The sequence below is a fragment of the Hemitrygon akajei genome, chromosome 6 (assembly GCF_048418815.1).
Source record: "Hemitrygon akajei chromosome 6, sHemAka1.3, whole genome shotgun sequence".
Taxonomy (NCBI): domain Eukaryota; kingdom Metazoa; phylum Chordata; class Chondrichthyes; order Myliobatiformes; family Dasyatidae; genus Hemitrygon; species Hemitrygon akajei.
Genome location: NC_133129.1, coordinates 180,799,475 through 181,087,832, shown reverse-complemented (window position 1 = coordinate 181,087,832; position 288,358 = coordinate 180,799,475). Strand labels below are relative to the sequence as shown.

Here is a 288,358-nt window from a genome sequence, read left to right as displayed (position 1 = left end):
CCACAACACTACCATGACTCCAATTGTACTTAAATTTTAGTCACTATTAAGATGGCCAAATCAGAACCATTTCTGTGTACACTAAGATCAGATAGGAAAAATAAGTACATGAATAGGAGAAGTTTAGAGGGCGATGGACCAAATATGGGCAGATGAGATTAGCTCAATGGGCAACACAACAGGCCGAAGGGCTTGTTTCCATCCTGTGTGACATAAAGGACGCATCTCACAGAACCCTGTGATAATCTGAATCTGACTCTTATACATGTGATAAATACACTCAGTGGCCACTTTATTAGATACAGGACTTTATTAGTACCCAGTGTGGCCTTCTGCTGCTGTAGCCCATCCACTTCAAGGTTTGATATGTTGTGCATTCAGAGATGCTCTTCTGCACACCACTGTTGTAACACATGGTTATTTGATTTACTGCTCCCTTTCCTTTCACCTTGAACCAGACTGATCACTCTCCTCTGACTTCTCTCATTAATAAGGTCTTTCCTCCCACAGAACTGCCACACGCTGGATTTTTGGGGATATTTTTCACAACATTCTCTGTAAACTCCAGATTCTATTTTGCATGAAAATCCCAGGAGATCAGCAGTTTCTAAGAAACTCAAACCAATCCATCTGACATCATCAATCAATCCAGGATCAAAATCATTTAAATCACATTTCTTCCCACTTTGCTGTTTGGTGTGAACAACAACTGAACCTCTTAACCATCTCTGCATGTTTTTATGCATTGAGTTGTTGCCACATGATTGGCTGATTGCATATTTTCATTAATGAGCAGGTGCACATGTGTACCTAATAAAGTGGCCACTGAGTGTATATGAATTTGAACCTGACTCTGTGACTCTAAGCCAGATGAGTGTTTTCCAGGGTTGGAGTTTGGGGTAGAGTAGGAAGGGTTCAAAGGCTTGAGAGCCCAGTGGCTAAGGAAGAGATGTTAAACTTGAACAAGAATCCTAGAAGCATGGGGACTCCCTGTCTGTGCAAAATTTGACAACAAAAAGTTATGGCAATAGGCCAGGGGTTCCTAACTGTTTTTATGCATGGACCCATAGCATTAACCGAGGGGTCCATGGACCCCAGTTGGGAAACCCTGCAATAGGCAAAAATCTGGCGATTGCAACAACAAATGAACTGAAGATCAACAAAAGATGGAAACTGTTGTTCTGCTCCTATTTAATGTTGCTTGAACAGTTCACTACATTCCAACCCAGAGGCACACTGCAGAGGTGTCACTGCTCAGCGTAGACAGGAACTGTTGGGTTAGGCTGTCTAATTGTCATTATCTTTGCAACCCAACAATTAATTTCCTGCTTGTATTTCATCAAACTACTTATAAACATGTAAATATCTATAATGTTTCCTAGTGGCCACAATATGCATCTGCAATTGTTCATTGTGTCATGCAGTGGTTACAGTTCTTTGCGTTATTATGAAAAGCTCTGGAAACTTCTCTAGTGCTGCATTAAGGGCTATCTGATTAGGTAACTCTTACCTACAAATTTAAAAGCAATGGTTCTTATCTATGGAGTATAAGTAGTATCAACCACACTGGTCCAGCTTCATTAGTCTTTCTGTTCTCAGCTTCTAAACATTTGCAGCAATACATTTCCCACTCTCACTGTTCTATCAGCACTTACAACGATCATGAAGCAACAAGTTTTGTGCCTCTTTCCTGACTTCCGAAAAAACCTTGGATCAAAAACATCAGAATCCAACAGAACCAAGCAAAGGCACAGCCTGAGAGGGCAGGGAGGTTCTTGAAAAAAATCACAAAACCACAGTTCAGCCAAAGGGTTTATATATCATAAAAGCTCTAAGAATAAAAAGAGAAGTAACAACAACTAAAAGCATTGCACAAAACATGCCACAACTTGACTGGTCAACCGCACTTCAGACAACGTGACAACAAGCATGCAAACAGCAAAATAACTTTCACTCTTTTGACACATATTGCTCATTCACAATTTGTGGCTTCCCCTACCAAAGTGGTCCATTCGGATAAACATGGTTTATCTAGCGCTCCCAGTGTCTCACTAGAACTCTTTTGGTTACGATTTACAAGTGCTTCCTCAGAGCTCTGAAGAGAAAACAAAAACATATTGAAAAGATTATCTAAAACAGCCTGCAATGATCTGGAACTGTCTGTCATGCACTGCTGAACTGGGGTATCAAGAGTCCATTACAGTTTCACAGTGTTAATTTGTGCCAAATAATTACATTGCTAATCAAACACAGCATCAACCAAAATCAAAAATTATAGGGTAGCATTGGAGATTTTTCAGCTTACAGGCTGTTTGGTAAATTGAAAAACTTTCTTTTTGATAAATCTTAGTGTATGACTAATTTTGACAGATTAGTCACAATTTGGATTGACTGTGTTACTAAATAGACCCTTCCCAATACTAAGAATACAATAACTATGCTGACAATAACACAGAGAAACACACATAAAATACTGAAGGAACCCAGCAGGTTGGGCAGCATTTATGGAGGGGAATAAACAAGTCACCATTTCAAGACTGAGACCCTTCATCACAACTGCAAAAGAGGGCAGAAGGTACTTCAAAACCTTCTTCATGTGCAAAACAAGATATCTGTGCAAAACATTCATAGTCCACTCTCCTCTCTTATCAGATTCCATCTTCTTCAGCCCTTTACCTTTTTTTACCTATCACCTCCCAGATTCTTACTTCGTCCCCTTCCTCCCCCAACCACCTTCCTCCCTCACCTGGTCTCCTTTATCAACCTGCCAGTGTGTGTACTTTCCCCTCTCCCACCTTCTTATTCTAGCTTCTTCCCCTTTCCTCTCCAGTCCTGAAGAAAGGTCTTGGCCCAAAACATTGACTACTTGTTTCCCTCCATAGATGCTGCAGACTTGTTGAGTTCCTCTGGCATTTTGAGTTCCTCTGGCATTTTGTGTGTGTTACTCTGAATTTCTAGTGAACCTCTTCTATTTAACACATAAAGAGAAACAGCTTTTAAAAAGTCAGCATCGCCTGGCCAAAACCTGAAAGTAAATCACACCACAGCCCCAAGATATATCTTATTCATTAAATCAATGGGTTAACCTTTTTTAATGGATTTTTGAAGTTCATACAGAGGGAGACATGGGAGAGTGCACAGTTGTAAAACTTTGAGCCACTGTTACCTGTATGTCACTGGGTTCACTGATACCTACCATGCAGTTCATCTGTGGATGTTCAAATAGAAAGAGAGGAGAATACAAGGTCTGGTAAAGGTACAGAAGGCATAGAATTGATAAGAAAGTTCAGTCACTTAGCATTCAAAATGAGGTAGTGAAATAGATTAGATACTGGCTTTGTGGGAGACTCCAGAGAACGGTAGGAGATGGTTACCTCTCTGACAGGAGGCTTGTGACTAGTGGTGTACCACAGAGATCAGTGCTGAGTCCATTATTCCTTGTCAACTATATCAATGATCTGGGTAATAACGTGGTTAACTGGATCAGCAAATTTGCAGATGACACCAAGACTGGGAGACTAGTGCACAGCGAGGAAGACCATCAGACGTTGCACAGGAATCTGTACCAGCTGGAAAAATGGGCTGAAAAATGGCAGAAAGAATTTAACGCAGACAAGTGTGAGGTGCTATACTTTGGAAAGAGCAACCATGGTAGGTCTTACACAGTAAGCAATAGGGCACCTAGGAGTGTGGTAGAACAAAAGGATCTGAGATTTCAGGTCCATAGTTCATTGAAAGTGGTGTCTCAGGTAGATAGGTTCGTAAAGAAAACTTTTGGCACACTGGCCTTCATAGATCAAATTATTGCATATAGGAGTTGACATGTTATGCTGAAGTTATATAAGGCGTTGGCAAGGCCTAATTTGGAGTACTGTGTGCATTTTTTGTCACCTACCTACAAGAAAGATGCAGAGAAAATTTACAAGGATGTTGCCAGAACTGAAGGACTTGAGTTACAAGGATAGATTGAATAGGTTAGAACTTTATTTCCTAGAACGTAAAAGATTAAGGCGAGATTTAATGGAGTATACAAAATTATGAGGCGTATAGATAAGGTAAATGCAAGCAGGCTTTTTCCACTGAGCAAACACGAGGAAATCTGCAGATGCTGGAAATTCAAACAACACACACAAAATGCTGGTGGAACACAGCAGGCCAGGAGAAGCACTGCCGACGTTTCGGGCCGAGACCCTTCGTCCACTGAGGTTGGGTGAGACACGTGTCAAGGGAGGACGGTGAAATATTTAAGGGGAACATGAGAAGAAACTTCGTCACTCAAAAAGTGGTGAGAGTGTGGAATGAGCTGCCACCGCAAGTGGTGAATACGTTTTTGATTTCAACGTTCAAGAGAAGTTTGGAATAGGTACATGGTTGGTAGGGGTATGGAAGGCTATGGTCCGGGTGCAGGTTGATGGGAGTAGGCAGTTTAAATGGTTTGATGTGGACTGGATGGGCCTAAGGGCCTGTTTTTGTGCTGTAGCTTTCTATGACTAATTGATGTAGAAGAAACCACTTGCACTTTGACAGAGTGAAGTACAGGATAGATGATTGATAAAGACAAAATTAGTTTAACATGAGAAATTTTTTTTTACAGATACTGCTAGTTAGGATCTGTAAGACACTGCAAAATTCAGACTCAGATTTATTTACCACATATACATTGAAACCTACAATGAAGTGCATTGTTTGTGTCAACAACAAACACAACCTCAGGAAACACCCACAACGCTGGAGGAACTCAGCAGGACAAGCAGCATCTATGGAAAAGAGTAGCTGTTTTGGGCTGAGACACGCCATCAGGATGAGCTGGGGGCAGCTTGCAAGTATCGCCGCACATTCTGGCACCAACAGAGTATGCCCACAACAATCAGCAAAACACTTGGGAGCAGCAGGAAGCACAGTGAATTGTTCTAATGGAAGATCTCCCCAAAATGACGACTATTTATTCCCCTCCGTAGATGGTGCCTGACCTGCTGAGTTCCTCCAACATTTTGTCCATGTTGCTCAAGATTTCTAGCATCTGTGGAATTCCATGCTTAACACTGTCAATTGCCTTCAGAAAGGAAATGATTAGCTGAAAGAAAGAATCTGCAGGGCTACAGGGAAAGGATGAGTTGGACTGCACTTCCATAGAACTGTTACTGATTCAATGGTCCAATTTATCTTCTTATCTTCTTCCACACTGTAACCAGCAATTCTCCACATTAGGAACACGTAATCATCTTGCCCTTTCAGCCAGCCATACCATTCATCAAGATCACTGATGTTCCACCTCAACAGTATTTCTAAAATCTATCATTGATTCCTTTAATATCTACCTCTAACATCAACGGTTGAGGATAGGTTGAGGAAACTATGGCTTTTTTCTTTGGAGCAAAGAAGAATCAGAGGTGACTAGAGTGTGTATATGATGATTGAAGCATAAGTCGAGTGGACAATATTTAACAGTCTCATATAACATGTTTTTTCTATCTGCTGTAAGTTATGGGGCGAACACTATAGCATAGTGGTTAGCACAATGCTTTATCAGCGACCTTGGTTAAATTCCTGCTGCTACCTGTAAGGCGTTTTCACATTCTCCCTGTGACCACTTAGGTTTCCTCCGGGTGCTCAGATTTCCTCCCACAATCCAAAGATGTACCAGTTGGGAGGTTAATTGGTCATTGTAAATTTTCCCTGGACTAGGTGAGGATTAAAATCGGGGGGTTACTGGGCGGCATGACTTGATGGGCCATAAGGTCCTATTCCTCGCTATATGTCAACAAAAATAAAATACCACAGTAATATTAAATCATTTTCCCTCTCTACTGACCTGCTGGGCAATGCTCCTTTACATTTCAGATCTCAACAACAATTCGGACCTGTAATTCTGCTTCTGCATTACTTTGTAAATGCTGAGCTCCTCCAGCATTTTTGTGTGTGCTGCTCAAGATTTCTAACATCCAAGAATTGCTTGTGTTTACATAATTTTTTGCTTGTTTTCTCAATCTTGAATGCTGCCTTCATTAATACATCAACCAAATTGCTTCATCAACAGTTTATCACCAGAGCAATGCTGGCCTCTGTCCAATCAGAGACAGTCCCTTTCGGATATCCATGCCTTCATTCCCTTTCGACGACTAATCACTAACTTGTTTTCTCTTTCCCAATTCTCAGAGGGTCCTCGACCTGAAACAACAACTACTTCTGCTTCCGTGGGAATGCTTAACATTGCTCTTCAGAGTCACATTCACGTTTTTAAATTTTTTTAATTTTAGAACATAGAATAGTTCAGCACAGAATGTGTCCTGCGACTCATGACGTTGTACCGACCTTTTAACCCATTCTAAGATCAATCTAATCCTTCCCTCCTACATAGCCCTCCATTTTCTAGCATCCATGTGCCCATCTAAGAGTTTCTTAAATGTCCCTAATATCTAAGTGTTATTAAATGTCCCTAATATCTAAGAGTTTCTTAAATGTCCTCTACCACCACTCCTGGAAGGGCGTTAAAAAAAACACTTCTGCCACTCCCCCTATACATTCCACCAACCACCTTAATGTTATGCCCCCTTGTATTTTCCATTTCTGTCCTGGGAAAAAGCTTCTGGTTATCCATTCTATTTGTGCCTCGTATCACCTTGAACAGGTCTATTAAGTCACTTCTTATTCACCATCTCTCCAAAATGAAAAATCCTAGTCACTCAGCCTACCCTCATAAGACATGCTCTCTAATCCAGGCAGCATCCTGGTAAACCTCCTCTTCACCCTCTCTAAAGCTTCCACACCCATCCTGTAATGAGATGACCAGAACTTAAGTACAGTACACCAAGTGTGGTCTAACCCAGGTTTTATAGAGCTGCAACATTACCTCACTGCTCTTGAACTCAATCCCCTGAGTAATGAAAGCCTACACACCATGGGCACTCTTAACCACCCTCTGACTTGCACTGCAACAATATTTAGAGATATAGCACAGTAACAGGCCTTATGAGCCTAAGCTGCCCAATTGCAGCCCCATGTGACTGATTAACATAATAATCTGTAAGGTTTTAGAATGTGGAAGGAAACTGGAGCACCCAGTGGAAATGCTCACAGTCATAGCGAGCATGGTCAAACACCTTACAGACTGCAGCAGAATGGAACCCAGATGCTGGTGCTGAAATAGCATTACACTAACCCACTATGCTACCATACCACTGGCACTTTCGGGATTTATTTCAAATAACTACCAGACTTTTGTGTACTGATGAATCTGGAGCCCAAGAAACATTTTTACTGACAATACTTCTGTTATTTGACATTGCACTGCAGAGATGATTGCAATGACTACAAAAAAAAAATCAAAGGCAAAATGTTTCAATGCAAGTGCAATACTTAGGCCAACTAGACAGAAGAGCAATCATAAAAAAAACTGTGGTAGAATGTCAACTGTCCATTTCCCTTCCGAGAAGCTGCCTGACTCACTGAGTTCCTCCATCATCTCATTCATTGCTTCAGATTCCAGTAATCTGCAGTGCTTTGCATCTCTGGTGATAATTTCAGTTTGATCGCTCCATCATCACAGCAGTTCTTTCTGCTTTCTGCATTCTAAGCTCCAAAATACCTCTACCATAACCACTGCTATTTCCAATCAACACCATCAGACCTCCCTCTTTGATTCTTATAATCACCTATACTAATATCTCTTTCTGGGGCTTAGTATCAAATTTGTCTTAAGACCATAAGACATAGGATCAGAATTATGCCATTTGGCCCATCACATCTGCTCTGCAATTCCATCATGGCTGATCTATTATCATTCTCAACCCCATTCTCCTGGCTCCCAAAAACATCTGATGCTCTGACTAATCAATAACCTATCAACCTCCAATTTAAGTATACCCAATGACTTGGCTTCCACAGTCACCTGTGAATTCCACAGATGCACCATCCTCAGGCTACGGAAATTCTTCCTCATCTCTGTTCTAATGGGACATTCTTTTATTCTGAGGCTGTGCCCTCTGGTCCAAGACTCCCCTGCTACAGGAAACGTCCTCTCCAAATCCACTCTATCCAGGTCTTTCAATATTCAATAGGTTTCAATTAAATCCCCACTCATTCTTCTAAACTCCAGAAAATACTTGCCCAGAGCCATCAAACACCCCTCATACGTTTCTGGGATCACTCTCGTGAATGACTTCTGGACCCTCTCCATTGCCAACACATCTTTTCTTAAATAAGGGACCCAAAAGTGCTCACAGCACTCCAAATGCAGTCTTAACAATGCCTTATTATAAGCCTCAGCATTACATCATAAATACAAGAGTCTGCAAATGCTGGAGGAACTCAGCAGGTCAGACAGAATCTATGGAGAAGAGTAAAGAGTCAACATTTCAGGCCGAGACTCTTCATCCTCTTGAAATGAATGCTAACATTGCTTTCGCCTTCCTAGATCATTTCTGTAATGTTTTTGAGACATTTTATCAGTTGAAACTGTTGTATGCGTGTATTGATGCTGAGAGGAACCTAACAGGAAGTGTAGGAGGAAAACACACAATTCTAAGCACCTTTTCTATTATACACCATAGAACAGCACAGCACAAGAACAGGTCCTTCGGCCCACAATGTTACGCCAAACCAATTAAATTAGTAATCAAATGGCCAACTAAATTAATCTCTGCTGCCTACACAATGCCCATATCCTTCCATTTTCCTCACATTCATGTGCCTAACTAAACATCTCTTGAAAGTGCCTAATATATCAGCCTCTACCACCACCCTAGGCAAAACATTTCAGGCACCCACCACTCTCTAGGTAAAAAAAAACTAAGCCGCTGACACGTCTTTTGAAATTACCCCTTCTCACCCAAAATGGTATTGGTCATTTCAAACCTGGGAAAAAGACACTGTCTGTCTGCTCTATCTATGCCTCTCATAATCTTAATAAACCATCTTCAGGTCTCCCCTCAGCCCCTGCTGCTCCCAAGAAAATAATCCAAGTTTATCCAACCTCTCAGCTGCTAATTTGTGTCTTTTTCCACCAGAGTAATGAACAACTTAGTCTGGTTAAATTGGAGCCCCGTCCCACACTAATTAACTGGGCTTATGTAAGAATAGGCTCACAATATTGCCCAGGTAAGTTTGCAGGGGCAGCAATCTGTAAGATTACTGCTTGAATGGAAAAACATGTAACAGGATTTCGTTCTAGTATTTCTCAGTTCAATTGGAACAGACTCAAAAGATTTGCACATCCAACATGGTACCATCACAACAGCATGATAATTATCATTTACAACTTTAATTGCTTAATAAGCACAGCTATTAGTGAATGATATATGATTTCCTTGAACAAATGTTTAGCAGTATAAATCTAATAAGACTTCTGTTCAAAAGTCACAATGGATCCCTGTATTTATTAACTTGCAACTTTATTGTTGCTTCTGTAACAATTTGAACACTCTTGCACAGGTTAGAATGCTGGCACAACTTCACTTAACCTCGTCATTGAAATGTTCCCAAACCAAAGGACTCTTGATTACACACTCTCAATATTTATTGCTTATTTGTTTTTAGTATATTTCTTTCTTTTTTTATTTGTGCAGTTTGTAGTGAAACCCCTTTTTACTGGGGGTCTTTAGAGATGTGACTCATTAGCCCTTCGCTAACAGCCATGGGAATCAGCGGTGAGAAAACCACCTTTCTCAGGCTCCATATATCTAGGGTAGATATGACTTGGGTCCTGTGAGATTGTGATGTCTCACCCACCCGAACCTAGATTTGTGTGAATACTGTGTAACTTACTGCTCCCATGCAATCGCCCAGCGGTAAGAAGTAACAGACAGTACACTGCATACAATTATAAAGAAAGTATTTATGACTGTTAGCTTAACCAAACAGTTATTAAAGGAAAGAAAGAAAAAAAACAAAATGGCCCATCATAATTAAACAGTCAAATGTGCACAGGATGGAGCTCAAATCTTCTAAAAGCCATTGAGTCCGATGTTCTCAGGGCGCCAACTCCTATTCACCGAACCCTGGTAGAAATCCCCTCTTGGGCTCCATCGAATCACACATTCCCGCCAGATCAAATCCTACGACTGGTTCTCTCCAGCTTCTTCTCTCTCCCTGCAATTCCTGCTGAATAAAGACCTCAACCCACCTCAGTGTCCCTCACAAAACCTCTCTCCCAGTGTTCTCTCAAACCTTCTCCAAGTTCCACCATCCTGTTTGGATGACACAACATTCCTAAGCATCCCTTATCTTTAATAATAACCCAGCACTACCAGCAGAATACACTGTTTCTACAGAAAACCACTACATGAAATACTCTACGACATTAACAGTAAAATCTTTACCAGGGCTTTACAGTGGTCTTCTATATTAAGGCTGAACGCTGAGGTTGGACAGTCTTTCATTGATACTGTTATGTTTATTATTCTATAGATTTATTGAGTATGCCCACAAGAAAATGAATCTCAGGGTTGTATATGGTAACATATATGCACTTTGATAATAACTTTGCTTTGAGAGCAACCTCGTCAAGCGCTCATCATCCCATACCATGTGCCTCCGGAAGATTCTCCATATTTTCTGGCCAAGAAAGATCTTCAACCACACCCTACTCCTTCAGTATGATCAACTGAACATGGCCAGAATCATAATGAGAAAATGTTGAAGATGGATTGGGCACATCTATGAGAAGAGAGGCCAACTCTAATATCAAGACACTACATTGGACCCCTGAAGGGCTGAAAAACGTGGGAAACCAAAGATAACCTAATGCCATACTGTACAGGCAGAAATGATGATACTGAAAGATACCTGAGTCACAGTAGAGAAGATTGCCAAGGACAGACAGAGATGGAGGACCTTCATCGCTGCCCTAATCGCCAGCAGCATAATAGGCAGTAAATAAGTTCTATTTGCAACTATAAGGCATTTTTAAATTGTTGCTTGGATCTCAGTTTCATATTGTGAGCTGACCACTTTTTGCCAAATTCTGCCTGAAATGAACTCAAAGGTAAAACACACCACAATATTTCTCATGCTTCCCATCACACTTCAAAGTTAAAGTGCTTTAACTTAATAATTTGTTGACTGAAGTGCCAGCGTTTCACATCACACTGAAAATGCTTGCACTTCAGTCAACAAATTAAGTTAAGCACATCAGCTTTGAAGCTCACTCCTTCTGTGACCCAACACTCATGGACCACACTCCGAAAAAAAAACATACCGCAGGGAAATCTTTCTCCTATAACTCAGGAATAACCATCTGCCCTCAAAGCTAGACCTTATCCACAGAAGTACCACAGAAAACCCCTACATCCCAAACACACTACTGAGGGTTAGCCCAGTCCCAAATATGCGGCCAAACTTGAATGCACGAGCTTCTGCAGATGCTGGAAATTTAGAGTAACACTTAACTTCCAGTCATTTCTCCTCCTCCCCTTCTTTCTTTTCCATTTCCCATTCCGGTTCCTCTCTTACCCATTCTCTTCTCATCTGCCCATCACCTCCCTCTGATGCCCCTCCTCGTTCTCTTTCTCCCATGATCCACTCTCCTCTCCTATCAGATTAATCCTTCTACAGCCCTTTACCTTTTCCCCCAGCACCTCCTAGCTTCTCACTACACTTCCTCTTCCCCTAAGCACGAAGCACCTTCCCTTCACCGACTTCACCTATCACCTGCCAGCTTGTACTCCTTTCTCTCTCCCACCTTCTTATTCTGGCTTCTGTCCCCTTTCTTCCCCATGTTAATGAAGGGTCTCAGCCAGAAATGTTAATTGTTTATTTCTCTCTATTGATGCCATCTGAACTGAATGTTTCCAGTATTTTGTTATCGAATGTTAATACAAGTCCCCTATATCGAAAGATGGATCAAGTTCAAAGTAAATTTATTATCGAAGTACATGTCACCATATGGAACCCCGAGATTAGTTTTCTTGCAGGCATTCACAGCAAATACAAAACAGCACAATAGTTTCAATGAAAGATCACACATAACAAGACAAACAACTAATGCGCAGAAGACAACTCTGCAATTTCAAAAATAAAAATAAATAAATATTGAGAACCTGAGGTGAAATGTGCGCAGTTGCACAAATCACTCATTCATACAAACATACATCTGCTCACTTCTACACATCACTATACAGATGTTCTAATACAAGTACTTCCACATATGCACGCACCACCCCCCAATACAAACACAACGTAACATTAACAAAGCAACAGCTAGGACAGAATGAAACAACAGGGATCTGAAATCAACTTTCAAATACCGGAGTGGGTTGACAGGACCTTGACAAGTAAGTCCATTCAACACCTGTAGTGCGCATCTGGAGTATTGTAAACAGTTCTGGTCGCTCATTATTTGAAGCGTGTCGAAGCTTTGGAGAGGAAGCAGTAGTGGTTTACCAGGAGGTTGCCAGCATTAGAGGATATGTGCTACAACGAGAGCTCAAGATAAACTTCGGTGCTTTCTCTGGATTGGCAGAAGCTGAAGGGAAATCTCATAGATGTAAGCTGAAGGGAAATTTCATATGAGAGGCATAGACAGAGTAGACAGACAATATCTTTGTCCAGGGGTTGAAATATCTAATACCAGATGGCATGCATTTAAGGAGAGAAGGGAGTAATTTCAAAGGAGATGGGAGGGGGCAAGTGCTTTTTTTTACACACAGAGAGTGCTGGGTGCCTGCAATGCGCTGCCTGGGGAGGCAGTAGAGGCAGAAACATTAGGGACTTTTAAGAGACGTTTAGATAGGCACATGAACGTGAGGAAAATGGAAAGATAGGAACATTGTGTAGGCAGGAGAGACTAGTTCAGTTACCAATTGAATTACTTGATTACCAATTGAATTGGTTTGACACAACACTGTGGGCCTGAGGGTATGTTCCTATGTCTTATGCTCAGGCTCACACTGAAGCGCATGCAGGATCATCATGCTTTCCAACTTTTGGAGATGTAGCTATGTAAACATAACCTCCTTCGATTTTTGCTTGTTGATGCTGTTTAACTACTTATTTTCCCCCTTTCAGAAGTATCTGTTAACAACCTCTTCCACGTTGGTGACTGAAGAGCCGCCTTCTGACACACCACAGAGTTCAGCAGCAACCGATCAGCAAACCCGTCCAAAGCAAAAGCGTTGCTGTGCAACTGCATTGGGTAAACAAGGGCACTGGTCATAGCTACTGCACTTAGAGCTGATAACAAAAGAAAAACAGCAGTAGGATTATCTTTGCACCGTGCACAACGTGCAGTCTGACATGTTAGTCAATTACAGAGCACACAGGAACACAGAACGTCACAGCACATTACAGGCACTTCAGCCCACAATGCTGTGCTAACCCTTTAATCAACTCTAAGATCAATCTAACCCTTCCTTCCCATATAGCCCTCCATTTTTCTTTCATCCATGTGCTTCTTAAATATCCCTAATGTATCTGCCTCATCTACCAACCCTAGCAGGGTGTTCCACTCATCCTCTACTCTCTGAGTAAAACCAACTACTTATGACATCCCTCCCCCATCACCTTAGCATTATGCCTCTTCATATTAGCCACTTCCACTCTGGCAAGAAGTCCCTCTTATCATCTGGTACATCTCTATCAGGTCACCTCTCATTCTCCTTCGCTCCTAAGAGAAAAGCCCTAGCTTGCTCAACCTTTCCTCATAAGACACACTCTCTAATCCAGGCATCATCCTGGTAAAACTCCTCTGCACCTCCCTAAAGCTTCCACGTCCTTCCAATACTGAGGCAACCAAAACTGAACACACTATTCCAAGTGTGATCTAACCAGGGCTTTAAAGAGCTCCAATATTACCTCACTGCTCTGGAACCCAATCCCTCAACTAATAAAGGCCAACAGACCATAAGCATTCTGAACTACCCTATTAACTTCGCAGCCATTTTGAGGGATCTATGGATGTGGACCCCAAGATCTCTCTGTACCTCCACTCTGCTAAAAATCCTGCCATTAACTCTGTATTCTGCTTTCAGTTTTGATCTTCCAAATTGAACCACTTCATTCTTTTCCTGAACTTGATCTCCTAGTTACCAGCCTGGCTCTGCATCTATCAATGTCCCATTGTAACTTACAGCCATCATCTATACAATTCTACCAACCACCACATCATCTGTAAATTCACTAATTTCCTCCCTTCCAGTTCCCCATCCAAGTCATTTATATAAATCACAAAGAGCCAGAGTTCCAGAACAGATCCCTGTGGAACACCACCGGTCACCCAAGTTATCCACAACTCACACACACGCAGTACTGTGCAAAGGTCTTAGGCACATATATACAGGTAGTACTGGAGCACTTTGAGACAGGTGTCAGAGCAGTGCCAGGGTGGGGGGTGGCATGGGTGCAGACATACCCAGTCCTGAGACACCAGGCAAGGTCATTTGATTCCAAACAATTGGCTTATTGATTACAGAATGTCACTCTGGAGCTTCACACTCCCTCCCCTCTCCCTTCCCCTTTTCCCAACCATGACTCCCCATTCCCTACCCCCTTCCCACTCTCAGTCCACAATAGAGACCCATATCAGAATCAGCTTTATCATCACTCAAATATAACATGAAATTTTTTTGTGGCAGTACAGTGCAATACATTAAATTACTACAGTACTGTACACAATTAAACAATAACACACCCTCAATCTGTGAAAGCTCTGGGTTAATCAGTCACATTAATTTAATAGTAAAGAAATGACTGATAAATGGACAGAATCAGATGTCTGAGAAGGGAAGCCACACATTTATTCTACTTTGAACTGGTTAGCAATTAAAATGGAATAGATGTTAGATGTCTTAATTATTTATTTATAATATAAATAAATGAGGAATTCAGTGCAGAACAGACCCTTCCAGCCCTGAAAGACACACTGCACAGCAAACCAACTATGTAACCCTAGCCTAATCTCAGGACTATTTACAATGAACAATGAACTGACTAACCAGTACGTCTTCGGACTATGGGAGGAAACCTGAGCACCCAGAGGAAACTCACATGGTTCACGAGGAGAATGTACAAACTATTTACAAATGGCAACAGAATTGAATTCAGAGTTCAAAACTTCAGAACACACTGAGCTGTAATATTGTCGCATTAATCACTATGCTACTGTGGTACCCCACTGAACTAAGGTGGATAACTCAGCACACCGATGAAATATACTGTACCCCAGGATTTTATAGGAAGCAAAAGAGCACTGACAGAGATTTTTAAGCGTTTACTAGCCACAGGTGGCTGGAGGGCAGCAAATACTGCACTTTTATTTAAGGAGGAAAGTGGAAGAAGCTAAATAAATACTTGTGCAAACCTCTGAGTCTATTATCATTAGTAGGGAGAGCACTGGATAATATTCTGAAGGACAGGATTAACACTTGGGAAGGCAGAGTATTGGAGACACCACACTCAAGGTTCAGGAACATTTATTACCTCTCAACCATCAGGCTCCTGAACCAGAGGGAATAACTTCACTCACCCCAACACTGAACTGACTCCACGACCTATGCACTCACTTTTAAGGACTTTACAACTCATGTTCTTGATATTTAATGCTTATTTATTTATTATTACTTTTTTGCATTTGCACAGTCTGTTGTCTTTTGCACATTGGTTGTTGTGGGTGTTTTCACTGACTCTACTGTGTTTCTTTGTATTTACTGTGAATGCCTGCAGGGTAATAGATGGTGACATACATCTACTTTGAACTTTGATTACACTTGAGAGAGTGCAAAAGGACATTACAGACAGACAGACATACTCTATTGATCCCGAGGGAAATTGGGTTTCGTTACAGTGTCAGCTTCAAGAAGAAACTGGATAGACTTCAGATTCAGATTTATTTGTCACATGTAAATCAAAACATGCAGTGAAATAGACCATGGGATGTGCTGGGGGTAGCCCACAAGGGGCACCAACATACCATACCCACAATGCTCAACAGAACACAACAAAACAGAAAATAGCACAGGTCTTGTTGTTTTCTTTGGCGGAATCAAACTGAGATGTACAAAATTAATTATGGGCACAGTAAGGGTTGGGAGTCCCATCCATATGCCAGAGGTCTCTTAAACCAGAGGGCACTGGCTTACAATAAGGGCGCAAGAGGTTAAAGAAAACTTGATAAAGTATTTTCACAAAGAGGATGGCTGGAATCTGGAATATACTGCCCAAAGGGAGGGGGGAGGCAGAGTCCCTATCAAAATGAAAGAATACACAGGAAGAGAATTAGGCCTTTTGGTCCATCAAGTTTGCTACACCCTTCAATCATGGCTGATTTACTAATGTATACCCTTACTAATCAAAACAAATCAATCTCCATTTTAAATATACCCAGTGACTTGGCCTTCACAGCCATCCGTGGCAATGAATTCCAGACTCCCCACCTCTAGTTAAAGAAATTCCTCCCCAGCTGATCTAAAGGGACATGCTTTTATCCTGAGGTTGTGCACTCTGGTCCTGGTGCACTCTCCCCCACTATAAGGTAACATCCTCTCCACGACCACTCCATCTCAACCTTTCAATATTCAGTACGTTTCATTGAGATACTGTGCTCATTCCTCTGAACGCCAGTGGGTGCAGGCTCAGAGCATTCAAATACTCCTCATACATTAACCCTTTCATTCCTAGGATCATTCTCGTGAATCTCCTCTCCAAACCCAGCACTTTCTTAGATAAAGGGCCCAAAACTGCTCACAATTCTCAAAGAATGGTCTGGCATTAGAAAGCCTGAGCATTATATCCTTTAATATTCAGATAAGTATTTTCATGGTTAGGTGCAGAATGCAATGGACCAAGAGCTGCAAAAATAGAATTACCAAAGGTGGGTACTTAATAGTTGTTACATGCATTATGGATCAAAAGGCCGGCTTGTTCACTGTATGATTTATCAGCCCAGTTCCGGGAAGCAGATATAATCACATTCACTCACTGTATTTGCATATCTAATCAAGCTTGTCATTCAACCATACATGAAACAGCATTACTCTGGGGCCAAGAAGCAAAACACAGTACCAACAAGTCATACACAGCAGAAGACACACACAACACATATAATTATGATAGCAGTAAACACAGTCACACAAATAAACAATAATATAGCCCAAATCCCTGAATATCACACCTTATAGATTGATGGCACATGGGCCGTTGTCAGCAAGAACAAGTCCAATTATTACACGCTAGTGCGGCTGCAGACAAACACAATCCAGGTTGTCTTCCACTGAGTGAACACTTGAGAGCAGCACCAACGGAAGGGGAGATCCCCCGACCCAGCATGGAGGCCACGCCACACTGCTTCAGGTGTCTCCCCTCCTGGGCAGCTGCAACAGGTGACCCACGGCATGAGGGCCTGGTCCATGCTACAACCATATAGAATATTTTAGAGTTCCTGTGTGAAGCAGGACAGCTTCACCATACTGTCGTAGCTCCGCAGCCTCACCTGTCTAACCTTACACCCATTGTCCACTCATTATTATAAAAAGGAAATAAATTTCAGCTTATGATGAACTCAAAACTATTTCATTCAAAGAAAAGTATGATGTGGTACCTTCCATTACCACCACCGAACATCTTTTGGAACAAGGCATCTCAGGCCATGCAAAGGCAATGCATATCATACATGAAGACATTCCCATCAGGATCTGTGCAACCTATCCACTTGCATGAGAAACAACAATGATCCGAAGTAAATTGGGAGACCGCTTTGTCGAGCACCATTGCTCCATCCACAAAATGCCAGATTTCCCCAGTGGCCAACCATTTTAATTCCAATCCTATTCCCATTCCAACATGTTGCCTTTTCTGTCAATATAAGACCACTCTTAGAGTGGAGGTGCAGCATCTTATATTCCATCTGCGTAGCCTCCAATCTGATGGCATGAACATCAATTTCTCCTTCCAGTAATACTTTTCCCTCCCCTTCTTCTATTCCCCACTCTGGCCTCTTACCTCTTTTCCTCATCAGTCTATCACCTCCCCATGGTGCCTCTCCTTCTTTCCTTTCTCTAATAATCCACTCTTCTCTCCTATCAGATTCCTTCTTCTCCAGCCCTTTATCTTTCCCACCAATCTATCACCTTCTAGCTTGTCCTCCTTCCCCTCCCCCAACTTCTTATTCTAGCATCTTTCCCCCTTCCTTTCCAGTAATGATGAAGGATCTTGGCCAAAAATGTCCACTTCTTTTCCTTTGCATAGATGCTGTCTGACCTGCTGAGTGCCTCCAGCGTTTTGTGTATGTTGATCACATCCCAAGTTTCTGAATCAGGCTGGGTGAAACTTTCTCATGCTCAGCCACCTCTTCAAAGGCAAGATAAGTGGCATCACAAGTACAAAGGGTCATAAACAGAGCTTTTGGCACATTGGCCTTCATAAATCAGAGTTCTGGAGTTGGGATGCTATTGAAGTTGTGCAAGATGTCGGTGAGGCCAAACTTGGGAGTACTGTGTCACCTACCTGCAGGAAAGATATCAATAAGACTGAAGAAGTGCAGAGAAAATTCTTGAGTGTATTTCCAGGACTTGAGGACCTGCGTTACAGGGAAAGGTTGAATAGGTTAGGACTTTATTTCCTGGAGCATAGGGAAATGAAGGGAAATTTGATCAAGGTATACAAAATAATGAGGGGTAGAGAAAGGATAAATGCAAACAGGCAAGACTACAACTGTAAATCATAGATTAAGGGTGAAAAGTGAAATATTTAAAGGGAAACCTGTGGTGGAACTTCTTCACTCAGAGGGTGGTAAGAGCGTGGAATGAGCTCATGATTAGCAGATTAACAGATTAGCTCATGAATACTATATCCCTAATTCCACTTTTGCACAATGTATTTCTTTTGTAATTGATAGTATATTTTTGTGTCTTGGACTGTACTGCTGCTATAAAACAACAAATTTCATGACATGTGTCAATGATATGCCATGATCACTCTTCCTGATACAGCAATGGAATAAGCCTTGTCCTTCCAGCCCTTCAAGCCACTCCGTCCAGCAATCCCAATTTAACACTAACCGAATCACAGGACAATCTACAATGACCAATTAATCTACCCAGGATGTCTTTGGACTGTGGGAGGAAACCAGAGGACCTAGGGAAAATTCACGCATTCCACAGGAAGGACGTAACATTGAAGACTCTGAACTGTAATAATGTCACGTCTACCATGGCGCCCAAATGTACCTTATGTACAGACACTCCTGTGCCTAGCATCACTTTATGGACATGTATAAAAGCTATCTTATATATTATATTTGTTGTGTTTTCTTTATTATTGTGTTATATCATATTTTTTGCGCTACATCAGATCTAGAGCAATAATTATTTCGTTCTCCTTTACACTTGTGTATTGGAATTGACATTAAACAATCTTGAATCAACTCATCTGTCATCTAATTCCACAGGATCCATAACAGAAGATCGGCCATATAGTGCAAGGTTATCTTCGTTAGCATAACAAACAGCAATCATTTTTACCCTTTGGTACAAAAGGGCACCATGGACATTCCTAGTGATATAAAACACTGACATTCAATCCCTTGCAACTCTCAGCTTTGCTCAACACCACCAAAAGGCTCTCAAGAAACTGCATCTATACAATCACCCCAAACCAAAGGGACTTTAGAGAATAGGAAGTAAAGATTAGCTTTATTTATCACATGTACTTTGAAACATCAAAACATTCAATGAAATGTGTTTTTTGCATCAACGACCAACGCAGTCTAAGAATGTGCTGGGGGCAGCCTGCATGTTTCACTTGCTTCTGGCACCAGCATAGCATGCCCACAACTCACTAACCCTAACCCAAACACCTTTGGAATGTGGCAGCATATCGGAGCATTCAGAAAACCCACACAGTCACAGGAGAGAACATATAAACTCTTTACAGAACATGTCAGAAATCAAACCACAATCAGTGACTGCTGGTGCTGTAAATCGACTGCGCCAATTATTACACTGCCGTGCTATCCTATTCCAACTCAATAATCTGTGACACAGTTAATGTTACACATAATAGCATCATGGCAGTGACTGTTTATTGTTCTCCATAGATGCTGACTGACTTACTGAGTTCCCCAGCATCTTAGATTCCAAATTCTGTTTTTCATCTCTATCTTTTGAAACTTGTCCTTCTATTCCAAACCTCCTTTTAACATCTTGAAGATTAAAGATTAGCTTTATTTGTCACCAGTACATCAAAACATATAATGTCACCCTTTGTGTCAAATCAAATCAGTAAGGATGATGCTGGGACAGCCCTGAAACGTCGTCACACTTCCAGTGCCAGTGTAACATAACTACAAGTTACCAACCCTAACTCATACGCCTTGCAACCCACGGTTTCACTCAACTCCATCAAAAAGCTCTCAAGAAACTGCATCTATACAATCACCTCAAACCAAAGGAACTTTAGTGAAAAGGAAGTAGAGATTAGTTTTATTTATCACATATACATCAAACATACAGTGAAAGGTGTCGTTTGCATCGACAACCAACAGTCCGAGGATGTGATGGGGGCAGCCCTAAGCGTTGCCATGATTCCTGCGCCAATATTGCACGCATGCAATCTAATCCACAGATCTTTAGAATGTGGAAGGAAACCCACACAAGTATGGGGAGAATGTACAAACTCCTTACAGAGAGCAACGGGCATCAAACCCAACCTTACAGCTGGTGCACTAAAACAATTCACAACCATGCCACCTACTTAAATTTGTACACCTTTCCTGACCTCAATATTTTAGGCAGACATATTACAACCCAATTCAGTAATTCTATCACAGTTACAGTAGAGGAAACATGAGAAACAAGCTCACACCAAAACTGCAACAATTATTAAGTAATCGGCTTCCACTGATGACTTAGATCATGTGTATCAAGCTGGAATGGGATCACTGCCCTGTCTGAGCTGAAAAGAGTTAAGATTTCAGCATGTCATACAGTAGTCCTGTGAAACATGTGACATTGATTGCCGAGCAGCCAGTAAGCTGAAATACCATGATGGTGTAATAGGCCAGGCATTCTGACTAAGGTTGTTTGTAGCCCGGTGTCCTGTGGCGAGAGCTTCAAACACCAGTGACTGGAAAATGCTCCTTTGTGTTCTCCTTTTCACTGAGCAGCAGTGAATTGCGTGGCGATTTCGACAAAGCAACATTCTGCCCAGTTTGAAATAGAGCCACACGCCGTGGCCAAAACTTTCTTTATTTTCTACTACCTAGAAGATAGGAACAGGTAGAGGAAGCTTCAGCTGACACAGAAGTAAGCCAACTTCCTATATTTCTGCAACAGCATATACATGTGGTAAGATACACAAACTATGGTTTAAGGAAACTTTTAGTGTTTACACCTGACAGGGCACACAAAACAGTGACTGCTTCCTGCCAATACTCTAGAGTTTTCCAACCTCCACAAGGTCTCCCAATGTTTAAAACAATTTATCAACAGAACCTCTCTTGTACTATCCACTGCTCACACACCACTGTAACAAAGAATGCTCACCTACTTACAATTTCATGTATGGCTCCTTTTACAACTAGATAAAGGGGTGGGGGAGAAATACGCTGGGGAGAGATCCTTGTCGCTCCCTTCCCCACCCTGGAGTCCACGACTGGAATGAAAGGGGCCAAATACGCTCTGGAAATGGTTGTCCGAACAGACCTGTAACAGTGCCACTTTTCAGTACGAGCAGCTGTCAGGTCAACATGATCACCCCACCCCCTTCAGCAACACCCTCCCCTCCCCCAGCAGGCCAGCTGGCTAAAAACTCACAGAAATAACACACGGACTTCCTTCCTCCTGATATCTGTACATCATGGATCGAAAAAGAAATCAAAACTTCAGGCACAACAGAAAGCAGGAGCCCTCTGCTCTTTTTCAGTCGCTCTCCATTCCTGCTTGATCCAGACCGTCAAAGAAAGCTTTCCTGGAATGAGTTCCTGTCTGTGTGTGACCCAGTTCTCAACGGCAAAGGAAGCCCAAGAGCTGAGATGCAGAAGAAAAACAATAAAATTCAGCCCTTCAAAACACTCAGCAACATTCACCTCTATGCAGCAGCACGGGAAAGCCTTCTCCCCACTTGCTGATATCCAGGCATTGGAAAAATCCACAAATTACCAACGACTGGCACAAAACCAGATTGTAAATCTACCTGTTGGCTGATCTAATTCTGACTTGTGTTTCTTTCTGGAATGTTCTAAGTGGGTTTTAAATTTAAAATAAGACCCATTTTCAGTAAACGAAGCTGAACAGTTGGGGTGCTGGAGTTTGTCTCCTGTCTCCATAATCTCCAAACTCCCACTGAGCCCCCCTCCCCTCTGAAGCTGCAGACATTATCGTTTGCACTCGAGAACCCTGCCCTGACAAGCAGCCAGTTTTACCACGCGACTAGAAACCTCATCCATTGGACTAGAGGCTTGTGGGAATCACAGTGTTTTGTAGCTAACATGAGATCATTTTTAAAGTAAGCTTCCAGAAATACACAAATATGGCTTCTAATCCTGTTTAAAACATCACATATTTAGCATGCTTCAGAGTTCAGATAACATGCTCAGTAGTAACATAATTAACAAACAGGGTGCAAGATACTGGTGGAGGTCATCGCTTTTCTGTGTATCTTTCTACCACTGTAGAAAGCTCTGCTGCTGCACATGAGCCAATGTTTTCCGCAGCAAGATCATCGTGTCCCACCAGGATGGCACCTTATTAGGGCAGGAAGCTGGGGGGGGGGGGGGGAGAGGAGGAAGGTCGAAATGGGATCTGAGAAATGTAGTGGCCCTTAAGAGTCCTTGGAGAAGACTGACTTTTGTCCTCTGTGGCTAACGTTTACAAAAGGTTTAGGGGAAAATGTTTTGCTTTTTATTAGACTGTGCTTTCTAAAAAGTGTGTGAATTAATTACACAGCGGACAGAGCGACTGGTGTTTTGGATCTCGGGGGCGTACAGCTTGGAAGGATAAAAATAAAGTGTGAGGGGAGTTGAAGCCCAAAGCAGGTAAGTCTGGTGCTGGAGGAACTTTAGGTATTGCTGAGAGAAGTAGAGATCAGGAGGCAGGGAATGGTAGAAATGAAACTTGACAGTAGGGACACTTTAGGAAGTTTTAAGAGGGCAATGACAATTCAAAGGCTGAGGGCAGAGGAAATTGGACAGCTCAAGGCTACAGAGCAGGACAGCTTAGAAAGCAGTGGGATTAGAGGGTGAAGGAGAAAGGGACAGAAGCTGGGTGGCACAAGTTGGAGTGGGGGGGGGGGGAGGGCAGCCTGCTCACGGGAGCAGGACAATTCAGCAAAGGTAAGGATAACGGAGGGGCAGGGGCAGCGATGTGAGTTCGTTGTCGGATTTGCAGGAGATTATATCAGTAATGGTATGAGGTTGGGTTGCAGTCAGTTCAGGTGGGTCAGAAAGTCATGGGTAGCTTGGGGGTGGCAGGGGGATGGGAGAATTGAGGGGGCAGATCAGAGACAAGGAAAGAGGGAAGCGGAGAGAGGGGTTAGAGATCTCAAAGCAACGAGTGGATAGAAATCGGGGGGGGGGGGGCAAGGAAGGACGGAGGAGTTAGAGATCAAAAAGGAGAAAAGGAGAGGCTAAGGAGGAGGAAACGAGGTCAGAGGACCGGAGTGGTCAGATCGTTGTGAAACCTCACGTTGCCGAATAATCGAGCCAGGTTTACCCGTCAAGGACAAGCAGGTGGACGGAAGGGGGCGGGCGAGTGTACAGTAGTGGCAGGTAGACCCGGGATAGGTATCAGACGAACAGGTCCCCCCCCCCCCCCCCACCCCCGCTAGCCCCGACCTTACCTTGGCGGGAGGCAGGAGCGCCGAGCGGTGCCGCGGGCCCGATCCCGGCGCCGATCTGGATCCGGCCGCCGCCGCACCGTGGAGCCGCAGCCGGAGCCGGAGCCGAGCCCGCGCCATGCTCCCTCAGCCCGCTGCCGCCATCGCACGGCCACGGCCGGGTTCCGGCTGACGGAAGGGAGAGCTGGAGCAGCAGCGGCGCCACCCAGCCTGGACCGGCCTCCGGGCCTCAGCCGCACCGCCCGCTCGGCCGCCCCATAGCCGAGGGCGGCGGCAGTGGCTGCGTGGAGATCGGCGGGCGCTCAGGGGTTGGCGGCGCAGCTCCAGCACCACAACAACATCAACATGTCCGGCCGCAGCCCGAGCCCGTCTGAGAATGCGCACTGCGCCTGCGCTCCAGGCCAGGGGGCGGGGCCCGCATGGGTAGTGGGCGGGACCACAGGGAGGTTGAAGGCGTGGCCTACAGGTGAGAAGGGTGTGGTCATCTTGAGAAAGAGGCGTGGTCAACTGGAAATCATGAGGGAATCAGAGCCGGATCTGGAGGTATAACGGGGCGACAGGCAGAGCGGGGTCAGCGCAGGGTTGGTCGGGAGGGTCTGTGGGCACGGCCGGCGGATCGAGGACGTGAACAATGGGAAATCGGGGCCACGGCCAGCGGGGAATTGGCTGACAGGGTAGGGGCGTGGCCAGAGTGATACAGGGCCGTGGGCGGAGCTAAATTGGGGGCGTGGTACGAGCAGTATCCGGGGCGTGGTCAGCGTGAGATTGGGGATCTGGCCAGCGGGAGACAGGCTGGCTGTGTCCGGGCGTGTCCAGCGGGAGGTCACGGTGAGGTTATCAGGAGGCATGCTGGCAATGTCCAGCTGGAGATCGCGGCGGGGCCAGCGGGAGGCAGGCTGGCTGTATCCTGCGTGTCTAGCGGGAGATCGCGGTGGGGCCAGCGGAATATTGGCAGACAGGATTTGTGGGCATGGACATAAGGGAGGTTGAGGGCACAGCCAGTCGGGTAACTGGGTAACTCATACAAAATGCTGGAGGAACTCAGCATCAGGACATACTGAAGGGTCTCAGCCCGAAACGTCGACTGTTTACTCTACCATAGACGTTGCCAGGCCTGCGGAGTTCCTCCAGCACTTTGTGTGTGTTACTCGGATTTCCAGATTTCTCTGGTTTGTGATTGGATGACTGGGTGGGCGGTGCACGCAGAAGGGGCGTGGCCATCAAGGGGCTGGGACTATGTTGGGGGCGTGGCCGGAGGAGGGGACTGCAGCATGGAAAGGAAAGCAGCAAATCGGTGGGCGCGGCCGCGGGGAGAGCCAATGACCAGACGGGAATATATTCAGTGGGCGGGGACTGCTATCTCATTCGACGATAGTCGCCTGGAGGCGGGGTTATGAGGGATCGATGTCGATTAGCAGGCGGAGCGGGCGGAACTGGAGACGGTAGACAGTTACAGAGATGCATTGTGAATGGGGAGAGTGTCTCTTCTTCAGCTCTCTATCTCCTTCACCAAACAACGTCCCAGCTCTATACTTCACCTCTCCCAGTTTCACCTATCGCCTTGTGTTTCTCCCTCCCCCACCTTCTAACTCTGACTCCTCAGCTTTTATTTCAACAGTCCTGCTGAAGGCTCTCGGCCTGAATCGTCGACTGCACTCTTTTCCATAGATGCCGAGTTCCTCCAGCATGTTGTGTGTGTTGCTCCTGAGAGGTCATTGCAAAGGAGGCGAGACTTCCGATAAAGGGCGGGGCAATAGGGAATAATTGGAGGTGCGACCAAGTAGGAGCTGTACAGAAAAGAAGCGTGTGAAAGAGTGGGGTTGGGGTAAGTGGGAGAGTGCAAAGAGAAGAGGACAATTTAGGACGCAAGAAGACGAGAATTTAGAGAAAAATGACTGCAGTTGTTGGAATCTGGAGCCACAAATAATCCGCCGGAGGAACTCAGCCGATCGAGCAGCATTTGCGGAGGGGGAAAAAGACGAAACCCTACACCAGGAGGGGAAAATGTTCACTGGGAATGTTGAAAAGATGGATAGAATTGAGGAAGACTGTGACCCTTTTTTCCCCAAATTGTTTTTGTTTACGCAACTATATTGCCTCTCCTCTCTGTTCCCATCCGTGTGTTTGCTTAAACCCCACTTTATGACAGTACTCAAGTTGAAATGTTAGTGCTGTGTATTTTTCCACCACTAGCCCTGACATGCTCTGTATTCTGTGTTCAAAAGGTTTAAAGTTCAGGCACATGCCCTGTCCTGAACTCTCCATCCCTCACTGTTACTCTACTCAAGTTGCTACCCAATTTCAATAAATTAAAATCATAGGCAAAGGCTGAGTGGGTTTGAAACTTAAAGATCAAATTCTTCAGCTGTCAATCATAAAATCTGAAATTACCCTGCTATCAGGAAGAAGGTACAGGTACCTCGGTACCCATGCCACCAGGTTCAGGAGCCATTATTACCCCTCAGCCATCAGGTCCTTGAATCCAAGGGGATAACTTCACTCATCTTCAATCGTCCCATTACTGAAATGTTCCCACAACCTCTGGACTCACTTCAAATGACTCTTCATCTCATGTTCTCAATATTTATTGCCTTTATTTCTTTCAATTTGATTTTGCACAGTTTGTTGTCTTTTGCACATTGGTCTGTCCTGCAGGATGCAGTCTTTCATTGATTCTATTGTTTCATGTAAATGCCCACAAGAAAATGAATATCAGGGTTATATATGGTGTCATCTATGTAATTTGACAATAAATTTGCTTTTAACTGCTAATACTAATTTACCTGAGGGAAAATCCTTCAAGTATTTTTGTGGATTATAAGAGACAGAAACAAAGGTGTCTATCTTGGTAAATAAGCTAATAAGTCAATATTATGAAGAAAGAAATCCTGACACCACTTTTGGCATTCTTCACTCAACAGAAAACAATGATATTTTCTTTATCACCTTTCAAACTGGGAATCAACCATTTGCAAGAAGACAGGAAGAGCCTTTTTCTTGTACCAAGGTAATTCTGATACCTTCTCTAGTAATTCAGCAGTGTCAGCAGCTTCTTCATTATTGGCTCCTGAGTTAAAGGTTATAGGATTAAAACAAAGATTAAGTTTCAGTCAAAGTAAATTTATTGCCGAAGTACATATATGTTACCATATACGACCCTGAGATTCATTTTACACAGACATTTATAGGAAAATAAATACACAAGAATTTATGAAAAACTATCAAATCAAAGACTGACAAGCAACCAATGTGCAAAAAAAGATAAATTGTGCAAATTAAAAATAAATAATCCTGAGAACATGAGTTGTCAAGTCCTTGAAAGTGAGTCTATAGGTTGTGGAGTCAGTTCAGAGTTGAGGTCCATGCTAGTTCAGGAGCCTATTGGTTCAAAGTTAAAAGTAAATTTATTATCAAAGTACATATTTGCCATCATACACAACCCCGAGATTCATTTTCTTGCTGCCATTCAAAATGTGAATGGGAGCAGGTGGTGGATGGCCGTATGAGCAGCTGGTGTATATCACAAGTCCTGGTTCTGTGACCACTGACACCAGGCAGACAATCTCTGAAGAGTATTGATAATGGCTGGAGTCACCCGTCTTGTAAGGACAGTGCCCAGGAGAAGGTAATGGCAAACCACTTCTGAAGAAAAATTTGCCAGGAACAATCACGGTCATGAGACCATTATCGCCCATGTCATATGACACAGCACATAGCAAATGAACAACTCATGGTAAAACAATAAATAGAATAGAATCAATGAAAAACTACACACAAAGACTAACAATCAACCAATGTGGAAAAGAAGACAAATTGTGCAAATTTAAAAATAAGTAATAAATGGATAGGTTGTGGTGAACTACATATACCTGTCTGGACATGCCCCTCTGCTGACTGATCCTGTGGCTCCTCTCACAGACCCCTGTATAAAGGCGATTGGAGGCACGGCTCCTCCCTCAGTCTCCAGGATGTTGTGTGGTGGTCAGTAGCGGGGTATATGACGAAGCCCCACAAAACTGAGGATTTCTGACAGTGATTGGTGGGAGGGGTCCGTCATACTCCATTGTCACACTTTTCAGGTGGCTCTGGAAGTCGAGCCCCAATAGCACAGGGGCACACAGTTGAGGCATGACCAGTAGCGCAAAGTCCCAATATTCTGTGCCTTGCACCACCAATGTCGCTACACAACCCACCCGGATGTCTGTGGAATGCGATCCAGAAGCCATGGTGACCCTCTGGCTTACCTGCCGTGTCACGAGTCCGCAGCGTTGCACTGTGTCCGGGTCAATAAAACTCTCAGTGCTGCCCGTGTCAAACAGGCAGCTAGACCTTTGCCCCTCCACCAGGATGTCCATCATTGACTGTGCGAGCTGGTGTGGGGCGCTTTGGTCGAGGGTTACGCAGGCCAGAGTTGAATTGCCGTCTTGGTGCCCGGTAAGCACCCGTGGGTCGGAGGCGGGGCAAGGTGGCGCCAACAAAGATGGCCGCCCCCATGCCTCGCACGAGGCGGGCAGGCAAGATGGCGACCCCCATGCCTCGCACACGGCGCTGCTCGATCCCACTCGTGGTTTAGACTTACAGGCCTTGGCGAAGTGGCCCTTCTTTCCGCAGCTGGAGCAGGTAGCTTCTCGGGCCGGGCAGCATTTTCAGGGGTGCTTTTCGAGTCTGCAGAAGTAACACTGCGCGGACTTGCGACTGGCAGGAGCCGTGGTCGATTGTGGGGACTTCACAGGCTCGTGACTGGCAGCAGCCGAGGTCGATTCACTAGCGGGTTGCGGGGTCTGCAGCGTCCATGGGACCGGCGGGAGATCGCGCGGCTGGACAGCGTCAGTGTTGTGCAGAACAGCCTCCAGCGTGTCGGCCATCTTGATCGCCGAGCGTAAGGTAAGATCGGCGTTTTCCAGCAGCCGCTGGCGCACGTACACTGACCTGATCCCCGTAACGAAGGCGTCTCGTACCAGGAGCTCCACATGCTGTTCCGCCGTCAGTCCCCTGCAGTCGCAGGCCCACACGAGTGTCTGTAGGGCCCGGACAAACTCAGCGCTCGACTCTCCGGCCCGCTGCCACCGTGTCGCTAAGCGATGTCTTACGTAGATGGTGTTCACCGGCCGCAGGTACTGTCTTTTGAGGGCGTCCGGTGCCCCTTGGTAGGTCGGCAGGTCCCTGATAAGGGAGTATACCCGCGGACTGACTCTGGAGAGGAGAACTCTGTGCATGATAGCAGGCTCAGTCACGTGAATCTCTTCCAGGTACGATTGGAAGCATGCAAGCCAGAGTTCAAAGGCAATGGCTGCTTCGGAAGATTGAGGATCAATGTCCAATTTATCTGGTCGTAAAATGCTCTTCATGTTTTAAAATTGCAGCTAATAAAATTGATGCACCATCAATAACTCTCGGAGACAGGAGGCGAACGATAGGCTTTTATTAGCTGCAAGAGACCACGATTAGCAGCAAGAGACCACCACACAACATCCTGGAGACTGAGGGAGGAGCAGTGCCTCCAATCGCCTTTATACAGGGGTCTGTGGGAGGAGCCACAGGAGCAGTCAGCAGAGGGGCGTGTCCAGACAGGTATATGTAGTTCACCACATAGATAAATAATATTGAGAATATTTGTGGTAGGGTAATAACTGTTGCTGACATGTTCCGTGAAGTTTCGAGCAAAGCGTGTGGCCTCAAGGCCAAAAAGCTTGGAGACGGGGCGCGAGCCCACGAGTGACTCCATTTCTCTCTGATCTCGGTGATAAAAGCACTGTGGAAGGTTGAGATCATCAAGGCGAGTACAGAGGGTGAGCACTGTCTACCAGCATCTCACTCGCTACCGCTGGAGGAGGGTGTCGGCGTGTAACGATTTCTCTCTCCCCTGCATTTGAATGGTCACTCTCTGTCCCTTGGTGCTGTCGGAGGATGGTGCCGGAGTTCTGGGCAAGGTTGAATCGACATGGGTTGTGGATAGGACTCTGTACTTCACATCATGGTATTTTTCTGGCCGCTCCTTTTTCTGTTGCTATTTTGGGCAACTTTGAATAGGGGCAGCCTGCCGATAATGAACACTGAGCTGAATATGCCAGGATCCTTTCAGTTTAGTGTTTTATACTCTGTGTTTTTCATCCATTTAATTTTGTTTCTATTTGCGCGATGCATTTTAATTTTGTGCATGGGGGAGGGTTGATGTTTTTTCTTTGAATAGGTTCCATGGCTGTCTGTGGGGAAGAAAAATCTCAAGGTTGAATACTGCATACATACTTCGACAATAAATGTACTTCAAATCTTTGAACTTGGTTGTGTGGGACCAATGTCTCCTGTACCTCCTGCCTGATAGCAGCAGAGAGAAGAGAGCATGTCCTGGATTAAGTCTGAGTTCTTGGCTCTGTGATACAAAAGTCTGCGCCTGCGTTATGTCAGGGGTTGTTGAGACTACATCTGCAGGGCTGTGTGCAGCACTGGTCTCCTTGGGTCAGCATGCATGTAAATGGAACAAAAGCATTCGGGCACTAATGCTAAGAACATGGGGGTTGTTTTACTTATGTACTCAGGGATACAGTGAGGAACGGGCCCTTCTGGCCCAGTGAGCCACCTATTTAACACTAGCCATATTACAGCACCAGGGACATGCCTGTCCCAGCATACAAAGTCAGCCCTGGGGGACTGGATGAGGTCTACAGTGAGATCCAACAGCCAGGGAGATGGTACTGCAACACTCTGTGGAGAGCAAAGGACATGACAAGGCACAGAAGATGTCATGGCCATCCACTGCAACTGCGGAAGACCCCAGTTTGTAACGATTATTTGTACCACGGGGTTCAGACTTCTGATGTCAAGAGAGTGGAACTGCCCCAGTGCAACAGATTTCCACTCTAAAAACTCTCCTGCTTAGCTTTCCCGTCGCCGTTGGACATAATGGGAAACCACCACCAATCACAGTGCACTTAACAATGACCTGTTAAACAGTACATCTTTTTACTGTGGGAAGAAACTGGAGCACCCGGAGGAAACCCATGCGGTCACGAGGAGAATGTGCAAACTCCTCACACATGGTGCTGGAATTGAACTCCTAATTCTGGAATGCCCTAAGCTGTAATAGTGTCACAGTAACCCCTACACTACCATGACACCGTGGTTTGATGAGGAACGGTTGTTCAATCCAGAGTTGTTTCATGCAGATGCTAGAAATGGTGCGTAACACACACAAAATGCAGAAGAAACATTTCAATCTTTCAAAAGATTTGACAGCTGGAAAAATGGGAGGAGCACACTCAAAATTCAGGAGCAACCCAACAGGTCAGGCAGCATCAATGGAGAGGAATAAACAGTCCATGTTTTGGTCCAAGATCCTTCATCAGGACTGGAAAGGGAGAGGGCAAAAACCAGAATAAGAAGGTGGGTAGAGGGGAAAGAAATCATGCTGATAGGTGACAGGTTGCACTCAGTCAAAGAGTCAAAGGGCAGCGGAGATCACAGTTGGGGAGCAGGAGAGAGGGTCTCTCTCACTGAACTCCCGTTGAAGAGAGGAGTTAAACTACCTCAGGGTAGGCATACCTCGAAGAGACTTTGCAGTGGAGCAGCAAAGCACAAACACAGGAGATTCTGTACATGCCAGTCTGGTGGAGCTTAGACAACGAGAGAAAAGTTAGTTGTAACACATCAGATAATGAAGGGTCATGAAAGGGTGAGAGCAAAGTGGATGTCCCCTCTTTTTGGGGAATATTGAACTAGGAGTTACAGTTAAAGTAACATGTCACCCATTAAAGATAAAGCTTGTTTTTCTCTATAAATTTTGTATCTTGTCAGGACTTGGTTTATGAAAAAGCTTCGATCTTTGCCACACTTTTGTAAAAAAATTCCTCTATCTGTCCAACCTCTTGCTGTTCCTCTGCTGTGAATTTGTCTCTGATTATTTTGTTTAGTACACTAACGTATACAGTATCCATGGAAGTTAATGTGATACCAAAGGCCAATGCCAATTGGCTCTGGTGACAATCGAGTGTAACCTGAAACCATCGGCTGTGAAGCCTTGTTTTACATCTCAGTTTACTCCCTTTCACTATTCAACACAATGCACCAGCTTCCACTTTAACACAACATGTCAAAACCGGGTGATTCTGTAGCAACACACACACAATGCCAGAGCAACTCAACAGGCCAGGCAGCATCTATGGAGAGGAGTAAACAATTGACGCTTCGGGCCGAGACCCTCCATCAGGACTGGAAAGGGAGGGGAAAGATGACAGAATGAGAAGATGTGGGGGGAAGGAGTACAAGCTACAAGGTGATAGGAGGGTGGGGAAAGAGGAATGAAGTAAGGAGCTGGGAGGTAATTGGTGAAAAAGGCAAAGGACCATAGGAGAAAGGGAAGGAGAAGGAGCACCACAGGGAGGTAATAGGCAGGTGCTGAGAAGGCATAAGAGGCCAGAGAGGGGAATTAAAGAGGGAAGGGAGAGGGAAAAGAACTGTGTAAAAAAATACTGTGCAAATCTGGCTGTTTTAGAGCCTCTGTATAGCGGTTTACATGATTGTCGACAGGACAGCAACACCTGACAAGGCCATGGTTCCCTCCTCTTAATTTGCAAAGCAGCTGTGCTAATCCACTGGGATTCGTGCTGGTGTGGCCTACATAGAACACAGCACAGGCCCTTCGGCCCCACTCGTCCATGCCAATCACAGCTGCTTTGCCCCAGACTCCAAGAAACAAAAGAGGCAGAGCGCAGCACATAACAGAAACCAGCCTCCATCGACCCAATGTTGAAAGGCCTACACAGACTGAAAGTGGGAAAGTCTAGGACCATACTGAGGACCCAGAGCGTGAGTGACAGAGAAGTTCAAGATGAGTTCCAGCTTGTGCACATTTGTATGTTTTATTAGGATGGGCCCCCTTTCTTTTTGTTATTCTTTATTAACCTTTCAGTTAAGATTCAGAAATATAATTCCTTTGTGTGCAGTGTACTGTCTGTTATTTCGTGGCATTAATTTGTAACAGGGTAGCGAATGACACAGCATCCACACAAACCAAGGTTTGGGGTGGGATCCAGTCAGCCTCAGTCTCTAAAGTTTGGTGGGGTCGGAGGTCGTCTTCCCTAGACTTATGCAGCCAACGAAACCGGGGTGTTCATTTAGATGATATGACAAACGTTTGCAAATTCCAAAGTACATTTATCATCAAAGTATATGTATCCAGTCCAGGAGCCTGTTAGCTGCAGGCCACAAGCTCAGTTCCACCCAGAAATGAGTAAAACTCACCAAGCAGTGAGCTGAACACCAGCCCAACCCTTGGTCCCAACATTCTGATCTTGTCAATCTAGCCTGGTGCTTAAATTGACCAAGCTTCACTCTCGGGCCTGGGCCCCACCACCTCGACTGCCTCGCTTCAGATCTGCCGCTTCAAATCAGCTCCAAGCCCTCGCCATTGTCTCTCTCCGTGCCCTCAGGCATGGGCGCCACCCCCTCGATTCACCCCATACACACCACATGTGACCCTGATCAGGGGCTAAGCAAGTGCTACACCTTGCCCATGGGTGACCTGCAGGCTAGCAAAGGAAGAGAGCACCTTGCATCTCCTTTGGTAGCGACCTCTCTCCACATCCTAAAGAGAATTCAGAATCTTTGCGGCAGCAGTACAATGCAATACAATATAATAGAGAAAAAGAATGAATTACAGTAAGTATATATTTATATATTAAATAGTTAAATAAGTAGTGAAAAAATGGAAATAAGAAACTAGTGAGGTAGTGTTTATGGGTTCAACATCCATTTAGAAATCAGATAGTAGAGGGGAAGAAGCTGTTCTTGAAATGTTGAGTGTGTGCCTTCAGGCTCTTGTACCTCCTTCCTGATGGTAGCAATGAGAACAAGGCATGACCTGGGTGAGGGGGTCCTTAATAATGGATGCCACCTTTTTGAAGCGTTGCTCCTTGAAGATGCCCTGCATACTACGGAGGCTACTACTCATGATGGAGCTGATTAAGTTTACAACTCACTGAATTTTCATAAAGTTAAATAAAGTTGGAAGAGCATGTGAGATGAAACTTCGAAACCACAAAATTGTAAAAGCTGAAGAGAATAATGGGGATCAAAACCCAAAAGGTAAAGTGAGTTTGAAATGCGAGTGTAATTCATCTGTCGGAAATGCTGAACCAATTGAAGGGAACGGGTTGTGGGAGAATTTAACATTGAACACGGAACGTAGAACATTGGGAATAGAGAACATCATAGTACAGGCCCTTCAGCCCATCATATTGTGTTGATCTATATAAACTTACACCACCAATCTAACCCCTCCCTCCTACACAGCACATAACCCTCCAGTTTTCTTTCATCCATGTTTCTATCGAAGTATCTATGAGATGTTCCTATTGTATCAGCCACTGCCACCACCCCCAGCAGTGCTTTCCAGACACTGCCCACTCTTTATGTAAAAAAAAAACTGCCTCCAACATCTCTCTGAACTTTCCTACACTCACCTTCAAAGAATGTCCTCTGGTATTGCCATTGCCGTCTCAGGCGGTCCACTCTCTCTATGCCTCCCGTCATCTTATGCACCTTTAACTCATCACTGCTTGGCCTCCAGACACCTGCTCCATAGAACCCACAGGTAACGAAATGTGTTCCAAGGTGTTTCCAGTTGCTGGCATCCACTGCAGCGATGAAATGAACATAGAAAAGTTCAAAGAACAAATTTCAAAGTAAATGTTATTATCAGAGTGCATATATGTCACCATATACAACCCTGAGATTCATTTTCTAGAGCAGTAGTCCCCAACCCCCAACCACGATATGATTTGGCAGTATGAAGCGATATGAGTCAGCTGCCGTGCTCATATCGCTTCATACCGCCAAATCATATAGTTTCCTCATGTCCCGGTAGCACATGCTTTGTGGCCTAGTACCGGTTCGTGGCCCGCTGGTTGGGGACCACTGTTCTAGAGAATAGTAACCATAACAGGATCTTTGTACGGCTGCCAGACTAGGGCTTATAAACCAGAGTGTGGAAGATAACAAAACATGCAAATGTGAAAAGAAGAAACAATAATATAAATAAGTAAGCAATAAATATCGAGAACATAAGATGAAGGGACCTTGAAAGTGAGTCCATAGGTTGTGGAAACAATTCGATGATGAGACAAGTGAAGTTGCATGAAGTTATCCCATTCTGTTCAAGAGCTTGATGAGTGAGGATAATAACTGTTCCTGAACCTGGCAGTGTGAGTCCTGAGGCTCCTTCACCTATAACATAGATTGTACCTAGAACATGGATGTATAGAGCACAGAATATTGCACACAGTACAGGCCCTTCAGCCCACAACATTGTGCCAACCATTTAACCTTCCATCCTATATAACCCTCCATTTTTTCAATCATCTATGTGCCCATCTAAGAGTTTCTAAAATGTCCCAACTGTATCTGCCCCTCCCACCACCCCTGGCAAGGCATTCCACACACCCCACCACTCTCTGTGTAAAGAAATTACCTCTGACATTCCCCCTATACTTTTCTTCAATCACCCTTAAAATTACACTCCCTCATTTTCGCCCTGGGAAAAAGTCTCTGGCTGTCCACTCAATTCTTGCCTCTTCTCATCCTGAAGTTGTTAATAATGTGGCTGGAATTAACCAGCGCTCTCTGAGGTAATGGAGATGGTTTTCCATTATTGCTTGGTTATTTCTGAATAAAATGAGAGCATTTGGTGTTTGAAAACTAACAGGAGCTTGAAATTGAGAGGATTCAGTGCTTGCTTGAGCCTAATCCCTTGATTTTAGATTAGAGAGGGATCAATTCTGGCTGAAACTTAACCTCTGTTCACTCCCATGGGAGAGACAAGCCCTGGCTGAACTGAGCCAAGACACATTCAAAAAACCATCCCGTAGGCTAGCTACTTGGTACTGAGCCCAGGTAGTATCACCTAAAATCTGTTTCAGTGTCGATGAGTATCACTCTAATCCAAGTGGTTATTAACTTTTACAGGCACATTGAAATACATTGCTTGAACCTTACTGGTGCCAGATTGAATCCTGATCCTCTCTTCCACGCCTCCATGTTTAAGGATAAGGCTTACAGATGTTATTGAAGCTCACAGGATTAAAGGCACAATGTTAGTATAGCTACAAAATGGCCAAGATGCAGAAAGCAGATCATGGTTCAACAATGATTTCACAGGCTAATTAAAAAAAACTCCATTTAAACAGCACCCTTCATGGCCTCAGGTTATTAAGGCAAAGGTTAGCACAATGCTTTACAGTACAGCCGACCCAGGTTCAATTGCTGCTGCTGCCTGTATGGAATTGGGAGTTTATACATTCTCCCAGTGGAATGCGTGGGGTTCCTCTGGGTGCTCTGGTTTCCCCCCACAGACCAAAGATGTACCTTAAACACAAAATGCACTTCAGATGCTGTGGTCAAAGCAACACATACGACAAGCTGGAGGAACTCAGCAGGTCGGACAGCATCTGTGGAGACGAGCAGTCAACATTCAGTCCTGACGAAGGGTCTCAGTCCGAAATGTTGACTGCTCGTTTCCACGAATGCTGTCCGACCTGCTGAAAGATGTACCTGTTGGTCATTGTAAATTGTCCCGTGATTAGGCTACGATTAAATCGGGGGGGGGGGGTTGCTGGGCAGCGCAGTACAAAGGGCCAGAAGGGCCTATCCTCACTGTATCTCAATCAATAAAAAAGTAAATAAACTCAGCGGGTCAGGCAGCATCCAAGGAGGAAAATGGAAGTTGATATTTCAGGTTGAGACCCTTCATCTGGACTATTTTAAAAAACAAACTCCCATAGCCTCAAGTTGTTAAAGGCAAAGGAGTACTTTGAGATAAAGGTCAAAGTAGATTTATTTTCAAAGCAACACACACAAAATGCCAGAGGAACTCAGCAAGTCAGGCAGCATCTATGGAGAGAATAAACAGTCTATGTTTTGAGGCAAGACCATTCATTTGGACAGGAAAGGAAGGGGGAAGATGCCGGAATATGAAGGTAGGGGCAGGGGAAGGAGGATAGCTAGAAGGTTGGGGTGAAGCCAGCTGGGTGGGAAACATAAAGGGCTGGAGAGGAAGGAATCTGACAGGAGAGAAGAGAGGACCATCAGAGAAAGGGAAGGAGGAGCGGATCCAAGGGGAGGTGAGAAGGAGTGGAAGGTCAGAGTGGGGAATAGAAGAAGGGGGGATGTGAGGGAATATTTTATTACTGGAAGGAAAGATCTATTTTCATGCCACCAAGTTGGAGACTACTCAGACAAAATATAATATGTTGCTCCTCCACCCTGTGTGTTGCCTCTCTTGGCACAAGGGGAAGCCATGGACCAACGTGCTGGAACAGGAATGGGAATTGGAGTTAAAATGTTTGGCCACTGGGAAGTTTTGCTTTTTGCAGATGGAGCGGAGGTGCTTAACGAAGCGGTCCCCCACCTTACGACAGGTCTCACCAATGTAAAGGATGCAGCATCGAGAGCACTGGACACAATTGATGATCCCAGGAGATTCGCAGGTGAAATGTTGGCTCACCTGGAAGGACTGTTTGGAGGTGAGGGAGGAGGTGAATGGGCAGAACAAGGTACATATATGTCACACTATTTTCTTACAGACATTTACAGGAAAATAAAAAAAATGCAATAGAATCAATGAAAAACTGACAATGAATGTGCAAAAAAAACAAACTGTGCAAATACAAACAAAACATGTAAGTAAATAATACTGAAAACATGCGTCATAGAGGACATGAAAGTGAGTCTGTAAGTCATAGAATCCGTTCAGATTTGCGTTGAATGAAATTATCCATGGTGGTTCCAGAGCCTGATGGTAACTGTTCCTGAACCTACGGATCCTGTACCTCCTACCCAAAGGCAGCAGTGAGAATTGCCTAGAAAGCTGGGGAGAAGATTGGTCTTACTTGAGATTACTTCTCTGGAATCTTCATCTTTCATCGTTATCGTTGGAGAGTTAATTTAAGAAGACAGTTAAAATTAGCCCAGAGATAAGAATTGTACCTTCATGTTTCAAAGTACAAAGTTCAAAGTATAGTTATTATGAAAGTACATATACAACCCTGAGGTCTGTTTTCCTGCAGACATACTCAGTAAGTCCAAAAACCATAACAGAATCAATGAAAGACTGTACTCAATAGGGCAAGCGAACAACTAATGTGCAAAATACATCAAAACATGCAAATAAAAAGAAATAATAATAAATAAGCAATAAATATTGAGAACATTAGATAAAGAGTCCTTGAAAGTGAGTCCATAGGTTATAGGAACAGTTCAGTGAAGGGAAGAGTGAAGTTGAGTCAAGTATCCCTTTGGATCAAGAGTGTGAGGAGACCAAAAGTTTCTTCAGATACATAAAGTGTAAAAGAGAGACAAGAGTAGATATTACACTGCTGGAAGATGGTGCTGGAGAGGTAGTAATGGGGGACAATAAAATAGCTGACAAGCTGAATGAATATTTTGCATCAGTCTCACTATGGAAGACACTAGCAGTATGGTGGAAGTTCCAGGTGTCGGGGGCTTGAAGTGTGTGAAGTTACTATTACTAAGGAGAAGCTCTTGGGAAACTGAAAGGTCTGAAGGTAGATATGTCACCTGGACCAGATAGTACATACCCCAGGGTTCTGAAAGAGGTGGCTGAAAAGATCGTGGGAGCATCAGTAATGACCTTTTAAGAATCACTAGATTCTGGAATAGTTCCAGAAGACTGGAAAATTGGAAATGTCACTCCACTCTTCAAGAAGGGAGAGGGGTAGAAGAAAGGAAACTATAGTCTAGTTAGTCTGACCTCAGTGGTCAGGAAGACGTTGGAGTCGATTATTAAGGATGAGGTCTCAGGGTACTTGAAGGTATATGATAAAAGAGGCCAGAGTTAGCATATTTTCCTCAAGGGAAAATCTTGTTTGACAAATTTGTTGGAGATCTTTGAAGAAATAACAAACAGGATAGACAAAGGAGAATCAGTTAATGCTGTGTACTTGTGAAGGCGTTTGACAAGTTGCCACACTTGCGGCTGTGAGCCCATGGTATTACAAGCTACTTAACAAACTACAAGCCCATGGTTCCCGCCTTGTATATTCTATCATAGCAGAAATTCAGGGCTGATTTTAGCATGGATAAAGCAGTGGCTGATTGGCAGGAGGCAAAGTGTGGGAATAAAGGGAGCCTTTTCTGGTTGGCTGCAATGGTGTTCCACAGGGGTCTGCGTTGGGAGCAATTCTTTTTAAGTTATATGTCAATGATTTGGATGATGGAATAGATGGTTTTGTTGTTAATTTTGCAGACAATATGAAGATAGGTGGAGGGGCAGGTAGTTTTGAGGAAGTAGAGAGTCTACAGAAGGACTTAGATGGATTAGGGAAATGGGCAAAGAAATGACAGATGGAATACAGTGTCGTGAAGTGTGTAGTCATACGCTTTGGTAGGAGAAATGAAAAGGGTTGACCATTTTCTAAATGGAGAGAAAATACAAAAAAACAGAGGTGCAAAGGGACTTGAGAGTCCTTGTGCAGGATTCCCTGAAGGTTAATTTGCTGGTTGAGTCTGTGGGGAGGAAGGCAAATGCATTTCAAGAGGACTGGGATATAAAAGCAAGGATGTAATGTTGAAACTTCATAAAGCACTGGTGAGGCCTCACCTGGAGTATTGTGAACAAATTTGTGCCCCTCATCTTCGAAAGGATGTGCTGAAACTGAAGAGGGTTCAAATGAAGTTCACAAAAATGATTCCGGGATTGAACAGCTTGTCATATGAAGAACGTTTGATGCCTCTTGGCCTGTGTTCACCAGAATTCAGAAGAATTATGGGTGAAGCCATTGAAACCTATTGAATGGTGAAAGGCCTTGATAGAGTGGATGTGGAGAAGATGTTTCCTATGGTGGGAACCTTAGAATAGAGGGGTGTCCTTTTAGAATGGAGATGATGAGGAATTTCCTTAGCCATAGAGAGATGAATTTATGGAATTCTTTGCCACAGGCAGCTGTGGAGGACAAGTCTATGTACATTTAAGGCAGAGGTTGATAGATTCTTGATTGGTCAGGGCATGAAGGGATACAGGGACAAGGCAGGAGATTGGGCCTGAGAGGGAAAATGGATCAGCCATGATGAAATGGCAGAGCAGACTCGATGGGCCAAATGGCCTAATTCTCTCCTATATTTTATGTAGTCTGATGGTTGAGGGGTCATAACTGTTCATATACCTGGTGGTGTAAGTCCTGAGGCTCCTGTACCTTATTCCTGATGGCAGTGGTCTCCCAGTAATGTGCTCTATGAGGTTGGGTCATTGGAACCCACAGAAAATGGTAAACACTGCCCAGTCTAATCATCTAACACTCTCAGGGAATAATGAGTACCTAGAGCACACTGTCTGAGTGAGAGGAGGAAGGAGAGGCACTTACGGTATTTAGGAAATGTCTGGACAAGCCTCGACTTAGACGTTCCTGGTTACCTGCACTGATAAAGGATCTTTAATCATGTAGACTTAATCTCTCCAGTGCTAAGGTGGTTCCAATAACTTCAGCTTGCAGTGCAGAGATTAGCTTAAAGCTTTACAGCGGCAGTAAAGTCATAGAGCAATGGAGAATGGATATAGACCCTTTGGCCCAAACAGACCATGCCAACTATGGTGCCCACCCATCTCGTCCCAATTTTCCATGTTCACTTCATATCACTCCAGAGTCCTACCTCTCCAAGTTCTTCTCAAATGATACTATTGTGCTTGTCTCAAACACCTCTTCTGGCAGCCTGTTCCTTACACCCTCAGTGTGGAAAAAATTACCCTTCATATCTCATTTAAATCCTTCCCCTTTCACCTTGAATCTATGCCCCCTAGTTTTAGACTCCCCTACCCCAAGCAAGATATGATGATATGCACCTTATCTATGCCGCTGATCATTTTAAACGCTTCTGTAAGTAAGGTCGCTCCTCACTCTCCTACATTCCAAAGAATAAAGACTTAGCCTGGCCAACCTTTCCCTTTAATTCAGACACTCTAGTTCTGCCAACATCCTTGTAAATCTTGTCTGCACTTTTTTCGGTTTAACCACACCTTTCCTATGGCAGGGTGACCAACACCAAATTCTCCACAGCCCGCTGTGCAGCCGGAGTTTAGGGCAGCAATGAAAGTCCTCCATCTCCGGCAGTGTTCAGGGCTTCCTTCATCGCGTCAATAGCTTGGATCTCAATACTGTCAGCCTTGAAAATTCCAGGTGGAGACTCAGGAACACTGTTGCAATCAGATTCTTCAGAGTTGTTCTGTAAAAATTTTATCTTGCCAGTCAGGGTTGTTAGCGCTGAACTGAGCCCAGAGGACCAGTGGACCAGTCTTATTCTGGCCTCTACGCTTTGACCGATTTGGCAGGGTGACCCTACCAAGATCCAAAGCATAAAGCCTTGACTTCAGCCAGGTCACTAAGGCATGAAAGCCTCCAAACCACAAGGTTGTTGTCCACTTGGAGCACCAACACCGTACACAGTCCACCAATCGTGGTCTCACCAATGATTTATATGACTCAAACATAATGTCCCAACTCTTGTACTTAATGCCTTGACTGGTGGAAGCCAGCTTGCCAAACATCCTTTACATCTCACCATCTACCTATGGCGCTGCTTTCGATGAAATATTCTGGTGCAGCAAGTATGGACAAACAGCAGTGTGGAAATAACCAAATCATTTTAATGTTGTTAGTTAAGTGCAAAGTCAAAGCAAAAGTAAATTTATTATCATAGTACGTATCTATCACTGGCCGGAGGTGTAGTGGCACCCACACTGGACTTGGAGGCGAGTAGCCCTGCATTCGAATCTGGCCGGCTCCTTGCATGTTTTCCATCCGTGCCAGGTTGGGCATTGAGCAAGCTACTCGGTCTTGTAAAAAACAGACAAAAATGGTAAAGAAACAGCAAGGCTGCCACCCAGTGCATCTCTAGACACAGAAAGGAACATCAACAGCATATACGTTACCATCTGAGATTCGTTTTCTTGTTGGCATTTACAGGGAAAAAATACAATTTATGAAAAAAACTACGCATAAACAAAGACTGACAACCAAACAATGTGCAAAAGAAGACAAACTTTGTAAGTAAATAAATAAATTGAGAGATATATATGGATAGTAAATAAATAATACTGAGAATGTGAGTTGTAGAGTCCCTGAAAGTGAGTCTGTAGGTTGTCGAATCAGTTCAGAGTTGAGGTAAGTGAAGTTAGCTACACTGGTTTAAGAGTCTGATGGTTAAAAGGCAATAACTGATTCTGGACCTGGTGGTGTGGAACCTAAGGCTCCTGTACCTCGTCCCTGATGGCAGTAATGAGAGGGTAGCTGCCTTTGATTCACAGCAACCTAAGGCCCTGTTGAAATTCAGGTGTCTGGTTTCAGTACGGTTATCCCTCTGCCAGTCGTCCTCCTCTGGGTCAGCTTACATTAACAAAACCTTTTGTACCCTGTGATATTCGAGAAAGACTCCTGTGGTTTGACACCTGCTTCTCTTCTCTCTTGGGCCGGGAGATCAGATTTCAATCAATCAGGTGAAGAGGTGTCGGAAAAGCTTTGATCTTAAAGGGACATTGGCTAAAAAATTTGACTCCTTCTTCTCCCCCCACCATCTTGTTCTGGTTTCTTCTCCCTTCCTTTCCAGTCCTGAGAAGGGTCGCATTTGAAACATAGACTCTTTATTCCTCTCTATAGATGCTGCCTGACCTGTTGAGTTCCTCCACCATTTTGTGTGTGTGTGTGTTGTAAGTAATATCCTTGTCTAGATTTAGGTTAGATACATCACTGTTACCGAGAGACAAGACTGGCATACTAGCCCTAACACTACTTATTCCTCCCCTTAGATGCAGCCTGACCTGTTCCTCCACCATTTTGTGTGTGCTGCTCTGGATTTCCAGCATCTGCAGAATCTCGTGCTTCTGATTTGAATCACCTTGCTGTGTGTGAGAGCTTTCTGTGCACAAGTTCCTTCACTTACACTGGAGACCAGCCGAAAGTTCTCAGACGGAAGTTCAGCTTCTTTATCGAGCAGTGAAGAACATCTCTCATTTGCTGTAACTTTCAGCATGCTCACAAGGGAAAGTGTGCAGTTATGTTGCAACAGGGCAGGCATTAGAAGGATGTTTGTGGGAGGATCAGGCAGGATGGACAGAAGATAGTTACTCCAGAGTGGAGCAATTGCTCTTACAACAGGAACAGACATTGGGTTTTCCAATTGCAAAATGCAGGAAGTCAGATGGTCAATGTCCCACGTCACCATAAATGTACTCACTTGACAACAGCCTAGAAGTGGGAAACACACAGCACTGCTTATCTTTACCTGCCCCTTTTTATTTGCCAATTTTATGTGAGAGAATTTACAGTCATGTATCTCTGCTATGGACACTAACATGTTGACAAGCTGGTTAAGAAGACATATTGTGTGTTGGGCTTCATTCGTCAGAGGGTTAAGTTCAAGAACCACAAAGTAATGTTCAAAGTTCAAAGTTGAAAGCAAATTTATTATCAAAGTACATATATGTCACCATAGTCGACCCTGAGATTAGCATTCACAACAGAACAAAGAGATACAACAGAATCAATGAAAACGGTACACAAAGACTGACAAACAGGTTCAGATGCTTCTCCAAAAATAAGCCTATTATACTGATAAAGCCCTTTGTGAATGCTTATGGTGAGAAACATTTTGGACTCTTCCATCTCCCTCAGCTGTCCACTTATTTTGAAGTGTTTCCCTCCAGAAAGGTTTGCAAAAATATCCTCTACTCTGGACAGAGGGTATTGATCTACTTTTAGTGCTGGGTTGATGGTAATCTTAAAATTGCAACAGATCCTGACAGACTCATTCTTCTTAGCTACTGGGACTGCTGGCTCCTGAGCTGTCTGAGTTTTCCAATGCTGTACTTGAAGATTGAACACTGCTGTGGCATTATTCAGTAGTTTCCTTAATTCAGTTGCCTCTTCTGCAGAGGATGTGGCATGCAAATGTTGGATGGATCTCCAATCAGGTTGTAATTGTCGGAGCCACTCATGACTACACGATGCTGGCCCTTCTGTTATTACTACAAACGAGCCCAGTGTGGCTTGTTAGTTTTTGCATCTCACTGTTAAAAATGTCATTCCCATAGGAGTTACCTTTTCTCTGGTTGGAGATCTGCAGGCTTCAGTTCAAAGGCCATTCAAACTCATTTTGTGGAATGACTGAAACTGTTGAGCCAGTGTCCAATTCCATTTTAATTAATTTGCCATTCACTTCCGGTGTAACCCATATTGATTGTCTCTTGTTAGTTTACACATTATAAATCTAAAGGCTATCCAACCCTGTGTCACTCTCATCATTATCAACACTTTCATCAACAGCATGCAGATTGGTGCTCTTTTTGAAACAGCAACTTGGCTTTTTATCCTTTTCTCTTCCCTGTGCAGTTCATTTATTTTGTCTGCCTGACTTGCTCTTTGTATGCACCCGACTTTGTTGCACTTCATTAAAGTTTCACCTTTAAATCCGCATTGGTCTGGTGTGTGTGAGCCCCTGCCACAATGGAAGCACAACTTGTTCGACCAGGCCAGTTTCCGTTTAGATGTTGCAATTTTGTTCATGCTCATTTTCATTCCTGATTAAAACTCAATTGCATCTCTGTCTGCTGTTTCCATTGATGTAACGATTTCAACTGCTTTAAAAATGTGAGTTGTGCTTCAGTTAGGAGCTGTTTTTGAATGCTTTCTTTTAAGATTCCACAAACTAGATGATCTCTCAGTGCATCATTAAGCTCATCACAGAACTGACAATGCTCAGACAATCTCTTCAATTCAGCCATGTATGCTGAAATGGACTCACCATCCTTTTGACTCTGCTTATGAAACCTGATGCATTCTGCAACCCACAATGGTTTAGGTTCTAAATGTTTCTGCATTACGTTCTTGATATCAGCAAATCTCATTTCAGCTGGTTTGCCAGGAGCAATTAAACTTCTAAGCAAACTGTTTGCTTTCCCATCTAATTCAGTCAGCAACATTGACACCCACTTTTCATTGGCTATTTCATTTGCTTTAAAACACTGCTCAGTATACAATATCCAGTTATCTCTTGTGAAACCAAACTCATCTATCTTTCTGATGTCGCCAGCCACTTCTGGTTTATTTCATGCGTGATTATTTTCACCCGGTACTCACTGTTTATGAACCCGTGAACTTGTCCCTTTTCTGCCTTTCTCTAACTCTACTGCGCTTTGTTTATAACCTGAACGTCTTGCTGCACCTCAACAAGTAGGTAGTCATCTAGGGTTCATTTAAAAGTTACTCATCACCACTGTTATGTTTTGTAACTCCAAAATATAGAACTACGGTAATTGAAAGAAAAGGATGGGACCCCGGTCTGTTTCCTTTTTACTTTTAGTGAGACGCACACTTATGGTATAATCATGTATGCCATTCACATACTTTTACACGTAATACAAAATGAATTTTTAAACAAGGAATGCTTATTCAAACAATATAGTTACAATATTACTCTAGTATTATTGAAATATTAAATAGGCAACTGAAAGATTGAGCAAGCTGGGGCTTTTCTCTTTGGATAAGAGATGGCTTGAAAGAGACGTAGAAGATGCTAGGAGGCATAGACAGAGTGGACAGCCACAGTTTTTTTTTCCCCAGGGTGGCAATGTCTAATACAAGAGGGCATAATTTTAAGGTAATTGGAGGTAAGTATAGGAGAGAGGTCAGAGGTAATTTTTTTTACACGTGAGTGCTGAATGTGAGGAAATCCCTGCCCGAGGTAATGGTAGTGATAGATACATTAGGGGCATTGAATAAACTCTTAGATAGGCACGTGGATGGTAGAAGACTGGAGGGCTGTTTGGGAGGGAAAGGTTAGATTGATGTTAGAGTAGGTTAAAAGGTCAACACAATAAAGGGCCTGTACTGTATTATGCTCTTTGATATATCTGAGCTCAGAGTGACGCCTTGCAAGGCTTGTTAGACTGGTGAGCCTGATGTTAGCTACAGAGCAGCATAATACAGAAATAGTTTCTCATTATAGTGTCGTCATGCTATTTACCTTTCCTATTCAGCTGCCCAGCCGAATCCTTCAGGAATCACTAACTAACATTGAAAGAACCTTTACAAACTCATTTCAGAGCAGTCAGCCAGAGGAGCAGAGGGAGAAAACATCCAGAGTTCAAATGAAATCCAACAGGGATGGAAATTAATTTCCAGATTCACCAATGCTTGATTTTAGAATTCAAATTACTCTTCCCAGTTCCCAACACATCAATGCCCCTCCCTTTGTCTGAAGAGTTATATCAAGTTCAAGGCTAAGTGTCATTCAGCATCTATACAGCAAAATGAAGCATCGTTCCTCTGGGGCCAAAGTGCAAAACACAGTACCGCCAGTCACACAGCACTTATTGGGATAAAGCAACACACACAAAATGCTGGGGGATCTCAGCAGGTCAGGCAGCATCTATGGAAATGAATAAACTGTCAAAGTTTTGAGCTGAAGCCCTTTGATAGCCCTGAAGAAGAGCCCGGAAGGGTCAAACTGATCCATATAGAGCGAGATTCCTATCTAAGCAAGATATTCTGTGCATAATAGAACATACAGAAAATGCTGCAATAACTCATCGAGTCAGGCAGCATCAGTGGTGGGGAATAAACAGTTAATGTTTTGAGCCAAGACTCTTCATCAGTGATGGAAAGGAAGGGGGGTTAGAGGGGCAAAGGGGAAGGCGTACAAGCTGGCAGGTGTTAAGTGAGTCATGTTGAAGGATCTTGCCCTAAAACATCAAGTGTTTTTTTTTCCATAGCTTCTGCTTGACCTGCTGAGTTCCTTCAGCATTTTGTGTCTGTTGCTCTGGATTTCTTGCATCTGCAGAACCTCTGTGTGTAGGTGATAAGTGAGACCAAGTGAGGGGGAAGGTGAATGGGTGACAGAGTGAGATACGAAGTACGAAGCTGGGAGGGAAGAGGTAAAAGGCTGAAGAAAAAGGAATCTGATAGGAGAGTGGACTGTGGGAAAAAGGGAAGGAGAAAGGGAGGCAGATGGAGATGATGGGCAGATGAGGAGAAGAGAATTTCAGTCACACCACTGTGCCAATCTCATCTAGAACCATTTGCCTGCGTTTGGCCCACATTAGTCATAACCTTTCCCATCCAAGTACCTTTTAAATGTTGTTGGTGTACCTGTCTCACCCACTTCCTCTGACAGCTCATTGTATATATGCACTATCCACTAGGTAGAGAAGTTGTCTCTCAAGATCCTATTAAACCTCCCTCCTCTCGCCTTAATCCCATGTCCTATTGGTTTGGACTTCCCCAACCCTTGGAGAAAGGCTACATACTTTCAACCTATCTGTGTCCCTCATCGTTTTATAAGATCATCCTCATTCTCTGAAATTCCAATGAATAAAATCCTAATCTGTTCAACTTCTGACAATGACTCAGTCCCTCGAGTCACATCAAAATCCTCATCTGCACCCTTTCAATGTACATGTGACAAAGCTCATCTTTAGTTTGCAGTCTTTTTTCCCCCCACGTATAGGATAGCTGGGGTACCTCAACTCTTTCTTTATCCCCACATTCACCATTTGGCATTCCCTTTACATCTGGCCCCTCAGCAGTGAGTGAGTCATCATGTCTGGTCTCTTCATGTGAATGGACTCACTAACACTCGGGGAATTTAAAGTTTAAAGCTCAAGGTGAATTTATTATCAAAGTACATATATGTCAACATATCCAACTTTGAGATTCATTGTCTTGTGGCCATACTCAATAAATCCATATAATCATAATAGAATCAATGAAAGACCACCCAACTTGTACATTCAACCAGTGTGCAAAAGACAACAAACTGTGTGAATGGAAAAACAAGAAACAATATTAATAAATAGCTAAGCAATAAGTATCAAGAACATGAACCTTGAAAATGAATCTACAGGTTGTGGGAACAGTTCCGTGATCTTTTCCCACTTTATTTAATATAAACTGCTTTAAATTAATTTTCAGAACTTATATGTTTTAAGTAAATCTGTTGCTTGTTTTAAGCCCTTGAATTAAAAATACTTCTGATTATTTGAGTACATTTTTAATTTTATTAGATGCATCTGAATGAATTTTCATAATTATGTTGTAGATAGTTGCTATTGCACCTTTCTGAAAAGGATTTAAATCTAAAAATTTTTCCAAACTATCCATGGAATATAGATTCGGGAAAGTAGGAAGGATGGTATTTAAAAAGTTTCTAACCTGTAAATATCTAAAGAAATGGGATCTAGGTAAATTATGTTTGTTAGATAATTGTTCAAAGGACTTGAAACAAATATCCAAAAATAAATCACAAAATCGTAATTTACCTTTAGTTTTTGAAAAAAAATTCTTCAATTAGTTAACTCATCCTCAATATGTGCTAAACATTCGTTGATACAGTTTAAAGTAGCGCACAGGGCTCATATGTCTAAGGATCAATTAGCTTGTTATTATTTTCATATAAGTCCAGTGTGTGATAGATGCCATTCTGAGACAGCCCCTTCAAACCATATGTATTGGTCATGCTTTTCTTTGAAAAAATATTGGGAAGATATCTTTGATATTATTTCAACTGTATTGAATATTGATTTACAACCTCATCCTATTACTGCAATTTTTGGTTTACCAACGACAGAACCACACCACTTAACCTCTTCAGCGCGTCGGATGATTGCACGTCTTACATTAATGGCTAAAAGATCTATTTTGCTGAATTGGAAAGAGATTAATCCTCCCACCTCATTTCACTGGTTCTCTCAAACGATGTTATGTTTGGACTTAGAAAAAGTCAGAAGTGTTACAGATGATCCATCCATTAAATTTGAAAAAACTTGGAGGCCTTTTATTCAACACTTTCACGTGATGTGATCTGACCTTTTTCCAAACCTATTCTCTTGTTTTAATATATGCAGAGAGGTTCAGAGTTAATGACACTAATGGTTCTTTCTTTTTTGATGTTACAAACAGCCCATGTTTTTTCCTTTTTCTTAGTTTTTGGTTAGTATTGTTTAGATTAGTTTTTTTGGGGGAGGTATATATTTTTTTATTTTTTTATTTTTGGATATGTTAATCCTTTCTTCTATGTATACCACATTTGTACTTGAACAATTTTGGGAGGTTTATTACCTTTGTATTAACTGAATATATATTTATATATGTTAACCATTAACAATGTAATCCCAATAATTGTATAGCAATATTATGTTATATCCATTATTTTGATATTAATAAAAAGATTGAAAAAGATTATTTGAGTACAGGTTGAAACCAGTCTGACATTTTATGATTCAGCGGCTCCTGTGGTCCAGCATGTTTTGAAACTACAGTATCGATCTGTACTAATTAACTTGTTCTAACTAAGATCTATGTAAGATCTGTAGTAATCTATGGCTAATTGACCTACCAGTCATCCAATAATGATCTCAGCAGACAGCGTTTCCAAACGAGACTCTGGGTGACGAATGGCTCTCACAATCCTTACGTGGCCCAGGAGTGCCGATACTTATAAGTCCACCAAATTTATAAGAAAAATCTTTTCCTTGCTCAACCAATTGATTTAAATAACAAAAAATAAGATATTAAGCAATTAAACAGAATGCTATCTCTCTCTCTTTCTCTCTCCCTCCCTCTTCCCTTTCTTTCTCTCTCTCCCCCCTCCTCTCTCTCTTAAACACAAGAGATTCTGAAAATGCTGGAAATCCAGAGCAACACACACAAAATGCTGGAGGAACTCAGCCGGTCAGGCAGCATCTATGGGATAAGAATAAAGACTCGATGTTTCAGGCTGAGACCCTTCACAAGCATTCACAATTCATCATTGTGAAGTCCTGATGAAGGGTCTCGGCCTGAAGTGTTGACTGTTTTCTGTCTGCATCTCACCCTCCCTCTGTCTTCTCTCTTTCTCCCCTCCCCTCCTCAAACTCTCTGCATTTTTCCTTCCATCTGCTCTCTCCCACTCTCTAAACCTCCTTCCCTCTCTCCTTCCTTCTGCTCTCCTCTCTCTATCTTCCTCTCATTCTCTCCTTTTTTCTGCGCTCTCTCCTCGCTTCCCTCCCTCCCCTTTCTCTCTCCCTCCCTCCTCTCTTTCCTTTTCTCTCTCTCCCCCTCCCTCCTTCTCCCCATCCTTCTCTCTCCTTCCCCCTCTCCCTCTTTAACTATCTCTCTCTATCTCCCCCTAAATCCCCCCTCACTCTTGTGTTGTCCGATTCAGGAAGGGGCACATAAACGATACAGACCCTTTGTTACTCCGTGAACTCTCACCAGTAATTCTGGGACTCTGTGCTTTTTGATCATCCTGAGCTCCTGCCTGGACCACCGCAGGTTATTGTGCCAAAATCGCTGAAATTCACTCCCAAAACCTCTCTGCCTCTCCACTTCTCTCACCTCTATAATCCTTATCTCACTGACCAAGCTCTCAGTCATCTGCCATTGTATCTTGGCATCCCATTATGTTGACTGTGGTCGCATTTTGGACAGCTGACTGTGGGCTGGGTCATGTTGGAACTGGACCATTGCCTCACACTGACCTATTGACCACACTGCTCTGAGTTTCCCCAAAGATCACACAATTGATGGGAAGATGCTTTCGATATTCTGAGATTTATGTGATTATTGGACTGTATTTTATGTTGGTATCCTTCAGTTTTCAGTGTTTTATTTCTTGTTGCCAATTGGCGGGTGGGTTATATGTTAATTCTTGTGAGAGGGACAAGTTAGAGATTTGTGGACTGATGTTCTTTTTGTCATTTTTCCATGTGGGCGATCTGTTCTTTGAGTGTGAGTGAGGGGGTTGAGGTTTGATGTTATTGTTGCTGTTGTTTTCTGAGAGTGAGGAGTTTGGAGTTTGATGTTATTGTCGCTGTTGTTTTCTGAGAGTGAGGGGGTTGGGGGTGTCTAGAGCCATCTGAGGACCCACCAATAGGCAACACATTAGGAGAACATTGTACTCAGCTCAAGTGATCGCACTACCACGTGACGCGAGATAATAATAAACCGATTTATTAGTTTACCAGCTTGATATTCAGGGTTGTGCCTGTAGACCCCTTCCCTGAGGAAGGAGAGGATAACACAGAAAGCAAAGAAGTTCATGTGGAGAAAAACACCCGTGCACGAAAAGAGAATGTATATTTAAACAGCACGAGGCTGCCCTCTGCTGGCATAACAGTGTTACTACCAAACACTCTCAACAAAAGCAAAACTCTGCTGAGGGTCAGTGGGTCAAGCAGCGTCTGTGGGGAGGAGGGGAGAACAGTTAACATTTTGGGTCGAAACCTTACATCACATCCTGCAGAGTCCTGATGCAGGGTTTCAACCCAAAACATTGACATTTCCTTGACCGATCACCTTAGGATTAGAAAATAAAATCAAGAATGTAGAGTCATAGAAAAGTACAGCACAGAAACAGGCTCTTTGGCCCATCTAGTCCATGCCAAAACCATTTAAACTGCCTACTCCCAGCAACCTGTACCATGACCATAGCCCTCCATACCCCTACCATCCATGTAACTATCCAAACTTCGCTTAAACATTGAAACCGAGCTGGCATGCTCCACTGGTGCTGGCAGCTCGTTACAAATTCTCACCACACTCTGAGTGAATGCAATGCTACAGCTTTATAAGGCATTGATCAAAGTTTAAAGTAAATTTATGATCAACGTACTAATATGTCACCATATACAACCCTGAAATTCATTTCCTTGCAGGCATTCTCAATAAATCTGTACAACAATAACCATAACAGAATCAATGAAAGACCACACCAACTTGGGCATTCAACTAGTGTGCAAAAGACAACAAACAGTGCAAATACAAAAAGAAAGAAGTAGAAATAAATAAATAAACAAACAAACAAACAAATAAATAAATACATCAGCAAGCAAGCAAGGAATATGAGACGAAGAATCCCTGAAAGTGAGTCCATAGGTTGTGGGAACATTTCAATGATGGGGCAGGTGAAGTTGAATGAAGTTATCCCCTTTGGTTCAAGAGCCTAATGATTGAGGGGTAATAATTGTGTAATTTGACCACATTTTTTCGTATTGTGAGCAGTTTTGGGGGTTCCTTATCTAGGAAAGGGTCTGGTGGCATTGGAAGGGGCTCAGGGGAGCTTTACAAGAATGATCCCAGGAATGAAAATGTACAAGGAGCTCCTGATGACTCTGGGACTGTACTCTCCGGAATTTCAAAGAATGAGGGGAAATCTCATTGAAACCTATCGAATATTGAAAGGCCTAGACAGGGTTGACCTGGAGAGGATGTTTCCTACAGTGGGGGAGTTTAGGACCAGAAGGCACAGCCTCAGAATAGAAGGATGTCGATTTAAAACAGAGATGAGGTGGAATTTCTTTAATCAGACAGTAGTCAACTGGGAATTCATTGCAACAGATGATCATGGAGGCCAAGTCGTTGGGTATATTTAAAATGGAGTTTGATAGGTACTTGTTTAGCAAGGGTATCAAAGGTAATGGGGAGAAGGCAGGAGAATGGGGTTGAGAGGGATAATAAGTCAGCCATGATGAAATGGCAGAGTAGACTCAATGGGCTGAATGGCCTAATTCTGCTCCTATGTCTTATGGTCTTATTGTTTGTTGCTCCAGACTCCAGCATTGATGGTTAGCAGGTTTTAGGAAGATCTGGATGAAGTAAGCCAGCAGTAATTGAAATGAATGAAAATGTAAACGAGTGGAATTTCTTTCATAGATTAGCTTTCTTTGTCACATGTACCCAACCTGGGTCGCTGGTGCAGTAAGCATTACACTAACTACTACACTAATGCTCTGTCTACAGTGGATGACACTATGATTGGTGGAGCTGTGGACAGTTGATAAACCATGAAGGAATACAGTGGGATACAGATCAGTTCAGATATGGGTGGAGAAGTGGCAGATGGAGTTTAGTGTGGGGATAAATGAAGTGATGCACATTGGTAGGTCATATGAAAGGAGAAACTGTACAGTTAATGGTTGACCCCTTAATAGCATTGAGATATAGAGGGATGCAGAGGGATCTTCAGGATCAGAATCCATAGTTCACTGAGAGTGGCTACACAAGTGGATAAGGTGGTAAAGAAGGAATACGGTGTGTTTGCCATCATTGGTAAGGAGGTTGAGTATAAGAGTAAAGAAGTCATTCTGCAGTTGTATAAAACTTCAGTCAGCCCACACTTGGAATATTGTTTGCATTTCTGGTCGCCCCATTATAGGAAAGACATGGTAAAGATTAAAGATTAGCTTTATTGCTCACATACACATCGAAACATACAGTAAACCTCTTTGTTTTTCATCAAACCAAATCAGTGAGGATGTGCTCGGGCAGCCCGCAAGCGTCACCGTGCTTCTAGCGCCAACATAACATGCCCACAAGTTACGAACCCTAACCTGTATGTTTTTGGAACGTGAGTGGAACCTGGAGCACCTGGAGGAAACCCATGTGGTCATGGGGAGAGTGTACAAACTCCTTACGGGCGGCAGGGGGAATTGAACCGCAATCATACAGCTCGCAGCTGGGAAGCAATTGCACTAACTGCTATGCTTGCATGACAGTCTGCACAATGTGTGTTGTCTCCCCCTCTTCCTTGTGTCTCCCATCTTCTCATTATGTCTCTCAGCAATTCACAAATCAGTTTCTCATGAAGCCCAGTTCCTCTTTCACTGAGCTTGGAACGTCTGGAAATTAGAATGAATTACCATATTTCCTACAGTAACGTAAACCCCTGTGGCAAAATCTATATCTGAAAACTCCAGGAAAACTTGTTAATTTTACATCTAGAGAGAACGTGCTTGTCTTTAGCCTTCTGTAGCTCTGAGAAGCTGGCGCTGGATTCCTAAATGAAAAGGGATGAATATTAAACAATGCTTAATTATTCAATTTAATTTGAGCCTCTCCAGGCTGGCCTCTATCTGAGTCAGTTCTTGAACCAAAACTGCCAAACTTCATGTTTCCAAAGTAAGAATTAATTAGGCCATAGAGTGCAGGGTGAAACTGTGGGGACTTAGATCTTTTAGAACACCTTTATCACTTAGAAGGCATTGTAAGTTAGTTATTTAGAGATACAGTGTGGAACAGGCCCTTTTTCCAGCCACACCACCAATTTAACCAGAGCCTAATCCCAGGACAATTTACAATGACCAATTAACCTACCAACTGGTACATCTTTGGACTGTGGGAGGAAACCGGAGCATCCGGAGGAAACCCATGTGCCAACAGGAAGGAACATACAAGCTTGCTTACAGAGAACGTCAGAATTGGACTTTGAACTCCAACATCCTGAGCTGTCATAGCGTCATGGTAACCATTACACTACTGTAGCGGCCCTCAATTATTCCTCAAGGCCATCGTTCTAAAACGACCTTTCAGATCAATAAACATTTTAATAAATTCTCATGTAAGTCTTTATATCTTTCAGTCATGTCTTTTCATGGTACTGATTCTGAGTGGGAATATTGTGCTGTTGATAACTCCAGCCAGATGCAGATTCAGGTGAATTTATTGTCATATATACCAGGGTGCAACAAAATTTCTTGCCCATGTGAAGCTACAGAGTGAACATTGTACACGGTAAGAATAAATAAAGATAAAGATGAGCCTTATTTGTCACCTGTAGGTTGAAACAATGTTTACGCCAACAACCAACACAGTCCAGGGATTGTGCTGGGGGCAGCCTGCAAATTTTGCCATGCTTCTACTGCTGTCAGAATCAGAATCACTTTATTGCCAGTATGTGAAACATACCGGAATCAATTGTGGTTCAGAGTCAAGCATAACACACAGGGCAATACCATAACCGACGACATAATAGCAACCAACAATTTACCAGACAGTCATGCAAATAGCCACGAGCAATCAGCTATTAGCAGAATGGTCACATGCACAAACGTCAAAAATCAAGCTGAAATAAATGTGAACATATGAACAGACTCGATAATTATCAACGTGACAAGGAGATCAGGAAGGACCATAGAATGCTCACAAAGGCTTTGGACCGCGGGTGGAAGGCGAGGCATCTAGAGGAAGCCCACATGATCATGGGGAGAAGGTACAAATTCCTTACCAACAGTGTGGCAAATGAACTCGTGTTGCGTTACACTAACTGCTATGCTGCAACAACAAACACAGGGAAGCGAGCAAAGCAGCACTCTTACGAGGATAGGCTGAGTGAGCTGAGGGTTTTCACTTTGGACCGAAGGAAGATGGGAGGTGACTTGATAGAGGGGTACGAGATGATAAGAGCCAAAGTGAACAGCCAGAGAAACGGAAATGGCTAATATGAGGTGGCATAATTTTAAGGTGATTGGAGGAAAATATAGGCAGGATGTCAAAGTTAAGTTTTTTTACACAGAGAGCACATGGAATGCCCTGCCAGGGGTGGTGGTAGTGACAGAGACTTGAGGGACATTTCAGAAACACTTAAGCAGCCACAGGACTGAGAGAAAAATGGAGGGCTATCTAGGGGGAAACAATTCTATCTTTGGTTAAAGTATCAGCACAACACCATGGGCCAAAGGGCCTATATTTTGCTTTAATGTTCAATGGTCTATGACAAATGAGGAAGTCCTCATGAAATCAATATACCTAGAGCTGTTATTGGGGGTAGGAACTTGAATGTGCAGCCACTTCACTTGTATAAAACAACAAAACTCCAGTCACTGCTCTTTCTTAGAGGAAGGATCTTGCTTTCAGAACATAGAACAAAAACAGGACAGCATAGCACAGGCCCTTTGGCCCATTATGTGCTGACCTATATAAACCTACTCTCCTTCCCTCCTACACAGGAGGATCCTTCCCTCCTACACAGCCCAAAACCTCCAGTTTTCTATTATCCATGTTCATACAAGGCTCTTAAATGTCCCTAATATATCTGCCTCTACCACCACCCCCGGCAGTGTGTTCCACACACCCACCACTGTCTGTGTACTAAACTTACCTCTGACATCCTCCCCTTTACGTTTCTCATTGCTGAATGACTGGATTCAGACATTATACACTCGTTCTTCAATCACACTTCACTTACTTGTGCACGAGGAGGACGGTCCCGTCACCAAACTGTCCTGAAGTTTGTTTTTATTCAGAAAATGACTTGTTGGATACAGATATTTATCCTATAAAAACTTTGAGTACTTATGAATCCCATCATTTGCATATTTAAGTACTAATCATAATACACGTTTCAGGAGTTAAATCTACATGTTAAAGGGCAATATTGCTTTAGAATTGGTAAGATAACTGTCCAATAGCAAGTGTTGCCTTAGAATCTTTTGCTTGAATCTTTATCTTATGCTTGCTAACCTTGGTTCACAGGCTTGAACAGAAAAGCGGTATAAGAAGTAGTTTTTCAAGGACTATGTTTAGCCTAGATGTCTGCACACTGTCTCTGGCAGTTTTTCATCTTGACTCCTGCCTTACTGATCTTCCACATTGAGGGAGGCAGAAGGAAAACCGGGAGCTATGTGGGAGGGCAGGGTAAGATTGATCTGGAGTAGGTTAACAGGTGGGTACAACATCGTGGGCTATGGGCCTGTGCTGTGCTGTACTGGTCAGTGTTCTATGTCTTTGGATTCTGATGTTTATAATCCAAGGTTATTTTGGAAGTCAGGAAAGAGATACAAAACTTGCCGCTTCATGACTGTTTTATTGAATGCTAATAGAACAAAGAAATGTGAAAATAGTTACCATAACAAAAGCTGTTTCTGAAGGGAGAGAGAAGCAAAAAGATGATGGCGGAGTCTTGTGGCTCCAGCTCTTTTTAGATTCCATAGGTAAGGAATTACCTATTCAAACTCACAGATGAGAGTCAACCAGATAGTCCCTATTCAAATAATGTAGCACCAGAGAAGCTCCCAGAGCTTTCTAGAATGTTACAAAGAACTGTAACCACGAGGGGACACATTGAACAAATACATACTGTAACCACTAGGAAACATACTAAACAGTTACATGCAATAGTAGCCGGTAATTAATAGTTAAACCTCAAACAATTAGAAGTCTAATGTTGTATAAAGGGGAGTCCAGGTTTTATTCAGCTTGAGACTGTATAGTGGCCGTACTCTGTTCTGTTGGCACACACACACTCCTTTACTCACCTGAACGGGATGTCCTCTGGTATTGGGCATTGCTGTCCTGGGAGAAAGGTGTTGGCTGTCTACACTACCCTTTTTTGTTGTGGGATCTGGATTCAAAGTCGGCTTGGAAAGAGGAGGGTTGCTTTCGTGATGGGAACATTGTGACCAGTGGTGCACCACAGGGAACAGTGCTGGGACGCGAACTCTCACCACCACAACGGGTCCACAGCAGATGCGTTCTCATTGGCTCTCCACTTGGCCTTGGATCCCCTGGACAACAGCAATACTGTACCTACATGAGGCTGCAGTTTATTGATTACAGCTTAGCGTTCAACACCACAATCCCCTCAGTACTAATCAACAAGCATCTGGTATGGACCATTGTGACTGCTCATGATTAGAAAAAGCTGCAAACTCAAACAGCTCCATCATGGGCCATGGGCACTGGCCTCCCCCCCCCCCCCCGCCCCCACTGAGGACATCTTCAGAAGGTGATGCCTCAAAAAGGAGCGTCCATTATTAAGAACCCCCATCGTCCAGCACTTGCCTTTTCTCATTTCTGCTATCAAGGAGGAGGTATAGGAACCTGAAGGCACACACTCAATGTTTTAGGAACAGCTTCTTCCCCTCTGCCATCAGCTTTCTGAACAATGAACCCATGTACACAACCTCACCGCTTTCTGCTCTCATTTCAATGCACTACTTATTTAATTTTGTAAACAAATATTTCTTGTTATAATTTAAACTCTATTACATGTGTTGCCTGTACTGCTGCTGCAGAACAGGAAATATCGAGACATCTGTCAGGGATTCTGATTCTGATTCAAAACCTGGGCCTCCCTCTGCGACTGGTTCCCTGGCGTCCTCATTGGGAGACCACAGGCAGTGTGGGTCAGAAGGAACAGCTCCTCTTCGCTGACAATCAACTCCGGCACACCTCTAAGACAAGTGCTTAGCCAGCTGCACCCATGACTGTGTGGCTGGACACAGCTGGCAGTAGAGGAGCTACGTGGGCTTATCTCCCAAGGATCAAGGATGGAAGATCAAATATAGTCACCAATTACATTTAAATGATGGGGTGGAGGCACATCTCTACCAGAGGAGGTGTAAGGCACTCCTTCCCTCCACTAGCCTGCAGGTCACCCTTGGGCAAGGTGTAGCACCCCATTCAGGGTCACATGAAGCCATGGAAGCAGGTGGTGGATGATCATATGAGCAGCCGGTGCATATCACAAGCCCTGGTTCTGTGACTGCTGACGTCAGCAGACGTTCCCTGAAGAGAATTGATAATGGCTGAGGTCACCCATCTTGTGAAGACACTGCCCAGAAGAAGGCAATGGCAAACCACATTTTGTAGAAAAAATTGCCAACAACAATCATGGTCAAAAGACCATAATTGCGCACATCATACGACATGGCACATAATGATGATGGTAACACTTACGAGGGGTGATTGATCAGTTCGTGGTCTAAGGTAAAAGGAATCAATTTTAGAAAACCTAGCGCATTTATTTTTCAACATAGTCCCCTCCTACATTTACACACTTAGTCCATCATCAGGGTGATTGATAAGTTCGTAGCCTAAGGTAGAAGGAGATGAGTTATTAACTTGAAACTTTCTGCATATGTGGAATGCTCTGCCCCAGAAGGCAGTGGAGGCCAAGTCTCTGGATGCATTCAAGAGAGAGTTAGATAGAGCTCTTATAGATAGCGGGGTCAAGGGATATGGGGAGAGGGCAGGAACGGGGTACTGATTGTGTATGATCAGCCATGATCACAGTGAATGGCGGTGCTGGCTAGAAGGGCTGAATGACCTACTCCTGCGCCTATTGTCTATTGTCTATTGCATAATCACTCAAAGAGTTGAACTGCATGTGCATGTAACGAGAGCTGTATAACTCATCTCCTTCTACCCTAGGCCACAAACTTATCAATCACCCATCTGTGGACACTTTCTGGAGGTCCAAGATCCGTATGCTCCACGACCGCTGGACTAAGTGTGTAAATATAGGAGGGGGCTACATTGCTAGGTGACAGTGCTAGGTTTTCTAAAATTGACTCCTTCTACTGTAGGCCACGAACTTATCAATCACCCCTCGTACATGTATTAGCAATTTGTTGTGTGAAAAACAATATTGTTCAACACTTATAAAGAATAAAGAATGATACAATATCTCTTTTCATGGGACAAACATTTATCACCAGACTGATTTGGTGAGGAGGTTTTTGAACAAACCTTTAGTTCAAACCCTCAAACCTTTTCACTGGGAGATGAGGATTAAAGTACAATCAGCTATAAGGACAGAGTGGACAACTGGGTTGTTCTCTCTGGAGCAACGGAGGATGAGTGGAGATCTGATGGCGGTTTATAGGATTATGAGAGGCGTAGATAGACTGTATCTTTACCTAGGGGTTGAAATGTCTAATACCAGGGTGCATGTGTTTCAGGTGAGAGGGGGTAATTTCAAAGGAGATGTGAGGGGCAAGTTGTTCACACAGAGGGTGGTAGGTGTCTGGAATACACTGCCTGGGGTGGTGGTAGAGGCAGGTACATTAGGGACTTTTAAGAGATGTTTAGATAGGCACATGAATGTGAGGAAAATGGAAGGATATGGACATTGTGTGGGCAGAAGATATTAGTTTAGTTGGGTGATTTGATTACTAAGTTAATTGGCTTGGCACAACATAGTGGTCAAAAGGGCTTGTTCCTGTGCTGTATTGTTCTCATTTCTAAGTCTTACTCCCCTTCCAGTTCACACCATCCCTGTTACAGGGGTTCCAACCTGGGGTCCACAGACTCTTTGCTTCATGGTATTGGTCCATGGCATAAAAAAAGGTTGGGAAACCCTGGCTTAGATGTCACCACCTTAGGTGAGAGTAGTGGTCGATGTTGCAATACAAAGGAGACACTGGAGACTGAAGATGCTGGAATCTGTCGGCAAATTCAGTAAACAAACTGCAGGAACTCAGGAAGTCAGGCAGCATCAGTGGCGGGAAATGAACAGGTCGAGATTTCACATTAAGATCATTCCGCACAAAACATTTAACATGGAACTTCAGTTGTGTTCTGTGTTATCCTGCTGAGCATTGTGGACAGGCTACGTTGGAGCCTGAATGTGTGCCGATACTTGTGGGCTGTCCCCAGCGCATCCTTAGGTGCGTTGGTTGTTAACACAAATGACACATTTTTGCTGTAAATTTCGATGTACATGTGATAAATAAATCTGAAGACAGTTCGTTGGTGTAATCAGTTGGACTCTTGACCTCACCATCTAAATCATTATGATCTTGCACTTTAACGTTCACCTGCACTGCACTTCTTCTATAACTGTTACTCTTTATTCTGCAATTGTTATTGCTTGACCTTCTTTCACCTCAATGCTCTGTGTAGTGATCTGATCTGTATGAACAGCGTGCAAGACAAGCTTTATTCTGTATCTCAGTACAAGTGACAATAATCAACCAATTCCATTTCCAATCTGAGATACTCTCGCTATTCATTCCCCCCCCCCCCCCCCATACTGGTCATCTCCCCTTTCATCTTGCAGTCCGGGTGAAGGGTCTCAACCTGAAACGTTGACTGTCCCTTTCACTCCACGCATGCTGCCTGACCCAGTGAGCTCCACCACCACTGTGTTGCTCGTCTGTGCTAAGTCACATCCTGAGCATAGTGCTAAGTTGTTCAAATTCAAGTTTAATTTCCATTCAGCCGTAGATAAATGCAGCCAAATGAAACAGCGATCCTCTGGGGCTGAGGTGCAAAACATACACAGCTCAATTCAAAGTACCAAACAAAAAAAAATCATAGTCACTCAAAAAAAAAATAAGCCATAAGAAGTGATGTCCTGAGAGTAGTTGAGGCATTGGGTCAAAGTGCATCCGTTTGCCAGAGTGCCAGTGGGAGTTCTGTTTGGTCATCTCCACTTGACCTCTTGACATCAATAGGTCAACCTATGCTCCTTCACCATTGGTCCATCTCCAAGGTCTTCCATAGGCATTTGTCAACCATTCTCTATTATCTTGCCTTCATCTTATTTACTCCAATATTCTGTAAATACAGATATGAACATGTTAATGGATTTTTAAAAAAATCCGGCCCCATTCCCCTTGACACCCCATGATTTCGCTCAGAAACATCCCCGGGGAGTCGGTAGCATTACAGACTGATGCCTGGCTCTGCAAGGATCCCAGGAGTTGGTGGAGTAGGGCGGCGGGGGAGGTCTTCCAACGCTGCCTGTCTGGGTGTGACCCTACCACGTCGTATTACGGTGGAACACATCACACACTTTGGAAAAGCCCTGCACCGGCAGGGGAGGTGGGCGAGGAAGGGGTCTGGGGGGTGGGAGGGGGACGAAGGAGGACCCGCTGATGGACAGAACTGGGAGACGATGATGATGTGGATTCGGGGGCTCCGTTCCGGGCTGACGCAGTGAAGGAGCTCGGCATCTCTTCGGCGGCAGGAATGAAGGGATGGCGGATATGGACTCCATAAATTCCCCGCCCGCCTCCCCCTTCCTGGGTCTGCGCATCACCTCGCCGGGAAACTGCAGGTAAACCCGGCGTCTGGCTGTTACTTGAGCCCGAGAGAAACCAGAACGGCAGCTTAGCCCAGAAAGAAGATGCGTTTAACCGAGAAAGATGCCAGGGGCGTGGGGGGTGTTCGCACCTGACTCTCCCCTCTCGCATCCTCACTCACTCTACCTTGGAAATAATTGGGCGTTTATTTTTTTAAATATATTTTATTTTTGCGATTGTTTTCTGTGGAACTTATGTTTTGCAATCACGTTATCTGCCGGGAGAGAGAATTCAGGGCGTGGACTGGTATCTGGGAAGAGAAACCAGGCGAGGGTGAGATTTAATTACCCAGTTAAGAGGCGGTCAGACCTCTCCCTGAAACCACAGCAGTGTGTGTGTTTTAACGCTAACTCTTTAATGTTGCAGGAATATTTATATTAATGATTGTTATTTTGACGTGTTGAACTAACCTGCAGCTGTGATGTTTGCGCTGATTGAGAGGAGGGAGCTCTCGATGTCGGGGTGTGTATTACATACTCAGCACCGAGCCGGCATGTTTAACCCTTTGAGGGAAAGGTTGCTTTGGGTTGAGAAATTAGCTGTATTTGTCACATGTACATGCGGTGGCCACTTTACTCGGTACAGGAGTGGATCCGGTGTGGTCTGCTGCTTCTGTAGTCCGTCAGCTTCAAGGTCCGACGACGCGTTGTGCGTTCAGAGATCCTGTGCATACCACTGTTGTAACTGGTGGTGAACCAGTCTGGCCATTCTCCTCTGACCTCTCTCATTAACAAGGCGTTTTCACCCACAGAACTGCCAATCACTGGGTATTTTTTGTTGCTTTTTACACCATTCTCTAGAGGTGAATATCCCAGGAGACCAGCAGTGTCTGAGATACACAAACCACCCCAATCTGGCATCAACACCCATGATCAAAGTCACTTAGATCACATTTCTTCCCCATTCTGATGTTTGATCTGTACAACAACTGAACCTCTTGACCATGTTGGCCTGCTTTTATGCACTGAGTTGCTGCCACGTGATTGGCTGATTAGATATTTGCATTTAGGAGCAGTACCTAATAGAAGAATGTGAACCTAATGAAGTGGATTGCGTGTACATCGCGACTTGCAGTGAAATGCATCATTTGTGTCAATGACCAATACAGTCCGAGGACATGCTAGAGGCAGCCCGCTAGTATAGAATGCCCACAACTTACCAACTCTAACCTGTCTTTGGAATGTGGGAGGAAACCAGAGCACTTGAGGAAACCCACATGGTCATGGGGAAAACGTACAACGGGATTGGACCTGGGCCATCAGCGCTGTAAAGCCGTGCCTTGCTGTGCACAACTGATTGATGCTATCACCCAGACACTCTGCTTGTCCGCTCAGGTGGATGGGAGGGGTTAGAGTCATGGGGTTATAGAGCCATATAGCAGGGAAACAGGCCCTTTGGCCCACAGTGTCTCTACTAACCACCATCCAACCAATTACGCTTGCCCCACATTAATATTCAACATAAAATCTGCAGATGCTGGAAATCCAGAACAACACACACAAAATGCTGGAGGAGCTCAGCAGGCCAGGCAGCAACAATGGAAGAGTAAAGCAGTCAATGTTTCGGGCTAAGACCCTTCATCAGGACAAGAAAACAAGATGAGGAGTAAGAAGGTGGGGGGAAGGGAGGAAGAAGTACAAGGTGGTAGGTGATGGGTGAAACCAGGAGAGGGGAAGGGCTGAAGTAAAGAACTGGGGAGTTGATAGGTGAAAGAGATAAAGGGGACTCTGATAGAGGAAAGAAGACCATGGAAGAAAGGAGAGGAGAGGAGTACCAGAGGGAGGCACCTTTTATCTCTTTCTCCAATCAACTTCCCAGCTCTTTGCTTCACCCCTTTCCCTCTCCTGGTTTCACCTATCACCTCGTGCTTCTTACTCACCTCCCCCACTTTCGTACTCTAATTTCACCGCTTCCTTTCCAGCCCTTAAGAAGGGCCTCAGCCTGAAACTTTGGCTGCTTACTCTTTGCCAAAGGTGCGATCTGACCTGCTGAGTTTCTCCAGCATTTTGTGTGCATTGCTCTGCATGAGTTCTGTTCTGTTTAATCTGCTCCCCTCAAAGAAAGAAAGACACAGACACAGACACACACACACACACACACACACACCCCCCCCCCCCCCCCATACCCATCCATCAACACTCTCCCTAGATTCTAGCACCCACCTATACACGACAAGGGCAGTTCACAGTCAGTAATTCATCTACCAACCCACACATTATTGAGGTAGGGGAGGAATCTGGAGGACTGGGGGGGGGGGGGGAAGACCACACCTGCAACATCACCATCACAGGGAAAACGTGCGAACTCCACACAGGCAGCACCTGAGGGTCCAGAGACGGTTCACAAGAATGATCCTGGGAATTAGACGGTTACTGCATGAGGAACATTTGATGGCCCTGGACCTGTCCTCTATGGAGTAGGCTTTCCCAACCTGGGGCCCATGAACCCTTTGCTCAATGGTATTGGTCCATGGCATAAAATAGGTTGGGAACCTCTGATGTAGAGTTTAGGAATATGGGAAAATCTCATTAAAACCTGTTGAATATCGGAAGTTCTAGATAGAGTGGATATAGAGAGAATATTTCCTACAGTGGGGGAAATCTGATCCTAGACAGAGTCTCAGAATAGAAAAGTGTCCCTTTAGACAGATATGAGGGGAATTTCTTTAGGCAGAGGGTGATAAATCTATGGGATTCATTGCCACAGATTGGGTATATTTGAAGCAGAGCAACACACACAATACTGGAGGAAGTCAGCTTGTCCAGCCAGCATCTATGGAAAAGAGTAAACAGTCAATGTTTCGGGCTCTGACTCTTCATCTGGATTATAGTTGATAGCTTCTTGATTAGTTGGGCATCAAAGGTTACAGGGAGAAGGTAGGAGAATGGGGTTGAGAGGGATAATAAATCAGCCATGATGGAATGGTGGAGCAGACTCAATGGACCGAATGGCCTAATTCTGCTCCTCTGTCTAACTTGGATCACTGGAGATGGTAGATTGCAGCATTGTCCCCTGCTCAGGAGCCACTCCGGTGACCTGGACAAAACGATCTCTCAACCCCAATGACTGAAAACGTTTTTTGTGATGGGGGGCGTGCTGTACACAATAGGCTGACAACATTTTCTATAAAAAAATGTATAATTCCAAAGCACTTCTCAGTGCTTTGGGAGTTTATAAGGATGTTAGTGGCTCTGTAGCAGGCAAGGATTGCCGTGCGATCGTTTGAATGACCTCTGGATTAGACAGACTCTGTTACGTTTTCCGGGACTCTTTCTGTTTCATTTGGATGGTGTCGTATACTGTTCTTCATTCTCTGGAGCCACAGGAGAATGCAGATGCAGGAAATCTGGAGAAACACACACAAAAGTCTTTTTTTTCCAGTCCTGATGAAGGGTCTCAGCCTGAGCCCTCGACAGTTTATTCATTATTGTAGATGCTGAGTTCCTCCAGCATTTTACATGTGTTAGCTGGAGGATCTCAGCAGATCAGGCAGCATCTGTGGAGGGAAATGGACGGTCGGTGTTTAGGATTGACACCCTTCATTTGGACTGACGTGAATCCAGATGAAGGGTCTTAACCTGAAGTGTTCACCTCCCTCCACAGCTGCTCCCTGACCCGCTGAGTTCCTCCATTGTTTGTATATTTTATTTCGAGATACAGTGGGGAACAGGCCCTTGTAGCCCAATGAGCCATACTGCTAGGCAACCCATTTATTCAATCCTAGCCTAATCATAGGACAATTAACCTACCAACCGGTATGTCTTCGGGACGTGGGAGGAAACCGGAGCACCCAGAGGAAATCCGCGTAATCACTGGGAGAACACACAAACTCCTTACAAAGGAAGTGGGAATTGAACTCTGAACTCTGACACCCGAGCTGTAATAATATTGCAATAACCGCTACTCTACCGTGGCGGCTGGTTTTGAATGTGATGATGTGTTTTATGAGTCACTTTCTGTTATTCCATCCCTTTACATTTCTGCTCCAAGATATTGTGCCCTGTTGAGTTTTTTAGTTGCGGTGGGGTGTGCTGTTCCATCTGGTTGTCGGTATGAGCTCTGGCTGGCTTGTGAAGGACAGTTGGAATTTTCCTTACACACATTAGGCAGTTTTTCAATCAAGCTTTCTCCTGCCCTGCAATCCAGGAATCATGGAACAGTACAGGACAAGAACAGGCCCTTTGATCCTTGAGGCCAATCAAAACTAATCTTACAAGTCCCTATCCCACATTTCCTGCCCATTCATGGGCCTGTCTAAATGCCTTTTAAACACTTTCCCGTATTAGCCTCACTGCCATTTGTGGATGTACATTCTACTGATGAAGTCTCTATAATCTCTTCCTGAAACCACCCCACCACTCCCATTCCCCCCCTTTACTTTGTCAGGTTTCTGAAATCAGAGGGGTGTGGGGGGGGGGGGGGGGTTAGGGGGGAGAGAGAGAGAGACACACACACACACACACACACACACACACACACACACACAGAGGGGGAGAGAGAGAGACACACACACACACAGAGGGGGAGGAGAGAGAGAGACACACACACACACACACACAGAGGGGGAGAGAGAGACACACACACACACACAGAGGGGGAGGAGAGAGACACACACACACACACACACACACAGAGCGGGAGAGAGAGAGAGAGAGAACACGAACCAGTAGATGAGCTGCCTTTATTGAGAACCCCTACGGTTTGGCAAGCAGCTGCTAGGACAAGAGTGTAGTGGGCACCTCGCATGCTCCAAATAATAGATGTATCTTCACTTTCAGAACTCCCTCAGTGACTCAGAGAGGGAGCTGGAGCTAGGGAACCCATAGCACCCTAGTAAATCCTCCTCATGCTGTGGTTGAGTTCAGCGGCAAGGAGATCCAGAAAGTAGTCAGAACAGCCGGAGCTAGTTCTGACCCCGGTGCCAGCGGAGTATCCTACAAGGTGTACAAGCACTGCCCTAAGCTCCTCCAGCTACTCTGGAAATTTCTTTGGGTTATCTAGCGTAGGGGTAAGGTCATGGACAGTGGAGGTGTGCAGAGGGAGTATGGATCCCCAGAGAGGAGAGCTCCAAGGACATTGAACATTTATATTCATCTTGCTGCTCAGTGAGGAAGGGAAGATCTTTTTCAGTGTTGTTTCCCATCGCCTGACTGAGTTTCTCCTGAAAAATAGCTACATTGATACGTCTGTACAGAAAGGAGGAATTCCCAGAGTGCCAGGGTACCTGGAACACACTAGTGTGGTTTTCTAGCTGATCAGGGAGACCTAGATGGCTAGACCTTGCCAAAGCATATAGGTCATTATGACATAAGTTGGTGGAGATTGTGCTGAACTGATTTCATGTTCCACGGAAGATAAAGGATATCATTCTGGACTACCAGGAGAACTTCAGATTGAGAGTCTCCTCAGGAATGACCACATCGGGCTGGCACCGGCCCAAGAAGGGTATTATAATCAAGGTACAAGCTCAGCGATCATCTTCCCTCTGACAATGAATATGGTGGTTAAGGCAGCTGAAGTGGAATGTAGAGGCCCTCTAAGAGAGACGTGCAGCAGAGCACCCAATCAGAGACTTCATGGATGATCTCATGGTGACAACTACATCAGTCTAAGGCAGTAGATGGATCCTGCAGGGGCTAAGGAGGCTCATCACATGGGCAAGGATGAGCTTTAAGTCAGAGAAATCCAGGGCTCTGCAGTTAAAGGAAGGCAGATTCACAGGCGTTCCATTTCTCCTTGGGTGGTATTGCTATCCTATCCATCTATTAGAAGCCAGTCAAGAGCCTAGTGAAGGTGTTTGACTGCATCCTAAGAGATTCAGCTGCCATCCAGAAGACCACCAAGGAGTTAGAAATCTGGCTTTCTAGTGTGGACAAGTCGGGCCTACCTGGCAAGTTCAAGGCCTAGGTCTACCAACAAGGCATCCTCCCTGGAATTCTCTGGCCCATGCTGGTATATGATGTTCACATGTCAACAGTTGAGGTTCTTGAAAGAAAGATCATTGGCTACCTTCAAAGATGGCTGGGCCTCCCACGTGGCCTGAGCAACATGGCTCTGTGTGGGAAGAGGAATAACCCTGTAGCTTCCTCTCAGCAACTTGTGTGAGGAGTTCACAGTTTTCCATACAGGAGAATTGCTGTTGTACAGACATTCCAGCAACCCCCGAAGTCTCATCAGCAGGCACTGAGATCCATACAGGCAGGAAATGGGAGGCCTGGGATGCGGTGGATGGTTGAGTCACATCTGAGGCATAGGGAGAGGTGTCAGGTTAGGCTGGTCTGAGCAGCTAGCCTTCAACCTTCGACAGGGCCCTGGGCAGGGACAGACACAAACTGGTGCGAGCAGCTGTAGGGGAAGTGTGTATCACCAGGATGGTAGGACTGGGGCAGCAGGGAGCTCGGACAGGGTGGGAGGGCACTCTGAGGTGGAAAATCTCCTGGTCCGACGTCTGGCAGGTAGAATCCCAGCGCATCAAGTTCATAATCCAGGCTGTGTACGATGTTGTACCTAGTCCAGCAAAGCGAGGCACCATCATTTCGCCTCTGGCCTGGACAACCTTCCTCAGCAGCTGCTGAAAAGCCGTGGGGGAAGGCTGCCAGAGCTGATGCTTGACCAGGTGCTGAAGGCAGCGTCAGAAAGTATTTCCTCAGCCAATGACAACAGTATCTCTGCCTACCCAGAAAGAAGTCTCAGCCCAGATCTCCAGCAGGCTTGCTTGCCAATTGAAGGTCGACCTTGGCAAGCGATTAAAGTTCCCTGACTTCATTGCATCATCTTCATTGAGGCCTGACTTGGCCATTCTGTCAGAAATCCCGAAGCAGGTGGACCTGAGAGAGCCTTGGGAGGACTGGATGGAGGAGGCGTTTGAGTGGAAGAGAGCCAAATACCTGGAGCTGGTGGAGCCGTGCCAGAGTGAGAGGTGGTGGGTATGTGGCGAGCCTATGGAGGATGGGTGCTGAGGCCTTGCTGGCTGCTCGCTCTGCTAAACCAACCCTCTCCTTGGCATTACGGGGCTGCAAAGAAAAGAGCCATCAGGACCGTCACAGAGGTCCCTGAGCGAGCGTCCAGATGGCAATGGATCACGAGGCGGAGGCGGACTAATGCTGCTGTGACACAAGCCAGGGCCTGATCAACTCTGTTCAGGTCACCTTGGCGAGGATGCCTGACGTTTAAAAAGCCTGAAACATCCGATGACCCCAGGTTACATCGCTACGTTTTGGTAGGACTAATCAAAATAGGACATACATGGCAAATGGTAGGGCATTGAGGAATGCAGTAGAACAGAGTGATCTAGGAATAATGGTGCATAGTTCCCTGAAGGTGGAATCTCATGTGGTAGGGTGGTGAAGAAAGCTTTTGGTATGCTGGCCTTTATAAATCAGAGCATTGAGTATAGGAGTTGGGATGTAATGTTAAAATTGTACAAGGTATTGGTGAGGCCAAATTTGGAGTATTGTGTACAGTTCTGGCCACCAAATTATAGGAAAGATGTCAACGAAGTAGAGAGAGTACAGAGATTTACCAGAATGTTACCTGGGTTTCAGCACCTAAGTTACAGAGAAAGGTTGAACAAGTTAGGTCTTTATTCATTGGAGTGTAAAAGGTGGAGGGGGAACTTGATAGAGGTACTTAAAATTATGAGGGGGATAGATAGAGTTGACATGGATAGGCTTTTTCCATTGAGAGTAGGGGAGATTCAAACAAGAGGACATGAGTTGAGAGTTAGGAGGCAAAAGTTTAGGGGTAACACGAGGGGGAACATCTTTACTCAGAGAGTGGTAGCTGTGTGGAACGAGCTTCCAGTAGAAGTGATAGAGGCAGGTTTGGTATTGTCAATTAAAGTAAAATTGGATAGGTATATGGACAGGAAAGGAGTGGAGGGTTATAGGCTGAGTGTAGGTCAGTGGGACTAGGTGAGAGTAAGCATTTGGCACGGACTAGAAGGGCCGAGATGGCCTGTTTCCATACTGTAGTTGTTACATGGTTACATCACGAAGATGTGTCCCAGTGCACCCTAGGATGTATCTCAGCATCTTTGTAAATGAAAGTATTAAGAATAGGAGTTGGGATGTTATGTTGAAATTGTGCAAGATGTTGGTGAGGCCAAATTTGGAGTACTGTGTCCGGTTTTGGTCACCTACCTACAGAAAAGATGTCAATAGGGTTGTAAGCGTGCAGAGAAAATTTAGAAGGATTTTGCCAGGACTCAGGGTCCTAAGTGTTAAGGAAAGGTTGAAGAGGTTAAGACTTTATTCCCTAGAGCACAGAAGAACGAGGGAGAATTGATAGAGGTATACAAAATTATGAGAAGTATAGATAGGTTAAATGCAAGCTGGCTTTTTCCACTGAGGTTGGGTGTGAGTCGAACTAGAGGTCATGGGTAAAGGGTGAAAGGTGAAATGTTTAAGGGGGATAGGAGGGAAAACTTGTTCACTCAGAGGGTCATGTGAGTGTGGAACAAGCTGCCAGAGAAAGTTGTGGATGAGGGTTCAATTTCAACCTTTAAGAGAAATTTGGACAGGTACATGGATGGGAGGGTATGGAGGGCTATGGTTCAGGTGCAGGTCGACGGGACCAGGCAGAATAATAGTTTGGCATGGACTAGATGGGCCGAGGGGCCTGTTTCTGTACTGTAGTGCTCTAAGACTCTATGTATAAACTATAAGGAGAGGTGGGATAAACTTGGGCTGTTTTCTCTAGAACATAGGAGGCTGAGGGGAGACCCAGGAGAGGGTTATAAAATTACAAGAGGCGTAGATAGTCCGAATCTTTTTTCCCAGGCAAGAGATATGAAACATCAGAGGGCAAAGGACTAAGGTACATGACTGGGGGCACCGTGGCTGTGAGACTGTACCAGCTGCTGAGCTTTGCAGCAAATGGCCCCGCTAATATGGGGAACTGAGACAGGCATTGCGTTGCTCCAGGGGTTCAGATCTAAGGACTCAATCTGGTTCAGAATGCTGCTGCTCCCTTCTGTTGTTTGCATGATTTCTGTTCTCGTTCTCTGCGCATCGGATGTTGGTCTATTTTTAATTGGGTTCTTTCAAGTTTCTTGTTTTGTGGCTGCCTATAAGCAGGCGAATCTCAAGGGTGTATAATTTATACACACTTTGATAATAAATGTACTTTGAATCTTAGAAAAAAAGTGTAAAGTAATTTATTTTACAGAGTGGATAGCTGCTGGGGTGGTGGGAGAAGCAGATATTATAGCTATTTAAGAGGCTTTTAGGTAGGAATTTCAATATGAAGAGGATATAAGCCCACAAAACATAGGGGCAGAATGAGGCCATTCAGCCCATTGAGTCTGCTCTGCCATTCAGTCATGGCTGATTTATTTTCCCTCTTAACCCCATTCGCCAACCTTTTCCCCGTAACCTTCGACAACCTCAACCTATCAACCTCCTCTTTAAATGTATCCAGTGATTTGGCCTCATGGAGAGGCAGAAATTTAATTTGGCTGTGTTCAACACAGCTATTGTGGGCTGAAGGGCCTGTTCTTGTGCTGTACTCTTTTGCTCAATAGTGAGAAATTTAATCAAATATCTTTTTGTTTCTGCCTTGTACTCTGTGACTATAACAAAGGCAGGAAAATAATATTGTAGAACAGAGATACCTCGGGGTACAGGTACGTAGTTCCCGTGAGATTAGTAACATTGAGTTGTAAAGAAAGTGTTTAGCATGCTTGCCTGCATTTGTCAGGGCATTGAGTACAGATTCTTTTCTTCTTCTTTCTCTCTTGAGTCCATCACCTCCTCTGGGGTGTAGACTACAGCAACTTGCCAGAGTCCTCTGTCCTGGACCAGTCTTTCCAGTTGTTGCCAAATGTGGCCCATCTTCGAGGACCCTTCCTCTCCCAGGGATGAGGTCTTTGGAGCTTCTGTTGGTGTTTCTGTAGCTCTGGGTGCTTACAGGACAGGGTTGCTAGTCCCATGTCCAACCCTCCTCCTTTCAGAGTCGTGATTGGCACCGTCCGCGGCAGAGCTGAGTACAGGTTCAGATTCATTTATTTATCACGACTATATTGAAGCACACCGTGAAATGCGTCATTTGCATTAACAACCAACACAGCTGAGGGTGTGCTGGGGGCAGCTTGCAAGTGTCAGCACACGTTACAGCGCCAACATAGCATACCCACAATGTTCAGCAGAACAGCACAAGCAGTAATGACAACAGAATAAACCAAGACAACAGCAAAACAAGTCCCTTTCCAACCCTCCTAACTGCTCACAAACATAGACCTCCAACGCCAGGACAGGCGACCTAGCCCCCAAGTGTAGTCCTTGGCACCAGACTCTCTGGCCTGCACTGTTTGACTTGCAGTCACAGGCCTCCAGCCTCCAGGGGTTGGAACATCATTTTCCAGCGTTATGAGCAACACACACAAAATGCTGGAGGAACTCAGCAGGCCAGGCAGCATCTATAGAAAAAGTACAGTCAACATTTTGGGCTGAGACCCTTCAAAGAGTATGTTCTGGGAGCTGTGGGGCCTTAATGGTGGATGCTGCTGCCTTGAGTCACTGCCTTTTAAAGATGTCCTCAATGGTGAGGACGTTTGTGCCTCTGAAGGAGCTGGCTGAGATTATAACCCTCTGCAGTTCTTGTGATTAGAAAAGAAAGTTGGAACAAATAGTTCAGTTTCAGATGGTGGGGGGGGGGGGGGGAAACTGTTGCTACTTGTAACAACCAAGGGGGGCCATTTGGCCCTTTTGATCCTTGCCAGCTCTTTGGCAGGCAATCTCATGAGTCCTATTCTCCTCCTCCCTATTTCCCAGTAACCTCTGCAGATTATTCACTCCCGTTCATTCCCCTTGACTCTCCCGCCATTAGCCTACACAGAGGTTTGTTTACAGCGGGCAATTAACTCACCATCACATCCTTGTGAGGAAGGAGGAAACCAGCACCATGGTCACGGAGATCCTGCAAACTCCATGTAGACAGCACTGGATGTGAGGATCAAACTTGGATGACTGGAGTTGCAAAATAGCTGCACTATGTGGTGCATTATCCCGCTACCCAGTGTGCCCCCTCTCTACTTGCATCTTCCACGTTCTTACAGGCCTTCCAAAGCTATCCACTGACAGACTTCACCTCATTCAGCACCTCATTGCTGCCAGGCCGGTAACTAAAACCAGAATGAGGGAGCATATCACTCCCATCCTAACTGCTCTGCATTGGCCTCCTGTATCTCTTTAAAGTTCTCTTACTTGTTTTTAAAGCTCTCGGTACATCACAGAAGCATTTTTGTTTTGTAATCCTCCTCGAGCTCTCAGGTCATCGTATGCTGGTCTCTTAATTTGAATAATCTCCCTCAAAAATAATTGGACTATGTTCCTAAACTGTGGAATTCACTACCTAAAACTATAAATGACACAGACCAGTTGACACTTCTGAACACCAGCTCAAAACCTACTTATTTAACTTTGCATTTAACTAATGTCATTTTGTCTTTTACTTTCATGTTTGTACTTTATCCCATTGTAAAGCACTTTGAATTATATAATCTGTATGAAAAGTGCTCTCCAAGTAAGTTGTTGTTATTATAGTTCCTTCATTTTAAAAAACTGAGCTAACCCCTGTAGCGCAGCAGTTAGCGTGATGTTATTACAGCTCACAGTTTGGAGTTCACTTCCAGCGCTGTTCTGTAAGGAGTCTCTGTACGTCCTCCCTGTGGAATGCGTGGGTTTTCTCCGGGTAATCTGGTTTCCTCCCACAGTCCAAAGACGTACCGCGTAGTTTAATGGGTCATTGTAAATTGTCTCGTGATTAGGTTGGGGTTAATTGGGTTGGTCAGGGGTTGCTGCAGAGGCATGGCTCGAAGGGCAGAAGGACCTACTTCACGCTGTATTGCTAAGTAAATAATCTAGCTAATCTTGCTGCCACTAACCTGGGTTTAAAACCGAGTTGTGTGGAAGATGTTTAAGAGATGTAAGTGTGCACGAGAGCTGTGGATGGAGTATATCGGGATGAATGGGGCATTATTTTCCCTGAAGTTCAGATTAGACTCATTTATTTGTCTCCTCTATATCGAAACATACAGTGAAATGTTTGGGTACTTTATAGGCCAATGCCCAATGCAAATGTAAAAATGTGTAAGAACAGACATACTGTATATTTAAAAAAAAGTGAGGTAGTGTCCAAAGCTTCAATGTCCATTTAGGAATCGGATGGCAGAGGGGAAGAAGCTGTTCCTGAATCACTGAGTGTGTGCATTGGGAACTAGCCTACAAAGTACCCAGGACATCTTCAAGGAGCGGTGTCACAGAAAGGCAGCGTCCATTATTAAGGACCTCCAGCACACAGGCCATGCCCTTTTCTCACTGTTACCATCAGGTAGGAGGTACAGAAGCCTGAAGGCACACACTCAGCAATTCAGGAACAGCTTCTTCCCCTCTGCCGTCCGATTCCTAAATAGACATTGAAGCTTTGGACACTACCTCACTTTTTTTAATATACAGTATGTCTGTTCTTACACATTTTTAAAAAATCTATTCAATATACGTAATTGATTTACTTGTTTATTATTATGTGCTACTTAATTTATTATTTTTTTCCTGTCTGCTAGATTATGTATTGCATTGAGCTGTTGCTAAGTTAACAACTCTCACGTCACATGCTGGCAATAATAAACCCAATTCTGATTCTGAACATTTCATTGGGTATATTTAAAGTGGAGGTTGATGGGTTCTTGATTAGTAAGGGCATCAAAGGTTGCAGGGAGAAGGTAGGAGAATAGGGTTGAGGGGGATAATAAACCATTCCTGGTGGAATGGCAGAGCATACTCAATGGGCTGAGTGGGCTAATTCTGCTCCAAAATCTAATGGTCTATTCATCTACTGTCCCTGACCTCTCATGCCTGTCCTAAAACCCTAACTTGACCCCCACACTCCCCGTGATGTTCCCAAACCAGCCCTGCAACCCTACAAAAGTGATGCAATTCTGAGCCATAATTTCAACAGGCAGCACAGCTCAGAAACATCTTGACCAGGTAACGGATGAGTGGAATGTTATTTAGAGGGACAATGATTGATTTTGGTGGCAGGGTGGAGATACGTCTTTACCAAAGGATGTGTAATGTGTTCCTTGCATCCGCTAGTCTGCAGGTCACCCTTGGGCAAGGTGTAGCACCTGCTTCGCCCCCCTGATCAGGGTCACGTGAAGCCATGGGAGCAGGTGGTGGATGGTCATTTGAGCAGCTGGTGCATATCACAAGTCCTGGTTATGTGACCACTGACGCCAGGCAGACAATCTCTGAAGAGTATTGATAATGTCTGGGGTCACCCATCTTGTAAAGACACTGCCCTGAAGAAGGCAATGGCAAACTACTTCGTAGAAATATTTGCCAAGAACAAGCATGGCCAAAGTCTAAGATGACCCACATCATACAACACGGCACATAATGATGATGAATGATTGATTGGTTAACGTTGAGGTAGACCCTGTGATTTCCTGCACAAGTCATGAGAATGGAATTTACAGCTACCGAAAACAGAGAAGCAAATGAGATGCTGGTCTTCACCGACGAACAAGGAGAGCCCATGACCTTTGAACACTCATGACAAAAGCAAAGGGGTACACCGTGGTGATATTACCAATGAACATTCAGCAGCAGAAAGGCTGAGCAGTTTCAATTCCTGGGAATCAACATCACTGAAGATCTATCCTGGCCCAACATATCGACACCATTATAAAGAAGGCACAACAGTGACCATATTTCATCGGAAGTTTGAGGAGACTTGATGTGATACTAAAGACTCTCACAGATTTATACAGATATACCACAGAGGGCATTCCAACTGGTTGCACTACTTGTTTTGCTTAATTTTAAAAATGTATTTTTTTTTGTAATTTATAGTTTTTTAAATTATGTATTGAAATATACTGCTGCCAAAAAACAGTATATGTCACAACATATGCCAGTGACATTAAACCTGATTCTGATTCTGGTAAAAGCCCCTCCGTTTCAACATTGGCGCCTCTCCCATACTATGTCTCAGCTGGCAGTGCTCGGGGTAACGGTGAGGACACACTGTGTTCCATTGTTCCCTCTAACTACAGAAGGAATCCGCCTCGGGGGAATTTAAATGTTTGCTGCGATGAGGAAATAGAGCTATGAACAAAGACTGTGCTTTGTGGCATTTACATGGGATGCATTGTGATGTACATAGGAACTATTGCGCTTTCTTGTTTACCTGAGCTGCACTTTCTCCGCACTGTTTCGCTTTATTCTGTACTCTCAGAATCAGGTTTATCGTCACTGACGTGTTGTGAAATTTGTTGTTTTGCAGCAGCAGTACAGTCCGGTACATTTTTAAAAAAACAGTACAAAGTAGAATTTAAAGAAAGTAGTTCAAAAAGTGAGGTAGTATTCATGGATTTATGATACATTTATAAAACTGATGGTAGAGGGGAAGAATCTGTTCCTATGTCACTGAGTGTGTGTCTTCAGTCTCCTGTACCTCCTCCCTAATGGTAGTAATGAGAAGAGAGGATGGGGAAGGTACTTAATGTTGGGCGCCGCCCTCTTGAGGCATCACCGTTCAAAGATGTTCTCAATGGTGGTGAGTCTAAAGTTCAAAGTAAATTTATTATCAAAGTACATATAAAAAAATTAAAGCTAGAGCCCATAATGGAGCTTTCCTATTAGATTCCTTCTTCTCCAGCCCTTTATCTTTCCTATCCATTTGGTTTCACCTATCACCCTCTAGCTATCCTCCTTCACTCCTCCCCACCACACCTTTATATTCTGGCATCTACCCCCTTCCTTCTCAGTCCTGGTGAAGGGTCTCAGCCTGAAATGTCATCTGTTTATTTATTTCCATAGATGCTGCCTGGCCCGCCGAGTTCTTCCAGCATTTTGTGTGTGTTGATTTGGATTTCCGGCATCTGCAGAATCTCTTGTGTTTATGAGTTTCTAACTAGCATCAATCGCGTGCTCTTGTGTGGCCATTAGACTTTACACGATACTGAGAGTGAACCATTTTAAAAAAGCGTCATTTGCATATATTTGTGTTCAAAAGGCAGTGATTTTTGTCACTGATGGTTGGCGAGATGTAAGACAATTCAGAACTGATTTGCTCTCTGCAGTGGCATACACTGAGTGGATTCAGAATCAGAATCACGTTTAATATTGCTGGCATATTTCATGAAATTTGTTAACTTAGCGGCAGCAGTACAATGCAATATATGATAATATAGAAAAAATGAATTATAGTAAGTGTATATATATTAAATAGTTAAATTTAATAATAGTGCAAAAACAGAAATAATTTTAAAAGTGACGTAGCGTTCATGGGTTCAATGCCCATTTGGAAATTGGATGGCAGAGGGGAAGAAGTTGTTCCTGAATCGCTGAGTGAGTGCCTTCAGGCTCCTGTACCTCCTTCCTGATGGTAACAATGAGAAGAGGGCATGTTTGGGGTGATGGGGGGGGTCCTTAATAATGGACACTGCCTTTCTGAGACACCTGTCCTTGAAGATTTTCTTGGATACTACAGAGGTTAGTACCCAAAATGCAGCTGACTGATTTTACAACTTTCTTTAGCTTATTTTGATCCTGTGCAGTAGCCCCTCCCTCCCCCTACTGCCCACATACCAGACTGTGATGTAACCTGTCAGAATGCTCTCCACAGTACATTTGTAGAAATTTTTGAGTGTTTTAGGTAACAAACCAAATCTACTCAAACTCCTGATGAAATATAGTTGCAATCTTGCCTTCTTTATAGCTGCATTGAAGTGTTAGAACCAGGTTAGGTCCTCAGAGATATTGACTTGAAAATACTCACTCTCTCTGTGAGGATTGGTTCATGTTCCCCCGTCTTACCCTTCCTGAAGTTCACAATCAGCTCTTTGGTCTTACTGATATTGAGTGCAAGGTTGTTGCTATGACACCATTAAAACTAGCTGGTATATTTTGCTCCTGTACACTCTGTTGTCTCCATCTGAGATTCAGCCAATAATGGTTGTATCATCGGTAAATTTCTCAAGGGCATTTGTGTAATGCCTAGCCACACAGTCATGGGTATAGAGAGAGGAGAACAGTGGGCTGAACTCATATCCTTGAGGTGCACCAGTCTTGATTATCAGTGAGGAGGTGATGTTATTACCAATCCACACAGATTGTGGTCTTCTGGTTAAGAAGTTGAGAATCTAGTTGTAGTGGGAGGTACGGAGGCCCAGGTTCTGTAACGTTTTGATCAGGACTGTGGGAATGATAGTGTTAAATGGTGGGTTATAGTCAATGAACAGCATCCTGACATAGCTATTTGTATTGTCCAGGTGATCTAAGGCCACGTGAAGAGCCATTGAGATTGTGTCTGCTGTAGATCTATTCCTCTGTTGATAACCATTAGGAACCAACACAGAGTTTTATAGAATTGTAGTAGTATTTGTAATGTTCTAATTATGTATTTCAATTAAATACAGAATTTCTTACTCAATTAAACTTCAGGTTTTTTTTGTACCTTTTTAATTATTTCTATGAAACTTCAGGCAGCCAGTTAATTGGGCCGAAATGTGCTGGTTCTGATGTGTCTTGTACAACTTCAAAATGACATCCCAACTCCTCTACCAGTGTAGAAGGCCAGTGTGCCAAAAGCTTTCTATACGACCCTATCTACCTGTGATGCTACTTTCAATGGATTATAGATCTGAATGCCTGATCTTGATTAGTATGGACCCCAAAGGTTACAGGGAGAAGGTAAGACAGTGGGGTTGAGAGGCAAGATAAATCAGCTATGTTAAAATAGTTGAGCAGACTCAATGGGCCAAATGGCTTAATTACGCTCCTGTATCTTATGGTCTTGTGTTATGAAAAAGCCAGCACAAGGTGGAGAACTGTGGAGAGGGTGCAGAGATGGTTCACTAGGATGCTGCCTGGATTAAAGGGTGTGAGGTATAAGGTTAAGGTTGAACAAACTTGGGTTGTTCTCTCTATAGTGTTGGAGGCTGAAAGGAGAACTGATAGAGGTTTCTAAAATCATAAGAGGCACAAATAGGGTAGAAAGTGAGAATTTTTCCCTTGGTGCAGAAATATTAGTCACCCGAGGCTATAATTTTAAAGGTTGTTGGGGTGTGGGAATTGAAAGCGATCTGAGAGGCTAGCTTTTTTTTTAACACAAGGAGTGGTAGGTGCCTAGGGTGGGTTACCAGAAGGAGTAGTGGAGGCAGGTGGAATTACGAGGCTTTTAGATAGTTACAACAATTTAAAGAGAATAGAAGGACGTGGAAGGGTACAATAGGGTCTTTTAAGAGACTGAGATAAGTACATGGAGTTTAGAAAAACAGAGGGCTTTGTGATAGGGTAATTCTAGGCAGCTTCTAGAGCAGGTTACGTGGTCGGCACAACATTGTGGGCCAAAGGGCCTGTAATGTGCCATAGATGTCTAAGTTTCTATGGATCATACGCAGGAGGAGGATATTTGGTGAAAGTTGATGATGAAAGGAAACCTAACAGAGATGTACAAGAGGATAAGTTGCGTAGGTAGAGTGGATGGCCAGAGACTTTTTCCCAGGATGGAAATGGCAAATACAAGGAGTATGATTTTAATGTGATTGGAGGAAATTATAGGAGGGATGTCGGAGGTAAGATTTTTTTTACTGAGAGAGTGGTGGGTGTGTGGAACACCCCGCTAAGTATGATGGTAAAGGCAGATGCATTCAGGATATCTGAGAAACTCTTAGATGGGCATGTGGATGATAGAAAAATGGAGAGCGATGTAGGAGAGAAAGGTTAGATTGATCTTAAGAGTGGGTTAAAAGGTCAGCACAACTTTGTGGGCTGTAGGGTCCGATTTGTGCTGTCACTGACTGACGTTCTGTGGTCTATACACTTCCGTGTTCTGTGTTCATCAGCTCAATGTCAGAGAGGCCTCTTTTAATTTTACATGGTTTTATGCAATCAAGATCAACTTTATTCACCATATACATTTATATGTATTGGGAATTTGTGTTGGTGCAGCGTGCAACAAAAAAACCAACATTTAACAATGGTAAAGAATTATAAAAGAATAAAATTAGAATTATGGATATGAAATGAAATGAGCATAAATGCATGATTAAGGGCCTTGGCCCAAAACATCGAGGCTTTGTATTCCTCTCCATAGATGTTGCCAGACCTGCTGAATTCTTCTTGTGTGCATGGCTCTGGATTTCCAGCATCTGCAAAATCTCTTGTGCTTGTGGTATACAAAATTATGAGTAGTATAGAGAGAGTAAATGCAAGCAGGCTTCTTCCACTGAGATTGGGTGAGACTAGAACTAGAAGTCATGGGCTGAGAGTCAAAGGGGAAATGTTTAAGGGCAACATGAGGTGTTACTTCACTCAGAGAGTGGTGGGTGGGTGTGTGGAACGAGCTGCCAGCACAAGTAGAGGATTTGGTTCAATTTTAAAATGTGTGAAATTTAGCTAAGTATATAGATGGGACGGGTATGGAAGGCTACGGTTCAGGTGCAGGTTGATGGTTCTAGGCAGAATAATAGCTTGGCATGGACTAGATGGGCCAAAGGGCCTGTTTCTGTGCGGTTGTGTACTATAACTCTATGACCTATCAATCTCCACTTTAAATATACCCAGTGACCTTGGCCTGATGAAAGGTCTCATCCCAAAATGCCGACTATTTATTCATTTCCATGGATGCTGCCTGACCTGCTGAGTTCCTCCAGCATTTTGAGTATGTTGCTCTGGATTTCCAGCATCTGCAGAATCTCTTGTGTTCCTGTCAATTAGTGTTGTCTTGGCAACTGCGACATCACTCAGAACAAACAATAATAGCAAGTGAAATTTTGCCAGGCTAATTTTAGTATCACTTATTTATTTTGTCTCGTCTCTGAGGGGTCAGGGATGCTGTGTCTTCGGAAGTACAGAAGGAAATAATACTTCATAAATACAAGATCCTGCTGATGATGGAGGTGTATGGAATCATGAGTGGCAGAGGATTGGGGAATCAAAAACTAGGGGCACAGGTTTCGAGACGATTAGAATATAAAAGTAAGGATGTAATGTTTAGGCTTTATGAGGCACTGGTAAGGCCTCATTTGGAGCATTATGAGTAGTTTGGGCACTGTTTCCAAGAAAGGATGTGCTTACTTTAAAGTGGGTTCAAAGGAGATTCATGAAAGTGATTTCAGGATTGAATCATTTGTCATATGAAAAAGCATTTGATGACTCTGGGCCTCTACTCACTGGAATTCAGAAGAATGGGGTGGGGGGATCTCATTGAAACTTTTCGAATGTTGAAAGGCCTCTACAGAGTAGATTTGGAGAGAATGGGAGAGTCTGAGACCAGAGAACACAGCCTCAGAATAGAGGGATATCCATTTAGAATGGAGATGAGGAGGAATTTCTTTAGCCAGAGAGTGGTGAATTTGGGGAATTCGTTACCACAGGCAGCTGTGGAGGCCAAGTCATTGGGTATATTTTAAGGTACAGGTTGGTAGATTCTTGATTGGTCAGGGCATGAAGGGATATGGAGAGAAGGCAAGAGATTGGTGCTGAAAAGAAGAAATGGATCAGCTGTAATGAAAAATCAGAACAGACTTGATGGGCCAAATGGCCTAATTCTGCCCCTATGCCTTATGGTCTTGTGGTTTAAGGTGAGAAGGGATAAATTTAGCCTGTAATTTTTTCACCCAGATGGTAGTCTGTATATGGAATGAACTGCCAGAGGAAGTGGTTGAGGCAGGTACATTAATGACATATAAAAGTTACTTGGACAGGTATATGGATAGAAAACATTTAGAGCAGGGGTTCACAATCTTTTTTATGCCGTGGACTAAAACCTTTTTCCGAGGGGTCCATGGATCCCAGGTTGGGAATCTCCGGTTTAGAGGGTTATGGGTCAAATGCAGGCATATGGGATTAGAATAGATGGGAATCTTTGTCGCCATGGACCAGATGGGCTGAAGGGTTTGTTTCTGTACTGTGAGATTCTGAGAGCAGTAGGGAAAGGGTTAACTTAAAGGAGGACACACAACAGTGTGATGAACACAAAATGCTGAAGAGCTCAGCAGGTCCAGAGACAGAGACAGAGGGGATGAGAGAAATCTGGGAACTTTGATGGAATAATTAAAACTCAGGACAGAGGAGTGAGCAGAGTCACGAAGGAGGAGGAATATGTAGAAATGGTGGTTTGAGACTCGGGCAGGAACTGTAAACAGAAATTTGAAAGTTCAGGTGGACAATGGGCTTTGTCTTCCTCCTGTGTGAAGAGAGGTTGTGCCTGGTCATCTAGCAGTCGGCATGACACAAATGTCCTGACGAATCAGGGGCGGAGATGAGGCAGAGGCGAGTGCCGTCGGCACTGGCTTTAACAAGAATGATTTCTGTGTTGCTGAGGTTGAGAATGAGCTGTTTGTGTGAAAGCCGGTTCGTGACTGAACCACTCGTGGCAAAAGAGTTTGGTTACAAAGCAACACCGCCCCTCACCACCACACCCAACTCTCACTGAGAGGCAGGAGAGAGACTACGATACAGAGGGGGAAGAAAGGAAAGGAGCTGTCCTGAAAACAAAGTGTTTTAGAAGGCTGCAGTTTGGAGAAGAGTGTACAAATCCTGTAATGGAGGGAGTTATCAGTCCTCACTATCTGGCCTGAGCACGGAGCTCCCAGGGCAGGTGTACCAGGACACAGAGTCTCGGAGCCATCGTACCTCAAACCCCGGGGATCAGCCATGCCCGCAATGCCAGGTGTGGCTCTCAGGTAGGGACGGCAAAAACACGGCACTGGGCGGTGAAATTCTGCTGCGAGAAGACACGGTGAGATAGGATGGGAGGATTGACTTGGAATTGGTTTATTGTTGCCACAGGTAGCGAGACAGTGATTATCTTGTCTTGTATACTGTTCATGTAGATCAAATCATGACACAGTACATTGAGGAAAAGCAATGACCAGTGCAGAATAAAGTGTAACAGCTACAGAGAAAGTGCCGGTAGACGGTAAGGTGCAGGATCCTAATGAAGTAGATTATGAGGCTGTGGCTTCAGCTTATCATACAGGATCTGAGAGCAGAGGAGTAGAAGCTGTTCTTGAGCCTGGTGGTAGGTGCTTTCAGCCTTTTGTATCTTCTGATCAATGGGAGAAGGGAGACTGTCTGGATGATATTCTTTGGAGCCTCTCGCGTGGCCCTATTTTAATTGCCTACACCAACACCCAAGACAGCAAACTTGAGGGGGATCACTTTTATATACACAAAGGGCAGTGGTATAGGTTGGTATTGGAGTCATAGAAATCTACAGCACAGAAACAGGCCATTTGGTCCTTCTAGTCCGTGCCAAACCATTTAAGCTGCCTAGTCCCATTGACCTGCACCCAGACCATAGCCCTCAATACCCCTACCATCCATGTACCTATCCAAACTTCTCTTAAGTGTCAAAGTCAAAGTTGCATCCACCATTTGGCACCGGCAGCTCATTCCACACTCTCACCACCCTCTGAGTGAAGAGGTTTCCCCTTCTGTTGCCCCTTAAACATTTCACCTTTCACCCTTAACCCATGATCTCTAGTTGTAGTCTCACCTAATATTGTTTTATTATTGTCACTTGTACTGAGTTACAGCGAAAAGCTGGTTTTGTATACAGATCAGATCATTACACAGTACACTGAGGTAGAACAAGATAAAACAATAACAGTTACAGAGAGAGTGCAGGTAAAAAAAAGTTCAAAATCCTATTGAGTTAGATTGTGAGGTCATGAGTCCAGTATTAGGGAACCATTTAATAGTATTATTCCAGTGGGGTAGAGGCTGTCCTTGAGTCTGGTGGTACGTGCTATTGGGCTTCTGTATCTGCTGCCCGATGGGAGAGGGGAGAAGGAAGAATGTCTGGAGTGAGTGGATTTAGACAGTTGGTTTATCACACAAGTGCATTGAGGTAGAACAAGTCAAAACAATAGCAATGCAGAATAAACAGTCAGTGTTTCAGGCTGAGACCCTCCACCAGGACCCTTATGAAGTATCTTGACCTGAAAATGTCTACTGTTTATCTTTCTCCATAGACGCTGCCTGACTTGCTGAGTTCCTCCAGCAGTTGGTGTGTGTTGTTTTTATAACGAGTATTGTAAAAGGTGAAGCACTTTGCTAAAGGTGAAGCATTCACTGTAAAGGCTGTGGGAAATAGTGACTCTCACCCCATCAGAAGACAGCTGATAATTTCTATACACAATACTGTGCAAAAATCTTAGGAGCACATATATGTAGCAAGGGTGCCTAAGAATTTTGCTCAGTACTGTATTTGTGAACGTGGAGTGGAGAGTGAGTTTGTAGATTTGGCGGGAGCAAAGGATGTTGGGAATGGTGGGGGTGTAGCACCGTGGGAGGGGTGTGGGCCAGGTGGCAGAGAAGGAGTGTCGGGTGGGGGGTTGGTACAGGTGCAGACACACCCAGCCTGAGACACCAGGCAAGGTCATTTGATTATCATCATAGAATTTGATCATCATTATTGATTTATTGGTTTATATGGTTTATTGATCATCATAGAATGTCTCTCTGGTGCTTCCTGCTCCCTTCTCTTTTTCCAAACCATGATTCCCCTCTCCCTGCCCCCTTCCCACTCTCAGTCCACAATAGAGACCCAGATCAGAATCAGGTTTATCATCACTCACATATGTCAGGAAATTTTTTTTTGCGGCACCAGTATAGTGTAATACATAAAATTACTAAGTACTTACTGTGCAAAAGTCTTAGGCATTCTAGCTATATATATGTGCCTAAGACTTTTGCACAGTATTGTAGATAGATAATTGTTAAACTGTAATATCAAAGGATATGGAAACGAGAAAATCTGCAGATGCTGGAAATCCGAGCAACACACACAAAATGCTGGAGGAACTCAGCAGGCAAAGCAGCATGTATGGAAAAGAGTACAGTTGATGCTTCGGGCTGAGATCCTACTATCCCGATGAAGGGCCTCAGCATTTTGTGTGTGTCTAAGAATATGGAGTTGGGTGGAGATATAAAGGGTAGTTAGATGATCTTAGAGAATCTTACAGATGACTCTGGCTGAATAATTGACTTCTGTGAACACGCTCATGATTTCCATGAACATTGATTTCTCTAACTTCCAGTAATTTCTCTCCCCTCCACCATCTGTTTTCACTCCTAATTCTGATTCCTTTCTTACCCTATCTCTCCTCACCAGCCCATCACCTCCTTCTAGTGCCCCTTCTTCCCTTCCTCACGTAGTCCACTCTCCTTTTAATTTACTTTATTTAGAGATACAGCCCTTCCATCCCTTCGAGCTGCGACTCCTCAGTAACCCCAATTTAACACAAACCGAATTGTAGGACAATTTACAATGACCAGTTAAACTACCCGGTATGTCTTTGGACTGTGGGAGGAAACTGGAGGAGCCAGGGAAAACTCACGCATTCCACGGGAAGGATGTACAGAGACTCCTCACCAAGGACGCCGGAATTGAACTCTGAACTCCACCCCAAGCAGTAATAACGTTGCGCTAACCACTACACTAACGTAGCACCCTACATCCTCTCCATTCTGTCCGTGTCCTCTCCTATCTCATTCTTCCTCCTTCAGTCCTTTACCTTTTCCACCTGTCACTCCCCACACCCCACCCACCCATTATTTCCCTCATCTGGTCTCACCTACCACCTACCAGTTTGTACACATTCTCCTCCCCCACCAACTTATTCTTGATTCTGCCCCCTTCCTTTCCAGTCCTGAAGAAGGGTCTCAGCCCAAAACATCGACTGTTTATTCCTCTCCATAGATGCTGCCTGACCTGCTGAGTTCCTCCAGCATTTTGTTGCGTAGCTCTGGATTTCCAGTATCTTTAGAATCTCTTGTGTTTATGATTTGCTGTGTTCCTAGATGTCCTTATCTGGCCATAGATATCTCTCACATACAGAATGGATATTGTTCTGGAACTGTCCCAGTGAAGATTAAGTTTGTGAGGTTTATGGAACTGGTCCTGTAGGCGTTAGGTTAAAGAAATGCCCTCTTGAAATTCACAAGACGTCTCTCTGCAATTATAAGGAAAGCTAAATATGCCCGGATTGCCAGCAATTTCACAGACACCTCCTACATGATTCCCAGAGACAGAACTAACGTGTCATGTCTGTTGTCATCCAGTGACCATGTGTGTTCCCTCTCTACTAAACAGGCAGGCTCTCCCAAGGACCACTTGTATGTGACTCCATTAATACATGCACACTCTCCCGAAAATGTTCCTGCTCGTTTTTGCTGCTCTTGTACCTTTAATTGGCTGCAGAAACAGTTAGTGAGTTTGAACTAACTGGGAATAATGATTAATGCCTGATTCTACAGCCAGTGGCCACTTCTATCATTCCCAGTGGCTCTACACCATCTCATTAATACAAATATCTAATCAGCTAATCATGTGGCATTAACTCAGTGCATAAATCATGCAGACATGGGCAAGAGGTTCAGTTGTTGTTCAGACCAAATATCAGAATGGGGAAGAAATGCGATCTACATCTCCTTGACCATGGAATGATTGTTGGTGCCAGATGGGGTGGTTTGCATATCTCAGAAACTGCTGATCTCCCAGGATTTTCACGTACAACAGTCTTGAGAACTTACAGAGATTGATGCAAAACACAAAAGGCATCTAGTGAGCGCCAGTTCTGTGTCTTGTTAATGAGAGAGGTCAGAGGAGAATGGATAGACTGGCTCAGGCTGACAGGAAGGTGACAGTAACTCAAATAACCACGCGTTACACCAGTGGTGCGCACAAGAGCAACTCTGAACGCAAAACACGGTGAACCTTGAAGTGCACGGGCAACAGCAGCAGAAGACCATGAACATACACTCAGTGGCCACTTTGTTAGGTATAGGAGGTAGCTCATAAATTGGCCACTGAGTGTATGTTGGCTTCTTAGCTGAGAGGTTAAAGAACCAGTATCAGTTTTATTGTTGCTGTTTTATATAAGGTGAAAGTTGTTTTGCAGCAGCAGTACAGTGCAAAGACATAGAATTAGTATAAATTGAAAGATAAACAGTCGAAATAAGGGAATAAAGAGGCAGAGTTCATGGGCTGATTAGAAATTTGAGGACGGGTGGTGGGAAGGTGGTCTGTTCTGAAGTCTAGAGACCGAAGGTTGATCAGAAGTCCAGATGTCAAAGGCCGGTGACTGGAGGCCCGGAGTCCTGCCCTGGGGTTGGAGGGTCTGTGTGTGAATGCTTGTGTGGGAGGCTGGACAAGGGCTTGTCTCACTGTTGTTGTTTTGTTGTATTCTGTGTTGTTCTGCCGAGACTTGTGGCCATGTTGTGTTGGCGCCAGGTTGCGTGGTGACACTTGTGGGCTGCCCTCAGCACATCTTTAGGTTGTGTCGGTTGTTACACGTGTTCACTGTATGTTTCAATGTACACGAGATAAATAAATCTGAATCTGAATTTTTCTTTTACAAGTAGTATCTGAACGCCATACATCTGGGGCCTGATTGTGGCTGAAAACAGTGAGCATTTTTTAATGTATTTATCTTTTAATGCCAGTGCCCTTGAAAGGAAAAGCGTACAAATAGTGGATAGAGCCCAGTCCCTCAACCATCAGACTGCGGAACCAGTGGGGCTAACTTCACTCAACTTTCCCCCACGTTGAACTGCTCCCACAACCTATCACCTCACTTTCAAGGATTCGCCTCGTGTTCTCGATGTTTATTTGTTTATTTTTTCCTTTTTGTATTTGCACAGCTTGTTGTCTTTTGTACGTTAATTGTCTATCTGCTGGGGCCATTTTTCACTGATTCTTTTACTTACTGTGAATGCCGGTAAGAAAATGAATCTGAGGATTATGTATGGTGAGGTATATGTACTTCAACAATAAATTTGCTCTGAACTTTTGTTGATTGTGTTCTTCTGCTGGACGTTGTGGGCATATTGTGTTGGTGCCAGAATGTGTAGCGACACTCGTGGGCTGCCTCAGCACATCCTGAGATGGTTTGTTAATGCAAACGATACTTTTCACTGTATGTTTTGTTGTACATGTGATGAACAAATCCGAATGTGCAGAATCTGAATCACATTTCACGTATTTACTTTTCCCGAGCAGACTTAATGAACTTCACAACTCCCCGTTTCAGCACAGCCAAGGCCCTGTAAACAATGGTAAATGACCAGACCATCAGCCTGATGGATTACTGGGGAGGGGGGTTTGGCAGCAGAAATGACGGATGGAGTTTAATGCTGATGCGTGTGAGGTCAAATGCAAGAGGAAAGTGTACAGTAAATGGCATGACCATTAAGGTACTGAAGTACAGAGGGTCCTTGCGGCGCAAGCTCATAGTTCTCTGAGGTGACAATGCAAGTGGATTGTGTGGCCTGCATTCAATCAGTTTCTCTCTCCCTCTTGTCAGAGAATGGTGTTGGGTCTTGGCTCTTGGGCAGTGTTTAAATCGATTTGATTTGTGGACTGGACGCTGTAGTTCACAGTATGATATGTTTCTGGCCACTGTTTTTGTTGCTATTATGTGTGAATTTGATCAGGGCGGACGGGCTCTGTGGCCTGCAGTCAATGAATGGCACACTGCTAGTGTGAACTGAGCTGAAACTGAACATTCCTGGACAGTTTTGTTGCCTTTGTGGTTTGATATTTTATATTCATTGTTTTTTTTTGGTTTTTTTGCTGTTTACATAAATTGGCCTTTTTTTTTGCATGTTTGGAGTTTGATGTTTTGTTTTGAATGGGTTCCATGATTTTTTTTCATGGCTGCCTGTGAGAAGACAAATGCCAGGGTTGTATACTGCATACATACTTTGTAATTTGAATGTAGAAAAGAAGGTATGTGGCACACTTGCCTTCATTGGGAAAAGGTGTGAAGTTCTTTTGATGTTATGTCAAACATTGGCTGGGCCACATTTGGAATGATGTGTGCAGTTTTCATCACCGCATTACAGGGATAAGACAACAGGACCATACGATGTAGGAGCAGAATTGGGCCATTCAGCCCATCAAGTCTGCTCTACCATTCAATAATGGCTGATTTAATATCCCTCTCAAACCTATTTTCCTGTCTTCTTCCCGTAACCTTTGACGCCCTTACAAATCAAGACCCTATTAAAAATGTACCAATGACTTGGTCTCCACAGCTGTTGGTGGTAATGAATTAAGGAATGGGGTAGACACTTCGGAGAGGGGGAGAAGAGGTTCACCAGGGTGTTGCCTGGGATCAAAGAGTTTTAACTACAAGGGGAGTTTGGACCAACTTGGGTATTTTTCTCTAGAGTGTCAGAGGCTATGGGCAACCTGAGAAAAAAAAAATAAATTTGTGAGAAGCATAAGCAGGCTTTTCTCCAGGGGTGGAAATGCCAATTACTTAGCTTTGTGTTAACGATGGGTCCGTACCACATGTGGAGATGACAGAGAAATCAATGCCAGGAATTCCAAGGCCATCCAGAGCCTTGGTCAGCTGCAGTTGTATGTGCAGAACCAGCGCAACATCGGCCTATTCACAGAACTAAAGGTGTGTGAAGCTGTTGTCCTCAGCAGTCTCCTGTATGGATGTGAAACCTGGACTGTATGCATAGGACACTTCAAAATGCTAGAAGGTGTTCCACATGCGTAGTCTGAGGTCGATCCTTGGCAGGACTGAGTCACACATTAGAGGTCCTCGACAGGAGGGACCATCAGTGTTGAGGCAATGCTTGTAAAAGCACAGCTTCAGTGCACATGAAGGATTACCGAATCTCCAAGAAGCTACTATATGGTGAGCTGTCACTGGGGAAGAGTCTCAATGACTGCATGAAAGGTAACACAGCACATGCTGGGCTTGTACCAAAATGGCAGAAACAGAGTGTGTAAGAGTGGAGTGGCTGCCGAGCCTTGGTTTGGACAATCTGAAGGTGAGACGCCGAGCAGTACTAATCGCTGCCCGACAAAGAAAGAAGGCAATAACAGCGGCTCCACCTCCAGATCCACCACAGTTTTCATGTCCTTATTGTGGACGTCCATGTTGTTCACGATGTCAGCCAGTTGTGTAGTGGCATCAGCACCGGACTTTGAAGCCGATGGTCCCGAGTTCGAATCTGGCCCGCTCCTTGCACGCTCTCCATACGTGCTGGGTTGAATGTCGAGCTAGCAACTCTGCCTCAAAAACAAAAGAAAGTCAAAATGCTTTGGAATATGGCCAAAATGGGGTGCAACAAGGCGCGAAAAGGAACAACAATGTCACTCACAACTTGGACTCAGCAGCCAAGTACGAACACACTACAGAACTGCGCAAATCTGCTTGTCATTATCGGATACAACAGACAACCGATCAGTGGGTGGGGGGATTTGTTTAAAGGAGATGTATGAGGCAAGTCACAGAACACTATCCCAATCATCCCCTTCCCCTACACCCCCCCCCCCCACACACAAAACAGAACAGGAGCGTCACCCCCTCCAAAAAACAACCAAAAAAACCTAACAGAGCATCAACCCTCAAACACCCTCCCCTTGGACAAGAAAATGGAAAAGGATCGGGGAATTTAAAAAAAACAGAATATAAAATCCACAAGTCTGAAAGATCCCGCAGTCCATAAACACAATACAGTAGTTCAATCCATAACCACAGAACCACAATATCATCCTGTGGTATGACTGACATTCATCAAAAGAGCGGGACACCACAAGAGGCAGAGGGGCCTCCCCGCCTGTTACAGAGAACCACACAGAGATAGGCCGCTCACTGATTCCTTCTCAGCAGCAATCAAAAGGAAGCCGGTCAGTGCTGAACCTCCGCTTGTCTTCCCACGTTCGCCTCGATGTCTGAATCTGCTTCGACGCTTTAATCAGCCATTAATGGATACCTTAACCGGCAAAATGGAGCCAAACATTGGCCTGTGCCTGTCTTGAAGTTTCTTTCCATGGAGACTGAGTATGTGCTTACTTCCTGGAATCTCCTCGGAGACAGCAAAGCGCTGGATCACTCAACCGATCTGCAAACTGTAAATTGTAGGCTCTTAACAGTTCCAGAAACACATTTAAGGTGAAAAGCAAATGTAAAAGATGTAAAAGACATTTTCATAATCTATCTGGGAGATGCCAACCGAGGGAACGCTGTACACTGGCACCATCTTGTCCACATCCAGACATATGGGATTAAGATAGCACAGACATTGTGGGCTGAAGGGCCTCTTCCTGTGCTGTTCTGTAATGTCTTGCTGAGTTCCTCCTGCATTTCAGTAACATAAGAAATTCCAAGATGCTGGAAATCTTGAACAACACACACAAAATGCTGGAGGAGCTCAGCAGGCCAGACAGCACCTATGGAGAGGAATAAACAGTCCACGTTACGGGCTGAGGAAGGAGGCAGAAGTCAGAAAAAGAAGATAGGGGAGGGGTGGAGCACAAGGTAGCAGGTGATTGGTGAGACCAGGTGAGGGGGTGAAGGTGGATGAGTGAGGGGGAAGGTGGATGGGTGAGGGATGATGGAGTAGGAAGCTGGGAGGTGTTGGGTGGAAAAGATAAGGGCTGAAGCAGAAGGAATCTGTTAGAGGAATGGAGTAGGCCGCGGGAGGAAGAGGAGCGGCACCGGGGAGGTGATAGGAGAGGAGAAGATAATGGGTGGGAGGGGAACAGGAAAAGGAAGTGGGCTCCTGAAGGAGACATTTTGCGGGCCTCGCTGAACCAAGTGGAGATTGTTTGTTGGCTTGGTGGGATGTCATTGTCAGGTCCAGAACTGTGTGCTAGTCGCTTGGTTACCTCAGGGTGGGGGGGGGGGGGAAGAAAATATCAACAAATGCATTGTTTGACACTGAAAAGAGCTTTGTTCACTCAGATAGATCCGGACACAGTGACAGCAATCTCTTGTCTCACTGCGGCTGTCGGTAACATGAATCTGTAGTGAGGTCACTGGCCACAAATAACTAACAAAAGAAAAACTAAGTCTGTTTCTCTCTGACTCCATCTCCCCAGCCTTCCACCCACCAATGCTCCGTTTGTATTTTCCATTATATCTCCATGTATAGGGAAGGCTTAAGTGGTATAGGCCAAATACTGTACATAAACGGATGATGGATATGGCCCGGTCCATCGTAATCAAAGCCTACCCACCATGGAGTACATTTCAAAGTTCAAAGTAAATTTATCATCAAAGTATGTATTGTATAGTACTGTGTAAAAGTCTGAGGCACATTATACATAGCTAGGGTAACTAAGAATTTTGCACAGTATTGTATTAATTTTAATGCACACTGTACTACTGCTGCAAAGAAAAACTAATTTCACGACATATAATGCTTATACCAAGTATTCACTCCCCCCAAGAAGTTTTCATGTTTTATTGTTTTACAACATTGAATCACAGTGGATTTAATTTGGCCTTTTTGACACTGATGAACAGAAAGGACTCTTCTGTGTCAAAGCGAAAACACATTTCTACAAATTGGTCTAAGTTTATTAGAGTTATTAAACACAAAATAATTGATTGCATAATCACTCACCCCCTTCAAGTCAATATTTAGTAGATGCACCTTTGGCAGCAATTTACAGCCTCGAGTCTGTGTGGATAGATCTCTATCAATTTTGCACATCTGGACACTGCAATTTTTCCCCATTCCTCTTAACAAACCTGCTCAAACTCTGTCAGATTGCATGGGGATTGTGAGTGAACAGCCCTTTTCAAGTCCAGCCACAAATTCTCAATTAGATCGACGTCTGGACCGACTTGGCCACTCCAGGACATTAACTTTGTTATTTTTAAGTCAGTCCAATGTAGCCTTGGCTTTATGCTTGGGGTCATTATCTTGCTGGAAAACAAATCTTCTCCCAAGTTGCAGTTCTCTTGCAGACTGCATCAGGTTTTCCTCCAGGATTTCCCTGTATTTTGCTGCATTAATTTTACCCTCTACCTTCACGAGCTTTCCAGGGCTTGCTGTAGTGAAGCATTCCCACAGCATGATTCAGCCACCAACATGCTTCATGGTAGGGATGGTGTGTTTTTGATGATGTGCAATGTTTGGCTTACAGCAAACGTAGCATTTAGTCTGATGGCCAAAGCTGTGACTGGTGAAGAAACCTCGACAACAGTTGTATGCGCAGTCTCTCCTATCTCAGCCACTGAAGCTTGTAACTTCTCCAGAGTTGTTGTAGGTCTCTTGGTGGCCTCTTCTTGCATGGTCACTCAGTTTTTGAGGACAGCCTGCTCTAGGCAGATTTACAGCTGTGCCATATTCTTTTCATTTTCCACGCTACCAAGTTCTGCAACAGTTACTACCCTACAACCATCAGACTCCTGGCCTGGTATGGACTAGCTGGGCTGAAGGCCATGTTTCTGTATTGTAGTATTGGGGCCTCGGGCTTCTGTACCTCCTTCCCAATGTTAGTAGTGAGAAGAGGACACTCCTAACTAGGTCTTTGGTGGATGGATGCTGCTTTCTTGCGGTTGTGTTGGCCCCGTAAGTGTGGCAATGCATGTGGGTTGCCCCCATCACATCCTCGGACTGTGTTAGATTAGTAAATTGTGCGCACTCTATGCTGACGCCGCAAATGTTGTGACACTTGCAGGCTGCCCAGCACAATTCCCGCTGATTTCATTTGGCACAAACGAAGCATTTCACTGTATGATGTACGAGCAACAAAAAAGCTGATCTTTAAATTTGAGCAAATTCATCAAATGTGATTTATCAGTTGTTTAGATTTAATTACACTCAGTAGCCACATTATCGTGTACATCCTGTACCTAATAAAATGGCCGCTGAGTGTATGTTCATGGTCTTCTGCTGCTGTCTTCCATCCGCTTCAAGGATCGACATGTTGTGCATTCAGAGCTGCTGTCTTGCACACCACTGTTGTAATGTGTGGTCATTTGAGTTACTGTCGCCTTCCTGTCAGCTTGAACCAGTCTGGCCATTCCCCTCTGACCTCTCATTAACAAGGCATTTTTGCCCACAGAACCACCACTCACTGGATGTTTCACCTACCATTCTCTTTAGAGCCTGGTGTGCATGAAAATCCCAGGAGATCAGTAGTCTCTGAGATACTCAAAACAACAATCATTCCATAGTCCCTCACTTAGATCACACTTTTTAAATATTCTGATTCCCCCTTCTCCAGCCCTTTAACTCTTTCACCTATCAGCTTCCCAGCACTTTACTTCACCCCTCCCCCTCCCCCAGTTTCACCTATCACCTGGCACTTCTTCCTCACTCCCCCCCTCCCCCTTCTTACTCTGACTTCTCATCTTTTTTTTTCCAGTCCTGATGGAGGGTCTCAGCCTGAATCGTTAACTGTTTACTCTTTTCCAATGATGCTGACTGGCCTGCTGAGTTCCTCCAACATTTTGTGTGTGTTACTTGGATTTCCAGCATCTGCAGAATTTTATGTCATAAATATTCTAATGTTTGGTCTGAACAATAACTCAACTTCTTGACCAAGTCCGCATGCTTTTAGGCATTGAACTGCTATCACATGATTTGTTGATTAGACATTTGCATTAACGAGAGGGTGTACAGATTTACCTAATAAAGTGGCCACTGAATATCTATAAATTCCTTACGGTTGTCATAGCTGGCTGGTGATGGGGTGGGGTGGGGAGATTAAGCTCTCTCTACCTATTAAATGTTCCCAATGGCATGCATCTCAAATAGCCTCTGTCAACCAAGTCCAGCCTTCACATGTGGCTGATAGGAGAAGGTGCAAAGGTGGGTAACTGGCACTTTAAAACCAGTCACTTTGGGCAGATGGGCTTGTCAAGTGGTTGGCAGTTCATCGAGGAGAAGGAAACACTGATCTCAAACTTCTGCTGCCTTGTGGCTGTACCCACTCATGGGGAAGGCTTCGGGAGTAAATCCCGAGGGAAAAATCTGGAACTAGAATCCCTAAGGCAGTCCTACGTTGAGATCAATGCTGACCGGCAACTCCTGTGACGCTGCAGGTGCCAAACTGTATCGGTCTCTGCTCTCCCTTTGGATTCATCAGCTGTGTGGAGAGGGGGAGCCCGGTGCATGAGCAACAGCTTGTCTCCATATCATACTATCCTGTATAGAGCTCGGATGCAATTCCATGGCTGACTCCGACCAACTGAGGGCCTCACTGAGGATATATTGAGGTTTCCTAACTAATTTGTTATTTACTCTTTGACCATTGGCTCTATCATCTTGCCAACAATTTTATAACCTCCAGCTGATTTTCCCCGAAACATCTTCTTTCACACCCACACATCAATGTACTGTTTGATTCTCTGGCACTTTACAGTAACTCATTGATATATCGGAATTTGAATGCATTTGTACAATAAAATGGAGTCTTGACGTCACAATTTAAACATGAGAGATTCTGCGGATGCTGGAAATGCAGAGCAACACACCCAGTCTGCTGGAGGAACTCAGCAGGTCAGGCAGAGTCTATGGAGAAGAATAAAGAGTCGACATTCCGGGCCAAGACCCATAAAATGTGAAACTGGTTGTTTTGCGGCAGCAGTACCCTGCAAAGATATTAAGTTGTTATGAGTTCTAAAAATAGATGGTGCCAAAATAATGGAATATCGAGGTGGTGTTCGTTAGTTCACAGACAATTCAGAAATGGGATGGCAGAGGGGAAGAAGCTGTTGCTGAATTGTTGGGTGTCAGTCTTCAGGCTCCTCTGTAGAACCTGTACAATGAACATTAGGGGATGAGGGAGTGCAATGGCACGGAGGGACGTGGGAGTGCAATGGCACGGAGGGACGTGGGAGTGCAAGTGTCTAGTTTGTTGAATGTAGCATCAAACATGGACAGCATAGTGAAAAGGTGTTTGGCATGCTAGCCATCATTAGTCATGGAGTTGAATGTAGGATTTGGAACGGTTGTGTAAGTCATTGACGAGGCCACAGTTGGAGTATTGTGTGCAGTTTTGGACATGCATGAATCTAATAACCAGGGAAACCTGCTGATGAGAAATCAGGGGATCTCATTTGCCCTGGAAATAGTAAGTAATGTACAAACCTATCACCATTTCTGTGTGGGTTTGATCACTGTTATAGGAATCATTATCATCATTATGTGCATGTTGTATGACATGGACGATCATGGTCTCATGACCATAATTGTTCTTGGCAAACTTTTCTACAGAAGTGGTTTGCCTTTTCCTTCTTCTTTATAAGATTGATGACCCCAGTCATTATCAATACCCTTCAGAGATTGCCTGCCTGGCGTCAGTGGTCACATAGCCAGGACTTGTGATTTACACCAGCTGCTCACACGACCTCCTGCTCCCATGGCTTCACGTGACCCTGATTGGTGAGGTCTAAGGTGGTGCTACAACTTGCCCAAGGGTTGACTCGCAGGCTAACGAAGGGAAGGAAAGCCCAACACTTATTTTGGTAGAGATCTATTGCCACCCTACCACCAAATAGGAAAGGTGTGGTTAAACTGCAGAGAGGATTTAGAAGGATGTTACCAAGTCAAGAATGCCTGTGGTATAAGGAGAGGCCTTTATTCCTTGGAACATGGGGAATGGGGGGGACTTTATGGATGAGTTTAAAATTATGAAGGCACAGATCAAGTGGATGCTATCAGTGCTTTGCCCGGGGAAAGAGAGTCCAAACCTTGGGGGGCATGAGATTAGGGTGAGAAAGGAAAGATTTAAAGGGGATATCAGGCCAACTTTATCTCATAGAATATAGGGAAGGGTTGCTAGAGGAAGTGGTGGAGACAGGTACATCCGTATGATTTAGCTGGAGGCGTGGGGCTGAGATGGATGCAGGTGATTGGGACTAGCTGGACTGGGAACAGAAGAAGGCAATGGCAAACCACTTCTGTAGAAAAAATTACCAAGAACCATGATCGCCCATGTCAGACAGCGTGGCACATAATGATTCAAGTTTAATTGTCAGTCAACCGTACATGAATACTCATGATTGCAGCCTAAGGAAGTAGTGTTACACTAGGGCCAAGGTGCAAAACACAGGACCAACAGTTGCATACAGCACAAAGCACACGTCGCACATGAAAGATAGCAACATTGTGACTCCACAGCTTGAGGCCTAATCCTCGCACGTACAAGATAGCAAGCGCATATAACGTATCAGTTAAATACAATCACACAAAAAAACCTTCCAGACCCTGAGTCCTTGATTGCTACAGAAACCTGGAGTCAACCACAGTACAGCTTGCCTTCTGCCGAGTGAATACTGGGTGGGGGGGGGAGGCAGCATCGACTCCAGCCTGGAGACTGCGCCACACCACCCACAGTGGAGCACATTTTCGCCAAAGCCTCTCTCCTGGCGGCTGTAAACAGGCAACACCACAACATGAGGCCTTGTCCTCTCTCTCTGTCTGAGGCCAAGCAGTCCCCACTCTGTCCGCCCCTTCTCTCCACCAATAAATCAGTGAATCAAACTTGTGGCATTCCACATTACCTAACCATAATGATGATAATGATGGGTGGACACTGTGGTCAGCATGGATTAGCTGGGCTGAAGGGCCTGTACCTTTGCTGTACAATTCCAGTACCTTAGAAGCAGCACTTGTGACAGCGCATGTCTCTTGCGCATTGTTCTTGAGCGAGGGGACAGATTCTCGGGCCTTATCCCAGCTGTAGGATCTAAACCAATTAGAATCCTCTCCACAACATCTTGGCTGATACCTACACAGAGGGTTATGGTCCGTTAAAACAACGTGTTGGCCAAGAGCAGCCTTTGAAAGTTGCTATCTCACTAACCAGGGTCCACTGTACTTCCCTTTTTTAACATTAACGAGTTGTAAAATGAGTTACTGTGGGCATTAAGAGTGGTTAGTGTCAATTAGTGAAATGATATGCCACACTATTTAGTTTTGCTTCATTAACTTCAATCACCTAACTCAAACAAAGATTTTCCAAGTAGATGGAATTGGGTTTCAGCCGAAAGGGGTTTGGCTCAAGCTTCTTCTCCAAACTGCAAGGGTCGAAACAATTTTTTTGAGCAGAATTGTATACACATGGTGGCCACTTTATTAAGTACACCTGTACACCTCGTTAATGCAAGTTTCTAATTAGCCAATCACATGGCAGCCACTCAGTGCACAAACACACGTTAGAGGTTTGGTTCAAAGATTCAAGGTACGTTTCCTATCAAAGTTTGTATGCAGTATACAACCCTGAGATTTGTCTTCCCACAGAGAGCCACGACACAAAGAACCACCATGGAACCAACTCAAAGAAAACATCAAGCACCCAATGTGTGAAAGGCAAAAACCAAGTGAAAAACATAGAATATAAACATCAAACTACAGACCCCAGTAGTTCAGACCAAACATCAGAATAGGGAAGAAATGTAATCTAAGAGACTTTGACTGTGGAATGATTGTTGGGGGGGGAGGGGTTTTCAATAACTGCTGATCTTCTGGGATTTTAACGCATAACTATCTCGAGTTTACAGAGAATAGTGTGAAAGACAAAAAAAAAATCCAGTGAGCCACAGTTCTGTGGGTGAAAACACCTTGTTAATGAGAGGTCAGATGAGAATAGCTAGAATCTTTCAAGCTGACAGGAAGGTGACAGTAATTCAAATAACCACGCTTTATAACAGTGGTGTGCAGAAATGCATCTCTGAACTCTCAGCACATCAAACCTTGAAGTGGACGGACCACAGCAGCAGGAGACCACAAATATGCAGACATACACTCTGTGGCCACTGCATAACGTATCTCCTGTACTTAATAAACTGCCAAATGAGTATATTTCTGTGCATTGGCGATAATTAAGGGATGGAAGATTGGTGTTAAGAAATAGCCATTTTGGTTTGGAGTTGAAAAGAAACTCATTCATTGCAGGGTTGTAACTCTTTGGAATTTCCAGTCTCAACCCAAGTTGTTGAATAGATCCAGGTCAGAGACTGATGGACTTTTGTCACTAGGGGATTGAATGGGATGTGCTTTGAAAGGGAAAGGGATTGGATCGGAAAGTATTTCTGAAGTGTAAGATTAGTGATGATGAGAATAGATGGTGGTCAGCAGATTACTCAGAACATATGGTGTCCACTGATGGTGTCATATAGCAGTAGTTATAGGGCAAAGTTTTGTGTATTCACTTCTGCACTGGGACTTGGACTTTCTAAAGCAAAAAATACAAACTACTGTAAGAACTCAAGTGGTCAGGCAGAATATGTGGGAGAAGGGGTGGGAATGGACAATTGATGTTTTGGTGGAGATCTTCCATTCTCAATCTGAAACATTGATTGTCCGTTTCCCTCTACAGATGCTGCCTGTCCTGCTGTGTTCCTTAATTTGTTGGGTTTTTTTTTTGGCTCCAGATTCCAGAATCTGCTGTTTGTTCGTGTCTCCACGACTTTCTGAACCTCTTTTGATAACGCTAACCACTGACCACAAATGGTAGCTCGTGACGGGGAGGGTGAAAGAAATGAGCACCTTCACCATAGCCACCTGACCAGGGACGGTACTCAATCCGAAAGGAGGAGGGGATGGGAATACTGATGTTCTGAATACAGCTGCCTTATCCATTTTGCAGTATCTATAAGAAACGGAACCAGCTCATGACGGCTTGAAACTATTTTTTGTGAGTTTTATCTGGGATATGTCCCAGTGGAGATCATTAGTTGGGATTTTGCTGTTTCTGAAGTGGCACATTGCCAACAGCCTGGCTGTTCTCTCTGCTCATTATTTGATGCTTTCCATACAGCGTCTGTCTGTCTGGTTGTTCCGAATGTTTTTCACCTGACTCTGAGTCAATAGATGTGCATTGTCACCTGGGTTTGGGACCTCAGAAGTGAGATTGAGGAAAGCATGGCCTCTATATCCAGCAGGGTGCAGCCTGGAGATTTGTTGTGTGATATGGGAGAATCAGAAACTCAGAGTCATCATTTAAAAATAAGGACCTTTTAAGATGGACATGAGGCAGTTTGCTCTCTCTTCCCATTGGGCAGAAGATACAAAAGCCTGAAAGCACATAGTACCAACCCAGGGGCAGCTTCTGTCTTACTGTTATAAGACTATTGAACTGCCCCCTAGTATGATGAGATGGACTCTTGACCACACATCTACCTTGTTATGACCTTGCACGTCATAGTCTAACACTGCTCTTTCTCTGTAACTACAAGACTGTATTCTGCATTGTGCTATTGTTCTCCCTTGTCCTACCTCAATGACCTATTACAATGAAATGATTTGCATGGATGACATGCAATATAAAGTCTTTTCTACACTTTTCCTCCAAAGGCCATATTCCCTAAGCAGGAGAAGGAGGGGAGAACACAAAACTATGGGGGGTATAGATAGGGTAAATGCAAGCAGGCTTTTTCCCCTCAGGTTGAGTGAAATGAGAATGAGAGGTCATAGGTTTAGATTGAAAGGTGAAGTGTTTAGGGGAATCTGAGAGGGGATTTATTCAGTCAAAGGGTGCAAAGAACAGCCAGTGGCAGAGGTGGATGTGGGTTCGAGTTCCAACATTTAAGAGACATTTGGAGAAGCATATGAATGGATGGGGACAGAGGACCTTGGTCTGGCTGCAGTCCATGTTAGAGCACTCCGTGGGTCAAATGCCAGTGACCCGCATGAGTGGATGGCAACCCCACGGGATCTGTAGACAAAGACCAATAAGGATGAGGACTGGTAACAATCCAACAACCCCCTCACCCCCACCCCCAGAATGGTAAGAGCTCCAGGATTGGAGCTCCATGAAGTCAGAAGACATTGGGGCTGGTGACTCTCTAGTTCAACAAATTCAAGCTGTATGGAAATAGTTCAACAAATTCAGAGTTCGAGGCCAGGAGTTTGGCTCCCAGTATCAGCTAGGTCTGGTGTTAATACCAAAAATAGAAGCCTGAAGGTCAAAGACATAGTTAGAGAGCCTAGATATCAAGGCCTGATGACCATAGACTGGGCCTGCAAATCCACTGGAGGCCCAGAGGCAGCCTGCCCTGGGGATGGAGGGCTGTCTCTCTGAGTGCATGTAAGTGGGTGGGCAGGAGGGAAAGAGGCTTGTTTTTCTGCCGCTGCTGTGTTCTGCTGGCCATTTTGGGCATGTTGGCACCAGAATTTGTGGTAACACTTGTAGGCTGCCCCCAGTGCATCTTTAGGTTGAGTTGGCTGTTAACGCAATGACGCACTTCACTGTCTCTCAATGTACACGTGATAACTAAATGAATTTGAAATCTGAGTTTCAGAGGCCATCGAGCAACCACAGGGGATGCATCGGTTTACAAGAAGGTCAGATAATGCGTGTTAGTGGTTAGTCATCAGAAAGAGCAGATGGTGTATGCAGCTGGTGAGGAAATTAGACTAAACTCTCCACCATTACACCCCATTAACCTCCACAGAGCTCACGTTACAATGCTTACTAGTCACCCAGCATTAGAAGCCATGGCTTCAGAGGCTTGCATACAGAGAGGCTTCCCATCAAACCATCAGAAGCATGGGTGGGCGAGTTTGACACATTGACAATGTCATATCACACTCTCGATGCAATGTGCAGAACAAAATGTGGAGAATCTCTGAATAACAAAACAAAACAAAACAAAAGAGATGGTTATTGACTTCAGGAGGGCACGGAGCAACCACTCCCCGCTGAACATCGACGGCTCCTCGGTAAAGATCGTAAAGAGCACCAAATTTCTTGGTGTTCACCTGACGGAAAATCTCACCTGGTCCCTCAACACCAGCTCCATAGCAAAGAAAGCCCAGCAGCGTCTCTACTTTTTGCAAAGGCTGAGGAAAGTCCATCTCCCACCCCCCCATCCTCATCACATTCTACAGGGGTTGTATTGAGAGCATCCTGAGCAGCTGCATCACTGCCTGGTTCGGAAATTGCACCATTTCGGATCACAAGACCCTGCAGCGGATAGTGAGGTCAGCTGAGAAGATCATTGGGGTCTCTCTTCCCGCCATCACGGGCATTTACACTACACGCTGCACCCTCAAAGGAAACAGCATTATGAAGGACCCCATGCACCCCTCATACAATCTCTTCTCCCTCCTGCCGTCTGGGAAAAGGCTCCGAAGCATTCGGGCTCTCACGACCAGACTATGTAACAGTTTCTTCCCCCAAGCTATCAGACTCCTCAATACCCGAAGCCTGGACTGACACCTTGCCCTACTGTCCTGTTTATTATTTATTGTAATGCCTGCACTGTTTTTGTGCACTCTATGCAGTTCGGTGTAGGTCTGTAGTCTAGTGTAGCTTTCTGTGTTGTTTTTTTATTATGTAGTTCAGTTTAGTTTTTTGTACTGTGTCATGTAACACCATGGTCCTGAAAAACATTGTCTCATTTTTACTATGCACTGTACCAGCAGTTATGGTCGAAATGACAATAAAAGTTGACTTGACTTGACGTGAATATCTATGGCTCTGGTTTTTCATGATTGCATATTCATGCCAGTGATACTTTCCATCGTACCTGTTCTTCCCCGTACCAGTGCACAGGACAATAAACTCGCCTTGACATCAGAATCAGGCTCATTGTTGACTTATATTGGGAAATTTGTTGTTTTCAGTGGAAGACATTAAAAATTAATACAAATCACAACATTGGGGCACCGTGGCAGCGTAATCATTAGGGTGACACTGTTAGAGACTGAGGCGTTGGGAGTTCGAAGTTCAATTCCAGTGCCCTCTGTAATCGAGTTTGTATGTTCCTTCCCGTGTGCATGTAGGTGGCCTCTGGCTCCTCCCACATTCCAAAGACGTACCGATTACTGGGTTAATTGGTCCTGTGATTAAATTAGGGTTAGATAGGTGGGATGCCCTGCTGGAAGGGCCTGTTGCCCACTGTATCAAAAAGAAAAATATAGTAATAAAATAAATAATGCAAAAGAGGAAAGACAAGGTAGTGTTCATTGTGCATTCAGAAATCTGATGGTGGAGGGGAAGAAGCAGCTCCTGAATCATTGACTGTGTGACTTCAGGCTCCTGTACCTCCTCCTTGATGGTAGTAAGGAGAAGAGGGCATGTTGTGGGTGATGAAAGCCAGCTTCTTCAGGCACTTCCATTTGAAGATGTCCTCAATGGTGGGGAGGGTTGTACCTGTGGTGGAGTTGGTTGAGTTAACAACCCTCTAAAACCTCTTTCGATGCTGGGCATTGGAGCCTCCATACCAGGCGGTGATGCAACCAGTCGGAATGCTCTCCACCACACATCTGTAGAAGTTTGCTAGTCTTTGGTGATGTACCAAAACTCCAGACTCCTAACGAATTATACTGTAGCTGCTGGTGTGCCTTCTTCGTGATTGCATCAGAGAACCGGATCTCATCTTGTGATAAGATCTTCAGAGATGTTGATGCCCAGGAGCCTGAAGCTGCTTACCACTCAATGTGTGGCTTCCCCTTCCTTAAGTCCACAATCAATTCCTTGGTCTTGCTGACATCGGGTGCAACGTTACTGTTTTGACACCGCTCGACAAGCTGATCCATCTCACTTTTGTACGCCTCTTCGTCAGCATCTGCGAGTCTGCCAACAACAGAACTTGAACTTCATCTGGATGCTTCTCAACAGCTTGCTGCTGCTGAGTATGTTGCACCAGACTCCCTGGGAATCAGGAGTCCTCAACCTTTTTTATGCCACGGACCCCCAACCATTAATTGAGGGGTCCATGGCCTGTAGGTTGGGAACCTCAGTTGGAACTAGTGATCTAACTGAACCAAACGGCTCCCAGACTTTGACCAAGGTAAACTTTGACCCATGTATCTGTATCATTCCCAGCTCCGCTTTCATCCGGGTTACCTGACACCACCACCACCGCCTCATCTGCCAATGACACCCTTAGTTGTGCCATTGTTACTGCCAGGTAAGTACTCGATCCAATTGCTATAAACATAGAGAATCCCTATCAGAAGAGGGCAGCTTCTCCAGATCCGACTGGGTGCCTGCCTGGAGCTTTGTTGTGTGATGTGGGAAAGTCAAGAACTTGGAGCTTCTGTTTAAACATAAGGCCTTCTTAAGATGGAGAGGAAACAATTTTCTCTCTCCTCCTTTTGGGCAGAAGATACAAAAGCCTGAAAGTGCACACCACCAGGCTCAAGGATAGCTTCTGTCTCGCTGCTGCCAGACCCTCAAACAGACCTCGTGTTCAATATGATTGGCTTCTGACTTCACCATCTACCTTGTTATGACCTTGTACTTTATTGTCTAACTGCACTGCACACACTGTGTAATTGTCACACTTTATTCTGCATTCTGTCATTGTTCTCTCTTGTTCTACCTCAATGACCATGTAATGATCTGGTCTGTATGAACAGTATGCAAGACAAGCTTTTCACTGAATTTTGGTACAGTTTTGGTCTCCTTTAATAAGAGATAGACAAATCTTGGAGGCAGATCAGAGAAAATTCATTCATGGAATAATTAAGAAAAGTAGTAGACTATCCGGCCCTTTAATACCACTTCACTATGTAATGAGATCTCAACTTGATCTGATTATAAATTCCTCACTGCCCTCCAACATTACACTCACCCCCAGCTCAAAAAAGCCCAACTCACAACCCAAACTTGGCCTTCAAAGTCTCTGCTTCCACTTTATATGAGTCATAGAGCACTACAAGATACAGACAGGTGCTTCAGCCCACATAATTCATGCTGACCCATTTTCCTGCCTTGGTACAAGTCTTGGTATGATCTTGACTGGAAATTTATCCCACCAATATGTGATATTCTGGTGATGTGATCTCAGTGTAAGGTGCTGTCAGCTAGTTTCCATTGTTTTGATGTTAAGCCAGCTCTGACTCTGCTCTCCCTGGGCTGGAAGCATTGACTGAGTGGGAGGAGGATGGACTCATGGCTAGAGAGGTGCAGGAGGAACTGGGCCTGTTTCCTGGGGATGTTGAACCTCATCAAACCAGGTGGGCTGGCAAGGTAGCACAACGCTTTACAGTACCAGGGACTTGGGTTCAATTCCCGTCACTGCCTGTAAAGATTTGTACGTTCTCTCCATGTCTGCATTGGTTTCCTCCCACAATCTAAAGACTTAATGGTTGGTAGGTTATTGGTCAATGTGTGATTAGGCTAGGATTAAATCAGGGGATTGCTAAACTGTACGGCTCTGAGGGCCGGAAGGACCTATTTCATGCTGTATCTCGATAAATAATTATGTGAACAGGAAGAAGTTAAAGTTGAGTTTATTGTCATATGTGTTCAATTCACTTTATTCCATAGAGTTTAGGAGAATGAGGGGAGATTGGATAGATGACAACTCTATGACTAAATCTAATCTTTAAAAAAGTTAAGGATGAAATTCTGATTTCCGTGGGGTTGTGAATTCATGCAATTCTTTTTCTAAGAGAGCTGTGGAGGTGGATTTAGTGAATATTGGCAGAAATTTAAATATCAAAGGAGTTGAGAATGGTAGAGACAGTGGTGTGGAGGTTAAGATTGGATGAACCACGATCTTAGTGGTGGAGGAGATCGAGGGACTGTCTTGCCAGACCCTACTCTTTAAGTTTTTGCATTCTAATGACCTTAAGAATCAGAATTGGATTTATTATCACTGACATGCAGTATGTCATGAAATTTGTTTTGTGTACGACAATGACAGGCAACTGTGTGGGAGAGGTTTTAGAGTGGAAAAGCACTGGGGCAGTTCCATGCTCTTGGCCTCAGAAGTCTGAGTATGAACAAGTGTCACAAACTGGGGTCTTCCTTGGTTTCCGAGGTTGACCGTGACCTCTCTGTGCCTCGTCATGCCCTTCGCTTTCCCCGGAGCGTTGCAGTACCGGCTTTCTAGCCATTGGATCTCACTGTAGATCTTATCCGTCTAGTCTGCTGGAGCTGACTAATCATGCTGGGCCAGGCATGTTCCCCGTGTCACCGGGCTATGAGGCTGCCAGCTACCCTCACCCAGTTTGTCCCGCCTCGCAAAGCAGCGTGCCAGGATATGGCTGCTGTTGCATGCAAACAGGTACTTGGTACCACAGGTGAGAGCTGAGTGTCCCGGGGGACCAAGTCAATTGCCCCGGAATGGATGCAACTGCAATAGCCGTAGAGTGCGATACATGGGAAATTAACATAACAAATATATCAAAAATAAATACTATATATAGTGCGAAAGAAGAGCAAAAAACTGCGATAGTGTTTATGGGTTCCTGGTCTGTTCAGAAATCTGATGACAGAGGGGAAGTAGGTGTTCCTAAAACATTGAGTATGTATTTTATGCTCCTGTACCTCCTCCCTGATGGTAACAACGATAAGAGAGCATGTCCCAACTGCGGTTTTTTTCCAATCTTGTACATTGAAGCCTCCATTGCAAATGGTGATGCAACCAGTCAGAATGAACTGCACGGTACATCTGTAGAAATTTGCCAGACTTCAGTGACAGACCACATCTCCTCAAACTGCTAATGAAATATAGCTGCTGTCATGCCTTCTTTGTAGTTGCATTGATATGTTGGGCCCAGGATAGATCTACAGCGATGTTGACACTTAGGAACTAAAACTGCTCACCCACCAATAGACAACATCATAGGAAAATATCATACATGACTTTTGAATGATCGCATTACTGTCTTGTTTTTAATATACTTTTTATGGGATTTGTACTTTTTAAACAAACTCATGTATTTTTCACACTCACTGGCAGAAAATTGTATAGCAGCTAAACTAATGGTTTATTACCTTTCTTGTTTTTCATTGGCTACGTTTTAGCACATTACCCACATGATTGTAATTGTTTTAATTATGAAGCCTATGTATCTCTATCTAAGGAATTTCTCTTATCTGTAAACATGATAGATTTTTCAGAAGCATCATCTTTATTCTTTTGTCTTGCACCCCTTTGCATTAATTCCCCTCTTGGCATCATTTCTCAGCTCTTTATTTAACTTGCTTCATATTTGTAGGTTTGTTTGTATTCTAACATAAACTGAAATCTTGGAGTTATGACAGCTTGCCATTTTTGACTCCCAGAACAACCCTAAGGATCAGAAAAAAACACGGAGTTCCAACACTTATCTTTTAAGGTTTATGATGAACTATTTCACAAAGCCAAGATTATGCCTCTCTTCTTAGTGAGTTGATGTCTGCATTTATTTTTTCACCTTGAGGTTCTCTTGGATCTGTGGCAAGATGGAATCCAGGGCATGTAAAATACTGTGAGGCCCCTCGCTCTGTGTTTAAAGGGGCAATATTGCCTATGATGAGCTCTTCCCCTTTTTGAATCTGTAAGTCTGGTAGACATTTATTTATAAGCACAAGAGATCCTGCAGATGCTGGAAATCCAGAGCAACGCACACAGAGTGCTGGGGGACACACAGGTGACAGCTATGGAGAGGAATGAACAGTCAACGTTTCAGACCAAGACCCTTCATCAGGACTGGAAAGGAAGGATGAAAGATGCTAGAATAAGGAGGTGGGGAAGGAGTACAAGTTAGAAGGTGATTGGTGAAACCAGGAGGGTGGAGGAGGGGAGCTGAAGTGAGAAGCTGGGTGGTGAGAGGTGGAAAATGCAAAGGGTTGAGGAAGACGGAATCTGGATAGGAGTGGAGAGTGAACCAGGGGAGAATGAGAGGAGGGACCACCAGAGGGAGGAGAAAGGCTGGTTGGGAGAAGCGAGGAGGTAAGAGGTGAGCCAAAATGGGGAATGGAAGATGGGGGGGGGGGGGGGTAGGAAATTACTGGAAGTTAGAGAAATCGATGTTTGTGCCATCAGATTGGAAGCTACCCAGATGGAATATGAAGTATTACTTCTCCAACCTGAGAGTGGTGTCAAAGTTACAGTAGAGTTGGTGATGTGCTAACATGTCAAAGGTTACGAGGAGAAGGCAGGAAAATGGGGTTGAGAGGGAAAATAAATCAGCCAGGATCAAATAGTAGAGCCAACTTGATGGGCAGAATGGCCCAATTCTGCTCCTATGTCTGATGGTCCTAATGTGGGCTCATGTTGGTGCGTGACTGGGTATGGATCTCTCCCACCCCCGTTGCTTTGTCGTTGTATGCTGCTCTCGACTGTGTCCTGGGGAGGGAATGCAGATCGAAGGAGCTCTGGGTTATTGATTTGTGTAACAGGATCTTGTAGGCTGCAGAGGAAGAGAGACAGTGGAAAGATAGAAAATCAGGGCTTGGAAAATGAAACGTATTGATTTAACTTTTAAATAATAAATGAGGGTGCACTAAGAGAGCAGGTTCAGTCTGCCTTTCCTCTTTCATACTGGTTATATATAGCGCTAAGGGCATAAATCGCTTTCTTTCATGGGTTCCTGTGCAGTGAAGATCGCGTTCTCTGGAACTAAACAATGGATTAGAGTCTCCCAATGACACGGGGAGAAAGTGGAATCTAATTGACCGTCTGCCGAAGACTTTTCAGTGGGGATGTAAGAGAAATCGTGCATAAAACAGTTGGATCAATGCCTCCTCCCTCCAGAATGGATCCAGAGGAGGAAGACAGGTGGATTGAAGATCACTGGGAAGAATGGTAGGCAAATTCTCCAATCCGACATGGGCTACTGTGTACGGAATGCAAGTTCATGGCTAACTTTTTCCCCCGAGAACAAATTTATTTTGTAGATAAAAGAGTTCTTTTCCTGAAAGAGTGAGAGTATATGTCTCAATGTATGGTAGTCTCAAGTGCTTTCTTGTTCAAAGACCTCGGTTCTCAACGATAGATGAAATATTAAAAGAGTTGGGTTTACCAAGAATGCCAAATTAGTAACTTGTATCAAAGAGACATTTTTTCCCTTGGTATGATTTCATTGAAAAACTACTGGATGCGTAATTTCTGAAGTGATGCAGTTCCAGTATGTGTTTCTGCATTGCTGGCCAGAATCTGCTCACTAGTGGCTAAAGTGAATGATATATTCATTGTTTAAGAATATCTATTTGTGGGTAGAGAAGGATCACGGATCAAGTTTATCCACTGTATATATATACATATATATGTGTAAAGACGCACACGCAACATTTTAGGAACAGCTTCTACCCCTAAACCATCCGATTCCAAAGAAACAATGAACCGGCCCTTGAACACTACCTCACTAATTTTGCTCTACTAATTTAATTTGTTTATATTTCTTATTGTAGACTGTAGTAATTTTTATGTGTTGCACTGTACTGCTGCTGCGAAACAACTAATTTCATGACATATGTCAGTGATATTAAACCTGGTTCAGATTTAGGAATTTGCTATGGTGTGTTGGTCAGTGTAAGAGCTTGCAGTATGAGGTAAAGAAGATAAAATAGTCATATTTTCCCCGTTTCCTCCTGAAGTGGATGATTTAATATTTAAATACATTATGCTTTGATGCAATATATTGTTTCTCTTGTAGTAGAAGCATTTCCTCGCAAGTCTGTTACCTGCTATTGGGTCGCATGATATTTTGATACTGCAATGTGCCATGCGAGTTTGAAGATCCGCTATTGCAGATCAGTGTCCTGTTGACCAAACGATTTGGCCCTTGCTGGAATAAGTCAGCATTTCATTGGCTGAAGTGGCATCAAGTTATCGATCAGTTATGTTATCTCTGCTGTTTCAAGGTTAATGTTGATCCATGTGTTGAGTAGAACAGAGGGTAGAGTGGTGCTGGGGGAAGGGGAAGTGATTTCTGAATGAACTGAAACCCAATTCATCCTTCCCTCTCTCTAACCTGCTCTTTTCTCTCTGCTTAATCCTCGATACGTCCTGCCTGGTTCCCCTCACTGTCAGCAAAATCTTTCTCAAGCACTTTGCCTGTCGTAAAAGACAGATCTCCTGGTTGCTGCTCATTTCAATTTGACTGTGGAATTTGTTACCACAGGCAACTGTGGAGGCCAGGTCACTGGGTGCATTTCAGGTGGAGAACATAGAACATAGAAATCTACACCACATTGCAGGCCCTTCAGCACACAATGTTGTGGCAACCATGTAATCTACCTTAAAAACTGCCTAGAATTTCCCTAGCACATAGTCCTCTATTTTTCTAAGCTCCATGTACCTATCTAAGAGGCTCTTAAAGGACCCTGTTGTATTTGCTTCAACCACTGCCACTGGCAGTGCATTCCACGCACCCACCTCTCTCTGTGAAAAACTTACCCCTGACGTCCCATCAGTACCTGTTTCCAAGCACCTTAAAACGGTGCCCCCTCGTGTTAGCCATTTCAGCTCTGGGACAAAGTCTCTGGCTATCCACACGATCAATGCTCCTATACGTCTCTATCAGATTACCTCTCATCCTCTTTCGCTCCAAGGAGAAAAGGCCAAGTTCACTGAACCTATATTCATAACGTACACCTACCAATTCAGGCAACATCCTTGTAATTCTCCTCTGCACTCTCTCAGTAGTATCCACACCCTTCCTGTAATGAGGTGACCAGAACTGAACACTGTACTCCAAAAGGGGTCTGACCAAGGTCTTGTATAGCTGTAACATTACCTCATGGCTCTTGAGCTCAATCCCGCAGTTGATGGATACCAACACACCATACGCCTTCTTAACAATACTGTCAACCCGTGCAGCAGCTTTGAGTGTCCAATGGACCCGAAGATCTCTCAGATCCTCCACACTCCCAAGAGTCTTATCATTAATATTATATTTTCTGTCTTCAAAATTGACCTACCGAAATGAACCACTTCACACTTATCTGGCTTGAAGTCCATCTGCCACTTCTCAGCTCAGTTCTGCATCCTATCGATATCACACAGTAACCTCTGACAACCCTCCAGACTATCTACAACACCCCCAACATTTGTGTCATCAGCAAACTTACTAACTCACCCTTCTACTTCTTCATCCAGGCCAGTTATAAAAATCACAAAGAGGAGGGGTCCCAGAACAGATCTCTGGAACACCACTGGTCATAGACCTCCATGCAGAATATGAACCATCTACAACCACCCTTTGCCTTCTATGGGCAATCCAATTCTGGATCCACAAAGCAAGCTCTCCTTGGATCCCATGCCTCCTTAGTTTCTGAGGGAGCTTTGCATGGGGAGTCTTATCAAATGCCTTACTGAAATCCATATACACTACATCCACTGCTCTACCTTCATCAATGTGTTTTGTTACTTCCTCAAAGAATTCAATCAGGCTCATAAGGCATGACCTGCTCTTGATAAAGCTATGCTAACTATCCTAATCAGATGATGTCTCTCCAAATGCTCATAAATCCTGCCTCTCAGGATCTTCTCCAACAACTTGCCCACCACTGAAGCCAGACTTACTGGTCTATAATTTCCTGGGTTATCTCTACTCTCTTTCTTGAACAAGGGCAACATTTGCAACCCTTCAATCCTCTGATACTTCTCCCATCCCTATTGATGAAGCAAAGATCATTGCAAGAAGCTCAGCAATCTCCTCCCTCACTTTCCACAGTAGCTTGGGGTATATCTCATCCAATCCTGGTGACTTATCTAACTTAATACTTTTCAAAAGCTCCAGCACATCCTCCATTTTTTTTAAAAGTCTATATGCTCAAGCATTTCAGTCTGCTGTAAGTCATCCCCACAATTGCCTAGGTCTCTTTCCCTGATGAATACTGAAGCTAGGTATTCATTAAGTACCTCTGCTACCTCTTCCAACTCCATGCACATGTTTCCACTATCGCATCTGATTGGTCCTGTTCTCACATGGCTCATCCTCTTGCTCTTCATATACTTGTAGAATGCCTTGGGGCTTTCCTTAATCCTGCTCACCAAGGCCTTCTCATGGTTCCTTCTGGCTCTCCTACTTCCATTCTTAAGCTCCTTCTCCTAATTCCATTCTTAAACTCTAATAGGTTGATAGGTTCTTGATTAGTCAGTACGTAAAAGGTCATGGGGGAGAAGGTGTGAGAATGGGGTTGAGAGGAGAATGGTTAAATAGTGGAGCAGCCCCAGTGGGAAGAATGGCTTAATTCTGCTCTGACGTGTTATGGTCTTTCCATTCCCATTCCAACATGGCAGACCATGTCCTCTCTACTGCCAAGATGAGGCCATACTCAGTTTGGAGGAGCAACATGTTGTATTCTGTCTGGGTAGCCCCCAACTTGATGACATGAACATTGGATAATCCAACTTCGAGTAATTCCTCTCCCCGACTCCTATTTTTGTTTCTATTCCTCACTCTCTTTCCTCACCTGCCATCACCTCGCTCTGTTTCAGAGGAGGTGCCTAAGAATGATCCCAGGAATTAAATGTTTCATATATGAAGAACATTTGGTGACTCTGGGCCTGTACTTGCTGGAGTTTACGAGAATCGCATTGAAATCTACTGAATATTGGAAGGCCTGTATGGAGTGGATGTGGAGAGGATGTTTCCAATAGTAGGAGAGTCTAGAACCAGAGGGCACAGCCTCTGAATAGTAGCCAGAATTTCTTTAGCTAGAAGGTGGTGGATCTGTGTAATCCATTACCTTATTCAGCTGTGGAGGCCAAGTCCTTGGGTATATTTAAAGCAGAGGTTGATAGGTTATAGAGACATAGAGAAGTACATCACAGAAACAGGCCCTTCAGCTGATTTAGTCCATGCTGAAACCATTTGAACTCCCATCGACCTGCACCCAGATCATAGCCCTCCATATCCCAACTATCCATGTACCTATCCAAACTTCTCTTGAATGTTAAAATCGAGCTCACAAGGACCACTTGCACTGACAGCTCATTCCACACTCTCACCATCCTCTGAGTGGTTTCTCCTCATATTCCCCTTAAGCCTCTCACCTTTCACCCCTAAGCCATGACCTCTGATTGTAGTCCAACTGAACCTCAGTGAAAAACGCCTGTTTGCATTTACCCTATTTATACTCCCCATAATTTTGTATACCTCAATTTTCTATGCTCCAGAAAATACAGTCCTAGCTTATTCAATCTCTTCTTATAACTCAGGTCCTCCAGATCTCACAGCATCCTTTTAAATTTTCTCTGTACACTTTCTATCTTTCTTACACCTTTTCTGTAGGTAGGTGACCAAAACTGCACTCAATGCTCCAAATTAGGCCTTACCAACATCTTAGACAACTTCAACATAACATCCCATCTTCTGTACTCAATACATTGATTTATGAAGGTCAATGTGCCAAAACTTTTTTTAACAACCCTATCTACCTGTAACAATACAATCAATGAATTATGTACCTGTGTTCTGAGATCCCTTTGTTCTACCACACTCCTCAGTGTGTAAGATGGAATGGTCTTGTCATTCATCATGTAAGACCTACCCTAGTTGGTTCCACTGGTGCAAAACCTTGCACTTGTCTGCATTAAATTCCATCTGCCATTTTGCAGCCCATTTTTCCACCTAGTGCAGATCCCTTTGCAAGCCTTTCTCGCTGTCCACTACATCCCCAATCTTAGTGTCACCTGCAAATTTGCTGATCCACTTAACCACATTATCATTGAGATCATTGATATAGATGACAAACAACAAAGGTCTCAGCACTGATCCCTGTGGCACACTACTAGTCACAGGCCTCCAGTCAGAGAGGTAACCCTCTACTACCACTCTCAGGCTTCTCGTACAAAGCCAATGTCTAATCATATTTGCTACCTCATTCTGAATGGTGAACAACTGAACCTTCTTGACCAGCCTCCTTGCAGGACCTTGATTAGTGAGGTTCTTGATTAGTCAGGGCACCAAAGGTTGGGGAGAAGACAGCAGAATGAGGTTGAGATGGATAATAAATCAGCCATGATGGAATGGTGGAGCAGACTTGATGGGCTGGAATGGCCTAATTTTGCTCCTTCTGTATGTCTTATGGTCTGTAATCAACCCGACTGAGGTGAATTCCAGTTCATCCTTCCCTCTGTTTCTAATTTGCATTTTCTTCTCTGCTTAATCATATTACCTGCCTGATGCCTCTTGCTGACGAGGGACGCTTCACACTCATCGACAGTATTTCTGCAGTGCCGTCCCACGGCCTGAGCTTTGCACTGCTTGTAGGGCTCTACAGAATGGCCTAATTCTGCTCCTATCTCTATTTAGCTCCTATGGAGTTATTTAGGCTTTCTCCAGATTTTAAGATTTCTACCATTGGCAGATGGACCCACAGCAGGCACAAACCGAAACTCCAGAATTCCCTTCCCAACCGTCAATGCCTCTCTCTCGGTAAGACAGCTTTAATCCCGACCTCTTGGGTGTAACAATTCCTAACCTGTCCCTGAAGTCTCTTAGAAAACCTGGTGACAAATTCTTCTTTAATGATGTGCTTGTGGAATAGTGCAAGGGGACTAATACAAGTGGGTATAATTTTAAAGTGATTGGAGGAAAATATAAAGGGGATGTCAGGTAGGTTTTTTATACAGAGTGGTGGGTGTGTGGAATGTGCTGCCAGAGGTGGTGATACATTAGGGACATTTAAGAGACTCGTTGATAGGCACATGGATAAAAGAAAAATGGAGGGCTATGAAGGAGCGAAGGTGTTTTACACAGTGAGTGCTAAGTGCATGGAACACCCTGCCAGGGGTGATGGTTGAGGCAGATACATTAGGGACATTTAAGAGACTCTTAAATTTCACATGGATGAAAGAACAATGGAGCACTTTGTGAGTAGGAAGCATTAGATGGATCTTAGAGTAAGTTAAAAGGTTAGCACAATATTGTGGGCCGAATAGCCTGCACTGTGATGCATTATTCTCTGTTCCATACTGCTATGTTAAAGGTGATATTTAAGTATCTACCCAAGGTCTCTTTCCCTTTTGTTCACTTTTTCTCATCCCTCCTCTTCTCAATACATCAACTCCTCATCATCCCCCACCTGATTCCATCTGCCTATTCTCCCCCGCCCCCAATCTACTTGAGTTTGTTTCTGTTATTTATTTAGAGATACAGTGTGAAATAGGTCCATCTGGCCCAATAAGCCATGTTACCAGCAACCTACTGACCTAATCACAGGACAATTTACCAAATGACCAGTTAACCTACTAACCAGTGTGTCTTTGGACTGTGGGAGGAAACCGGAGCATGCAGAGGTAACCTATGTGCTCACGGGAAGAACATACAAACTTTTGTCGGAGGACGTCTGGAATAATGCTCTGAACTCCAAATGCCCTGAGCTGTATTGGCGTTGTGCTAAACAGTACACTACTGGGGCAGTTCTCTCTTGGTTCCCAAACAAGTGTGTTGCTGACCGTCTGTTTTTTTCAAATGGCAAAACAGGGCGCAATTCAGAACTATAGAAAGGCTATATTTATTTAAAAAAAAAGTATATTTTATTGCAATATCCGAGGGGGTCTCAGCAAGAAGAAATAATAAAGCAATCTTTAAGTTATATTGTTGTTCTTTAAGCCCATCATACCTACTGGGTCATAGGCCACTAACAGCATTCACCACAGTCCGTAGACGAAGGGTCTGGGCCCGAAACGTTGACTGCTCGTTTCCACAGATGCTATCCGACCTGCTGAGTTCCTCCAGCGTGTTGTATGTGCACTCACCACAGTCCTCTGTCCTGGGCTAATAGAAGGCTGATTGGCCCTGTGGCGTCAGCTTTCACCACATGACTTCATGCACCTTCTAGGCAAAGATCCTTTCTTCTCCCAGGGATGAGGTCTTTGGAGCCTCTGTCGACATTTCTGTAGCTCTGGGTTTTTACGGGATGGGGTTGCTAGCCCCATGCCCAACCCTCCTCCTGTCAAGTCAAGTCAAATTTATTGTCATTTCAACCATAAACTGCTGGTACAGTACACAGTAAAAATGAAACAACATTCCTCCAGGACCCTGGTGCTACATGAAACACAAAACTACTGCACTAGACTACAGACCTGCACAGGACTACATAAAATGCACAAAACAGTGCAGGGCAGTACAATAATTATACAAACAAGACAATAGGCACAGTAAAGGACAAATTACAATATAATAATAAATGACGTAGATGTCAGTCTGGACTCTGAGTATTGAGGAACCTGATGGCTTGGGGAAACAGCTGGGCTTGGGACCGCCCACGATGGAGTTAAGTCATAGTGTTGTACGCACAGAATTAGGCCCATCGTGATCCTACTGACCACTGGAACTATCCAAAATAATCCCATTTGCAGCGTTGGGTCTGTATCCTTCTCTACCTTGCTGATGCAATGGGTCTAGTTGTCTTTCAAACACTGTGAGAGTCTCTGTCACCACCATCTCTTTGGGTAGTATGTTCTAGATATGGTGCTTAAAATGAAATATTCCCCCTCAGATGCTCTCTAAACCTCCTATTTATCATCTCAAACCTGTGCCCTCTTGTCTTAGACATGTCTCTATAGTTACCCTGCTATTTGTCTTTGAAATATTATTGCCTATTCATTTATTTTTTTCTGTTTGTACTTGCATGGTTTGTTGTCTTTTGCACATTAGTTGTTTGTTGTGTGCAGTTTTTCATTGATTCTATTGAGTTTCTTTGTATTTACTGTGGATGCCCACAAGAAGATGAATCTCATGGTTGTATATGGTGACCTATATGTACTTTGATAACAGATTTACTTTGAACTTTGAATAGGAAAGATGCTGCTAAACTGGAAAGAGTGCAGAAAAGAGTTATCAGGATGTTGTCGAGACTCATGGGCCTGAGCTACAGGGAGAGGGTGGACAGGCTAGGACTTCATTCCTTGGGTATGGTTTCCCAACCTGGGGTCCACAGACCTCTAGCTTAACGGTGCAGGCCCAGAGCATAAAAAAAGGTTGGGAACCCTTTTTAGAGTGTGAGAGACCGAGAGGTGGTCTTGCGGAGATGTGTAAAATCACAAGGGGCGTAGACAGGGTGAATGCACTTGGGCTCCGCCCCCCCACTGTTGGGGAATCAAAAACTAGCTGGCATGAGGTGAAAGAGATTTAATAGGAACTTTATGGGCAAACCTTTACACTATGGGTGGTATCTATGTACCAGAGGAAATGGTTGAGACAATTTTTAATTGATAATTGGACAGGTACATGGATTGGAAAGGTTTCAAAGGTTGGCAAATGGGACCAGTTAGAATGGGGCTTCTTGGTTAGAATGGCTCTGCTGGGCCAAATGGCCTGTTTCTGTGATATATGACTCCGTGAGAGAAAAATATTCTTAGCATTTACTTGTTTGTGCCATTGATATTTTATATACTGAATCTGGAAATAATTTGGAAAACGTGTAGCTCAGGTGATTGATAGTTGGGTTGAGTTGTTCTTCAATCTTGACAATTTACTTGGAAATGTTTCAACACATATGAGGAGACGTCATCAGTGCACTCTTGATGTCTCTTTGGTGATAGAACATTTGCAAATAGATTGTCAAGATTGGAGAACAACACAACACAACCATACTGTGCCTCTCTTCCCCCTCCGACTCAGTCTGCTCTACTCTGGGTTAAACAAACCCAGGCCATCCAACCCCACCTTTTGAAATAAGCTCCCTGCAATTCCAGGCAAAATCTTGGTGGTGTAGAGTTACACAGCACAGAAAAAGGCCATTCAGCCCAGTTGCTCTATGTTGACCAAGCTATCCTAGTGAATCTCCTTTGCCCTCTCTCTAGCACAGGGATACTCTGTCTGAGTGAATGAAGTCATTTATTATTTCAAAATTTTCTCAAGAAGATTAGATTAGCTAGAATTTTGCATCACAGGGGAATTGAGGGTTATGGAGATAAGGCAGGTAGGTAGAGCTGAGTCAACAGCAAGATCAGCCACTGAATGGTGGAGCAGGCTCGATGAGTCAAATGGCCTTCTCCTACTCCTAATTATGACAATCAGTGGGATTGTTCTGAGAGCTGACATAGACTGGATGGGTCACATGGTGAACTATCTGTTAAGGAAACAGGAGGGGGCCATATGGGATTGGTCTGTGTGTTGGGAGGGACTTGATCTAGAGATGTGCCTGTGTGTTCCACGACAGAGCGCTCTGCACTAGCGTGAAGGTGTCTGTAGCTGCGGACATCCAGTAAAGTTCTAGCGACCTTCCCATTTACCTCCTGTGTGTTAGACTGCAACAGAGCACTGCCAGTGTGAAGGAATTATCATTGCCTGTGAAGGGCATAGTCTGTATAAATTACTCGCCCAGAAGCTCCAATATAAAAAGGTCTTCACAGGTCCCTTTGCCTGCAGTCAGACAATGTGTAATCTTCATCTTTGTGCAGATGTAACCTCATTTCAATTTGAGTGGAGATAAAAGCAAAGTGACTCTGATTTTTAGAATGAAATCTGGAAACAAATCCTGTCTCCCTGTTTTTCTCCTTCCCCCTCTCGCCCTCTCTGTCTTTCCCTGTGAGACTCTGTCTGTTGGTTTGTCTCCGTCTGTCTGTCTCTCTGTCTATCACATCTACATCGCCACTCCTCCCATGGTAAGTGATGCTGAAGGTGTCTCCAATTTGATCTTGTAAGTAACTTTGTAACACTTGAAAAGAATCAAAAGAAATGTTCCAGTGTCTGTTTTCTCGTGTTATTTATGGATTGATTTTAACCCCCTCCCCCAGTGAGGTTGGCTTTTTGTCCTGGGAGGAAGTTTAGGAAGTGAGGAGACACCTGGTATTGCGATCCTTGCCAGGGATTGGTTGACTCTTGGGCCTTTAGCAGCCCTCACCCTCCCCTTCTCCCCCTCCTTTTGTCGAATGAGCTGCCAATGGGTTCAATTATAGAGGAATTTGAGTAGGTGCATGGATGGGAGAGGTATGGAAGGCTATGGTCCAGGTACAGGTTGATGGGAGTAGGCAGATTGATAGTTTGCACGGACTGGATGGGCTGAAGGGCCTGCCTCTGTGATGTAGTGTTCTGTGACTATGATAACTCGTCTGTCCCACAGGAAGAACAACTGGCATGTCTGTAACAGTTTCACTTAAGGTTTCCGCATCACCTTTGGAGTGTGTGAGATGATAGCTTCTACAGTACCAGTGCTGTAGACAGGCCACTGGGGACCTGAGTGAGCAGGGAAAGTAACTCTTTAATCAATCAGATTGATGGATCATGAAATTCTAGTGCAGGGACTGAGCACCGGCTGGAAAGGGGACACATTAAATACCAAAGGAGGCATATAAATAGAACAAGGAGAAGGAATGTGTTGATTGACTAAGAGACTGAGAAAGAAAAAGGTTTTCTTTATAAATGTATAAAATTGAAAGTTTCTCATCGTGACTATTTGCTGATCATCCAACTCAGAACCCTGTACCTGCTTTCTCTCCATACCCCCTGATCCCTTTAGCCACAAGGGCCATATCTAACTTCCTCTTAAATATAGCCGATGAACCGGCCTCAACTGTTTCCTGTGGCAGAGAATTCCACAAATTCACCACTCTCTGTGTGAAGAAGTTTTTCCTCATCTCGGTCCTAAAAGGCTTCCCCTTTATCCTTAAACTGTGACCCCCTCGTTCTGGACTTCCCCAACATCAGAAACAATCTTCCTGCATCTAGCCTGTCCAATCCCTTTAGAATTTTATATGTTTCAATAAGATCCCCCCTCAATCTTCTAAATTCCAGTGAGTATAAGTCTAGTTGATCCAGTCTTTCTTCATATGAAAGTCCTGTCATCCCAGGAATCAATCTGGTGAACCTTCTCTGTACTCCCTCTATGGCAAGAATGTCTTTCCTCAGATTAGGGGACCAAAACTGCACACAATATTCTAGGTGCGGTCTCACCAAGGCCTTGTACAACTGCAGTAGAACCTCCCTGCTCCTGTACTCAAATCCTTTTGCTATGAATGCCAACATACCATTTGCCTTTTTCACCGCCTGCTGTACCTGCATGCCCACCTTCAATGACTGGTGTACAATGACACCAGGTCTCATTGCATCTCCCCTTTTCCTAATCGGCCACCGTTCAGATAATAATCTGTTTTCCTGTTCTTGCAACCAAAGTGGATAACCTCACATTTATCCACATTAAATTGCATCTGCCATGAATTTGCCCACTCACCTAACCTATCCAAGTCACCCTGCATCCTCTAAGCATCCTCCTCACAGCTAACACCGCCGCACACTAATCTCCTGTGTGGGACCTTGTCAAAAGCCTTTTGAAAATCTAAATACACCACATCCACTGGCTCTCCCCATCCACTCTACTAGTTACATCTTCAAAAAATTCTATAAGATTCATCAGACATGATGGAGACAGGTACAATAACAACATGTAAAAGACACTTGGACAGTTACTTAGATTAGGTGCTACGTAGTGTATGGTTAGCACATTGCTATTACAGCTCAGCCCAATGTGTTGGAGTTCAGAGTTCAGTTTCGGTGTTGTCTAAGGAGTCTGCAGTCCTCCCTGTGGAATGCGTGTGTTTCCCCGGGCACTCCAATTTCCTCCCACAATCCGAAGATGTACCTGGAAGCTTACTTGGTCATTGTAAATTGTCCCGTGATTAGGTTAGGGTTAAATCAGGGTTGTCAGTGGTTGCTGGGGTGGCGCGGCTTGAAGGGTTGGAAGGGTCTATTCCGTGCTGTAACACCAAATAAAATAAATAAATATAAGTTTGGAAGGGTATGGGCTAAAGCAGAGCAAATGGGAGCTTAGTTGAGCATTTTGACCAGCATGGATCAGATGGGCTGAAGGGCTGGTTTGCATGCTATATGACTCTGTGACTCCAACATACGAAGATTTAAAATGATTGACAAAAGAGTCCAACACGATGTTCAGATGAAATCAGAATCAGAAGCAAATCCACCAACTACTCTTTTTCTTTTTTCTGTACAACGATCACTGCAATCTATAGCCTGTAGCTTGCCTTTTGAAGACGTGTTTCTGAGCCACCTGTATGACCTGGCAGTTGTGCGGTATTCTGGCGAATTCACTGAATTGGAGTCTTGAAGGTGCAATGCAGTTGTGGCAGGACCTGAGAGTGAGGAACGAGCCTATGTTTGGCCATTGTTAGAGCAGACTTGGAGCAGAATGAAAAGGTTGGGTACAGGCCGGATCGAGGTGGAGGGGTCTGGGCCCCAGAGGGAGGAACAAGCCTATGTTTGGCCATTGCCAGAGTGGACTCGAGGCGGAATTGAAATGACAGGGCCCAAGTTTGAGAGTGTGGAATGAGGCGATGTTTGGCTAATTTAAGTGCAGGGCAAGATTAAAAACGTCTGTGCTGGAGCCAAGGGATGGACTGAATTCAGCTTGCTGTTTTGTGAGATTAACTCGTCTCTGCACTGAACTAAGGCAGTGACCTGCAACTAACAGGCTCCTGGATCAGCTGCAGTGATGAACGGGCTTCGTGGCTGTGGACTCCCCTTTGTGAACTTTCGTTCAGAGTGTTATTTGTTTTTACTTTTTATTGTTACCACAATTGGTTCTTTTATTGCACCTTGGGTGCTTGATGATTTTTTTAATGGGTTCTATTGGGTTTCTTTGTTTTGTGGCGGCCTATAAGAAAACGAATGTCGAGGTTGTGTATCGTATACATACTTTGAGCTTTCAGGTTTATTCAACATAGGTCATGAAATTTGTTGTTTTGCAGCAGCAGTACAATGCAAAACATAAAAAATGCTGGGAAGTTAAACATAAGTAATATGAGCAAATAAGATCATATTAGTCATAGAAGCAGAATTGGGCCATTTAGCCCATCACATCTGCTCTGCCATTTCATCATGGCTGATACATTTCTCTTTTAACCCCATTTTCCTGCCTTCTCTCTGTAACCTTTCACACCCTGATGAATCAAGAACCTATCAATCTATATTTTAAATGGACCCAGTGACCTGGCCTCCACAGCCATCTGTGACAATGAATTCCAAAGATTTGCCAACCTCTGGTTAAAGAAATTCCTCATCATCTCTGTTCTAAATGGACATCACTGTATATTTTGAGGTTGTGCCCTCTGGTCCTAGACTCCCCCATTACTATCTCTCCAGCATCATTTTCCAGCAGACCAATATCCTCTCTTGCCTCTCTTTTACACTTTATATATTGAGAAAAAACTTATGGTATCATTTTTGATATTATTAGCAGGCTTACCTTCATATTTTATCTTTCCCCTCTTATGGTTTTTTTAGTTGCCTTCTGTTGGTTGCTAAAAATTTCCTAATCCTCTAACTTCCCATTATATGCTTTCTCTTTGGCTTTTATTCAGCTTTGACTTCCCTTGTCAGCCATAGTTGTGTCTTCCTGCCTTTAGAATGCTCTCTCTTTTTTGGGATGTACAGGTATCTGTTCTGCACCTTCTGAATTGTTCCCAGAAACTCAAGCCATAGCTGTTCTGCCACCATCACTGCCAATGTCCCCTTCCAATCAACTTTGGCCAGCTCCTCCCTCGTGCCTCTGTAATTCCCTTTGCCCCACTGTAATACTGATACATCTGATGTGAGCTTCTCCCTCTCAAATTTCAGGTTGATTCCTATCATAATAGATCACTTTTTCCTAAGGGTTCCTTTACCTTAAGCTCCCTAATCATATCCAGTTCATTACACAACACCCAATCCAGAATTGCTGATCCCCCTAGTGGGCTCAACCACAAGCTGCTCCCAAAATCCATCTCGAAGTTATTCCACAAATTCTCTCTCTTGGGATCCAGCATCAGCTTGATTTTTCCAACCTATCTGCATATTGGAATCTCCAATGACCAGTGTAACATTGCTTTTTTGACATGCTTTTTCTTTCTCCCACTGTAATTTGTAGATGGCATCCTAGCTACAGTTCGGAGGTTCGTAGATAACTTCCATCAGGGTCTTCTCATCCTTGCAGTTTCTTAATTCTACCCACAAGGATTCTCTGTCTTCCAATTATACTGACATTGGAGAGGGTTCAGAGAAGTTTCACGAGAATGATTCCAGGAATGAAAGGGTTACCGTATGAGGAACGTCTGGCAGCTCTTGAACTGTATTCCCTGGAGTTCAGGAGAATGAGGGAGGATCTCATAGGGACATTCTGAATGTTTAAAGGCCTGAACAGATTAGACATGGAAAAGTTATTTCCCATGGTAGGGGACTCTAGGACAAGAGGGCACGACTTTAGGATTGAAGGACATCCATTTGGAACAGAGATGTGGAGAAATTACTTTAGTCAGGGGGTGGTAAATCTGTGGAATTTATTGCCACGAATGGCTGTGGAGGCCAAGTCATTGGGTGCATTTAAGGCAGAGATAGATAGGTTCTTGATTAGCCAGGGCATCAAAGGGTATAGGGAGAAGGCAGGGGAGTGGAGATGTCTGGAAGAATTGGATCAGCCCGTGATTGAATGGCAGAGCAGACTCGATGGGCCGAATGGCCTACTTCTGCTCCTATATCTTTTGGCTTTACGGTCTAATTCTATGTCACCTCTTTCATTTTTTTACCAGCAGAACTACTCCTCCTCCTCTGCTTGCCTGCTTGTCCTTTCATTTGATTGTGTAACCTTGGATATTAACCTCCAAATTACAATCATCTTTCAGCCATGACTCTGTGATACCCACAACGTCCTATCTGCCAATCTCTAACTGCACTACAAGGTTGCCTATCTTATTAACTGCATACATTCAAATACAGTATAACACTTTCAGTCCCGTATTTGTCTCCCTTTTCAGTTTTGTCCCCCATTTACACTGAAACACATTCCACTGACTGCAATTTTGCCTCATCCTTCCTGATAGTCTCTCTATACACAACGTCTGCTTGTAAACCAACATCCCTATCCTCAGGCCTATCACTCCAGTTCCCATTCCCCTGAATATTAGTTTGAACCCCTCCCTACAGCTCTAACAAACAAAGATATTAGTCCCCTTCAGTTCAGGTACAACCCGTCCTTTTGTACAGATTGTACCTTCCCCAAAAGAGATCCCATTGGACCATAAATCTGAAACCCTGTCCCCTGCAGAGGAATAATGTGTAATTGTACGGACTGCAGCAGGTTGACTGTTCTCTGTATGTCTAACACCGACATCTGGAAATGCAGACAAAGTGATATTTATTTATTTAGATTTATTTACTAATGTGGAGATACAACACAGGACAGGTTCTTCCAGCCCAATGAGCCATATGGCCCAGCAACCCACCGATATAACTCAAGCCTAATCTCAGGACAATTTACAATGACCAATTAAGCAACAAGCCAGTATGTCTTTTAACTGTGGGAGGAAACCCACACGGTCATGGGGAAAATGTATGAACTCAGTACAGACGATGCTGGAATCGAACTTAAACACTGACACCCCAAATTGTAGTAGTGTCACGCTAACCACTACATTACCTTGGTGCCCCCATGTTTGGTGACCCAGTTATTTGTCTCTTTCCATGTTGCCTTACAATACTGAAGGCTGTTCAGCCCATTGAGAATGTGCCCCAGTTCATAAAGCAATTCCCTGTAATCTCTTCTCCCCACCCACTCTGCTAATGAACTGTTCACCAGTACACCGAGGGAGTTTACTGTGTTCAGTTAATCTATAAGCTGGAACACTCAGTGGAAACCTTCACTGTCACAGGGAAAATCAGAATCAGGTTTATTATCACTGGCACCAGCTGCCTGCCATCAAAGCTATATATACAGAAAGGTGCCAGAACAGGGCCAGAAAGATCATGAAAGATCCCAGCCACCCTGCTCATGGACTGTTTGTCCCACTCCCATCAGGGAGGAGGCTGTGTAGCATCCACACCAGGACCACCAGACTGAAAAACAGTTGCTTTCCCTAAGCAGAAAGGCTGATCAACACCTCCACCCTCCATACTCCCAACCACCACTACTTTATCATTTCCTGTCAGAGTCACGTTATGTACAGACACTCCTGTGCCTAGTGTCACTTTATGAACATAAAATCAATCTATGCATGTAAATTACCTTATGGATTTACTGCATATTGTGTTTTTAACTATTTCATTCTGTATTTTATTGTGTTTTGTTTTTGTGCTGCATCAGATCCGGAGTAACAGTTATTTTGTATTCCTTTACACTTGTACACTGGAAATGACATTACACAATCTTAAAGTCTTGATATTTGGGAAATTTGTTGTCTTGTGGCCACAATACAATACATAAAATTTACTGCAAGTTACAATAAGGAATACTGTATATAAAAAAGTAATGCAAAAAGTAATTCTTTGTGGGCCGAAGGGCCTGTATTGTGCTGTAGGTTTTCTATATTTTTAAAAAGAGAGCAAAATAGTGAGGTAGAGTTCATGGGTTCATGGGCCATTCAGATACCTGACGGTGGAGGGGAAGGAGCTGTTCCTAAAATGTAGAGTGTCTACCTTCAGGCTCCGGTATCCCCTCCCTGGCGATAGTAATAAGACAATGGTACGGGTCCTTCATGATAGATGTCGCCTTCTTGAGGCATTAGCTTTTGAGGATGTCCTCGATGGGAGGCTGGTGCCCATGATGGAGCTGGCTGAGTTTACAACTTGCTGCAGCCTTTTTCAGTGTTGTGCATTGGAGCCGCAACACCAGACGGTGATGGAACCAGTCAGAGTACCCTCCGTGGTACGTTGTAGAAATGTGCTGGAGTCTTTGTTGAGACATGAAATCCCCTCAAACTCCGAATGCAATGGAGCTGTTGTGGTGCCTTTTTTCATAATTGCTTCAATGTTTCATGCCCAGGATAGATCTTCAGAGATTGTGCCACTCAGAAACTTGAAGCTGCTGACCCTCACAGAGAATGGTGCAAAAAACAACACGTCTAGAAATAAAATGGCCATTGAGTGCGTTTATTCGAGAAATGTTCTGATTGCTTCCATTTTAAAAGAGAACTGGGCTGTGTGGGAAGGAAGCATTAGATTGATCTTAGAGTAGGTTAAAAAGTTGGCACAATATCGTGGGCCAAAGGGTCTGTACTGTGCTGTACATTTCTGTGTTCTGTCCCATAAGTGTGCAGGTTTGTAGGTGAATTGGCCCCTGTAAATAACTTATTAGTCACTTTATTAGATACCTCCTAAAGTGGTCACTGAGTGTATGTTTGTGGTCTTCTGCCCAGCCACTCGAAGGTACGATGTGTTGTGCGTTCAGAGATGCTCTTCTGCACGTCATTGTTGCAATACGTTATTATTTGAGTTACTGTCACCTTCCTGTCAGCTTGAACCAGTCTGCCCATTATCGCTGACCTCTCTCATTAACAAGGCGTTTTTGGCCACAGGGCTGCTGCTCATCAGATTTTTAAAAAAGATTTTCACACCATTCCCTGGGTAACTCTAGAGACAATTGTGCGTGAAAATTCCAGGAGATCACCAGTTTCTGAGATTCTCTTACCACCCTGTCTGGCACCAATAAACATTCCACAGTCAAAGTCACTTAGATCACATGCCTTCCCCATTCTTCCCTCTTGCCCATGTCTGCATGCTTTTACACATTGAGTTGCTGCCACATGATTGGTTGATCAGACATTTGCATTAACAGGCAGGTGCACAGCTGTACCTAATAAAGTGGCCACTGAGAATAAGTTGAATTTGGAGAGAGTTGATAGAAATGTGGGGTGAATAAAAATAGAATTAGTGTAAATGGGTGGTTAATGGGCAACACAGATTTACTGGGCTGAAGCGTTTCTCAGTGCCATGTGTGATGTACCCCTAGAGTTCATAGTTTCTGTGGGCTGTCGAGAGAGATTGATTGATTGATTGATTTATTTGATGGACAATCGAATGTTATGGTTTCTCTGCAGCTTGTCTTGAATTTACAAGGACAGTCACAGACACACACAGTTAGAGTCAAGATGGATTCGGTCAATGGAAGACACCAGTGAGTCGGTCGCTAGTTTAAACTTTCAGTAGCCCAAAAAGGGTGAGTTGAGATTGATCCAGAGTATTGATAAATGACTCTCACAAGTTTCTGCAACTAGAACTAGTTTGCAGAGAGGAGAGAAAGGTTTGAAACCTAAGAAACCTAGTGACAAAGAGATCACTGTTTGGACTCTCTCTCTAAATAGCCCGTGAGGGTGAGTTTGTTTCCATTCGAATACGAAAGCGTGATTGTCACTTAGTTAAACCACAGGAGTGGGTTCTTTGGTGAGGGGAAAACCTTTGTGAATACCACATGTGTGTTCAGTTGTGCTGTGAGGATTACATTCCTTGACTTCTCTAGTGCCTTTAACACCATCCAGCCCAAGATCTTAAGGCACAAACTAACAGAGATGGGAGTAGACTCTCACATGGTGGATTGGATAGTGGACTACTTGACAGATAGACCTCAGTATGTGCGGTTGGGAGACTGTAGGTCTGACACGGTGGTCAGCAGCACAGGGGCGCCGCAGGGAACCGTACTCTCTCTGGTCCTGTTCACCCTGTACACATCAGACTTCCAATATAACTCGGAGTCCTGCCATGTGCAGAAGTTCGCTGATGACACGGCCATAGTGGGGTGTGTCAGGAATGGACAGGAGGAGGAGTATAGGAAACTGATACAGGACTTTGTGATATGGTGCAACTCAAACTACCTGCGTCTCAATATCACCAAGACCAAGGAGATGGTGGTGGACTTTAGGAGATCTAGGCCTCATATGGAGCCAGTGATCATTAATGGAGAATGTGTGGAGCAGGTTAAGACCTACAAGTATCTGGGAGTACAGTTAGACGAGAAGCTAGACTGGACTGCCAACACAGATGCCTTGTGCAGGAAGGCACAGAGTCGACTGTACTTCCTAAGAAGGTTGGCGTCATTCAATGTCTGTAGTGAGATGCTGAAGATGTTCTATAGGTCAGTTGTGGAGAGCGCCCTCTTCTTTGTGGTGGCGTGTTGGGGAGGAAGCATTAAGAAGAGGGACGCCTCACGTCTTAATAAGCTGGTAAGGAAGGCGGGCTCTGTCGTGGGCAAAGTACTGGAGAGTTTAACATCGGTAGCTGAGCGAAGGGCGCTGAGTAGGCTACGGTCAATTATGGATAACTCTGAACATCCTCTACATAGCACCATCCAGAGACAGAGAAGCAGTTTCAGCGACAGGTTACTATCGATGCAATGCTCCTCAGACAGGATGAAGAGGTCAATACTCCCCAATGCCATTAGGCTTTACAATTCAACCGCCAGGACTTAAGAACTTTTTAAAAGCTATTATTAATGCTTTTTGAGATAGTGATTTAGATGCATATCATATTTTTTTACTGAGTTAAGTATTGTATGTAATTAGTTTTGCTACAACAAGTGTATGGGACATTGGAAAAAAGTTGAATTTCCCCATGGGGATGAATAAAGTATCTATCTATCTATCTATCTATCTACCCTTTGTCTGGGTGTGGAAGGTCACTGAAGAAAGGCACCCCATGGCAAATCACTGTTGGAGTTATTTCGTATGTCGTGGAACTGGATAAGTGGCTGTCACGTTGTGTGTGTTTGGGGTAACCTTGTGGAATCTACCGGAGTGTCGACCCTTGCCTGAGTGGTGGTTCCCTTGAAGATGGTCCCCTTTGTGATAAGCTACTGTTGGTGATAATCCATACGTGGATTCTGTTTGAGTATTCTGTGGCCACCACTTTGAATTGTCCTGCAGCTGAATTTAGGTGTAGTACCACTTGTGTTGAAAGAATATTCGTTGAAGATCACTGTTGATGATACTTTGTGTGTGGAGTGGAACAACTTTGGAGATAAAACCTACTGCTCTTGTTATTTTGTAATGCTGTTGTGGAATCTGTGGAATATCGACGTAATTGCCTTCTGACAACATTTGCCTTTGGATTACAAACATCTCACATTAATTAACCTGTGCATTTGAACGGAACTTTTTTTACATACCATCATAAGACTGTAACTCTAGCCACCTGAGCTTGGGAACTTTATTTTTACACCTATAGAACCATAGAACTGTAGAACATTACAGCACAGAAGCCTTTTGGCCCTTCGTGGCTGTGCCAAACCACTTTTCTGCCTAGTCCCACTGACTTGCACCTGGACCATATCCCTCCATACACCTCTCATCCATGTACCTGTCCAAGTTTTTCTTAAATGTTAAAAGTGAGCCCACATTTACCACTTCATCTGGCAGCTCATTCCACACTCCCACCACTCTGTGTGAAGAAGCCCCACCTAATGTTCCCTTTAAACTTTTCCCCCTTCACCCTTAACCCATGTCCTCTGTTTTTTTTTCTCCCCTGGCCTCAGTGGAAAAAGCCTACTTGCATTCACTCTATCTATACCCATCATAATTTTATATACCTCTATCAAGTCTCCCCTCATTCTTCTACGCTCCAGGGAATAAAGTCCTAACCTATTCAACCTTTCTCTGTAACTCAGTTTCTCAAGTCCCGGCAACATCCTTGTAAACCTTCTCTGCACTCTTTCAACCTTATTAATATCCTTCCTGTAATTCGGTGACCAAAACTGCACACAATACTCCAAATGCGGTCTCACCAACGCCTTATACAATCTCACCATAACATTCCAACTCTTATACTTAATACTTTGATTTATAAAGGCCAATGTACCAAAAGCTCTCTTTACGACCCTATCTACTTGTGACCTATATATGCATAACACCATTAACTCTTGATTTACCTGCTTTAAGTTACTATATGACGTAGTTACTAATAAAATAGTGTTTTGTTAACAGCAAAACCAGACTCCAGGCATGTCCTATTGCTGCTGATACTTTTATAGGATTGCATGTATGTGACACATGTCTTACTAAGACCCTATTCTTCCTTTTTGCTGTATCTCATGTACAAAAAGAAGGAAGTAATAAGTGATGCACCGTATTGTGCTAAAGTCTGAGGAACATATCTATGTGGTTGGGGTGTTGAAGACTTCTGCATGGTACTATAGTGATTTTATGTATTGTTCCACACTGCTGCTGCAAAAAAATTTCTTTACGTGTGTGAGTGATGGTAAACCTGATTCTGATCTGGGATTCAATTGTGGTCTGAGAGTGGGAAGGGGGCAGGGAGAGATGCATCATGGTTGGAAAAAGGAGGAGTGGGGAGGGAGTGGGAAGCACCAGAGAGGCATTCTGTATTGATCAATAAACTAATTGTTTGGTATCAAATGACCTTGCCTGGTGCTTTGGGGCTGGGTGTGTCTGCATTCCCCCCACCTGCCCCGGCACTTCTCCTCTGCCACCTATCTCACATGCCTCCTGTGGCGCTCTACCCTGGCCATTCCCAACATCCTTTTCTCCTGCCAGATTTATAAACTCGCTCTCTGCTCCACGTTGACAAATACAGTCCTGTGCAAAAGTCTTGTTGGGTCCCCTAGCTATGTACAATACACGTGCCTAAGACTTTTGCACAGTACTATACATGACATTTGAAGTTGGTTCTGCATTTCCGATTGAATTCTTCCCCACAGTGCAGAGAGTGGGTGATGCTTAATACCATCAGAATCAGAATCACTTTATTGCCAGTGTGTGAACCATGCCAGAATTGTGGTTCGATGCCAAGCTTAAAACTCAGGACAATACCATAACAGTCAGCACAATAGTGACCAACAATTTGCAAGACAATAGTGCAATCAGCCATCAGCAATCAACAATTAGCAGAATGGACACGTGCAGAATCATCAATAATCAAACTGATATAAATGTGAGCGTATGAACGAGACTCAGTAATTATGAACAGAACAAGGAGAGCAGGAAAGACCATTTAATGGATGTTGTACAGGGACAGTGAGGGTATTACACCAGAGTGAGCTTTGTTGAGAAGCTGGAGAGCCACAGGGAAGTTTACAGTTAACAGAATGTTGAGATGCTATTGAGGGAACTGATCCAGTTGACGTGTCTCGCAGATGTTAAGAATGCATGAACCATTAGTTATTGACTTCCTGGTGATATCTGAGCCATCTGCTCTAAAATACTGAATTTGTAATCTACCAAGGTTTATCTATCTCTTGCTCTCTCTCTTTCTCTCCCTCTCTTTCTCTCCCACTCACTTTCTCTCCCACATCCTCTCCCCCTCCTCTCCACCTCACCCTCTCCCCTCTCCCCCACTCTTTCCCCCTCTCTCCCTGTATCTCTAGCCCCCTCTCTCTCCCCAGCCCCCCTCTCCCCCAGCCCCTCTCTTCCCCAACCCCCCTCTCTCCCCAATCTCTCTCTTCTCCCTCCCCCTCTTTCTCCCTCTCCCCCTGTATCTCTAGCCCCCTCACTCTCCCCAGCCTCTCTCTCCCCTCCCCACCCCAGAGTTTGCTGTGTATGTGGAGCAAGCTGCCAAAGGAAGTGGTTGAGGCAGACATAATAATGTTCCCATCCTGGGATCTTGGACCCTAGGTTGGGAACCCCGGTCTAGAGCGATATGAGTCAAACATGGGAAAGACGGGATTGGCTGAAATGGGAATCTTGGTCAGTATGGATGATTTGGGGAGAAGGTCAGTTTCATTCCAGTGTGACTCTAATGCAGTGGCTTCAGGCCATGACAGCTCGATTCCTGGAGGCGATACACTACTGCGCAAAAGTCTTCGGTACATTTATATAACTGATTTTATTGTACTGTACCACTGCCATTGAAGTGATGATAAACCTGATTCTGATATGGGTCTCTATTGTGGTCTGAGAGTGGGAAGAGGGCAGGGAGAGGGGAATCATGGTTGGGAAAAGGGGAAGGAGAGAGGAGGGAGCAGGAAGCACCAGAGAGAGATTTTGTAATGATCAATAAACCAGTTCTTTGGAATCTAATGACCTTGCCCAGAGTCTGCACTTGCCATGGCACTCTGTCACCAGTACCACACCCTCCCGCAGTACACCACCCTCGCCATTCCCAACATTCTTTGCTCCGACCAAATTTACAAACTTGCTCTCCACTCCATGTTGGCAATTACATTTGCGGTACAAAAGTCTTAGGCACCCTTGCTATATATCTGTGCTCAAGACTTTTGCACAGTTCTGTATCTCTGTAACTCCCCTTCAGTGAAGCCTGCTTTCCATCACTCCACTACCAAACCCACTGTTGTCAGTGTCTGTCATTGATTTCATACATATAATTTCATTACAATTGATTATAATTATCTTCTAGTTTCTGCGTTTTCCTGAGTTACCTCCCTGTTTCTACTGGAGAAAGCTATTCTGTGTTCTATTCCCAGATTTTTCCTACTGAGTAAATTTCCTGATTCCTGTACTTTGTGAAGTGTGAGCCATATGTCCCAGTACACCTCCATCTCACTGATGTAGTTGTAAATAAATATTCCAAATTAGTCAACGACAAGACAGTACTACTGAAACCGCACACATTTGCAGACATCAGAACTAAATTTATTATCACTGACGTATCCTGTGAAATTTGTTGCTTTCTAGCAGCAACAGATAAAAATTACTATAAGTTATAAAGCTAATTAAAATAGTGCAAGGAGGAATAACAAGGTATCCATGAACAAGGTTTTATGGACCATTAAAACATCTGATGACAGAGGGGAAGAAGCTGTTTTTAAAACATTGGGTGTGGTATTCAGGTTCCTGTCCAGTGGTAGGTCATGAGAAGAGGACATGTCCTGGGTGGAATATTGTTTAAATTTCATGGTTGCACAGGGCGTCTTGACAACTAAAGTCTGGATTGGCACTTGGTGACCTTTTTAAAGATGAGCTTTATTTGTCACAGGTACATTGAAACGTACAGTGAAATGATCAATACAGTCCAAGGATGTGCTGGGGACAGCCAGCAAATCTTGCCATGCTTCCAGCACCAACATAGCATGCCCACAACTCACTAACCCGAACCAGTATGTCTTCGGAATACGGGAGGAAACCAGACGAAACACGAATGGTCATGGGGAGAATGTACAGACAGGAGTGAAATTGAACCTGGGTCACTGGTGCTGTAAGGTGTTTCGCTAGTCGCTACCTACTGTGCCAGCCCATGATTTTCTCCCATGACTGGGCTCGGTACAGAAAGTGCACTTTGGGAGTCTGTTGTCAGATATTGGAATTGGTTTATTATTATTATAGTACTGAGGTACCGTGAAAAGCTTCATGAAATCTATACCAGTCACTTCTTCACATCAGTGCATTGAGGGAGTACAAGGGAGAACAATAACAATTCAGAATAAAGCATTACAGCTACAGAGAAAGTGTAGTGCAGATGGGCAGTAAGGTGCATGATCACAAGGGGGTAGATAGTGAGGTGAACACTGCAAGAGGAGATGTCAGTCTTGTGACCCACTCTGTGTTACTGGGCTTCAGTGCTGGGGTTAGCAGCCTGGAAGAGCAGATTGGTTTGCCTCTCCTTAAGCAACACACACAAAATGCTGGAGGAAACACACCAAGGTCAGGCAGCATTGATACATTTCAGCCCAAGACCCTTCATCAGGACGGTGCTTAAAATGCTTTTGTCCTTGGAATAACTCCTGATGCAGCTCAGTGTCTCATTTTGTTTGGTCCCATGGGCCAGTTTGTGAAGATTTATTACCCTGAGGCAGCAGCGTGAATGTACATTGCAGTTGCAGGAATATGAACCTGTTCATGTCACATTTACAAAGCACATTAATTCTGCACAATGCATTTCAATGGCACATGGTCTGAAGCTGCTTTACATTATAGCTGAAACAGCCCCTGAGGTGCAAGTCCCTCCTGCTGCAGGGACTCCCTACAAAGTCTCTACATCCATCCCAACACCTAGCTAATGGTTGTGGTTTGTAGACAGTCATCCTGCAGGTGAAAAGGTCCCTCAGTCTTCTATGCCGATGCTGGCCCATCTGTTCTAATTCCATTTACCAGCTCTTGGTTCGTAAACGTCTACGCCTTGGCATTCAGAAGAGCTTGTGGACTTCTTGGATTGCTTCTTCTTTGACAGTCATGGCCTCTCTAGAACAGGTGTTCCCAACCTTTTTTGTGCCAGAGAGCCTTGCCATTAACCGAGGTTGGGAAGCCCTGGTCTCGAAGGACATGGGTAACATGCAGGTCAATTGGGAATGGGATGTCCAAGTTGCAGAGCACTCTGACTGAGAGGTATGTTACCACTCCTTCAGGATGTGGAACTAATCTTCCAGAAATGCTGGTGAGCTGTGGAGTAGCTAATGATGGAGAAGGTCCTAAGAGGCTTCCCATCTTCAATGATGGCAGGCTTCAGCATGTGTGTGATTAAAGGCAAGGTTAGCAGTTAAATATCAGGAATGTTTGATGGTCAGCTGGAGTTAAGAATAATGTGGTGGGGGGGGGGGGCTCATTGAAATGTAGGGAAAACTGAAAGGCCTGGATAGTGTGGACATGGAGTGGTTGTTTCCAATAGACGGTGAGTCTCGGACCAGAGCGCAAAGCCTTGGAATAGAAGGATGTTGATAAGAACAGAGATGAGGAGCAATTTCTTTAGACAGAGTATGATAAATCTGTGGAATTCCTTGTCACAGACGGATATGGAGGCCAATTTATTGGGTGTATTTAAGAATGGAGACTGATAGGTTCTCGATTGATAATGACATCAAAGGTTATGGGGAGAAGTTTAAGTTCAAGTTTAATTGTCATTTAACTATACACATGTATACAGCTAGGTAAATGAAACGTCTTTCCTCTGGGGCCAAGGTGCAAAACACAGTACACGCAGTCACACACAGCACAGATAGTTATGATCCAGCACATACAGTCGCAAAAATATTAGCACTGAGCGGCATGGCCTGAAGATTGATGGTGTATGGGGTGTTGTACTAGAGCCATGTTTCTGCAAGAATGAGCACGCAGCAGTTCCTCAGCTCACACTGGGTCAGCCATAGATGGAAGCAATGCAGCTTGTTTTGCGCTGTGTCAGCAGCAAACCGTCTACAGAGCGAGCACTGACGAGAGTGGCCAGCCCACTCCTCAACACGGTTACCAGCACGTCCATCTTGCCTCTGTTCTCTCCCACACCTTTCCCTGGTTGGCTGTAACAGACAGCCTGGCCTCTGCCACACAGCTCCCCTGTTAACAGTTTTACCCATGAACCAGACTTGCAGTATTTTGTACTACCAATGTCCATCAGGGTCTTGGGGCCATTTACTCTGTTTGTTGCACCGCGCACCACTTCCGATGTCTTCTTGCCTGGGTGGCTGTAGCAGGCATCGACATGGTACGCAGTAAGCCCCTGTTGTGCAGCTCCACCGCCATCCAGCAACCTGCTTGAGAGGAAGACTTGCAGTACTTGGTATTCTTAATGTCCGACAGTGGCTTGTGGTTGTAAGAAACACGTAAAGGATGAACATTTGCTCCATTTGTTGGACCTGGAGGGGCTACTACAAGCAAGATCACCAGCATCTTACCAGAATACGATAGGGATACGATAGCGTCTTTTAAGAGGCTTTTAGATAGGTACATGGAGCTTAGTAAAACGGAGGGCTATAGGTAAGCCTAGTAATTTCTAAGGTAAGGACATGTTCAGCACAGCTTTGTGGGCCGAAGGGCCTGTATTGTGCTGTAGGTTTTCTATATTCTAATAGGCAGGAGAATTGGCTAGGTTGCAATGTGGCTAGTACAATGCCGTTATGTCTGTTGGGCTTGAAATTCTGCCCTGTGTTCGTTTAGGAAGAGAGACAACCAACACCGGAATATTACAAAACTTTGGTTTATTGCAGAATTCGTAACTGGCACAGCGAATCGACGGAGTCGCAGGAGAAGGCGCGTTCCGACCTCCCCTTACAATCTGCTCTTATTTATATCTCTTTTCCCCCCAGCACAACCCCCCGCTACATATTAGGTAATATCGGGCACTTGTGTCCATCTTATTGGCCCGCAGCCATATGCTCACGAGTTACCTGTTTCTTTTGTTTACTGAATCGCGTGACACTGGTAGTTTCGATGTAGCGGGGTCCCCAGTTTCGCTCCCCCCTCCCTCTCATTACGTGAGCCACTCCTGACCTGTAATGGCAGTCTCGAATTAACCCTAACATTAACCCTAACACTCCCTCCCTTGGCCTCCCAGAGGCCACACCCCTTACAAGCTTTTCCGCGGCTGCCGGGATCAGGCAGGGAGGTGAGCGTCCCCCGGCACTCTTTGGTGTGTCCTCCCTATTTGCTTATCCTGATTTGTCCGACCTAGGGTCACAAAATATGGGTAGGGGTTCCCTAAACATCCGCAATTTTTACAAGTAGCATGCAACATTTCAGAAAACTTATTCAAGAACAAATTCACAATCCCCCCCTTGCCATGGTCCATTTCAGTCCGTGTCCTCCCATAGCGCGTCCGCTTTCCGGGAGGGCCGTGTCCTCCCCTTCCACCGGGAACAAGGGTGCCTGGTACGCCGGTGGAGGTCCATCCTTTCCGGTCAAGGCTCGATCTATAGTCCCGCAACAACAACCACACGTAATAAAGATAGCAATTGAAATAGACAGTCCTAGAGCCGACTGTCCCAGAAACGCTCCCCACTTGCCAGAGGTCTTATTTAGCCAGTAGAAAATGATGCCAGTTATTGTCCCCCTCCCTTCTTACCTTTTAATGCCCTGTTGGAGACCTCGGTGACAGGGTATGGACCATGCCACCGTTTTCCGTTCCAGGTGAGCTTCCCCGGGCCTCGGAGGAACACTTCCACTCCTACCTTGATGGTGTCCGACCCCTGCGGCTGCTCACTGTTAAATTATTGAACTCGCACAGTTATCAATTTTACCATATTTCTAAAAACTCTCATATACTCTGTTACTCAACACACAAATGTCTGAGTTTTGGTAACTCGAAATTGAAGTGCTCCATGGCTCCCTAGTACACAGAGAGGATCAAATGTGGGACGGTCGCCTTTCAAAACCTGACCTTCGCGTGGGAGATTTCTCCTCTTAACAACCAGTCTAAGGTAGGCGCCGTCAATATCCCTGTGCACTAAGGTGTACCGCGGAACACTTTCTCTTCTCCTCCTCACTCCTGAGACTTTTATGCCCATCGTGGGCGGCGGGTACTCTCACTCAGAAGACTTTTCCACGGGCGGAGGATCTTCCTAAAAACAGATAAGAGTTAGTACTTACCAGTCACGATTCTGCACCGGGAATGATCTCTCCCAGGGTAATTTGGGGTTGGTGAGGATCCGTCAGCAGACAAGATCTAACTCAGTGATTTAACTATCTAGTGGAAGTCTTCGATATAACAGGCACTTCCTGACCTTAGTCGAGCTTGCGGCCGCAAGTTGTCTGCTGTCGGACCCGCCAGCCTGTGTTGTCTCTCCCTCCCCACGTCGGGGTCACCAAATGTTGGGCTTGAAATTCTGCCCTGTGTTCGTTTAGGAAGAGAGACAACCAACACCGGAATATTACAAAACTTTGGTTTATTGCAGAATTCGTAACTGGCACAGCGAATCGACGGAGTCGCTGGAGAAGGCGCGTTCCGACCTCCCCTTACAATCTGCTCTTATTTATATCCCTTTTCCCCCCAGCACAACCCCCCGCTACATATTAGGTAATATCGGGCACTTGTGTCCATCTTATTGGCCCGCAGCCATATGCTCACGAGTTACCTGTTTCTTTTGTTTACTGAATCGCGTGACACTAGTAGTTTCGATGTAGCGGGGTCCCCAGTTTCGCTCCCCCCTCCCTCTCATTACGTGAGCCACTCCTGACCTGTAATGGCAGTCTCGAATTAACCCTAACATGTCTCAGGGTGTTCTGGAGTTTGGTGATCAATTCCGGCACTGTCTGTCCTCTCCGTGGAATGTGTGGGTTTCCCCTGGGGGCTCTGGTTTCCTCCCACAGTCCAAAGACTTACCAATTAGGTTAATTGGTAATTGTAAATTGATTAGATTAGGGGTAATTGGATTTGTCAGGGGAAGCTGGGGCCAAGCAGCTTGAAGGGATGGAAGGGCCTGTTCCGTACTGTATCCCTAAAATAAATTCAACAGATTAAATAAAAAATGAAAAGAATGGGGTTCAAATTTGTTGAGGTATATAAAATCATGATAGGGTTGATATAGGGTGTATAACTAATTATGCACAGATACTCCTGTGTCTAACATCACTTTATGTACATATAATCAGTCTAAATATATCAGCTAATCTTATCTATATATGGACTCACTCAGCAGTTTCTTATCATCATCATTATGTGCTGTGTCAAATGACATAGATGATCATGGTCCAATGACTATAATCGTTCTTGGCAAAAAGTTCGACACCAGTGGTTTCCCAATGCCTTCTTCTGGTCAGTGTCTTTGGAAGATGGGTGACCCCAGACATTATCAATACTCTTCAGAGATTGTCTGCCTGGCGTCAGTGGTCGCATAACCGGGACTTGTGATATGCACCAGCTGTTCATACGACCATCCACCACCTGCTCCCATGGGTTCACATGACCCTGATCGGGGGGGTGAGGGGCTAAGTGGGTTCTGCACCTTGCCCAAGCGTGACCTGCAAGCTAGCAGAATCAATTGTATCCAATCAGCTGTAATTGAATCGGGTGCATTGGGAGGTGGGTTGGTTTACGGGCATCTGTTGTGTGGCTGGTCTTTCACTTTGGATGGCGGTGTTGATGTTACAGATACTACCTGCCTGAGATGGTTGACTATGTCCACCCAGTGTGGTCATTCTCCACCCAGTTCCATCCACTACCAGCTCTCACGGCTTCATCTGTCCCTGATCGAGGGGGCTAAGCAGGTGCTACACCGTGCCCAAGGGTAACCTGCAGGATCGTGGAGAGAAGGAGCGCCTTACGCCTCTTTTGGTAGAGACATATCTCCACTCTGCCACCCCAAGTATCAGCACATTGTGTTTCATAGAATTGCTGTTATATTTGTATTTATTGTGTTTGTTGTGCTTATTGTGTTTGATTTATTTATTTGTTTTATTTATTGAGATGCAGCGTGGAACAGGCCCTTTGAGCCGCATCGCCCAGCAACCCCTAGACTAATCGGGGACAATTTACAATGACCAATTAGCCTAACAACTGGTGCATCTTTGAACTGTGGCAGGAAACCGGATCGCCTGGTGGAAATCCCTGTGGTCACGGGGAGAACGTGCAAACTCCTTACAGACAGTGGTGGGAATGTTCCGGGGAATTGTAACTCTTTTGCATTAACTTTGTTTTCACTTCATTGTGTTCTCCTTTACACTCATGCACTGAAGAATGACCCTAAACAATCTTGAATCTTTTAAAAAGGAAGTAGATTGTGAGGCCAAGAATTAATTTTATCATACAAGAGGTCATTTTGAGCTTATGATACAGTGGGGTAGATGCTGTCCTTGAGCCTGGTGGTACGTGTTTTCACGCTCTTCTGCCCGATGGGTGGAGGGGAAGAAAGAATGTTCAGAGTGGTTGGAGTCTTTGATGATGCTGGCTGCTTTACTGAGACGGGGAGACGCGTGGACAGAGTATAAGCTGTCGAATGTTGCCATTGTGTGTGGATGAGCGGTTTTCCACATGTTGACCTGGTCTTTTGTTCATTTCCCACTGCAGGTTAACCCACGACATAAGTTTGGAAGAGTTTGAAGATGAAGACTTGTCGGAAATAACGGATGAATGCGGGATCAGTCTGCACTGTAAGGATGGTCTGGCAACTCGGGTAAGAGCTCACAATGGCGGGCCGCATCGGATGTGAGCGAACAAGCGAGGGCTTTGGGCAAGGGTGAGAGGAGATTTGACAGAGGTGGGCCGGGTTGGGTCGGGTCGGGTTTAGATTGGGTGACTCGAAGAGAAGTTCTTCCCATGAGTAGATGGGTTTAAAATTCTAGCCAAAGGGCATGAGGCAAAACTATAAATAGATTCAATAGGCAAAGTATAAGCAGATTCACTAGGACTACCTCAGGGGAAGCAGAACATATTTAAAATTCTAAAAGGGAGTTGGGCAGGCTCTTGAAGGAGTCATAGAGCACTACAGCCCCGAAACAGATCCTTCAGCCCATCTAGTCTGCTCTGAAGTGTTATTCTGCTGTCCCATTGACCCACACCTGGACCATAGACCTCTATGCCTCTCCCGTCCACGTACGGTGCTGTGCAAAAGTCTTAGCAACCCTAATTATCTATATGTGCCTCAGAGGTTTGCACTGCACTGTTCAAATAAATGTTAAAATGTTAATGGTTCTGTGATAAACAAACACTGCTGTAGACCAGAATTTCTCTTTCCTAATGTAAACTTCTCTCTGCGTGGGAAGCTACAGTGGCTCATTACAGTGATAGTGTCAAGTAAGTTAGGAAGTCAGTCAGATTGATGAATTCTGAAAGTGGGATCAGGAAATAAAATGCCTCTAATTCTGAACTCTTAAGCATGGTACAAAAAAAAACCCCAAGAAGTCTGCATCTTTTTTTCCCCAATACTTAAGATAAAAACAGGCTTATCATAAACAAAGTGCGCAAAATCTTATTCTAACTGTGGGTAAATAGGAGTCTACAAGGATGAAGATTTTCAGAAAGTCATTCAGCAGTAATGAATATGATTTTGTACCTAATAAGCCTCTTGTAACAACATGAAACATTTTTAGCAATTTCTGTAGAGGGGACGGTGCAGTAAAATCTGTTTCTTGTCAGTTCTGATGTGTGCTGCCACAACGAGTTTGCAAACTGGTTCTGCACCATGGAAACAGGGTCATGCGTCATAGAAACAGGCCCTTTGTGGCCCAACTTGTCTGTGCCAACCAATGTGTCTGTCTGAGCTAGTCATATTGGCCTGTCTTTGACTTGTATTCCTGTAGGCCTTTTCTATCAATGTACCTGTCAAATTGTCTTTTAGACCATGTAATTGTACACTCAGTGGCTATATAATTAAGTACCTCCACTACCTAATAAACTAGCCACTGAGAATATGTTTGTAGTCTTCTGCTGCTGTAGCGCATCCACTTCAAGGATCAATGCTGTAATGTGTGGTTATTTGAGTTAGTGCCGTCCTCCTGTCAGCTTGAACCAGTCTGGCCATTCTCCTCTGACCTCTCACATTAACAGGGCATTTTTGCCCACAGAATTGCCACTCACTGGATGTTTTTTTTTAACTGTTCTCCGTAAAGTCTTTTCAGGCACAGACTGCTGTGCCTGAAAATCCCAGGAGATCAGCAGTTTCTGAGATACTCGAACCACCCCGTCTGGCACCAACAATCATTCCATAGTCAAAGTCACTTAGATCATATTTCTTCCCCATTCTGATGTTTGGGCTGAACTCCAAATGAATCTCTTGACCATGTCTGCATGCTTTTATTCATTGAGTTGCTGCCACATGATTGGCTGATTAAATATTTGCATTCTTGAGCAAGTGCGCAGGTTTACCTAATAAAGTGACCACAAAGTGTATAACTTTCACTAGGACTATTCTGTCCATGTTCCTCTCTAAATGACTTTTAAACATTGTGCTTGTATATACAGTACTGTGTAAAAGTCTTAGGCACATATATATAGCTAGGGTGTACAAGACTCTTGAACAATACTGTATTTGTCAATGTGAAACAGAGACTGATTTTGTAAAATCTGGTGGGGGCAAAGGATGTTGGGAATGGTGAGGGTGGAGAGCTGTGGGAGGGGTTTGGGACAAAGAAGGAGTGCTGGGGTGAGGAATGGTATGGGTGCAGATACACCCAGCCCAGAGATAGCAGGCAAGGTTATTTGATTCCAAATAATTGGTTTATTGATCATTACAGAATGTTTCTCTGGTACTTCCCACTTCCTCCGCACTCCCTTTCCCCTATTCCAATCATGATTCCCATCTCCTTGCCCCTTTTCCACTCTATCCACAATAGAGACCCATATCAGAATCAGGATTATCCTCACTCAAAAATGCCATGAAAGTTGTTTTGCGGCAGCAGTACAATGCAATACATAAAATTGCTGCAGTACAGTGCAAATTTTTTTGCACCCTTATCAAGAGAACACTTTGGAAAGAAATCACGAGGTTGCCTTAGCAGGTAAGATAAAGGAGATTCTACGGAAATGTTAAGAGCAAAAGGATTGCCAGGAACAAAATTAATCCTCTGTAAGTTTAGAATGGTAATCCATGTGTGGAGCCAAAAGAGATGGGGGAGATCTTAAATAATTTTTTTTTGCATTTGTATTTACTCAGGGGAAGGACACAGAGTCTATAGAAGTGAGGCAAAGTGGCATTAACTGCATGGACGCAGTAGAGATTACAGAGGAGGAGTTCTTTGCTGTCTTGAGGCAAATTGATAAATCTCCATGGCTTGAGATTATCATCCTGAGGTTATAAATCTATTTCCTTTGGACCCTGTGGGAGATGTGCGGAAATTACCAAGGTCCTAGCGAAGATACTTAAATCATCCTTAGCAACGGGTGAGGTACCGGAGGAATGGATGATAGCCAACGTTGTTCTGCTGTTCAAGAAAAGCTCAAAAAAAAGGCTAGGAAATTGTAGGGCAGTGAGCCTGACATTAGTAGTGGGGAAGTTTTGGAAGATATTCTAAAGGACTGTGAGCATTTAGATAGACATGGATTGATTAGGGATACTCAACATGGCTTCATGTGTGGTAGGTCCAAAAAATCTGTTAGTTTGTCGAGGAAGTTACCAGGAAAGTTGATGAAGCTAAGGCGGTGAATGTTGTCCGTGTGGACTTTAGCAAGGCATTTGACAAGATCACGCATGGGAGGCTGGTCAAGAAGATTCAGTCGCTCTCATTCAGGATGAGGTAGTAAACTGGATTAGACATTGGCTTTCTGGAAGAAGCCAGAGGGTGGTAGTAGATGGTTTCCTCTCTGACTTGAGGCTTGTGACTAGTGAAGTGCCACAGGGATTGGTGCTGGGTCCATGGTTGTTTGTCATTGATGAGGGTGAAAATGTGGTTAACTGGATCAGCAAATTTGCGGATGACACTATGACTGGGGGTGTAGTGAGGAAGGCGATCATGGCTTGCAGCAGGATCTGGACCAGCTGGAAAAAGGGCTGAAAGATGTTAGATGGAATTTAATGCAGGCAAGTGTAAGGTGTTACACTTCGGTAGGACCAATCGGGATAGGTCTTGGACAGTGAACGGTAGGGCTTTGAGGGGTGCTGTAAGACAAAGGGACCTTGAAATACTGGTATGTAATTCATTGAAAGTGGCAGCATAGTTAGATTCAGATTCAGTTTATTGTCATTTAGAAACCACAAATGCAATGCAGTTAAAAAATGAGATAACGTTCCTCCAGAATGATATCACAAAAGCATATGACAAAACAGACTACACTAGAAAATCCACGAAATGTTTGACAATCCCCAATCCAGAGTCCGGAGAGGCTGCTGCGTATTGATATCGTGCTACTGTCTTAGCGCGTTCCCCGGAAAGGAGCTCCAAATCCACCAGACAAACAAGACCAAAAACTAAAGCTACAAGACCTGCACAAAACATATAGTTACAACAGTGCAAACAATAGCATAATTGATAAAAAAAAACAGACCATGGGCACAGTAAAAATAGTCCAAAGATGTTAAAGGACTATAAGTTCAAAAGAAATCACCACACAGTTTCCACAAGTCCTCAGGGTCCCGACAGACTCGCCATCCCACGCCGGCAGCAGAAGAGAATAACCCCGCTATGGACTTCCACGGCGCCGTCCAACTCAACCTCGCAGACGCAGAACATAACAAAAGCTCCATTGAACTCAGCCTCGCAGACGCAGCACACACCAAAAGCGACCTGACCGCAGCGGACTCCGAGTCCGTTGAACCTCCGAGCCGATGACCATCCCCTCCGGAACAGCTTCTCCGAGCACCATCCTCTGCTGAGCGTATTAAGATGGCCCCACCAATGCAACGCGACCCCGAGGACTGGGGGCCTGTTCTTTCCAGCAGATTCCCGGACCTCACAGCAGCAGCAGCAACGAAGGTCTTCCTGGACATTTCCCGATGTTTCTCCGTGCTCCCACAACCGTTTTCAATCGATTAGATAGATAGATAGATAGATACTTTATTCATCCCCATGGGGAAATTCAACTTTTTTTCCAATGTCCCATACACTTGTTGTAGCAAAACTAATTACATACAATACTTAACTTTAATTCTACCGCCAGGACTTAAGAACTTTTTAAAAGCTATTATTAATGCTTTTTGAGATAGTGATTTAGATGCATATCATATTTTTTACTGAGTTAAGTATTGTATGTAATTAGTTTTGCTACAACAAGTGTATGGGACAATTGGAAAAAAAGTTGAATTTCCCCATGGGGATGAATAAAGTATCTATCTATCTAACTCAGTAAAAAAAATATGATATGCATCTAAATCACCATCTCAAAAAGCATTAATAATAGCTTTTAAAAAGTTCTTAAGTCCTGGCGGTAGAATTGTAAAGCCTAATGGCATTGGGGAGTATTGACCTCTTCATCCTGTCTGAGGAGCATTGCATCGATAGTAACCTGTCACTGAAACTGCTTCTCTGTCTCTGGATGGTGCTATGTAGAGGATGTTCAGAGTTATCCATAATTGACCGTAGCCTACTCAGCGCCCTTCGCTCAGCTACCGATGTTAAACTCTCCAGTACTTTGCCCACGACAGAGCCCGCCTTCCTTACCAGCTTATTAAGACGTGAGGCGTCCCTCTTCTTAATGCTTCCTCCCCAACACGCCACCACAAAGAAGAGGGCGCTCTCCACAACTGACCTATAGAACATCTTCAGCATCTCACTACAGACATTGAATGACGCCAACCTTCTTAGGAAGTACATTCGACTCTGTGCCTTCCTGCACAAGGCATCTGTGTTGGCAGTCCAGTCAAGCTTCTCGTCTAACTGTACTCCCAGATACTTGTAGGTCTTAACCTGCTCCACACATTCTCCATTAATGATCACTGGCTCCATATGAGGCCTAGATCTCCTAAAGTCCACCACCATCTCCTTGGTCTTGGTGATATTGAGACGCAGGTAGTTTGAGTTGCACCATATCACAAAGTCCTGTATCAGTTTCCTATACTCCTCCTCCTGTCCATTCCTGACACACCCCACTATGGCCGTGTCATCAGCGAACTTCTGCACATGGCAGGACTCTGAGTTATATTGGAAGTCTGATGTGTACAGGGTGAACAGGACCGGAGAGAGTACGGTTCCCTGCGGCGCCCCTGTGCTGCTGACCACCGTGTCAGACCTACAGTCTCCCAACCGCACATACTGAGGTCTATCTGTCAAGTAGTCCACTATCCAATCCACCATGTGAGAGTCTACTCCCATCTCCGTTAGTTTGTGCCTTAAGATCTTGGGCTGGATGGTGTTAAAGGCATTAGAGAAGTCAAGGAATGTAATCCTCACAGCACAACTGACCCCCTCTAGGTGAGAGAGTGATTTGTGCAGCAAATACGTGATAGCATCCTCCACTCCCACCTTCTCCTTATATGCAAACTGAAGAGGATCCTGGGCGTGCCTGGTTTGTGGCCTCAGATTCTGTATTATCAGCCGCTCCATGGTCTTCATCACGTGCGACGTCAAGGCAACAGGTCTGAAGTCATTCAACTCCTTTGGTTGTGGTTTCTTCGGTACCGGGACAATACAGGATGTCTTCCACTGTCTGGGTACTCTTCTCTGCTCCAGGCTCATGTTGAAGATGCGCTGTAGTGGTTCTCCCAGCTCAGTAGCACAGGCCCTCAGTAATCGTGGGGAAACTCCATCCGGTCCAGCCGCCTTGCTTATTATTATAGCCGCCTGGATTATGATTGCGCACGGCACCCCACTTCACAAATAACAGATAATCAGCTCCGGAGTGGCCGCTACAAGCTGTGTCGCGCCGCCATCTTGGAATCTTCGGGTTAGGGTCGTAAAGAAAGCTTTTGGCACATTGAGTAAAGATATGGGATATTATGTAAGATGTTGGTGAGGCCTAATTTGGTGTGCAATTTTGGTCACCTACATACAGGAAAGATGTAAATAAGGTTGAAAGAGTACAGAGAAAAAATTTCACACAGAGGGTGGTGAGTACTACTGAGCTAACACAAAGCTAAGTACTCTTATTTCTGTCTCCCAACCACCTTCCTATTTTAACCCATATACTGTTCTGCGTAAAAGTCTCATGCACCCTAGCTACATATCTATACCTAAACTTTTGCAGAGTGTTGTAGATTTATTATATCATATAAAGGGTCTTGTCTACACAGTAGGAGATTGTGGAGTGAGTTGGAAATGGTTCCTTGTGGATTTTACACACTAGGTTTAAAAAGCAACTGGGGCCTGTCAGGACTTGTCATGGAGTGAGTTAGAGTCAGTTCCTTGTGGAATTTGCGCACCAGGTTTTAAAAAAACCTATATTGTATGCCCTCTTTTGACCTTTATATTGGCTTTGACTTCTCTTGTCAGCCATTGTTAGGATAGGATGAATTCTATCATATTATGATCTCTGGCTTCTAAGTGTTCCTTTACCTTAAGCTCACTAATCAATTCCTATTTATTGTACAATACCCAATCCAGAATAGGTGATATCCTAGTGGATTAAACCACGATTCACTCTAAAATCCATCTCATAGGCATTCTACAAATTCCCCCTTTTGTGATCCATCACGAACTGGATTTTCCCAATCTACCTGCATATTTAAACTCCCCCCCCCCCCCATGACGATCGTAACATTGCCCTTTTGATATGCATTTTCTATCTCTTGTTGTAATTTGTATACCTCATATTTCCTTCTGTTTGAGTTCTGTATATAACTACCATCAGGGTCTTTTCACCATTGCAATTCCTTAGTTCTACTCACAATGATCCTACAACTACCGATCCTGTGTAACCTTTCTAATGAGTTAGTTTCACCTTTTGCCAACAGAGCCACGCCATCCCCTCTGCCTACCTTCCTGTCCTTGGATCCTTGGACGTGACATTCCCAGCTATAATGTTCCTTCAGCCACAGTTCAGTGATGGCCACAATGTCATACATGCCAATCTGTAACTGGGCTACAAGTTTGTCTGCTTTATTCTGTATACTGTATGCATTCAAATATAACACCTTCAGTCCTGTATTCACCCATTTCGATTTTGCCCACGTTTTACATCGCTACTTATCCTGTTGACTGCAATTTTGCCCTATTCTCCTTGCTAGCAGTCTCACTACACGCCGCCTGTCTGTAAACCGACGAACCCAACCTCAGCCCTATTGCCCTGAATCCCGTCGTCCTGCCAAGTTAGTTTTAAACCCTGACGAACAACTCTGGCAAACCTGCCCATAAGGTTATTGGATCCCCCCCCCCCCCAGCCCCCAGGTTAAGCTGTAAGGTCATTGAACAGGTCATACCTTCCCCAGAAGAGATCCCAATGATCTAGAAATCTGAACCCCAGCCCTCAGCACCAGTTCCTCAGCCACGCATTGATCTACCAAATCATCCTATTCTTACCCTCACTGGTATAAGCTAAGTAAACTAGCCAACAGTATAAAAAAGGATGCCAAAAGATTTTTCATATATATAAAGAGTAAAAGAAAGGCGAGTGTGGGTATCAGACTGCTGGAAAATGACACTGGAGAGGTAGTAATGGGGGAAAAAGAAATGGTAGACAAACTTAAATATTTTGTGTCAACCTTCACTGTGGAAAACACAAGCAGAATGCGAGAAATGTGAGTGTGTTGGGCGGGCAGTGTCATTGCTATTATTTATTTATTTTTTAATTTTATTTTTAATTGAATTTTCAAATAGGTTACAGAAAGAAAAAAAATTATCAACCCTTCCCCCCTCCCCCCTGACATATCCCTATAGGAAAAAAAAGAGAAGAAAAAAGAAAGAAAGAAAGAAAGAAAGAGAAAATAAAGAAAGAAAGGATGCCTGGATATCGGAAGATCCCCACATGCTCCATGGAGTTCATAATAGCTTTAATATGTATATTTATTTATTTCCCCAGATAACCAATAATTTTATCTTTGAAGCACCTATATATTTAATCCTATTTTTTGTAAATAAGGGTGCCAAATTTTCAGAAATATTTCATATTTATCTCTTAAATTATAAGTAATTTTTTCAAGTGGAATGCAGCTAAAAATTTCATTCTTCCAACGATCTATACTTAAGTATGAATCCGATTTCCAAGTAACTGCAATAGCCTTTTTGGCTACTGCCAATGCAATTTTTATGAATTCTTTCTGATATTTATTCAATTTGGATTTCGATTGTATCCCTTCAATATCGCCTAGTAAAAATAATGTTGGATTATGTGGAAGTTGTATTCAAATAATTTGTTCCAGTAAAACTCTTAAATTTGTCCAAAAAGGTTGAATTTTAAAACAAGACCAAGTAGAGTGTAAAAAAGTACCAATTTCTTGATTACATCGAAAACATTGATCAGATAAATTTGAGTTTCATCTATTTATTTTTTGTGGTGTAATATATATATTTGATGTAAAAAGTTATATTGTACTAATCTTAGTTGAACATTTATTGCATTTGTCATACTGTCAAGACATAATCTTGACCAACTTGTTTCATCAATTTTAATATTCAAATCAGTTTCCCATTTTTGTCTTGACTTATGAATCCCTTGTTTAATTGCCTGTTTTTGAATCAAATTATACATACCAGAAATAAATTTTTTAGTTTTTCCTTTATGAATTAAAGTTTCTATTTCATTAGGTTTTGGCAATAACATTGTTTGACCCAGTTTATCTCTTAAATAAGCCCTTAATTGGAAATAACAGAAAATAGTGTTATTTGATATTTTATATTTATTCTTTAATTGATCAAATGACATTAATATACCTCCTTCAAAACAGTCTCCTATATATCTAATCCCTTTGTGAAACCAGTTATATAAAATTTGATTATCCATTGTAAAAGGGATAAGTTTATTTTGAATTAAAGGTCTCTTTGCTAATAAAGATTTCTTTATCTCATCATCAACATTTATCTTATTCCATAAATCAATCAAATGTTTTAGTATAGGAGATTCTTTCTTTTCCCGTATCCATTTAGATTCTTATTTATATATAAAATCTTCTGGTATATTTTCTCCTATTTTATCTAATTCTATTCTAATCCATGCCGGTTTATCTTCATCAAAAAAAGATGCAATAAATCTAAGTTGATTTGCTTTGTAATAATTCTTAAAATTTGGTAATTGTAACCCTCCTAAGTCAGATTTCCATGTCAATTTTTCCAACGATATTCTTGACATCTTACCTTTCCAAAGGAATTTCCTCACACATTTATTTAACTCTTGAAAAAACTTATGCAGTAATTGTATTGGTAGTGTTTGAAATAAATATTGTAATCTAGGGAATATATTCATTTTTACAGCATTGACTCTACCTATTAATGTTATTGGTAATATCATCCATTTATCAAGATCCTCTTGAATTTTTTTCAATAATGGCAAATAATTTAATTTATATAAATTCTTTATATCATTATCAACTCTTATACCTAAATACTTATACCATTTATCAGCCATCTAAATTGAGTTATTAATCAACATTGACTATAATCTCCTTTAGTAAGGGGTAGAATTTCACTTTTATCCCAATTTATTTTGTACCCTGATATTTTCCCATATTCTTCCAATCTAGAAGATAATTTATGCAACAAATGCAATGAGTTAGTTAGATAAATCAGAATGTCATCAGCAAATAAGTTAATCTTATATTCTTCCTGATTAACTGTGAAACCCATAACATCTGAGTCAGTTCTATTTAATTCAGCTAATGGTTCTATCGCCAACACAAATAAAGCAGGTGATAATGGACAACCTTGTCTAGTTGACCTTGTTAACTGAAATGTTGTTGAAATTTGGCCATTTGTCACTACTTTAGCTTTGGGGTTAGTATTTAAGATTTTAATCCATTTTATAAAAGATACTCCTAATCCATATTTTTCCAATACCTTAAATAAAAAATCCCATTCCAATCTATCAAATGCTTTTTCTGCATCCAAAGCAACTGCCACACTCACTTCTTCCCTCTTTTGTGCCAAGTGAATTATGCTAAGTAACCGAGTTACATTATCTGCCGATTGTCTATTTTTAATAAATCCTGTTTGGTCCATGTGTATTAATTTTGGCAAGTATTTAGATAATATATTAGATAAAATTTTTGCTATTATTTTATAGTCCGTGTTCAACAAAGAAATAGGTCTATATGTGATGCACCATCAATAACTCTGAGACGTGAGTTAAGGTAGGCTTTTATTGGCTGGAAGAAAGCACAAGCAGCAAGAGACCATCACACAACATCCTGGAGACTGAGGGAGGGGCTGTGGCTCCAATCGCCTTTATACCGGGGTCTGTGGGAGGAGCCACAGGAGCAGTCAGTGGGGGGGGGGGGAGTGTCCAGACAGGTATATGTAGTTCACCACATTCACCCCCCCTTTTGTTTTAAAAGAGAGTCCCCATGGGGCAAAGTTTCTTACAAGTATATTTACAGGTTAAGTCTATCAGGTGGTGGAATCTGTTGCTGTGATCTACGTAGCACCGGTGGTGATTGCACAGGTGCTGGTGGTGATTGTACTGGAGACGGTGGTTGTGCTGGTTCTGGCCTGACTGGAGGTGTCAGCCCACTAGGCGTCAGTGATCCCTCATGCGTGTGCGAGGTGCCTGTTATATGCGTGTGCGAGAGGCCCGGTATGGGAGTGTCATGAGGAGTCTGTATAGGGCTTGGTGTGTGCAGTGTCACCTCGGGTACAGGGTTCATAGTTACCGTGGAGTGTTCGGGGTAGTGGTCTGCTGCTCCTGCGGGTGCCAGGTTGCGGACAGAGACCATGTCCTCCCGCCCATCAGGTAAGACCACGTAGGCATACTGGGGGTTCGCATGAAGTAGGTGAACCCTCTCGACCATCGGGGAGTGTTTATTGCTCCTCGCATGTTTCTGGAGCAGCACTGGCCCTGGGGACGTCAGCCAAGCCTGTAGGGTGGTCCCAGTGGCAGACTTCCTGGGAAAAGAGAATAGGCGCTCGTGAGGGGTGGCATTGGTGGACGTGCATAACAGGGAGCGGATAGAGTGGAGTGCCTCGGGGAGGACCACCTGCCATCGAGAGACCGGCAACCCCTTTGACTTAAGGGCTAAAAGTGTGGCCTTCTTCCTCTCCACCTGTCCATTTCCCCGGGGATTATAGCTCGTGGTCCTACTAGTAGCAATGCCCCTAGCCAGCAGGTACTGGCGCAGCTCGTCACTCATAAACGAGGACCCTCTATCACTGTGGATGTAGCAGGGATATCCGAACAGAGTGAAGAGCTGGTGCAGGGCTTTTATGACAGGTGGGGCAGGGGATGGCAAAGGGGAACCGCGAGTACTCGTTGATAATGTTGGGAAAGTAGGCATTGCGGTCGGTGGAGGGAAGGGGGCCCTTAAAGTCAACACTCAGTCGCTCAAAGGGGCAGGTGGCCTTGATAAGTTGCGCCTTTTCAGGACGCTAGAAGTGCGGTTTGCACTCAGCGCAGACTTGACAGCCCCGGTCATCGTCCTGATTTCCTCAAGGGAGTGAGGCAGGTTCCGGGCTTTCACGAAATGGAAAAGCCGGGTGACCCCCGGGTGGCAAAGATCTGCATGGAGGGCGTATAGCCGGTCGAGCTGTGCGCTGGCACATGTTCCCCGGGATAGGGCATCAGGGGGCTCATTGAGCCTTCCAGGCCAGTACAGGATATCATAGTTGTAGGTAGAGAGTTCTATTCTCCACCACAAAATTTTATCATTTTTGATATTGCCCCACTGTTGGTTGCTGAACATGAACGCAACTGAGCACTGGTCGGTCAGCAAGGTAACCTTTTGCTGGTGAGATAGTACCTCCAGTGCCTAATAGCTTCCACTATGGCCTGGGCTTCTTTCTCCACCGCGGAGTGCCGAATTTCAGGGCCTTGAAGGGTACGAGAGAAGAATGCTACCGGCCTTCCTGCCTGATTGAGGGTAGCAGCCAGCGCGAAGTTGGAGGCGTCACTCTCTACTTGGAAGGGAATGGTCTCGTCCACCGCATGCATCGTTGCTTTGGCAATGTCCCCTTTAATGCGGCTGAAGGCTGCGCAGGCCTCGGCTGAGAGGGGAAATGTGGTGGACTTGACCAGGCGTCGGGTCTTGTCTGCGTAATGAGGGACCCATTGGGCATAATAGGAAAAGAAGCCCAGGCACCGTCTGAGGGCTCTGAGGGTGGTGGGACGAGGGAGTTCTAACAGGGGGCGCAGACAGTCGGGATCAGGGCCAATGACCCTGTTCTCCATGACATACCCAAGGATAGCAAGTTGGGTGGTTCTGAACACACACTTGTCCCTGTTATAAGTAAGGTTCAGGGCTTTGGCCACTTGGAAAAATCATTGATATCCGGCCAGTCGTGACCACAGATGGTGATGTTATCCAGATAGGGAAATGTGGCCTTCAGTTGGCAATGGTCCACCATCCGGTCCATTTCCCTCTGGAAGACAGAGACACCATTCATGACACCGAAGGGGATGCGCAGGAAGTGATAGAGCCTGCCATCCGCCTCGAAGGCAGTGTAGGGGCGGTCCTCTGGGCGGATGGGGAGCTGGTGGTAAGCGGATTTCAGGTCTATGGTCGAGTACACCTTGTACTGAGCTATCTGATTGACCATATCCGCGATGCGGTGTAGGGGGTAGGCGTTAAGCTGCGTGAACCTATTGATGGTCTGGCTATAGTCCAGGACCATCCTATTTTTCTGCCCGGTCCAAACAACAACCACCTGGGCCCTCCAAGGACTTGTGCTTGGTTCAATGATCCCCTCCCTGAGCAGCCGCTGCACCTCCGATTGAATGAAGGCCCTGTCCCCCGTGCTGTACCTCCTGCTTTTAGTTGCCACAGGTTTACAGTCGGGGGTCAGGTTGGCGAACAGCGGTGGGGGAGGGATCTTGAGGGTGGAGAGGCTGCAAGTGGTGTCAGTAGCGCAGCTGTCGGCATGGTGCTGGGTGGGATGTGGGGGTTGGTGTGTGTGTGTGGTCAGTAGCGGGGTATATGACGAAGTCCCACAAAACTGAGGATTCCTGACAGTGAGTGGTGGGAGGGGCCCGTCATATGCCATAGTCACACTTTTGAGGTGGCTCTGGAAGTCCAGCCCCAATAGCACAGGCGCGCACAGTTGAGGCATGACCAGTAGCGCAAAGTCCCGATATTCTGTGCCCTGCACCACCAATGTCATTACACAACCCCCCTGGATGTCTGTGGAATGCAACCCAGAAGCCATGGCGACCCTCTGGCTTACCGGCCGTGTCACGAGTCCACAGCGTTGCACCGTGCCCGGGTGAATAAAACTCTCAGTGCTGCCTGTATCAAACAGGCAGCTAGTCCTGTGCCCCTCCACCAGGATGTCCATCATTGACCTTGCAAGCTGGTGTGGGGCACTTTGGTCGAGGGTTACGGAGGCCAGGGTTGAATCGCCGTCTTGGTGCCTGGTAAGCACCCGTGGGTCGGAGGCGGGGCGAGGTGGCGCCGACAAAGATGGCCGCCCCCATGCCTCGCACGAGGCGGGCAGGCAAAATGGTGGCGACCAAGATGGCGACCCCCATGCCTCGCACGTGGCGCTGCTCGACCTCGCTCGTGGTTTAGACTTACGGACCTTGGCGAAATGGCCCTTCTTCCCGCAGCTGGAGCAGGTAGCTTCTCGGGCCAGGCAGCGTTTTCGGGGGTGCTTTTTGAGTCCACAGAAGTAACACTGCGTGGACTTGTGACTGGCAGCAGCTGTGGTCGGTTTCGGGGAGTTCGTGGACTCGCGAGTGGCAGCAGCGGTGGTCGATTCGCTCGCGGGTGGCGGGGTCTGCAGCATCCACAGAACCGGTGGGGGATCGCGTGGCTGGACAGCGTCAGTGTTGTGCAGAGCAGCCTCCAGCGTGTCGGCCATCTCGATCGCTGAGCATAAGGTAAGATCGGTGTTTTCCAGCAGCCACTGGCGCACGTACACTGACCTGATCCCCGTAACGAAGGCGTCTCGTACCAGGAGCTCCACATGCTGTTCCGCCGTCAGTCCCTTGCAGTCGCAGGCCCACACGAGTGTCTGTAGGGCTCGGACAAACTCCCCGCTCGACTCGCCGGTTCGCTGCCGCCGCGTCGCTAAGCGATGTCTTGTGTAGACGGTGTTCACCGGCCGCAGGTACTGTCTTTTGAGGGCATCCATTGCCCCTTGGTAGGTCGGCAGGTCTCTGATAAGGGAGAATACTTTCGGGCTGACCCTGGAAAGGAGGATTTTGTGCATGATAGCGGGCTCAGTCACACGAATCTCTTCCAAGTATGATTGGAAGCATGCAGTCCAGAGTTCAAAGGCAAGAGCTGCTTCTGAGTCTTGAGGATCAATGTCCAATTTTTCCGGACGTAAAATACTTTCCATGTTTTAAGACTTCCAGCCAATAAAATTGATGGATCATCAATAACTCTCGGAGACGTGAGTTAAGGTAGGCTTTTATTGGCTGGAAGAAAGCACAAGCAGCAAGCGACCACCACACAACATCCTGGAGACTGAGGAAGGGTCTGTGGCTCCAATTGCCTTTATACCGGGGTCTGTGGGAGGAGCCACAGGAGCAGTCAGCGGGGGGGGGGGGGGGGAGGGGCGTGTCCAGACAGGTATATGCAGTTCACCACAATATGATGTTGGCTTTAAAAGATCTCTGTCTTTTTTTGGCAATACTATTAAAATAGCTGTCGAAAAAGATTCTGAAAGTTTATGCGTTCTTTCCATTTGGTGTATTAGCTCCATAAAAGGAGGAATTAATAAATCTTTAAACTTTTTGTAAAATTCAGACGGAAAACCATCTTCTCCTGGAGATTTATTACTCTGAAGTGATCCTAGAGCTTCTTCGACCTCTTTTAATGTAAAAGGCACATCTAATCCCTTCTGTTCTTCCGAATTCAATTTTGGGAGATAAAAACCTTTCTATCTCAATAATATAATTTTGTGATTCTGATTGATACAGTTCAGAATAACATTTTTTTAAAGTTTCATTGATTTCTAAAGGTTTATAAGTAATTTTATTTACACTTGTTCTATTGCATTTATCGTTTTGGAAGCCTAGTCTGTTTTTAACTGCCAAGCAAGAATCTTGTGTGATCTTTCACCTAATTCATAATATCTCTGTTTAGTTCTCATAATTGCTCTTTCTGTTCGGTATGTCTGAAGTGTATTAATATTGTAGCTTCTTATTAACAAGTTGTCTTTATTTTTCTTCTGTCATATATCTTTGAGATTCTTTTTCTAATTTTGTAATCTCTTTTTCCAATTGATCTATTTCTACCATATATTCCTTCTTAATTTTAGAAGTATAACTTATTATCTGGCCTCTCAAATATGCCTTCATCGCTTCCCATAATATAAATTTATCATCAACTGAATGTGAGTTTGTATCTAAAAAAAACTGAATCTGTTTTTTCATAAAATCACAAAAATCTTGACGTTTTAATAATATTGAATTAAATCTCCATCTGTAAATCGATTCCTCCTTATCCATCATTATCATTATCAAGGGGGAATGATCTGACAATATTCTTGCTTTATATTCCATATTTTTCACTCTGTCTTGAATATTCGCTGATAGTAGGAAAAAATCTATCCTTGAATAAGTTTTATGTCTATTTGAATAAAATGAATAATCTCTTTCTCTTGGGTTAATTCTTCTCCATATGTCAATCAAATTTAAATCTTTCATCAATGATAAAGTTAATTTTGCTACTTTTGGTTTTGTAACAACCTTTGTTGACCTATCTAAAACTGGGTCTAGACAAAAGTTAAAGTCTCCACCTATTAATATTTTATCGTGTGCGTCAGCCAAATTCAAAAAAGCCTCTTGTATAAATTTTACATCGTTTTCATTTGGTGCATAAATATTCATAAGAGTCCATAGTTCTGAAAAGATTTGACAGTGTATAATTACATATCTTCCGGCAGAATCAATTAATACATTTTGTATTTTAATTGGTAAAGTTTTGTTGACCAAAATTGCAACTCCCCTCGCTTTTGAATTAAATGAAGCTGCTATAACATTTCCGACCCAATCTCTCTTTAATTTCTGATGTTCTATCTCTGTTAAATGTGCTTCTTGTATAAAAGCTATATCTATTTTCATTTTCTTAATGTATGTTAAAATTCTTTTTCTTTTCACCGGTCCATTAAGCCCATTAACATTAAAACTTTAAAAATTCAGTAAATTAGTTATTATTTTTAACGGGGTTACTCCAGTCTATAATAATATATAATATTTCAACTCTCATAGTACCTTGGGCAATTATTTTAAAATCCTCCATGTTGCTATGTGTCTCCCCTCCGATCATCCAGTTAAAGAAAGAAAGATAAAAGAAAAGTAGATTATAAAGAAAAAAAACCCAAAAAACCCCCCCTGCTAATGTTGTGAATGAAAAAAAACACAACATTACCCCCCTCCGTTGTGTGGGTCATGGCAAACATCATGATTACACACGTGAATCCCGTAGCGATCGATCCGAAGTTCCCCCAGCTCCCCCATAACATGAAAAAAGTATATATAAGAGAAGAAAAAATAATATCACTACTCTTGATTAATATTTCTCAAAATTTTACCTTTCTCCCCATATCATATAATTAAAAGTATATTTAAATATTCTTCTGTCCTTAATGTCCATCAACTCACTTCAGTGTCCCCGTCTTCATTTTTAATCTGTTTCACTTTTAAATCTTTACTGTGACTAGCGAATATTTGGGAGTTCTTGTGCAAACTCCTCTGCATCCCGATGATCAGTAAAAAATATTATTTTTCCGTCATCCAAAAAAATCATCAGTGTTGCCGGGTGGCGCAATATAAATTTATAACCCTTTTCCCATAAAACTTTTTTCGCTGGGTTGAATTCCTTCTTTCTCTTCAAAAGGTCATAACTTATATCAGGATAGAAAAGAACTGCTTTCCCTTCTATCATCAATGGCTCATTTCTCTTTCTGGCATATTGGGCAGCAGCCTTCAGGATCTTTTCTTTATCTTAATATCTTAAGCATTTTATCAAGATTGGTCGTGGGTTTTGATCAGGTTGAGGTTTTGGTCTTAAGGCTCTGTGGACCCTTACGATTTCAATCAATTGGGTTCCCTCTTCCATTTCCAAATTTTCTGGGATCCATTTTTGAAATTTTTTTATTGGATCCTTTCCCTCTATCCCTTCTTTAAGACCAACAATTTTAATATTATTTTGTCTACTAAAATTTTCAAGCACATCTATTTTTTCCAACAGTCGTTTTCTTTCTGATGTCCAGGCAAGAATAATATCTTCCATTTTATTCACTCTATCAATAGTGTCTCCCGTTATTTCTTCCAGCTTTTTAACTTTATTGTCCATTTTCTCCTGTTTTTTCACCATTTTATCAGTCTTCATAATTTTAATATCTTCTTTTATTATTTTTAATGTTTTTAATTCTTTTAATTCATGCTTTATTTGTGCCAAAGCTTCTCTTATGTCTCCAGAATATCTTCCACCTCCATCTCTTCCTGTTGTTCTTCTTTTACCTCCTCATCTTCATCCGTATGTTCCAGAGAATCCGAATCCACCTCGGGTTCATTTTCACTTCCACTTCCAATCATAGCTGGGATTTGTAGTTCAAATTGCTCATGTTTGCATATGCCCTTTCCTGCATGCACGCGCAGTTCCTGTTGTTCCTTCTTAGAGACTGTTGATGTTGCCGCCGATTCCTGTTCTGTATCGCCGGAGGTAAGATGCACTTGAGTCCGAGGCTTCTTCATGGTGGCCGGCCCAGCTTGTACTGTCTTCAAAGTAGAAGTTTTCTTCTTGTCTGTTTAGGAGGCATATCTAAGGAAAATTCTGAGTAGTTTAGACGTAGTTTTTAGAAAATATTTACTAACTTTTCTTCACTTAAACATTAATTTATTAGTTTTTTATGGGAGAACTGGATTTCCACGTCTTGATCCTATGTCATCACGTGACGTCCCCATTGCAATTATTAAGGAACAGGTGCTTGGGAAGCTGAAAAGTCTGAAGGTAGCTACGTCACCTGGACTAGATGGAATATACTGAACAGGTGGCCGTAAATATTGTAGAGGCATTAGTAATGATCTTTCAAGAATCACTAGATTCTGGCATGGTTCCGGAGGACTGAAAAATTGCAAATATCACTTCACTCTTTAAGAAGAGAGGAAGACAGAAGAAAGGAAATTACAGGCCTGTTATCCTGACTTCAGTGGTTGGAAAGATGTTGGGGTCTATATTAAGGATGAGGTTTTGGGGCACTTGGAAGCACATGATAACATAGGCCAAAGTCAGCATAGTTTCCTCAAAGGAAAACCTTGCCTGACAAATTATTTGGAATTATTTGAGGAAATAGCAGGTAGAGAGAGTCAGTGGATGTAGTGTACTTAGATTTTCAGAAGACCTTTGACAAGGTGCCACACATGAGGCTACTTAACAAGTTAAGAGCTCATGGTATTACAGGAAAGATATCAGCATGGATAGAACATTGGTTGATTAGCAGGAGGCAAAGAGTGGGGAAAAAAGGGACCCTTTTCTGGCTGGCTGCCAGTGATCAGTGGTGTTTCACAGGTTGGGACAAATTATTTTTTACATTATAGATCAATAATTAGGAAGACAGAATTGATGGCTTTGTGGCCATGTTCGCAGACATTACGAAGATAGATGGAGGGGCAGGTAGTGTTGATGAAGCAGAGGGCTGGGAGAATGGGCAAAGGAGTGGCAGGTATACGCTACCCCTCTGTTTTGGGGCAAATCCACATCCAACATGTAGAGGGTGTTTAGAGACCAATTGCACAGAGCATAGGAAAGGTATGTTCCAGTCCAAAGGAAGGGCAAGGACGACTAATTAAGGGAACCTTGGATGTCGAGAGATGATGAATCCAGTCAAAAAGAAAAAGAAAAGTATGTAAAGTAAGGAAGCTGGAATCAAACAGAGCCCTCGAGGATAATAAAGAAGCCAGAAAAGAACTCAAGAAGAGAATTAGGAAAACCAGGAGGGGCCATGAAAGTTGTCAAGCAGGATTAAAGAGAATGCCAAGCCATTGATAACATACATCAAGACCTACAGGATAACTAGAGAGAGGGTGGGTCCACACAGGGGTAAAGAGGGGACCATTTGCTTGGGTGCTGAGGATATATATGAGGTCCTTAATGAGTACTTTACATATACCAAGGAGGATGTGGAGGATAGGGAGATCAATGCTGAGCATATTGATATGGTAGAACTTTTTGAGGTAAATGAGGAGGTAGTCCTCGGGGCCTTGTAGGATTTACCCCAGGTTATTGAGAAAGGCAAGTGAAGAGATTGCTGTGCCTTGACCAATATCTCTGTGTTTTCTAGCCACAGGTGAGGTCCTGGAGGTCTGGTCATTAGCTAAAGTTGTTCTATTGTTTAAGAAGGGAAACAGAACCAAGGGTAATCCTGCCAACTATAGACCTGTGTGTCTCACATCAATGGTAGGGAAGTTACTGGAGAGAAACCTTAGGAAAAGGATTTATGAGCATTTGGAAAACCATGGCCGAATGAGGGAGATGGCGTGTGCAGGATAAGCTGCATCTAATAACATGATTGTCATTTTGACAATGTGATGAGAGTGGTTGATGAAGGTAGAGCTGTGGATGTTGTCTACATGGTGTATGACCTTTATTAAAATGACATTTTAAAGACTTCCAGTCAAGATTACACCAGCAACCTACAATTCCTTCGGCGACATCTTTCAGATACCAAATCTTTCCAGGTATTTCACCTTTTCCATGCCTTCTGCCTGTTCTTTTTGTTTTGTTTGTGTTATGGAAGCTGTTGGAGTCTGTGATGTACAGTTAGAATCTCGATTAAAAGAACCAGCATGGTGCAGTATCTAGAGAGCTGTCTCATGAAGATCAGAGATGGGGGGGGGGGGGGGCAAAAGGTCTGAGAACACAAGCTGACTCGCAGAAATACCAGAGACAATGCGCGGAGCTATGACTGACTCCATCTCGAAGTGCCAAGGAAGATTGAAGCATTGAGATGATGGCGGAAGAGGTCAGCGATGGCTCCCAGCAGAGATGGTCAGCAGCCGGATCGGCACATTTGGACCCGGGTCGACGGTCTGTCTTTGCGTATGGATTGAGTTTGTGCGACTGCTGTCCTTGTATGCAGACAAAAATACATTTCCCATATTCTGAGCTTGATGTGATTATTGTACTGCACTTCATATTGGTTACCTTCCGTTTTTCAATGTTTCCTTTCTTGTGGACAATTGGCGGGTGAATGACCTGTTTATTTTTTTTGTGTGTAAGAGGGGGCTTGTGGGTTTGGTGCTACTGCCCCTGTTCTTTTCTACGAGAGAGGGGTTCAGGAATTGTTCTGTGTGGGGGTTCATTGATTTTTATTGTGGCTGATTTTTGCTGCGGGTGAGGGGGGATTTTGGGGTTTTCGAGTTTTGTTTTGCTTCTTTTTCATGCTGGTCAGGTATGGAGATGATGTCTTTTCTTTCATTAGCACCCATGGTCTTTCTGTATTTAATAGCTATCAGGAGTAGACAAATAGCAGAGTTGTACATACATATGTTGTCAATAAATAAGTGAACCTTTGATAAGGTCCCTCATGGATAAAATGCATGGTTCCATGGTGAACTAGCCATTTGGATTCGGAACTAGATGGCCTGCAGAAGACAAAGGGTAGTGGCCAAAGGGACTTACTCCAGCTGGAAGTCTATAATTAGTGGTGTTCGACAGGGATCTGTACAACCTCTGCTGTTTGTGAAGTATATAAGTAACCTGGATGATAATGTAGATGGGTGGCTTAGTAAGTTTGCAGATGATACAAAGATTGGTGCTGCTGTGGATAGCATAGAAGACTGGCGAAGAATGCAATGGGATATATATAAGTTGCAGATATGGGCGGAGAAATGGCAAATGGAGTTTAACCAGGCCAAATCTGAAGTGTTGGACATTGGTAGATCAAAAGTAAGGTACATTGTCTGACCAAGACCATTAATAGTGTTGATGAGCAGCGGGGTTTTGGGATCAAAGTTCATAATTCCCTGGAAGTGGCTACACAGTTTGATAGAGTGGTTAAGAAGGCATATGGCAGGCTTGTCTTTATTAGTCGAGGTTTTGAGTTGAAAAGTCAGGAATTTATGTTACAGCTTTATAAAACTCGAGTTCTGGTCACCCCACTATAGGAAGGATGTTGGGGCTTTGGAGAGGGCGTAGAAGAGGTTAACCGGGATGCTGCCTGGATTAGAGGGCACATGCTGTAACAAGAAGTTGGACAAAGGGGTTGTTTTCTCTGATGTGGTGAAGGCTGAGGGAAGATCTGATAGAGGTTTGTAAGATGATGAGAGGCATAGATAGAGTAGACAATATCTTTTTCTCAGGGTTGAATTCCCTAATACCAGAGGGCAGGTATTTAAGGTGAAAGGAGGTAATTTCAAAGGAGATGTGAGGGGCAAGTTTTTTGCACAGAGAGTGGTGGATACCTGGAATACAGTGCCTGGGATGGTGGTAGAGGCAAATCCATTAGGGGCTTTTAAGAGACGCTTAGATAAGCATGTGAATGTGAGGAAAATGGAAGGATATAGACATTATGTAGGTAGAAGAGATTAATTGAGTTGGCCATTTGATCACTAATTTGCTTGGTTTGATGCAACATTGTGAGTTGAAGGGCCTGTTCCTCTGCTGTACACTTCTATATGCTTTGAATGTTCTAGAACTAGAGGTCATGGGTTAAGGGTGAAAGGTGAAATATTTAAGGGGAACCTGAGGAGGAACTCGGAGGGTGGTGTGAGTGTGGAATGAGCTGCCAGCGGAAGTGGTGAGAGGTTTAAGTAGGTACATGTTTGGGAGGGGTGTGGAGATCTGTGATCCAGGTGCTGGTAGGTGGGATTAGATAGATAGATAGATAGATACTTTATTCATCCCCATGGGGAAATTCAACTTTTTTTCCAATGTCCCATACACTTGTTGTAGCAGAACTAATTACATACAATACTTAACTCAGTAAAAAAAAATATGATATGCATCTCAATCACCATCTCAAAAAGCATTAGACAGAAGATTGGGTTGGTATAGATGTGATGGGCCAAATGGCCTGTTTGTGCTGCGTTGCTCTATGCTTCTAATTGCTGCCTATAGTTTGTGAAAGACCATTGGGCAGGTAGACTGCGATTTTCCGATTAGTTGGCAAGTGCGTTGGTAATGGCCCTCCTCCTCTCTGTGAAGTACATACAGAATACAGACTGGGTTATTATACTCCGTGAGATTGCAATATTTTTTATGCTGTTCCACAAATCAGAAAGAGTGATAGACTCATACCGCATGGAAACGGGCCCAATAAGGTGCAAGGACCCAATGAGGTGGAGTGTGTCTTAGTCATTGTGCCCTTGTCATTGTTTCCTCTGGTCACTGCGTCAGAGAAAACAGAAACTGCATTGGGTGTGAGTGTAAAGCTTAATTAAACCAGCTAGCTTGGGAGTTTGGGGTGGCAGATTAGTGGATAATTGGATATTATCTTTTCTAATGCTCCAACACACTCTGCATCAAGAAACAAACTGCTAGAGGAATTCAAATTTCAAAGAACGTTTATTATTCGTGTATGTATACTGTATGTTACCATATCCAGGTTGAGTACCCCTTATCGGAAATTCCAAAAAGCAAAAACCTCTGAAATCCAAAATTTTTTTGAGCATTGACATAACATCACAAATGAAAATTCCACAAGGCACTGGGATGGTTCCCAGGTGATGAGCAGGCCCCTGTATACCACAGACAGTTCTGAGAACTGACCTCTCATATGTAATGAACTGCTAATGAAAAATAGAAAAACACTGCATAAAGTGAAAAATGAAGATCTCATTGTGTATTGAAAGAGCGGATTTGTCAGTATATGCTGCTTAACGGTATGCTGATCATGAAGTGAGCAAAGGTCTATCACAATGAACAGAAAATTGAAGGTAATTGTGAATATTCAGCAGGCTGGTTGCAGAAATTTAAGAAAAAGCACAACATTAAACTTTTAAAGATTTGTGCTGATAAAGTGCCGATCATGAAACAGCAGAGAAATTCCTTGACGAGTTTGCCAAGATCGTCCCTGATGAAAATCTAACCTGCTGAATTAGATTTCTAACACGCATCAGTACATATGTGTGATGAACAAAGACTATGTATTTATTAGACAAAGACTGCTTATAGGTAGCACATAAATGCAGTGTTGGAAATGCTAGCAGTCCCAAGCTATTTCATTATATATTCCAAAATCCAAAAAAGTCTGAAGTCTGAAACACTTTTGCCCCCAAGCATTCTGGCTAAGGGGTACACAACCTGTGCTTCCTTGAAATTCATTTTCTTGCAGGCATTTACATAAAGAAATACATTGGAGTTTACAAAAATATATACATAAAACACCAATGACCAATGTGCAAAAGAAGACAAATGGTGCAAATAAAAATAGAAATAAATAATCCTGTGAACATGAGCTGTAGAGTCCTTGAAACTGAGTCCATGGATTGTGGAGTCAATTCAGAGCTAAGGTGGAGTGAAATTATACTCACTGGTTCAGGAGCCTGTTGGTTGAAGATTGACTGTTCCTGAACATGATGATGTGGAACCGAAGGCTTCTGTACCTCCTGTCTGATGGTTAGTGAGATGGGAGCATGGCCTGGATGGTGGGGGTTGAGGGATGGTGTCCCACTTGAGAAGATCGAGTACTCAGCCCGGGTGCAGTCCTGGGTGAGTGCTGCATTTGTCAGAGGCCCTGCCTTTCTGGGAATGTGTTGAATCGGTGCAGGATGAACTAGCTTTGCCCAACATTACCAAAAGGCTGATTATATGGTTATTTTCACACTGTTCAAATTGTCAGATGCATTTCCTGCAACATTGACGCACAGAGCAGAAATACTTTGTTGATGTAATGTGCTTTAGGGTGTGTGTGTCACATTACACAGCTGCCTCCTCATCTCGAAAAATGCCTCAGCTTTTTTTCTGGCTTTTAGCTGTCTTCAGTCTGGTGACACAGACAAAAATATCATTGCATTATACAGAATGGAAACAGGCCATTCATCCCAGCTCATCAATGCTGATCAAGGTGCATGCATTTACCTGTGTGTGGGGCTTTCATTTTCCTAAACCAGGGCTTTGCAACCTTTTTTATGTCATGGACCAATACCATTAAGCAAGGGATCTGTGGACCCTAGGTTGGGAACCCCTGCAACGTTTCCTCTCCATGTTCTTGCCAAAATGTCCCCTAACTGTAATTCGACCTGCCTCTACCACTTTCTCTGGCATCTCTCTTTGCATAGATGCACCACCTTCTATGTGGAAAAAGTTGCCTCTTTTCATCTTGACGTACGAGGAAAACATTTAGTTTTCAGTGGGATAGAATCTGTCCTTGAGCCTGCTGTTATGTGCGTTAAGGCTTTTGTATCTTCTGCCTGATGGGGGGAGGGAGAAGAGAGAATGTCCAAGGACGGTGGGGTCTCTGATTATGTTTGTTGCTTTACTGAGGCTGTGAGAAGTGTAGACAGAGTTCATAGAGAGGAGACTGGCTTCATGATGGTCTGAGCTCTGTTCACAACCCTCTGCCCTTTCTTGCAGTACTGGACAGAGCAGTTGACGTACAAAGCCTTGATCGTTCGGATAGGTTGCTTTCTACGGTACATCAATAAAAACTGGTGAAGGCCATCAAAGATGTTTAGTTCAGAGGATAATTCTATGTGATAGTTGAAGGTGGTTTGAATCGGAGTGACATAGACTAGATTAATGTAAATTAGTAGAGAAGGTTAGGGAGATTTGGCTCATCACTCAACACTCTAACAAACTTCTACAGCTGTACTGTTGAAAGTGTCCTGACTGGTTGCATCGAGGCCCGCTTTGGTAGTTCAAGTGTGCAGCAATGTTAGAACTTAGAACCGTACAGACCCTTCATCCTGTGAGTTATGTTGACATTTCAGCCTACACTCAGTGGCCACTTTATTAGGTACACCTGTCCACCTGGTTGTTAATGCAAATATCTAATCAGCCAATCATGTGGCACAGACTCAATGCATAAAAGCATGCAGATGTGGTCAAGAGGTTCCGTTGTTATTCAGACCAAATAAACAGAATGAGGAAGAAATGTGATCTAAGTGCCTTTGACCATGGAATGATTGTCAGTGCCCAATGCCATTTGGCCCATTGAGTCTGCTCCACCATTTTATCATGGCTAATCCAATTTTCCTCTCAGCCCCAATCTCCTGCCTTCTTTCTCCCTGAATCCCTTCATGCCCTGACCATTAAAGAAACTATCAACCCCTCCCTTAAATATACGTAAAGACTTTGCTTCCGTAGCTGCCTGTGGCAAGGAATTCCGCGGATTCACCACTCTCTGGCTCATGTATTGCATTGTACTGCTGCTAAGTTAACAAATTTGTGATGGTGCTGCAAGTCAGGTTTTCATTGCACCTGTGCCCACGTGGACTTGTTGATACGGCACTCGACTTGACTTTGACTCTGAAGTTGCTGAGATGGACACAGTGAACTAATGGTCAGCCTGCAGCTCACTATGCCACTGCACACAACAGCCAGTTGCTGAGGAACCCCATCACTCACTATGTCACTGCACACAACAGCCATTTGCTGAGGAACCCCATCACTCACTATGTCACTGCACACAACAGCCATTTGCTGAGGAACCCCATCACTCACTATGCCACTGCACACAACAGCCAGTTGCTGAGGAACCCCATCACTCACTATGCCACTGCACACAACAGCCATTTGCTGAGGAACCCCATCACTCACTATGCCACTGCACACAACAGCCAGTTGCTGAGGAACCCCATCACTCACTATGCCACTGCACACAACAGCCAGTTGCTGAGGAACTCCATCACTCACAATGCCACTGCACACAACAAACAGCCAGTTGCTGAGGAACCCCATCACTCACTATGCCACTGCACACAACAGCCAGTTGCTGAGGAACCCCATCACTCACTATGCCACTGCACACAACAGCCAGTTGCTGAGGAACCCCATCACTCACTATGCCACTGCACACAACAGCCAGTTGCTGAGGAACCCCATCACTCACTATGCCACTGCACACAACAGCCAGTTGCTGAGGAACTCCATCACTCACTATGCCACTGCACACAACAGCCAGTTGCTGAGGAACCCCATCACTCACTATGCCACTGCACACAACAGCCAGTTGCTGAGGAACTCCATCACTCACTATGCCGCTGCACACAACAGCCATTTGCTGAGGCAGCCGTTGTCTTGTTCTGAGACAAAAGGCTTAGATAACTGACTGAGGCTGCATTTGATTCAATTCATTGCAAGTCCCCTCCCTTTGTACTCCGTCTCACAGTTTTCCTGTCAATAATCCCACAATTGGCCAGGAAGTTGATGTCCACTTTCCAGAATATGAGGGATTCTGCAGATGTTGGAAACCTTGAGCCTTAAAAATCCTCAAAAGTGAGTCTGAAGGTTGTGGAATCAGTTGAGTGTTGAGGTGAGTCAGGAGTCTGATCATTGAGGGGTAATAACTGTTCCTGAATTTGGTGGTGTTGGACCTAATGCTCCTGTATCTCCTTTTTGATGGCAGCAACGAAAAGAGGGCATGGCTTGGGTAGCGAAAGCCCTTAATGATGGATACTGCCTCGATGTACATGTGACAAATAAACCTAATCTGCATCTCTTCAATATGACGCTGTGGTGAATTCCTGTCAATGGTCCTGTCACCAGCTGATTCAGTACTCCGTGCCAACCCCCATCTGGCTGTCTGGTGGGCATTGTTTGATGGTGTGCTGCAAGGAATCTTGCTCCCTTTTCAAGCTGTTCCCTAGCCCTCTAGAGGAAGCTAATTGGCATTGTTAGAGCCTCTAACATTTGCATTTGCTTTGATAGATCCCAGTAACAGTGACTGGCAGCTGCTGCACTTAAAGATGTTTTATCAGATTGTGCAGGTTTTGTCGTCTCCCTTCCCAGAGGCGATGACCAGTGTTTCCCAGAGACCATCTGCTTCCTGCTTTTCAACCCAGATTCCTCACTCTGCACATCCTCAGACCAGTGGCTGGAGGAGGCAGGGAAGTGGGTGCACCCCCCGCTCCAGACCCTCACTCCGCCGACACTCGATCTCTGTCTCACACACCCGGTATCCAGCAAGGCCCAGTGTATGGAACTTGAGAGCTGAGACCTGGCTATTGTCTCCACTCATTAACTTGGGGAAGTTCAAGGTCGGAGTTAACCCACTGACTGCTCCATTTGGATCAGCTGAATCCTGCATTGAATATTAGGCACCAGAGGTGACTAGATTTACCAAATTAAACTGATGCAATGTTTCAACATTCACAAACAGTCTCCCTGCCTCTCTGCCCTTACCCCTCCCTCCCTCGCTCTCACCCTCTTCCGCCCTCCCTCCCTTCTTCTCTCCTTCTCTTTTCCCTTTTTCCCTCTTTTCCACTCTCCCACTCCCTCTCATGCTCTCTGCTACTCTTCCTTCCTTCCTCTCCCTATCTCTCTCTCCCCTTTCCCACTCCCTCTTCTCCCCCACTCCTCCACTCTCCCACTCTCTCCCTATTTCCCCATCTTCTCCTCTCTCCCTCTCTCATATTCTTCCACTCTCCCTCCCTCCCACACTGCCTCTCTCCTCTCTTCTACCTCTTTTCATTCTTTCTCTCTTTCCCTCTCCCTCCCTCTTTTCTCTACCTCTACCTCCTCCTGTCTTTTCTCTCTCTATCTCTTTCTTTCTCTTCTCTCTCTCCCCCATCCTCCCTCCCTCCCATCCTCCCTCTCTCTTGCTCTTCTCTCCCATCCTCCCTCTCTCTTGCGCGCTCCCCCTGCTCATCTTTCTCACTCTCTCTCACAGAGCTTTCTCTGATTCTGTGCGGTGGCCCCTCTGTACCACAAGGTAATGAAGAGGGAGAAAATAAAAATATCTTAATTTAGAACTTAGAACTGATTATTGACTTCAGGAAGTGGAAGGAGGGGGAGCATGCACCAGTCTACAATGAAGAACGATGATGGAGAGAGTCATCAACCTTAAATTCCTGGACATTAACATATCAGATGACCTGTCCTGAACTCTAAATACTGTGGGGTACCTCTTGTGTTACCATAGAGGCAAGTCCATTGCAGTGCAGGAGGTTGTCCATGGTGTCCTGTTGCTGACGTAGGGTTAAGGTTAGGCAGGTCAATTCAAGAATCTCACTGTTCCTGATCTTGGTGGTATGGGTCTTCAGGCTTCTTTACCTCCTGCAGTATGACCAAGATCGTGGGTATCCTTGATCATAGATAGAAGCCAGATTTCATTCTTCTTGTAAATAATTCTGGGATGGGTGTTAAGATATTCAGCTTTCCTGGACTTTCTTCCAGATCATCTATCAGAGTTTATGATCAACAGCCAACAAGCAGTTAATGAGAATGTGGCCATGCCTAAACTTAGTAGGATAAATCTGTGGAGTGTGGGCTAGAGGGGATAATCTGCACAAATGTGGGTGGGGGGGGGGGGGGTGGAGACAAATTCAAGTTTATTGTCATCTGCTCCGGCTGCTCTGGGCTCGGTGTCTGAGAGCTCTCTGCACTGAACTGAGGCCGAGGCTGTGACCTGCTCCAGCTGCTCTGGGCTCGGTGACTGAGGGCTTCAGGACGTTCACTCGGCTCTGCATTGAACTGAGGCCGAGGCTGTGGCCTGCTCCGGCTGCTCTGGGCTCGGTGACTGAGGGCTTCAGGACGTTCACTCGGCTCTGCATTGAACTGAGGCCGAGGCTGTGGCCTGCTCCGGCTGCTCTGGGCTCGGTGTCTGAGGGCTTAAGGACGTTCATTCGGCTCTGCATTGAACTGAGGCCGAGGCTGTGACCTGCTCCAGCTGCTCTGGGCTCGGTGTCTGAGGGCTTAAGGACGTTCATTCGGCTCTGCATTGAACTGAGGTCGAGGCTGTGGCCTGCTCCAGATGCTCTGGGCTTTGTGTCTATGGACTCACTTTTGTTCTGAATACTGTTTGCTTGCTTTTATTGTTTAAACAAGTTGTTTTTTTTTTCTCTCTGCATGTTGGGTATTTGACATTTCTTTTCTTATGGGTTTCTTTGTTTTGTGGCTGCCTGTAAGGAGATGAATTTCAAGGTTGTTTATCTTATACATAATTTGAAATTTGATTGTGTATGCACAGGTACAATTAAAACCTTACTTGCAGCAGCATCACAGGTAAATACTGTCAGAGATACAGCATTACAAGAAGAGCATAAATTAAACATTAATTCTACTGAATTTTTACGATAAAGAACACAATTCAAACAACAGAACACCTGTTGCTGTTTAACGTGGCCATAGTTTTTCAGAATCAGGTTTAATATCATTGGCATATATTGTGAAATTCGTTGTTTTACAGCAGAAGTGCATTGCAATAAATAATATTGCCTGAAACATCAACTGTTTATTCCCCTCCATAGACGTTGCCTGACCTGCTGAGGTAGTGATGAGAAACATGAGTCAAAGTCAAGTTTATTGTCATCTGCACAAGTCCATGTGGGCACAGGTTCAGTGAAAATCTGACTTGCAGCAGTATCACAGGCGTAGAGCATCAGATACACAATATTCACAAGAAAAAAAGAGGATAAACAGATTTTACACAATTTTTACAAGAATGAACACAATCAAAACAAAAAAAGTCCAGTTTTGGTGCTAAGTGATCAAAGTAGGCACAGTGTTACCGAAGTGCAGTGATTAGTGTTATTGCCGGTTGGTTCAGGAACTGAGTGGTTGAAGGGAAGTGGGTCTAATCTAATGGTTTCTTTGAAGGTCCAGTACAGATACAATGGGCAGAGTGGACACCTGTTGGTATCAGCCATTGCTGCTGCTGTTGTGTGTTTGTTTCAGATTAAACGTGCTTAACTGCTTTTGACGTTTCTCTCTGACCAGCAAGGAGATTTCCTTCCAGATTAACAGGAGCAGTTACATCATTGTCCTCGTTCACGGCCAGAAGATTTTAACCCTTCCTTTGCACTGGTTTACAATCTTAAAACGTACCTTCCTGGCATCGAATCAATTCTTACTGACCTTTCTCTGTCTGACCTTGTCCTCCCATCAGTCCCGTGTAACCCTGGAGACCAACAATGCTGCCACCACGAGCGGAAACGACACGCGCACGATTCAGGCGGAGATGCTGCAGCTGGATTTGATTGACGCTGTGGACGAGGTGGAGGAAGAGGAAGAAAACAACGGCCCGCGGCAGGAGGTCAACCCTGTCAGCGTGGCGTCCTATAGACCCAAGAGACCAACAACCCTAAACCTATTCCCACAGGTTCCACGCACGCAGGTAAGGAGAAAGGGCTCAGAGTCCCTTTGTTGTTCTTCTTATCAGGGATTAAGACGACCCTGCCTTCATCTGATTATTGAAGTTTTCTGAGTATTCATTTATTCCATCTGGCATTTCAGCTCCTAAAGTTTTCCTGAGGTATGTTGTTAACTGACTGATCTGGAGCTTTGTGCTTGCTGATTTTGCTGCAGACTGGGGCATCTGGATTTATATGTTTACATGTGACAAAGGTTGTTGATGAGTCTAGTGTACGTTTTTCATATGGACCTCGGTTAGGGCATTTGTTAATCCTGCTTCTTTAATCCTATTTCCTTAGCCAGTACACAGCCGGGAACTGCTTTGTAATAAAGGCAGGTCTTAAGCTGTCCCAGGCACATGGCTGTTACCCCAAGCAAAACAAGACCAGCATTGTCCTAGGCAACACACACAAAATACTGGAGGAACTCAGCAAGTCAGGCAGCATCTATGGAGAGGAATAAACAGTCCATGTTTTGAGCTCAGATCCTTCAAGAGGATTGGAAGGGAAGGGGGCAGAAGACAGAATAAGGAGGTAGAGGAAGGGAAAGCACCTTGCACCGGACCCCACTGTGGAGCACTAGGCCATTGCTTCCTCTTTCCTACAATTCTGTCCCCTTCCTTTCCAGTCCACACGTCCCGTGCCAATGGAGCTTGCCCACAAGTAACATACACAGCGTGCTGGAGGAACTCGCCAGAGCAGGCAGTATTTATAGAAAAGTGCAAATAGTGGATATTTCAGGCCAAGTACCTTCATTCATGAGTCCTGATGAAGGGTCTTGGCCTGAAACGTTGACTGTTCATTCTTTTGCATAGATGCTGCCTGGTGAGTTCCTCCAGCATTTTGCGTGTGTTGCTCTGGATTTCCAGCATCTGCAGATTTTCTTGTGTTTGCACAACTTATAGTAACATTTTGTAAGTTATTTTAGTTGTAACTTTGACACAGGAAATGCAAACATTTATAACATAAATTGTGCAAGAAAGAATTGAAATCAGGTTTATTATCTCTGTTGGTTAGTGACAGTAGTAAATAAATGTAACTTTAAGTTCAATAATAAAGAAATGAATAGTGCAAAAGAGGAATAGTGAGATTGTGTTCATTGGTTCTTGGATTGTTCTAAATTTGATGACAGATAGGAAGAAACTGTCCCTGAAATAAAATGTTATTACCAACCATACTGACTGTGGTCTCTGAGGAGGAGGTCAGGACTCCACTGATACAATATGCGGTAGAATGTGTGGAGGCACTTGTGGGCTGTCCCCACACATCCTTAGGTTGTGTTGGTTGTTAACACAAACAACATGTTTTGCTGTATGTTTCGATGTGCATGTGATAAATAAATGGATCAGAATCTGAATCATTTAGAACTGGAAAGGTACTGGCATCAATAGAAGATTGGCTGACTGGCGGAGTACAAAGAGAGGGAATCAAGGAGGCTTTTTCTGTTTGGCTGTGGTTGGCAACTGGTGGTCAGCATAGGCCCGTGTTGGGATTGTTTCTTTTCACATTATATGTCAATGATTTTGATTACAGAATTGATGGCTTTGTGGCCAGGTTTGCGGACAATACGAAGATAGGTGGAGGGGGAGGTAGTGTTGAGGAAGCAGGGAGTCTACAGAAGGACTTAGACAGATTAGGAGAATGGGCAAAGGAGTGGCAGATGGAAACTGTAGGAAAGTGTACATTCATGCACTTAGGTAGAAGGAATAAGTGTAGACTATTATCTAATTGGGGATAAAATTCAGAAATTGGAGTTGCAAAGGGACTTGAGAGTCCTCATGCAAGATTTCCTAAAGGTTCCTGATTAGTCAGGGCATCTAAAGTTACAGGGAGAAGGCGGGAGAATGGGGGTGACTGGGATAATAAATCTGCCATGATGGAATGGCAGAACAGACATAATGGACTGAACGGCCTAATTCTGCTCCTATGCCTTGTGGAAAAATCCGTCAGAGTTTCCCTGAGTCAAAGTGATAGTACAAAGCAGCATAATGGTCTGGATGGTCACAGAAACGCCTCTAGTGAGTAATACCATTCGACCTGGTTTCATTTATTTACAGCGAGGAGTAGGCCCTTCTGGCCCTTTGAGCCATGCTGTCCCCACAACCCCTGACAAACCCTATTAACACTAACCTAATCACAGGACAATTTGCAATGACCATTTAACCTACCCGGTACGTCTTGGACTCTGGGACAAAATCGCAGCACCCTGGGAAAATGCACACATTTAACGGGAAGGACATACAGAGACTCGTAACAGAATTCTGTTGGATTTGAACTCCATACTCTGGAATGGCCCGAGCTGTAACAGTGTCGCACTACCTTGGCACCCGACCTGGGGTGAGGGCTGTCCGAGCTCGATTAAGATCCACAGCAGCCCTCAACCCAGGTTTCTGCCTCACGTCAACAAAGTTGCTCTGCTGGAAAGATCTGCACAGTTTAGCGTTGCCCGGCAACCTATTGAAAGGATATCGTGTGGCCTAGTGTGTCAGCTGCCTCTCCCATTCCAGCCCAACATGTGACCTCTTTTGTTTATCTTACTGCAGGACACACTGAACAATAACTCATTCGGCAAAAAATACAGCTGGCAGGAAAGAGTCTCGCGGCCAACCTCCCCGCTCAAAACAGGTATGTGATCCCGCGGTGCAGGCTCCCTGGGCTTGTCCGTCCTGGATCTGAAGTAGTTGCAAGTCAAAGAACTGCAGCCAGTTCACTAATCCAGTAGAATTCCAGTGTGTGGGTTTATTTAAAGGGCTGGTTTGAAAGAGAACATATCTATCATTGGGAGCTAGTACTGAAGCCTTCAGTGGGGTAAATTCTACCCCAGAGCATGGAGAGCCCGGCAGCTGGTGGTGGCCAAGGGGAAAGGTTGGTAAGGGTGGAGTGTAAAATTCAAACGTGGGGTGAAGGCATGGCCTGCACTAACAGGGTGGTGGCCAGGACTGGGGTAGGAGGAGGAGAGGGGGTATGGTAGGAGCAGAGAAGGGGGGTGGAATAGGAGGAGGAGAAAGGGTGTGGGGTCACAGGAGTAGAGTGGGATTGGAGTTCCAATTGGGAGAGGGGTCAGGAGGTGAGAGGGCTGGGATTGGGGGAGGGGAGAAGTGATTTACCACGGGGGGGATTGTCGGGGAGTTACTGGTAGGGGGGATTGTTGGGGAGTTACCAGTGGGGGGGGATTGTTCGAATGTTGCCGGTGGGAGGGATTGTTGGGGATGTTACCGGTCGGGGGGGATTGTTGGAATGTTACCGGTGGGGGGGATTGTTGGAATGTTGCCGGTGGGGGGGATTGTTGGAATGTTACCGGTGGGGGGGATTGTTGGAATGTTGCCGGTGGGGGGGATTGTTGGAATGTTACCGGTCGGGGGGATTGTTGGGGATGTTACCGGTCAGGGGGGGATTGTTGGGGATGTTACCGGTCAGGGGGGGATTGTTGGGAATGTTACCGGTCAGGGGGGGATTGTTGGGGATGTTACCGGTCGGGGGGGATTGTTGGGGAGTTACCGGTCGGGGGTGATTGTTGGAGATGTTACCGGTCGGGGGGGATTGTTGGAGATGTTACCGGTCGGGGGGATTGTTGGGGATGTTACCGGTCGGGGGGGATTGTTGGAATGTTACCGGTGGGGGGGATTGTTGGAATGTTACCGGTGGGGGGGATTGTCGGGGAATTACCAGTGGGGGGGGGATTACTAGGGAGTTACCGGTAGGGGGGATTGTTGTGGAGTTACCAGTGGAGAGGGGGATTGTTGGAATGTTGCCGGTAGGGGGGATTGTCAGGGAATTCCCGGTGGGGGGGGGATTGTTGGGGAATTACCAGTGGGGGGGGATTACTAGGGAGTTACCGGTGGGGGGGGGGATTGTTGGAGATGTTACCGGTGGGGGGGATTGTTGGAGATGTTACCGGTCGGGGGGGATTGTTGGGGATGTTACCGGTCAGGGGGGGATTGTTGGGAATGTTACCGGTCAGGGGGGGATTGTTGGGGATGTTACCGGTCGGGGGGGATTGTTGGGGATGTTACCGGTCGGGGGGGATTGTTGGAGATGTTACCGGTCGGGGGGATTGTTGGAGATGTTACCGGTCGGGGGTGATTGTTGGGGATGTTACCGGTCGGGGGGGATTGTTGGGGATGTTACCGGTCGGGGGGGATTGTTGGGGAGTTACCGGTCGGGGGGGATTGTTGGGGATGTTACCGGTTGGGGGGGATTGTTGGAGATGTTACCGGTCGGGGGGGATTGTTGGGGATGTTACCGGTCGGGGGGGATTGTTGGGGATGTTACCGGTCGGGGGGATTGTTGGGGATGTTATCGGTCGGGGGGATTGTTGGAGATGTTACCGGTCGGGGGGATTGTTGGAGATGTTACCGGTCGGGGGGATTGTTGGGGATGTTATCGGTCGGGGGGATTGTTGGGGATGTTACCGGTCAGGGGGGGATTGTTGGGGATGTTACCGGTCAGGGGGGGATTGTTGGGGATGTTACCGGTGGGGGGGATTGTTGGAGATGTTACCGGTCGGGGGGGATTGTTGGGAATGTTACCGGTCAGGGGGGGATTGTTGGGGATGTTACCGGTCGGGGGGGATTGTTGGAGATGTTACCGGTCGGGGGGGGATTGTTGGGGATGTTACCGGTCGGGGGGATTGTTGGAGATGTTACCGGTTGGGGGGGATTGTTGGAGATGTTACCGGTCGGGGGGATTGTTGGGGAGTTACCGGTCGGGGGGGATTGTTGGGGATGTTACCGGTGGGGGGAATTGTTGGGAATGTTACCGGTGGGGGGGGGATTGTTGGGGAGTTACCGGTCGGGGGGGATTGTTGGGAATGTTATCGGTCGGGGGGGATTGTTGGGGATGTTACCGGTCGGGGGGGATTGTTGGGGATGTTACCGGTCGGGGGTGATTGTTGGGGAGTTACCGGTCGGGGGTGATTGTTGGGGATGTTACCGGTCGGGGGTGATTGTTGGGGAGTTACCGGTCGGGGGGGATTGTTGGGGATGTTACCGGTCGGGGGGATTGTTGGGGATGTTACCGGTCGGGGGGGATTGTTGGGAATGTTACCGGTCGGGGGGGATTGTTGGGGATGTTACCGGTCGGGGGGGATTGTTGGGGATGTTACCGGTCGGGGGGGATTGTTGGAGATGTTACCGGTCGGGGGGGATTGTTGGGGATGTTACCGGTCGGGGGGGATTGTTGGGGATGTTACCGGTCGAGGGGGATTGTTGGAGATGTTACCGGTCGGGGGGGGATTGTTGGGGATGTTACCGGTCGGGGGGGATTGTTGGGGATGTTACCGGTGGGGGGGATTGTTGGAGATGTTACCGGTCGGGGGGATTGTTGGGGAGTTACCGGTCGGGGGGGATTGTTGGGGATGTTACCGGTCGGGGGGGATTGTTGGGGATGTTACCGGTCGGGGGGATTGTTGGGGATGTTACCGGTCGGGGGGGATTGTTGGGGATGTTACTGGTCGGGGGGGATTGTTGGAGTTGTTACCGGTGGGGGGGATTGTTGGGGATGTTACCGGTCGGGGGGGATTGTTGGAGATGTTACCGGTCGGGGGGGATTGTTGGGGAGTTACTGGTCGGGGGGGATTGTTGGAGTTGTTACCGGTGGGGGGGATTGTTGGGGATGTTACCGGTCGGGGGGGATTGTTGGGGAGTTACCGGTCGGGGGGGATTGTTGGGGATGTTACCGGTCGGGGGGGATTGTTGGGGAGTTACTGGTCGGGGGGGATTGTTGGGGATGTTACCGGTCGGGGGGGATTGTTGGAGATGTTACCGGTCGGGGGGGATTGTTGGGGAATTACCAGTGGGGGGGGGGATTGTTGGAGTTGTTACCGGTGGGGGGGATTGTTGGGGATGTTACCGGTGGGGGGGATTGTTGGAGATGTTACCGGTCGGGGGGGATTGTTGGGGATGTTACCGGTGGGGGGGATTGTTGGGGATGTTACCGGTCGGGGGGGATTGTTGGAGATGTTACCGGTGGGGGGGATTGTTGGGGATGTTACCGGTCGGGGGGATTGTTGGGGAGTTACCGGTCGGGGGGGATTGTTGGGGATGTTACCGGTCGGGGGGATTGTTGGGGAGTTACCGGTGGGGGGGATTGTTGGGAATGTTACCGGTCGGGGGGGATTGTTGGGGATGTTACCGGTCGGGGGGGGATTGTTGGGAATGTTACCGGTCGGGGGGGATTGTTGGGGATGTTACCGGTCGGGGGGGATTGTTGGAGATGTTACCGGTCGGGGGGGATTGTTGGGGATGTTACCGGTCGGGGGGGATTGTTGGGGATGTTACCGGTCGGGGGGGATTGTTGGAGATGTTACCGGTCGGGGGGGATTGTTGGGGATGTTACCGGTCGGGGGGGATTGTTGGGAATGTTACCGGTCGGGGGGGATTGTTGGGAATGTTACCGGTCGGGGGGGATTGTTGGAGATGTTACCGGTCGGGGGGGATTGTTGGGGATGTTACCGGTCGGGGGGGATTGTTGGAGTTGTTACCGGTCAGGGGGGGATTGTTGGGGAGTTACCGGTCGGGGGGGATTGTTGGGAATGTTACCGGTCGGGGGGGATTGTTGGGGATGTTACCGGTCAGGGGGGGATTGTTGGGGATGTTACCGGTGGGGGGGGATTGTTGGGGATGTTACCGGTGGGGGGGATTGTTGGGGATGTTACCGGTCGGGGGGGATTGTTGGGGAGTTACCGGTCGGGGGGGATTGTTGGGGATGTTACCGGTCGGGGGGAATTGTTGGGGATGTTACCGGTGGGGGGGATTGTTGGGGATGTTACCGGTCGGGGGGGATTGTTGGGGATGTTACCGGTGGGGGGGATTGTTGGGGATGTTACCGGTGGGGGGGGGGATTGTTGGAGTTGTTACCGGTCAGGGGGGGATTGTTGGGGAGTTACCGGTCGGGGGGGATTGTTGGGAATGTTACCGGTCGGGGGGGATTGTTGGGGATGTTACCGGTCAGGGGGGGATTGTTGGGGATGTTACCGGTGGGGGGGGATTGTTGGGGATGTTACCGGTGGGGGGGATTGTTGGGGATGTTACCGGTCGGGGGGGATTGTTGGGGATGTTACCGGTCGGGGGGGGATTGTTGGGGATGTTACCGGTCGGGGGGGATTGTTGGGGATGTTACCGGTGGGGGGGATTGTTGGGGATGTTACCGGTCGGGGGGGATTGTTGGGAATGTTACCGGTGGGGGGGATTGTTGGAGATGTTACCGGTCGGGGGGGATTGTTGGGGATGTTACCGGTCGGGGGTGATTGTTGGGGATGTTACCGGTCGGGGGTGATTGTTGGGGATGTTACCGGTCGGGGGGGATTGTTGGGGATGTTACCGGTCAGGGGGGGATTGTTGGAGATGTTATCGGTCGGGGGGGGATTGTTGGGAATGTTACCGGTCAGGGGGGGATTGTTGGAGATGTTATCGGTCGGGGGGGGATTGTTGGGAATGTTACCGGTCAGGGGGGGATTGTTGGGGATGTTATCGGTCGGGGGGGAATTGTTGGGAATGTTACCGGTCAGGGGGGGATTGTTGGGGATGTTACCGGTCGGGGGGGATTGTTGGGGATGTTACCGGTCGGGGGGGATTGTTGGAGATGTTACCGGTCGGGGGGGATTGTTGGAGATGTTACCGGTCGGGGGGGATTGTTGGGGATGTTACCGGTCGGGGGGGATTGTTGGAGATGTTACCGGTGGGGGGGATTGTTGGGGATGTTACCGGTCGGGGGGATTGTTGGGAATGTTACCGGTGGGGGGGATTGTTGGGGATGTTACCGGTTCGGGGGGATTGTTGGGGATGTTACCGGTCGGGGGGGATTGTTGGGGATGTTACCGGTCGGGGGGATTGTTGGGGATGTTACCGGTCGGGGGGGATTGTTGGGGATGTTACCGGTCGGGGGGGATTGTTGGGGATGTTATCGGTCGGGGGGGATTGTTGGGGATGTTACCGGTGGGGGGGGGATTGTTGGAGATGTTACCGGTCGGGGGGGATTGTTGGGGATGTTATCGGTCGGGGGGGATTGTTGGAGATGTTACCGGTCGGGGGGGATTGTTGGGGATGTTACCGGTCGGGGGGGGATTGTTGGAGATGTTACCGGTGGGGGGGATTGTTGGAGATGTTACCGGTCGGGGGGATTGTTGGGGATGTTATCGGTCGGGGGGATTGTTGGGAATGTTACCGGTGGGGGGGATTGTTGGGAATGTTACCGGTGGGGGGGGATTGTTGGGGATGTTACCGGTGGGGGGGATTGTTGGGGATGTTACCGGTCGGGGGGGATTGTTGGGGATGTTACCGGTGGGGGGGGATTGTTGGAGATGTTACCGGTGGGGGGGATTGTTGGAGATGTTACCGGTGGGGGGGGATTGTTGGAGATGTTACCGGTCGGGGGGGATTGTTGGGGATGTTATCGGTCGGGGGGGATTGTTGGGGATGTTACCGGTCGGGGGGGGATTGTTGGGGAGTTACCGGTCGGGGGGGATTGTTGGGGATGTTACCGGTCAGGGGGTGATTGTTGGGGATGTTACCGGTCGGGGGGGATTGTTGGGGATGTTACCGGTCGGGGGGGATTGTTGGGGATGTTACCGGTCAGGGGGTGATTGTTGGGGATGTTACCGGTCGGGGGGGATTGTTGGGGATGTTATCGGTCAGGGGGGGATTGTTGGGGATGTTATCGGTCGGGGGGGATTGTTGGAGATGTTACCGGTCGGGGGGGATTGTTGGGAATGTTACCGGTCGGGGGGGATTGTTGGGGATGTTATCGGTCGGGGGGGGATTGTTGGGGATGTTACCGGTTGGGGGGGATTGTTGGGGAGTTACCGGTCGGGGGGGATTGTTGGGGATGTTACCGGTCGGGGGGATTGTTGGGGATGTTACCGGTTGGGGGGGATTGTTGGAGATGTTACCGGTGGGGGGGATTGTTGGAGATGTTACCGGTGGGGGGGATTGTTGGAGATGTTACCGGTGGGGGGGGATTGTTGGAGATGTTACCGGTGGGGGGGGATTGTTGGGGATGTTACCGGTCGGGGGGGATTGTTGGGGATGTTATCGGTCGGGGGGGATTGTTGGGGATGTTACCGGTCGGGGGGGATTGTTGGGGATGTTATCGGTGGGGGGGATTGTTGGGAATGTTACCGGTCGGGGGGGATTGTTGGGAATGTTACCGGTTGGGGGTGATTGTTGGGGAGTTACCGGTCGGGGGGGATTGTTGGAGATGTAACCGGTGGGGGGGATTGTTGGAGATGTTACCGGTCGGGGGGGATTGTTGGGGATGTTATCGGTCGGGGGGGGATTGTTGGGGATGTTACCGGTTGGGGGGGATTGTTGGGGAGTTACCGGTCGGGGGGGATTGTTGGGGATGTTACCGGTCGGGGGGATTGTTGGGGATGTTACCGGTTGGGGGGGATTGTTGGGGAGTTACCGGTCGGGGGGGATTGTTGGGGATGTTACCGGTGGGGGGGATTGTTGGGGATGTTACCGGTGGGGGGGATTGTTGGGGATGTTACCGGTCGGGGGGGATTGTTGGAGATGTTACCGGTCAGGGGGGGATTGTTGGGGATGTTACCGGTGGGGGGGGGATTGTTGGGAATGTTACCGGTGGGGGGGATTGTTGGGGATGTTACCGGTGGGGGGGATTGTTGGGAATGTTACCGGTGGGGGGGATTGTTGGGGATGTTACCGGTCGGGGGGGATTGTTGGGGATGTTACCGGTCGGGGGGATTGTTGGGGATGTTACCGGTGGGGGGGATTGTTGGAGATGTTACCGGTGGGGGGGATTGTTGGGGATGTTATCGGTCGGGGGGGATTGTTGGGAATGTTACCGGTGGGGGGGATTGTTGGGGATGTTACCGGTCGGGGGGGATTGTTGGGGATGTTACCGGTCGGGGGGATTGTTGGGGATGTTACCGGTGGGGGGGATTGTTGGAGATGTTACCGGTCGGGGGGGATTGTTGGGAATGTTACCGGTCGGGGGGATTGTTGGGGATGTTACCGGTGGGGGGGGGATTGTTGGGAATGTTACCGGTGGGGGGGATTGTTGGGGATGTTACCGGTCAGGGGGGGATTGTTGGGGATGTTACCGGTGGGGGGGATTGTTGGGGATGTTACCGGTCAGGGGGGGATTGTTGGGGATGTTACCGGTGGGGGGGATTGTTGGGGATGTTACCGGTGGGGGGGGATTGTTGGGGATGTTACCGGTTGGGGGGGATTGTTGGGAATGTTACCGGTCGGGGGGATTGTTGGGAATGTTACCGGTCGGGGGGGATTGTTGGGAATGTTACCGGTCAGGGGGGGATTGTTGGGGAGTTACCGGTCAGGGGGGGATTGTTGGGGAGTTACCGGTGGGGGGGAATTGTTGGGAATGTTACCGGTGGGGGGATTGTTGGAGATGTTACCGGTCAGGGGGGGATTGTTGGGGATGTTACCGGTGGGGGGGATTGTTGGGAATGTTACCGGTGGGGGGGATTGTTGGAGATGTTACCGGTCGGGGGGGATTGTTGGGAATGTTACCGGTTCGGGGGGATTGTTGGGGATGTTACCGGTCGGGGGGGATTGTTGGGAATGTTACCGGTTCGGGGGGATTGTTGGGGATGTTACCGGTCGGGGGGGATTGTTGGGAATGTTACCGGTCGGGGGGATTGTTGGGGAGTTACCGGTCGGGGGGGATTGTTGGGGATGTTACCGGTGGGGGGGGGATTGTTGGGGATGTTACCGGTGGGGGGGATTGTTGGGGATGTTACCGGTCGGGGGGATTGTTGGGGAGTTACCGGTCGGGGGGGATTGTTGGGGATGTTACCGGTGGGGGGGGGATTGTTGGGGATGTTACCGGTGGGGGGGATTGTTGGGGATGTTACCGGTCGGGGGGGATTGTTGGGAATGTTACCGGTCAGGGGGGGATTGTTGGGGATGTTACCGGTCGGGGGGGATTGTTGGGAATGTTACCGGTCGGGGGGGATTGTTGGGGAGTTACCGGTCGGGGGTGATTGTTGGGGAGTTACCGGTCGGGGGGGATTGTTGGGGATGTTACCGGTGGGGGGATTGTTGGAGATGTTACCGGTGGGGGGATTGTTGGGGATGTTACCGGTGGGGGGATTGTTGGAGATGTTACCGGTGGGGGGATTGTTGGAGATGTTACCGGTCGGGGGGGATTGTTGGGGATGTTACCGGTCAGGGGGGGATTGTTGGGGATGTTACCGGTCGGGGGGGATTGTTGGGGATGTTACCGGTCAGGGGGGGATTGTTGGGGATGTTACCGGTTCGGGGGGATTGTTGGGGATGTTACCGGTCGGGGGGGATTGTTGGGGATGTTACCGGTGGGGGGATTGTTGGAGATGTTACCGGTGGGGGGATTGTTGGAGATGTTACCGGTCGGGGGGGATTGTTGGGGATGTTACCGGTCAGGGGGGGATTGTTGGGGATGTTACCGGTCGGGGGGGATTGTTGGGAATGTTACCGGTCGGGGGGGATTGTTGGAGATGTTACCGGTCGGGGGGGATTGTTGGGGATGTTACCGGTCGGGGGGGATTGTTGGAGATGTTACCGGTCGGGGGGGATTGTTGGGGATGTTACCGGTCGGGGGGGATTGTTGGGAATGTTACCGGTGGGGGGGATTGTTGGGGAGTTACCGGTCGGGGGGGATTGTTGGGAATGTTACCGGTGGGGGGGATTGTTGGGGAGTTACCGGTCGGGGGGGATTGTTGGGGATGTTACCGGTCGGGGGGATTGTTGGGGAGTTACCGGTCGGGGGGGATTGTTGGGGATGTTACCGGTGGGGGGGGGGATTGTTGGAGATGTTACCGGTCAGGGGGGATTGTTGGGGATGTTACCGGTCGGGGGGGATTGTTGGGGATGTTACCGGTGGGGGGGGATTGTTGGGGATGTTACCGGTCGGGGGGGATTGTTGGGAATGTTACCGGTCGGGGGGGATTGTTGGGGATGTTACCGGTCGGGGGGGATTGTTGGGGATGTTACTGGTGGGGGGGATTGTTGGGGATGTTACCGGTCGGGGGGGATTGTTGGGGATGTTACTGGTGGGGGGGATTGTTGGGGATGTTACCGGTCGGGGGGGATTGTTGGAGATGTTACCGGTCGGGGGGGATTGTTGGGGATGTTATCGGTCGGGGGGGATTGTTGGGGATGTTACCGGTCGGGGGGGATTGTTGGAGATGTTACCGGTCGGGGGGGATTGTTGGGGATGTTACCGGTGGGGGGGGATTGTTGGGGATGTTACCGGTCGGGGGGATTGTTGGAGATGTTACCGGTCGGGGGGGATTGTTGGGGATGTTATCGGTCGGGGGGGATTGTTGGGGATGTTACCGGTGGGGGGGGATTGTTGGGGATGTTACCGGTCGGGGGGGATTGTTGGGGATGTTACCGGTCGGGGGGATTGTTGGGGATGTTACCGGTCGGGGGGGATTGTTGGGGATGTTACCGGTCGGGGGGGATTGTTGGAGATGTTACCGGTCGGGGGGATTGTTGGGGATGTTACCGGTCGGGGGGGATTGTTGGGGAGTTACCGGTCGGGGGGGATTGTTGGGGATGTTACCGGTCGGGGGGGATTGTTGGGGATGTTACCGGTGGGGGGGATTGTTGGGGATGTTACCGGTGGGGGGGGATTGTTGGGGATGTTTCCGGTCAGGGGGGGATTGTTGGGGATGTTACCGGTCGGGGGGAATTGTTGGGGATGTTACCGGTGGGGGGGATTGTTGGGGATGTTACCGGTGGGGGGGGATTGTTGGGGATGTTTCCGGTCAGGGGGGGATTGTTGGGGATGTTACCGGTCGGGGGGGGATTGTTGGGGATGTTACCGGTCGGGGGGGATTGTTGGGGATGTTACCGGTCGGGGGGGATTGTTGGGGAGTTACCGGTCGGGGGGGATTGTTGGGAATGTTACCGGTCGGGGGGGATTGTTGGGGATGTTACCGGTCGGGGGGGATTGTTGGGGATGTTACCGGTGGGGGGGATTGTTGGGGATGTTACCGGTGGGGGGGGATTGTTGGGAATGTTACCGGTGGGGGGATTGTTGGGGATGTTACCGGTCGGGGGGGATTGTTGGGGATGTTACCGGTGGGGGGGAATTGTTGGGAATGTTACCGGTGGGGGGGAATTGTTGGAGATGTTACCGGTCGGGGGGGATTGTTGGGGATGTTACCAGTGGGGGGGGATTGTTGGGAATGTTACCGGTGGGGGGGAATTGTTGGAGATGTTACCGGTTCGGGGGGATTGTTGGAGATGTTACCGGTGGGGGGGATTGTTGGGGATGTTACCGGTTCGGGGGGATTGTTGGGGATGTTACCGGTCGGGGGGGATTGTTGGAGATGTTACCGGTGGGGGGGATTGTTGGGGATGTTACCGGTTCGGGGGGATTGTTGGGGATGTTACCGGTCGGGGGGGATTGTTGGAGATGTTACCGGTGGGGGGGATTGTTGGGGATGTTACCGGTTCGGGGGGATTGTTGGGGATGTTACCGGTCGGGGGGGATTGTTGGAGATGTTACCGGTGGGGGGGATTGTTGGGGATGTTACCGGTTCGGGGGGATTGTTGGGGATGTTACCGGTCGGGGGGGATTGTTGGGGATGTTACCGGTGGGGGGGATTGTTGGGGATGTTACCGGTCGGGGGGGATTGTTGGGGATGTTACCGGTTCGGGGGGATTGTTGGAGATGTTACCGGTGGGGGGGATTGTTGGGGATGTTACCGGTTCGGGGGGATTGTTGGGGATGTTACCGGTCGGGGGGGATTGTTGGAGATGTTACCGGTGGGGGGGATTGTTGGGGATGTTACCGGTTCGGGGGGATTGTTGGGGATGTTACCGGTCGGGGGGGATTGTTGGGGATGTTACCGGTGGGGGGGATTGTTGGGGATGTTACCGGTCGGGGGGGATTGTTGGGGATGTTACCGGTTCGGGGGGATTGTTGGGGATGTTACCGGTCGGGGGGGATTGTTGGGGATGTTACCGGTGGGGGGGATTGTTGGGGATGTTACCGGTCGGGGGGGATTGTTGGGGATGTTACCGGTTCGGGGGGATTGTTGGGGATGTTACCGGTCGGGGGGGATTGTTGGGGATGTTACCGGTGGGGGGGATTGTTGGGGATGTTACCGGTGGGGGGGGATTGTTGGGAATGTTACCGGTGGGGGGATTGTTGGGGATGTTACCGATCGGGGGGATTGTTGGAGATGTTACCGGTTGGGGGGGATTGTTGGGGATGTTACCGGTTCGGGGGGATTGTTGGAGATGTTACCGGTTGGGGGGGATTGTTGGAGATGTTACCGGTGGGGGGGATTGTTGGGGATGTTATCGGTCGGGGGGATTGTTGGGGATGTTATCGGTCGGGGGGGATTGTTGGGGATGTTATCGGTCGGGGGGGATTGTTGGGGATGTTACCGGTCGGGGGGGATTGTTGGGGATGTTACCGGTGGGGGGGATTGTTGGGGATGTTATCGGTCGGGGGGGATTGTTTGGGAGTTACTGATGGGGAGATGGTTGTGGGTACTGCCTGTGGGGAGATTTTCGGGAGAGGTAATGGTGGGATAGGCAGCCAATGAAAGCATAAAAGCCATGTGTTTCAGGGGAGGCCGGATCAGCTCATGACCACGTCTGCCTTGGCAATGAGACCAAGACGGCGGGAGGCACCGTTGACAAGGGGACCAGCAGCGGCACCACCACCAGCAGCCAGGCCAGTGCTAGCAGGCGGGCTCCGACGGGGAAGAGTGACACGCTAGCTCCCGCCGCCGTGGGATGTTCGCCAGCGCCTTGCGCTGAGCAGCGGTCTCGAAGCGGCGCCCACAGTGAGGATCGCCTCCACTACCAGGCGCAGGTGGAGCTGGAAGCCACCGAGGAGATCTACCTCACCCCGGTGCAGAGAAACTCGGACTCTTCGGAGGGCGAGCGGCCCCCTCTCTGCCGCTCCAATGGCAACAGAATGTCCACTGGCTCGGACGCCGACTTCGTCCAGTGCACGGCTGCACCCGGGAAGCCCCGGCCTTCGATCAGCGAGGAGGAGGCCGTGGTCCATGCCGGCACACGCCGCTCGCTGGTCCGCGCCTCCCTGACCTCGAGTGAGCACTGCCCGCGGGTCTCGGTCAGCTCAGACAGCGTGTTGTCCTACGACTCGGTGAAGTACACGCTGGTGGTGGACGAGGACGCCCAGCTTGAGCTGGTCAGCTTGAAGCACTGCTACTCGGCCTACAGCGACGACAGTGACTCCGCCACTGTCTACGATAATTGCGTCTCCTCGGCCTACGAGTCAGCTGCTGACGAGGAGGGCGCAGGGAAAGGTGATTCCATCTGCCCATCGGAGGACTCTACACCAGAGGCAGACATCCCCTTCTCCAAGAAGTTCCTCAATGTCTTCATGAGCGGACGGTCAAGAGCCTCCAGTGAGTAATTTTGGCCTCAGGGCTGTGGTGGGTTTATTGGGCAGAATTGGAATCTGGTTTAATACCACAGTCGTTTATGAGATGAAGTTTGTTGTTTTGAGGCAGCAGTACAGTACAAAGGCATAAAAATACTATAAATCACTAAATAAGTAAGGGGAATATCGAAGAATACACCGAAAGTGCTGGAGGAACTTAGCAAGCCAGGCAGCATCAATGGAGAGGAATGAACAGCTGACCCCTCATCAGTCTGAAATGCCGACTATTTATTCCTCACCATAGACGCTGCCTGACCTGCTGATTTCCTCCTGCATTTTGTGTGTGTGTGTGTGAGCGAAAGAGATTCTGCAGATGCTGGAAGTTCAGAGTGCCACATGTAAAATGCAGGAGGAACTTCTGTGCATTTACAGCATCTATCGACATTTCCAGCTGCGATCCTTCTCAAGATTTCTAACATCTGCAGAACCTCTTATCTTTATGAGAGGAATAATGAGGTAGTGTTCGGGGGTTCCTGGATTATTCAGAAATCTGATGGTAGATTTCAGGGACAGATGCCAGGGAGTGACAGTCAGTGAATATCTCATAGGGCTTTGGTATTGGTTTATTATTGCACATTGAGTCATAGAGCACTACAGCTCGGAAACAGGTCCTTCAACACATCCAGTCCATGTCAACCTGAACTTCTGCCAGGTCCCTTTAACCAGCACCTGGGCCACCATAGCCCTCCAAACACCTCCCTTCCATGTATCTATCTGAAATGTTACAATTGAACTCAGAATCAGAATCAGGTTTATTATCACTGGCATGTGACATGAAACTTATTAACTTAGCAGCAGTTCAATGTAACACATAATCTAACAGAGAGAAAAAAAATGAATAAACAAGTCAATTACTTATATTGAATAGATTTAAAATAACGTGCAAAAACACCGCATATTCCCATCTACCATTTTCGCTGACAGCTCACAGCACCCTCCCAGTGAAGAAAGTCCCCCTCAAATTCCCCTTGAATATTTCACCTTTCACAATTAATCCATGACCTCTAGTTCTAGTCTACCCAACCTCAGTGGGTAAAGACTGCTTGCATTTGCCCTGCGTATACCCACATAATCTTGTATCCTGTATTAAATCTCCATTCATCCTACGGTCTATGAAATGAAACCCTAACCTATTCACCATTTCCCTGGAGCTCAGATCCTCAAGTCCTGGGCGCATCCTTGTAAACTTTCTCTGCACTCTTTCAAACTTATTAATATTGACATAAAGATAAAAAACTGTCTTTTACACACCACCAAATACAGTTCATTTCACAACATCGGTACATCAAGGTAGTACAAGATTCAAGATTGTTTAATTCATTCCCGGTACACAAGTGTAAAGGAGGACAAAATGATTTTTACTCTGGATATAATACACACAAAAAAAGCACAATAAGATAAAGAACACAATGACAATTAAAAAACACAATAAATATAAATACATAAGTTTAGCTTATATACACAGATTGATTATATGTCTGTAAAAGTGACACTAGGCACAGGAGCGTCTGTACATAAGGTGACTGACAGGAAATGATAAGGTAGTGGTGGTTGGGGGTGTGGAGGAGTGGGTTAGTGGGTGGGCATATTGATTGTATGTCCATTAAGTGATGATAGGCACAGGAGTGTTTGTACATAAGATGACTGACAGGAAATGATGAAGTAGGGATGGTTGGGGATGTGTTGGGGTGGGTTAGTGGGTGGAGGTGTTGATCAGCCTTACTGCTTGGACAAAGTAGCTGTTTCTGAGTCTGTTGGTTTGGGTAAAGCAGTAACACGACGCAGAATCTAGTGTTACAGAGGAAGTGCTGTATAGATTGACAATATAGTGCAAAGGCTAAGAGGTGGTGCGCTGTGAGATCCATTGCTCATCTTAACTGTACAAGAGGTCCTTTCAAGAGTTTACTATTACAGAAACTGTCCTTGAGCTTGTTGGTACATGATTTCATGCATTTGAAAGTTTCCTTAATCAGTACATCGATGTCCCAATGAGAGAGTATACAATACGTGATCTCCTATCAGGGAATGAGACAAGGCAGGTGACAGAAGTTTGTGTACGGGAACACTTTGCCTCTGGTGATCACAATGCTATCAGTTTCAAGATAATTATGGAAAAAGATATGTCTGGTGCTCGGGATATGATTCTAAATTAGAGAAAGGACAATTTTGATGGTATTAGGATCTTGCAAGTGTGGATTAGGACAGGTTGTTGGCTGGAAAAGCTGTTCTTGGTAAGTGGGAGGCCTTCAAAGGTGAAATCTTGAGAGTACAAAAACTTGCATATGCCTATCAGAATGAAAGCCAAGGATATCAGTTTTGGAGAACATTGGTTTTTGAGAGATATTCAGGCCTTGGTTAAGAAAACAAAGGAGGTTCACAGCAGTGAAAGACAGGTAAGAACAAATGAGGTACTTGAGGAATATAAGAAATGCAAGAGAACACATAGGACAGAAATCAGGAGTGCAGAAAGAGGGCATGAGGTTGCTCTTCCAGACAAGTTAAAGGAGAATTTTAAGGGGTTCTACAGATATGTTAAGATCAAAAGGATTGCAAGGGACAAAACTGGTTCTCTGGAAGATGAGAATGGTAATCTATGTGTGGAGCCCAAAGAGATGGGGAGATCTTAAGTGGTTTTTTTTGCATCTGTATTTACTGAGGAGACAGTCACAGTCTGTAGAAGTGAGGCAAAGCAGCAGAGAGGTCATGGACCCTATACAGATTACAGAGGAGGAGGTGTTTGCTGTCTTGAGGCGAATTAGGATGGGTAAATCCCCATGGCCTGACAAGGTGTTTCTTTGGACTCTGCAGGAGGGCAAATACAAAAATTGCCAGGGCCCTAACAGAGATATTTAACTCATCCTCCGGCAAGAGCTGGAGGCTTGGAGGATAGCTAGTGCTGTTCCGCTGTTTAAGAAAGGCTCTAAAAATAAAACAGGAACCCATGAGCCTGATAGCAGTTTTGGGAAAGTTATTTGAAAATATTCTAAGGGACCGGATATATGAGTATTTGGATATATATGAACTGATTAAGGATAGTCAGCATGGCTTGGTGCATGGTAGGTCATGTCTAACCAATCTTGAAGAGTTTTTCAAGGAAGTTGCCAGGAAAGTTGATGGCGAGGCAGTGGATGTTGCCAACATGGACTTCAGCAAGGCATTTGATAGGGTCTCACTTGGGACTTTGGTCAAGAAGCTTCAGTTGCTTGGCATTCAAGATGAGGCAATAAATTGGATTAGACGTTGGCTTTGTGGGAGAAGCCAGAGAGTGGTAGTAGATGCTTATCTCGCTGACTGGAGTCCTGTGACTAGTGGAGTGCGGAAGTGATCAGTCTTGGGTCCGTTGTTGTTTGTCATCTATATCAACAATCTGGATGATAATGTGGTTAACTGGATCAGCAACTTTGCAGATGACACCTAGACTGAGGGTGTAGTGGACAGTGAGGAAGACTATTGTGGCTTGCAGTGGGATCTGCACTAGCTGGAAGAGTGGGCTGAAAAATGTCATAATGGAATTTAATGCAGATGAGTGCGAGGTGTTACACTTCAATAGGAGCAACTAGGGTAGGTCTTACACAGTGAATGGTAGCGCACTGGGAAGTGTGGTAGCACAAAGGATTTTGGGAATACAGGTCCAAAATTCATTGAAAGTGGCAGCACAGGTTGATAGGGTCATAAAGAAAGCTTTTTGTACATTGGCCATAAATCAAAGTATTGAGTGCAGGAGATGGGATGTTATGTTGAAGTTGTATAAGACATTGGTGAGGCCTAATTTGGAGTGTTGTATGTGGTTTTGGACACCTGTCTACAGGAAAGATGTAAACAAGGTTGAAAGAGTACAGAGAAGATTTACAAGGGTATTACTGGGTCCGGAGGACCTGAGTTATAAGGAAAGATAGAATAGGTTAGAATTTTATTCCTTAGATCGTAGAAGATTGAGAGGGGATTTGATAGAGGTATACAAAATTCCAAGGTATGGATAGTTTAAATGCAAGCTTACTTTTTCCACTGAGACTGTCTGGGACTACTAGTAGAGGTCATGGGTTAAGGGTGAAAGGTGAAAAGTTTGAGAGGAACATCAGGGGAATCTTCTTCACTCAGAGGGTTGTGAGTTGCCATTGCAAGTAATACCTGTGAGCTTGATTTCAATGTTTAAGACAACATGTATGGCAGGGGTATCAGATGGGGGAGACCTTAAATGCATTCTTTGCGTCTGTATTTATTCAGGAGATCAGTAGCAGAGATATTTAAATCATCCTTAGCAACAGGGGCAGTATTGGAGGAATGCTGTTTCGCTGTTTAAGAAAGGCTCTAAGAATAAACCAGGAAATTATAGGCTGGTGAACCTACATTGTTTGTGGGAAAATTATTGGAAGGTATTCTAAAAGTTCAGGTATATGAGTATTTGGACAGATAGAGGTTGCTTAGGGATAGTCAGCATGGCTCCAGGCATGGTAGGTTTTATATAATCAGTCTAATAGAGATGTTTGAGGATGTTACCAGGAAAGTGATGAAGGCAAGGCAGTGGATGTTGTTTACATGAACTTCAGCAAGGTATTTGACAAGGTTCCACATGGGAGTTTGTCAAGAAGATTCAGTGAAGCAATGCTTGGCATTCAAAATAAGGTAGTAAATTGGATTAGACATTGGCTTTGTGGGAGAAGCCGGAGAGTGGTATAGATAGTTACCTCTCTGACTGGAGGCCTGTGTCGAATGGAGTGCCGCAGGGATTGGTGCCGGGTCCATTTTGGTTTGTCATCTATATTAACAATCTGTTGTTAACATGGTTAACTGGATCAGCAAATTTGCAGACGACATCGAGGTTGGGGGTGTAGTGGACAGCAAGGAAGACTATCAAAGCTTCGAACAGGATGTGGACCAGCTGGAAAAATGGGCTGATAAATGGCAGATGGAATTTAATGCAGACAAGTGGGAGGTGTTGCACTTTGGGAGGACCAACTGACACAGTGAGCGGTAGAGCACTGAGGAGTGAAGTAGAAAAAGGGACGTGGAATACAGGTCCATAATTCATAGAAAATGGCATCACAGGTAGATAGGGTTGTTAAGGAAGTTTTTGGCACATTGGCTTTGTTAAATCAAAGTATTGAGTACAGAAGATGAGATATGCTGAAGTTCTATAAGATGTTGGTGAGGCCTAATTTAGCATATAGTGTACAGTTTTGGTCACCTACCTACAGGAAAGTTGTAAATAAGATTGAAAGAGTACAGAGAGAATTTACAAGCAGCTGCCGGGACTGGAGGACCTGAGTTATAAGGAAAGATCGGATAGGTTAGAAATTTATTCCCTAGAATGTAGAAGAGTGAGGGGAGATTTGACAGAGGTATACAAAATTAAGAGGGGTAAAAATAGGGTAAATGCAAGCAGGCTTTTTCCACTGAGGTTGGGTGAGACTTGGCGTAGTGGTAATTACCACTGGATCAGAGACATGAGTTTGAATCCCACCATGGCGGATAGTGAATTTGAATTCAATAAAAATACCTTGTGACCTTGAAACCATGTCGATTGTTGTAAAAACCCAATCTGGTTCCCTAATGTTGTCCTTACTTGATCTGGCTTATATGTGACTCCAAACCCACAGCGATGTGGTTGACTCTTAACAGCCCTCTGAAGTGGCCTAGCAAGCCATTCAGTTGTGTCCAACTGCTAAAAAGAAAATAATAAGGAATGAATCTGGACAGACAACCCAGGCACTGGAAACAACAACAGCAAAACGAGCCCTGCCGACCCTGCAAAGTCCTCCTTAACAACACCTGGGGACGTGCCAAAGTTGGGAGAGCTGTCTCACAGACTCGTCAAACAACAGCCTGACATAGTTGTACTGACAGAATCACACCTTCCAGTGAACATTTCGGACTCCACCATCACCATTCCTGGGTACGTACTGTCTCACTGGCAGGACTGGCCTAGCAGAGATGGTGGCACAGTGGTGTACAGTAGAGAGGGAGTTACCCTGGCAACTCTCAACATCGACTCTGGACCCCATGGAGTCTCATGACACCAGGTTAAACATGGGCAAGGAAACCTCCTGCTGATTACCACGTCCCATCCTCCCTCAGCTGATGAATCAGTACTTCTCCATGTTGAGCAGCACCTGGGGGAGGCACTGAGGGTGACAAGGGCACAGAATGTACTCTGGGTGGGGTCTTCAATGTCCATCAGCAAGACTGGCTCGGTAGTACCACCGCAGACCGAGATGGTCAGGTCCTACTGGACATAGCTACTAGACGGGGACTACAGCAGGTGGTGAGGGAACCAACAAGCGGAAAAACACACTTGATCCCATTCTCACCAGCCTGCCTGCCACAGAAGCATCTGTCTACGACAGCACTGGTAGAAGTGACCACTGCACAGTATTTGTGGTGAATAAATCCCATCCCCACATTGAAGAGATCCTCCACCACGTTGTGTGGCCCCTACCACCGTGCTAAATGGGATAGACCGAACAGATCTAGCAGCCCAAGACTAGGCATCTGTGAGACGCTGTGGGCCACCAGCAGCAGCAGAATTATACTCAACTACAACCTGTAACCTGATGGCCAGGCATGTCCCCACTCTAACATTACCACCAGGCCAAGGGATCAACCCTGGTTCAATGAAGAGTACAGGAGGACATGCCGAAAAAAACACCAGGCGTACCTCAATATGAGGTGGCACTCTGGTGAAGCCACAATACAGGACGACTTGCATGCCAAATATCATAAGCAGCCAGTAATAGACAGAGATAAGTGGTCCCACAACCTACGGGTCAGATCTAAGCTCTGTAGTCCTGTCATATCCAGCTGTGAATAGTGGTGGACAATCAAACATCTCACTGGAGGAGGGGGCTCCACAGGTATCCCCATCCTCAATGACAGAGGAGCCCAGCACACCTGTGCAAAAGATAAGGCTGAAGCATTTGCAACAATCTTCAGTCAGAAGTGTGGAGAAGATGATCCAGCTCAGCCTCCTCCAGGAGTCCCCAGCATCCCTGACGTCAGTATGCAGCCAATCCAATTCACTCCACGTGATATCAAGAAATGGCTGAAAGGACTGGATAATGCGAAGGCTATGGGTTCAGACAAAGTGCCATCAATAGTCCTAAAGACTTGTGCTCCAGAACTTGCTGTGCCACTAACCAAGCTGTTCCAGTACAGCTACAACACCGGTATCTACCTGGTAATGTGGAAAATTGCCCAGGTATGTCCTGTACACAAGAAACAGGACAAGTCCAACCCAGCCAATTACCGCCCTATCAGCCTACTCTCAATCATCAGCACAGTGATGGAAGGCATCATCAACAGTGCTATCTTGCAGCACCTACTTGGCAATAACCCGCTTACAGATGCCCAGTTTGGGTTCCATTGAGGCCACTCAGCTCCTGACCTCATCACCTCCTTACCTCATCACCTCCTTGGTCCAAACATGGACCAAAGAGCTAAATACCCTCAACATCAGGGCACCATTTGACTGAGTATGGCATCAAGGTGCCCTAGCTAAACTGGAGTCATTGGGAATTAGGGGAAAGCCTCCACTGGTTGGAATCAGACCTGACACAAAGGAAGATGGTTGTGGTGGTTGGAGGTCAATCATCTCATCCTCAGGACATCACTGCAGGAGCTCCTCAGGAAAGTGTCCTAGGACCAACCACCTTCAGCTGCTTTATCAATGACTTTCCTCCCATCATAAGATCAGAAAGGGGATGTTCGCAGAAGACTGCACAATGTTCTGCACCATTCGTGACTCCTCAGATCGTGAAGCAGTTCATACCCAAATGCAGCAGGACCTGGACAATATCCAGGCTCGGGCTGACAAGTGACAACATTCAAGCCATTTAAGTGCCAGGCAATGACCATCTCCAATAAGAGAGGCTCTAACCATCATCACCTTGACATTCAGTGGCATCACCATCACTGAATCCCCTACTATCAACATCCTGGGGGTTACCATTGACAGGAAACTGAATTGGTCTAGCCTTATAAACACCATGGCTATCAGAGCAGGTCAAAGGCCTGCGGTGTGTGACTCACCTCCTGACTCCCCAAAGCCTGTCCACCATCTACAAGGCTCAGGTCAGGAGTGTAATGGAATACTCGCCACTCACCTGGATGAGTGCAGCTCCCATCACCACTCAAGAAGCTTAACACCATCCAGTACAAGGCAGCCCACTTGATTGGTACCCCCTTCCACAAGCATCCAATCCCTCCACCATCGATGAACAGTTGCAGAAGTGTGTACTATCTATAAGATGCTCTACAAGACACACCAAATTTCCTAAGGCAGCACCTTCCAGACCCACGACCACTACCATCTAGAAGGACAAAAACAGCAGATACCTGGGAGCACTACCACTTGGAAATCCCCCTCTAAGTCACTTACCATCCTGACTTGAAAACATAAACATATCCTTCATTGTTGCTGGGTCAAAAATCATGGCATTCCCTCTCTAACAGTACTGTGGACGTACCTACATCTCAGGGGCTGCAGCGGTTCAAGAAGGCCACCTTCTGAAGGGCAGCTAGGGATGGGCTGTAAATGCTGGCTTAGCTGGCAAAGCCCAAGTCCCATAAATGAATTAAAAATCTACAACTAAAGGTCATGGGTCAAGGGTGAAAGGTGAAATGTTTAAGAGGAACATGAGGGGGAGCTTCTTCACTCAGAGGGTGGTGAGCGTGTGGAACGAGCTGTCAGTGCAAGTGGTGGATGCAATTTTGATATCTACGTCCAAGAGAAGTTTGGATAGGTACTATAAATGGATGGGAGGGCTGTGGAAGGCTGTGATCTGGGTGCGGGTCGATGGGACTAGGCAGCTTAAGTGGTTCAGCTTAGACTGAATGGGCCGAAGGCTGAAATTTTAGAGGGATACGAGCCAAATGGGCCTAGCTTAGATAGGCTGCTAGTTTGGGATGGATGTGTTGGGCCAAAGGGCCTGTCTCAGATAGGCTGCTAGTTTGGGATGGATGTGTTGGGCCAAAGGGCCTGTCTCAGATAGGCTGCTAGTTTGGGATGGACGTGTTGGTCCAAATGGGCCTAGCTTAGATAGGCTGCTAGTTTGGGATGGACGTGTTGGGCCAAAGGGCCTAGCTTAGATAGGCTGCTAGTTGGGATGGAAGTGTTGGGCCAGAAGGCCTGGCTTAGGTAGGCTGCTAGTCTGGGGATGGACGTGTTGGGCTGGAGGGCCGCTTCCATGCTGTGTGACTCTACACTGTGCCTCCTACCCAGTAAATTTCCATGTGTTTGCAGGTGCGGAATCCTTTGGATTGTTTTCGTGTAGAATAAATGGAGAGGAACGAGATCAGACACACAGAGCCGTGTTCAGGTAAGGGCGTCCTCATCTACCCAGTGTGCACAGTCAGTGTTGTCTTTACCTACTGCTCTCCACCTGGTTTTCTTTGCCTTTCACCAAAATCGCCATCTCCATCATCGACCTTTATGTTTGGTATCCGCATTTATTCTTAGCACAGCAATAATTTTGTGCGTAGCCGGGGAAAAACTCCCAGGGCAACATTCAGAATGCTGGAAGAGCTGTTGCCGTCTGTAAAGAGTTTGTACGCTCTCCCCGTGTCCATGTGGGTTTTCCATCAGGTGCTCTGGTTTCCTCCCACAGTCCAAAGACGCACAGATTAGTAGGTTAGTTGGTCACATGGGAGTAATTGGGCGGTGCGAGCTTATTGGCTCGGAAGGGCTTGTTACCGTGTTGTATCTCTGAGAAAAAGAACACAGGAGGTCAAGTAGCATCTATAGAGGGCAATAAATTTCAGGCTGAGATGCCTTCATCCGGACTGGAAAGGAAGGGGGCAGAAACCAGAATAAGAAGATGGGGAGAGGGGGATGAGAGCAAGCTGGTAGGAGATAGATGAAGCCAGGTGAGCGGGATGGTGGTGGATGGGGGTGAGGAGGTGTGAATGGTGGTGAGGCTAAGAGGTGAATGGCAGGTGTAGCACTCATCCCACTCGCAGGGATAAGTGCTAGGAGGGAGATCAGTGAGGAGGGACAAGTGGACAAGAGAGTCGTGTAGCAAGCAATTCCCTGTGGAAAGCAGAGAGGTGGGTGTGGGAAAGATGTGCTTAGTGGAAGATTCAAGATTCAAAGTTATTTAATGTCATTTCCAGGACACAAATGTGAAGGAGAGCAAAATAATTGTTACTCTGGATCCGATGCAGCACAAAAAAACCAAAATAAGATAAAGAACGCAATAATAATAAAAACAAAATAAATATAAATACCTAAGATAGCTTATGAACATAGATTGTATGTCCATAAAGAGTTGGTAAGCACAGGAATGTCTGTACACAAGGTGACTGAAAGGAAATAATAAAGCAGTAGTAGTTGGGGTTGTGGAGGGATGGGTCCCATTGTAGATGATGGAAATATGAAGAATAACGTGCTGGATACAGAGGCTAATGGGACTAACTCCTAGCTAAGAGACATTAAGTTTGGTCAGTGGATACTCAACGTGGATTGCCCTGAGCCAGATTGTAGATCCCAGCAGTGCTGCCTGGATACACAACAACTGCGACCATTCCGGGAGCACCTTACACCTCCCTGGATAGAGATGTATCTTCATCCCACCACAGTACAGAAACACAGCTCTGACTAAAATGATAACAGCATTCCAGCGATAAGAATTAGCCAGATTCAAATGGTATAATGTCTGTCCAGAAATAACTAAGAAAAATACAGAAGCAGCCATACCACAATTCCTGGAAGATGCACTGAACAATTACACAGAACTGTGCAAAAGTCTTAGGTACATGTTAAAAAAAAAATCCGTAAAGAAAAGGTATTTTCAAAAAGAGCAGTAAGCAGTAAAAACAAAACTAAATCAAATCAGTATTTGGTGTGACCACCCTTTGCCATTAAAACTGCATTAATTCTCTTAGGTTCACTGTTCTGCAGTTCTATAAGAAAATTGACTGTAGGTTGTTCCAAGCATCTTGTCACGGTTCTTCTGCCGACTTTGGCTGTCTCGCTTCCTTCTGTCTCTCCAGGTAATCCCAGACAGCCTCAATGATGTTGATCAGGTCTGTGTGGAGGCCATACCATCAGAAACCATATCAATAATCTAGGGTGCCTAAGACATTTCCACAGTTACATAGGTGATTGTATAGAAATACAAGCAAGCATAATTTAAACTAAGAAAAATAACAATTCTACACCTATATAGCGAGGTTGCTTAAGACATGCACAGAACTATATTTGTTTACGCGGAGCGGAGAGAGTTTGTAAATCTGGGTGTTGGGAATGGCGAAGGAGGAGTGCCACGGGAGGTGTGTGGGGCTGGTGGCAGAGAAACAGTGCCGGAGCAGGTGGGGTGGGTGCAGAGACACCAGGCAAGGTCAATTGATTACAAACAATTGGTTTATTTGATCATTACAGAATTTCTCTCTGGTGCTTCCCTCTCCCTTCCCCCTCCCTTCCCCTTTCTCCAACCATGATTTTCCCTCTCCCCGCCCCCTTCCCACTGTCAGTCCACAATAGAGACCCATATCAGAATCAGGTTTCTTTCTCATCACTCACATATGACATGGTTTTTTTTGTGTGGCGGCAGTACAGTATAAAATGGCTACAGGTCTGTGCAAATGACTTGGGCACCCTGGCTCTATAGATATGCCTTTTGCACAGTACTGTATATATATATTTAAATAAGTAGTGCAAAAAGAGAGCAAAGAAAGGTAGTGTTCAGGTGTTCATTCTCCGTTCAGAAATCTGATGGCGGTGAGGAAGAAGCTGTTCCTAAAACATTGCACGTACAAATGTTAGGCTGGCTTTTTAGCAATTCTATGTAAAATTGTGAGAGGTTTGACATTGTAGAGTGTAGTTTATCAGAGTCAGAGCTAATAAGTGGCAGCACTTTATAAAAAAGATGATGCTCTTAAAATGAAGCAATCTTATACCAGAGCGTAAACGCAAAGCACACTGCAGATGCTGAGTTCCTCCAGTGTGTTGTACGTGTTGCTTATACCAGGGAGAACAGTTAATATTAGACCAGTCACACACAGTCCTGCTGAAGGGTCTCGGCCCAGAACATTAACTGTACTCTTTTCCTACATGCTGCCTGGACTGCTGAGTTCTTCCAGCATTTTGTGTGTGTTGCTCAGATTTCCAGTATCTGGAGATTTTCTCTTGTTAATTAATGCTTTTAGCTCATTCCTTTAAAACCTCCTCATAAAAGCTCAAATAAGCTGCAGAATGTTGTAGACTCAGTCAGCTCCATCATGGGCATTAGACTCCCTAGCATCTAGGACATCTTCAAGGAGCAATGTCTCAAAAAGGTGGCATCCATCATTAAGGACCCCAGTCACCCAGGACATGCCCTCTTCTCATTGCTACCATCAGGGAGGAGGTACAGGAGTCTGAAGGCACACACTCAATGATTCAAAAACAGCTTCTTCCCCTCTGTTGTCAGATTTCTGAATGGAAATTGAACCCTTAAACACTACCTCACTACTTTTTTCTCTCTTTTACACTACTTATTTAATTGTCTTTAAACTGTAATTTACAGTTCTATTATTATGTATCGCAATGTACTGCTAACGCATAACAGATTGCATGACACATGCTGGTGATATTAAATCTGATTCTGATCTTTTCTGTGGAAGAGTTAAGTACTTGGTTTTAATTCTGGTGTTATCATAGCAGAGGATCAAACACGTTAGTACTTGTATACAAGTGTGTGTGATCGACATCATTCAATACGTGTCACCAATAAATGGAATAGCCAGCCAATTTCATTAAGTTAATGGAAACAGTAGTTAGATATACCACCCATTGGCCGCTGAATTATTACCTCCTTTAACATCTTAATTAGCTCATATTTCTTCTTTCTCTATCACAAATGTGTGACGGCTATGGCTTTTAAAAAATCAATGCCCTCTTCAAAGCAGCAGATCCTGATAGGTCACGGCTTGGTATGGCAACTGCTCTGCCCAAGACTTCAAGAATCTGCTTGGAGCTCTGGGCACAGCTCGGAACATCATGTTAACCAGCCTCCCTTCCATAGACTTGTCTATAATTCTCACTGCCTCAGTAAAGCAACCAACATCATCAACGACCCCGTCCAGCCCAGGCTTTCTCTCTTTAGCCCATCCCACTGAGGGCACATACCACCATGCTCAAGGACAGCTTCTATCCCACTGTTATAAGATGATTGAATAGTTCCCTAGTATGATGAGATCTGCTCCACCAATCGATCAAAGCTAATTAATTTTCCCTAACCCCATTTTCTTACCATCTTCCCATAACCTTTGACATCCTCACTAATCAAAAACCTATCAACCGCTTTTTAATTATGCCCAATAAATTGGACTCCACAGCTGTCTATGGCGATGAATTCAACAGATTCTCCACCCTTTGGCAAAAGAAATTCCTCCTTGTTTCTGTTCTAAAAGATGTCCTTGTATTCTGAGGCTGTGCCCTCTGATCCTAATCTCCCCCACAATTGGAAACATCCTCTCCACATCCACTCTATCTTGGCCTTTTTAATGTTCAATAGGCAATGGGAGACTCCTAGGTTTAAATCAGCAGTGTTCAATGTTAATTTATTATAAAGTACAGTACATATATTTTATCATATACCTTGAGATTCTTTTTTGCAGGTATTTACGGGAAAAAAAGAAATACAATAGAATTTATGAAAAACTACAAATAACAAAGACTGGCAAACATCCGATGTCCAAAAGAAGGCAAATCATACAAATAAATAAATAGATAGATAGAAAGATAGTACTAAGAACATGAGTTGTAGAGTGCTTGAAAGTGACTCTGTAGGTTATTGAATCAGTTCATTGTTGAGGTGAGTGAAGTTATTCATGCCAGTTCAGGACCTGATGTTTGAAGGGTGATACTCTGAACCTGGAGGTGGGCACCTACAGTAAGGTTCCTGTGCTTCCTTCCTGATGAAAGTAGTGGGAGGAGAGCATGGCCTGGATGGTGTGAGGATGGGTCCTTCACGATCGATGCTGCTTTCTTGTGGCAGCACTCCTTGAAGATGTGCCAGTTGTGGGGAGAGCTTTGCCTGTGATGGACTGGCTTGTGTCCAGTACTTTTTGTTGGCTTTTTTGTTCATGGGTATGGTATTTCCATACTGATAAAAGGGATGTCTTTTTACTTTGAGGCTTTGCTCTCTATTCCTAGTCTCTCCCACTGTTGGATACATCTTCTACTCTGTGTAGTCCTTTCAATATATGGCAGGTAATGGAGGACTCCAGCAATCTATAGTTCACGTAGGCACCCTTGAACCCAGGTGAGATCTTCTGTTCCTTACATTGCCCTGTCTTGTCCTGACCTAGGTTCATACCACGACACGATGATGAGCTGGAACTGGAGGTGGACGACCCTTTGCTGGTGGAGGTACAGGCTGATGACTACTGGTATGAAGCCTACAACATGAGAACAGGGGACAGAGGGATCTTCCCAGCGTACTATGCACTCGAAGTGGTCACAGAACCAGAGCATTTTGCAGGTACCTAGCCCCTCACCCCGGTGTCCACTTGTGTACTTAGACCCATGAGGAAACAGAGAGGAATTTACAATTATTAAAATATTGTATGTATAGATGTATGTATTTATTTAGTTAGTTAATTAGTTAGTTAGAGATACAGCACAGCCCTTTGAGCCATGCCACCAGCAACCCACTGATTTAATACTAGCCTAATCACAGGACAATTAACAATGACCAATTAACCTACCAACTGGTACATCTTTGGACTGGATCACCAAGGGAAAACCCATATATCCCACAGGGAGGACATACAAACTTCTTACAAAGAATGCAGGATCTCTAATCTTCGATGCCCCCAGCATCGCACTAACTACTACACTACCACGGTGCCCAATTTTTTCCTTCACTTTATTTCTCGTAATCCTGGTCTCCCCTTTACGGGAAGAATGTGGAAGCTTTGGAAAGGGTGAAGGAGAGGTTTACCAGGGTGCTGCCTGGTTTAGAGGGCAGGAACTATAAGGAGACGCTGGACAAACATTTATAAGGTTATGATAGGAATAGACAGGAGTAGACAGTGAGGGAGTGAAGCCTCCATTGGTCAGGGCTGACCATGGATGTTGTTGTCCTAGCTGTCTAGACACGCACATCTGGGCAGAATGACTCCCCCTCTCCATGCATTTGATGAACCCAAAGGAACAACAGAGACCAATACAATTTGGTACTAGCAGCATCGCAGGGGTTGCCAGTCAGTGTAGAACTCAATGTAGGACTACCTTAGGGACTCTAGCTCCAGATATTTTCCTCCTGAAGCCTTTCTCATGAGTGGGTATAGCTGCAGGGCAGCGGAGGTTTGAGATCAGAGCTTTCCTCCTCCTAATTGACTTGTCAACCACGGCTGATGAACCCCATCTGCCCGATGCTGCTAGTTTTAAGGCATCAGTAACCCATCTTTGCCCCTTCACCTGTCAATAAAAATGGTTCCACCAGGCTTAGTAGCTAAGCTGGACTTGGTTGTCAGAGGCTATTTGAGATGCACACCTTTGGGAGCATTTAATAGGTAGTGGGAGCTTATCCGGATTACCACCTCTGGCTATAACAACCTTAAGGAACCAACTTTAGGGAGCAGACAGACAGTAATTTTATCCCAGGATCGATAACAATCTACTGTCTGACATTAACATGCACCTTGCACTTTGTCAACCTGTCAGTCTTCAGGCCATGTCACTCAGGGAAATGTGCTAATATTACTTTGTGACTGCAGATGCTGTGTGTGGCCATATGATTTGTGTTTTGCCCCTTGGTCCCAGACGAACATTGTTTTATTTTTCTGTATACACGCGTACAGCTGAATGGCAATAAACTTCAACTTGAAACTTGAAATGCATTTCATGTGAGAGGGATTGAGTTCAAAGGAGATATGAGGGATGAGCGTTTTTTTACAGAGTGCTGGGTACCTGCAATGTGCTGCCAAGTGGTGGAGACAGATGTGATGGAGATGCTTAAAAAGTTCTTAGACACATGGATATTTATAGAAAGGGGAGATGTGGACCATGTGTAGGCAGAAGGGATTGGATTAATTCGGTATCATTAACTGAATTAGTTCAGTACAGCATCGTGCTGAGGGGACTGTTCTTGTTCCTGTGCTGAACTGTTCCATATGAAAGTACAATGACACATTTGCAGTCTAAGCCTAGAGCTCTGGGTTATTTTTAAACAGGCAGCATTATATCAATAACATATATTTATTAATCTGAATTCTATTTTCTGTCTCTTAGCAGCTATAGCTGAAAAGAATGACTGGGTAGATAACTTCCATCTAAAGTTCCTGGGCTCGGTGCAAGTGCCCTACCATAAAGGGAACGATGTGTTGTGTGCAGCCATGCAGAAGGTAAGGTGAAGTCCAATCAGTAGAAGGCCTGTCTTCCATTTTAACAATCTTTTAACAATTTCATTTTATTTAGAGGTAAAGCTTGGAACAGCTAGCCTAATGAGCCACACTGCCCAGCAATTCGCCTATTTAACCCCAGCCTAATCACAGGACAATTTATGTTGACCAAGTAACCTGCTAACCAACACGGATTTGAACTGTGGGAGAAAACCAGAGCACCTGGAGAAAACACACGCATTCATGGAGAGAAACATCCGAACACCTTACAGATGATAATCAGAACTGAACTCTGACCTCCAACGTACCAAGCTGTAAGAACTTCGTTCTAACTGCTGTTCCATTGTGGCGCCCGCTAATGGATCCAGGCCACTGCTTGGGCGGTGGTCACTATGTTAGCCTGTGTGTCAGTAGGATGTAGGCTTCATGGATTCTGGGGCGTGCCATTCTGTAGCACACTCTTGGGAATGTTGGTTTCAGGCAGGGACGACTCTCTCCTTCATTGGATGAGTCAATCTCTCTGTTCAATTTAAGAGGAGCATTGACACTATTCCACAAAAGGGCACGAGGCTGCTGTTTGATCTTCAGTCACCGTAATTGAAAACAGAGTTATCATTGTACCCATTTTAGTTTGATTTCCCATTCCACTTCTAACATGTCGGTCCATCACCTCCTCTACTCCTACGATGAGGCCGAACGAAATGAGGGTGGCAGAGCAACACTTTACATTCCATCTGCGTAGCCTCCAACCTACCCATCGAATTCTCTAACTTCTGGTAATCACTAACCCCCCCTTCTCTTTTGCCATTCCTCACTCTGTTTGCTCTCTCACTACTTCTCTTCTTACCTATCACCTCCCTCTGGTTCTCCTCCTTCCCTTTCTCCCATCGTCCACTCTCCTCTCAGATTCCTCCTTCTTTAGCCCTTTACCTTTTCCACGCATCACCACCCAGCTTCTCACTTCAATGCCCTCCCCCACCCACTCACCTTCACCCTCACCTGCTCTCACCTAGCACCTGCCAGTTTGTACTCCTCTGCCTCCTCTCAGCATATTCTGGCTTCGGCCCCCTTCCTTTCTAGTTGGGATTCTTTTTGAGATAGAGTGAAGATGAATTTCTGGCAATATTGTATTCTTGCAAGCAGATGAGCGGAAGTTCATCCCAAACTTGCATGGGATGTAGAAGATACTAGACAATCAAATCTTCTTGACATAGTTCACTAACTCAGCACGTTCCACTCAATTACATCCTGCAGGGATTATTTTCCAACCAGACAGATAACTTTAAAATGGCTGCACCATTCTCATCTAAGATGAACGCCAACCAGTTGCGCACACAGTCCAACGTAAACAGCTAAAGCTTTTGCTCAGTTATTTTGATGCATTTTGCTCAGTCTCGTAACATAATGACAACCTTCGCAGAATCTTCTGTGTCGCTTATTTTCAGTGTTAAACTGATTTCCCAGGATATTTTGTGCTAGTTTATGAAGATGCTGCAGGCCCCACCCATAATCCATGTCCCCAGGGTGAAATTTAATTACCAAAGCAGGTTCTGCAAAACTTACGTGACCTTGAAGCTATTAAAAGTGTGCAAGGGCACTGACAGACGTGCTTAATGGATTTAGAATATAAATATTTCTAATTCACTTAGAATCTGACCCCGTATCCTGCTCTATTAATCAAACGTTTCCATGTAGCTTTGACAAATAATTTTATAGTCATAGAGTACTATAGCATAGAGAAAGGTCTTTTAGCTTACCCAGTCCATGCTGACCCAATCTTCTGCCGAGTCCCATCGACCTACATCTGGACAATATCCTTCTAAATCCCTTGCGTGAATGTGCCAATCCAAGCTATTTATGTAGTGAGGTACAGTGCAGAATAGGCCCTTCCAGCCCTTTGAGCCACGCCACCCAACAATCTCCTGATTTAATCCTAGCCTGTCATGGGACAATTGACAATGACCAATTGGACTGCAGGAGGAACCCGGAGGAAACTCATGCGGCCACGGGGAGAGTGTACAACTCCTTCCAGGCAGTGGCAGGAATTGAACCCGGGTCGCCCGTGTTGTAAACCACCGTGCTGACCAATATGCTACTGTGCCATCCAAGCTTGACCATCTTCACTGGGAGCTCACTCCATATCCTCACCACCCTCCAAGTGAAGGCAACCCCCCCCTCAGATTCCCCTTAAATGTCATGGAGTAGAGAAGAAGCTGTGCATAGAGGTGAATGGGGGAAGGGGTAGACAAAGAGCTGGCAGGTGATGGGTGGATCCATTGAGGTGGTGGTTGATGGGCAGGTGAGGGCAGGAATGATGTTAGAAGCTGGGAGTTGATAGGTGGAATTGACAAAGATGATGAATGACGGACTATGATAGGTGTAATGTATGGAACAATTTCTTTTAGAGCAATGATGAACCCCCACCCAGCACTATGTATTGATCTGTTGCCTGCACATGGGCTGTTGTCTACACATGCACATTGTTCTCCCTCTTGCTGCAATGTGAATTGACCTGTTAAAGCCATCTCCCGCATGCATGCTTTTATTTAGTTGCTATGTAGTTGTGCACAGACACAATGAATTGGTGATGAGTACGAAACTGAATTTCAGGAAATATCACCAGCTGCACTGACAGTTACGGGACAAAACAGTGAGACTTAAACAGCACGAGAGAGTTGTTGCAGATGCTAATATACGCATGTGTACCGTGCAGAGTAACAGCGAAAGACGCACTGAATTTAAAGTGAAAATAACATGGCGATGGCTTGAGTTGTGAAAGTTGACAGATTTGATAGCGTTAATGAAGGCTGTAAGTGGTATATCGACGGGGTTGAACTGTATTGTAACGCGAATGATGTGGAGCAGCAAAAGAAAGCCCCTGCACTTCTTAGCTTAATGGGTGCGAGGACGTACAGCATATATGTCAAACTCAAGGCCCGCGGGCCAAATCCGGCCCGCGGTGGAATTATCTTTGGCCCGCGAGATAATATCTAATTACTATTAAAGCTGGCCCCAGTAATCGAAGCGCCTCTGGCGTATGATATGGCTAATGCTGATTTTATTCAGGTACCAGGTTTTCAGGGTTTTTAGAGTTTATTCGGCAGTCTTGCTCGGCAGTCTTCTTCATAAGAAACGGAATTTGTAAAGTGAAACACTTTGTAGTTATAGCAGAGACTGAGACACATGAGAGCAGGCTGAAAAAACGGAGGCAACGAAAGCTGCGTTCGCACGCTTCCGACTGATCCGGCCTGCATGAAGCTGCATTTTGCTCAATCCGGCCCGTGACCTAAAATGAGTTTGACACCCCTGACGTACAGTCTCTTATACAACCTAGTAACCCCTGTAAAGCCAGCAAGCAAGACGTTCAATGAAAATGTTACAATCTTACAAAGTCACTTGAGCTCTAAACTGCTGACAGTAGCTGAGAGATTTAGACTTTACAAAAGGAACCAGTCAAAAGATGAAAGCATTTCTGAAAACATTGCAGAACTGCACAAATGTTCCCAGTACTGTGACTTTAGAGATGGACTTTCTGATGCATTAAGGTCCAGGCTTATACGTGGCATGTATAGTCAAAGCACTCAAAGTAAAAGGCTGCAGATGGTGTCACATTCAAGGTCATATAGAGAGCATGTGCAAGACAGACAAAAAGCGCAGCTGAGTGAAAAGTCTTAAATGCAGAACTAAGCACCTGCATAAAGTTACCGAATATAAAACAGAATCAGACAACGTGGAGTCTGACAAAGGTGAACTGCCATGCCTAGAAATGCATAGTATAACTCAGCACATCACAAAATCATCTCGATCACAATAATGTGTCTGGTGTAAAACCGAAAACGGAGCTGGTTACAGGGTCAGCCTTGTCTATAATTTCAGAGGCTGACTACAACGGACTGTTTTCTGAAATATCATTAGAGGAGACCTCAATGATGCCAAAGACTTACACAGGCAATAAAGTGCTTCTCTAAGGCAAACTGAAAGATAATGTGACATATGGGGGCCAAACACAACAGTTAGAGCTTTATAAATTGGAAAGTGGAGGGACAGTACTTTTTGGATGTGAATGGTTGAGAAAAATCCAACTGGACTGACACTCAGTCAGAATTCTCAGTGTGCCATCAACTGACAATGGCAGCCCAAATGGTAGCACTAACCAGAGACTGGCTCAGCTGAGTGCTGATGAGAAGATGTTTGAGAAGGTAAAAGGTAAACTCATAGGCATGAAGGCCAGAATTGAACTGGATGGAACAGCAACATCAAGATTCCATAAAGCGCGTCTAGTGCCCTACACACTATGCCCTAAATTGGGTGCTGAACTGCAGAGCTTGGAGGTGCCTGGAATTCTCTCCAAGGCTGATTGGAGCAATTGGGCCATGCCTATTGTCCTGCTGATTAAGAATGGAAAGGCCGTAGCTGTTCGCATGTGGGGGGATTTCAAGGTGAGCATCAACCCAGTGCTGCGTACAGTGCAGTATCCCCTGCCAACAATAGAAGACATTTTTGCATCTTTGGCAGGCAGGGAGAGGTTTTCAAAGATTGAGTTGCCGCAAGCCTATCTGCAAATGGAGATCGAGCAGTTAAGCAGGAAGTTCCTCACAATCAACACTCACAAGAGATCGTTCCAGTACAATCAGCTCCAGCAATTTGGCAAAGTGCAATGGACCAAGAGCTCCAAGTTATCCCAGGAACAGAATGCTACCATCATCGTGACTGGCAAAAATGATGAAAAGCACCTCGAGAACCTTGGTGGAGTGCTTACCAGGCTGAGTGAGTATGGTATGTGAGCAAAGAGAGACGTGAGTTTTTCAAACATGAAATCTCATAATGTGGACGTGTCATTGACAAGCATGGTTTATATGTCACAGGAGGAGACTGAAGCAGTGTTACAGGCACCCAAACCGGAAAATATGTCACAACTCAGGTCATATTTGGGCCTTGTAGACTACTACGCTGGTTTCTCTCAAACATTACTACAGTGCTGCACCCATTGAACGGACCGTTACAGACAGGAGCAAAGTGGGAATGGTCAGAAAGATGTGAAAAAGCATTCAGGGAAACAAAGAGACTAATAACATCTGATGACTTGCTCCTCCATCATGAACCATCCTTGCCCGTCAGACTGGTGTGTGATGCGTCCCCTTATGGCATTGGAGCCGTTTTGTCACGCAGTATGAAAGATGGATCTGAACGCCCGATTGCGTTTGCTTCAAGATCACTGAAAAGCACAGAACACAACTGTGCACAGATCGGCTGAGAGGCCTTTAGTCTAGTATGGGGAATAACGAACTTCTACCACTACCTCTGCAGACAAAAGTTTACACTAGTGACAGATCACCAGCCCCTTGTATCCATTATAATCCCAGGAAGGGCATTCCAGTGATGACTGCTACCGGTTACAACATTGGGCACTGTTCCTGGGAGCCCACCCTTATGACATAGAGTTCAAGGTTACTAAACAACACAGCAATAGTATGAAAAGTCTTCATACCATGACCCATCAGAAGTGTTCCACACTGCATTGGTGGACCAGTTACCGGTAACAAATTCTGAAATGCAAAGGGAAACAAGGAATAATCCGACATTGTTAAAAGTCTGTGAAATCACTATGCAAGGATGGCCAGCCCACGGTAACCCTATGTTTCCAGAGTTCTCAGTGAGATGAGACCAACTGTCATATGACAAAGAACGCTGATGTGTGGATCTTATGTTGTGGTTCCCTCTAAACTGCGCACCTGAGTGTTAGAAAATCTGCATGAAAGACTCCTATGAAAGGGAAATTGAATGTTTTGTACATGAACAGTTTTATTTCCATTGAACTAAAGGGGGAGGAAGTGTAATGAATGGATCTATTTCTTATAGAGCAATGACACCCACACCAGCACTACGTTTTGACCTGTTTTTCTCTCCCTCCCTCTCCCCCTCCTCCTCTTCCCCTCTCCCCCTCCCCCCTCTCCCCCTCCCCCCTCTCCCCCTCCCCCTCTCTCCCCTCTCTCACCCTCTCTCCCCTCTCTCACCCTCTCTCTCCCTCTCGCCATCTCCCACATGCGTGCTTTTATTTAATCGACGTGTAGTTGTGCACTGACACAACAAATGAACAGTTAGGTGGTTCACAGAATAAAGAGGAGAGGTGAGAAGGAGAACTAGTGGGAGGAGTGTGTGGTTGATGGGTGGGGAAGCAGAGAGGTATAGGTTGATGGGGGCTGAATCAATTAGGAAGATGAAGAAGAAAGAATGGTGGAAAAGAGGACAGCGGTTGCTAAAAGTCTGAGAATTGGAATTGATTTATTATTGTCAAATGTACTCAGATACAGTGAAAAAGTTATATACTTCGTACAGATCAGATCATTATACAGTGCATTGAGGTAGAACAAGGCAAAACTATAACAGAATACAGAATGTAGTGGAACGACTACAGAGAAAGTGCAGTGCAGGAAAACCATAAAGTGTAAGATCATAATGAGGTAGATTATGAGGGCACAAGTCCAACTTAAAGTATTAGGATACTATTTAATGGTAGAAGCTGTCCTCGATCATGCTGTGGTGCATGCATTCAAGTTTTTCTCTCTTCTGCCCAATGGATGGAGTGAGCATACCCAATTTGCATATTAAAACAATGCTAACCAGTTTGAGCGGATTTTATTCCTGGTTTTGAGAAAATGATTTGTGCATAAGTTCAGAGAATTACCTCAAAGTGGGGGAGTTTCCTTTGGTTCCTCAATTAAGACCATAAGACATAGGAGCAGAATTGGGGTATCTGGCCCATTGTGTCTGCTCCACCATTACATCATGGCTGATATATTATCCCTCTCAACCTCATTCTCCTACCTTCTCCCTGCTACCTTTGATGCCCTTACTAATCAAGAACCAATCAACCTCCACTTTCAGTATACCCAATGACTTGGCCTCCACAGCTATCTGTAGCAATGAATTCCACAGATTCACCACCCTCTGGATAAAGAAGTTCCTCCTCACTTCTGTTCTAAAGGGACGTCTTTCTATTCTGAGGCTGTGCCCTCTGGTCCTAGACTCCCCCCCCCCCCCCCACCATAGAAAATACCCGTTCCAAATCCGCTCTACCCAGGCCTTTTCAGTATTTGGTAGGTTTCAATGTGATTCCCCACCCCCACCCCGCCATTCTTCGAAACTCCAGCATTTACAGGCCCAGAGCCATCAAACAGTTCTGACACATTAACCCTTTCATCCTCAGGATCAGGATTTCATTCTTGGGGTTGTATTCAAACTGGAAAGTCCACCCATGTTTAGATAGTGGAGCCCAGGATGATAGTTGTTGGCTTTGGCAATGTCTACCCTTCAATCAGTACTGCCTGGAAAGCGGATTATTTGCTGGTTATCACTTTTCTCTTTGTGTAAGCTTCCTTTGCATATATGGAGTGCCTCCAAAGTGATTATTGTAGGTAAAACAAATTGTGACATCCTAAAAGAGACATGAAAGATGCTATATCAATGCAGATCGTTTTCAATTCTGTGTGAGTCTCAGACTAAATGTGGTGATGTTGAGCGAAATTTCTCTTTTAACCACAATGTCTCAACTTCTTTGTGTTTCTCATGATAGATCGCAACAACAAGAAGGTTGACGGTACAGTTCAACCCTCCTTCCAGCTGTGTGTTGGAGATTAGCATGCGGGGTATTAAAATAGCCGTGGAACTCGAGGGACTTGGTGCCTATGAGAAGGTAAGTCCTGCCTGTCACATTTCTACAAATATAATAGATTGGTTTATGATTATCAAATGCACTAAATAACAGCAAAAACTATAACTCTGGCTTTGGCTAGTGGCTTTATATAGGGGATGATAGCCTCACCCCCCACCCCGGCCCAGCCAAACTTAAGAAATCTTGTTTGGGTGGATGCTACGCAATGTGTCCCCAGTTATAAATGTGTCCCCAAAATAACAAACAGTACACAATATGCGATTAAATGCGTTAATTGTGGAATTGAATTTAGGAGCCGAGAGGTAATGTTGCAGCTATATAGGACCCTGGTCAGACCCCACTTGGAGTAATGTGCTCATTTCTGGTCACATCACTACAAGAAGGATGTGGAAGCTATAGAAAGGGTGCAGAGGAGATGTACAAGGATGTTGCCTGGATTGGGGAGCATGCCTTATGAGAATAGGTTGAGTGAACTCAGCCTTTTCTCCTTGGAGCAACGGAGGATGAGAGGTGACCTGATAGAGGTGTATAAGATGATGAGAGGCATTGATCATGTGGATAGTTAGAGGCTTTTTCCCAGGGCTGAAATGGTTGCCACAGGAGGACACAGGTTTAAGGTGCTGGGGAGTAGGTACAGAGGAGATGTCAAGGAACCCTGAAAGCGAAAGGTCCAATTCTTGAAGGCTTACTGGGACCATGCTCCAGTGTGTCGCTATGGATAGGGAGTATTTATGCTAAAGCCATACTTGACACCGGGTGGCAGGTCACATTATTGTGCTGTTCGCTTTACAACTGGTATCTGAAGCATTTACCCTTGATCTCATTCAGGGCACTGGAGATCTGGGGTATCAGTGCTGGTGATTATCCATACGACAGTTATTTGTCAGTGAAGTTGGAGTTCTCGGAGGCCGATGTGGGAGTGTCTGAGGTCCTTGATACATTAGTTGCAGGTCTATCTGGACCCTGTTGAGAAGGGCGGTGTTTCAGTTCTGGTGGGGACCAACACCCCTCTTGTGAGGAGGCTCATGGGGGCCTGCAAGGAGAAGGCTGGCGAGAGGTTTCTGGGGACAATGTCCATGCACCAGGTGTTTTGAGCTGCTTTTGAGGATGTGCATGGCTACGTTAGGCCAGATACTGAATTTAGATGTAGGGAGTGTGTGATCCACCCAGTCAAAGCCAATGGTAGTACAGCCCAGGGAAGTAGCGAGAGTGATGGGGACACCCAAGTTTCCCGGTGTGCCTGAGGGTGAGGCCCTCTTATCGGACGCTCTGGAAGACCATGGGGGGGGGGGGGGCGCAATTTTCTGCTGTGGTACTGGTGATATATACTGTGCAAGAATCTCAGGCACATATATGCATATACCTAGGTGCCAAAAACACTCTGCTAGTGTCCTCTTCTAATCAACATTGGCCAGTGGCAGAGAGGGAGTGCCGTGGGGGCAGGGATTGGCATGGATGCAGACACAGCCAGCCATGAGACACCAGCCAAGGTCATTTGATTCCAAACAATTGGTTTACTGATCATTACAGAATGCCTCTCTGGTGCTTCCTGCTCCCTCTCCTCTCCCTTTTTCACCAACCATGACTCCTCGCTCCCTGTCCCCTTCCCACTCTCAGCCCACAATAGAGACTCGTATCAGGATCAGATTTATCATCACTCACGTGTCATGAAATTTTTTTTTTGCAGCATTAGTACAGTGCAATGCATAAAATGACTCCTGTACTGTGCAAAAGCCTTAGGCACCCTGGCTATATATATGTGCCTAAGACTTCAGCCCAGTACCGTGTGCTTATATATATTTATTTATATCCTCCAACTTGTATATACCCAATGACTTGGCCTCCCAGCTGTCAGTGACAATGGATTTCATAGATTCACTCATCCTCTGTGTAAGGAACTTTTTCCTCAACTCCATTCTAAATGGATGTCCCTCAATTCTGATACTGTGCCCTCTGGTCCTCGACCCCATTATAGGAAACATCCTCTCCACTTGTACCTAGGACTTCCAGTATTCGATAGGTTTCAATGAGATTTCCCCCCACCCTGCATTCTTCTAAACTCCAGTGAGTGGAGGTGCAGAGCCATCAAATGCTCCTCATACACTAACCTGGCTCTTCACTTCTGGGATCTTTCTCGTGAACCTCCTCTGGACCCTCTCTATAATCAGCACATCTTTTTTTTTCAGAAAAGCAGCTCAAAACTGCAGACCATACTCTAAATATGGTCTGATCAGTGCCTTATAAAGCCTTAGTATTACATCTTTGCTTTTATATTTAGTCCTCTTGAAATAAATGTTAACACTGGATTTGCCTTCCTTACCACTGACTCAACCTGCAAGTTAATCTTTTAGGAATCTATCACACAAACTCCCAAGCCCCTTTGCACCTCTGATTTTTGAATTTTCTCCCCATTTAGATATGTTAGTATATGTTAGATATGTTAGATATGGCCCTTGTGGCTAAAGGGATCAGGGGGTATGGAGAGAAAGCAGGTACAGGGTTCTGAGTTGGATGATCAGCCATGATCATACTGAATGGCGGTGCAGGGTCGAAGGGCCGAATGGCCTACTCCTGCACCTGTTTTCTATGTTTCTATTTAGAAAATATTGTACGCCAAAGTGCATGATCATGTACTTCCCTACACTATATTCCATCTGCCATTTCTTTGCCTACTCCCCCAGTCAGAATCAGAATCAGATTTAATATCACTGGCATATGTCATGAAATTTGTTAACTTTGCAGCAGCAGTACAATACAATACATGATAAAACTGAATTACAGTAAGTATATATATATATTAAATAGTTAAGATGAGTAATGCAGTTACATTTGCAGTTTTCCTGTCCTCAGAAACCATTCCAAAATCTAGTGATTCTAGTGATCATTACTAATGCCTCCACAATCTTTCAGCTACCTCGTTCAGAACCCTGGGGTGTAGTCCAGCTGTCTACCTTCAGGCTTTTCAACTTCCTAAGCACCTTCTTCTGAGTAATAATAACAACACTCACTTCTGCCCCATGACACTCGTGCATTTCTGGCATTCTGCTAATGTCTTCCACAGTGAAGATTGATGCAGAGTACTTATTAAATTCATCTGCCATTTCTTTGTTTCCCAGTACTACCTCTCCAGTGTCACTTTCCAGCAGTCTGGTGTCCACTCTCATCTCTTGTTTACTCTTTATATATTGAAAAAAAAACATTTTGTATCCTCATTAGCTAGCTTACCTTCATATTTCATCTGTTCTCCCTTTATGGCTTTTTTGTTGGTTTTTAAAAGCTTCCCAATCCTCTACCTTCCCACTAATATTTACTCTATTACATGCCCTCTCTTTAGCTTTTATGCTGTCTTTGACTTCCCTTGTCAGCCATCCTCCCTTTATCTTTAGGATATATCCTTCTTGTGCCTTCCAAATATCCTCCAGAAACACCAGCTGTTGCTGTTTTGCCATCTTCCCTGCTACTGTCCTCTTCTAATCAACATTGGCCAGTTACTCTCTCATGCCTCTGTCATTGCCTTTACTCCATTGTAGTACTGATACATCTGATTTTAGCTTCTCCTTCCGAAACAACAGGGTTGAATTCTATCATTTTACAATAACCGGCTCCTCAGGGTTCCTTTACCTTAAGCTCCTAATCAATGTGGGTTGTGACATGACCCCCAATCTAGAATTGAGATTCCCCTCAAACACGTTTAGCCTGTTTAGACTATGCTATCTCAAGTAGCAATCCTATAAGCTGGATTTTCAACAACTCCCTCACTTAGATCTTTAGATTAGAGTTATATTGCATCGGAACAGCCATTTAAACCATCAAATCCATGCTGACCCTTTTTCCCTTCTGTACTAAACTATCCTGCTCACATTAGGACTGTAACCACCTCTGCTTTGCCTGTTGAAATGCCTTCTAGGCATAGTGACTGCATCTGGTTCTCTGACACTCACTCACACTCTAAGGATAATGTACGGTGTCCGGTCAACCAGCCTTAGGGACGTGAGAAAGACCCCAGATTAAATCCACAGAGAGTGAACATACAGAACGCACCCGTGCAGTGCCTGGGGTCAGGATTGAGCCTGGGTCTCTGGCTGCTCTCCCTACTGTGCCACCGAGCTGCTTACTGCGCATTAATTCTTCTTCTCTGTTATCTTGCGGCAGGGCAGTAAATGCAGTCACTTCTTCCAGTTGAAGAACGTTTCATTCTGTGGATATCATCCAAAGAACACCAAGTAAGTGAGATTTAAGGAGATAAATGTATTTGTCACATGTACATCAAAACTTCCAGTTAAATGAATCGTTTGCATCAACAACCAAGGCAGTCTGAGGACTGTGCTGGGGTCAGCCATGCTTCTGGCACTAACATAGCACACTCACAACTCAGTACCCGTAGCCTGTACACAAGGATGTCTTTGGAATGTGGAAGGAAACCAGAACAGCCAGAGAAAACCCATGTGGTCACAGGGGGAACATACAAACTCATTACAGACAGTGAAGGGAATTGAACCCTGATTGCTAGTGCTGTAAAGCGTTGTGCTAATCACTATGCTACTGTGCCTTACCAAGGTTCTTTAATCCATCTGTCATTCTGGAGTGACCTATCAGAGTGCAGTCTGACCACAGGCAATCCAATCCCATCCCTACCCCAACCACAGCCAATCCGAAGCCAAAGCACTATGGCCATCAAGATCCAGGGTGTGTGTCCAACAAGTTTTCAGATGACCATCTCAAATCATCCGAAGGAGGATAAACCATCAAACATAGATCTAAGGTAAAGTAATACTAACCCCAGCCATCCTGAGGGGACCCACCCAACCTGATCAGAATCAAGATATTTGAGAATTCACACCCACATGACCCTAACTAATACATACATAATGGCTCAGGCCTCTTGCCTCCCTCCTTTGGCTACCCTCCTTTTCCTTTCTGCCTTGCCCTTTTTCTTTTGCCCATTCCTTCCTCAATCCCTACCTCCCCAGCTTGGCTCCTGCCTGCCTCCTCCCTCCTTTCCTGCATGTCTTTTTCCCTTTTCCTCCTCCACCTTGTCATTCTTCTCTTCCACCTCCTCCACCTCATTGTCCATCTTTGTTCCTCGCGAAGGATGGCTTACCTCCATTCTAGTTCCATGGGCCAAGGAGTGGTTGATGAAATCAGAAGAGGTGAGCAGGGGGTGTGGGAAGTAGTGTGCACCTTCTGTTCTTTCTGCTGGGTTTCCTTATGCTTCAGATGAAGAAACCGAGATATTTCATCCACCCTTCAACTGGATAGAGCCCATGTTTCTCCTCCTTCCTGAAAACCCATTGGCCATGGGTTCCCAAAGGCCAGTGAGCATGTTATGTCACTTGGAGAGCATCCTTTCTCATAGAGTCATAGAACACTTCAGCACAGAAACAGACTCTTCGATCCATCTTCCATGCCAACCAGCAAGTTTTAGTGATCTAAATTTTGTGGGCACCACGGAAGCTTAGCAGTTACCTTGATGCTTTTACAGCTCGTGGTGTTCTGGAGTTCAGAGTTCAATTCCGGTGCTGTTCTCTGTAGGTCCTTCCCATGGAATGCATGGGTTTTCCTCGGGTGCTCCTGTTTCCTCTCACAGTCCAAAGACGTACCAGGGAGATTAACTAGTCATTGTAAGTTGTCCCGTGATCGGCTTTGTTGGGGGTTGCTGGGGCAAATGATTAAATACATAAATAAATAAATGCTCTTTCTGAAAGGGTAGTGGGTCCTCAGAAGTTATTGGATAAACACATGATCAGGAGACGCTTACTGCTGCTGAGACAAAGCAGTCGGAATGGGTTGTAGTCAGGAGTGGGTGGGAAGGGGGAAGAAGCCAGAATAAGAAGGTGCGAGGAGGGAGAGGAATACAAGCCGGCAGGTGATAAGTGAGTCCAATGAGGGGGAAGGTAGGTGGACGGTCCTTGGGAGAGCCTGCCTGTTTAACAGAGAGGAACACACATGGTTACTGGATGACAGCAGACACGATGTGTTAGTTCCAGACACTCATTCTGTCTATAAGAGTCATGTAGGAGGCATCAGTGAAATTGCTGGCAATCCAGACATACTTGCAGAGAGACATCTTGTGAATTTCAAAAGGGCATCTCTTTACCCAGATGCCTACAGGACCCAAATCCACAAGCCACACAAACTTAATCTTCACTGGGACAGTTCCAGAACAATATCTGTTCTGTATGTGAGAGATATCTATAGCCAAATAAGGACATCCAGGAAACCACTTTCATGGCAAATCATAAAGACAAGAGACTCTGAAGGTGCTGGAATCCAGAGCAACACACACAAAATGCTGGAGGAACTCAACAGGTCAGGCAGTATCTATGGACATGAATAAAGAGTTGACATTTTAGGCCAAGGCCCTTCATCGGGATTGGAAAGGAAGGGGGAGGAAGCTAGAATAGGAAGGTGGGGGGGGGGGAAAGTGGAGGGAGAGGAACTCAAGCCGGCAGGTGATAGGTGAGGCCAGGTGAGGAGGAAGGCGAGTGGGTGGGGTAGGGGGCATGCAGTAAGAAGGTGGGAGGGTAAAGGACTGCAGATGAATGAATCTGACAGGAGAGGAGAGTGGACTGTAGGAGGAAGAGAATGAGGAGGGACACCAGAGGGAGGTGATGGGTAAGAGAGGAACAGAATGGGGAATGGAAATTAAGGAGGAGAGGCAAAGAGGAGAAATTACCATTGGGGCAGGATTTATCAGGGCCTGAAACATTGACTGTTTATCCCCCTCCATAGATGCTGCCTTGGCTGCTGAGTTGCTCCAGCATTTTGTGTGTGTAACTCCAGAAATGGGTCACGTTGTCTACCAGCACAGCATGTCAAATAGCCACTGTCCCTGAAAATTCTCCTCATCTTCCCTTGTTTTTCTCTCTCTCTCTCCTTTCAGATATTTTGGGTTTATCACCAAACATCCTTCAGATCACCGATTTGCTTGCCACGTTTTTGTCTCCGAGGATTCAACAAAGCCGATTGCGGAGTCAGTGGGGTAAGGTATTGTTTTCTCTGGTGCCTGAAGTCAGAGGTGTCAGTTCAGCAGTGTAGTCAGAAATGCCAAAAGCTAATGGCTATGTAGCATTCACCCCAGGACCACCTGACTCAAAACAGTTACTTTCCCCAAGCAGTAAGGCTGATCAACACCTCCACCCACTAACCCACCCCTCCACACCCCCAAACACCACTACTTTATCATTTCCTGTCAGTCACCTTGTGTTGACACTCCTGTGCCTAGCGTCACTTTATGGACATACAATCAATCTATGTATATAAGCTATCATATATTTATAGTTATTGTATTTTTTTATTATTATTGTGTTCTCTATCTTAGGTTTTTTGTGCTACATCGGATCCGGAGTAACAATTATTTCATTCTCATTTACACTTGTGTACTGGAAATGATACTAAACGATCTTGAATCTCAAGTAAAAACATAAGCAAAGTAAAAAAATGTAAAAGAAAAGTGAAATTTACACAGATGTTGCCGGGACTTGATTACCTGAGTTAACCTGAAAGGTTGAATAGTTTAGCACTTTAATATACATTAATATAGCACATTAATATACATTAATGATTTAGATGAAGGGATTAAAAGTAACATTAGCAAATTTGCTATGACACAAAGCTGGGTGGCAGTGTGAAATGTCAGGAGGATGTTATGAGAATGCAGGGTGACTTGGACAGGTTGGGTGAGTGGGCAAATGTATGGCAGATGCAGTTTAATGTGGATAAATGTGAGGTTATCCACTTTGGTGGCAAGAACAGGAAGGCAGATTACTATCTAAATGGAGTCAAGTTAGGAAAAGGGGAAGTACAATGAGATGTAGGTGTTCTTGTACATCAGTCAATGAAAGCAAGCATGCAGATACAGCAGGCAGTGAAGAAAGCTAATGGCATGCTGGCCTTTATAACAAGAGGAATTGAGTATAGGAGTAAAGAGGTCCTTCTGCAGCTGTACAGGGCCCTGGTGAGACCCCACCTGGAGTACTGTGTGCAGTTTTGGTCTCCAAATTTGAGGAAGGACATTCTTGCTATTGAGGGAGTGCAGCGTAGGTTCACAAGGTTAATTCCCGGAATGGCGGGACTGTCATATGTCATATTGGAGCGACTGGGCTTGTATACACTGGAATTTAGAAGGATGAGAGGTGATCTGATTGAAACATATAAGATTATTAAGGGATTGGACACACTGGAGGCAGGAAGCATGTTCCCGCTGATGGGTGAGTCCAGAACTAGAGGCCACGGTTTAAGAAGGAGGGGTAGGCCATTTAGAACAGAGATGCGGAAAAACTTTTTCACCCAGAGAGTGATGGATATGTGGAATGCTCTGCCCCAGAAGGCAGTAGAGGCCAAGTCTCTGGATGCATTCAAGAGAGAGTTAGATAGAGCTCTTATAGATAGCAGGGTCAAGGGATATGGGGAAAGGGCAGGAACGGGGTACTGATTGTGTATGATCAGCCATGATCACAGTGAATGGCGGTGCTGGCTAGAAGGGCCGAATGGCCTACTCCTGCACCTATTGTCTATTGTCTATTTATTTTGGACAATGAAGGAAGATTTAATAGAGGAGTACAAAATAATGATCTTGATGATAGGTTAGTTTATACAAAATAAACTTCTCACCATGTGATTAAAAACAAAATGAAGAGACAGTGATACTGTGCAGAAATTGTCAGCTTCTCTGAGAAAAGTAATGTGACCTGAAACAGCCAAAACTGGGGGATTTTAATTCCTGATATTCAATTCCATTTGCAGTTCTTCAGACAATGTAAATGTCCTTGTTTAGATCCAGCATGACTGAGGCTTGGGTTGTTAAATTCCACAGGATTATAAACAATTATGAGGGATATAAATGCAAGCAGGCTTTTTCCACTGAGCTTGGGTGAGACTAGAACTAGAGGTCATAGGTTAAAGGTGAAATATTTAAGGGGAATGTGAGGGGGAAATTCTTCACTCAGAGGTCGGTGTGAGTGTGACACGAGCTGCCAGCAGAGGTGGTGGATGTGGGTTTGATTGCGATATTTAAGGAAAGTTTGGTAAGTACATGGATGGGAGGAGTGTGGAGGGATGTGGTCCAGGTGCAGGTCGATGGGAACAGGCAGAATAACAGTTTGGCATGGATGAGATGCTGTAATGCTCCATGACTCTACAAACAACATATATTCAATCAAGTTGGACTGTCTTGAAATCTACATTCAGTGGCCAGTTTATTCGGTATAGGAGTGGAACCCTGTGTGGTCTTCTGCTGCTGTAGCTCATCCACTTCAGGGTTTGATGTGTTGTGCATTCAGAGATGTTCTTCTGCACACCACTGTTGTAACATGTGGTTATTTGAGTTACTGTTGCCTTCCTGTCAGCTTGAACCAGCCTGGCCATTCTCCTCTGACCTCCCTCATCAACAAAGTGTTTTCATCCACAGAACTACCACTCACTGGATTTGATTTTCTTTTTTGCACCATTCTCTGTAAACTCTAGAGATAGTTTTGTATGAAGATCCCAGGAGATCAGGGTGTCTCTATAGAGTTTCCTTTGGCTTCCACAGGACATTTTTTTCTGTAGTTTGCCGTAAAGCAGTCTCTTAGGCAGCCAGTGGTTTGACATATGAACCATGAACCATACCAATCTGTGAAACATCCGGATAAGATGTTTTCTATGATGCAATCTGAATTGGTCCTCTCCGAGTTACTACTTCAGTTATAATCATCCCTTCCTTACCTCTCTCCTTTTCTCACTCCATGGCAATTTGCATCTGAAACCTTTCGGGGCAACATAATACGGAACTATTTTCCTACCTGTCAAGTTTCTATGATACAATGACACAGACTTTGCTGATTTTGAATAAGTGTTTCATCCCAATAAGGATTAAAGGTCCTGGTTCAATATGCTGGGAATCCAAAGTATTACACTCAAGATGCTGAGGAACTCAGCAGGTCAGGCAGCATCTGTGGAAAAGAGTAAACAGGCGATGTTTCAGTCCAAGAGCCTTCATCAGGACTGGAAAGGAAGGGGAGAAGGTCTTCAGTCCTCTCCTATCAGATTCCCCTTATCCACCCTGTTACCTCTTTCAACAAACAACTGCCCAGCTCTTCACATCAATCCCTCCCACTCTCCCGGTTTCACCCATCACTTGCCACCTTGTACTTCTTCCTCCCCTCCACCCTCCTTCTTATTCTGACTTCTCCCCCATCCCTTTCCATTCCTGCGGAAGGGTCTTGACCCAAAACAGTGACAGTTCACTCATTTCCATAGATGTTGCCTGACCTGCTGAGTTCCTCCAGCATTTTGGGTGTGTAGCTTGGGATTTGCTGTGGTGTGTTGGTGGGACATGCAAGAAAAAAGCAACATTAACAATTATGAAGGAAACAAACTATTTAAAAATATAGTTAGAGGTTGAAGTATGGATATGGAATAAACTGTGTATAAATACATAAATACCCCAACATGTTGTTCATTGACCCATCATATAACGATGAAAACCACTCTAGTCACCTCTAGTCAAATGTGAAGAAAAAGCATTTCAGGATGTATATTGTATACATTTATTTGAGATTAAATGTACCTTCGAAACCTTTGAATTTGTAGGGGCTGGACTGGACTGTGGGTACATAGTTGGCTGGAAAGGCCAATCCACACTTGAAAAGTTTTTTGGCAGTGTGGGCAAAAGATGGCAGCCACGTTGGGTTGGGGGCCATTGGTTTGGGCTTTCCTGGCCAGCCTACATCTCTCTGTTGCAATTGTCCTTTCCGCCTCAGTGTGTCACTGCGCCCTTATGGAGGGGGGAGCACCACTCAACGCAATCCTGTGTGATATGTTCCCAGGTGTCTGGGTTGATGCCAAAAGCTTTCAGTGAAGTTTTCAAGTGTTTTTATTGTGGTTCCTTTGGCTCACACAGGAAGATTTTTTTTTTTCTGTAGTTTGCTGTAAAGCAGTCTGTTAGGCAGCCGATGGTTTGACATATGAACTATGTGTCCTGCATAACTGAGACTACATCAAGATGGTGTAGATACTTGTCAGGCCCAACTTGGTAAGCGTCAGGGATTCTGTCTTGCCACTTAATGTTGAGGAGCTTTCTGAGGCCAGCTGTCTGAAAATTGTTCAGTTTCTTGGCATGCTGTTAGTACAGTGCCATGTTCGCAGGCGTAAAGCAGAGGGGGAAATACTGTGGCCCTATACACATTCAACTTCATCTGCAGACTCGTGCCTCTTCATTCCAGATGTTGGTATAAAGTCTGCAAAGGCTACACTTCCTTGGGCAATCCTGGGGCTTACTTCATCATTAGTGTTGATTTTCTGGGACAGTGTGCTGCCAGGATACCTGAACCTGTTGACTGGGTTGAGTCTTTGACAGTTGACTGTGATGTTTGGCGCAATGTCTGATTTCCCTGGAACTTGCTGATTCATTACTTCAGTCTTCTTGGCGTTGATGGTAAGTCCAAAGTTGGTACATGCATCAGAAAACTTGTTGACACAGTGCTGCTTATCACCTTTTGAACCTGCATTGAGGACACAGTCATCAACAAAAAGGAAGTCTCTAATGATGTCTGTCATAGACTTAGTTTTTGCTTGGAGCCTCCTGAGGCTGAGCAGTTTCCCATCAGTGCAGAATCTGATGCTGACGCCTATGTTGCCATCTCTGAAGGCATCGGTCAATGTTGCAGAAATCTCCAGAATGTATAGCATTGGTGTGAAAACGCAGCCCTGCTTGACCCTGACTGAGACAGTGAAGGGTTGGGATGTCTCACCATTGTCCTGATCTCTAGCTTGCATGCCATCATGGAATTGTTGCATTAAGGTGATGATCTTCCTCGGGCATCCATACTTTGCCATGATCTTCCACAGACCCTCTCTGCTAACAGTGTCAAAGGCCTTAGTCAGATCAACAGAGCAGGAGAACAGATCCGCAATTTGCTTCTGACTTTTCTCTTGCAGCAAACACCATGTTGATAATGCCATGCATTTTCTGGAATCCACACTGGCTCTCTAGTCAAGGTGTTAAGTGAGGTGGTTGAGAAGAAGCCTGGCACAGATCTGACCTGCAATAGACATCAAGGATATTCCCTGACAATTGTTGCAGGGCTGTGGCTCCCTTTTATCCAAGTGGATGATGGCTACATCTTTAAATTTCTGTGGAATTGTCTCTTGCTGCCACATGGAGCTTTTCTGTTAGCACTGTACCACCTTCCTTGCAGGTCTCAACTGGTATTGCATCCAACCCGGGCGTTTTGCCACGAGAGGGTTAATGTATCGCTTTCTGAGTCCTGGCTAGGTCGGTGGAACATCCAGTGCTTCATTGACAGGTACTTGGAGTAGGTGATCGATGGCTTTGTCATTTATGGTTGAAGGACAATTCAGAACACTGTTCAAGTGCTCAGATCACTTATGAAGAATTTTCTCCTTATCCATGATTAATGTGTTCCCATGAGCGCTAAGGAGAGGGGATGATCCTGATGATGTGGAGTTCCAGGCTTCTTTTAGTGCAGAGTAAAAATCTTTTAAGTATTATCTATCTGTATATTGCTGGATCTCATCAGCTTTATTGTTCAGACAGAAATCCTGTGTCTGCCGCAGTTTGTGTTGTACAGTCCTTTATATGTCATTGAAGGCATCCTTCGTTGAGATGGACTTAGGGTTGCTGCTGAAAGCTTTGTGGAGATGATGTTTCTCATTAGCAGTTATTTGGTGTTGACACGGCTTTCATCAAGCCAGTCTATGTGTTTTCTGGTAGCAGGCCGCTGAACCTCCGTAGTAGTGTTGTCGATCACCTCCTGAAGGGTTGACCAAGCAGTTTCCACATTCTGATTGTCCAGAGGGGTCAGGTTCAAGTGGCTTTCCAGAGTGTCAACAAAGGACTGCATTATGTTGCTGCTGTTCAGCTTGGAGCCCTTGGGGCTTTCTTTCCTTGCCAGCGTCTCTTGGGCTGGATGTGGACGTTCAGTTTTGAAACAATGAGATAGTGGTAACCCCAGCACTGAACATAGATTTTGTCACCCTTACATTCGGACTGTCTCGCTTCCTGACGATGACATAGCCAGGTCTTAGAGTGGGGGTTCAGCCACAAGGTTCTGTTATGGCTGGGAAGGGAAGATGGTGCTGGTGATCAACAAGTCTCGTTCAGCACATGGCTGGAGTAGTTAGAAGACCATTTCTGTTGCAGCGGTCAATGCTGTATTTCCCAATGACCCCCGGCTCTCGAGGTGTTGTCAGAGCTTACTCTTGTGTTGAAATCACTAAGGATGGATAAACTTGTCCATTTTGGAAACAGTGTCAATAACTGAGCGCAGTTCTTCATAGAACTTGTCCTCGACATCATCTGGGTTAGAAATGGTTGAGGCATAAGTGCTGATGATGGAGACATGCTTCCTACTAAGTGACAGGGAGAGTTTCATGGTCATGAGCTTGGTCATTCACACCCTTTGGAGTCCATCAAGCTTGACAGTGATATCAGTCTTCACTCCAAATCCAACCCCAGCCTTATGTCAGTCTTCCACTCCAAAAGAAAGTGTTTCATGAAGTTCCCCTGTCCTACAAGCTAGGTCTCACTCAGGGCTGCAATATCAATGTTATATCTCTCCCTATTGAAGTAGTTCTCCTCAGAGGTCTGTGAGCATTGACCCTATCCAACAGTGTGTGCATAATCCATGCACCAAGTGTGGGAGGAATAGTCTTTAGTTTTTTCTTTGATGTATTTCAAATGCTGTGATAGGGTCCCTGTCAGCGGTGGTAAACTGGCCAGGGAAGGACAGAGCAGGCAATGTTTAGGGCTCTTTCCTCATACCATGGAGGTGAGCAGTACATCCGTGTAAAGGGCTGCTCAGTCACTCAGCCACTGCTGCTCCATGTCAGTGGATAATCAGCCCATAGCCTGAGCCACCGTTGTGCAAGTTTGCTGCTACAACTGTCAGCATACCCACATCTGCAGCTTCATTGCCAGCCTGTTGCCACAGGACTTGAGTTAGTTTGGGTTGGGAAGGTTGGATGACAAGAGTGACGTGCACAAAGAGTGAGGAAAAGTTGCACAGCATTGACCTCATTCACTCATCTGAGACCATCTGTATCCAATGGCAAGACAGGGTCAAGACAGCTGAAGATGAAGTCAGATGTAGTGGATGGCTATGACGTCCTTGGTGCCTCATCATGCTCTAAGTGCTCCACAGCGCTTTGCTGGGTCCACCTCCCTGCCCATTCATCCAAGCTAGTGGTTAACTCCGCACAGTCTGCCAGGTCCAGTCTTCGCCAACTTGGGTTGGCAAGCCCCAAATCACTGAGGGTGTAGTTCCCATCGGTAACGCTCACCTGGTTTAGCCCACTCGCCAAAGCTGTTTACCAGGGTTGGGCAGCTATCGCTAGCAAACAGCTGCTTGGAGCCTCAGGTGAGAGCTGAGTGCCAGTGGGGTGAATGGTGGGCGAGCTACTTCCAAGGGAGCTCGATGTGCCCACCCCATCAGAGGTATTACCCCTTGCTGACACCCCATGCACCCCAGCAGCAAGGACTCTTCATCTCACGTTCTCAATATTTATTGTAAATTTTTTCACTATTATTTATTTCTTTTTTTATTTGCACATTATGTTGTCTTTTGCACACTTGTTGAACACCCAAATTGGTATGGTCTTTCATTGATTCTGTTGTGGTTATTAAGAATCATAATAGCATGAACCAGTGTGGATAACTTCACTCTTTCCAAATCTGAACTGATTCCGTAACCTATGGACTCACTTTCAAGGATTCTACAACTCATGTTTGTTTGTTTGTTTATTATTTTACTTTTTTGTATCTGTACAATTTGTTTACTTTTGCATTGGTTGTTCATTTTTGCTGTGTGTTATTTCTCATTGATTCTATTGTGTTTCGTTTTACTTACTGTAAATGCCTGCAAGAAAATGATTCTCAGCATTGTATATGGTGACACATATGTACTTTGATAATAAATTTACTTTGAAGTTTGAGCCTTATAACCCCAGTCTACAAATCTTTCCATCTTATCCTACAAGGTTCTTGATTTAAGTTGGTGAACAGGGTTGGATCTTGGCAATGCAACACATAAAATGCTGCCGGAACTCAGCAGGTCAGTCAGCATCTGTGGAAATGAATAAACGGTTGATGTTTCCAGCTGAGACCCTTCATCAGGACTGGAAAGGAAGGCACCAGAACAAGAAGGTGGGTGGAGGAGAAGGAGTACAAGCTGGCAGGAAATAGGTGACTCCAGGTGAGAGGGAGGGTTGGTGGAGGAGAGGGGATGAAGTAAGAAGCTGGGAGCTGATAGTTTGGATAGGTAAAGGGCTGAAGAAGATGGAATCTGATAGGATAGGACATTGGACCATTAGAGAAAGGGATGTGGAGGAGGGGCACTAGAGGGAGGTGATAGGCATGTAAGTAAAGAGAAGCAGTGAGAGGTTAGCCGGAATTGGGAATTGACAAAAAGAGGAGGAGGAGAAGAAATTATGAGGAGTCAGAGAAATCAATGTTCATGCCATCAGGTTGGAACATGAGGTGTTTCTCCTCCACCCTGAGAGTGGCCTCATCATGGCAGTAGAGGAGGCCATGAACCAACATGTCAGAATGGGAAGTCAAATTATCCTCCTGTTCTGTCAGCATAGTCTCCCAGAAGAAATTTCTCAGCCTGAAACGTCAACTGTTTATACTCCTCCATAGACACTGCCTGGCCTGCTGAGTTCCTCCAGTGTTTTGTGTGTTGCTCTGGATTACCATCATCTGCAGAATGTCTGGTGTTTTTGATCCTGAGAGTAAAAGCTTTGTGTTTCTGTTTGATTTGTAGGAGGGCCTTCCAGCTGTTCTACAAGGAATACATCGAGTACACGTGTCCAACAGAAGACATCTATCTGGAGTAGATGCCTCTGGAGGTCTCCAAATGCTCTGGTCTCATCACATCTCATTCTCAAGCCAAGTGTGATGCATGGACAGACTGAGCCAATGGCTCAATATCAGGATCCAGAAGTGTGCACCATCTCAGCTGAAACCATTTTACCTATTGTTACTTTTAGCCATGCCTCACGAATCAACAGAATACACCGTCATGAGTTTGTGACTCTTATCCCGCTCCTCTGCAAATCCCAATCCATCCATCTAGTGCCCCATTGGTTCATGGCCAAACTGTTCCTGCTTGCTTCATAACCCTTGTGATGCGTACGATACGCAGTGGGCCGGTGTTTAGGTCTGGCTGGGAGAAGATGACGCCAAAGCGACGAGGAGTTACAAGATCCATTGTAACGATAACGTTATGCTTTGTTCATTGATAGTATTCTGTGTAAAGTTCTTAAAATTTGTTCATGAAGTGTGTAACATGGTTTATTTAAAGGTTTGATGACAGCATATTCCTCTCCATTCTGGTTCTTTGAAGTCATCACACATATGAGGCTTTATAAGGTGTTGGTCAGACCATATTTGGGACCCATGTCTAAGAATGTTGATGGCATGGTAGTGAGCAGGTTAGCATAATGCTTTACAATGCCAGTCATCGGGGTTCAATTCCCACCACTCTCTGTAAAAGGTTAGTCCCCGTGACTGTGTGGGTTTCCTCCGGGTGCTCCGGTTTCCTTCCACATCCCAAAGACATACAGGTTGTGGGCAAGCTGTGTTAGTGCCGGACACTTGTGAGCTGCCTCCAGCACATTCTCTGACTGTGTTGGTTGTTGACACCAACGGCACATTTCACTGTAAGTTTAGAAGTACGTGTGGCAATAAAGTTGATCTTTCTTCAGAGCAAATTTGCTGGTATTAGAAAAGGTCCAGAGAACGTTCGTGAGAATGATCTCAGGAATGAAAGGGTTAATATGTCAGGAGTGTTTGACGGCTCTGTGCTTTTACTCACTGGAGATTTGAAGATAGCTTCTTGATTAGTCAGGCTTCAAAGATTACGGAGAAAAGGCAGGGGAATGGGGCTCAGAGGGATAATAAATCAGCCTTGATGGAACGGTGGAGCAGACTCAATGGGTCCTATGTCTGATGGTCTTATTTCTTAAACAAGGAGGAATGGATGCAGCTGAAGATCACAGGATACCAGGGGTGGCAACCATGGTGGAACAGACTCGATGGGCCAAATGGCCTAATTCTGCTCTGATATCTTATGGTCCAACGATCTTATACTCAGCTGCCCAATGTTGTATGTCATTGGGATATGGTAAGTCTTACAGCATAAACTCGGGCGCTGATTATGCAACGGGTCAGCAGATTATGTTCATCGGTTAGGCTTCCGAAACATTGTGTTCAGTTCTGCACCTCATTACAAGAAGGATGTGGAAGCTTTAGAGAGGGTGCAGAGGAGATTTACCGGGATGTTGCCTGGATTAGAGAACATGTCTTATGAGGTAGGGCTTCTCTCTTTGGAGCACAGGAGGATGAGAGGTGCTTTAATAGAGGTGTACAAGATGACAAGAGGCACAGATAGAGTATGCAGCCAGAGACTTTTTTTCCAGGGTGAAAATGAGAGCATAACTTTTAAGGAAAGTATAAGGGGGTAGTTAGTTTTTTTTTAGACAAAGTGGTGGGTGCATGTAATGTGCTGCCAGGGGTAGTGGTAGATACAGATATATTCCTGTGCTCTACTGTTCTATGTTCCATGTACTACTACGGGCACTTATGAGGCTCTTAGATAGACACCTGGATGCTGTGTGGGAGGGAAGGGGTTCCCAATCTTTTTTATTCCATGGGCCAATACCATTAAGCAAATGGTCCGTGGACCACAGATTGGGAACCACGGGTTAAATTGATTTTAAAATAGGTTAAAGAATCAGTGCAGCATTGTGGGCCGAAGGGCCTGTACTATACCATAGGGATCTATGTTTCTTGATATTCCCATTTCCTGATTGGTTTCCTCTGCAATTATTAGAGCGGATGGTATGTAACTCAGATATTTATAACATGGGATTCTCTGATCTATTTTGTTCACTTGCAGGATGCAGTCATTGGCGAAGTGAGGCTAATGGCTGTTGTAATGTAAAACATCGTGCAAACTGACCCTTCCACCCAACTCGTTTGTTTTTTTTCCAGACCTGCCGAAGGGTCTCGGCCTGAAACATCGACAGTCCTCTTTTCCATAGATGCTGCCTGGCCTGCTGAGTTCCTCCAGCATTTTGTTTGTGTTGCCTGGATTTCCAGCATCTGCAGATTGTCTCTTGTTTGTCATTTGTACCAAGCAGGTTCCCCACCTTAGCTGGTCACATTTGCCCAAATTTGGTCTCTAACCCCCAGCTCTTTCCTATGTATGTACAGTACAGTACCTGCTCAAGTGTTAATGCACCTACCTCAAATACTTCCTCTGTTCCATATATGCACCACCCTCTGATGACATTGCCCCTCTGAAACCTTTCCCCCTCTGAACTTAAACCTATTCCCTTTAGTATTTGGTTCCCATTCCTGGGTAAATTGTCTGCATTCACCATATCAATGGTTCCCATAGCTTGGTAAACTGTCTGGAAGTACAGGGAAGACATGCGGTAGTGAAGGACTCCTCTCTGTTAGGTTTCACGGTTTTACTGTCGGCCCTTTTAAGGGTCTGATTGATTTCCTTCACCTTGTAGCCATTCTGTAGGATGTTGTGCGTGATCATCTTATTTCCTCGTGACTCTCCAGGTCCGAAATCAAAGTTGAAAGAACTGCTCCGAGTTGGGAGGCATGATGATGGCTGTTATTCTTGAGGTATAAGTCCACGTGAGTGAATTTCGCCGTGTCCAAGGCTACCGTCTGGTTTCCATCATGTTAGAATGTCCATGAACGGGAGGCAACAATTCTTCTCCATCTCCATTGTAAATTGAATGTTTGGATGTATACTGTTCAGATGGTCATGGAACTGTTGGAGTGCCTGAAGTCCATGAGGTCACACTACAAAGGTGTCAATCAAGAAGAAGCATTTGGGTCATAAGGGCGATGAACTCAGACCCATCTCGTCAAAGATCTCCATGTAGAAATTAGCAATAGCTGGCAACAAGTGTGATCCCATGGCCACTCCGTCCATTTGTTCGTAGTAGTTCCCCTTACAGAGAAAGTACGTTGATGTAAGGGTGTGTTCAAAAAGGTCAATGGTACCCTCATCGAACCTCGACCGCAGGAGGACCAAGTTGTTCTTAATGGGAACTCTCATGGATAGGGACACAACTTCCAAACTGACCATTATGTCCTCTGGGGACAACTGGGTGTTGGTTATCATTTTAATGAAATCAGTTGAATTTGTGATATGCTTAGTGAGGTAGTAAGTCAGAGAATCTATCCTACTAATGATAGGCCTGGGCGGGGGGGGGGGGAATCTCCCCTTGTGTTTCTTAGGGAGCCGTAAAGTCTTGGTGGTACTGATGCCTGAGGCAGAAGTGTCTTTTATATTTCTGCTGGCAGTCTGGAAAAACCAGGAAACTTTACAAGGAGGAACTATTGCATGTCTTCCCTATATTTCCATGGTTTCTGGAAGGATTGCCAGAATCCTGAAGAAGTACTGGATTAATACCATCCACAAACCCATAAGAAAGCTCTAATCACGGTTCATGTGGGTCAAAGATGACCTGGGACTCAGCACGGCCGGCGTTTATAGGATTCCCTGTGAATACGAAGCAGTGTATATCGGCCAGACGCAACGCACAGTAGAAACCTGCTTCAAGGAGCACAGGAGGTGTATCATTTGGGTTACCTGGAGAAATCGGCAGTGGCAGAACACTGCATTCACAATGGCCATAGGATTGTCTTTGACAGTACAAAACAATCTAAGTGAAGGAAGCCACTGAAAAAATATTAAAGCAAAAGAATTTTAACAAAGACGAAGGTCTCGCTCTAAGAACTGGAATTTGATTGCAAACAATGTAGGATAGCAGAAATGTGATTGGATGAGGACTAACCAATCAGGAGGGATGGATGACAGGGACATAAATACCACCTAACCAGGCGTCATCCCTGATGAAGATGGTAGAGTTTGTCATCAAAATGTCGGTTAAAATCTATACCTGTACCCAGCTGGAAGCTCAAGAAGAGTTTATTCATCATGTACACTGGGAAACCACTAGATCCTTTTTTTTTACAAATTAATCTGAATTTAAATCTAAATCAGTAAGGTGACTGACTTCATGGTGAACCCAATTAAAGAAGAAGATTAGCTTTTTTTTTGTCACGTGTACATCGAAAGATGCAATGAAATGCATTGTTTGTGTCAAATCAAATGAGCAAGGATTGTGCCAGGCAGCCTGCAGGCGTTCAAAGTAAATTTTATTATCAAAGTACATATATTTCACTGAGATTCATTTTTCTGTGGGCATAGTCAGCAAATCTATTGAATAGTAACTAAAACAGGAACAATGAAGGATCAACCAGACTGCAGAAGATAACAAACTGTGTAAATGCAAATATAAATAACAAGAACATAAAATGAGATAAAGAGTCCTTAAAGTGAGATCATTGGTTGTAGGAAAATCTCAATGATGGGGCAAGTGAGTGTAGTTATCCCCTTTTGGTCAAGGGGTTGATGGTTCTGGGGTAGTAACTGTTCTTGAACCTGACAGTGCGAGTCCTGAGGCTCTTGTACCTTCTACCAGATGTCAGCATCAAGAAGAGAGCATGTCCTAGTGGTGGAGGTCTCTGATGATGAATGTTGCTTTCCTGCAACAGTGTTTCATGTACATGTGCTCAATGGTTGGGTGGGTTTTACCCATGATGTATTGGGCCGAATCCACTACCTTTTGTAGGGATAGACATTGGTGTTCCCATACTAGGCTGTGAGGCAGCCAGTCAATATACTCTCCATTATACATCTATAGAAGTTTGTCAAATGCTCAGATGTCATGGCAAATCTCCATGTTTCCGACATCAACACTGAACACCCACAACTCTCTTCCCTAAACCTTACATCTCTGGAATGTGGGAGGAAACCAGAGCACCCAGAGGAAACCCATGTGATTAAGGGGAGTAAGTATAAACTCCTTACAGACAGAGGTAGGAATTGAACCCCGATCGGTGTTTGCTGGTGTTGTAATAGTGTTATGCTAATTGTGCCACCCCAGATATTAGAGGTTGTGTAGTTAGCTGAGGTGAGAAAGTGCAGTACATTTTGTAGATGACTGACTCTGTGGAGAAGGCAGCAAATACTGAAAGGAGCAAATAGATCTAATGGGCTGCTTTAGTGTTGAGCATTTTTGCCATTGTTGGGACGTCCCTCAGCCAGGCAAGGGTAGAGTGTTCAGTCAAGCGCTGGCTTGGGTTCAGTTGGGGATGGAGGGGAGGATTTAAGGTGTGAGGAGGTGAGTTGCTCCCTGTAGCATACGTGCTCTCTGATCAGGTCCCAGAGCTGTTACACAGTTGTGGCTGCTCTAATATTTCTGGTCATTTGTGGCCCCCATGCTCCAGGCTATTAATGACAGAGAACCTAGTCAATGGTGATGCCATTGAAAGGTAGCTGGCTGGATACTAGTGGGAGAAGGCTATTAGAGTCATAGAGCACTACAGCACAGAAACAGGTCTTTCAGTCCATCTAGTCCGTGCCAAGCTGTGACTCTGCCTAATCCCATCAACCGCACCTAGACCATAGCTCTCCATACCCCTCCCAACCACATACCTATCCAAGCTTCTCTTAACTGCAGCCGTCAAACCTGCATCCAGCATTTCCTCTGGCAGCTCGTGCCACACTCTCACCACCATCTGGAGTGCCCACTCAGATTCCCCTTAAACATTTCACCTTTCACCCTCAACCCAGGACCTCTAGTTTTAGTCTCACCCAATCCCAGCAGAAAAAGCCTGCTTGCATTTACCTGATCTATACTCCTCATAATTTTATATAGTTCGGTGGTGCTTATCAGCCCATGTCTGGGCATTGCTTTGGTCTTGCTGGATCCAGACAAGGACATCTTCATTGTCTGAAAAGCTACAAATAGAATCAAATATCGAGATTTAAAATTCCCTGGGTTCAAGTCTTTTTTTTCTCTTGCAGAAGCTGAAGATTTCTGCCGCAGTATCATAATCTTATCCCTGCAAATGTTTTGGTTTTAATCACATGGTGATTGCTTTTTTAAAAAAAATTATTTAGAGATACAGCCCAGAAACAGCCCACCAGCCCGATCACACCACGCCACCCAGTTACGCCTATATGACTAAATAATGACTGATGACTAACACAAAGTCTTTGGACTGTGAGAGTAAACCCACGCAAGAGGAGAACATACAAACTCCTTACTGCAGTGAGAATTGAAGCTGGATCACCAGCGCAACAATAACGTTATGTTAACCACTACGCTACCATACCACACTAATTTTATTTTTCATTGCGAGCAATAAACTCCTGAGCAGTAATTGACCTATCCATGTGCTTATCTCTTACCTATTCACTGCCTGTCACTCCATCTCTGCCAGTTCTTGACCCACTCAGATGTAGAAGGATTCTTCATTGCAGTTTCCGCTAACAGTTTTGTTTGACCTGGCAGGGTTGTTAGCCCTGAGCTGAATCTCTAAACCTGGAGGACCAGCGGACTACTCATAGTCTGGCTTCTACCCTTTGTCCTGTTTGGCATGGGTGACCCTACCAAGAGCTGATGCACAAGGTCCTGACTCCAGCCAACATAGCCCTCTGAGTCACTGAGGCACACAAGCCTCCAAACCATGACAAAGTTGTATTCGTCTTGGAGGAATACTTATCTCTGCATGTTTGGAAGTGGTTAATACCACGTGTACTGAGATACAGCAAAAAGCTTGTCTTGTACACAGTATATACACATCTATTCATTACACAGTGCAAGGTAAATCGGTAACAGAAAGAAGAATCATAAACACAGGAGATTCTACAGATGCTGGAACTCCGGAACAATACACACACAATGCTGGACGGACTCAGTAGATCGGGCATCAAATAAAGAGGGGAGTAATCATTTCTGATGAAGGGTCTTGACCTGAAATGTTAACTGTTTATTCATTTTCTTAGATGCCACCTGACCTGCTGAGCTCCTCCACGTTTTGTGTGTGCTGCACGGAATGCAGAATGAAGCTTAGCAGCTAAAGGGAGAGTGCGGTGCAGGTAAACAATAAGGTGCAAGATCAATACGAGGTATTGTGAGGTCAGGAGTCCATCTTGTCATACTAAGGAACCATGTAGTTATCTATTAAAGTATATTTGATTTTATAGCAGATTAGTTTGCACTCAGACCATGGAATTGATTGTGTCAGCAGGTGGTTACATCCAGCAGCTGATAATATTTTATCAGCACTCATTAATATTCTCCCATACACTCTGACCCTCTCTTGACTTCTCAGCTGCACTTCTGAGCCACCAACCACGTGGACCCAGTTGGTTTAACATCCCCGACTGGCTGTTTTCTGCTGTCACAGGACATCAGTATCCACCCATCCTACTGCCATTGGCCCAAGCTCCATGAACCACAGCCAATCAGAGAGCAGGTGAATTCATTATTTTCCCTGTTTTGGATTAACTTGCTGATATGTCACCTTCTCCTGTTCTACCTCCACCCATATTTTTTTATTGAGAAAAACCACAATTTTTGATGGTCTAGTTTATTTATTGCTTGTTTGTGGGCTTCACTTCAGTGTTTGTAAAGGTGTTGGAATTCTTTATTGAGAATGAGGTTTCAGGGAATTTGGAGACAAATAGGCCGATTAAGCATGGTTTCCTTAAGAGGAAACCTTTCCTGAGAAATCTGTTGGAATTCTATAAGGAATAGACAAAGGGCAGTCAGTGGATGTTGTTTACTTGGATTTTCAGAAGGCCTGTGACAAGGTGCTGCACATGAGGTTGCTTAACAAGAGAGCTCTTGATATTACAGGAAAGATACTAGTAAAGGTGTCAAGGGAGGAGAATGAGGTTGAGAGGGATAATAAATCAGCCATGGTGGAATGTCAGAGCAGACTCGATGGGCTGAATGGCCTAATTCTGCTCCTATGCCTTATGGTCTTCACTGCAAGTGGACGTTTATTGTCCAGCCTATGAATATACTTCAACTGAGCAGCTTACTGGTCATTTCAGGGGGCATTTAAAAATATATCATGTGGTGGTACCTCCAAGAGGGTCACGACTTTGTTGTGGTTTGGAGGCGTGCATGCTTCCGGACAGCTATGTTGGCTGGAGTCAGGGCTTTATGCTTTGGTTCTAGATAAGGTCACCCATGCCAATCAGGTCAAAGGGTCAAAGCCGGACTAAGAGTGGTCCAGCAATCCTTCAGGTTTGGGGGCTCATCTCAGGGATAACAACCCTGACCGGTAGAACACCACTGCTATGGATACGGCAGCGAAGAATCCTCCTACATCTGAGTGTGACGGTATTCCTGAGTCTCCATCCGGGATTTGCATGACTGACAGTAGTGAAAACTGAGTGGAAGCTACGGACATGATGAAGGAAGCCCTGAACATCACCAGGGATGGAGGACATTCATTGCTGCCTTAAATGCCAGCGGCATAACAGGCAGTTTACATAGTGGTAGTGTAATCAATTGAGTTGAGTATGATGTTCTCCTAAGGCATTGTTGATTGGTATGTCCTAAGGTGACCATTGAGACTGAACTCACAATCTTGCCCCCTTTGCCACTTGCTGATCACCATGGAATGTGATCCAGGATATTAAGGTGGATACCCCTAATGGTATGACTTTGTTTAGCGTGGGGAGGCTGATGCATGGTCTGTGACAGATCAGGGTCAGGGTCCCGTGGCACGGAATGCAAGACGACCAGGGACTCTTCTCTGCTGCAGCCTTCCTCCACTTTCACTGTTGCTGCGACTTGTCATCATCTTCCGCCAGCCCCACCGTTGAGGTCTTGGTTGGATCGCTTTTTGTCTGGAGCCTCCCTCTTGACCTTACTGCCATGGGTGACCCTAGCAGGAGGTAAGGTCCAGACAACATCGCTCCCGGCATCTCAGGGCTCACAAACCTCTCCACTATGATGAGGTGTTGAATCTCAGAAAAGGTACATCACATAGAACATGGAACAGAGCACAATACAGGCCGTTTGGACCACAATGTTGTGCTGACATTTTAACCTTCAATCTAAACCACACAGCTCTCCATTTTTCTATCATCCATGAGCCTATCTCAGAGACTCTTAAATGTCCTGAATGTATCTTCTGCCACTGTGCACCCACCACTCTCTGTGTGGGGAGAAAAACTTACATCTGACATCCCCGCCCCGTACTTTCCTCCAATCACCTTAAAGTTTAACCCTCTTGTGTTAGCCATTTCTGCCCTGGATAAAGGTGTTTGCAGTCCACTCTATGCCTCTTACCCACCTCTGTCAAGTCACCTCTCACATGGAGATGGTGTCTCATATCGGTCAAACACATCAAAGAAGGTAGGTTGGAGACACGAGATCGTGGACGCTGGAATCTGGAGAAACAGATTCCAGATTCCTGGAGGAACTCAGCAGAATGAGCAGCATCTGTGGAGGGTAAATGGATCAAGAGCCTTTATCAGGACTGTAAAAGATACTAGTGAACTGGTTAGCTTTTGAAACATACCAACTCAATCATCACCATTACTAATGTCAGCAATGAATTCATTTGAATAAAATTTAGATTCTCCAGCTGCCACTGGGGGAGGAATCGAATTCGTGTTTGTGGATTGTCACTCCCAGCTTCTGGTTTCTACTCCACTAGCAAAGCTCATCGGCTGCTGTGTTCTCACTCAAAAAGCTGCAGAAAGTTGTAAGCTCAGCCAGCTCCTTCGTGGGCACGAGCCTCCCCAGCGACGAGGACATCTTCAAAAGGTGATGCATCTATCATTAGGGACCCCCATCACCCAGAACGTGCCCCCTTCTCCATCGAGGAGGTGGTACAAGAGCCTCAAGACACACACTCACCATTTCAGGAGCAGCTGGCTCAAGTTCAAGTTTAATTGTCATTCAACCATACATGATTACAGCCAAGCGAAACAGCATGACTCTGGGACCAAGCTGCAAAACACAATACCAACAGTCACACACAGCACAAGGCACGTATAGCACATATAAGATGGCAGTAAAATACAGTCATGCAAAAAAAATTATCCAAGTCACTGATGCCATCCATTAATGCTGCAGCAGTCTACAGTCAAACACAAGACTTTGGTCTTCTGCCAAGAGACCACCAGGGGGCAGCACCGACTCCGATGCCTCTCCCCTAAACTGGTGACACAAGGCCTATTCCTCGCAGTGACTGAGCCCACACAGCTCCCCTGCCATCTTCACACACAACGCACACACAGTATCTATAAGACAGTAGTAAAACATAGTCAAACATAAAAGAACACACTCAAAGTCCCTGAGCCAATGAATGCCAAGGCAGTCTGCAGCTGAATGCCACACAGCTCTGATGCCCCCCCCACCCCCCCACGTAGTCCCAGACAGGCGTCACAGCAGCTTGAGGCCTAGTCCTCACTACGACTGAAACCCTGCAACTCCTCAGCTGTCGGAACTTGACATTCTCCAATAAACCAAGTAACCAGACTTGCAGCATCCCACATTATCAACGTCCAGCAGTGCCCCCTCTACCATTCGATTTCTGAATAGACAATGAACACATAAACACTACCTTAAGTATGCCCTGCAGCCCACCTGATCCAAGTCAAACTATGATTCTGCCTAATCCCATCGACCTGGACCCGAACCAGAGCCCTCCATACCTCTCCCATCCATGTATCTATCCATCTTCTATCTTCTCTTAAATGTTCAAATCAAATTATCATCTATCAGTTCTGCTGGCAGCTTGTTCCACACTCTTACCATCCTCTGAGAGAAGTTGTTCTCCCTTATGTTTCCCTTAAACATTTTCCCCTTCACCCTTAACCTATGACCGCTAGTTCTAGTCTCACCTAAACAATGGAAAAAGCCGCCTTGCGTTTGGCCTATCTCTACCCCTCATAATTTTGTATATCTCTCATCATCCTCTTATGTTCCAGGGAACAAAGTCCTAAACTATTTCACCTTTCCCTGTAACTTAGGTTCTCAAGTCCTGGCATGCAGTGTAGTGGTTAGCATGACGCTCTATGGTACCAGTAACCCCGGTTCAATTCCTGCCACTGCCTTTAAGGAGTTTGTGCATTCTCCACATGACCATGTGGGTTTCCTCTGGGAAACACAAAAATACTATAAATTGCAATAAGAAATATGTATATAAAATTAAATGTTGTACAAGAAGAGAGCAAAAATGATGAGGTAGTGTTCATAGGTTCATTGTCCATTCGAAAATGTGTTGGCACAGTGGAATTCACTGTTCCTAAAACATTGAGTGTTAGTCTTCTGTACCTCCTCCCTGATGGTGGTAGTGAGGAGAGGGCATGTCCTGGGTGATAGAGATCCTTAAAGATGGATGCTGCCTTCTTGAGGCACTGTCTTTCGCAGATGGTTTTGACGGTGGGGAGGTTAGTGCTCATGATGGAGCTGGTTGTGTTTGAAACCCTCTGCAGCATTTTCTGACCCTTTGCAGTGGCTCCTCCATACCATTCCCTCTCCCCCCTCCCTCTCTCCCCTCACATCAAGAAATTCAGCAATGATCAACTCTTCTGCCTTATTTCCAAAGACTCATTTAACTCAAAGAATGTGCAAAACACACAGTTAAAAGCCAAACTGATAATAACTTTATTGTAATGTTTCAACACAAATTAAGGTTAAGTCAATCCTCAAGTTATTCTAACATACAATTTGTGGTTTTTGATCTTAAACAACACAATTTAAGACAGAACTTCGTTTTGAGTTACAGCTGCAATTCAGCGTAATGCCTTGGAGTTGCTCCTTTCAATATACAAAGGAGGACTGTGATTGCACTCTTCCTCTCTGATCTCTAGTTTGATAAACAAACAGGAATACACGCATTGAAAATTAATTAAGAGCTTGACACAATACCATCAATGAATGGTTAATACTGTCCTTCCAACCTGGGTCCATGGACCCCTCACTTAATGGTAGGGGTCCATGGCATAAAAAAGGCCGAGAACCCCTGGATTAATAGGTAATTCAGTAATCAGTTATCGGCGAAATAAAAGACATACATGTTGACCTGCTAGCATGCACCAAAGCATTTAACAGCTTCTCTTACTCAGGAGAAACCATGGGGTCTCACTCCATTCATTCACTGAGTTTCCAAACCAAAATAGAATTACTGAAAGTGTCACAGACTCTTGAGCAACTAGATAGGATTGCTAAGCAAGGTCCTTTTAGGCAAGGTATTGTTCACAGAGCAACTTAATTCTGCACGAGTAAAAATGTTGGGGAAATGGGAATTGTCCTGAGTATCTCAAAGTTCACATTTATTACCAAATACAACCTTGAGATTCACCTCCTTGCACACACTCACAAAGAAACACAATAGAATTCACTAAAACACACTCACAGCAGAACTCCCACATATCCAATTTGCAAAAGAAGACAAATCTTGCAAATAGTAAAAAAAAAAGGTGTCACCATCTTGTTGATATCCTCCCTAGAACTGTAGATATTGTCAAACCTAGACTTCCCTCCCCACACTGACCTGGGAGTGGATAGGGGACTCGGTTCAAGTTTGCAGCTTGCTGAGGACCTACACAGGGAAAAGCAGAGAAAGGGTAATCTTCTGGATTCCTGATCTTGGTTAATATGGAGGAATCGATGCAGAAATGGATGAATGTGAGGATTAGTGTAGCTCTTAGCCACAGTCACATCCTCCCAATAGTCTCTTTAATAACATTCTCATATGTGTTGCATGGCTCGCTAAGAGAGACATCAGTGTATACTCTGCACGTTGTAAATCTCACTGGAAATCAATACACTCAGAAAGCGATAATAAAAATAATTTAAAATGGTCTTTGTTTTGAGTTAAACAAATAAAACACTTTATATAACATGGTTTCACATCTACACAGTTCCCAAATTTCATGTTTCCTTCACAGCTAGAAACTAAAGTATAAACATTTTGATGCAAGTAGTTATCCAAACTAATTATAATAGTCCTCGATGTCTGGGTCATCCCTCTTGCTTCGTCCTGCTTTCTGCAAGAACGACGACTGTGCCTTCTTAATTTGCTTGCTCAGCCGGGGAATGATTGGTTTGATTCCATACTCTGAAAGGTTAAGCAAAAAAAATTGTTAGCAAATTGTTTAATAATGTTGAGCTTGCTTTCTAGCTGACAAATCTTTATTCAGGACTTATCTGAATAAAGAAAGATTCCTGCTAGAATAGCAGAAATTCAGGACAGATTTTAGCATGGATAAAGCAGTAGCTGATTGGCTGGAGCCAAAGAGTGGGAATAAAGGAAGCCTTTTCTGGTTGACTGCCAATGCCTAGTGGTGTTCCACAGCGGCTGTGTTGGGACCAATTCTTTTTACATTATATGTCAATGATTTAGATGATGGAATTGATGACTTTGGTGCAAAGTTTGCAGATGATATGAAAATAGGTGGAGGGGCAGGTAGTTTTGAAGAAGTAGGGAAGTTACAGAAGAACAGAGGTTTGGAGAATAGGCAAAGGAGGGGCAGATGAAATACAGTGTCGGGAAGTGTATGGTCATGCAATTTGGTGGAAGAAATGAAAGGGTTGACTATTTTCTAAATGGAGAGAAGGTACAAAAAACTGAAGTGCAAAGGGACTTGAAAGTCCTTGTGCAGGATTCTCTAAAGTTTATTTGCAGGTTGAGTCTGTGGTGAGGAAGGCAAATGTGATGTTAGCATTTATTTCAAGAGGACTGGAATACAAAAGCAAGGACGTAATGTTGAGACTATAAAGCACTGGTGAGGCCTCACTTGAGGTACTGTGAGCAGTTTTGGGCCCCTTATTTTAGAAAGGATGTACTGAAACTGGAGGAAGTTCAAAGAATGTTCACAAAAATGATTGAGGGTTAAATGGCTTGTCATATGAAGAACATTTGATGATTCTTGGCCTGTAGTCATTAGATTTAGAAGAATGAGGGGGTGACCTAATTGAAACCAACTAAATGGTGAAAGGCCTTTTGATAGAGCGGATGTTTCCTATGGTAGGAGTGTCGAAGACCAGAGAGAGCGGCGTCCTTTTAGAAGGGAGTTGAGGAGGAATTTCTATAGGCAGAGAGTGGTGAATAAGTGGAATCTGTGCCACAGACAGCTGCAGAGGCCAAGTCCTGGAAACTTTGCTGGTTTCCTTGGCTGCATAAGTCTAGGGAAGACACTCTCCAGCCCCGCCACACCTGTGAGATTGAGGCGCCTCTCCCACCCCAAACTCCGCTTTGTGTGGATGCTGTGTAATTTGCTGCCCTGTTACAAGTCAGTGCCAAGAAACAACAGACAGTACATTGCGTACGACTATAGGAATTATATTCATGAATCTTACTTAACTAAAGGGATAGTAAAGAAAAGAAAGAAAATCAAAAAGGGCCCATTCTAATTAAACAGCCAAATGTGCACAAGTTGCAGCTCATCTTGAACTTCTCTGTCACTCACGCGCTGGGCCCTCGGTCAGTGTGAAAGCACACACGACCTTCCGAACGTCGCTCGCAATCCATCTCGAACAAACGGGTCTCTCACCAGGTCATACACTACGACTGGTTCTCCCCAGCATCTTCTCTCTTCATCTCCTCTTGAACAAATCCGCAAGACCAACCTTAGTGTCCCTCACCAGAGAAACCTCCCCTTAATTCAACCATCCTAATTGGATGGCACACATTCTGCATCATCCTTCATCTTCAACAATAACCCAAACGGGCTGAAAGCTGAACAGACTGCTCTTAACAGAGCTGCTAAATGATATACCTATAGCATAACAGTAAAGATGTGAACCAGGGCATTACATTTCTGTGTATATTTAAGGCAGTGGTTGATAGATTCTTGATTGGTCAGGGCATGACGGGATATGCGGTGGGGAAGACAGGAGATTGGGGCTGAGAGGAAAAATGGATCAGCCATGATGAAATTGCAGAGCAGACTCGATTGGCCAAATGGACTAAATATGCTCTTATAACTTATGGACTTACAGACACGTGGATGACAGAAAAATGGAGGGTTTTGGGGGACGGAAGGGTTAAATTGATCTTAGAGTAGGTTAAAAGATTGGCACAACATTGTGGAATGAAGGGCCTGAACTATGTTGTCTGTTCTATGTTCTAAGTATTTATATAAATGACAAACATGAGCCCAGCACTAATCCCTGAGGCACAATACTGATCACAGGTCTCCATTGTGAAAAATATCAACCCCTGCCTCCTACAGACAAGACAATTATGTATTCAGTTAGCTAGGTCTTCCTGGATCCCATGATTAGTTGTGTCAAAGTTCAAAGTAAATTTTGTTATCATAGTACATATACGTCACCATATACTATCTTCAGATTAATTTTCTTGCAGGCATTCACAGAAAAAATAAAGAAATACAATAGGACTTATGTAAAAATATACATAAACAAAAACTGACAAATTGTGCAAAAATAAGACAAATTGTTCAAATAATAAAATCAATAATATTGAAAGCATGAATTGCCGAGTCCTTGAAAACGAGCCTGTGGAATCAGTTCAGTATTGAGGTGAGTGAAGTTATCCATGCTGGTTCAGGAGTCTGATGGTTGTAGGGTAATAACTGGTCCAGAACCTGCTGGTGTGAGACCTCAGGCTCCTGTACCTCCTTCCCGACGGTGGTAATGAAAATGTTAGTAACATCTGTGTGCACAATTGTCCACCATATTTTCTACGTTGCCACATTGACACTATTTCACTGGGTGCATTATCACAGTCCGAGGTTGTGAGAGGTGTCACATAAATACAGCTTTCAACATAAAGAGATTAACTTCACCATCTAAGTATCCAAAGGGGTCGCTTGCCAAGCCAATACTTGCTTCATCTTTACTGTCATCCTGCTTCATTCTGAAAGGGAAACAGGGAGAGAAAGGAACCTGTGACATTGATTAACAATCAAAGTACAATCGTTGGTCACTTTATTAGGTACAGGAAGTACCCAACTTGTATATGTTAGGACTGTGGGAGGAAACCCACATGTTCACAGGAAGGACATACAAACTTCTCACAGAGAATGCAAATATTGAACTCTGACACCCCAAGCTGTAACAGTGTTGTGCTAACCACTATGTTGTGCCTTCTCTCATAAGCAAGATAGTTTTTGACAACAGAATTGCTACTCACTGGATGTTTTCCGCACCTTTCCCTATAAACTCTAGCGACTGTTGTTAGTGAAAATCCCAGGAGATCAGTAGTTTCTGAGATACTCAAACCACTTGGTCTGGAACCAGCAACCATTCCGCAGTCAAAGTCACTTAGATCACATTTCTTCCCCATTCTGATCTTTGGTCTGAACAACAATTGATCCTCTTGACCATGCCTGTATGTTTTAAGCTGCTGCCACATGATTTGCTGATTGGATAGTTGCATTCACAAGCCAGTGTTCAGGTGTAACTAATAAAGTGGCCACTGAGTGAATAACAAAGAAGTCAGCCATTTTGCCAAGTAATCACACTTCCCTTCTCTGGGCCCATGACCTTGTAGGTTACAGCTCTTCAGTCCTTGTAGTATAGAACACTTTAGGGGTGGAACAGGAACAGATAGTGGTAGCATAATACTGTTACAACTAGGACAATAATAAGTTCAAATTTCAAAGTTGAAAGTAAATTTGTTGTCAAAGAACCATATACAACCCTAAGATTCATTTTCTTGTGGGCATACTTAATAAATCCATATTAGAATAATAATCATCATATTACCAATGAAGGACTGCACCAACTTGGTATATTTATAAGTATTGTATGTATACCGCAGAATATTGCCGTGGTTCACTGACACAATCTTGCCACTTTTAATAATAAAATCTGGGTTCAATTCCCACCGCTATCTCTAAGGAGTTTGTACATTCTCATTGTGATTACACGGGTTTCCTCCAAATGTTCCAGTTTCCTCAAACATTCCAAAGACGTATGGGTTACAGTTAGTGAGTTGTGGGGATTCTGTGTTGGTGCCAGAAGCACAGCGACACTTGTGGGCTGCCCAGCACAATCCTCAATTTGGTTTGACGCAGACGAAGTATTTCAATGTACATGAGACAAAGCTAATCTAATCTAAGAAATGTACATATCAGTACAGGTCCTATGGCCTAGGATATTGTGCCAACCTATATAAACCTCTATAAAACACCATCTATATAACCCTTCCCTCTACACAGCCCATAACCATACATTCTTCTTTCATCCATTTGCCTATCTTAGAGTCTCTTAAATGTCCCTATCAAAACCTCTACCACCACCCCTGGCAATGCATTACATGCACCTACCACTCTGTATAAAGCAGGGGTTCCCAACCTGGGGTACAAGAGGTTCATGGCATAAAAAAGGCTGGGAACCCCTGGTATAAGGAAACCTACCACTGACATCTCCTCTTATCTTTCCTTCATACCCTTTAACTGGATGCTTTCTGGTAAGTTAACAATAGAATTGATTGATATTGACCATTGCCAATAACCTACCCGTCAAGAGACAGCATGAGAGCCACGTCAAAAAGAACAGTAAAAAATAAAAGACTGTTGAAATAATGCCTCCTCAAGCAGTTGTACTTTTTGCCAATTTGAGTGTTCATTGTTCCACTAAACCAAGGAACTAAGTAGCAGGGTATTTAAATACAATATTTCACATGGATTCTTAATCATCAGCACTGGATCAACTTTCAAACGTTCAAGAGAATCATTTGAATGACTATTGTCAAAACATAATTACCAGTTTATGATGTCATCTTTTGTGATGTGAGAACATTCTTTACTTTCCTAAAAAAAACTGATCACTAAGGATGTTCTCTTTAACATTTAACAGTATGTACCTCCTGTGCCTAATAAAATGGCGACTGAGTGTATGTGTGTGGTCGTCTGCTGCTGCAGCCCATCCACTTCAAGTTTTGATGTGATGTCCACTCAGAGTAGCTCTTCTGTACACCGCTGTTGTAATGTGTGGTTATTTAAGTTACTGTGGCTTCCCTGTCAGCTTGAACCAGTCTGGTCATTCTTGTCTGACCTCTCTCATTAACAAGGCGATTTCACCTGCAGATCTGCTGCTCATTGGATTTTTTTGTTTTTGTTTTTCACACCATTCTCTGTAAACTTCAGAGACAGGTGTGCATGAAAATCCCAGAATGGCAGTTTCTGAGATACTCAAATCACCCTGTCTGGTCCCAATAATCGTTCCATAGTCACATTTCTTCCCCATTCTGTTTAGTCTGAACAACAACTAAACCTCTGCCTGCTTTTATACACTGAGTTGTTGCCACATAATTAGCTGATTAGATATTTGTATTAATGAGCAGGAGTACAGGTGTACTTAATAAATTAGCCACTGTGTGTATATAAGCTAATCTGATGCATTTATATTATGTTTTTAAAAAAAATTATGGTCTTTATGCGTATTGTGTTCTTTATGCTGCATCAGATCTGGAGTAACAATCGTTTTGTTCTCCTTTATACTTGTGAACTGATGAATGCCAATAAACAATCTTGAATCTTGAAAAGGCTGATGTGACTTTAGTTCGGACCTCAAAGTAAAATTTACAGAGTAAGAAAGTGGCGTCCCTGTAGGCAATCCACGGTTTTCATGTCAAAGAGCAGAGGCGGGGTGTGGAGGGGCTAAATTTTTTGATGGAGTAGACATTTGAGGTGATTTATGAAGACTGATCAACTGTAAAAATGTCAATTTGAGTTTATTCTTATGTGAACAAGTAATTTGCTGGCTGCAGCATCACAGATACATAGATTCAAGTTTGTTTACTGTCATTTCCAGTGCACAAGTGTAAAGAAGAACAAAATAATTATCACTCTGGATCATAAGGTAACTGACAGGAACTGATTAAGTAGTGGTGGTTGGGGTTGCGGAGGGGTTGGTTAGTGGGCAAAGGTGTTGATCAGCCTTACTACTTGGGGAAGTAACTGGTTTTGAGTCTGGTTTTGAAGCTGTTGCCCAGGTAGCAAGCACCCCTTCTCCACGCATAAGAACATAAGGAATAGGAGCAGGAGTAGGCTATCTGGCCCATTGAGCCTGTTCCACCATTCAATGAGATCATGGCATCTGATGAACCCGAAGGAAAGGCAGAAACCAATACAGTTTGGTCCCAGCAGCGTCACAGGAGTTGCCAGTCAGCATTGAACTCTATGTAGGACTGCCTGAGGGACTCCAGCTCCATATTTTCCCTCAGGATTTACTCCCGAAGCCTTCCCCAAGAGTGGGTATTGCTGTTAGGCAGTGGAGGTTTGAAATCTCCTAGGTGAGCTGCCAACCACAGCTAACGAGCTACATCTGCATGAAGTTACTAGTTTTAAGGTGCCAGTGACCCACCTTTGACTCTTCTCCTGTCAGTAGAAATGGTTCTTCGGGCTTAGTAGCTAAACCACATGTGAAGGCCAGGAACTGGACTTGGTTGTCAGAGGTATTTGAAGCTTATCCCCATGACCACCTCCAGCTGTAACAACCTTAAGGAACCTTTGCACTGTTCAGCTGTTTCATGACAAATTTCACAGTACGTGAGACAGTGATAATAAAACCTGATTCTGACAATTAGAAAATAGGCAATAAATTCTGGTCTTGCCAATGATTTCCAGATCCTGCATAAACAAATAAATAAAAAAATATGCAAATATACAAAAACAGATCAGATGAGCTGAATAGCTTTGTCCTAGACCATGCCCCTCCTCTCAGGGTGACATTTGGACCACCTCCCTTTTATAGGGCTATTAAGACAATACAGTATTGTGGGGGGGGGGGGGTTGGTGTTGGACTTAAGTTAATGTAATCCAAATACCATTCAGTTTAGTTGCTGGGTGATAGCAAGGAGACTATATTTAGCAGATAATTTATCTGAGCATTCGTCCTGGAGAGCAAACATTTCTGAGCGCAAATAATCAACATGGAAAAACACTCAATTAGCAAAATTTCTTCCTTCCATGGAAATCAAATAATGTCAGTACAGCAGCTATTCCAACTTCCGCACCCACAGTAAATTTATTAAGATGAAGCTTACAACTATATCTCCTTGATTGGCTTTATTTTTCTCACTGAAATATTTAATGAAATTCCTCCCTAAAACAATGCAATCAAAAACAAAATATTTCATCCAACATTTGTCCATTAAATTAGTTTGAAAACCATTGCATTTTCGGGGAATATTTCACACAATATGGCTGCAGGAGTATTTAAGTTACTGGATTTCTTTTAGTTAAAACATTCAATATAAACATCTTACAAGTTTCAGTTCCTGTTCAGACAAGATTAAAACAGCTTAATTTGGGATATTTACAGTCAAGAGCAATGGAATTGGTGATAAGAAAATGTATTATAAAGTACATTGCTCCATTTGTATCTGATGTTTATTGTCCCGCTAAGATCACCGCGAAACTCTGATTTTAAAATCCTGAACGCGAACCTTACAGAAAGATAGCTCTTTTCACACTCAGCCCTGATGTTCATTGTTCAACTGAGGAAACTGCCGTGAAACTCTGCTTTTGAAGTCTTGAAGCAGAGTTGACTTTTTTTTACGCTCTTTTTTACGCACTGCCTCTTGCTGATTGGTCGCTCCTGAACTCAGAGGAAAGTCCGTGAAACTCCTGCCTTTTAAATCTCGATAGCCCTCCTGATTAAAAGGTAGCTCTTTTTACACTAATCCCTGGTGTTTAATACCAGCTAAGAGAAGATCGCCGCGAAGCTCTGCATTAAAATCTTGAACCCGAACCCGACTGAGAGGTAGCTAGCTCTTTTTTACGCTCTGCCTCTTGATGAAGGAAGGCTCCTTAACTCAGAGAATTCAAGATTTTAAATCAGTGCTTCGTGGCGATCTCTTAGCTGGTAATAAACATCAGGGATTAGTTTTAAAAGAGCTACCTTTTAATCAGGAGGGCCATCGAGGCAATAATTTCGTGGCAGATTCTCTGAGTTGAGGAATGACCAATCAGCAAGAGGCAGTGCGTAAAAAAGAGCTAGCTTTCAGTCAGGTCCGCTTCAAGAGTTCAAAAACAGCTTCACGGCAGTTTCCTCAGTTGGACAATCAACTTCACGCGGTGTAAAAAGAGCTACATTCGCGGCAGTTTTCTCTCAGTTGAACAATAAACATCAGGGCTGAGTGTAAAGAGAGCTATCTCAGTCAGGTTCGCATTCAAGATTTTAAAATCAAAGCTTCGCGGCGATATTCTCTTAGCTGGTAATAAATATCAGGGATTGGCATAAAAAGAGCCACCTTTTAATCAGGTGGGCTATCGAGGCAATAATTTCGTGGCAGATTCTCTGAGTTGAGGAATGACCAATCAGCAAGATGGAGTGCGTAAAAAAGAGCTGTCAGATCTGCGTTTAAGATTTTACAAACAGCGCTTCGCGGCGATGTTCTCTCAGTTGGACAATAAACATCAGGGCTAAGTGTAAAAAGAGTTATCTTTCAGTCAGGTTCGCGTTCAATATTTTAAAAACAAAGCTGCGCTTTGGTCTGGACAATAAACATCCGGGTTAAATGTAAAGAGAGCTACCCATTTAATTTGGAGAGCGATCGAGATTTAGAAAACAACTTCGCGTCATTTTTCTCCCAGTTGGACAATAAACATCAGGGCTGAGTGTAAAAAGAGCTATCTTTCAGTCAGGGGGGCTATCGAGATTTAAAAGGCGGGAGTTTCACGGACTTTGCTCTGAGTTCAGGAGCGACCAATGAGCAAGAGGCAGTGCGTAAAAAAGAGCTAGCTTTCAGTCAGGTCCGCTTCAAGACTTCAAAAGCGGAGCTTCACGGCAGTTTCCTCAGTTGGGCAATCAACATCACGCTGTGTAAAAAGAGCTACCTTTTAATCAGGAGGGCAACCGAGATTTAGAAAGCAGAGTTTCGCGGCAGTTTTCCCTCAGTTGAACAATAAACATCCGGGGTGAATGTAAAAAGAGCTATCTTTCTGTCAGGTTTGCGTTCAAGATTTTGAAAACAGCTCGCGACAATCTTAGCTAGACGATAAACATCAGGGATGAGTGTAAAAAGAGCTACCTTTTACTTTGGAGAGCGATCGACATTTAGAAAACAACTTCGCCTCAGTTTTCTCTCAGTTAAACAATAAAGATCAGAGCTGAGTGTAAAGAGAGCTATCTTTCAGTCAGGTGCGCATTCAAAATTTTAAAATCAGCTTCGCGGCGATGTTCTCTTAGCAGGTAATAAAGATCAGGGATTAGCGTAAAAAGAGCCACCTTTTAATCAGGTGGGCTATCGAGGCAATAATTTCGTGGCAGATTCTCTGAGTTGAGGAATGACCAATCAGCAAGATGGAGTGCGTAAAAAAGAGCTGTCAGATCTGCGTTCAAGGTTTTACAAGCAGCGCTTCGACGCAATGTTCTCTCAGTTGGACAATAAACATCAGGGCTGAGTGTAAAAAGAGCTATCTTTCAGTCAGGAGGGCTATCGAGATTTAAAAGGCGGGAATTTCACGGACTTTCTATGAGTTCAGGAAGGACCAATCAGCAAGAGGCAGTGCGTAAAAAAGAGCTAGCTTTCAGTCAGGTCCGCTTCAAGGCTTCAAAAACAGAGTATCACGGCAGTTTCCTCAGTTGGGCAATCAACTTCACGCTGTGTAAAAAGAACTACATTCGCGGCAGTTTTCTCTCAGTTGAACAATAAACATCAGGGCTGAGTGTAAAAAGAGCTATCTTTCAGTCAGGTTCGCGTTCAAGATTTTGAAAACAGCTTCTTAGCAATTTTCTCTCAGGTGGACAATAAACAAAAGAGATCAGTGTAAAAAGAGCTATCTTTTAATTTGGAGAGCGATCGAGATTTAGAAAACAACTTCGCCTCAGTTTTTTCTCAGTTGGACAATAAACATCAGGGCTGAGTGTAAAAAGAGCTATCTTTCAGTCAGGAGGGCTATCGAGATTTAAAAGGCGGGAGTTTCACGGACTTTCTCTGAGTTCAGGAACGACCAATCAGCAAGAGGCAGTGCGTAAAAAAGAGCTAGCTTTCAGTCAGGTCCGCTTCGAGATTTCAAAAACAGCTTCATGGCAGTTTCCTCAGTTGGACAATCAACTTCACGCTGTGTAAAAAGAACTACATTCGCGGCAGTTTTCTCTCAGTTGAACAATAAACATCCGGGGTGAATGTAAAAAGAGCTATCTTTCTGTCAGGTTTGCGTTCAAGATTTTGAAAACAGTTCGCGACAAGCTTAGCTAGACAATAAACATCAGGGATGAGGAGGACGATCGAGATTTAGAAAGCAGAGTTTCGCGGCAGTTTTCAATAAATAAATAAATTGAACAATAAACATCAGGGCTGAGTATAAAAAGAGCTATCTTTCAGTCAGGTTCGCATTCAAGATTTTAAAATCAGAGCTTCGGGGCGATCGCCTCTTAGCTGGTAAGAAGTAGCATAAAAAGAGCTACATTTGAATCAGGAGGGCTATCGAGACAATAATTTCGGGGCAGATTCTTTGAGTTGAGGAACGACCATTCATCTAGATGGAGTGCGTAAAATAATCTACCTGTCAGATCTGCGTTCAACATTTTATAAGCAGCGCATCAAGGCAATTTTCTCTCAGTTCGACGATAAACATCGGGGCTGAGTGTAAAAAGAGCTATCTTTCTGTCAGGTTCGCTTTCAAGATTTTAAAATCAGCTTCACGGCGATCTTCTCTTAGCCGGTCAATAAACAGTCGTCTAAAATAAAATGTCAATAAATTAAATAAATTGAATGAAATGTCTACTCCATCTAAAACTTTAGCAACACCGCCCCCCCCCCACCCTCCCCGCCACTGCTCTTTGATATGAAAACCGTGGATTGCCTACAGGGACGCCACTTTCTTACTCTGTAAATTTTTCTTTGAGTACCGAATTAAAGTCACATCAGCCTTTTCAAGATTCAAGATTGTTTATTGGCATTCATCAGTTCACGAGTATAAAGGAGAACAAAATGATTGTTACTCCAGATCTGATGCAGTATAAAAAACACAGTACGCATAATGACCATACATCTTTTTTTTTAAAACACCATATATAAATACATCAGATTAGCTTATATACATGCAGTGGCCAATTTATTAAGTACACCTGTACTCCTGCTCGTTAATACAAATATCTAAACAGCCAATCATGAAACAGCCACATCAAACCTTGAAGTGGATGGGCTACAGCAGCAGACGACCACAAACATACACTCGGTCGCCATTTTATTAGGCACTGGAGGTACCTACTGAAGTAGCCACTAAATGTATATTCATTGCAGAATTTTAAAAAGAACATCTTTAGCAATTAATTTTTTAGGAAAATAAAGAATGTTCTCACATCACAAAGGGTGACATCATAAACCAGTAATTATGTTTTGACAATAGTCATTCAAATGATTCTCTTGAACGTTTGAAAGTTGATCCAATGCTGATGATTATGAACGCATGTGAAATATTGTTTTAGAATACCTTGCTGCTTAGTTCTTTGGTTTAGTGGAACTGTCAAGATTTAAAAGGAGAGAAATTTGCGGCAGTTTCTCTTGAGTTGGGGAGCGCCCAATCGTCAAGAGACAGTGCGTGATAAAAGAGCTACCACTCTGTCAGGTCTGCGTTCAACATTTTATAAGCAGTGTTTCGAGGCAACTTTCTCAGTTCGACGAGAAGCATCAGAGCTGAATGTAAAAAGAGACAGCTTCGCTCGCGGCAGTTTTCTGTCAGGTGTACAATAAACGCCAGGGTTGCATTAAAATAGCTGCTTTTTAATTTGGAGGTCGACCGAGATTTGGAGAGAATAGCTTCGCGGCAGTTTTATCTCAGATGGACAACACACATCGGGGATGAGTGTAAAAAGAGCTATCTTTCAGTCAGGGGGGCTATCGAGATTTAAAAGGCGGGAGTTTCACGGACTTTCTCTGAGTTCAGGAGCGACCAATGAGCAAGAGGCAGTGCGTAAAAAAGAGCTAGCTTTCAGTCAGGTCCGCTTCAAGACTTCAAAAGCGGAGCTTCACGGCAGTTTCCTCAGTTGGGCAATCAACATCACGCTGTGTAAAAAGAGAGGGCAACCGAGATTTAGAAAGCAGAGTTTCGCGGCAGTTTTCTCTCAGTTGAACAATAAACATCCGGGGTGAATGTAAAAAGAGCTATCTTTCTGTCAGGTTTGCGTTCAAGATTTTGAAAACAGCTCGCGACAATCTTAGCTAGACGATAAACATCAGGGATGAGTGTAAAAAGAGCTACCTTTTACTTTGGAGAGCGATCGACATTTAGAAAACAACTTCGCCTCAGTTTTCTCTCAGTTAAACAATAAAGATCAGAGCTGACTGTAAAGAGAGCTATCTTTCAGTCAGGTGCGCATTCAAAATTTTAAAATCAGCTTCGCGGCGATGTTCTCTTAGCAGGTAATAAAGATCAGGGATTAGCGTAAAAAGAGCCACCTTTTAATCAGGTGGGCTATCGAGGCAATAATTTCGTGGCAGATTCTCTGAGTTGAGGAATGACCAATTAGCAAAATGGAGTGCGTAAAAAAATAGCTATCTGTCAGATCTGCGTTTAAGATTTTACAAGCAGCGCTTCGACGCAATGTTCTCTCAGTTGGACAATAAACATCAGGGCTGAGTGTAAAAAGAGTTATCTTTCAGTCAGGAGGGCTATCGAGATTTAAAAGGCGGGAATTTCACGGACTTTCTCTGGGTTCAGGAACGACCAATCACCAAGAGGCAGTGCGTAAAAAAGAGCTACATTTCAGTCTGGTTCGCGTTCAAGATTTTAAAACCAGAACTTCGCAGCGATCTTCTCTTAGCCGGTCAATAAACAGTCGTCTAAAATAAAATGTCAATAAATTAAATAAATTGAATGAAATGTCTACTCCATCAAAAAAGTTAGCAACAACACCCCCCCCCCTCCCCTCCCCGCCACTGCTCTTTGATATGAAAACCGTGGATTGCCTACAGGGACGCCACTTTCTTACTCTGTAAATTTTTCTTTGAGTACCGAACTAAAGTCACATCAACCTTTTCAAGATTCAAGATTGTTTATTGGCATTCATCAGTTCACAAGTATAAAGGAGAAGAAAATGATTGTTACTCCAGATCTGATGCAGTATAAAAAAAACAGTACGCATAACGACCATACATTTTTTAAAAAAACACCATAAATATAAATACATCAAATTAGCTTATATACGCGCAGTGGCCAGTTTATTAAGTACACCTGCTCGTTAATATAAATATCTAATCAGCTAATCATGTGGCAACGACTCAGTGTATAAAAGCAGGCAGAGGTTCCTTTGTTGTTCAGACCAAACAGAATGGGGAAGAAATGTGACTATGGAATGATTATTGGGACCAGACAGGGTGATTTGAGTATCTCAGAAACTGCCATTCTGGGATTTTCATGCACATCTGTCTCTGAAGTTTACAGAGAATGATGCGAAAAAAGTAAAAGAAATCCAATGAGCAGCAGATCTGTAGGTGAAATCGCCTTGTTAATGAGAGAGGTCAGACGAGAATGACCAGACTGGTTCAAGCTGACATGAAGGTGACAGTAACTTAAATAACCACACATTACAACAGCGGTGTACAGAAGAGCTACTCTGAGTGGACATCACATCAAACCTTGAAATGGAAGGGCTACAGCGCATAAGACCACAGACATACACACAGTCGCCATTTTATTAGGCACAGGAGGTACCTACTGAAGTAGCCACTAAATATATACTCATTGCAGAATTTTAAAAAGGTTAAAAAGAACATCTTTAGCAATTTTTTCGGAAAATTAAGAATGTTCTCACATCACAAAGGGTGACATCATAAACCAGTAATTATGTTTTGACAATAGTCATTCAAATGATTCTCTTGAACGTTTGAAAGTTGATCCAATGCTGATGATTATGAACGCATGTGAAATATTGTTTTAAAATACCCTGCTGCTTAGTTCCTTGGTTTAGTGGAACTGTCGAGATTTAAAAGGCGAGAAATTTGCGGCAGTTTCTCTGAGTTGAGGGGCGACCAATCGTCAAGAGACAGTGCGTGATAAAAGAGCTACCATTCTGGTAGAGCAAACACGAGGAAATCTGCAGATGCTGGAAATTCAAACAACACACACAAAATGCTGGTGGAACACAGCAGGCCAGGCAGCATCTATAGGGAGAAGCACTGTCGACGTTTCGGGCCGAGACCCTTCGACCTGAAACCCTTCGGCCCGAAACGTCGACAGCGCTTCTCCCTATAGATGCTGCCTGGCCTGCTGTGTTCCACCAGCATTTTGTGTGTTGTTGTTACCATTCTGTCAGATCCGCGTTCAAGATTTTATAAGCAGTGCTTCCAGGCAATTTTCTCAGTTCGACAAGAAGCATCAGAGCTGAGTGTAAAAAGAGACAGCTTCGCTCGCGGCAATTTTCTGTCAGGTGTACAATAAACACCAGAGTTGCATTAAAATAGCTGCTTTTTAATTTTGAGGTCGACCGAGATTCGGAGAGAACAGCGTCGCAGCAGTTTTACCTCAGATGGACAATGCACATCGGGGATGAGTGTAAAAAGAGCTAACTTTTAATCAGGAGGGCTATCGAGATTTAAAAGGCGGGAGTTTCACGGACTTTCTCTGAGTTCAGGAGCGACCAATGAGCAAGAGGCAGTGCGTAAAAAAGAGCTAGCTTTCAGTCAGGTCCGCTTCGAGATTTCAAAAACAGCTTCATGGCAGTTTCCTCAGTTGGGCGATCGACTTCAAGCTGTGTAAAAAGAGCTACCTTTTAATCAGGAGGGCAACCGAGATTTAGAAAGCAGAGTTTCGCGGCAGTTTTCTCTCAGTTGAACGATAAACATCAGGGCTGAGTGTAAAAAGAGCTATCTTTCTGTCAGGTTCGCGTTCAAGATTTTAAAACCGGAGCTTCACGGCATTCTTCTCTTAGATGGTAATACACATTCGGGTTAAATGTAAAAAGAGCTACCCCTTTACTTTGGAGAACGATCGAGATTTAGAAAACAGCTTCGCTCGCGGCAATTTTCTCTCAGATGGACAATAAACATCAGGGCTGCGTGTAAAAAGAGCTACCTTTTAATCCGGAGCACTATCGGGGCAATAAATCCGTGGCAGATTCTTTAAATTGAGGAACGACCAATCAGCTCGATGGAGTGCATAAAATTGGCTACCTGTCAGATCTGCGTTTTAGATTTTATAAGTAGCTTATGAAGGCAATTTTCTCTCAGTTCGACAATAAACATCCCTGCTTAATGTAAACGTTCAAGATTTCAAGATCAGAGCTTCGCGGCGATCTTCTCTTAGCCGGTCAATAAACAATTGCCTGAAATAAATTAATAAATAGATAAATCAATTAAATAAATAAATTGAGTAAAATGTCTACTCCATCAAAAAATTTATTCCCCCCCCCCCCACCTCGCCACTGCTCTTGAAATGAAAACCGTGGATTGCCTGCAGGGACGCCACTTTCTTACTCTGTAAATTTTTCTTTGAGTACCGAACTAAAGTCACATCAACCTTTTCAAGATTCAAGATTGTTTATTGGCATTCATCAGTTCACAAGTATAAAGGAGAAGAAAATGATTGTTACTCCAGATCTGATGCAGTATAAAAAAGCAGTACGCATAACGACCATACTTTTTTTTTAAAAACACCATAAATATAAATACATCAAATTAGCTTATATACGCGCAGTGGCCAGTTTATTAAGTACACCTGTACACCTGCTCGTTAATATAAATATCTAATCAGCTAATCATGTGGCAACGACTCAGTGTATAAAAGCAGGCAGAGGTTCAGTTGTTGTTCAGCCCAAACAGAGTGTGGAAGAAATGTGATTATGGAACGATTATTGGTACCAGACAGGGTGATTTGAGTGTCTGAGAATCTGCGCATCTGGGATTTTCATGCACATCAGTCTCTAAAGTTTACAGAGAATGGTGTGTAAAACACCTACGTGTTTTTCTTAGGTGAAATCGTCTTGTTAATACGGTAAAATATTGGGAAAAAAAAGTGATGCCTTCCCCTTACAACCATTGGATGACTGGGTAAATTTAATTCTGTCAGTCAAAGAACCACGCCCACAGTACATTTGGTTCATGTTAAACAATTGATCTCGCCTGGAGTCAAGCAGTAATTATAATTCGCAAGCCCGCAGTTCTTAGTAGCTTCTGGTATTTGAATCGTGTTTAAGTACAATTGGTCAACCCCGAAAATAATCAGACAAGCAAAGAGAGCGTATTGGAGATAATATTGTAGCAAAATTGGAAGAGAAACTCAACTGTCTGAAATACGGGGCATGATAAGGAAAATGAATGGTACAAGAAGTAGCAAAGAGATTTCTGTGCTAAAGAGCAAGGACAAAAAGGCAATTAACAATGTAGAAACAGCAGAAATATTGGCAAAAACTTTTGTTAACATACATAGCTCAGAAAATTTGACAGTAGAGGCTAGACAGCAAAGGGAGGAGAGGCTTAAGCAAATTTCAGGAATTACAGACAAAAGATCAACATCAGAAGAAGTTCTAGATACACCTATCAGCATAATAGAAAGAGCCATTATGAATGCAAGGCCAACTTCTCCTGGGAAGGACCAAGTATGGAGCATAATGCTGAAGTAATTATCAAGAAGTGCACTTCTAGTTCTACAGAGACAGAAATTAATAATTTATGGGAAATAGGTAAAATACCATCTGCATGGAAACAGTCTGTTATTGTTCCAGTATTAAAACCTGGTAAAGATTCATCAGACCCAATTATAGACTAATTGCATTAACTTCACAGCTAGGTAAACTTATGGAACGAATAATAAGTGATAGGCTTACATACTTTCTAGGAAAAAAAAGTCTTATTTCTCCCTACCAAAGCGGTCTTCGCAAAGGAAGAACTACAGTAGATTCAATACTTAGCTTGAAATCTGAAATTAGGAAGGCTCAAACAAATAAAGAAAAAGTCCTGGTGGTATTCTTCAACATAGAAAAGGCATATGATATGCTCTGGAAAGAGGGAGTGCTAATTAAATTAAATTAGGGGTGGAAAGAAAATTATATAACTGGGTTCTAGACTTTCTTTTTGATAAAATGATTCAAGTCAAGGTGGAAGAAGAGTACTCCAGGACATACTTGGTTGAAAATGGAACACCATGAGGTAGTGTCTGCAGTCCATTACTATTTACCATAATGATAAATGACATATTTGCACAGGTTGAACATAGTGTGGGGAAATCCCTATATGCAGATGATGAGGCTTTATGGGTGAGGGGAAGACATTTAATTTATATACAAAGGAAAATGCAAGATGCAATTAATAAAGTGGAGGAGTGGGCAAATAAATGGGGTTTCAAATTGACTATCAAATTGTCTGTAAGTCACAAGTGATATGTTTCTCAAGAAATCACAAACCAGTTTCCATTAAATTATATGAACAAAAATTAGAACAGGTAAAGGTAATTTGGTTCCTTGGTTTGTTATTTGATTAGAAACTTACATGGAAAAAAGCAAATTGAGAAAATCACAAACAAACGTAAAAAAATAAACAACTTATTGAGGTGTCTTGCTGGACAGGATTGGGGTGCGAGCAGGTTATCGCTATTAAGTATTTACCAAGCTCTAATGAGGACTACATTGGATTATGGATGTAGAGCATTTATGTCAGCTGCAGAAAGTAATTTAAAAATGCTGGATGCTGAGCAAGCTCAGGTCCTCAGTGGTGCATCCAGAACATCACCTGTATCAGCTCTTCAAGTCGAAATGGGGTAAATGCCATTAAGACTTAGAAGAACAAAGCTAATGCTTCATGACTGGGTTAACATCATGGGGCATAACCACTCATATCCAGCTAAAATTATATTAAAAGACTGCTGGGAACATAATAATTCAAATTATAATAGCTTTGGATGGATCGGGGATGCAGCAGCACAAAACTATGGTCTACTCGAGCTGGAATATCGCCCTACAGTTCCATTATCCGATGTTCCTCTATGGCTCTTTACAATACATACAGTGGATATAAACCTGCAACAACTTTTAAAAAAGAAGTCTAACTGTGGAATCAAACTGATAGTACAAGAATATATAGACCTGCATTTTAGAAACGAATTAGTAATATTTACGGATGGATCAAAAGACCCTAGCTCTGGCCACACTGGCATTGCAGTCTACGTTCCTCAGTGCAAAACTAGCATTAGGAAAAGAAAATCAAACCATTCATCAGTGTAAACAACAGAATTAATGGCAATATTGAGTGCATTATCTTGGATAGAAGAAATCAATGTCAAAAAGGCTGTAATTTGTTCAGACAGTTTGTCTGCATTAATCTCTATCAAATCAAGAAAATCAGAAAGTAGACAGGATATTTTATTGTTGATTCTATGCAAGTTACATACACTGATCGAAAATGGGGTAGAAGTAAGCTTCCTTTGGGTTCCTGCTCATTGTGGTGTGGAGGGTAATGAAAAAGTGGACATTATAGCTATACAATCACTCAAATCGTCTATAATAGAGGTCCAGATCCCTCTAGGCAAAGCGGAAGTCAAAAGCATTATAAAAACACGTATTGAGGAGACATGGCAGAAGCACTGGGATGAGAGTGAAACAGGGAGACAACTGTACAAAATACAAAGGCAAGTCAGATACCAAAGAATATCAACTGGGCATAGAAAGATTGAAGTGATCATCAGCCGTTTAAGAATTGGACACACAAGTCTTAATTGTAGGTGTAAGCCTCCGTTAGTCTCGATAGACCATGGATTTGCACCTTGGAAAATTTTCCAGGGTGCAAGCCTGAGCAAGGGTTTTTTTTATGGAAGACCGGCAGTCTGCCCAAGCTGCAAGTCTCCCCTCTCCATGTCACCAGTGTTGTCTAAGGGAAGGGCATTAGGACCCATACAGCTTGGCACCAGTGTCATCGCAGAGCAATGTGTGGTCTCAGCCAAGGCTCGAACTAGTGACCTTCAGATAACTAGGTGAATGCCTTAACCACTTGGCCATGCGCCAAACACAAGTCTTAATTACACATTATATAAAATAGGGAAACATCCAACTGGGTTGTGTGAATACTGTAATCAACCAGAAACAGTTGAACGTGTATTTGTAAAATGTAAGAAGTATCAAAGAGAAAGAGTGAAGATGATAGGAGCGCTTAAGATAAACAAAAAAACTGCTGTGGGTATAGAAGACATTTTAAGTGGGAGTTCAAGAGAAATATGGACCTATATCATGAAATATCTGAAAGACTCTGGTTTATTATATAGAAATTAGGGAATGCAGTTCTTTTCATTCCTCCTGTTTATCAAATGATCCACACTCCAGTCCAGTAGGTGGCGGTAATGCACCTTAAAGCTGGCTTGCCAACTGCCGTAAAACAACAAGGGAGAGTCAGTAGATGTAGTGTACCTGTACTTTCAGAAAGCCTTTGATAAGGTCCCACACAGGAGATTAGTGGGCAAAATTAGAGCACATGGTATTGGGGGTAGGGTACTAACATAGATAGAAAATTGGTTGGCAGGCAGGAAACAAAGAGTAGGGATTAAAGGGTCCCTTTCAGAATGGCAGGCAGTGACTAGTGGGGTACCGCAAGGCTCGGTGCTGGGACCGCAGCTATTTACAATATACTTTAATGATTTAGACGAAGGGATTAAAAGTAACATTAGCAAATTTGCAGATGACACAAAGCTGGGTGACAGTGTGAAATATGAGGAGGACGTTAGGAGATTGCACGGTGACTTGGACAGGTTGGGTGAGTGGGCAGATGCAGTTTAATGTGGATAAATGTGAGGTTATCCACTTTGGTGGCAAAAACAGGAAGGCAGATTACTATCTGAATGGCGTCAAGTTAGGAAAAGGGGAAGTACAATGAGATCTAGGTGTCCTTGTTCATCAGTCACTGAAAGTAAGCATGCAGGTACAGCAGGCAGTGAAGGAAGCTAATGACATGTTGGCCTTCATGACAAGGGGAGTTGAGTATAGGAGCAAAGAGGTCCTTCTGTAGTTGTACAGGGCCCTGGTGAGACCCCACCTGGAGTATTGTGTTCAGTTTTGGTCTCCAAATTTGAGGAAGGACATTCTTGCTATTGAGGGAGTGCAGCGTAGGTTCACGAGGTTGATTCCCGGGATGTCATATGTTGAAAGATTGGAGCAACTGGGCTTGTATACACTGGAATTTAGAAGGATGAGAGGGGATCCGATTGAAACATATAAGATTATTAAGGGACTGGACACGCTAGAGGCAGGAAACATGTTCCCGATGTTGGGGGAGTCCAGATCCAGAGGCCAATGTTTAAGAATAAGGGGTAGGCCATTTAGAACGGAGTTCAGGAAAAACTTTTTCACCCAGAGAGTTGTGGATCTATGGAATGCTCTGCCTCAGAAGGCAGTGGAGGCCAATTATCTGGATGCTTTCAAGAACGAGTTAGATAGCGCTCTTAAAGATAGCGGAGTCAAGGGATATGGGGAGAAGACAGGAACGGGGTACTGATTGTGGATGATCAGCCTTGATCACATTGAAAGGCAGTGCTGGCTCAAAGGGCCGAATGGCCTATTCCTACACCTATTGAGAGAATAATAATAATAATAATAATAATAATAATAATAATTATTGGTCAACTCTGCTCTGATGTCGTCCTCGCAATGTCTATCCCGCACTCTATTGGGTGCAGTCTGCAGTCAACCACCGCGATGTTAAGGAAGGAAACGTTTGCAGCTACTTCGTACGTAAGGTTGCATCTTTAGTGACAGAAACGGAGCTAACAAGTCAGGTCGAAGACCTTTCGTCAGAAATGGACACTCCCATTTTATTTTGGACTTCCAGCATCTACAGTGGGTGTTGAAATCATCATTTAAAACTGTAGCGGTTTCTGCCGTTCCATCAGCTACCTGGAGAGGGGAGCCTACTGCATGAGCAAGAGCTTGCTCTCTGTATCGTATTGCCCCGTGGTTTGTGTATATGTAGAACAGCTAGGACAAAACATGCATGGTCGACCCCAACCAACGGAGTCCTCACATTATTCATGCAGACCAGAAATACAAACATGGGTGCAGTCAGGGAATGTATGTGGCAGGTTTTGATGCTCACCACCTCAATTTGATTAAATGCAAAGCAACTTCCCGAAATTGACTTTGTTGATAGCCATTCACTTAAGCGAAGCCGTTTCGTTCCAGTTCCTAACGTCATTGGTTTACTGTACTGTCAATCATATGCAATCTCACCTCCTTCCAGGGGGCGTACACTTCGCCGTAACCCCAGATCGGGTTGAAAGCATAATGGACATCATAATCAGCCTATCAGCGTTCAATTACCATTGGTGCAGAATACTGGCAATCCTTTACAACTCCGCCTTCCAGGCGTTATTTCCACAACGAACTCGGTGAGTTGATTAGCAGCTCGATAGACGAATAGGGAATGAGAACTGTCAACTAGTCTGGTTGTCGATTGGTGGGTCCTGCTGTCATTGATGGTGCTTACCCCGCCTTCTGCCACCTCCCCGTGGGTTGGAGTGCTAGAGCTAGGCGTCGTTCAACGGTCGCCTGGGGCGGCAAAATGCGGAAACTGAAAGGGGAACTGAGGCCGCGGAAGCAGGTGAGCGGGGCGAGCAGGCGCGGATGGAGCGCGACAGGCCTCCGTCCGCGGGCAGTGGCAACGGCTCCCGTCACAACGCCGGCAAGCGCGCCCAGCGAGCTCAGCCGGCGTCCGGCAGTAAGGTGAAGTATATTCGCCGAGCTTTGACTGCTGGGGCAGTGATCGCAGGAAGGAGGGTGGCGGCGTGGGGCCAAGGACGGGAGGAAGGCCGTCGCCGACCTTTGGGTGCGGCCCCTCCCCCCACATTCCGATCGTCGAGCTGCAAACCACGCCCCTCTGACGAAAGCTCCGCCTCTCCAATTGGCCACGCCCCATTCTTCAGGCGACTGTCTCCTTTCTGCTGCTTGGCCCCTCCCCACGTGTCTCATGTCAATGCCTTGTCCGTCAAGTGATAAGCTCCGCCCCTTCCCTGAAACTCAGTCTTGTCTCCACCTACTTCCCAACTCCTTTAAGACTTGGGAGCCATACAGGAAGCAATAGAGAGGGTGTGTGTGTGTGTGTGTGTCAGTTGACAATACCATAAGATACAAGAGCAGAACTGGACCATTCAGCCCATCAAGTCTGCTAATCATCTCTGATCCATTTTCTCTCTCAGTTCGTCTCCTGGTACCCCTTAGCGCCCTGAGTAATCAAAACTCTATCAACTTCTGCATTAATATACCCAATGACGTGTCCTCCACAGCCGACTGTGGCAACAAATTCCACAGATTTGCTGCTCTCTGGCTAAAAGGATGCCCCTCTATTCTGAGGCTGCGTCCTCTAGTTTTAGATTTTGTATCAAGACCTTCAAAGCATCGACTGTCTATTTCCCTCCATGGATTCTGCCTGACCTACTGCGTTTTTTCAGAATTTTGTGTTTTGTATCAGATTTCAGTACCTGCTGCCTCTTATCTCTTAACAGGAATAGAATTAGGTCTTTCAGACCATTGAGTCTGCTCTGCCATTCAATCATCACTGATTTATTTTTCCTTCCACCTTCCCCAAGTTGCCTTTTCTAATCAAGAACCCATCAATTTACCTTGAATACACTGAATAACTTGGCCACCACAGGCCTCTCTTGCAATTCCAGAGATTCACCACCCTCTGGCTGAATACATTCCTCTACATCTCAATTGTAAAAGGATGTCCCTTTTGTTCTGAGGCTGTGCTCTTGGATCCTAGATCATCCTATTAACAGACGCTTCTTCTCCATATCTGGTCTGTCTAGGCCTTTCGGTATTTGGTAAGCTTCAACAAGATCTTCTCCCAGTCCTTTTAAACTTCACTTTCAGGCCCACACATGAAATGTTTGTCATATGTTAAGCTATTCATTCCCAGAATCATTCTTGTGAATTTTTTTCTGGACCCTGTCAGCATATCTTCTACTCCCTAGGACTAGGCCACCGTTATAAGGAGAGAATCAGGTGGAATGTCTTTCTTAGGAGCAGAGGGGGCCGAGGTTAAATCATCATCATTATGTGCCATGCCTTATGAAGTGGTTTTCCATTGCCTTCCTCTGAGCAGTGTCTTTACAAGACAAGTGGCCCCAGCCATTAAAAATACTCTATTTAGAGATTGTCTGCCTCATCAGTGGTTGTATAACCAGGACTTGTGATATGCACCATGGCTCATGTAACTCTGATTGGTTGGGGGGGGGGGTGGGGTGCTAACCAGGACTACTCCTTACCCAAGGGTGACCTGCAAACTAGTGGAGGGCTGTTGCACATTATACCTCCTTTGGTAGTGACATATCTCCACCCCACCACCCTAGAGGTTAAATGAAGATTTATAAAATCATTGGAGATGTAAATAAGGTCCCCCTAAAGCTAGAGGGGATAGATTTAAGATGAGAGAGAACTCCGCCAGATGTTTCAGAGGGTGGTGGGAATACAGAAAGAACTGCCAGTGGAAGTGGTTGAAGCAGGAACAATTACAAAGTTTAAGAGAAACTTGACCATGGAGCATTACAGCGCAGTACAGGCCCTTCAGCCCACGATGCGCGGACCTTTCTAACCTACTCTGAGATTGAACTAAACCCTTCTATACTGCCCTCCATTTTTCTGTCATCCATGAGCCTATTGAAAGGTTTCTTAAATGTCCCTAATGTATCTGGCTCTACCACCACCACTGTCACGGTGTACCACACACCCACCATGCTCTCAGTAAATAACCTACCTCTGACGGCCCCTTGTACGTTCCTCCAATCACCTTGAGGTGATTTGGACAGGTTCATGTACAACAAATGTTTAGGCCAGAGGTTCCATGGCATTAACTTTAGGAATGTTTGTGTCAAAGCCAAGCATGGAAAGAAGGGACTACCTCAGGCAGGCACCTTGATTTGTATGGTTGAGTTTGGGACAAAGGGTGTGTTTCTGTGCTGCATATACCTGACTCTGTTACTCGTGATTCTTCAGCACTCAGGTTGGTTGCTATCTTGTTTAGAAGCATTGCTTTATTTTGGATTTCTTTTCACTCCCGGATTTGAGTAGTGGTTGATATACTCTGGTACTTTTTGATTAAAATACAGGGTGATTAACCCTGAGCTTGTATTTTAAATCCCTGCATTCTTTCCTTATTAACTACACACACAAAATACTGGAGGAGCTTAACAGGTCAGGCAGCATCTACGGAGAAGAATAAGGCAGCATTATTACTCTCCATAGATGCTGCCTGACCTGCTGAGTTCCTCCAGTATTTTGTGTGGGTTGCTCTGGCTTTCCAGCATACAGAATCTGTTTACAGGATGTATTCAGTGTATTTATCATTCAAAGTTCAAAGGAAATTTCTTACCAAAGTGCATATATGTCACCAGATTTATTTTCTTGTGGGCATACTCAGTAAATCCAAGAAACATAATACAGTAGTCTCAATGGAAGACCCAGCCCCCCCATCAGGACAGACAACAACCAGTGTGCAAAAGTCAACAAGCTATGCAAATACAAAAAATAAAAATGAAATAATGTTAATAAATAAATAACCAATAAATAACAAGAGCATGAGATGAAGAGTCCTTAGAAGTGATTTTGTTATTGCTGTGACTTGTAACTATGTCCACATTAGTAGCCGAAATCAGATTCTGTTGACCTTCCCCTCTTCACTGATGGTATGATGTACCTCAGTTAGTTCCCAATTTCTGAACGGAAAGATCTGCCAGCACGACAAATGTCATTGGAATCTGCCATCTGTGGACACCACTATGTGGTCTTTGCTATGATCTTCACGCAGTGACTTAAGCAGATTGAAATGTTTGGCACTTTACTACAGGTTAAGACAGATACTGATATAAAGAGAGTGTGCCCATGTTAGGATGGGCAACCAATTGATTTTAAAAAGCTGAATCTTAAAGAGGTTGCTAAACAAGAGCCCACAGTATACAGAGGAGATGTCAGGGTTAAGTTTTTTTATGCAGAGAGTGGTGAGTGCATGGAATGGACTGCCGGCAACAGTGATGGAGGTGGATACGATAGGGTCTTTTAAGAGACTCCTGGGCAGGTACATGGAGCACAGAAAAATAGAGGGCTGTGGGAACCCTAGGGAATTTCTAAGGTAAGGACATGTTTGGCACAGCTTTGTGGGCCGAAAGGCCTGTATTGTGCTGTAGGTTTTCTATGTTTCTATTACTAGTATGGGCAGGAGATTGGATGACTGGCAGAAGGCAAAGGGTAGCAATCAAGGAGGCCTTTTCATGTTGTCTGCTGGTGACCAGTTGTGTTCCGAGGGGTTGATGTTGGATCTGTTGCTTTTTATATTTTATGTTTATGATCTAGATGACAGAATCAATGGTTTTGAGGCCAAGTTTGCAGATGATACAAAGTTAGGTGAAGATGCAGGTGGTGTTCAGGAAGTAGGGAGGCTGCAGAAGGACTTAGATAGATTAGGATAAATGGCAAAGAAGTGGCAGATGAAATATAGTGTAGGGAAGTGTATGGTTATGCACTTTGGTAGAAGTAATAAAGACATAGACTACTTCCTGAACGGAGTGAATTCAGAAATCAGATGTGTAAAGTTTTCGGGAGTCCTTGTGCAGGATGCCCTAAATGTTAACTTGCAGGTGAGTCAGTAGTAAGGAAGGTAAATGCAATGTTAATATTCATTTTGTTAGGACTAGAAAATAAAAGCAAGTATGTAATACTGAGGCTTTATAAAGTATTGGTCTGACTACATTATGAGTAGTTTTGTGCCTTATATTTAAGAAAGAATGAGTTGGCAGTGAAGAGGATGCAGAGGAGGTTCACAAGTGTGATCACAGGAAGGAAAGGGTTAACATATAAGGAGCGTTTGATGGCTCTTGGGCCTGTACTTGCTGAAGTTTAGAAGAATGTGTGGGTATCTCACTGAAACCTATTGAATATTGAAAGGCCTAGATAGAGTGGATGTGGAGAGGATGTTTCCTATAGTGGGTGAGCCTAGGACTAGACAGCACTGTGCCAGAATGGAAGGATGGTGCTTTGGAACAGAGATGAGGAAGAATTTCTTTAACCAGAGTGTGGTGAATCTGTGGAAATAATTACCACAGATGACTGTTGAGGCCAAGTCGTTACACATATTTAAAGTGGAGTTTGATAGGTTTTTGAAAGTGGAGTTTGATAGGTTTTTGATTAGTCAGGGTGTCAAAGGTTACGGGGAGAAGGCAGGAGAATGGGGTTGAGAGGGATCATAAATCAGCCATGATGGAATGGCAGCGCAGATTTGATGAACCATATGGCATAATTTTGCTCCAAAGCAACGGGCACAAAATGCTGGAGGAACTTAGCAGGTTGGGCGTTGTTTATGGAAATGAATAAACAGGTCGAGATGCTTCATCAGGACTGGAAAAGAAGGGGGTCACAAAGGAGAATATAGGCTCTAAGGTTCTGACACAGATGAAGCCTGTGTGAATATATAGGAAGAGCACATGAAATTAAGAACAAGAGTAAGAACCTGGCCCCCTGAGCCTACCCACTGTTCAATATGATCAGCTTCATGTCTCCCCTGTAGCCCTTCTTCCCCAGGAAAATTGCAGAGATTCCCTACCCCTGAAAGAAACAATTTCTCAATTGTAAGTGGCTGCTTTCTTATTTGTAAGACAGTGATGTAGCTGTGTGGTGGGGTGGAGATCTGTCTCTACCAAAGGAGGTGTAAGGTGCTCCTTCCCTCCGTTAGTCTGCAGGTCACCCTTGAGCAAGGTGTAGCACCTGCTTATCCCCTCCCCCCACCCCGATCAGGGTTATGTGAAGCCTGAAGCCATGGGAGCAGGTGGTATCACAAGTCCTGGTTATGCGACCAAAGAGGCCAGGCAGACAATCTCTGAAGAGTATTGATATTGGCTGGGGTCACCTGTCTTGAAAAGACACTGCCCCGAAAAAGGCAATGGCAAACCACTTCTGTAGAATAAATTGCCAAGAACTATCGTGGCCATGGAAAGACCACAATCACCCATGTCATGTGGTACAGCATAAAACAAACAAACGAGTGATGTATTGAAGGAAGTGGTGTACAGTAGGGTAACACTCCATCTTAAAGTACAAGAGAACCATTCAAGAGTCTTATAGCTGCAGGATTGAAGCTGTCTTTGAGCCTGGTGGTATGTGCCTTCAGTCTTTTGTATATTTTGCTTCGTGGGAGAAGAGTGAATGTCTGGGGTGTGTGGGGTCTTTGATTATGTCAGCTGCTTTTTAGAGTCAGTGAGTAGTGTTGACAGTGTTGATGGAGAGAAAACTGGTTTCCGTGATGTCCTGTGCTGTACCCACATCTCTTCTTGGCTTCTTGATGTCTCAGGCAGAGGATTTGCTATACCAAGCTGTGATGCATCCTGATGGTATGCTTTCTGGGGTGCACCTGTAAAAGTTGGTCAGGTTCAGTGGCGGCATGCTGAATTTCTGGGGCCTCCTGAGGAAATACAGTTTTTTTTTGTAAGGCTGTTCGCTGAGCCTGGAGATTAGGTCACAAACATTTTATCACCAGTCAAGGTGACATCAGTGTGCAATTGAGTGTTTCTGCTGAATGCTGGTGTTTATATTGGTCCAACTCGTTTTGATTGGTTACTGATGCACTCTCTCGGCCATGGCATCTGCATGGTTGGACCAGGGCAGGGATTTGGTGATGTTTTACTCATAGGAACTTGGAGCTCTCAACTCCCTCAATCTTAGTACTGCTGATGTAAAGAGAAGCATACGCATTGCCTCCCCCCCCCCACTTTCTGAACTCAATGACCAGTTCTGACTTTTGCTGACATTGAGGTAAAGATTTTTGTCATGACACCATGTCACTAAGCTCTCTATCTCCTTAATTTACTCTGACTCGCCGTTATTTCAAATTGAACTCCAATTTCCATTAGTTTTCTTGTTTGTGGGCAATAAGGCACTTGCTTCTCTTTGCATTTTCATCTGCTATGTTTTTCAACAGCTGGCACTTGTATTTGGCTTGTGCTTTTTATTGCATTTTGTTCACTTTTAGCCCTCATCAGGGATGGCATGTTGAGATTTTAGAGCGCATCCAGTTCCCAAAGGAGCTGTTAGAGCAGTCAGAATGATGATGAGTTTCCCAAGAGTATTTTTGCATGAAGGTGCATAAGAAATGATTATTGTCAACATTGACAATGCCTTTGTCCCCTATTCTAATTGTAGCTGAGAGATTTATTGAGGGAAAAGGTTGGCGAGCAAGTGCACATTTGTAAGGGTTTTTAAATGGTGTAACTTTTAATACAAGCAGGAGAAATTCATTCTCCAGCCACATCTCTGGTTATGGCCGACCCATTGAAGCTTGTATGACTGCCAAATTTACATTAGCAGAAAAAATCAGTTTATTGTTATCGGAGTGAAAGCATGAATGTAATGAAGTGCAGCATCTTTCAAGTTGATGCAGTGATTGGTTACTTACTTGCTTAAGCCCATCACCTTTACCGGGGCATAGGCCGCCGACAGAGTCCTCTGTCCTGCGCCTGCGTTTCACGCTGTTTCCAGGTGTAGCCCATCTTGGTGTATCCTTCCTTTCCCAGGGATGAGGTCTTTGCAGCTTCTGCTGGCATATCTGTGGCACTGGGTTTTTACGGGATGGGGTTGCTAGCCCCATACCCAACCCTCCTCCTTTCGCAGCTGGGCTTGGGACTGTCTATTGTGGAGTTTGAGTGATGGGTAACATATATACAAAATACTGGATGAACTCAGCAGGTCAAGCAGTGTCTATGGAGTGGGAATGAGAGTGAATGTTTCAGGTGGAGACCCTTAATCAGGCCCTTCTGCAGTGATGCTTCTTCATGTTTGATTTGTTTCTTTAAAAAAAGACAAAATTGAAGGAGCATCTTCAGAATCAGAAAAACATATAAAATATTTAAAAAATTAAATATATTAGTGCAGAAATAGAAATGCAAAAGGTAGTAAGGTAGTGTTCGTGTGTTGAATGTCCATTTCGGAATTGGATGGCAGAGGGGAAGAAGCTGTTCCTGAATTGTTGAGTGTGTACTTTCAGGATTCTGTATCTCCTACCAGATGGTAGCAGTGAGAACAAGGCCTGAACTGGATGATGGGGGTCCTTAATGATGGATGCCAAATTTTTGAGGCATTATTCCTTGAAGATGTCCTACAGAGGCGAGTGCCCATGATGGAGCTGGCTAGGTTAACAACTCTGCAGCTTACTTTGAGCCTGTGCAGTAACCCCCCCCCCCCCCCACCATACTAGACAGTGATGCAGTCATTAGAATGCTCACCCTGGTACATCTGTAGACATTTGGGAGTGTTTTTGGTGAAATACTAAATGTCCTCAAACTCGTGATGAAATATAACCACTGTTGTTCCTTCCTTGTAGCTGCATCAATATGTTGAGTCCAGGTTAGATCCTCAGAGATATTGATACCCAGGAAACTGAAATTGCTCATTCTTTCCACTTCTGATCCTTCTATGGGAACTGGTGTGTGTTCCACATCTTTCTCTCTTTGAAGTCCACAACTATTAGTTCTTTGGTTTTACTGAAGTTGAGTGCAAGATTGTTGTTACGACACCACTCAACTAGCTGGTATATCTTGTTCCTGAATGCCCACTCGTCACCACCTGAGATTCTGGAATTGTCTTTAACAATTTTAAAGCTACTAAATTATTGTAATAATCCATTGCTTCTAAAGTAGCCCGAGTTTACAGCAGATGCTGGCAAGCAGATCGTGAATTTGAAATAACATGAAAATTGATAAACGGCATGAATTGGGAATAGCATCCTTCGTCATTTTGTGGGTTAATGGGCAATTTTACAGAATGTTCTGTGCTAGTTTTAGCTTTGAGTTGAGTAACTTGCGTAGTTGAGAATAGCTGGGTACTCATTTAAAAGTAATGAATACAGCCCAGTTCAATGATGGAGAAAGTCCTCTCCATCATTGAGCACCAGCTACAAGAAAGCAGGATCCGTCATCGTGGACCCCTACCAGCTCTTCTTGCTGCTGCCATCGGGAACGAGGTGCAGGAGCCATTGGCTGCATACCACTAAGTTGAGGAATAGTGGTTACTCTTCAGCCATCAGGCTCCTGAACCAGAGGGATAACTTCACTCATGTCACCATTCCTGAACCAGAGGGATAACTTCACTCATGTCACCATTCCTGAACCAGAGGGATAACTTCACTCATGTCAACATTGAACTGAATCACTTAACACAACCTATGGATTCACTTTCAAAGACTCTGCAACTTATGTTTTCAGTATGTATGTATTTATTTATTTATGTATGCATTGATTTATTTATTATTTTCATAGTTTGCCTTCTTTTGCCCATTGGTTACTTGTTAGTCTTTGTGTGTAGTTTTTCATTGATTCTATTGTATTTCTTCTACTGAATGTCTTCAAGACAATGAATCTCGGGGTTGTATATGGAGACATATATGTACGTTGATAATAGATTTACTTTGAACTTTGAAAATTTCAAATGTTGCATAGTAATCCATTATCCCATCAGTTAATTCCAACAGCTTTTTTAGTGTTTGACCTGTTGGTCATTGGGTGATTGATTCATGCAGGTTGGGCCCTTAGCCCAACTCCCAGGTGAGCCAGTACCCAGCGTGCCAGTCCTACACTAATGTGTTTAATTGTCCTCACTTTCCCATCAATCCCACCCAGGGTGAAGCTAGAGCACCAAAGGGAAACCCACATAGAGAGCATGCAAACTCCATTCAGCATTGAGCACTATGTTTCTAGAGTTGTAAGGTAGCAGCTCATGTGGGGACATGCCTGCATTTGAGTCTTGGGACTTCTTGAAAGCTTCTGGGAAAGAATAGTGGACATGAAGACCACATGGAGAAGAATAGTGAAAATTTGCCCCCAGCATAGGAAAGGATCATAGAGATCTTATAGAGGTATACAAAATGATGAGGACACAGATGCCTTGTGCAGGAAGGCACAGAGTCGACTGTACTTCCTAAGAAGGTTGGCGTCATTCAATGTCTGTAGTGAGATGCTGAAGATGTTCTATAGGTCAGTTGTGGAGAGCGCCCTCTTCTTTGTGGTGGCGTGTTGGGGAGGAAGCATTAAGAAGAGGGATGCCTCACGTCTTAATAAGCTGGTAAGGAAGGCGGGCTCTGTCGTGGGCAAAGTACTGGAGAGTTTAACATCGGTAACTGAGCGAAGGGCGCTGAGTAGGCTACGGTCAATTATGGATAACGCTGAACATCCTCTACATAGCACCATCCAGAGACAGAGAAGCAGTTTCAGCGACAGGTTACTATCGATGCAATGCTCCTCAGACAGGATGAAGAGGTCAATACTCCCCAATGCCATTAGGCTTTACAATTCTACCGCCAGGACTTAAGAACTTTTTAAAAGCTATTATTAATGCTTTTTGAGATAGTGATTTAGATGCATATCATATTTTTTTACTGAGTTAAGTATTGTATGTAATTAGTTTTGCTACAACAAATGTATGGGACATTGGAAAAAAAGTTGAATTTCCCCATGGGGATGAATAAAGTATCTATCTATCTATCTATAGATGGAGTGAATGTATGCAGGCTTTTCCCTCTCAGATTGTGTGAAATCTAGAACTGGAGATGATAGGTTTAGGGTGAAAGGTGAAAGATGAGGGGAATCTGAAGGGGAAACCTCTTCACTCAGAGGGTGAAACAAGCTGCCAGTGGAAGTGGTTGGATGCAGTTTGAATTGCAACATTTAAAGTGAAGTTTGAATAGGTACATAGATGGGAGGGATGTGGTCCAGGTATAGGCAACTGGGACTAGGCAGATGATTAGGTTGGTATGGACTATCTGGACCTGTTTATGTGCTGTGGTGTTCTATTACTTAAAGATTAGGTGGTATCTGTTAAAGTTATATTGAGCAAATAATTCACTTTGATGGGTATCCTTAAAACAACCTCTTTTCCTCTGACTTTGTTTCCACTTTCTGCTACCTCGGGAAAGCAGCCAACATAATCATTCTCTCTTCCTCCCACTCCCCCCCCACATCAGTGGAAGATAATATGTACTACCAGATCTAGATGACTTCTATCCCACTGCTAAATGAACAGACTTGAAGTGTCCTGAAAGATGTATTCTTGCTCTCTCAATCTACCCGTTTGTTGTCTTTGCACTTCATCTGTCTAACTACACAGCACTTTCTCTGTAATGGCAGCACAACATTCTACATTCTGCTTCTCTCCTTACTACCTCACTGTACTTTTGTATGGTATGATCTGCCTGGAGTGCACAAAAAACAAAATCTTGTCACTGTATTTCAGTACGTGTGATAATAATAAGCCAAAGCAGTTTGTGGGTCTTCTGAAGTTTACACTTCAGATTTGGACTTTGGTATGATGCAACTTCTGCCCCAGTGGTGTTTCCCCACTGGAATACAAATTCAAAGTTCAAAGTAAATGTATTATCAAAGTACATATACAACTCTGAGATTAATTTTCCTGTGGGCATACTCAATGAATCTATTGGGCATTCAACCAGAGTGCAGAAGACAATGAAATGAGCAAATACAAAGAGAAAGAAATAATGATAATAAATAAATAAATAAATAAGCAATAAATATCAATAATATGAGTCCTTGAAAGTGAGTCCATAGGTTGTGGGAACATTTCAATGATGGGGCAAGTGAAGTTGAGTGAAGTTATCACCTTTTGTTCAAGAGCCTGATAGTTGAGGGGTAATAACTGTTCCTGAACATGTGATGCAAGTCCTGAGGCTCCTGTACCTTCTTTCTGATGGAGAGTGAGAAGAGAGCATGTCAATAGACAATAAGTGCAGAAATAGACCATTCAGCCCTTCGAGCCTGCACTGCCATTCTGAGATCATGGCTGATCATCTACTATCAATACCCGGTTCCTGCCTTGTCCCCATATCCCTTGATTCCCCTATCCATAAGATACCTATCTAGCTCCTTCTTGAAAGCATCCAGAGAATTGGCCTCCACTGCCTTCCGAGGCAGTGCATTCCAGACCCCCACAACTCTCTGGGAGAAGAAGTTTTTCCTTAACTCTGTCCTAAATGACCTACCCCTTATTCTCAAACCATGCCCTCTGGTACTGGACTCTCCCAGCATCTGGAACATATTTCCTGCCTCTATCTTGTCCAATCCCTTAATAATCTTATATGTTGCAATCAGATCCCCTCTCAATCTCCTTAATTCCAGCGTGTACAAGCCCAGTCTCTCTAACCTCCCTGCGTAAGACAGTCCGGACATCCCAGGAATTAACCTCGTGAATCTACACTGCACTTCCTCTACAGCCAGGGTGTCCTTCCTTAACCCTGGAGACCAAAACTCTACACAATACTCCAGGTGTGGGTTCATCAGGGCCTTGTACAAATGCAAAAGGATTTCCTTGCTCTTGTACTCAATTCCCTTTGTAATAAAGGCCAACATTCCATTAGCCTTCTTCACTGCCTGCTGCACTTGCTCATTCACCTTCAGTGACTGATGTCCGGGGTGGTTGGGGTCCCTGATGATGGATTCTGCTTTCCTGTGACAGCAGTACATGTAGATGTGCTCAGTGGTAGGGAGGGCTCTACCTGTGATGGACTGGACCGTATCCACTACTTTTTAAGGATTTTTCTGTTCAAGAGTATTGGTGTTTCCATACCAGGCTGTGATGTAGCCAGTCAATATATTCACTACACATTTATCTTCTGACCTTGTGTTGATTAGGTTTGAGAACAATTCCTGGTATTTCTCAAAAAAATAAACTAACTAAAATTCTGAATACCATCCAGCTGATAAAGTAGTTACTGCTTTGATTTAAGATGACAAAATTGCTTTAAAAAATGTTTTAAGGCAGAACACATGGAACACTGAACAGTACAGGCCCTTCAGCCATGACATTGTGCAGACCTTTTAACCTATTCTAAAATAAATCTTAACTTCTCCCTCCAACGTAACCCTCCAGTTTTTTCTTTCATCCATGCACACATGTAAGAGTTTCTAAAATGTCCCTCCTGTGTCTGCCTCTACCATCACCTCTGAAAAGACGTTCCATGGACTCTCCATTCTCTATGCAAAGAGCCTATCTCTGTCATCACCATAAGCTTTTATCCAGTCGCCTTAAAATTACGCTCCCTTGTATTAGCCATTTCAACCCTGGGAAAAAGTCTCTGGCTAACCTCTTATCATATTCTACACCTCTGTTAAGTCACCTCTGATCCTCCTTCGCTCCTGCAACAAAGGCTGAATGTTTTTATCTGTGATTTTCTTGTGAAGTTAGTTGTGCAGTTGTGATAAATGCTGATATTTAAGGAAATAATTGATGACTAGAATGTTCCAAACTGTTGCAGGATGATATACAACAGTCTGTGGAATTGAACACCATTACAATGGGCCACAGTTCAATGCATTACTATAGCTTGAGAGAAAGGTGTTATAGCACATGACCATGTAAAATTAAGTATATAGCCAGGATAATGTCAGGGATAGTAGTATAAATTATATAAAAAAACACTTCTCAAACTCTGTTCCACATTGAAATGCACTTCTTTGGAAAGGCCTAGTGGTCACAATGATTTGATGTCACAGATGACTTTCGTCCTACTGTAACAAAGAGAATGACAGAAAAAAAAAGGCCAGGAGACATTATTAATTGCTGTTGAACAAATTTCCTCACTGGTTGGCAGCAGTTCAGAAAGCTACAGTGTGCTATCGTTCAGGAAAGTTTTGGGTACTGTTACGACTCAATTGGGGAGACCATAAGACATAGAAGCAGAATTAGGCCATTCAGCCCATTGAGTCTGTTCCATCATGGCTGATTTGTTATCCTTCTCATCCCCATTCTCCTGCCTTCTTCCCATAACCTTTGACACCCTTACTAATCAAGAACCTATCATCCTTCACTTTAAATATACTCAATGTCTTGGCCTCCACAGGCCCCTGTAGCAATGAATTCCACAGACTTGCCACAGTCTGGCTAAAGAAATTTAATTTAATCTCTGTTCTAAAAGGTTGTACTTGTATTCTGAGTCTATGCCCTCTGGTCCTAGACTCCCCCACTGTAGGAAGCGTCTTCTCCATATCAACTCTATCTAGGCCTTTCGATATTCCTCAAGTTTCAATAAGATCTCCCCCAACCCCATTCTTCTAAACGTCAGCAAATATAGGCCCATAGTCCTTCATGCTTTAACCCTTTCATTCCCGGGATTATTCTCGTGATCCTCCCCTGCTCCCTCTCCAATGCAAGCACATCGTTTCTTAGATAAGAGCCCCAAAACTGCTCATATCACTCCCAGGTGTGATCTGACCAATGCCTAATAAAGCCTCAGCATCACATCCTTGCTTTTCTATTCTGTCCTCTTGAAATGAATGCTGGTACTGAAGAGGGATCTGACAAGGTTCTCCAGCTGAGAAAAGGGAGGGGAAAAGGACTGGAATTGACACAACCCACTCTTTTTATTCTGGAACAAGCTTGGGTCAGAAGGAAGCTGTCTTTGTATGAATATTCTTTATCTTTTTGATCGCATTTAATTCCCATAGGCACGGACCACAAAAGCACTTAGGTCATTACAGTTTGCAAATCCAGGCCGTCAGATAAAAGAATTTACTCCGGAAACCAGTCGGAGAGTGAAACGGAAGCAACAGACGAAACAGCCAAGTCAGTCTAATGCAGACAGGTAACCTGGTGATGTGTTTTGATTTTCTTTATTTATTTAGAGAGCCATCCGGCCCAACAAGCCGCACTGTCCAGCAACGCACCTGTTTAACCCTATCCTAATCACAGGACAATTTACAGTTTTTGGACCGTAGGAGGAAATCCACACACTCACAGGAAGGACGTACAAACTCCTTACAGACTGCATCAGAATTGAACTCCAAACTCTGACAACCCAAGCTTTAATTGCTACACTACCATAGCGTCTACCATGGTTTTGCAAATTATTTTGGAGAATACATACTAGATACTAGGTCGCTGCAGTCTCTCCTTAAAACAGCAAACCTGCCATCCCTGGCACTGGCCTAGAATCACGGGACAATCTACAATTAACCTCAAGGAGGATGTACAAACTCCTTACAGTAGCGGCAGAATTGAACTCCCAACTCAGACCTGAGCTGTAGTAGTGTCTTGGTAACCACTACACTACCATGGCACCTTCATTACGGGAAATGATTAAGCCTGGTCCAGGCCTGCTTCTGATGAAAGAAAATAATTTATTTTGATAAAGTTCTATTGGTGGTAGTTTAAGATGGTTTTTAATGATTTCGCTTTGGGAAAGTATGGATGGAGGAGCTACAAAATTGGTACAAAACTTGTCCTTAAACTTGGTTCCACTTATGGATAATAAAATAATCCTGTGCTTTATAACAGAAGTTTCCACATGTTTGTAAAGGCAAGATGCATAGATAGAATTTTGAGAGTCTAGATACAGTGCTTTGAAGAAGTATTCAGTCCCCACTACTATTTTCACATTTTACTGTCTCATTTTCTATGTTTAAAATACATTGAAGTAGGATTTTTGAGCTAATCTACAAATCGTTGTGCATGATGTCAAATCAAAAGAAAAATACCAAAGTCTGTCAACAAATAACTAAAAGTTTAAAACCAAAATTGTGAGGCTGAAAAAGTATTCACCCCCCCCCCTTTTTAATTACTATGCTAACTTTCTTCAGGTGCAATGTACTACCTTACCAACTCACCCAATTTGTTGCTGTAGAAAACTGGAGGATCACTTCTTCCCTTTGTCCGTAAAGTCCAACAGTGTGGTAGATTTTCAGCAGACCAAACCAAACTGAAGATATGGCTCCACAGTCTCTCAGAACTTGTACAAAAAGGGATTTATGGAAGAGTGACAAGGAAGAAGACTAAAATAGAAACATCTCCTTGCCTTTAAAGACTTTGCAAAGCATCACTAGAAAATACTGTAAAGATGTGGAAGAAGATTTTGTGGTCAGATGAGATTAAAGTGGTGTCAACATTAAACGGTACATGTGGCGCAAATCTAATACTGCACATCAGCCAAGTAACACCATCCCTACTGTAAAGTATGGTGGAGGCAGAATCACGCTATGGGGATGCTTTTCAGCAGCAAAGACTGGAAATCTGGTTAAGCTTGATGGGAAGATGAATACTGCTAAATGCAGAAATCTCTTGGATAAAAACCTGCTAGCCTCTGCCGGTAAAGCTTAAACTGGGGAGAAAGTTTGTGTCAAACAGGAGAAAATCTGCAGATGCTGGAAGTTCAAGCAACACACACAAAATGCTGGAGGAACTCAGCAGATCTATGGAGAAGGGTAGAGTCGACGTTTTGGGCTGAGACCCTTTGCCTTTCAGCGGGGCAGCAACCCAAAACACACTTCTAGAGCAACCATGGAGTGGCTTCAAATGGAGAAATTTGATGTCCTTGAGTTGCCCAGTCACAGTCCTGACCTTAGCCTTACTGAACATCTCTGGCAAGTCCTCAAGATTGCTGTCCCAACTGCTCCCCAACTAATCTGGCACAGTTTGAGCAATTTTGCAAGGAGGAATGGGTAAATCTTGTTCCATCACGTTGTGCAAAACTAGTAGAGACTTATCCAATAGACTACTGGCTGTAATAGCTGCGAGAGGTAGTTCAACTAAGTACTGAGCAAAGAGGATGGATACTTTTGAACTACTGTCATTTCAGTTTTTGAATTTTGAATTTTGCATGCTTTTTAATTTTCCCTGTCTTTGGGCTCTAATGTGAAAAAAGGAGCATGTGATTCACAACTAAATATTCTCATTTAAATTGATCAGAATCTCTAGTTGAAATACTCATTTGTGTGAACAAAGGGTTGGGGGCTGAATACTTTCACAAGGTACTGTAGAGTACGTTTCCAATAGTGGGAAAGTGTAGGACCAGAGAGCACAGCCTCAGAATAGGAGATCCCTTTAGAACAGAGATGAGGAGGGATTTCTTTCGCCAGGTGGTGGTGAATCTGTGGAATTCATTGCCACAGAGGGTTATGGAGGCTAGGTAATTGGGTATATTTAAAGCAGAGGTTGATAGCTTCTTGATTAGTAAGGATGTCAAGGATTATAGGAGAATGCAGGAGAATAGGGCTGAGAGGAAAACTGGGGAATATATAACTGGGGAAATAAATCAGCCACGATCAAATGGTAGAGCACAGTAATGAACTGAGTAACCTAATTCTACTCCTGTGTCTGAAAAATACCAGAAAATGACTTTTCCATGGAGATGTTCTTTGTGAACTCTTATGGACAATTGGGGTACTGCATATACAATCTGGTCACCCACTATAGGAAGGATGGTGATGCTTTGGAGAGGGTGCAAATGAGGTTTACCAGGATGCTGCCTGGTTTAGAGGGCATGGGTTATCATGAGAGGCTGGGCAAGCTTGGGTTGTTTTCTCTGGTGTGGCGGAGGCCAAGGAGAGACTTGTTAGAGGTTTATAAGATTATGAGAGGCATAGATAGAATAGAGGGGGAGTATCTTTTTTCCAAGGGTGGAAATGTCATAAGGCATGCTTTAAAGGTGAGAGGGGGTAGGATCAAAGGGGATATGACAGGTAAGTTTTTTACTCAGTGGTGGATGCCTGGAATGCGCTGTCTGGTATGGTGATAAGAGGCAAATACATTAGAAACTTTTAAGAGAGATATGAGGAAGATGGAGGGATCTGGACATTGTGTAGGTAGGAGAGATTAGTTTTTGGGTGTTCTTGATTTACTTTTTAGCTGGTCTGACAAAAGGTTGTCGACATTGAACATAGAACTGTACAGCATAGGTACAGGCCCTTCAGCTCACAAAGGATTTTGGTTTAGATTTTGAGAGCCAGTATAGCACATGACCATTCCAGCTGCTTGCTTTTGCATTGTTTAGCCCTCTACAAATGTATCCAGAAAACTAGCAACCTCATCATTAAAGAAGTGTCATCAAATCTGTCTGTGGGTCAGTGATTTGCTTTCACCTACAGTGCATGTGACATTAATCACAGATTGATTGAGATAGTGAGAAACACATGCATGCCACTATCCTTACTGTGTATTTTTTTTTTCACATAATTCTCAAGTAGATCGTGTAATATCAGATAACTTACAAACTGCATTTGTAACTGCTCTGGAATCCATTTTCAGGTCTACTAGGTTAATGAAATACCAGGCTAGTTCACTTGTTAAAGATCTTAGTAGTTACACTTTGAGCCACATGGTTTTAATTCTGCACATACAATGGTAAGATGGGAATAACTCATCATTAATTATGTTCCTAATCAAAGAGCTACTTGTAATAATTCCTGTAGCAGTTTCTGTTTTATCTGCAGCCATCTAAACTACAAGCCTGAATCAAAACAAAACTGCTGATGTTTTTAATAATTTCTTTGCTTTAAATTGAAAGCCTCCATAGCAAGAAAGTTGGATTGTATCTCTAAATTACACCTTGCCCATCACCTCCCTCTAGTGCCCCTTCTCCTTCCCTCTCTCCCCAGGCCCGCTCTCTTCTACTATCAGGTCTTTACCTCTTCTACCTATCACTGCCAGCCTGTACTACTCCTCCCCCACCTTATTATTATGGCATCTTCCTTTCCAGTCCTGATGAAGGGTCTCGGCCTGAAACATTGACTGTTTCTTCCTCTCCATAGCTGCTGCCTGACCTACTGAGTTCCTCCGGTATTTTGTGTGTGTTGCTCTGGATTTTCCACATTTGCAAATCTCTTCTGTTTCTAACCAAAATAAATCTTGCTGCTCTTTCTAAATCCTGTTCAGTTTAAATTTATTTTCGGATTATCTGGTTTCTTCTTGACATTCCTTTAGCTCTTCAATGGGTAGACTCAACGCATCACTGGCACCAGCCTATGTCCCTTCAAGGGCGTGCCTACAGTATATATAGAAAGGTGCTGGAAGAGGGTCAGAAACATCATTAAGGATCCCACCCATCCTGCTCGTAACAACCACACCAGGACTACCAAACTCAAACAGTTACTTTCCCCAAGCAGTAAGATTGATCAACACCTCCACAAACTAATCCACTCCTCCACACCCCCAAATGCCACTACTTGTCACTCAACTTAGTACAGACACTCCTGTGCCTAGCATCACTTTATGGACCTATAATCAATCAATGTATATAAGCTATCTTGTGTGTCTTTATCTATTGTATTTTTTAAAAATTGTGCTCTTTATCTAATTGAATTTTTACTTGTGCTGCATCTGATCTGAAGTAACAATTATTTCATTCTCTATGCTGTATACTGGAAATGACATTAAACAATTTTAAATCTTGATGTTGAATTTTATATGGAAATGGGGCAGAGACAGAGCATTGCAGACATCCATGTAAATTATTCTTGGTCAAAACCAAAAGAAAAGTAAAAGGATTAAGACTATCTTTGCTTTTCCATTATTAAAGGAATGTTTCTTTAGACTGAGAATATCTATGGAAGTCTGTAACTGAAGAAGGTCAAGGTTAGTCATAAATAATAACTGCAAGGGTGTGGAGTATCTCTGTGTATGGCAAAGGAAAAATAGCTTAATTCTATTGTATTACATTACAATTCATCTTTCTTGCATAGAGAAGGAAGCAATATGCTTAAAGAAATAAAACTAGACTAAATAATTGCCTTATTTAAATAATTCTTCAAAGAGAATTTTTCTATACAAAATGTTGTTAAAATATAAAACATCTTTTGAGGACTTGCAGTCAATATGGAGAGGCTGCTTTTTCCAAGTCGGGCGTATAGATTGAGAGGTCAGAATTAAAGGTAAAGGGCTTGGCTGCTGGAGATTGAGAATTTGAAATTACTTCTTTGGAATGCTTTCCTCAGTGGGCTGTGAGGGCTTAGTTGATAAATATATTCAAGATTTAGATCGATTAGATCTTTGGAATCTCATGGGATCAAGGGATACAGTGAGAAGCCCAGACAGTTGAGTTGTGCCATGAACTTATTGAACAGTGAGTCAAGTTCAAGGTGTCGCATGTTAATAACTGCAGTGTGTAGCCAATAATGAGACATGATCAATAAGTTTAAAATTCACCTCATGGAACAGCAGCACAGTACCATTTGACATACAGCTGTAGGTGCAAAAGAAGAGATCAGCTTGAAGTTTATTCAGGATATGATCTAGACGTACAAAATAATGAAATATAGTTTCTGTAAATAGAAGTATAATGTGCTTTTAAGGTTGACAAATGTGCAAAACACTACATGTTTGTAAAATAGTTGTACCATGCAAGGCATGATTTTCTTTTACCACTTGTTGAATTCTGCCCTTTGATTCTATAAAGATAATCTCTTTACACTGTCCTGTGCTGCACAAATCTATGGCTCTGGCAGAGTGAAGGTGTAGGGGAGAGTTGGGTGCAGAAGAGATTGAACAGATTGAGGGAGCCCAGGAACAGAGGGCACAGCTACAGAATGAACCAGGTGTTCCCAACTATTTTTATGCCATGGGCAAAAACCATTAAGCATGGGGTTTGTGGACCCCTGGAGTAGAAGGGTATCCTTGGAATTCATTATCGCAGACTTGATTAGTGAGGGTGTCAAAGGTTACATGGAGAAGGCAGGAGAATGGGGTTGAGTGGGATAAAAAATCAGCCATGATGGAATGGCAGAGCAGACTTGATGGGTTGAATGGCCTACTTCTGCTCTTATAGTGTTGTATGATCTTATAGTTCATGGCTTTATGGTTCTAAGTTGGTGTGTACTTGCTCAGACTCAGTGTTTTTTCTTGCAGGCAGACGATGCCCATAAAGAGCAAAGTTTATGACAGTCAAGGACTCCTCATCTTTAGTGGACTGGATCGGTGTGATTGTTTGGACGACCGTTGTTTGGGCTGTTTCTACCCCTGCCCCAACTGTGGATCCCAGAAATGTGGCATTGAATGTCGTTGTGACCGAAAATGGTTATACGAGCAAATTGAAGTAGAGGGCGGTGAAATAATTCGAAATAAAAATGTTAACTAGGTTGCTGGGGGGTGGGGTGGTTATAAAATATTTTATTTATAAATTTAACCCAAAATGTGCCATTTTTGTCTGCAACCCATTGGAACTGCATCCTTGTAAAAGTGTTGGTATTTAGCTGGCATTTGATCCAAGGTATCTTCTGCAGAAAGGAAACCTGTCACAAATCTCTAAAGATATACTAGCATATTTAATAGTTTTTAATGTTAGAGCAATTTAAATATATAATCGGCAGTGTTAATGTGACATGCTGTAAGTAAGTGCTAATGTTTGCTAGAAGAGTTTAACTTTCTCTTCTACTTGTCAACCAATTTGAATTGTTGAATTCAAATTTTTTTAAGCAATAACTTCTAATTTTCATTCACTTTGAATTACTGGGTAATTCAAAAAAAATCAATGGCAGATTGTATTTTGATTGTCAGGACTAAGTTGATTCCACCTTGGCTATTAAATAAAACTGTTTCCTTCTGTGATGCTGTGCTGCTGCATATTAAAGCTGCTGGACGCTATTTGTTTGTCTGACTTCTAATTTTTTTTCCAAATGCACCATTTCCTTATCAATGGGGCACTGTGAGTGAGTTACATGTACTGTCTTGAAGTTATCAAAGATGCATTAGATAGAAAGAGAGAGACTCCCTGACTGAATATTACAGTACAATTTTTAATGTTAACAAAGATAACAGGGCAATTTCTAGAGTTACAATGCCCTCATAATGCTTCTTTTGAGTTACATGTAGTTTTCAAATGCCTAGATCTTACCACCAACTCACCCAAAGTAATTGTTAATTACTGTCTTATTTGTGCAACGGGATGTCGATTGGATTCATGCATATGCAGACAAATGAGTTAAGTGCTGGTTACCTGGTCTCCCTGGTCTGTATTTTACTGTCTCGTGCTGTATTTTAAATTTAACCTACAATCCATATTCAGATCTGAAGCACACAAACAAGGAAATCTGTAGATGCTGGCTGTCAAGGCAACACACGCAAAGTGCTGGAGGATTTCAGCCGGTCAGACAGCATCTTGGGAAAGGAATAAACAGTTGACGTTTCGGGCCAAGACCATTCGTTTCCATAGATATTGCCTGATCTGCTGAGTTCCTCCAACGTTTTGTGTGTATTGCTTCAGATCTAAAGGTTGGTTGCTGAAGTCAATGTTCACTATATATCCTAACCCTCAAATTACACCCTAACAATAAGATAAGATATCTACTGAGTTGAGGTTATCAAAACTATATTGGATATGGTCAGTTGACTGAGTCCAACTTCATCAGAACTCCATTGGGTATGGTCAGATATGATGCAGCCACCCTCCTACGCCTTGGAACTTTATCATGTCTAACTGCTGTTACATCAAATAAGAGGCTAGTGCAGTTTTAGTACATGTTCATTTCGAGTATGTGTTAAGTATCCTTATTTTATTGCATTTATTTAGAGATGCAGCATGGTAACAGGCCCTTCTGGCACAATAAGCCTGTGCTGCCCATTAGAGCCCACAGCAGCATAGCAGTTCGCACGATGCTGTTGCAGCTCGACGTGTTCCAGAGTTTGGAGTTCCATTCGGGCATGGTTTTGTTAGGAGTCTTTGTATATCCTGTGAAATGCATGGGTTTACTCCGGATCCTCTGGTTTCCTTCCACAGTGCAAAGATGTACCAGGTAGATTAATTGGTCATTGTAAATTGTCCTGAGATTAGGTTAGGGTTAATCTGGTTTTTCGGGGATTGCTGGGGTGGCGTGGTTTGAAGGGCCTACTCTGTGCTGTATCGCTAAATAAATAAATAGCACCCAGGTGACCAATTAACCTACTACCTTTCCAGCGTCGTTTTCCAACGGTTTAATATCTACTTTCACCTCTCTTCTACACTTTATGTATCTGTAGAAAGTTTTGGTATCCTCTTTAATATTATTGGGTTGCTTACTTTCATATTCCATCTTCACCGTAGTGACTTTTAGTTGCATTGTGTTGATTTTTAAAAGCTTCCCAATCCTCTAACCTTCCACTTAGCTCTATTATATGCCCTCTCTTTAGCTTTTATGTTGACTTTGATATATCTTGTTAGTCACGGTTTTGTCATCTGAATTGCTTCCAGAAATTCCAGCCATTGCTACTCTGCCATCATCCTGGCCAATGTTATTTTTCAATCAATTCTGGCCAATTTCTCATGCCCCTGCTCTCCACCATAATACTGATATATCTGACTTTAGCTTCTCCCTCTCAAATTTCAGGGTGAATTCAGTCATAATATGAGCACTTTCCCCTAAGAGTTCTTTAACTTTAAGCTCTCTAATCAATTCTGTATCATTGCACAACACCCAATCCAGAATAGCTGATCCCCTAGCAGGCTCAACCATGAGCTGCTCTAAAAAGACATCTTGTGGGCCGTCTGGAAAGTCCCCCTCCTGTAATCCAGCACCAACCTGATTTTCCCAATCTATCTGCATATTGAAGTCCCCCCATGGCTATTGTAACATCGTCCTTTTGGCACACTTTTTTGTATCACATTGTAATTAGCAGACCACATTGGGGGTCGGTTTACCCTTGCAGTTCCTTAGCTCTAACCACAATGATTAATCACTTCCCAACCCTATGTCACCTTCTTCTAATGATTTAATTTCATTTTTCACCAACAGAGCAATGCTGCCTCTTCTGCCTTCGTTCCTGTCCTGTTGATTCAATATGTATTCTTGGACATTAAGCTCCCAGCTATAATCTTCTTTTGGCCATGATTCAGTGATGCCTACAACATCATACCTGCCCATCTGCAACTCTGCTGCAAGTTCATCTACCTTATTTCATATATTGCACGCATGCAAATATAACACCTTCTGTCCTGTATTTACCCTTTTTGATTTTGTCCACCTTTTACGTTGCCACTCATCCTGTTAACTGCAATTTTGCCCTACCAACGCCTCTACTCACTGCACATAGCTTCTGTTTGTAAACCAACTACCTCATCTTCAGCACTATTATCTGTCTTTCCTACAATACTTCTCGCATTGAAAGATAGGCAGCTCAGGACACTAGGCGCACCATGCTCAACCTTTTGATTCCTCTCCACTAACTGTTCTGGTACTCTGGTTTCTAATCCCCTGCAGCTCCAGTTTAAAGCCTACCATGCAACATTAACAAACCTTCCTGCTAGGAAGTTCCCCTCCAGTTCAGGTGCAAAGTGTCACTTCTTGTAGGTCCCACCTTCCCTGGAAGAGAGCTCAATGATCTAAAAACCTTATGCCCTTCCTCCTACATCAACTCCTTAGCCACGTATTAAACTGTATAATCTTCCTAGTTCTAGACTCACTAGCACATGGCATGGATAGCACTCCTGAGATCACAATCCTGGAGGTCCTACCCTTTAACTTAGCGCCTAATGCCCTGAATTGCCTTTGTAGACATGGTCCTACCCATGTCATTCTTCATGGTCACAACTATGTACTGGACCTAGGATAGGTACTCTGAGATGCTGATGACAGGAACTTGAAGCTGCTTACCCTTTCCACAGCAAACCCTTCAATGTTGACTGGTGTGTGATAGTCTTACTTCTTGTCTTTACTGATATGGTGAGTGCAGGGTCCCCTAAGTACTAATAAACAAGCTTCAAAACAGGATCTCTACCTCCCTCTGCAACGGGATCCTTAACTTACTCATCAGGAGACCCAGTCAGGAAGGAACAGTAATAACAATGTTGTGTGCTTTGCCCGATCTTATCTACACTCATGACTGTATGGCTAAGCACAGCTCAAACACCATATTTAATTTTGCCAATGACACCACTGTTGCTGGCAGAATCTCTGATGATGATAAGGAGATGTACAAGAGTGAGATAGGTTGGCAAGTAGAGTGGTGTCGCAACAACAAATTTGCACTCAATGTCAGCAAGACCAAGGAATTGTGAAATTCAGGAAGGAGAGGTTTGGAGAACACTCACCAGTCCTCACTGAGTGGTGGAAAAAGTGAGCAGTTTCAGGTTTCTGTGTATCAATATCTTAGAGGTTCAATCCTTGGGCCAATATACTGATGCAATCACAAAGAAGGCACACCAGCGGCTATACTTCATTAGGAGTGTGAGGAGATTCGTTATGCCACCGAAGAATCTATCAAATTTCTGCACGTGTATGGTGGAGAACATTCTGACTGGTTGAATCACCTTCCGGTATCGAAGCTCCAATGTACAGGATCAGAAGAGGCTGTAGGGGCTTGTAGACTCAGCCAGCTCCCTCATGGACATAACCCTCCCCACTATCAAGAACATCTTCAAGAGCTGGTGCCTGAAGAAGGCGGCGTCCATTGCTAAGGACTCTGACCATCTGGGACATGCCACTGTTGCTACATCCATTGCTACTATTGGGGAGGAGGTATAGGAAACTGAAGACCCTCACATTGTTTTAGGAACAGTTTTTTCCCTCTGCCATCAGATTTCTGAATGGTCCATGAATCCACAAACACTACCTCACTATTTACTCATTACTCTTTTGCACCATTCCATTACTACTGTTTCGCACCACAGAAACAGAAAACCTACAGCACTTATTTATTTATCTGTAACATAGCAATTTTTATATCTTGCAGTGCAGTGCTGCTACAAAACATCAAATTTCACAACATACACTCAGTGGCCACTTTATTAGGAACACCTGAACACCTGCACATTAATGATAGATAGATAGATACTTTATTCATCCCCATGGGGAAATTCAACTTTTTTCCAATGTCCCATACACTTGTTGTAGCAAAACTAATTACATACAATACTTAACTCAGTAAAAAAAATATGATATGCATCTAAATCACCATCTCAAAAAGCATTAATAATAGCTTTTAAAAAGTTCTTAAGTCCTGGCGGTAGAATTGTAAAGCCTAATGGCATTGGGGAGTATTGACCTCTTCATCCTGTCTGAGGAGCATTGCATCGATAGTAACCTGTCACTGAAACTGCTTCTCTGTCTCTGGATGGTGCTATGTAGAGGATGTTCAGAGTTATCCATAATTGACCGTAGCCTACTCTGCGCCCTTCGCTCAGCTACCGATGTTAAACTCTCCAGTACTTTGCCCACGACAGAGCCCGCCTTCCTTACCAGCTTATTAAGACGTGAGGCGTCCCTCTTCTTAATGCTTCCTCCCCAACACGCCACCACAAAGAAGAGGGCGCTCTCCACAACTGACCTATAGAACATCTTCAGCATCTCACTGCAGACATTGAATGACGCCAACCTTCTTAGGAAGTACATTCTAAGAATAAATGGATAAATATCCATTTATCCAATCATGTGGCAGCAACTCAGTGCATAAATACACGCGGACGTGGTCAAGAGGTTCAGTCGTTGTTCAGACCAAACATGAGAATGCGGAAGAAGTGTAAGCTAATAAGAGAAAATCTACAGATGCTGGAAATCCGAGCAACCTCACAAAATGCTGGAGGAACTCAGGAGGCCAGGCAGCATCCATGGAAAAGAGTACAGTCGAAGTTTCTGGCCGAAACCCTTCAGCATGACTGCATGTGATCTCAGTGAATTTGATGGTGGAATGATTGTTGATGCCAGACGGGGTTTGAGAATCCCAGTCTCCTGAGATTTTTACGCATAACAGTTTCTAGAGTTTACAAAAATCATCCGGCGAGTTGGCAGTTCTCTGAGCAAAATCACCTTGTGAATGAGAGAAGCCAGAGAAGAATGACCAGACTGGTTCCAGCTGACAGGAAGGTGATAGCACAACTCAAAGTCAAAGTTACATTTATTATCAAAGTACATATGTATAAATTACTGAAATGTCGACTGTACTATTTTCCATTGATACATTGCCTGGCCCGCTGAGTTCCTGCAGCATTTTGGGTGTGTTGCTATGTATAAATTATACAACCTTGAGATTCATCTGCTTACAGGCAGCCACAAAGCAAGAAACCTGAAAGAACCCAATTAAAAAATGACAGACCAACACCCAATGTGCAGAGAAAGAGAAAAAAACACTAATCATGCAAACAATAGAAGCGAGTGACAGCATGCCCAACCTAATTGGGTCCTTCAATCCAAATCCCCAGAGCAGCCCGGAGAAGGCCCGAAGCCTTGGTTCCAGTTCATCAGACTAGCGGGGCAAAACACCTCGAAGCTCGAAGGCGTGAAGCACAGCAGCCAGAACAGTCTCACAGCCTCAGTGCTGTGGAGAGAGCAAGTGCTAGTTTACCACAATTTACTTCAGAAAAGGTGTTATTAATAACGCTTTTAGTCAAATTTCTTGCCTTTTTCAACTAACAGTATCTGTTACTCCTCTTCAGTGCCACCTTAAATCGGAAGGTGCCACGGTCGTATGGTTAAATAACCATGTGTTACAACAGTGGTGTGCAGAAGAGCATCTCTGAATGCACAACACGTCGAACCTTGAAGTGGATGGACTCCAGCAGCAGAAGATTATGAGCATACACTCAGTGGCCACTTTACTAAGTACTTAATAAAATGGCCACTGAGTATATGTTACAGCATTGTGGTTATATTAGTGCTCACTAGGTGTCAGTAAAGCATTTAATTTCAGGAGTTGGATCTACTCAACAGTACTGGTATTGAAAGTCTCATTGCAGAGTCAATGGATTAATAATTATCAGAAAATTATTTCCTTTCCTGGTTTATTGTGCTTCGGAGAGCATGAACAGCTGAATAAATGCAGATGGTTCTGTTGTCTGCACATTTCAGTGTAATATTGGCCCATTTGTTTCAATAAAATTCTGATTAATATAAACCAGTTCCTTAAGGTTGGCATAGCTGGAGGTGGGGGCGGGAGGACGGTTTAGTGGGGATAAGCTCCCACTATCAATTAAATACTCCCAAAGGTGTACATTTCAAATAGCCTCTGACAACCAAGTCCAGCTCCTGGCCTTCACATATGGCTCAGCTACTAAGCCTGGTGGAACCATTTCTACTGTCTGGAGAATGGTGCCAGAGAGCTAGTAGAATATAAAACAGACCAGTGGGATAGAATACAACTGATGGATGAATGTGAAATGTGTAAGTATCTGGGAGATCAACAAGCAAAGAGAATCTGTCAAACAGAACTCAATTGTAAAAATATAACAAAGGCAATAAGCTGTCCACTGTGCCTATATTAACATATTCTTTTGGCGTAATATCTCGGTCTAAAACCAATCTGGAAAACTTACAAAGGAAAATAAGAACTGAAATGACAGATTTTAGAACGTACTGTGTATACTCAAACACACTTAGGTTAACGGTATCTAGGACAGAAGGTGGAAGAGGAATAATAGACATAAAAAATTTGCACAACGGTCAGATAAAATTTCTAAGGATATATTTTCATCAACGAAAACAGGATTCGGCACTCCTTGCGAAGTACACACCACTGAACCCAGAAAAATGAAGAAATGATCACTATTGAAGAAAAAGTTAACCAATATGACCCTCCATGGAAAAGACATCCCCACAATCTGAGCAGACTCGATGTCGATAAGGAAGGTGAACGCCTGGCTCAGAGTTTGAAACAGAAACAGAGGGGTTCTTTGTGGTAATGCAGGACCAGGTGGTCAACTCAAAAAAAATCAAAAATACATAATAAAAGGCCAACAAATTCAAGTTGATAAATGCAGAAGATACCAAGAGAAACCAGAAACTATTCAACACATTACAGGATCCTGCAGCAGCTTTACACGGGCACAACCAAGTGGCAAACATTGTTCATCATAATCTCGCTTTAAGATACAAACTCATAAAAGACAACATATCTTACTAGTGTGATCCAGTTTTAGTGACAGAGTCCTACAAACTATATTATGACTGATCCATTATTGCAGATAGGCCAATCCATTGTAACTGTCCTGATATAATATTACAGGATAAACACGATAGTTAATAGATAGTTAATAGATATAACCATTCTAAACACAGATAACATACAGAAATAAACAAGTGAAAAACACTAGAAATATGCTGCATTAAAAGATGAACTTGGAAGACTATGGAACATGAACAGGGTATGGATTGTCCCGATAGTAATATCTACAACTGGTGTCGTCCCAAAGTCACTACACAATAGAATTAAACAATAAGGACTACACAATAATATTTATGCAAATCTCTAGAAAGCCACAATGCTAAACACTATTAGCATAGTCTGAAAGTTCCTAGCATGGAACACGAGTGGCCGGAACCATGGAGACAACAGGATCACTGTGTGTGTGTGTCTGTGTGTGTGTGTGTGTGTGTGTGTGTGTGTGTGTGTGTGTGTGTGTGTGTGTGTGTGTGACAGAGAGAGGGAGACAGAAAAGAGAGGGAGCGAGAGAGAGAGAGAAAGATAGGGGGGAGAGAGATACAGAGAGACAGAGAGATGGGGAGGGAGGAAGAGAGAGAGAGAGTGTGCTTGTGTGTATATGTGTCTGTATCTGTGGGAGAATATGTGTGTGCGTGAGCAAGTGCATACCTATGTCTGTGTGTGTCATAGGGAGTGAACGAATGTGTGTGTAGAAGCTGAGGCAAGCCAAGGGTTAATTAAAATATCCAGGCAAGCGTAGATACAAATAAAACACAAATAGCCCAGGCAAGGAAGGTCTTTGAAGAGCAGAGCTTCCCTTTGCATAGCCTTGCATGGATTACTGGAGACAAAATAACAATATAATGAATGGATATGAAACACTCAGCAGCTAAGGGACAATTGCTTTACTAACTTCAAAGTATCATCAGTTGTCAGTTTGTATGTTGTGTTGACTCTTAACACCTGTATTGTGAATCTTGATTGATCTTGCAAGCAAGGAATTCAAACATACACTATTTACCAAATGGCCAATATCCGTAACTGGTTGCCAACTCTGTATAAAAGTGGCATTCAGAATTCAGAACAGTGTGGTGACAGGGACCACGCTGTCCTCAATGCGCACAAGTAAAGTAAAGTGTGGTTGAGGAATAAGTGTGCATGTGTTCTGAGTCCTGTTAATTAGCGACAAGGGGTGTGTGTGTGTGTGTGTGTGTGTGTGTGTGTGTGTGTGTGTGTGTGTGTGTGTGTGTGTGTGTGTGTGTGTGTGTGTGTGTGTGTGTGTGTGTGTGTGAGAGAGAGAGAGAGAGACGGAGAGTATGAATATGTTTGAGCGCGCATGTGAGTGCATGAGAGGAAGTGTGTACAACAAGGTGATTGTGAGTGTATGAATGTGTGCACGAGAGAGCACATTTGAATAAGAGTAAATGTTTGTGTGTTTGCAGGTGTGTACCTGAGATTTTGTGTGTTAGTGTGTGTGTGTGTATGTATAAATTTGGAGTATTGGCATCTGTGTCCACTTGCATGTGGACACAGAAGAGGCACATCTCTAGATCTCTTGGACCTCCTTTCTATTGGACCAAGTCCTTGCGGTGAGGTGCAAGACCACTTCCATTTAAAGAGATTCAATGCACAGGCAACATTCAGGAAAGAATGGAGGGGAAATTTAAACTTGAAATTCCTTGGTGTTACCATGCCAGTGGATTTGTCCTGAGAGCATAACAAAGAAGTCATGACAGCACCTCTATTTTTGTAGAAGCTTGCATAGATTTGGCATGCCATCTAAAACTTTGACAAACTTCTAAA

General features: G+C 44.4%; 3 protein-coding genes and 1 long non-coding RNA gene across 17 annotated transcripts in view; 3 read left to right on the top strand and 1 right to left on the bottom strand.

Annotated features, from left to right (window-relative positions):
- hipk3a (homeodomain interacting protein kinase 3a) overlaps positions 1-24,143 on the bottom strand; it is a 238,865-nt gene extending 214,722 nt beyond the window's left edge. The window contains exons 1-4 of one of the 7 annotated variants that reach the window (XM_073049871.1): positions 23,764-24,143; positions 21,741-21,953; positions 18,433-18,505; positions 2,000-2,095 (exon numbers count right to left, since the gene is read on the bottom strand). In XM_073049871.1, coding sequence (XP_072905972.1) covers positions 2,000-2,024 — 25 coding nt within the window. In that variant the 5' untranslated portion in view covers positions 2,025-2,095; positions 18,433-18,505; positions 21,741-21,953; positions 23,764-24,143. Of the gene's footprint in view, positions 1-1,999; positions 2,096-3,196; positions 3,248-18,432; positions 18,506-21,740; positions 21,954-23,763 lie in introns of all 7 variants that reach the window. The other 6 variants (XM_073049872.1, XM_073049870.1, XM_073049873.1 and 3 more) reach the window with 6 other exon arrangements.
- LOC140729735 (uncharacterized) lies at positions 22,736-41,780 on the top strand. 2 transcript variants are annotated; one of them, XR_012099404.1, is made up of 3 exons: positions 22,736-22,960; positions 37,125-37,274; positions 41,727-41,780. It is a non-coding gene; the product is annotated as an uncharacterized lncRNA (long non-coding RNA). The 2 variants fall into 2 exon arrangements; XR_012099405.1 differs by lacking the exon at positions 22,736-22,960 and adding an exon at positions 24,171-26,767.
- A 19,343-nt stretch (positions 41,781-61,123) lies between these two features.
- On the top strand, positions 61,124-224,489 carry mapk8ip1b (mitogen-activated protein kinase 8 interacting protein 1b). 5 transcript variants are annotated; one of them, XM_073049862.1, is made up of 12 exons: positions 61,124-61,353; positions 138,163-138,268; positions 168,540-168,767; positions 171,327-171,408; positions 183,332-184,141; positions 193,415-193,490; positions 198,463-198,635; positions 200,393-200,502; positions 208,073-208,192; positions 212,324-212,394; positions 215,055-215,153; positions 223,936-224,489. In XM_073049862.1, the coding sequence occupies exons 1-12, from the start codon at positions 61,274-61,276 to the stop codon at positions 224,006-224,008; spliced, it is 2,028 nt and encodes a 675-aa protein (XP_072905963.1). In that variant the 5' UTR covers positions 61,124-61,273; the 3' UTR covers positions 224,009-224,489. The 5 variants fall into 5 exon arrangements, with proteins under 5 accessions (XP_072905963.1, XP_072905962.1, XP_072905966.1 ...); XM_073049861.1 differs by having other exon boundaries at positions 61,127-61,353; positions 200,390-200,502; XM_073049865.1 differs by lacking the exon at positions 61,124-61,353 and adding an exon at positions 81,722-82,060 and having other exon boundaries at positions 200,390-200,502.
- A 33,846-nt stretch (positions 224,490-258,335) lies between these two features.
- Positions 258,336-279,316, top strand: LOC140729731 (ARL14 effector protein-like). 3 transcript variants are annotated; one of them, XM_073049859.1, is made up of 3 exons: positions 258,367-258,524; positions 272,413-272,549; positions 278,582-279,316. In XM_073049859.1, exons 1-3 carry the CDS (start codon positions 258,486-258,488, stop codon positions 278,808-278,810), a joined length of 405 nt encoding a protein of 134 aa, XP_072905960.1. In that variant the 5' UTR covers positions 258,367-258,485; the 3' UTR covers positions 278,811-279,316. The 3 variants fall into 3 exon arrangements, with proteins under 3 accessions (XP_072905961.1, XP_072905960.1, XP_072905959.1); XM_073049858.1 differs by having other exon boundaries at positions 258,514-258,646; XM_073049860.1 differs by lacking the exon at positions 272,413-272,549 and having other exon boundaries at positions 258,336-258,646.
- Positions 279,317-288,358: the final 9,042 nt, after the last annotated feature.

Excerpts from the sequence above, each read along its gene's own strand:
- mapk8ip1b (XM_073049861.1), top strand. The coding sequence starts at position 61,274 with ATGGCGGATATGGACTCCATAAATTCCCCGCCCGCCTCCCCCTTCCTG. Across the intron at positions 198,636-200,389 it reads AGAACCAGAGCATTTTGCAG|CAGCTATAGCTGAAAAGAAT; the intron begins GTACCTAGCCCC and ends TCTGTCTCTTAG. Across the intron at positions 215,154-223,935 it reads CCGATTGCGGAGTCAGTGGG|GAGGGCCTTCCAGCTGTTCT; the intron begins GTAAGGTATTGT and ends TTTGATTTGTAG.
- LOC140729731 (XM_073049858.1), top strand. The coding sequence starts at position 258,548 with ATGGAGCGCGACAGGCCTCCGTCCGCGGGCAGTGGCAACGGCTCCCGT. Across the intron at positions 258,647-272,412 it reads AGCCGGCGTCCGGCAGTAAG|GCACGGACCACAAAAGCACT; the intron begins GTGAAGTATATT and ends TAATTCCCATAG. Across the intron at positions 272,550-278,581 it reads AGTCAGTCTAATGCAGACAG|GCAGACGATGCCCATAAAGA; the intron begins GTAACCTGGTGA and ends TTTTTCTTGCAG.